We start from the raw sequence: 288,358 nt of genomic DNA, 5'->3' as shown, positions 1-288,358 counted from the left end.
CCAGGTTGGATCTTTGCAAAAATTCCCTTAAACTGCTGTGGGGAGCAGTCATCAACTGTGTATGTCATCAACTTCATGACCCAACACAGAGGATGTACCAAGTCTCCTTTCCTTTACAGTGTCCACTTTGAAAACTCCTTTGGGTGTAAACATGTTCACCGCCAAGCCCCACAGTTATTGTAATTTAGCTGTGAGAGTGGGGCTGAGGGGCAAGGCCATGGAGCCAGCTGAGATGTAAATACAGGTAAGTATGTACTGACTGAAGGAATTAGACCTGATAGTTTATTTTTCTTTATCTCACTTTAATTTTCATTGAGGAAGCTCTTAGTCTCATTTTTCCATTTCTGTTTAGTGTTATAGTTGTGATAATGCTGAAGAACTCCTGTAATGAATTGGAGTTCATTTTGAAAAATGCTCTAAAATAGTTTAATGCTCTAAAAATAGTTTAACAGCCTAGAGGAAGAAGGTGACTTCAAGAGTTTTCCTGTGTTCTTGTGTGTCACAGCAGTGCAATTCATCCTAGAAAACCCATAATTTTATACTACCAAGAGCTGAAAATCAATAGCTACCTATTTTTACGTGGTGACTCCTCTTACCCTGTGCAACAGTTTTTTCCAGTTCATCTGTTGACCAGACTCACTTGTGGGGACCAGTGGGGCCCTTTCACCATCTGACATCTAGTGGCAGTGCTGTGCAGTAGGGACGAGGTCAAAAAGAAAGCCAGGGATGTCACACCTTGGGAAAATTCTAGCCCTTCATGATTTCATATCGTGGGATCATTTCATTTACTGATAATCAACCTACATTTTTAAATTTGCAGTCTTCTTAATGTAATTCTATGCATTTAGTTGTGTAGTGACAAGTGTGTGTTTCTCACTAAAACAGATTAAACATTTTGCATTTGAACTTGCTTTGTGCCCTTTTATAATACAGTCTTCCTTTAATTCTAAGTACTGGGAATTTATGGAAAAAATCTTAGAGACTTATTACAAAGTCCTTGCTGAGCTTATAACAGAAGTATAAGGTTTGAAACAGAAAATGAAGGTAACATTGGCAAAAATTAAGAAGTCAAAGGTCCTTTTAAATAATCCAAACAATGCCTACTGATTTCCAAAGCCAGAAAATCCACAACTCTCTACCTGTGTGTTCATTTGTTCTTTATCCATTTAGGCTCTCCTGAAAAGAGCAGGGACTTTGCTGTCAGGAACACCACACCACGGTCTCTGAGTCCTTCATGCTCGTGGTGCTGTATCCCACATTTCTGGTCACCTGAAAAGTTAGGAATGCCTGCATGTCCTAAAGATTTCCTGTCATGCTGCGGCAGCCATCTTCACAAACTGGTGCCCTCTCTTTTGGATATAATACATGTGAAAGAAATCCTAAAAAACCCAGAAAAATTCAAGCAAATTTTGCTCATTGACCTGCTAATATTTTGATTGACAAAAATTGAGCATTTTCCAATACAAATTTTGCAATTTTTAATGTATGAAATTATGATTAAAATAATCTGGATGAACATATGATTATTAGAAAAGTCTGGCAATGCAAACTGAGTTATTAGTTTATTAGTATGAAGACAGTATGGTGTATTTATACTGAAATCTTAGATCTTATGCTGATTGAGGTTGGATTCAGAATGAAAGGAAATTATAATTTTGGTATTTTCTGTGATATCAAACATTCAGGTTTTGATGATTTTAGGTTCTTTGCATCAGCTTTCTCTAAGGCAAATAGAGATATGGCGAAGAAATGTAAGCAAAAACTTCATTGCAGTATGTAAAGTATGTAAAGTATATTATTTTGTAGACGGTTAGGTCTCAGCCTTTCTATTTTGAATAAACAGATTGTGCTGTAACATCAGGCATGACTTGTACAGGTCTTTGTGTAACATTAGCACCAGAAAAATACTATTATTTCCACTATTTTTCTCAAGAGAGAGAAGTAAAATTACTGTTGTGCATGGAGATAAACTTACTAAGTGTATGTGGTAATGAAACAAGACCTGTGTCTCCTTGTCAGATACCACACACTGCTGGTAATTCCAGCTGCTAGCCAAGGACTATGGCACCATTGCTGGAGGAAGAAAATTGTATTTAGAGTAAGAGAAAGCAAAGGAACCCCTCTGTCTTGCAAACCAGTGGCTCATACCTGTACCATGTTACAGAGGTTCACACTTTGCTTTCTCCAGTGTGCAAATGAAAGCCCCAGCAGCCCCATAATTCTCTTACAGTGTCAGCCCAGCCTTGGTGACCAACAGTAGGTGCAGAGTCCAGGGTTTTGGGTAGTCCATGCCTCACTGAGAATGGTTAGTGCCAAAGGGGGAAAAGGGTCTCAGAAGTTTCCTTCAGGAAATAACAATATGCCTTTTTTACCTAGGTGTTGCAGAAAAACTTTCCCTGAGATCTATATCTACCTTTTCCCCAAGTTTCTGCTGTCAGCCACACACAGGGAAAGCACTCAGTAGCTGACTTGGACTGACTTCTGGTGCTAAAACATTTGCCTTTGGCCACATAGTTTGAATGTGTCCAAAGGAGACCATTCACCGCTCTCAGCTCAGATGTCTCCATGAGGCATTTGGACAGGTCTTACCAGGATTTTGGGTTTTGTGCCCACAAAGTGCTCCACAAACTAAAAACAAGTTGAGCATATGAATATTATGGCTTCAAATTGGCTTCAAATTCATCCTTGTGTTAAAGTCCACATTTCATTTGTCCTTTCCCCAGATAGATGCTGTAAGAGATGAGATCTTCATTCCTGCCTGTTGGCAGTATGTTCTCTAAGCTCAGGATCCTTTTTTTCCACAAGCATTTAATTTCACCCTCACTTTAAAGCTTTAAGAATGGCATAATAGTGGTCAAATTAACCCCAAATCGCTGAGACTTTTCCCCATGTTTAAGCATGTTTAAAGGCTCAGATCCAGTCAGGAGGACACCAGACACAAGGACATAGGTGGAAATCCGTACTTGCATACCTAGAACTTGGTCTTCACAGTGTAACCAAATTCTTACAAAAATTCTATATCTGCAAAAATATCTCACAGCATATTCAGGAATGAAAGCAAGACCTCTGTATCTCCCTTCATACAATTTGCATTTTGTTTAGACCTCTGCCTTTTGATATAACTGATTCCCAAAATTATGGCCTCCAATAATCTGTACCTGAAAATAATATTTGCAATACCAGAGGCAGAAGCAGAAAGGTTTGTAAGGTGGGGATGAAGCTCTGGGAAGGAGAGTCAAGGGGACTGCAAGGGGAAGGAACATGATGGGGTCCATTCTCATTTACACACAGATCATTTTGAAAGTACTGGTGTGAATGCACATTTCTTCAGCCAAGTGCCTGAGGAGTGGCCATGCTTTGTGTGAACTTTGCTGGGGCAGTGCATTTCTATGCTCTTAATGAGCACAGATGTCCCATTAAGGCTATGACTGCACAAAAGATTTCAAAAGTAGTGTTACTTAAATACATGTTGGAATTTTGGCATGAGCTTGAAGACTTTGCTGAATCAGTGCCTTCTTCTCTAATTAAATCCTGTCCTCGGGCTCACAGTGTGCAAGGCTGCACTGTGTTCCTGGAAATGAAGGAAGAGTTTATCGCACAGAAATCAAAAAGACATCTTTACTAATAGTCATTCTCCTTCCATACTCTGTACATCTCCATAGACAAACAGCTGTTGACTTGCAGGATTTTGCTCCAGAACACACCTGTACCTGTTTGGTCTCCTCCTGAGATCAGCGTAAACTTTCCTTACTTCCTTACACCATGTGTATTTGTTTAACACTAAAAGCCTGGTCTGTTCACAGTAATCCTATTTACAGTAGTGTGAAGTGATAAATGTGCTGTTCAGCTCTTGGAAAATTATAACCAAACTAGGAATTGCATCACGATTTAAAGAGTTCATATATTTATTGTGTAAATCATGTCCTCTATAATCTTTGGTGAAAATTGAAAGCGATAGTTATAAAAGTAATGGTATAGTGTGAAACATACCTAAAGGCAAATATATGCCTATATATTTGCATACTTTATATGCATGCACACACATTTGAAAAATGCTTTTTATTGCTTTTTTGTAAACTATATATTTTTCATCTCTACTACTGAGTTGTTCTGTTTAATAACGACATTTCCATATGTCTGTAAGTATTTAATGAAAATACCTGCATTTTTAAGTATCAATTTTTCATCCTAACAACTGTAACCCTTTCAGTTTAGGGCAAAACAGCTTTTACCAGTTCTTATAATAGTTACTGATAATTTAGGGAATGCAGTCCTTCAGAACATAGTTTCTAGTACCCTCTTGGTGCTTTTCTTTATATTTTCCTTTTGGTGACTTTGAATCACCACCAACATGGCAAACACATATTTCAGCTTATTCAATTTAAATAACCTTATTAATAGATTTAACAAAGCATTTTTTGTTTTTAAATCTGAGTCCTTCTCCTCACATACTTTTGTCTCTGTACCTTTATGGAAACTTTTATTTAGAAAATCCTGAGCGGCAGAATTGAAATGAAACATCTGAGGAGCTGAGCTGCCGGGAGCCAACCTGGGGCAGATGCTGGGGCGGCTGTGAGCGCGGGGCTCCAGATGTGACTGCGGAGTTCCAGCTGTGAGCGCTAGGTGGCAGCGGTGACCGCGCGGTGCCAGCGGTGACCCAGGGTGACAGCAGTGACTCAGGTGACATTTTTCTGGGGCATTTTCCAGTTTCTGATGAAAAATAAAAATTGTATAAATTGCATATTTTTTCAGGAAGTTTGTTTTCCCAAGAATTTCTCAGAATTAGTTATTTTTGGCCAAGTGTCATAAAGGTACAAGTCCAGTGAAATGGACTTGTGACATCAGTGACCTTGGGGCAGTGGTGCTGAGCCCCCACCCCCTGAGCGGGGCCCCGAAGCAGGGGCAGTAGGCAGCGCTGGCACGTCCCTGCGGGCTGTGCCCATGGGAATTGCTGGGCTGGGCTGGGCAAGGTGAAGTTCTTAACTCCAGTCTGTTGCAAGAAACAGCGTTTTATTTGGGAGCCTGTGCTAACCTCCTGCAGCAAATGGTCCAAAAGTGATCACCACCCTCATCAGTCCAAGGTCAAACAGACACAATATCCAGAGGCTGAGTTACCCACCCCAGAACCAGACCTAGTCTTTAGGAGCCCATGTTGGATTTGTATCTGATAGTTTGGAGCCTTGTGCTGTTCATTATTGTGGAGGTTGTATGTCCTTGGTTCCAGCAGCAGCATTTGTTCCTATCATACAGAGAAGGCATTTCCACACCTTCCTTGCTCCCTCAGCTCCTGCAGGCTGCAGAGCCCCACAGAGCCTGTGCAGACCCACATACACCCATATGGGGACAAAGTACTCTAAGGAGCACACAAAAACACACACATGGATCTGTGTCCACTAAGTTATCTGAAGTTGGCAAGCTACTGTGCTTACAGACCCTAAAACACATGAAGCCTGGGATGCCTGAGGAAAAATCCAACAGATATCCCTTATCCCAAGCTGATTTAATCAGTTAATGCAGATAGACCATGAAAATGTCTGATTTACGGCCAGAACCACGGAACCCACATGTCAAATCCTTAGATTTTGTCTGCAAAGTACATGTGCAAGGTACACTCAGTAATATCACTGAGATGGCTGTCACTAAAAGGGCTCCCTCTGCAAGGCTCTCTGCCTGGGTGTGTAGACCTCAGCAAAATGCTCTCCCTGTTTTGGCCAGGTCTCTCATCTGCACTGTGCCACTCACCCTCAGTTCTTGTTGATCTGTTTCAGTACCTGCAATGTCTGGACTGGGTTTCAGTTCTCTGCTTTGGGCGTGGCTCTGGCATGTCTGATGGACCAGTGTTCAAAAAGGTTCAAACTTCATAAGCTGCTCAAAGAGTACGTTGGCTATCAGCACTTAAACACAGCCTTGCACCTTCATTTCCTTTTATTGGGACTTGGGCAATTTGCAGCAAGGGGCATGAAGTTGTGAGAGAGTGCAGGGAAGAATGGTTATGTACAGCCAGGCAATAACAAGTTCTTTCTTTATGCGTAAGCTCCCATGCTTATCTTTTTTCTTCCTTCAAGGTACTAAACCCTTAAAAAAAATCAGTATCAGTTTTCTCAGGGCTTCTGGTGTATCCGTCTGTCACCTGAGAGCTCAGGAGAGAATTGCTCACTTGAAAGGGTAAGATGTGGCTTTTCAGCTCTGCTCTAGCAAGTATTTAATCATACATAGCTCCTGCCCCACTCTGTTAGCTGAAACACTCCCATGCCAGTGTCGAGAGATAGGGCTCCTGCAAGCAAAGAAGTGAGCAGGACTTTTCAGGACAATCTACCAGGAATGCTGTAGTTTGTGTGCCTCAGTAACACATTACATTAGGATGTACAATTTCCTCATTTTAGTTCGGTCTCATCATCTTAGGATCTTGTTAATTTGAAAAACAGCTGTTGAAAACCATCAATTGGATGAGAAGCAAATGACCATTTTTCTTGGTGACAGGAAACAACTGGGAAGACAAATGTGGATCAGCTGTCTCCTTGGTTTTATATGTAATTTCTGCCTTTCCTTGTATGCCCTCTCAAACTCTCTTATCAACAGTAAGGGGAATACAATATTATAAAACGGAATGTAAATCTGCAGTGGAAAGCAAGAAGAATGTTTAGTGAAAACACTGAGACAATTATTTCAGCTTTACCACATGGGATTCTGTTTTCTGTGTGTCCATCTGGTTCCACAGCAACTGGAGGTTCTGGCCAATTTTTCCAAGCCAAATTGAAATTCCACAGTTCCTTCTGGTTTTGAGGAAAATAGCAGCTGGCTAGAAGAGAAAAAACCCTTTTGATGGGAAGACAGATTATTCATCCCTGGGCTGGGCTGTGGGGCCAGTGGCTGGTCACCCCACGGGTAACTGCACAGCATTGCCCAGTTAGATACCTAAATATAATATGGGGACATGCATTATGAGGAGCGATAGGAGGAAAAGGAGAGGGGGAGAGGTATTAGGAACTCTCTGGGGCTGTGGGAGGATGAGTGAGCTGCAAGACATAATCCCATGTTGTCCAGAGATGGAAGGACAGGATCACCAGTAAGCACTCTTCTGTTCTGATACTCCTATACTGGTTCCTACTCCTCCAATGAAATGACAATCAGAGAGGGAAAACTGAGTGACCAAGTTGTTACCACTAATCAGAAGTCAAGTCTTTCTGTGTTGGGAATTACTTTTTAGGCCTTCTTTGCTAATAAAGGAAAAGCAATACAGATTGCTTTATTCATTTTCACAAGGGACCTGCGAACATGAACTTCACACTGGTTTAACAAAATGCCAGAGCTGCCAGTCAGAACTCTTCATGAACTACCTTCCACTGTTAAAGATTAACTTGCCTTAAGACCAGGGTTTTTTATAAATTATGAAACAATGTTTCACTTAAGAAAAGAAGGAGCACAGGCTAGTATGATTGTTTATATATCTGAAGACAGTGGAACTTGCCTATGTATTGCAAAGAACAGAATAATCTCCTCTATGACTCAATGATTAAACGTTTCTTGAAGTTAAAATTACAATCATATAACACACTGAGCAGACAGTGTGATAAAGAGTAATCTTGCCTCTGACCATAAACACCTGGGTGTAACTTGGCCGCTTCTCTGGCTGTGCTGTTAAACTGTGCTTTCTACTACACAGCCATTAATTTGATTGAATGCTGGAGAAGAGTTTAAGGAGCCTGAAAAGACATAAATAGCTAAGGAATCATCTCTGTTCCACCTGCCTCCAGCATATTCTGCTTTTTTTTGTGTGAGATATCACAAGTGCAAGCAGGTGCCTTCAGACAACTTTTATCGCTGGCTTGTGGTGATAATGCTGCTGTTGTAACTTTTCAAAAAAGCAAACATCATAGAGGAGAAATGTAGGATGTCCTATTCTGAATAAAAACTGAGAGATAGGCATCAAAGATGCTATTAATTCCACCCAGCCTTATCTGTCTGAAAGGCAGCTACTCTAAGCTAGTTGGGTAGCCTTCTTCTGCAAAGAGATGTTTTCTATGGAGGCTGAAGACACTGGTTTGCTCCAGCATAGTCTTTGAGTGAGATGAGATGTGATGAGATGAGATGAGATGAGATGAGATGAGATGAGATGAGATGAGATGAGATGAGATGAGATGAGTAATGTTGTGGAAAAGTTCTTCCCCTTCATATATCTAGACAGGAAGCTAAAGCAGTCAGATGAATCTCCCTCAAATGTCTACCATACCACCCCACTTTAGGCTTACATTTTCTTAGGGATGAAAATGGTGATGGTGCTCCCCATGATTAGACTTGTAGATTAGTGAAACATCACATTCAATCCTTTACTTTGATTTCCTGGTGGGATCAAAGCCAGTGGGTTTCTCACAGCAATAGCAGCAGCACGGTGGTACTGCTGCTGTTTACAGCAAGTCAGGTGGGCAAGGTTCATACTGGGGTCACTGCATTGTTATAAAAATACACACAGCAAAAAGAAACATTTTACTAAATCATGGGAGAGGTGTGTAAAACAGACAAAAATGTGAGAACTGGAGAACAGCAGGACAAACCAGTACTGAGACCAGGTTCTCAGATATCCCCAGCCATGCACTCAGTATGGCCAACAATTTGGCAGTGTGTTCTGGGCCTGTTTCCAGAACTAAATGTAAAAGAAATACCTGTAGAGGACATAACTGTGACTCTATAGATTTTGTTTGATTTTGTGAGGAGTTTGCATGGCAACAAATTTTGTTGCATCTGGAGTTTGCATCTGGCAATAAATGTCAGATGTATGAAAAGCACATAGTTTGTATCAGCAGAGCAAAGGTTGTGCTCCATGACATGGTGGTTGAATCTATTCTTGAACAGGACAGGGCTGATGTGTGAAGTATGTAATTCATAGCTTCAGACAAAGTGGACACTGATGAAATGTTAATTTTTATGCTATAAAGATTGATCAGGGTGATTATCAGGTGAGATAATTTATTCAGACATTGGCACTTCAGAGTGATTTAGTGTCAAAGTACTGTTGTGATATGAAAGGGACAAGGCTGCAACAGCCAAAGAAGAGCAGGACAAGATGCAGGAAAATGCATCTTCTGCACAGTGCAGAAAAGCAAGTGGCTAATGAAAGCTTGTATCTTGCAGATGGAGAGAAAAGAAGCTTGCTCTTTGGAGAGAAAAGAGGCAAAGTACAAACGTTGTTCGCTGGAGGGATAATAGAATATCAACCTGCAGCCTTTCACACCTCAGAAATGTAGAATGCTTTCAACAGATGAAGCAGAAAACAGGTGCCATCAACCTAAAATTCTTTATTGCCATACTATTTAAAAAAATCCCCCAAATCATCTGAAGAATAAAGTAATAAATTTTTTCGTATAATTTTCACTTATGGGAAAAATTCATATTTTGTTCTAGTCTTTGAAAATAAAATTTAAGCTCACATGTTAATTTATTAAAATACATGAAGAGTATTTTTGAAAACTAGTCCTGTTGCCTATTCTGTAGAGCAGTGTACACCCAAACAATTTCTGAGATCTCTGGAATGGTAGTTATTGTCTTTCGCTGAATATAAGGAAGTTTAATGATGCCAACAGTGAAACCAGCTATTACACTTCATTTCCCTGATAACTTTTTTAGCAACAGGGTCAAACTCCCACTGTTTCGGTCCATGAAAGAAGTAGAATAATCCTGGAAATGAAAAAGAAAAGCATTATATTAAGGATACAAGAAATAGCTTCGTTCTGACAAATCCCCTTCATACATACCAGATAGCATCTCTTCATTTCTGTCTTTTGCAGGATGCAGCAATAATGACATTCATCATAGTTTCAGAACTTATGATCTTTAGAACTAAACTGATTTTACATAAAAGCTTACTTCATTTACCTTTCTGTTGAAAAACAGCATCAACCCTCTGACTAATTCCTGGAAATTCATCGAGTGTCAGTCTAGGATAACCCTTCTCCATGGACTGGCTGCTTTCATCAAACCTAAATCATATGAAGGGAGACATGCAATTTTCCAGAGTTTAGACTTCAATTCTGCACAGAGTTTAGCAGCTTTTAAAATATGCCTACCCATCTGCAATTTAGTTGGTTTCTCTGGGGTTGCAAGAGAAAGTTGTGTTATTTACTTCCACACATGGCTGCAGGATGCTGGCCACTGTGTTTTCCAGGAGGTTGTTTCTTGATTGCTGATAAAGGTAAACACTTCCAAAGAAGCATCTTAAGTGAGAAAAATGGGAGGAAGACTCACATTTTTGACTCCAGGGATGAGATGTCCGTTCTCTGATGATAACAGTGTGACAGTGCATGGAAACTGGACAGATTCATTCTTGCTATAGCACATACTTATAGCATGAATTTTGACTCTTCCTCTCAGACTTTGATAAGATATTGTACATAGTCCTCTACTAGCTGACAAATTTAGATGGTGGCAAGGAATCTGGCTTATTTCTAATACATCAAGTTTTTCCCATGTGAGCCAGGACAATTTTTATGAGATAGGACCAAATTCAGTGGACTTGAAAGGAGAACCTGAACTGTTCTTCCAGATTTGAGGAACCCTCTCAGGGGAAAGAAACCCAAAACAAACCAAGCAAACAAAGCCTTTGTTTCACTTCTCCTTGGATACAAGAAATATTTTTCACAGGCATCTGAGGCTGAGAGAATGAGTTACTAGGTAAGAAATGCGTGTTGTGGTTTACTTGCATGCTGTTGTCTTGTGACCAAGGCAGTAAAAGAACAATGCAAGATATTGTAAACACTCTACCCAAATTAATCAAAACCAAAAAACAGGAAACCACAGGAATCTCAAAATCCAGATGACACTGTATGTATCACTGAGGAACCCCACACTTAGTCACAATAAAGTCTGTGTGGACCATGCTTGCCCTGGTTCAAACTTCTGGTTATCTGAGGACCTTTGCAGCCACTGTGCTTGCACACAGAAGGAATCTTTCAGCTTCCCAAAGCTGACTTCTTTCTTCCCCTGCCTGCTCTTTGGGTATCAAGACTCACTCATGCCAGTTTGGGAATAGGATTTGGAGGGAACCTACAGTTACCTGAAAGGTCTACTTTCTCTTTTATCACATGTTCACTTTAATTTTTATTCAGATTATATTGGAGTTGTTATTAGGAAAACATTTGTCAATTCTTCTTACCTCCAGTTCCTGTCACCTATGAAAAAGTCTGTCTTCCCTGTATTTTTATTACAAACAGCTGCATCAACTCTCTTGACACCTTTAGGGAAGCCCAGTGTGTTGATATTCTTTGGATAACCAAGCAACACCTGATATCCGCTGATAACCCAGAATTTGTTGCCTGTTAAGACAAATTAAAATATTTAGTTCTGCCAGTCATTTTCAGAGAGTAAATTACAAAATGCACTCCTTTATTGTAGGGTGTAGAAAAATAGATGAAATATTCTGAGTTTTAATTTTATCTATTTGAAAAATGTATTTTATGTACATATCCCTTCTGCCCACATAATTAAATTAAGAAAAAAAACTTAGCTAAAATCTCATACTTCACCTTTGAAAAGCAGGATCTGATCTTTTGTGTTCTCATATGCAGCTTCAATACCAGGAGGCAGATTTGGCCAGAAGGCAGAAATTAATTCACGTTCAGCTTCTGAGTTATCAGGATATACCCGCCATAAGTGCCTGATTTAAATATGAAACAGGTTTGCAGTACATAACAAACCACAGAAACTTCTGTGTATGCAAAAGAATATGAGCAACACTGTGGCTTACAAGCTCTTTCTTGTCAGTGGAGCTACCTGGCTTGATGTGTCAGAAAGAAAATAAGTCCCTGCACTGGGAAGTGTCTGGTTTTTTTATTCTATCTTCATGCTGGCATTTCATTGATACTGATTGATAAATGATCAGTTGTAAGCAGTTGAATATTTCAAGTTGTCCCTGTACTGTATAGTGAGAGGTTTATAGGAGCCCAGGTAGAACTTACTGTAACCTCTTCAGCAGATGAATTCCCCAGATGATTTTGGGTTTGCAGAGGGGATTGAAGGAGAGATTGGTTCAACTGTATGGTCAAATGTGCTTATTTCCTAGTTTGTTAGTTACTTAAATTAGTAAAATTAAGTCACAACTCAGTGTAACTATCTATGTGTGCATTTGGGAATAAGTTCTCATTGGGATTGAGGTTTTTTCTGGAAAAAAATGAAGCCATTTTTTTCAGGGGATCCTGTAAAATACTAATACAACTAATATCTGCTAAAACTTTCATTTCCATAAATTGAAATACTTTTTTCTCATTGTAAATGCTGTAAACATGTGAACCACAAAAGTATTCAGTCTTTGTATAAATCAAGAAAAATTAAATCTCATGCAGACAAATGTCCCATCAGTATTTACCTGCCCTTTAGAAAAATGATTTCTTGTCGGAGTGTAGTTACAGCATCAAAAGATATCTGGGAGCCACAGATTTCAGGCGAGGTAGGGGTGGTTGGCCTTTTATCTGGGGCATTTGGTGGGGATCCTGAGGGAGAAATTTTGGAAAGATTACACCTAATTGTAGAAATATTAAGGTTTCCACACCTCGCTTTTTTAAAATATTATGTGAATATGATTAAGTTTATGGTGAAACTTTGTGAAAGAGATTATTTCTCCTCTGCTTACCTTTTTTTTTAAAGCCATGGATTTTACTCACCATAAATTGATTGAATGCCACTTATATCATCTGGAGAGAGGGGAAATTCACTGGGGCTGACGTAGGCATAATTGGGGAACATGAGAGCTCTCTGATTATTAGAATGGGAGAGACCCAGGGCATGGCCAAACTCATGAGCAGCAACAAGGAACAAGTTGAACCCTTATGAAATGGATAGAGAGAAGAGATCAGTCAAATTTTACTCTGTAAATGGCTGATATGATCACAGCATCAGGCTATTGCTCAGGCACGGTTTTCATACAGTATATTGCCCTTCGCTAGGGAATGCATCTAGGTGAACATATTTTTGCATAAGACAAGATTGTGGTCTTCCCCCAGTAGAAGGGAGAGGTTTTTGACCCTCTTGCTTTCTGTTAGCTACTGAAAGTGTGTGTGTGTCATGAGCAGATATCTGGGGGTGAGTGTGGGTGCAGCTCTTTGGAATGTCCTGGCAGGGTTTCCTGGCTGAGGTAGAACAGATTGGATAGTGAGTCAGATCAAACTAACAGCTCTCCAGGGCAAGGCATGAGGACACACTCTGCGCTCACCGCAGGTATCAAAGTGTCACTCTGTGTGTCACTCTCCCTCCTACAAACCTGAGAAGGAAAGGTGAGATCATGAATAGACAAGGAAAAAATAAAATAGTTGCAGAATGCTTTACCTTTTTACCATTGGGACTTTAAAGCATACGGTTTCTTAAGAGATTTATGAAACAAAATAAATTTTTAAAATATTATGCTTCTGCATGCTTATTCCCAGTCAAATATGTTAACCAAATAAAGAAATAAAAATGAAATTTCCTTCAACATGCGTCCCTCCAAGTAAGATGCCTTTCTGAATTAGGGAAGAACGATCATCTGTCCTGCAGACCAAGATCCAGAAATGTCAACAGATTTAATGAAGAGCACAAGTCTGTGGCAGAGGAGAGGACTGGTCATGGATTGCCCAAGAAAGGCTGGCTGAAGCCAAAATATTCATTTCTCAAGAACCCAAACAAAATAAAACCTCATTTTTTCCACACATATTTCCAGTCAGTCCTCCCCTCTCACGAGTCTTCCGAGTTCTGCAATGTCTGGCTGCTGGAGCTGGGCTGCTGAGGAACAGCAGAAAACACGTGGTTGATCCATTCAATCCCAGTGTGGGGAGAACGTCACATTTAATCATGTGACATGTCCAGCACTCATCCCTCTCTTTTTTTTCTCACCTCAATAAACCCACAGTCTCCTCCTTGTGCAGTGGTTTTACAGCACTTCTCTGTTCATTAGCGCCTTGCTCTTCCTGACCTCAGTTCTCTTGTTGCAGCTTTCCACCCCAAAATGTGGATGAGAAAAGGGTCTAAAGTTGCAGAGGGTAATGTGCCAGAGGCAGTAGGTGCTGTACAGCCAGCCTGGAGGCTGAGCACAGCAGACACCCCCAGACAGATTGAGCCTGGGCACTCAGTGTTCCCCTCTCTGCTGCCTATTGTTGAACCTACCCTGGAAATTTAGTCAGCTCTTCATTATCCCTGGTGGCTGTATTGATTTTTAGGTAGTGGGGATGTCCTCTGAGGGTGCTGCAAAGCACAGGCGACGGTAGTGCCAGGCCTGGTGTGCACCAGAGGGGAAAAGAGAAAGCTTTTATCAAGGCTTGTGAAACTCTGGGCCACCACCAGTCCCCAGGTGCTGTGTCTGTGGCATTGCTACCTGAAAAGGATTGTCCTGTTGGTATTTTTACCAACAGGACTAATTAGGGACTAATTAAGGACTAGAGTAGATCAAGGTGTTTATGTCTGTGTCACTGTAAGTATCCCTGTTAGTGAACAGCCTGCAATATCCTCAAACTGCTCTTATAGTTAATACTATGTTTCATCTCAGTCTCTTCCTTCACTTAAATAAAATCAGAATGAAATTTATTCATCTGCATAACACTTTATAAACAATTTTTGAACCTACCAGCTGAGCCTGTGGTCCAGTCTTCATCCTCGTCAAAGTGCACATCACCGCCTATACCATTGCCAGGTGGAAAGGCGTGAGCCAGAACTCCAAGGGGGCCATCAAAATAGCGAGGGCAATGTCCATGAACTAAATAACATGAAGTTGATACAACACTAAGCTTAGGTAATGACTATTGAAAAATATATTAATTAATTTTAGCATTGAGTGCAGTATTCATTTTACCTTTGGTCCCAAAAGCAATCATCACATCTGCTATTCCCCTATGAATGCGAGTGAAAATCAGTGGAGTGACAGCACTCCACACTTTAAACGCCTTCTCAACTGCTTTATCCACATCCTCCTTGCTCATATCTGGTGTGTAGTTCACAATTCTACAGTTATGAGAATTCAAGCATAATATTTAGTATTTGCAGGAAAAGGAAAATCCCTAACATGGTTAAGAAGATGAACATAAAATAAAGAAACAATGTAACCTGTAAACACATAAAATAAAGAAACAATGTAACCTGTAAACAAATAGTTCCCAAGATTCATCTTGGGCTGAGCGAGTTTGATATGTAAATACTGAGTGTGTTTGAGTATGTGATAACTCTCCAACATGTCTTTTTCATAATAGTTGTGTACACATTATAGATTTTTTCTTAAAATGGGCCTTAGCCAGAAGGTTGCCCCTTGAGCATGAGGAAAGTTGTCTCCTCAGATTTCTGTGACTACTCCACTGTTGTCTCAGCAAATTTTAAAGATAACGAGGCTTGTCCAGGGTGCAATTGATGTTTCTGTTTGGCTTACAGAATATTTGTCAGGAGTGATACATGACAGGCAAAATACTATGGCTGAACCAGTAAATGTAAAATACCCAGCTTGATTTTCAGAAATTCTTCTCAGAAGCATGCATGGCTAACAGCTGTGGAGAGAGAAACATTTTTGTATTCCCAACAGGAAACAATTGCTATAGAAGTTATATTTAAGTATAACAAATTTGGATACCCACAAATCTAAAATTTAAACTCAAAAAGTAATTATACTACCTGTATGTCAGTTTGGTTTTTTTCCATCCAGGCAGGGTGAAGCCATAGAGACCCACATCAGGAACCCCACACCTGGGTTTCTTCATCATTTCCAATGTCTCATTATCCAGTTTTCCCATCACTTTCAAACCAAAAAATTGTTGCATTTTCTGGAGTTTTTCAGCTGCAGATTCAGCATTTATTTTCCATCCAAGTTGATTTGGATCTGGCTCAACAGCATAGAATTTATTCAAGTAGTTCTAGTGAAAAAAAAAAGCGACATGTTTCACATTTTGATCTGTTTCTTGAACAAATAAATACCTTCAGACTGATATTATTTGTGTAGGTTGCTGGCAAAGCTTTCCCGTTATATTGGAGCACAACAGATGTTTTCATGACGATCATAGCTAAACAGAAACAGACAACATTGTCCTGACTCTTATTAACTTGACATTTCCAGTTTGTACAGATTTATCCTACTTTAATATAAAGTTTGAACAGCAGAGCTCTGTGCAATAGCATTGTCTCAGAAATGCAGCAAGTCTAAAAATAGAGGGCCCATTAGATCCCAGATATGGACAATGCAGTTACCTGTACAAGCTTTGCATCGTCTTCATTGTCTTTCTCTGGGTGGAAAGGAAGAGTGCTAGAAACAGCTGTGCATATCACAAGCCAAAGTGAAAGAGCCTTCATTTTTCCTCTCATCCCTGTCCTGGTAGGAGAGCTGTCTGCTTTCTGCTCCATGTGCCTCCTTTCTCATGTCCCAGTTTGTATGGTTATGGGGTGCTCTGGAGAGTCAGCTGTAGACTGACTCAGAGCTCATCATACTCTGATTCCCTCCACACAAGTTATAACACTGTTTTTATTGTGCAGGCTAACACAATAAAACTTAATTGAACCCATCCGACTTCACAGTCATCTGAAGTCAGTTGGGATTTGAATCCGTCTAAGCAGATTGGCTACTTTCAAAACTTGGCTACCTTTCAAAACTGGCACTCAGTTTCAGTTATTTTACACTGACTTTGACAAACCTGAGCAATTTCATGCCAGATTAAGTGGTGGGCAAATGCAAAACCTTTTAAGCTGTCCCAACACACCTGTGTGAATTGGGACCACCTAATGTTAGGGTACTCTACATTCTCCACCTAGAAAATGGGAATTGTGCATGAGGTATGAATCCCATAAAAAAGAAAACAGAACAGACTTTGGGAGAAATGACTGTAAGCAGAATATTTTCTTTTCAAATTGGTTTATGATGGAAAATGCCAATTCCTTACCCACTTCTTTCTGGCAATTTTTTAAAGCAGTGTTTTTCTTTTAAACTATTCTGGTGGAATCCAAAATATACATAAACAAGCCTTATAAATTGAGCCTAAAGAATGTGAATACTCTTATATCTATCTATCTATCTATCTATCTATCTATCTATCTATCTATCTATCTATCTATCTATCTATCTATCCATCCATCCATCCATCCATCCATCCATCCATCCATCCATCCATCTATCCATCTATCTATCTATCTTTCTGCCATTTCATCACTAAAGGGTTTTTTTCAGTTTAACCACATTAGCCACAGGGCATATGATTATTTCCTGTCTTAAGTAATTCAGAATAAGGGAAGTTCCAAGAGTCACACAAGCTGTGACAAATTATGGGATTTCACCCTGTTCCAGCCAAGCACCTTCCTCTTCCACTGGCTGCAAAGGGAGATGAAGGTGTTTAGCACCCCAGAGGAGCTCTCACAGCACATACTCAACTTATACAAAACTGTTGAAAGAAATGCCTTCATGTTGGACCGTGGCTTTTTCAGGAAACCCATGCTTCTGGTTTTTGGCTTTTTTGCTGTCCCTTTCAGCCAAATTTTCTCCAGCTGGAGGCATTAATGGTGAATTTTTTCATCCCGATATCCTCGTTGTTAGACTTGTTGTTAAAGGCGTTTCCCAGATACTTAAAAAAAACCAAAACAACAAACTCTTCCCTTGATTATTATAATTGCATTGTATGGGTCCCATTCAGTTCTGTCTTTATTTTACCATATTGATTAGATTTTTTGTTGGTATAATGCAGATTTAGACAGCTACATAACAGACACCCATGTTGTGAACAATTAGGAATGTTGAGTCCCTGCTGTTATAGTGCTAAGGTCATGACCATGCTGCAGCACTATTTCTGGTTCCTTGGAAGCTCTGTGTAACATTGTCAGTACTGCTGATGTGGTAGACAGTCAGCTTTCTCAGTTAAAACGGGGGTCACACTGCTGCTGCCTTCTAAGAGGAGAGAAGGAGTCATGGGGTAGCTCAATGTCTACCAACTCTAATAAATGTCAAAGATAAGCATTAGGAAACTGTAACCAGAAGCTACTTTATACAGCTTCTTCTTTTCCCAGACCCCAAGGCCAGCTGCAGACGTGCTTGTGAAACATCCCTTGTGAACGTTTTCCGGTCTCTCTCCCTTGGGCAGTGGGAACTGGCTGCTGAGTTGTGTAGATCGCCATGTTGCAAAACCCTGGTAGTGTTTTCTGTGATGTATATCTCCATCATTTGTCACTCAAATGTCTTCTGAGCAAACACAAATGTTAGCTGAAACTAAAAATGTAGTCTAAATTAGAGATTTCAACTTCTCTAGATTGAATGAAGTCACTATGGATGACCCTATTTTAAGTTAGTTGGTCAAATCACTCTCCAGAGATAAGTATTTCTCTGTTTTCTGTAGAAGAAAGCTTAATTAATAAATGCACAAAGTTAGATGAGCCGATCTTAACCTAGCTGCTCTTATTGTCTCTATCCTTCACTGCTACATGGCAGACAGCTCTGGGGATCTGATAGCCAGCCACAGTGGGAAGCAAGAAAAACACTTTTCCCAGTTCATATCAAATCTGCCCATAGTTCTTGATTTTTCTATAAAATTAAATTCATGTCAACTGAAACATGTTTTCCAAAAATGTATTCTAGCGCCATGGGAAAATATGCTTGGTGCAAAAGCCCTGAACAGCATTTGTCTTTTGTGACACATGCATGAACGTAATCCGACTGTAGCACCTCTAGCTTTGAAATGTTTGAGACAAACAAATATATCAATTTAAAAATGTAAGACATATCTCTAAAAAGAAAGCCACACTGGTGGCTGGGATCCAGAACCTAGAGGGGGAAGACCTGTGGCTTCTAGACTGGTAGTTGGAAACCAGGTGGAAACCTTCAGGAACCTTAATGGCCACTGCTCCTCAGGCTCAATCCTTTCACAGAGCCAATGAAATTGAATTTTCACTCAGCCTGGGTTAAATACATGGGGCAAAGGCAAATGGCCCATGTACTGTCTTTGACTCTTGATGGACTTTTAACAGACTGCAGCGTGTGAGGGCAGGACCCAGCCATGCCAACACAGGTCCCTAGGGACAGTGTAGTCTCTGTGGGCCTTTGGGAAGGGATGGGCTCACAGGAGTCCTGTTCCATACCTGCACAGGTTACTAGGAGACCTTACAGAACTGCAAATGTACTAAACACATTTAGGGAATTGAACTCCTGGCTGGGCAAATCTGTCTTACTGATGATATGGGCAACAATTACGCACCACACCTGTAGCAAGGCCCTGGGGAGGGGTACAGTACTTTAACGTAGTACAGTAATGAGCAAATAGAGGTAAACTTATTAAAAGGCAAAAAGAAAATGACAGGCAATTTTATGGACAAAACACCCTAATTTCTAATTCCTGAAAGCCTGCTTTGTGCCTGAAGGAAGACAAGAGCAGCTGGCACCAGAGGGCTGTGCCCTCCTCCTCATGGTGTGGCTGGGATGGAGCAATTGCTGCTCTCACACAAGCACAGGGCAGATTTCTCACAAAGCAATCACTTCATGTAAAACTCTTGTCCTCCTGCTCATGGGAAATTCTCAAAGTGAATTTCAAAACTGCATCTGGCAACTAAAATCTGGACAGGATGCGGAAAGGCTCGGACTAAAAATATTGCATTAGAACTTCATCCTATATAGAAACTTCATCCTATTTTTAACTTCTTCATATTCCATGGTCTATAAATTACCCTTTATCTGTCTTTCCTCTAAAACATGACCGCCTCATCTCCCATTTAACTTTTTCACTGCCCCATGACTGCTCACCACTATTTGCTTCTGGAGAGGGACTAGCATTCTGCTCTAAATCTGAGAAGCTCTTTTGACATCACCTTGAGATCCTGTGCTTTTACTTAATATGTGCAGGGAAAATATGCCTCCAGTTTTTATTTTTTGAATATAAATGGTTCTAGTAAGAAATATTATCTTTGCTTGTAAATCTTGTGTTATATTTGTAGACCATTTCTGCTAAAAAAAGCAGAACACAACACAAAGAATTTAGATTGATATACTTTTGAAACCCTTTTTTATTTAATTATAATTCAGTAGCACTGGCTTGCACAAGAAAATATGATTCAATACCATTGCTGGTGAGTTTTGATATTAAAGAACCAGTATCTATAACACCTTGTGAGAACTGGATTCACATAAATTAACTTCTTAATTAAAGCTTTTGATTTGCTGCAATTTTTTATTATTTTGTAATATTTTCTTAGGTTTTATAAAGTATATGATCAAATTAATTTTCAATTATACAGTTACTTATCTTTGAATAGTATTGAGACTGATCTATACTGAATTTAATAAAAATAAGAACTACTAACTCGGTTCTGTATTTATGAAGGATAAAATTTAGTACCCTTTTAATATAGACAGATAAGTATTATGACACTACACATTATTTCCTCAAAATATAGTAACTTTTATTACCCTAACCTTAAACCTTTCTCTGAAGCCCGTTGAATTATGCAGATATAACATCTAATAAATTTTGTTCTGTTCATATGGATTCTAATGATATCAGTTGAGCTGTAAAAGACTGAAGAGAATGTGAATAACCCTTCAAACACCATTTTAATTGAGGGCTTTTGCAGAAAATGTAGTTAAGCTGGAAATCAAGCGGTCCTTTTTATGAATCTTTCTATCAGAGTTATTTTTGGCCAAGAATTTTAATCTTTTAGGCAAACTTCTTGATTGTCTAAACCACTGGAATGATGTGAGATTTAGTAAGTACTGGAGTAGTAAGAGAGTAGAAAGAGCCTTCATTACAGAAGTTTATCTGTTCATTACATGACTAACTGGTGATATATGTTCATTATATGATAGCTACCTTTGAGAACAAGTTAAGCGTGTTTCTTATCTCAGAGGTCATTTCTAATCTAAATTTCTGCATTTCTGGACTTGAAACCAGTTCCTAAACCCCAAAATATGAGAATATTTCTTCTCTCCTAACCCCCTGAACTCTTTCCATAGTCGTAAAGATGAACACCCTGGAGAGTAGTCTAAGAGAGGAAGTAGGGGAAAGAGGAACAGAAAGTGGAAGTAGATCTGTACACTGATGATAATGAGCCCCAACTAATTAATCACCAGATTTTCACCAGGGTTTGTGAGGAGTGGGGGGTTCAGAGACAAGTGTGTCCTCCTTTCTCTGTCTTTGTGAAAAAACCTGACACTTCCTGCCAGAATACATTTTTTAGTGTTTGAAAGCTAGACTTGCATCTTGAGCATCAGGGCAAAAACAACATCAGGAACAAAATTGTATGAGAAACATAATTTATTAGGAAACTTGACCGTAACAGGAGAAGTTGTGATAAATTATATAAATTTATTTGACTTAAAATAAATAATTATTAAGAGCATACTGCTATAGAATTTGAACAGAAATCCGTTCTGACCTGAGAATCATGAAATGCTGAAAAATGCAGCAGAAAAAAACATACAATGTGCACTTGGAAAAACATTGCAATTAACAATTAAACCAGGTGGTGCTCTTCATTTTTCGAACAATCCGTTTGGCACGAGGATCAAACTGGAACTGGGTTGTTCCATGGAAGAAATACACATAGCCTAGAAGTAAAATTTAATCCAATTATATTTCATTTGGAAAAAAAACCACAAACTACTATAGACAGTCCATGTATACCAGATATTTTTCATTTTCTTTTCATTAAGGTTATAGCAGCTTTTTGAAAAAAATTATTCTACTTGTAGAAGTCCAAATATTCACATAAGCACAGGTTAAAGGTAAGTTTCACTCACCATCTTTCTGGAAAGCAGCATCAACCCTGCCAATGTTTCCAAAGTCAGAGACTATTTTCCTGGGATACCCATGATCCATGGATTTTTTATTTTCATCGTATCTTAGAAGAAGAAATATCATTAGAATTTATGAGAAAGCAGACATTATTTTGAAAGTTAAAAGCAAATTCTTACATGCAACTCTACTGTTACTAAGAAGTCTCATAGAGATTAACTTAAGTAGCTTTTGATTCTTCTTATCAAGTTTCTCTTGGAGATTTCACTAGGATTTGAAAATTCTGTCAATGGTAAAGTTTGTTACAATGTTTCCAGGGACCCTGGGAAACATGGCTCAGAAATTTATTTTTGTATTCCTGGACTAGCAGAGCCCTGGCCATGACTTGCACATAAAATGAATTTCTATTTCAAGGATATCAGTTCAAGATAAAAACAGAACATAAAATTTCGGAGAAGACAGTAGCACAGTCCTGAACCATAGTTGAATTAGTGTCACTGATGGACTTGAAAAAAATTGCTCTCTGAAATTTGTCATGAGCTGCAATTAGAAACACAAGCAACTTTAAAATTGGAGACTACTTATAATTACTTCATAGAGGAATTTATTTACAGCACTTTGCACTGATGATTCTTTTTGTTTGAAAAGTGAATTAAAAGTGGATGCTATCACAGCATAGCACAAAAAAGCAGAACTGTTGTGGAGGAAAAGTGAGCAATCTATTAGAAATTGACTCTTTTTTGATTGGGTAGCTTTTCATTCAGGTGAAAGTACTTATAATCCTGCTACAGGAGTCTAATGTTTGGGAAAAAAATCCTGATGAAAGGGTGATATTTTCTAGGAAATTCCTATTTTTTTTTTTTAGATCCAAAGAAACACATCTAAATTTCTGGAATATGCCTGGTTTAAACATTGATCCACTCCAACTATATAGCAATACATCAGTCCCCAGAGAAATGAAAGCATGTCTTCTAGTAAATGAACATGAAATCTTACCTCCAGTATCTGTCAGCTACAAAGAAGTATGTTTTCCCTGTGGCTTCATCGTTGTAAGCTGCATTAACCCTTTTGACAGTCTTTGGGAGCCCAAAGCGATAGATTGGTTTGGGATAGCCAGGTAGAACATCATATCCCCTGATGACCCAATATTTATCCTCTGAAAAATAGGAGCAAGTTTCATTTGCTTTTGCTATTTATAAAAGCATTTACTTGTGCTTTAGATGTCTGGAAAACAATGTGTCTAGATCTCAGTATTTTTCCTTTCAGTTTACAACTTTAGAAAATGTTTCTAATTCTTACACTGGGACTACGTAATGAAGACAGTGAAAATGGCTTTTCTTTTTATGAGTAAAACATTAGAATCATGAGGTGGGTTGGATAGAACTTTCCCCAGAATGAAAAAAAAAAATGAATATAAGGTGTTTTTCGGGAAAACAACTTGGGGAGGGCTGAAGGTTGATGAGTTAAACCACTGACCTTGGATTGGGATATTGAATTTGGTAAGTTCCTGTAATATGCTATTTGATTATAGAGCCGTGTAATGTTTTGAAAACTAGGCAATGTGCATCAAATTAAACTATTAAGAAAAGCACATGTCTAATCAAAAAGCTCTGGTAATTTTATATGCAAGGAGCATATGGTAATAGGTAATGTATATGGTAATAGGTCATGCACTAGAGCAATTGCATATTGAATTCATCTGAGATATTTAAAGGGTGTTTGAGACCTTGAAAAAGAAGGACTGATTGTTATTTCAGTGAACAATTTTTCTCTCACAGTACAATTTCCCTCCGACATTTTTTTTCTCTTTTTTTTTCCATAGTGCAACGAATACTAATAAACATATCAGTAACTGTAATATAAAAATGCCTGTATTTGTCAAATGAGTTCAGTAAAAATCCTTCTGCACAAAACAAAGTACTGAAGACAGCCAGACCTGAAAAAGGGTAGCTCTTTTCATAACTTTTTTTTTCAGGTTTAACTATAACAGAGGGGAAATTTTTCTAGAGGATGACTTCTGGAGATCTGTTACAGCAATATGACCCTTTGGTAATTATTTTCAGAATTGTAAGATTATCTGTTCAATTTCCTTAAAAACACTTTAACTTCTGTAACTGTATAGTTTATAAGAAGCAGGAAGTAAAAGGTCAGAAAAAGTGGAGACCTTCTGATTAAAATACCTTTAAAAATTGTAATTTCATCTGTTTCAACGTTTTCATAAGCAGCTTGAATTCCTGATGGTAACCTTGGCCAGAACAGTGAGATAAAATTGAGCTCTGTCTCTGTCCTTTCGGGATGTTTGCGCAGCATGTATCTGTTTTAAAGAAAATTTAGGTCATAAAATTATTCCACTCCTATCAAAAATTCAAAAGCAATATTATAGCTTCTGGAGTACAACAGAGAGGAGATGTAAATACCCCTGTCCACTGAGTGTAAAAGAAATCTGGAGCAAGGACATTAGTAATTTTAGCACCTCAATTATGTGCTAAAATTTCAGCAAATTGAATATGGGACCTTCTGCTTCTCTGTAGGGCAATAAGGCTCAGACATCCTTCTCCCTGGTAGTGCTTTCCCTTCTGTCCCTGCTCCTGTACTGAGGATGAGTGTGGGACCCATGGACACACTGCTGACAGATACATGAGTGCTCTTGCTTTGCTGTTTGTTTGAATCAATTTCAGAGATAAGTGTGTCACAGTGGTGGGCACAGTGATAGAATAGTTGGTAAACAACCTACAAGCTCCTGTCACCTTCCCTTGTCTTGTCAAATAGGGCTCATCAGATTAATGATCTGAGAAGGATCTTCTAGTGATTCTTCTCTTTGTATTACATACCAAAAGGACAGTTTTCCTTCATGGAATTTTTTTGAACTCCTGAATATTTAAAAAAAAAATAACGTGTATGCTTATTGTTGTTACCTGCCCTTGAAGAAGAATATTTCTCCACGTAGAGTAGTAATAGCATCAAATGTCAAATTTGGGTCACAAGCTTCTGGAGTCACAGGTCCTGTTGGCTGCACAGCAGCATTAGACCGCCCTGTAGGATGAACATTTATAATTTATTGTGGAGAAATATAAGGAGAGTGTTCAAAACCTCTCTGAGGACCCAGAAAACATGTTTTATACAGAAGGAAAAAGATATAATTTCAAAGTAAGAGTCTGTCATTAAATGCAGAATTATAATATTGATAAAACCAGTTGTGTTCCTCTTTTCAAAATGAGATTTTTGCAGAACTGGACTTCAGCTGAAGTTAGCTTCCAGAAATTTTCTCCCTTTTGTTCTCCATTTTTCAGAAACTGATAAGCTTCCTATTTTGGTGGAATGTTAAATACCTTCATTTTACCATTTTGCCAGCCTCCCAAGTAGAAATATTAAATAAATATATTATTTCTTACCATAGATGGCCTGAATTCCATCAATGTCATCCTGAGGAAGACGGAATTCACTGGGGTCAGTGTAGGAATAAGTTGGATACATCAGTGCTCCAGGATCATTTGAATGAGACAGACCCAGTGAATGGCCAAGCTCATGGGCAAGAACAATGAACAAATTGTAGCCTGTAGGATGAAAACCATATGAAACAGCATAAAATCTGTTTCAATACTCGGCACGGCTGACTAAACGGGAAACTAGTATACACTAGAGGTACAAGAAAGACTGTAAGCAATCCTATCATCATAAAAACACAAAAACATTGTTACAGAAGACCTGTATGGGTATGTAAAGAATGTCTGGCCTTAATTGTGTTCTCATTGTCATCTCTCTAGTGTCCTTTTGTCTTAAGCATGAGTTGTTTCCCCTGCTATCACATACATTGCTCACATCAAGGATCATGCCCATGATGAGGGATTGTTGGCAGCGATCCAACAGAAAAAAAGAACTTAAAAACAAACAATGAGATTACAGTTTCGGTGATAATTGGAACATCCTAGTTAGCACTAAACTTTGAAATGTTAGGTTAAGAAAAAGAAAGAATTTGCCTTCAGAAGTCTACCAACAGATTTCCCTGTATCCAAATTTTAGCTTTCCTCTGAACAAAAAAGTATTTTAAAGTGTTGACCTTAAAATCATTATGAAACGTTACGATGTAAATATTTATATGCCATTATAAATGTCAATATGATCTAAAAATCAATTTTCTGCAAGTTCATGCCTAAAAATGGCAGTAAAAAACAACGACAAAGGGAAAGCAATTATAAATTAAAAGCTCTGTCTCTTTTTCTCACTTTTCTGCCTGTAGGCAGGCTCATGAAATAGTAAACATCGTGTGAGGTAAGACCACGTGAGGTTAAAACTATACAGATTCAGCTACAAAACTTACCTCTTCCATCTTTCGTCCAAGCTTCTTCCTCATCCATATGCACATCTCCACCAAGACCTTCACCAGGCTGGAATGCATGAGCCAGCTGTCCATTGGGACCATCAAAAGGAGAATTGTCACGGTGGTCTAAAATCAAGAGGGAAAAAAATAGTTAAAGTCCTGAATTACTCCCATAACTTCAGATGGGTATTTAATATGCTGCATTATCACTGTTACCTCTATAAGCAAAAGAGATCATTATATCTGCTACTTTGTCCTCAACCCTTTGGAATGTCAATGGTGTCACGTTGCTCCAGACATTGAGAGCTTTTCTGATGGCTTCATCGACATCAGCTCGTCTCATCTTTGGGGTGTAATTCAAAATCCTTCAAAGAAAACCCAACACATAATACATTGCTTAGAAAATATTTGAAATTTTATCATTTTAGCTGAAATATAATAACTTGTGAAAAAAATAAAAAATCTTAGACATATCTTTCATGAATGAAAATTACTAAAGACTTTGTTTTAGATACTGCCTTCTAAAGTATCTGTCTTCTTCCAAAAATCACTAAATCAGTCCATATGTCCATATATGACATAATATGATTCCTTCAGACTCCCCCATCCCATTGTTGATGTGCTCGATTTATACCTTTTTGAACCAGATAAGGAAAGGTTACCTGTATGTCAGATTATTTCTTTTCCATTTGGGATTCCCTGGTGTGAATGCATATCGCTGCACATCAGGTACACCACATCTGGGTTTTTTCATCACCTCCAATGTGTCAAGATCAGGTCTTCCAGTCACTTCTAGTCCAAAGAACAACTGCATTTCCTTGAGCTTTGCAGCAAGGGGGTTTTCACCACCACTTCTTAAGTGGGGATGGGGATCCTTTTGAAGGTCATAGAAATTCTGTAGATAACTCTGAATCAGAGTTTAAAAAAAAAAGAGAGCATTGTGACTTATCAGTACTGCTTTTGGTTGCACTTAAATTTGCTAAACAATCTTAAACTATTCCCATATTGACATGCCCTGTGTTTACCAGGACCAACAACAACCTCTTTTCTTCAGTACAGTTTTCCTATGGTTTTCTGAATTTGTTGTTTCACTTGATATATTTCTTGAAATATATCAAGAAATGTCTTGAAAAGTCTAATATTTACTACTGATAACTAATTCTACTATTTACTGCGATCAATTACTCTAACATCAAAGCTTACAAGGAAGCTTATAACTGGTCTCATGCAAGGAAATTGAGGCTGGTGGTGAGACTCCACACAGCTGGGACTTCCACTGAAGCAGCTGAGAGTAAGACTTGGTGAATCATGCCTTTTATTTTTAGCTACAGATAAATTCTGATACTAGAAACTCAGGCCTTCCTACTGAATTTCAAGAATTTTGTCTACAACAAATTATGTTGTGTCTGTGTTAGTTCCCTTTTTCCAAAATATTCTGCAAGAGATCTCCTCAGCCAAAACACAGAAAACCATGCCTGCTTCAAGAAAGTTTCCTTCCTTATATTATTAAGATCAGTCATATCACAAGTTTCAAAGCACATTCTGAAAAGTAAATTGCTGCTGAATTTGACTGTTCCAGCTAGAACTCACACCTCAGTAGTTTTGTTATTACTTTACTGGCAACACCAAAAATGAAGTATATAATATTCAGATGACTTCTGACTAAATATGTTCCTTGCAATTTGCACACACTTTCGAGGCTGATACGAAAAACTTTCTCCTAAAACCTCTCCAAAATGGCACATCTTTAGTTTCCACCCCTATTCTGTGAATTGCAATTATAGTTATCTCTCAGAATACCTTATGTTTCCCTTAGATATGCACTGAAAAAATACTTACTTCTACAAGCTGTAGGGTTTTTCCTTCATCTTCTGCTTCTGGAGCCACAGGAAATGCGGAGGAGATGGCCACATAAAGCGACAGGAGAACTGCAAAGGTCTTCATCCTCATCCAAGGCTGTGTGCCTCAGTTTCACTCTTGAGCTACTGAGCACACTTCTCAGCTGTGTTTATATAGCTGATAATAAATCTGTGACAGCCTGACTCATGCTGTATAATATCCTCTGATTAGTAAAAATGATGCATAGCAGTTTCATCATCAGGTAGTGACGCAAGGTGTTTAACTAATATTACTATCCTTATTTTGCCCAAGTCTTCTGGTTTGTGCAATTTTATAGCATATTTAACAAATAAGGAAATGTTTTTCAGGTAAGATGTTGAGTTACATTTCATATGTTTTTTTTGAATCATGATTTAGACTATTTATGGCTCAAGGTTTTGACAAACTGGAGAAATAATGAGAAATAAGATTTAAGAGCAACTTAATAAATTGTATGATAATTATTCAAATTATGCTACATATGCTGCACATGATTTAATCTTAAGCAGACTATATAATATCATGTAATAATATGTAATATCAAGATAAAAATGACAGTACAAAGAACCAATCTTTTTTATGGAATAACCAGCAGCATAACTCCAGGAAGACTGTCATTTAACAGTTATCTAACAGTTCTATCTAAAGCAATCTTATGATATTAGCAGAAGTGCATGCTAAAATGATTCAACGTTTTTTTACCGATATTAACAATTTTGGTCTTGCTACTGGAATGCATAATCTGGGTTCCCATTTGTATGGTAAGTAACATTTCTACTCTTGCCAGCATGGATAAGGTCCCTGCTGGAATAGTGTGTTTCGATTCAGGCAGAGCGAGATGATAGAAAAGACACCATGAAAGACAACAGGAGTTTTTATCAGTGTGGAAAAAGAAGATTAAAGTAACCATTTTTTATCCTGTGTTCACTGTTTCGTAGAAGGAAGAGTGAGATGAACAATGATAAAAGCTGGTAAATATAAGGAAGTATTTAAAAAAATTTCTCAGCCTCCAGTCTCCAAGACCCTAGTGTGGTCTTAAACAAGAGTGATGAAATTTATATATGGGGTTTGGGATTCAGCTGCCTGAAGATTAGTGCTATTTGAAATTCTCTAGGGAATGACAAATGATCATCATTTTCTCTGGAAGGGTGCAGGTCTCCATAGCTCCTGTGCCATGGCAGCCAGCCCTGGGTGGGTGTCTCAAGTACAGGCAAACGAGTAATGAGGTGAAATCTGCTTTAAATGTTCTGTTGTGTTGATATCTGTAAGTTATTTAGGTCTTCAAGTTCCCTTATTTTGGACAATGAATTCTAGAGAGTGATTCAACTGACCACACAACACAGACTTCTGGATGAGAAGAATTGCTCTTCATGCTACATTGACTGTATTGGACAGGTCCCTAACAGTGGTAAGAAGAGTTTAAATATCCTGGACAGTGTAGAGTCCTAAACTGAGGAAAACATTTCTAACTGCAAGCATCAGAGTAATTGGCCTGAAGGGGATGTGCGTTTGCTAACATTGCAGGCTGTCAGGTACAGGCTGAACATCTTTCAGGATGGTTTTGACATTTTTGTTCTTACTGGAGATAAAGACCCTCCTTGTAAACCTTAAAAGAGAAACAGTAAACGTTAGTGTGAGAGGGAGAAATACAAATAAATGTCATTATTTTAATTATGTTGGGAAATTCTTCACTTACTTTCCCAAATATAATGAAAAAGAATCTATTTCATGTGAGATGCCACACTCACTTTAGTGTATCACCCCCTAATTGCATCTAGGTTCAGCTGAGCTTACATCACTCCTGGGAAAAGTGAATTATCTTATACCTTCCAATGCAAGCCACATAGTTTGCCTGGAGTGACTGATTGAAGCTAATACAGGACACTTCAAAAGCAGAAGCTGGGATTTTAGATGACTAGGAAAAGAATACCTCAAAGGATACAGTTGTTGTAGACTAAAGAAATTCAACTTCATGGTTTATAGTCCAAGGAGACTTAATTACTGGTTATTCTTACTCCATCTTGAGACATATAGAAACAGAATTTTGTGTTTTGGATACTTCTCCAAAGATCTTGCTACAGCTTGAAGGATTTTGGGATTTGTGAAATGCTGCTTAACTTCTCTAACTCACTTTCTAGACTAGTCTTATGACTCTGTAAATTTTTCTTGTTCCTGTGTTTCTTTAGGATGGTTAATATTGTTCCTGATTCAATAGCTTCACTTCTTATTTTTTTTTCCATAAGAAGTAGCTAGCTTGTTTCTTTTATCTTTTCCTTTTTATTTTCTGAAGGCATCATAGACATGTTTAAACAGACACATGCAAACAAGGGAAGCACATTAATCAGATGCATCTGGTGGCTGAGACAGGAACATAAAGAAATCCTATGGCTTTCACGGAGTTTCTTCTGCTTTGCAGATTTCTGTGCAGGATCTGTGGCCATATTTTAATGTGATCAAGAGGATACTGAGTTGAGCAGAGGGTCAGAGAGGACTCCTGGATTATTTTTTTTTTTGACACTTTAAATAAATTACTTCCCAAGGCAGCAAGTGGAAGGACTAGAAAATCCTGGACTCCAGCACTAGCTGTGGGAGCTCCGTACATTTGAGGAGTAAAAACTGTAAGCAGCATCAGGAAGAGGAAACAGAAGCAGTGGTGTCCCCCTGTCTTGGGAATTTCCATGGTGATGGGTTACAAAGTCATCTCCCATTTCACCATCTGCTCTGACTTCCTACTGCGTGTGCTTGGGCACAGCTCCCTTGATCCCACACTCAAGGGAAGGACAGGTTTCAGTCATCTGCTTTCCTGTGGTGTGGCATCTTCCCTTCTCAAGAACTTGTCTTTAGACAAAGGCTCAAATCCCAACAGAAGGAAACCAAGGAGACCAAAAATGAATGCCAAGATGAAACTGAGACCTCCTCAGAGGACAAAATCTCATGAGAGTTATTACCGAGTGCCAACTGGGGTCTGCACAGTTCCTCGTTTTTCTCACAGGACCATTGTGTTGTACCTGCATTTGACTGGCACTCTCACTAAACCCCATTTCAGATTATTTTTCTGTGTGAGGGGCTCTATCATGTCTGGGGGATCTCAGTGAGATCCTCTGGGGTGGGGCTGGGGTGGGAGGCCCCTGTGTCAGTGGTGCTGTGACTGCAAGGACACAGGGTGCCCACAAGCCCATTGGGTGTGTATGTACTTGTGTATGTACCTGTTGGGATACAGGCACAACCTCTCTGCTGGACCTGGGGCCAGGGAGCTGCAACTGCCTCAAGTATATCAGGGTATCAGATCTGGACCACTCCAAACACACTGTCCCTGCCTGGAATTTGTTTAAAATCACAGAAATTTAGAATCAAAGAATGGCTTGAATTGGAAGAAACCTTAATAGCCATCTTGTTCCAACCCCTTTACCATAGGTAGGGACACCTTCCACTAGACCAGGTTACTCAAAGCCCCATCCAGCCTGGTCTTGAGGACTTCCAGGGATGGGACATTGCCACAACTTCTGTGGCAACTATTCCAGTGCCTCACTACACTCCAAGTACAGACCCTCTTCCCAAGATTTAATCTAAATCTCTTGTATTTTAATTTGAAACCATTTGCCCTTGTCCTATCTATCCCTATCAACCCCTGTAAACAGTCCCTAAATCTCTTTGTTATAATTCCCTCTTAAGTACTGGAAGCCCACAGTGATGTGTTCCTGAAGCCTTCTCTTCCCAACTCTCTCAGCCTGTCTCCACAGCAGAGCTCTTCCAGATGTGCTTACATGGAAAGTCTCCATGCAATCAAAGGAGAGAAGGAAGCTTTACACTTACCTGTCCCTGACAGTTCTCACCCTGAATCACCCTGCTAGGTGTGGTACTCATCTGCTAAGCCACTGCTAAGGAAGAGGAGGTGGCACAGATGTTAAGCCAGTGCATTCAAGGGTCTTTCCAGTGTATATCCAAGCAGTACACATTTATGTCTGCCTATATTAACAATAATCCTGCTTTATTTTTACATTTCTTCCTCAGCAAAACTGCACCCTTGTTCCTTGTGTTGAGACAAGAGACCTCAAAATGTCCCTTTTCTAGGTACTCTACTGACTGCTCCTCACTCTCTAGGTCTTCACAGAAAGGTAAGCATTGCCAGAGTTCTACCCAGAATTGTTTCCCTTTTCAGCATTAACTGAAAAAGACATTTAGGCCGAGGCATTAAGAGGAGACATATTTCCCCAGAAGTTCCTAGCCTTGAGCAAGCTTCTCTCTCTGTGATTTCGATTTACTTTGTACCTCACCTACCTGGGACTTGGATTTGACTCGTGTAGCTATTTCCCCTTTCCCCTAGCATTCTCTGGTAACATGTTCTAATGACTTCCACCCACACCCCTGACTGAATAATGTAAAAATAAATACACAGTGTGAATCATTGTGGGGTTTCCCTAAATCATCTCTCACTACAAATTACTGTAGAAAAGGGAACATTGTTTGGTAGTTATGTAATTTTAATGTTCCAAAAATGAAAACAGGTACCTCATAATTCAAAGAATTGTTTACAATTTGTCACAATGATGTTAGCAACTGCTTTCTCAATAGCAGGTGGTACTACAAAATAATCATCATTCCCACAGGAAGTATTTTCTTTCCATTCTGTGCTCTTATGTATATCCTAATCTTCTAATGTCTTTCCTAATGTGTTTCCTTTTGAAACAACAAAAATCTTTCTGAAAACCTAGAATTATTGTCCTGAAACAAGCTACTTTCCTTGGAGGCTGTCACTTTTCATGTGAAGTCTAATGTGTCAAAATATAAGTCATGTCACAGTGCAGCAATATTCTACTGATTGCCCGATATTTGCTTGAAGTTAGAGGGTTCATGAAGAATTTTCCCTCAATGAACCGAGTACATTTTAATAGTGAGATGAAACAGCCAAACATAAGCCTCCAAATCAGCTGTCTTGAGGTTTGCACAAGCTCATGGCTTCACATCACCCAGTGTTAAACATTTCCTTTATAGAACTGCTGTTGGCACTGCTCCAAGGGAATGATCAGTCACTCGGTTTACAAACCAGGGTGCAGTGCTGGGCAGTGTTAGGAGCACAATTCTATAGTTCAAACCACTCAGAAGTCCAAAGGCCACTGTGATAGGGCTCAGGATGACAGGTGCTGAATCAGTTCTAATTATCCTATTGTAGAAAAGCAATTCAGTGTGACCAGTCCCACAGTGGGGCAGCACTTGTTACACCTCAGTGACTGGCACAGTCTCAGACATGGTATCATCAATGATTTCAGTAAAAGCAGAAGGGAGGGAGTGCCACTTTCCATGCCAAGGAAACACAGGAAAATCGAATTACATCCGTCATCTTTGCAATTGAGCTGTTAACTGGGGTGGGAATCTGGTCTGTTGTGTTCAAGTCTTGTTTTCCTTGATGGCAGATAGGCCTTGGGATGCCCTGCAGAACCAGCATTGCCAGCCTGAAGCCCTTTGCCTCTAAACTTAGTGGTTTTCACACAAGTTGTGCAGATGTAAACCTTGTTCTGAAACAGGCAGCAGGAAGAAACCAATATGTCCACACTGATCTACAAACTAAATCTACGTATTTACTAGGGATGTGCACCATTTGGGACATACTGGAACTCCTACAAGTTCACAGTCCCCCAGTTGGACACATGGCACAAATGCCAAAACATTCCATGAGGCAGCTACTGCTTCTGAACCTGCAAAGGCAGTTTTCTTTTCTTCCTGGCAGCCAGATGGAAGTTCAGAGGCTGCCAGAGAATAATCTGGAAACAAATCCTGCACCTTGTCAGTTTTAAAGTATTTTCTCTGTAGTATCAACGGCACCTAAGACATGCATTGTTGGAGCTCTGGGTTGTCTCAAACACTTCTGAACCTACAGATCTGCAGTTTTTGTTACTGAGAAAGGCTTTTTTCCCCCCACAGCATTTCCATTAACCAAACCAAACTTATCACTAGGAACAAGTTCCTGCAGACAATATTTAAATGGACTTGTTTCAATCTTACTCTGCTCTGCCAGCACTTATCAGTTACTTTTGTCTGGTTTACTGAGGTGTAAACTCTCTGCTCTTAGTCTGCTTGTTTAAATCACTACACAATGGCTTTCAGTTCAGGTCAGCACCGCAGACCTACCTTGTTTGATCATGTATTTGTAATCCTGCAAGAACAACATCAAAGGTCATTCATCCCTTTTAGGCAGGATGAGTGTGTGAAACTGGAGAAAACCAATAAATAGCAAGAAAAAGAACTTGTGAGCCAAACAGCTTTTTCCCTTGGTTAGATAGTGTTGGGACTTCCATGTTGGACCTTCTGGATTGTGTCTGATGGTCGTGCTATGGAGTCCTTGAAAAGCAAAATGTAAATATATACCTTCAGATGTAGGCAAAATGTCCTCCAAGACAAGATGGTGAAAACTACAACAAAGGTGACCAGTATATATAAAACACAGAAGAAAACAGAGAAATTCTTGTGATCTGAATTCTAGAGTCACATGTTCCTTGCGAGAAATACTTTTTTCTTCACCCAATTTTCTATACAAACAGAGTAGAAATTGGCTAGAACATAGAAAATCTGATGTGCTTAGAAGATGAGAAAACTATAACTGGAATGCTTGGACTAAATGTACCACAGACAAAGAATGTATTTAGCTCTGAGCCTAGGTCTCAAAATGTATTTTAGAAGATCACAGGATATTGAATACAGATCAATCACCTTTAGTTCAAAAACCTGTTTTTTACTCAAATGGTCGGGCTGTCTTGTTGGTGATACCAGAGATTTTTATAGTAAGAATTGTGAAGAAAAAATGATATCAACATCTGATACTAAACCAGCTAAATTATATTAAGATAGACAGTACTGGAGTCAGCTAAGCTCTACTTCTGCCACAGATCTAAGACTTCATATTTACAATTGGTAGGACTATCTGTGTGCACAGAAATAGGTAAAGAAAGAGCTCCAACTAATCAGAAATCATCAAAAGCCCCAAAAAGAAGAACTAGTTGGATAAATATATGACAGCCAGAAAACTACAAAACAATCATGAAAGGTCATGAAGATGCCCCCCCACATCCTTTGGGGCTCCCAGTTCCCCTTAGTTCTAGGACCAGCTAGCTCTGTTCTGAGAGCTGTAATCTCATCTGAAAGACAATATTTCCTAAAGACAGTTGGATAGACCTGCACTGGAAGAGATTATCACATTTAAAAGAGCATGGTCTCATGCAGTTATCCGCAATGGAAGTGATGTGCAAGGCACAGACACCATAGAAGAACATTAACAGTAGGAACAACAGAAGAAAACTATTCAAACCAGAACAGCTGCAAACTTCCTGAAGGAACCAAAACAAGCAAACAAACAAAACCCCAAAACCAAAACAACCCCCCCCAAAAAACCCCAAACAAACTAACACTATAAACAGTGAGCCAAACTGTTCATACATCTTTTTAACTTTCACTGTTTTAGCTGAGACCATGGACTGATTAAGACTTGCAACTGCAAGATCAATCAAAAAGCCATACCAGAAACATGAAGGAAATACAGAATGAGGAACATTACAAGGAGACTATTAAGAAAAAAACCCAAACAGCTCAGAAATATTTCTTAATAAATTCAATAGAAACTTTCAAGTTACAAGACTTGAACCTACTTCTCTGACCTCAGCAATGTCAGACACTGACCAGAGCTACTAATTTCCTTTTTTCAAGGTCTTGTGATTAAAATTAATCATTTTACCTTTAGTTCTGCTTTGATAGCAAAGCCTTATTTGCCACCTCTACAGCAGGTGTGGCAGCAGTATTTGTCTTGCAAGTCTGACAGTGCCATTATACATTTTTGACCCTGTTTAAATTCAGATAAAGATTCCTCAGTCACTGGAGTGCCCCATTTGAGTAGCCCTGCTAAGAGGAGTTTTAAAAATGCATCAGAAAAAAAGGTTACATAAAGTGTGTTGAAATATCTACTTGCAATCTTGCAGTACAATTTTATGCATAAATAGAACACAATCACCTTATCCCAACAGGACTGAAACATGGGAGGTTCCCTCTCAGCTTCAGGAAACACTTGTTTTACTGTGGGAGTGAGAGAACGTTGTCACAGTTTGCCCAGGAGGTGGTGGAGTCTCTCCTTGTGCAGAAGCAGTGTCCCCAAAAGCCACCTAGAGACTCAGTAGCCCACTCTAGGTGGGTTTGAGCAGAGGGGGTTGAACATGATAAACTCCGGAGGCCCAACTAAACTCAGTCATTCAGCAATTCTCTGATTCATGGAGAAGCAGAATCAAATAGAACAACTATTTTTTCTCAGTTTTCATGTTTTTGGAGGGATGTTGTTTAATGAGCAGGAGACAGTGCTGGGAGAGATATATTTACATGCCTGAAGGAGAGGATACCTTCTCTAATACCTTGGATCTCGCTGGCTATCCATGTGAATAATTGTGACCCCCAAGCGATATCTGGCTTTCAGCATCAGGTAGATGATGTCAGCAGTATTGAAGTGGCAGCTGGTTCATGTCTGCCCCTGGGCCCAGAGAGCCGTGAGAGTGGCCACAGAGACCATCCCAGACAGAAACCATGGAGCACTTGGATAAACATGAACAGGAGTTGTGGCCCCACTCCATTGCTCACCTCCCCTGATGAGAACTTCTGTCCCACGGTGAAGCACCAACGTGGAAATACCAACAGAGCATGGAGCCCTCAGAAGTGCTCCTAGGCACACAGCCCTCCCAGGAGAGCAGCTGGCCTGCACCTCCTGCATCCCCAGGAGCCTTCATGTCCCTGTGGATTGCAGCCATGTTCCAGCTGCTGGCATTCAGCTCTCTTAAGCTCCTCAGCAGCCAGTCCAGCTTGAGGCTCACCCAAACTCAGACAGAAAGAGCTCATCCACACATAAGGTGTGATTTACTGAGAAGACAGGACCAAATGTGTAGGGCATGGCCAAAGGAGTAGCTGACTGCAGTCTGTTTGCACACAACCAATCCCTCTTATGCACATATCCCCCTATTTTCCCTTTCCTCCCCAATCTACCTTCATCCTGTCATTTCCTTGCCTTTGTTCTTTCCAGTAATCAACTCACAATAAATTTTGAGCGTTCCCATAGTCCCCTTTAACATGAAAAAAATAAATTATATGAAATGCACAAACACTCTTACCCAGGATATTGATCCCTATCCCCCCAACCCCTAAGATGAGGTGATGGGAACTTTCTCACTGACACATGATGGGTGTCCCTCAGCCAATGGAGTCTCCCCAGGGAAAACTGGAGAGGAGCAGAGGAAGGGCAGTGGTGTCTGGGTTTTCCCCACATGCCAGTGTGCCCCTCTGCTCCTGTGTCTGTGGAAATGAGCCTTTGCTGACAGAATGGATAAGGTTGGGAGGGACAGCAGTAGGGTCATCTGCTCCATCCTCCCTGAGAGCACACTGCACAGGAAATGACATGTATCAATAAATAGTTTATGGTAGAATTCGTCACACTTTAATCAAGCCTTCTATAATCAGGTGTCCAATATAAACTCTCCAGTCACTGTAAAAAAGAGCTTCCACCTCTCAACACCCCTCAGGCTGGGAGGGATTGCTCTCTGGAACCCCTGTATATCTCACTGTAACTACCAGCACTAGCCAAGTCTTCTTGCTTAGCTCTGAAATATCCAAAACAGGTTGAAAGCAATCCTAGCTTTAGGAAGAGAGATGCTCTTCCCTCATGGACTCCTGGCTTCATGGGAGGGCTCTGTGTAGGGTGATGTATGGCAAGAAGAGTGAAAAGAAGATGGCAGAAATAAAAAAATCGATCACAATTGTGTATCAAAAGTAGAAACTGCATTGTTGTTTGATAAGCTAGCCAGCCTGATGTTAACTACATACATATGTACACATCAGTATTTTAAATACTCTTCAGTTATTTAAAGAAACACAGGTTATGCAGGAACTGATATCTGCTGACTGGTGCTGAAGTACTTTTACATTCTACATGTTTATAAAAGAAAAAGCTTTTCTAGCACAAGAATGGTACATTCTTTCCAACACCATTACATATTTCATTTTATTAGCATGGAAACCAAAAGTTTGTCTTTAGGAGGCGTGTAACTCTCTTCTTATTAAGGTCAAACTCAAATTGCTTTCTTCCACTGAAGAAATAAAGGGAGTCTAGAAAAAAAAGAAACAATAAAAACCCAAACCCAGATGAATTATGATATTGCAGATATAAAGATTAGTACACTTTAACAACATCCTCAAAGAGCTCAAAGCAACCTTTGGATACAATTATGCTGCCAACAGCATCTAGTCCCAGGTGTAACTTCTGCAACACATGACCCAGCAGCATGGGGACACGCTCCACAGCAAACCAGCCATGCATGTGCTGCATCGTGTACTTGATGAGCCCCACAAGGTCACTCTGCAAAGGATGTAGCCTTTCTTTAGTTTGAAATATCTGCTGTTACACTCCAGCTGTGCTGAGCCTCTCAGCAGGGTGCATTTCTAGCCACCTGTGGGTAGGCATTGCACCCATTGCAGAGGGTGGCACAGAGCACAGCAAGGTGTGAGCAGGTACTTGGTGATGGGTGCTGCCAGATGCCATGCAGGGAAAGAGAGGGACAGCCTGGGTTAGTCACATCCACACTGCCCTCTTGGGTGTCTCAGCACCACGTGTGAGACTCATTGAGGGTGAGGAAGTAAGATTTGCTATGAAACAATAAACTTGCATAGTTTGGATGAGCAGCAGATGAGGAGCAAGGAGGCAACTGGGAAGCTGTGACATGTGGCAGTGTGAATATATCCTCAAGTGTAGTCCAGCTATTGCATGTCTAAGCAGTGCTCACCCTCCTGCAGTAGAAGCTGGCTCTGACTGTTTTATATCAGAGGGACAGGCTGTGAGAGGCACATCTTATGGTGTTGGGATGTCACTGTGTGGAGTGTTGATCTCATGGTGTGATGTGCACATCTGGATACAGGTATATCTCTCCCTTAGAGCTGGCCTTTCCAGATGTGCAGCTGCCACCAAAGGTGTACCATCCCCATTTTTGAAGGGGGTAAAGGGAAACATAGGAGTGTTTTGTGACTGCTTCAGGGTCTTGTTGGTCATCCTGTGGGTTCTGAACAGCACATAGATGTACCTATCTCTGCCCAAGGAGTCTCAGCCCGATCACATTGGGCATTTCTTATAGATTTTAGCAAGAATAGTTACTTACTTTCATGTTGAAAAACAGCATCCATCTTCCCATTAATTCCTGGAAAGGCATCTCTTATCAGTAATGGCTTCCTATCCATAGACTGACTTCTTTCATCATAACTGAAAAAAAAATTATAAACAAACAGGAGTCATCAAAATCTGCAAACAACTCATGATTAATTCCTCTCAGCTCATTATCTTCTACCTATTGACAGATAACCAAGTTCATTGAAGATTTTCAGTGTCATTTGGTAGTGTAGAAGGAGACACAATTGCCATAAATTAATTATTAATTTATTATTTGCAATGGATGTATTGGTTCTCTTTACTCCACCTAAGAATCCCTAATATTGGAACCATCACCATGAATCTGTTTTTTATTTTTCCAACAACCCATGCCTAAGGAGCAATAGATAATAGATTACAAAAATTTTTTTCACATTATACTTCTGTAAGAAAGGTTTATCAGGAAAAATCTGGGCTTTTTCTGAAGTTATGAGGTATTTTAAGTCAATTTACTTAAGTTACTTAGAGCAAGCTATAACATTTTTGGTGAAATGCAGTTTATCAGTGCTGGAATAAGAAGGCTTGTGAAAGCTTTTTCCTTTTGTAATTTCCTTAACAGGAGATTTAGTGATGAAACTCTTAAAGTCACGAGAATTTGACCTAAAATGTGGACGTCTGATCTTCTGCTTGAAGTACAGACATGTGGCTGAATATTTCTCTAGAGCAATCCTTGTATATACAATTGTTTCGACATTGTGGTGGAAGGTAAGAGAAGCTTTGTTGTTCATCTAAAATAATTTGAATTATTTACTGCTTCCATTACAGGAGCACCTCCTTTGGCTGTTAGAAATCTGTGTCCTGTAAGACAAACTTGAGCAGCAGGATGGGTTGAAAAGAAAAAAATAATAACCATGCACAGCACATAACTCTTTGCAGTACATGGCATTTATCAGCAACTCTGTGAAACTATCTGTTAGTAACTGGAAAGTGGGTGACATTCTTCCTCTTAATCCACAGAAACATATTTGATATGTGAATAGTGAACTTCTGCCTGATTTCATGAGATGACTTGTGGAGCTGTACAATGACCAAGACAGCTAAATGAAAACAAAAAAACCAACAAATAAACTGCTAAATAAACTAAAAGGAAAACTAAACTCACTGTTCCGCCTCCTTTCAAATATTTTTCCACAACCAGTTGTGACACTGAAAGAGATCACCAAAAGTGTCTGACTAATGCATCGTAAATCATGACAGGATATTGATCATGTGATTATGTTTGCTCCTATTTAGAAAAGTACCACAGGAAATATTACCTCCAAAATTTATCTGCTATGAAGTAATATGTTTTCCCCTCAATTCCATTATGAAAAGCAGCATCAATTTTGGAAACATCCTTTGAAAAGCCCAGGGTGTAGAGTTTTTGAGGGTATCCAGGAAGTATGGTATCTCCTCTCACAACCCAGAATTCTTTCCCTATTAACAAAAGTTGATAACAACATGTTGTGAGAATCTTCTGAGAATGACACAAGCTTTTTCATGAAAGCTGATGGTTACTTGAAAATAATCGTTGAATTTGAATACAATTGAAAATGGTTCTAGAGTAAAAAAAAAAACACGCAATAGTTCTCCACATTATTTTTTTTTGAAAACTAAAATTTCAGTCTTTCTTCATACTAATGCTAGTATAATTCTAAAATTCAATAGAAAATTTTCCAGAAGAAAAGTAATGAAAATTATTTTGGCAGGGGAAATTTTCAATGTGGATAATAAAAATTAAGACAGATGTTCATTAACTTGGACAATAATGTTATTATTTCTGTGACTGAAACACACCAATTTATTGGACTAAATTCAAGATTGGAGAATCCTGCAGAAAGAATTTAAGTGGTTTTGAACCCAAATGCAAACTCTCTAGGCTACTTGGGAAGACAACATGGGAAAATAAAAAGACCAGATTTTACCTTTAAAAATGACCATTTCATCTTTTTCAGGAATTTCATATGCAGCATCAACACCAGGTGGCAGCCGTGGCCAGAATGAAGATATCAACTCAAAATCAGCTGTTCTGACTGCTGGATGTTTGCGCCAAATATGCCTTGTGTAAGTATAGAGCAGGTTTTAGATAAAATTGGATGTTCACACTCACTAATGCATGAAACCACATCATGGCAACCAGTGCAGTATTTATCTGATTAAACCCAGCTGTGTATCCGAGTTAGTCACACTACAGTCCCTGTAACTTAATGTAAAGACAGTTATTTCCATAGTAGGATCACTCTCTTCTTGATGCTGACATCTAAAATAGGTCAGATGAACTATTTTGTCAAAATATTTATTTCCCCTTATGTAGAAGTGGAGCTTAGAGAGACTTGTTTCACAAGACTGATGCCCAGTAAGACTTTGGTAACAAAAGCCCATTCCTTTCCTTTTATTAGTATACTAAATTCTCACTACAGGGGCTCTTCAAGCAGGTATTTTGTCAGGGCTGGTAGGCCCTCAGCTCCCTCAAAGCAAGGAGAGCAAAGAGGCTGGGAGGTGTCTCAGAGCTGGTGATGTGTTTTGCCAAAGCTGAGCTCTCCAGATGCTGAACACTTGGGGCTTGCTTACAGCCTGAAGTGGAAACAGCACGTGTTTGCAGAGGAGGTTTTCCCCCACCCTATTCAAAGCACCCCCTGTTCCAAAGGTCATCCTCCTTTGGATACTTATCTCTCTTCATTTCTCTGCCACCCTCTTTGTTTTTGTTTTCCATCTCTTTTCCTGATTCCTTGTCTTGTCTTCCTGTCTAAAATGGTTGATATGCTAATTAAAGTTACTTTTCTGTGCTGTGGGGCATAATTTAAAAAGTGACACTCAGGTATTTTACTTTCAGAACCTGACTTACTTGTCTTTAAAGAACATTATTTCTCCACGGAAAGTGGTGACAGCATCAAATATCAAATTGGAGCTGCAGCTGTTTGGCAGTGCAGGATCTTTTGACTCAGTTGGGTCTTTTATCTCAGTAGATTCTGTTTGATCATTGTTTGTATTGGGAGATGATCCTAAAAGAAGCAGTTTATGGAAGAAATTATAGTGTGAACTCATTGAGGTATATCCACTACACAAAACTGTCACTGAAAAGTATCTGAAGTCTTTGAAACTGCAAGCAGTAGTTGATGAAAAATTCTGAATTACCATAGAGGTACTGTATGCCAGTAATATCATCCTGATGAAGAAGGAGTACTGAAGGGTCAAATTTCCTGTAAACTGGATACATCAGAGCATTGGGGTCTTTGGAATGGGAAAGTCCCAGTGAATGGCCAAACTCATGGGCAGCAACATAAAACAGGTTTGTGCCTGAAAACATCAAACAAAACACATGAGAAGAGAGCTGTCCTGAATAACATGAAGGGCATAAGGTAGGTCAGAAGCTTTCAGAACTGCTTGTCCAATCAAATGAAATTCTTGTGGGAAATTTGGTTGGAGATGAAATTATGGTCAGAGGTAAAAACAATGGTATCATTATAGGGGAATACAAGGAAATTGCCTGTAGATCCTGCAGAATTCAGTGTAGAAGAAGGACCCTGGGCCAGTGCAAGGGAGGTAACTGCAGGAAGAGGTTTGAGGAATGGGAAGAAGTGGGGCCACCTTACAAATAAATCTCCCCCTGTGTATGGCAGAAGCTGAGCTGGGGCCTTAACTTAAAGCAGAGACTCAGAGGCTTTTTAGAACTATGCAAAACATATGCTCCTTCAAATCAGTGGCAATTTAAACACTTAAGGAAGAGAGGAGACAGACACTGCAGCCTTGATTCCATGTGCAACTTGCTTCAGGAAGGTCTTGGAGAACTTAATTACCTACCCTCTGTGCTTTTGGTCCACGTTTCATCCTCATCAAAGTGAGCATCTCCACCAAAGTCCTTGCCAGGTGCATAGGCATGGGCTAGGGAGCCTCCTGGGCCATCAAAGGGGATGAAATCGTTGTGATCTGAGGAGCAAATCCCGAACACAGCTGACTGGGGGTTCATGCTCACACTGAGCAGCACACAGCAGGTATAGATCCACTGAACTACTGGCAGGTCCCTACATTTTCTTCCCCTTTCTCTTCATCTGCCTCTGTGTCCTCCCCCAAAGTCTGTCAAGACCTGTAACCATAGCACCTTGAGCAAGAACTGTATTTTCCTGTCTGCTTGTTCAACTGGACATTGATCTCCTCGCGTGCTGTGTACGGGAGAAATCATTCCAAGTCAACTGCTCCACATAGGCAGTGACTTGGCAAAAACTCATAATGGTTACATAGAGGTTTACCTCTGGCTGCAAAGGAGACCATTATGTCTGCATCACCACTGTCCTTCTGGATGAATCTCAGCGGGGTCACACTGCTCCAGACACGAAACGCTTTCCTGATGGCTGCTTTGACATCTGCTGGACGCAGGTCCGGTGTGTAGTTTACTATCCTTTAAAACACAGGAGAGAACAAGTTGTGCTGCTGCCACTCACCCTGGGCTTCACACTGCCTTGACATGAAGAATTCCATTGTGATTACCTGTATGTCAGGACATGTTTTGTCCATTTTGGCTCTCCTGCAAAGGTGGAGAACCCAGCTACATCAGGGAATCCACAGCGGCGTTTCTGTATCAAGTCCATAGTGCCAGAATCCAGTTTCCCTGTCACCTCCAGCCCAAAGAATGCCTGCATTTCTTTTAGTTTTTGGGTCATTGCATTATTGCTTTTCCAAACAAAAGGGTCTCCATCTTTCTTAAAGCCATAGTAATTTTCCAGATACTCCTAATGAAAAAAAAACCAAACCCAAAGCTTAGAACAATCAATGATGTTTGCGTTAAAGCTTATAAGATATAAAACCAACACCAGTCAGTAGCCTTTGCTACTTTTCTTTCTGTTCCATGGCAGCATGGATAATAGTTAAAGCCTGCATTAATATTTTTCTCTTAATGCTGGCTTTTTCCATGGTATTATCATTATAAATATTTTTCAGTTATTAAAAAGCATTTAAAATTAGCATTTGTTTAATAGATGATTTTCTGATAATGTGCCCTCCACTTACCCTGCCCCCCAAGATTACCTAGAGTCCTTTAGAAGAAGTAATTTGAAATACATTACTGAACATAAAATTTCAGTGGTTGTATCCTGTTTCCCCACATTTTAGACAGTAATAGTTCAGAAAAATATACTATACTTACTTCATGAGGAGTTATGTTTCATAATATCACAAGTCAAATAAATAACCACATTTCCACCCAAGCTACAAACCAACCCTATACTGATGCAGAAGTTTAATTATTTGTAAAATTAACACAGAGTGAATGCATCATCAAATTTAATCAGTCTCTAAAGAAAAGTAAAATAAGATGGTGCTAAAGTAGCCTTTCTCATCACATGCCTATTCTTATAAATATTCAATCAGTTGTTTATTCTACTTGCTGTTTGGCTGCACTATGCTAGTTGCACAGACTGCTGTGGATGCTCAACAGTAGCTAAAGATCTCCCCAGAGCTCTACATTCCTCACCTGGATGAGCTGCATGCCTTCTTCCTTTGTCTGCCTTGTACTTGCAGGAAAAGCACCAGAAAGTGCTGCACATAATAATAGGAGAAATGGGAGATTTCCCACTGTCATTTTCACTAGTCTTTATGGAAGTCTCTTTTGTAGTCTGCCACACACCAACTTCACCTTTATATAGTATATTTTCACTTTATAAAGCTTTCCAATCCCTGACTCATTGATTCTCACAATGTCTAGTTAGCAACAGAACATGCAAAACAAGAGTTTTACCATAAAACAGATCAGTGCTGTCTTTCATCCGGTTCCACCCTTGTGCAGGTTTTGCAACATGGAAATCATGATTAATGAGAAGATAATAGACATGTAATTATTTTAAATGAATTTATTAACCTTTTAATTGTTAAAATGTAGCCTTACTCTCCAAAACTTGAAGCATATCTCTTTAATGCTTTCTATTCAAAGATAATATTAATTTCAGAAGCGTTGTTAAAGTGCCTAAGGGGATAAATGATCACAGAATGTTACATGACTCTAAACTGAAACAGAAAATCAGTCTTCTAGGTTTTTTTTTTTTTTCAGGGGATTTTATACTTTTTTTTTTGGAGGCTGTTATAGTGCCACCGTCTTTCCCTTTGGTAGAGTCCTGTCAGTACTATAACTCCTTGCTTGATGAAGCAATGTTTTGTTTATGCAGTTTTTTAAAAACAGTTTGCACTTGGATTAAATGATCTTTTTTTCTGCAGGAAAATGTGAAATTAACACAAATAAATGAAAACACTTTTCTCAGCATATAAAAAATATAAAAATTGAGCCAAGATGTTTTCATGCTACATTTGTTCAGCAGTTTTTCCAGTGTTCTCAGAGAATTGCCCAAAGACTTTATTTCACATTCTCCTTCTTTGATACTTACTATAAAGTTTTAAAAACCACTGAGGTTTTCTGGATCAAACTCTTTGATGGTTGTCCTTGTCAGAGAGAGGTTCCTCTGTTCTCCATTTCTGCCATTGGTGTAGGAACTGCTGAGACTCAACAGCAGGCCTATTCTAGATTGGGTCCACTTTTTCTCCATGCCCAATCACACCCTCCATGCACAAACGAGGACAAACCAGTGGGGATGGGAGTCCTGAAGAGAGATGTTCACTGCCATGGAAGACAGCTCACATATCTGAGGCTTCTGTGTGGGGTTGACACAGGATTTCAGGTACTCCTGCAGTGCTGAGGAGCAGGTGAGACTTCGAATGTGCAGAGAGATAAACCCCCTTCCACAGAGCTTCCGGATAATAGATTTGTGAAAGGAGAGTTTATAAATATATTGTATACTCGAGGTATTTGGTGAAATTATTTCCTGCTGAAGAACACTGTTGGTACCAGAAGGATCCCCAGAGCACTGCATGCCTGTGGCCATCCAAAGGCAGGACATGAGGGATTGCTGGGTCTGGGCAGCTGAACCAGCAAGGCAAGGCTGGTGGGACTTGACAAGGGTTATCTGGTCACTGAGGACTGAATTCCTACCCTAGGAGCAGACATCTACCTGAGGCATTTCCATTAGGGAGAGAACCCCTCCCTAGTCCTGGGAGGAGATGGACAGGCTCAGGGAATGACCCAGAAATGAACCAGCTGAGCCAAGGTGAAGCAATCTCCTGAGGGAGCTTCTGGTAATGACCGCATTCACAGAGTTATGTGAGGTGTACCAGAGTGGGTGAGATGAATCCAAAACTTGGTGCAGAGTTCTCCTGTGCAGCTTACATACTGACAGTAGCACTCTGCAGAAATAGCTTCTGGAACTTACAGTCCCCTACATCCTTCCAACTCTTTTTTCTCCTCCCTCACTGTCTCCATGTGTACTAGAAGGAAGAAGTAACTTTCCAGCCTGTAGGAATTAAATTTTCATCACTCATCTTGCTCTCTAATGAGAGGGCTACTAAAAGGCATCAAAACTGTCTAGGAATGCTTTGGTCATTAAAGGTATTAAAGACATTTACATAGTTTTCTTATTATCAGCTTTCTCAAGTACATACTTTTGCTACTCTGTCAACATCTTTCTCACTTTTTTGGATACTATTCCCCATTTGTGTCAAGAGATCAATCACCTAGAATATTCTATATAAAGAAAATTCCGTAATCACAAAGACCTTCTTTGATGTTTGTCACTTCTTTGAGGTGGCTTTACCTAAAAGTAGCACACTATGTAATGCCAACCTCTGGTTTCATTTTAAAGAAGTCAGTGTGAAAATTACTGTGCTGTCCTTTTTACAACTTGTAAATTTGTCTGGGTAAGCTCCTAGGATTGCCCTTCCTCTTCAGGACTTAATCTTCTGCCTTGGATGCATTCCCATAGTCCCACCATAAGACATATAACACAAGACATATAACACAAGAGACTCAACAGGTAACACAATATGTTTATTGTTATTATTACTAATAGCCTTGACAAAAAAGTTATTGCTAATTCACAGTTCATATATTTTAAAACTAATGAATAATGTGGTATAGAGAAAAGAGCATCTCACAGAGCCTCAACAGGATGAAACTAAGTTGGCTTGTTGTGCAAAGCCAAGGGTTTAATTACTCAGAGCTTGAAATGTCTCCTCTCTGGTGGCTTATGTGCCCTCAGTGTCCTGGCCAGTCCAAACTCTGGTAGCAGTGCAGAACTCCTGGCCAAACCCTGGGAGAGCAGGTCTGTGCAGGGGAAACTTCTGAGCTGTAAAACTGCAACTTCAGCCTGCCTGCCACCAGCATTGCTTAACTCAGTGCCTCTGGCACCTCCTTCCTGGCTGTGCTGCAAACCCTCAGACCTGGCAGCACAAACCTAGCCTCAAAAACATCTTATTGCTGACAAAGTGTGACCTACTTCTGGCTTTTATATAACAGCTGTGGGTCTCCAGCATGGCAATGCTGATTCCCTGGCAGCATTCAGTGTTCCAGTTCCAGTCAACTTGCACATGGGTCACCCTTGCTTTGTCAGTGAAGTCATTAAGGAAATTTTGAGATTTCATGTGCAAGTGGTTTGGTCTAGCTCAACTGTTGCTGCAATCAAGAATTTTAGATGTAACAGGTTATATTTTGTGACTCTAATTTGTGTGCCTGCCCTTGGATTTCAAGGAAAGTTCCTATTCATACAGGATAAGTACTTGAAATTACGTTTGTGGATAAAATTCCCCTGCCAGCACCTAAGAGGCCTTTAATTCCAGCAATAATTTATGACTTATACCAAAATCATGGTTACAAGAAATGTTCTCTTGTTCACTGAGGACAGACAGCTCCAGCTTCCTGCTTCCGATGTTTCCAACATCATCTGAGCTACATCTTCCATTTACCAGGAATTTCATTGCTTTTCCCAAACTGAAAGTAGTGCTGTTTCATTTCAAATTTTAAGACATTAACAAAGCAAAAATACAGACAGAAATTCCATGATTAGTCCCCTTGTCTACGTGAAATCCATGGCATGTTGTCATCTGTTTCTGCTCCAGGCTACATTTTTCTTCACAGCTAAGTAAATATCACTCATTTTTCAGATATTGTGAGTTAAAGGTACTTAATACTCAAAGGTGGAGGGAGTGTTTTAATTTTGCTGTTTCCTGGATGTCATAACTAAAACTTATTACTAACCTTATGCAGGATAAATATTTTAATCTAATGTGAGTCAGTAAAAACACCAACAGTGATCTGCTTTGCTGTTGCTGAAATGTTCTTTTGGTTCCTCCCTAACCACTTTCAAGTCTCAGACAGCAACCAGAGCCTAAAGGCCTGATTTCTGAAGGTAGCCTTCACATACAAGAAAGCATCTATTTACGATATCAAAGTATGTAGGCATTTTTAAAAACAAAGGAAATTAACCCCATTAGTTATGCTATACTCGCAAGCACCCTGCCTAAGCCTGGAGGCATCTGAAGTCCTTGGACTGAAGTTTGCTCAGGATAGGCTATGTACAGGGAAAGAGCTGTTGAGAAAGAACTGGGAGATGTTGGGGCAACACGAGTTTTCCTGTATCTCTGCCCTGCCTGGACTGCTGCCAGGTGAGCTCAGCCACTTTTCAGTCCATGACTCCTCCATGGTGATCCTCTGCCCTTGGGGCAATGCTGAGCTCTTGTATCCCTACTTGACACAACAGTAGGGACTGTTGTTAAAAGTTGTTAAAAGCAACTTTTAAGACATGCTCTGATTTGTAACATAGGTTGGTTTTAAACCCTTTAGAGGTACTTTGAGCATATCTAGCATGGCACAAAACATGCATGAGGAGAGCATGCCAGAGATGAGATATTCCAAGATCATAAAATTGAAGAACTTTGGGGGGAGGAAGGACTTTAAGGAAAATCTTGTTCCAGCCCTCCTGTGAGAGGCTGAGACACCTTCCACTAGACCAGGTTGCTCAAAGGCCCCTCCAACCTAGCTTCATCTCTGCTGCCTTTGCTTTATCTTGTCTGTGAGCACTGTGGGCCTGTGGGTGCACTGGGACACACATGGCTTCCTCTGGCCCACATGGATGAGGGGATAGGTGGTAGTATGTCTTTGATCAGATGTCTCAGGCAGCTGCCCTGTGCAGAAGACCAGGAGCAAATTTTACCTCTGCCTAATGAGGTGTGAGCTGTGGCAATTGGAATACCGTCCTTGTCAGCCATTCCCAGCCTCTCTTTTTGCCTTTGCCAATTCTGTTAGAGAAAGATTAACAGCCAGTTGACCTCCTTGCACAATCGCATCATCTCATCAGTGTTGTAAGAGGTGGGATCAAATCCCTCCAAAGAGAGGATGTACCACAGCCAAGCTCTCTTAAAGCCCAAGGGGTGTTTAAAATCACTGAGCTATTGCCCTGTGAGCAGGACCCAAACAAGGAGGAAGCAGGTGTGTGTCACCACTCATCCTCTGGAGGATTCATCAGTGGTAGTTACATAAAAATCCTTAGGTTTTTTTCTTATTATTTTGGCTTGTGTGCTCTAGCAGGAAAATGGTTCTTATTTCTGGTTTGTTGTCAAGCATTGTGAGTTGGACTGCCAGCCCTGACTCCATTTCCATGGCACATGGTTACAGCTCAGGAGGGCTAATCCATTGACTCCCTGTGACCCTGTGATCATATCTCCATCCCTTCCCGCCCTGCCTGCATGCTTCTTCCATCCCCAAACTGGACACTTATCCTTCACTCTGGTTGCTCATGTCCTGCTGTACCAATGACTCCCCATTAAAACCACCCTCAGTGGCACTGGTCCCCTCAGCCACTGCCATGTTCCCATCTACCTGTCCCCACCCCTGCCTCTGTCCCTGTGCCAGGAGTCATGGCATGCCATAGACTCCAGTCTCTCCCTTCACACACTCTTGTGTAGGACCTCCTCTTACCTTTTATGCCTCCCCCACATTGTTCCTGAGCACCTTGTTTTCCTCCTTTGTCACCTGGGCAATTTCTAATTGCCTGCCAGAACTGCCCCTCTACTTCTCTTTAACTTTCCCCTCACAGGCGCTGAGCCCTGCTGAAAATGCTGATGGAACCTGGCACCACTCAGCTTGTGTGTGGCTGCAGCAGATGCCTTGTCTCCAGTGGACTGAATCAGAGCACAAGAACTGCTGAACTCAAGCAAAATACTTTATTTCTCAAAAACAACTTGATTAATAAATAGATGGAGAACCAAAATAAATTAAACTGTACATTAGGTTTTACATTTTAAAGGTTTTAAATTAGAATTGCCAAAGGCCATCATTTCAGACTCAGGTGCACAGGAACAGGTGAATAACACTGTTTAAAATCAAGAAACATGAAAAGCTCTTTCTGGTACAAATGTATTCCTGTACCAACACTTAATATTTCTAGCAATTAAACCAGCTGTTGCTTTTCATTATACGGATGAGTTTCTTCCTCTTGATGTCAACCTCATACTGGTTTGATCCATGGAAAAAGTAGAAATATCCTAGAATTGGAAGGAAAAAACATGGAAAAATTAATAGTTCAATCTTATATGCCTATTGTTACATGCTCACTATTTCCTTGGGTGACTTAAAAAAATCAAACCAAAAATTTAATACATATATTGAAATGTATTTTTTTTGCCTTTGGCAGGTGGTCTTTGGGGTTTTTTAAATTACATTTTAATTTATTTACCATTTTTCTGAAGGGCAGCATCAATTGGATAGCCGATCCCTTGGAAGTCAGCAGCTATTTTTCTTGGATAGCCTCTTTCCATTGATTGATTATTTTCATTGAAACTAAATAAAGAAATTGCATGGAAACAGAAAATAAGCATGTGACATTCAAAGTTGAAACCAGATGGATTTTTACAAAATATGCCTACTCTCAGATGAAAATCCAGCACCTGCAATCTGTGACCTCATAGAGCTGTATAAATCCTGGCTGTGTGAATATTTACATCTTTAGTACCCTAGGTAAGTCTTTTTTCAGAATATCAGATTAGTACATTTACTTTCATTCCCTGAGACTGACAATAAGAATGAATGGGGCTTATACTAAGTAGTAATCTTAAATAATTAATCAAACAGAATTATTTTAATTTTACAGCACACAATCTGTGAAGTCACCCCATAAGAGAAATGTAAACATCAGATGTACTAACACTCTTTCAAGATAGTATTACAGACTAATTATTAGGATAAGATTGCTGCTTAGCTGAATTATTTCTTAGGAAGTATATATTTTAGTCTCCTATAACTTTGTTGGTTTGTCATTTATAAACTTCACAAAGCACTTCTGCTTCTTGGTAATTACTGAATGAATACCTGACATGATGACAAAGTCCACTCGATTTATATTTTTATACTAATTATAATACATTGTATTTTTATACTAGCTCACACTACTTCTTAATGAATCAACAAAACTCATCTGCCCCTTAATCACAGCCTGATAAGAGTAAGTGAACACTCAGGTGTAACAGACGTTGTTTAATAAAAAGACCTGAGCAATTGAGTTTCAGCTTTAAGCAGCTGAGAAGGCTGCCAAAAAGAGGACATGAACATCCTGTACAAATAGTCACATCACTTGATTAAAAAAGCTGTTTTGATTATCTCTTGTACAGAAGAGAGAAGAACCTTACCTCCAGTACTTGTTGCCAACAAAGAAATAGGTTCTCTTGGTACTTTGGTCGTGAACGGCTGCATCGATTTTCCCGACACTGCTGGGGAAGCCCAGGTTCTGGATGGGCTTGGGGAACCCTGGCTCTATTCTGTAGCCACTGACAGCCCAGTACTGGCCATCTACAGGAAAACAGAAAAGTTGTAAGGATTCTTGAGGAGTCTGATCTCCTTTCTGCCAAAGCCCCAGAGCTTACTGTGTAGTAAATGCCAAAAGCTGCACAGATGTCCAGCTGAGAACATTACCCCCTTAGGATGCACAGAAGTCTGAATATCTCACAGCTGATGGATTTTCTATTTTTTATAGTCATTAAGAGTATTATATACTCAATAATTAAAAGTCTATATTTTAGGTGTGTTTCATCTTTAAAAATGTATTTAGATAATGTAATGTAGGAATTAATTTTGTCTCAGGTATGGTCTTTGCTGTCACTGACCAAAGGAAGTCTATGTAGGACCATTGTGAAGCAGCATTAGTTACTGACAGTAACATAATTTGCAAAATTTAAATGGATTTAAATATTAAGAATATCCTCTATTAGTTGTAGCACTAGTATTAGAGTTAATATGAATATTAGCATAATATACCTTCCATTATGATTAAATAACATTTAGTAGTATTGCCATAGCTTCACATATGCATTAAAAAATGATGAAAATGTATGAGAAGTACCTTTGAAAAATAGCACTCGATCCTTCTTGTCAACCTCATATGCAGCATCAAAGCCAGCTATCAGTGATGGCCAGAAGGAGAAGATGGTGTCATGCTCAATTTCTGAGAAATATGGACTTTTGCGCCAGACAAAGCTGTTAGAAACAAAACCAGCAGTGCTTCATTGTCTGTCATCTCATTAGGAGATCAAGGGCCCATAAACCTACTTGAAATCCTGCTGTCTGGGTGCTGGAACCAGTGTTCCCTACGAGGCAGAGATACCACCCCTTTTGGGATGCAGCCCTTCACTCTGCTCCCTCACAGACCTGTGCCCTTTGCTGCAGGCTGGTCTGAGGTCACAGAATAGTTGAGGTTGGAAGGGACCTCTGAAGCTCGTCTTGTCCAACTCCTGGCTCAACCAGGATCACCTACAGCTGGTGGCCCTGTGGACTTCTGCATTTGAACCATAATGGTTTGTCCAGGACACCTTAGGATATCTGTGGCAGTGCTGACAATTGCAGCTTTCTCTTCATCATGACCTATGTAGGTAGGCACAGCTCATTTCAATTTGGTTGCAAAGGTTAAATAAAAATTCTTGAGAAACACATTAAAACCCAGGTTAAGAAAGAATTGCTCTTTCCCCCTCCTCCTTGAAAACTATTAAGCTACAATACTTCATATGTTTTAGAAGGAAAATCAGACCCACATCATCAAAGGAAGCTTGTTCAATCAAAACACAACTACTAAGCCAAGAAGGGGGTGAAGCCCTGACCCTGCTGTTTGCTCTCACCAGGGTGGATGTGCCCAGCCAGCAACTCTCTACAGAGAGTGCCAGAGCGTGCCCAAAACAAGGCCACCCTGCTACAGCAGAGACTCTCTGTAGACAACGCTGGTCTAGTGCAGAATCCTAGGTCAGAGTGACACTAAAAATCACCAGAGACGTTTTCCACAGCTCCCTGGCCCACACACAGGATGGTGTGATGAAGACAGTGCTGCATGTAAAGCAGCTGCTTTACAGGCTGAGGAGTGACACTGGAATTATTCAGCCTTGCACAATTTTAATGGGTATTGACAGTGATGTATGATGAATTAAAGCATTGTACTCATTACTAAACCATGTTACTCACCCAGCACAGGTGGGCTAGCAAAATTTTTCAAAGTTGCCTTAACACTTACAGAAAAAAATATTTTCCTTTATAATCAAGGGAGGATAATTTCCTTGAACTGAACTTTGTGCTTTGCCTTTGTGAGTATCACAAAAAGATGTTGCTGGAAATAAAAACACTCACCCATCTTTGAAGAACAGTGTTTCCCCACGAAGAGTCGTGACAGCATCAAAAGTCAGATGAGGGTCACAGTCGTCTGGTCTTTGGGGTGGCTTGGAGGGTGTCATTTCTGTTGGTTCTTCCCTGGGAGACACTGGAGTTGGTGCTTCTGCAGGGACCATTTCAGTTGGTTCTTGTGGGGGAAAAGCTTCCGTAGGAAGTGCAGGAGATTCCTTGGGGGGTCCTTTGGAAAATAAATAAGAGTGGAATTGGAAGGTGGATCAGAGCAGTTCATGTCACAGCATTTCAGGCAGTACCTTGTGAAGCCAAGGGTATATGCAGCTGTGCACATACAAAACCACCCTTCTGTGGAAGATAAGAGGGTTTCATGCTACATATGTGGGCAGTTCCTCTGGTATCACGGGCGAAAGGCTCTTGGACCTTTTGACTAATTGGAATAAATACAGTCTACAGTTTCCATTTTGCAGTGTAGACTGTTAGCCACAAAAACCCCAAGAGATTTGCCCCAAAATAATAACAGGAAATAAAACCTCAATATTTTTTTTGTAATGGGAAGTTCAGTACATTTTATCTGCTGGGTAAAATTAATTATAAATTGTTATCCATCATTCACCAGAAAATGATGCTTCTTGCTTACCATAGAGGGCTTGAATGCCATCAATGTCGTCCTGATGAAGTTGGTAGTTCCTCGTATCTGTGGCCATATATACAGGATACATCAAAGCACCAAAAACGTTGGAATGACTGAGACCTAGTGAGTGGCCCAGCTCATGAGCAGCAACAAGAAATAAGTTGTATCCTGCCAAAGATCCACACAAACACAAAATAAATTTTTTGCTTGACAGCAGGATACAGGCACTATTCTCTCATGTAAGGTATATCATTCACAGTCCTAAAAAAATGGGAAAATCTAACTAGGCCCAAGTAAGAGCTCTCTGGCCTCCTGGAGAAGAAATGAGTTTTGAATCATAGACATTGATTTCTCACTGGAAAACCACTCTGGGAACAGTTTTTGCCCATATTGCAGAAATTTTCCAACAAAGAATCAAGGTTTCTTTACTATTAATAACAATTGAAAAGCAGTTGAGAAGGTTTTAGTCATCTGATCAGATTTTGGGAATAGTAAATGACATGGAATTTGCCTGGTAACTACTTCACAAAACCAGTAATGTGCACCATAATCCCTGGACATTGCTGGAAACCAGAATAATTCCCTGCTATATTTAATTTTATTCACCAATAAATTCAAGATGTTTTTTCCTTTCTAGAAGTTAAAGATGAGAATGACTTCAAATCAGAAAAAAAACTAAACTGAAGCAAACAAACAAATGTGAAAGGTTATGTTGTTACTTTTAAGGTCATTATCTGAGGGTGAAAATTCCCTGTCTTTTGAAGTCACGATTACCCAACATTGCTAATCAACGCTAACTTAATTTCCTCCACTGGAGCTGTAACTGCAGTCTGCATTAACTTCAAGGGACTGTTGTGACTGCATCCTGGATCAAAATATGCAGAACTGTTTTACTAAATTTTGCTGACATTTTACATCTCAGTAAATACTGGAACTACTGCCATGGAATATGTGACTTTACAGCATCTTCAAGACAACACTTTCTAATAAAATACAAGTCAACACAATATTTAAATTTGCCTACCACCATAGGTCGTAAATTTGGTCCAGTTTTCGTCTTCATCAAAATGGGCATCTCCTCCTATCCCACTGCCAGGGGCGTAGGCATGAGCCAGAGTTCCTCCTGGACCATCAAAGGAATAGAAGTCACCGTGAACTAAAAATAAGGGGGAAAAAAAGGGATGCTTTTCATTATCTTGCTAAGAAAAAGTGACAAGTACTATGATTGCCTGACAACAGAGCTTCCTTACATCCAGCTGCGAAGGAAATCATTATATCTGCTTGACCTCCATAGACCCTGGTGAACCTCAGAGGGGTTACACTGCTCCAGAGCTGGAAGGCTCTTGCAATTGCTTCGTCTACATCAGCTTGCAGCATGTCTGGAGTGTAGTTCAGAATCCTGTGAATTAAAGGTAAAAAGAATTAAAAGCAAGCAGATCATATGTGACTGGGACACATGGTATCAAGGTCAAATATTTTAATCTACAACTATTTACGTGTCTCAAGTGGTTTATTTCCAAAATATTTGCTTACATAACAGATAAAGATTTCACAGTTTTATTTTATGCATTTTAGAAGCCCTAACATTTATACTCAGCTGTATTCTTTCCACCCACTGAGTATATTATTCAGTAGGCTATTAGCTAGCTACTGTAAAACCCTATTTTGGTATTCGCATCGCTGTTTGGTAGCCTGAATAGTTCCCACATTCCTATCCCTTTCATCCTGAATGGAGCTTTTATATGGAGGAATACAGAAATAAATAGTAAAGAACCTGTTTACATTACTCCTGCCTAGCATTCACAAAGCTTCCCAGTGGTGTGGAGAAAAATGTGCCGTAATGTATGTTACCGATAGGTCACATCTTCTTTGGTCCACGTGGGGCTGCGTGGGAAGGCGCTGTATGAACGGATGTCTGGGATTCCACATCTAGGTTGCTTCATCATGTCCAGTGTCTTCTGATTCAGCTCCCCAGTCACCTCTAGCCCAAAGAATGACTGCATCTCTCGTATTTTGTCAGCCATGTGGTTGAGGTCCTTTGCTTTAAACAGAGAGTGTTTCTCTTCTTTAAAATCATAGAAGTTTTCAAGATATTTCTGATAGGGAAGAGAAAGCAACAGTTTAGAATATAAAACCTTCTTTTCAAGTGCAGAGATCTGGTAATAAAATACTCTACATTGCTAATAGACCACTATGTTCATTTTCTCAATAAATTATTTCATCAGTTCTGTCCATAGTCCTTACCTTGGCAAATTGCATATCTTCTTTTTCCTTTTCTGGAGCCACTGGAAAAGCAGAGGAGCACGTAAAATATAATAACTCAAGGAAAAGAAGGATCTTTGTCTTCATCTTTGTCTCCCTGTCCTACCAGCCCTTGCTAGAAGACCTCTCAATCTCTTTTTCCTCTGTCTAAGACGCACCAGTGTTTCACTATTTATATCAGTGCTGTGCTTGCTAAAGTCAATAAGGGCATGACTCAGCCTATAACATCCTCTGATTTTCCACAGAAACGCAGAAAACAAATTTGGGTTTAGAAGCAAGCAAACACATGACAGTTTACCTTGCCCAAAACCCCCTGATTTCGCAATCATATTATCGGACAGTATGCTGTTTTTTTCTTCATTCCTAAATTGGGCTGGACAAAAACTACCCCACTTTTTGGAGGTGCTGAAGTGACCTGGCTCTTTGTAGGGGTCAATAATCTGTAATTCCTCACAGTGCTTGAGAAGGGACCTCCAGAAACTGCCTTCAGTTTTCTTGAAGTCCTTGCATTCAGGACCTCAGCATGCCAGGAAAAAATCCCGTCCTTTAGCCCATCTTGTACTTGATAATTTTTGTGACATTGCCAATTATACAAAAAACTAATTTTTCTTTTCTTGAACCTGACATCCCAGCATTGTTACAGAACCATTATTTGTGCTGCTACCTGGCCCATGTAATCATGGATCTATGGCCTCATCCCCTTTCTCCCTCACACCACAAAGTCTCAGTAAAGTACCCCATATCATATATCCTGGTCTGCATGTCCTATTAGCCAAGGGTGGTTTCACAACCAAAGAAGAAATGGAAGAAATCGCCCTACAGAACTACAGGCAGCTTTGGGATAAAAGGTCTTCAGCAGAACCTCTTAATAAACTTCTCCAGCATCAGATGGGAGGTGATGAGGATCTGTGCCATACATTCCAAGCTTCCCATTTTGCCAGAAGTCCTACTTTCAGTTCCTATGACCTTTTCTGAACCTGGTGCACTGCACTGTCACTTGGTGACTGTCACTCAGTGACTATTGACTGTCATTTCTGAGACATCCATCTTTGGAAACAGAATTCTCCTGTGTTGACTTAATACCCACATGCAAGTTCAAAAGGAGAAACATGAGCTAAAATTAGTCCACTTCTCTTTGAACATGAGAAAAATAAGAAAAAAGGAACCACTTCTCCAGTGAGAAAAAAACATATTGGAGACTTCATAAAAACAATCCTAGCACCACAGCAGCTGAGCTCTGCAGTCTGCAAAGTGGCCTGGGGAAGGGCATGGCCTCCTTCCAAAGGAAACTGGTGTTGAACACATTGTGTGTGACCCAGGTCAGAGCCCAAGTCCCTGAATGACTGAGTGAAGTGGTACAAATGTTTATGTCTAAGGCTGCAGTAGGATGAGGGTGGCTTTGCCAATAGCCCCTGCTGCTGTGACGGGGTCCTCCTGCTCCTCCCAGCCTGGCCTGTGCTCTTGCTGTTTTCTTGTGCCCATCTGATACCAAGTGTGTCCTCAATAAACCAATTCAGAGGGCTGAAGCTACAGGAAACAGCCCAGAAAAATAACCCAAATCCCACTAAAAATAGTTTGATGCTGAAGTTATCAAATGCACTGGCACCCTAAGAGATGAGAAGGGTCTCCATGAAGGAGGGGTGGGATATCATGGATAGGAATAGTGGTGCAGGAAGGCTGAGAAACTAGGACCTCTCCTTTGGCAGCAGCAGGGTTTCTCTCTGCTGGTCAGGAAGAGCATCCCAAGCTGCATTTGTAGGGTATGATGTTTGCATTTCCATATAGAACTCCAGAAACAGCGGAAGGACATTTGAAATACTGCGTTTTTCTCTGTGCCTGGCAGCAGCAGCTTGCATATGGCACTTATCCTCTGCTTTCAGCTGAATGTTTTGTAAACACCCTGTTTGCTATGTCCAGGGGAGAATCTGTCAGAGCATGAGATGCAGCACACCCAGTTGGCAAACATTGCAGAGAGCCTTTTTGGATGTTTAGGAAGATTTTCTTTCTCTGTGACTTTTGCACGGCTGCCAATAGACATGTTGCATCTCCAGCTGTTGGTTTCTCCTTCCAGATCCTGTTGCCTGCATGCTCAAGCTGACATTTATGGAGTGGCTGGTGTGTGTTGGGAGAAAGAGCTGTACCTTGCCTTGGGTTTGGCAGCACAAGTGATGCAAATTCACTGCTGGGAAGTCTGCATGGCTCTGAGATGTGTGAGCAAGTGTGATATTTACACATTGATCCAAGAGATTACTTGCCTTCTTATTCTGAACCCTAAGATAGCAATCTTAGTGTTCAAACTAATGTGGGTATTCAGTCCCAGGTTTAAGTACTGCAGGATAAAAACAGAAGCTGTGTTGTGGCTTTAATCAAAAGTTTAAAGTGTTTGAAAATTATATTGCCAGGGGACACAGTGAAGTTTTACTTCAAAGTAGTTTTACTGAAGTTTTACTGGCAAAGACGCAGCTTGAATTTGAATGGAGTGAGCTGAGCTGATATCTCACATGGCACTCTTGCCTTACAGGTCAACTATTTGATGAGTTCTGCTTCAGGGGTGCCCAGAATCACTTAAATAAAGCAGGTCAGATGCCTGTTTCATGCCTTGGTCCCATTGGTAAAGGGATGCTGCTATTCCCATCCCAGTCCTGGGAAGCTGATCCCTCCTTTGCCCTGAAGTCACTGTTTTCCTTCTGCTGGGCTGGAGACAATGTAGATGTCAGGGGTGACTTGCCAGCTTATGCAGCAGTGAAGCAGCCAGAATGGGTCCAGGAATACTGCTCATTTCTTCCCTCAGCTCATCAGCACTCAGACTCATTCGTCCCGTATCGCCAGCAGTTAACCACACACTCAGGGACAAGAGTGGGTGATTTCCCAGGAAGACCCCTGCAGCAGGACAGAGCATTTCACTGAAAGCCTGCCAACATCAAGGCTAATATTCTTCCACCACAGAACTGTTTGTCCTCTGGCAGTGCAATTTGTATTATCCTGTGGGGTCTAGTCCAAGTGCCAGGGTTTTTAGAGGATTTGTCAAACTTCTACCTGGGAATTTTGCCATTTCTTTTTTTTTTTTTTTCTATGGAGATTTCATCCAGAAATGTCATTCCAGTTTTGCTTGGCATGTTTGACTTATGGAAAGAAGTAGAAGGATAGAAGGATACTTAACACAGTCGTGTAAACAATTGTCATTAACTCTATAAACAGCAGCAAATTAAGTCAAAAGAAGCTTGAACTAATAACATACACAGCCACACACACACACACACTATAATTTCACCTCCTAAACTTTTTAGAAGGATCTGTAGATGTCTTCTTTTCCACCTCCCCTTCACTCATGCTGTTTCTAAACTCTTGTGCTAAACAAGCAGGATGTGTTATAAAGGTCTTGGACATGCCTGAACATGGAAGAAGCTGCTGGTTTCTTTCACTTGAACAGAATTGGGAAATAAATACAAAGAGATTCATACAAAGAGATTCTGGGACTTGAGGAACATTCACTGAGCAGAAAAAAGACTTAAGCCCTTTACATTATGAGCCAGTCTTTAATAAATAACAGCTGGATCATAGCATGTAAGTGGTTGGGGGAAGTAGGCAAGCAGAAAATTTGTGATGTGGAAAAAGGAAGGTCCGCTATTAAAAGACTCAGAAAAAACAGAGAATATTTACTGAAAATGAAACTTTCAATCTCTTTCTGCAAGACAGTATTTTGAGAGTATTGAAACTGAGCCTGAAAAAGGTATTGACTTGGATTCCATGATTTTTCCTGTATATCCATATACTTCCATTTATCAGTGGAATCTCTTCATCCTGCTTTTCTAATATACAGCTTCTGATAGTAAAAATATCTGTCACTTTTCTACTTCATCTAAGCATTTTGTCCAAGTCCCATTGCAAACTGAGATGGCATGTAGAGGTAGACTCAATAGCTGATCTCAATTACACAGGAATTTAGAGATTTTTGATGTCTGTATCCTTGAGTATTATTAGCAATATCAAAGGTGAAATCACTTCCGTATTTGTATTTTGTATATAAACAAGTTTCTTAAGCTGCATGTCATTTCCTCTCAGCAATGTCTGACTTGGTAGCTTAGAGGGCAAGGTCACTGAGTGATTGCATTGGTGTTATATTATCCATCAGTGAATAAGTGGTGTGACAGAATACAATGCCCAAGATTTCGGGGGTTTGCAGGAGCTAAACTGGAATATGAAAGTTGGAAATAATAGCACCCTTATTTCATATTTGGCAATGTACTGGGGTCATACTCTGAATTTGGACATGGCCTGAGCAATAGGCACGACAGGAAGCACTGTGGTTGTGATACACAATTAATTCACTGTTTCCTCTTTACCATTCTGGCCCCTATGACACTCAGGCTGTCACACCAAACCATTGAGGTAAATGAAATGTGGGCAGGATCCTGCCTTTCCTTCTGAAGGGGATGGCCAGTAAAATGTTGCACTTCTCTCTCCTCCCAAGCACAGTCTTTTATGGTCAAGGATCTGTGCTATTCTTATTCTCTTCTAAAGGATATGAATAAGCTGCCAGATCTCTGGTTGTTAATTAAGGTGATGGGTTTTTAGACTCAAGAAGATTTACTGTACTTTTTGGTTGCGTAGAGCAGAAGAAAGTCCACAGAAGATGATTTCTGATGTGTGGCTGGTCATCCCATCTCTTTAAAACTGCTTAATCAGTTGACCTTGCTAAGTCCATTAGCCATATTTTTAATATATTATATGAACTCCACTGCAATGCTTTGAACTAAATATTAGGAAGAGATAGGGAACTTTGCCATGTAAAGAATCTCCTGACTTTTCTGGAATTGCTTTTGATGTGGAGTGGAGAAAGCTGAAAGCTTTTACAATTTGATTTGACAGTTCTTAGATATTTAGCCAGCTCACTATTGATACATGAAACAAAAGACACCGCCATGAGAAGCCTGAGTTCTCTGTCCAAAAAATGACTTGAGGAAGGGGAGTGAGTGAGGAAGCACTCTAGGAAACAGTCTGCCATCCTGCTCTCATATGTCATGGTCTGTCGTGATTTGAGAATAATTTGAAAATTATGTAATCAACTACTGGCAGTCATTTTGTGTAGAAGTCCACATTGATCCTTAAATAGCTGCCAGTAGAACATGAGTACCGAATATAAACTTTACCTCCATTACTTATCTTCTCTATCTGGAGACCAACATCATTTGTGCAATCAATCCTTTCTTTATTTTGATGAATAAAATGGTGATGCCCACCTTAGAGCAATGTCTGCTCAGAGGAAACCTGACAAAGGTTTCACTTAGCAGAAGGAGATCTTTGAACAATGTGATGAATAGGGAAATCTTTAGATGCTAGCGTAGAAGACCAGGGTGTAATTTAGCAGCTTTGTTATAAAATTGACAATGAAATGTTTTAGTGATGTTCTAGAACAAGAAGCCACAGAGCAGAGGGCAATTGCTAAATATAAGAAGCCAAAAGAATTGTATACAAATTGAACATCTAAAAGATGAAAAATATTTATTTAGTTTAAACTCTTGTAAAAAAAAGGCTAGTCAACATCTCAAACCACTTTTTAAAGATGCTGACTAGCGAAGTTGCTGTTATTGTGCATTTGTGGAAATGCTAAGCTAAAAGTAAGTAATTTACTTTCTATATCTCTTTTACTCCTGCATACCAAAGAATATTCTTATTTTGAATACCAGTTCAAGTAATCAAGTACCACAGTTAACACATTAAACTGCCTTGGAAAATAATTTCAAAATGTTTCTTGACTAAAAAAGAGATGCATTTAATAAATATTGCAAGTATTAAATTCACAATCCATTTAATTTATATAGAAAAAAACTACCTTGAACATATGATTCTTGTAGTTAACAAAGAACTACTTGTGATCTCAGGAATGCAGAGTCAGGACAAAGTACAGATATGAAATTACTAACTAATATGTCAGTAAGACACTTTCCAGCAGTGTCTTTCTCCAGCTCACCACTATGCGCCGGCACAGGGATTCCTGAATATCTAGCTGAGGTATTCAAGTGATACCTCACCCAAGATAAGTTGAGCTGTAAAACCTTTGCAACTTTAATTGCTAATTAAATTCAAGTGATCTGAGTGAAGTGTGTCAGGGAGGGACGTGCTCTGCTGTGGAGCAGAGGAAGAGGCTTCTGGGTAGCAGTTTCTCCAGCTGTTACTGCTGAGGATGGCACATGGGCTAAGCTTGCATGTGCAGTCATGAACATGGACAGGGATTAAGTTTCAGATAATAAATTGAAATATTTTTTCATGCTCACAATGTTCTCAAGGAATTGGACTCACATGACTTAATTGGAAATGATTTCCAGTGGCCTCCAGCTAATTAAAAAAAACACAAGACAGGCTCATCAAGATGTTGCTTCACTACAGTTTTGTAAGACTTGATCACAGCCTTTTTTCTCCAAAATGCCCTGGGATATTACTTCACATGCTGAAGACATGCTAAACTGTTCCCAGATTTAAGAGAAGTTCTTCAGGTGTATGTGGACAGAAGGAAGTGCTGTGGGTTGTCATGGAGTTTGAGGAATGAAGTAATAGGCAGGTGTGTAATTCAGAATGATTTTTTCCTAGATCATGTATTTGCAAGACACACAGAACTTGCCAGTGCATCTCCTCTGCCCTTCCTGTAAACACTTCATCACAAGCCGCGTATGATTTCCAGCTCATAGGTGAACTTCTTGCAGAGGAAGGAGTTTCATGCAGGGTACCATGTACTCTCTCAGTAGCTAGCTGGGGTGAACTAAGGGAAGCTTACACAATGTCTTTGACAGATGTGCTGGACCCCAAATCACACAGCTGTGCTCAATACCAAAACCCTCAGCATCAGCACACACACCATTAGGGCACATCATTAGCTCCCTCCCAGTCACTACCCACTGTCCACAGGTCAAAACTTGTCTTTCTCTTTTTTTCCAGTGATAACTATATTATTTCTTTTCCCTGGGAAATTTTGGTTTGCCTTATCTGTATCTTAGTAACAGTTCCCTCAGCCCCACATATGGCAACCATCTTTCCCTACAGACATTACATAATACACCTGTAGCTAAACTATAAAAAAAATCTCATATTGCATTTGATTCTAAAGTCATCTCCTTCTTTTTCAAACCTCCAAAAAATTATTTTTACTGGCATGAACATTTTACTATCTAGTAAGAGTTTCTTTTTTTCTATGCAATGTAGCAAATAGATACCTTCAACATCAAAAAATTGTTAGGAGATTCAGTTTAATTAATAGTACAAATGTCAAAAGGCCATGGGGAATAAGCTGTGGGTTTTTGAATATATTTTACAAATTTATTTTTTTCATAATTTGTGTTCTTGAAGCGGTTACTGATCTTTGGACTTGCACTGCAAAATATAGAGTTAGAATTTTCCAAGATAACACTGGATTATCCTTTCAAACACAAAAATTCTCAAAGGAGCTACAGTATAGGGAATTTGTCTTTGCAGTATCCAAATTTTCTTTTGTCAGAACTGGGATGCTGTGTAAAATGGATCATTAGTTCATTTCTCTAATATCTGTGTCATATAGTCTCTCTTTATTCTACTTGAGAACACAAATAATATTTATGAAGCAATTAAAAAGGCAACAAAATAGACAGGGATGTTATCATTCTATTCACTGTGCATGGAAAAAGAATAAAGGGAACAATTGTTTTTGTTGTCCAGGTATTATTAATGTCAGTTGAAGACCTCCAGTGAAAGGAAAGCAGGAACATTTCAAACCTTGGTTTCTTTTTAATCTGAAAACCCTCATTCTTTTGACCTGTCAACATTTTTCAAGTGACAGGGGTATCTTCCTTTATATTCTAGGAAAATGCAAAGATGAGGAAAACATATTTGTTTAAAAAATAGTTCATCCCAATAGATCTGAAACCAACTTCTAAGACAACATCTAGCAATTATTTCCATGGTTTATTTCTTCTGAAAAGAAATATTGTCTACAGTTCGTTCCCAAGTACTGCAAAGAAAGGACTTCTTGTCTCCTTTTATGATTATTTGAGAAAATACTCAGTTGTCATTGTAGGATAAAATTAAGAAAAGTATGATTGACATGAAACATTGTTCATTTTATGTAAAATGAGAAAGAATCTGGTGTGAGTTTCCTTTGGTGTTAATAGAGATTTCAGTGATGGAAAAGTGAAAAAATTCTCCTGTTGCAATAAGGGCTCAAACATGGCTCAATTAGAATAAAAATCATAGCTGGAAAAGAAAGTGAAATAAATTGCTGCTATTTGGGAAATTCCATAATATGGAATATGAGTTAATCATGAATATGTGTTAAAAGTAATCATACAAGACTCTTAAATTGTTAATAGAGAATTTTTCGCTATTTCTCAAACATAGTATGCTTGGCAACTCCTTGTTTTTCTTTGTTCCAACAATAAAATTTCCCTTTCCCTTAAAAATATATAATAGTCAAAACCACCCAAAATTTCCCACATTATGTTTTAGCTCTTCCAAACTTCTGCACCACTTATTACTTCACATATTCAGAAACCATTTCCTGCTCAAAGCTGACAAATAAAGGGAAAGGGTTATTTAAAAAAAATTTAAACCGCATTAAATTCAGAAAGTGTTGAGTAGCAAGAGCACTGAAAATATTAAATATAGTTTTCCTCCTGAACTTGGAAAATTTTGATTTCTGGTTTTACACATTTTTAAATACTATTAAACTAAGGCTACTATTATTAATACTATTGATAGTATTACTACTACTATTAATAGTAGCACTACTACTGTTTAATACTACTAAATTAAGATCCAGTCAAATATATATTGCTTGTAACATATATTTTGAATTTAACAGGAAAAAAAATGTCCTTGAAACACGTCATTTAAAAGAGCAGTAATGTTCACCTAAGTGCTCAGAAACAGAAATATGTAGCTTTTAACCTTACACTGGCGCCATAGGTGATGTACATATCTATCCATGCTCTTTACTTATGAACATATACAGAACAACACAATCATAAAGAGAGGCAATTATGGTGAAAGAATAAAGTTCAGAGCTCTGATGTTTCTCAGTCTGTTTTTCCTGTGCTTGGGTCCGTACAATATCCTTAGTACAAAACTATTGTACTACAGATGAATTATCACTCTCAGGTGCACATGAAAGATTGAAACACTGTTGTACCGCAAAGAAAATGAAAGTAGCAATCTTTGTTGAAAACTACCTTGTAATCCCCAAACTGCAATAATCACACCCATCAGAGCAGGGAAAGACCAGCACTCAAAGCAGCACTTGTGGTTTAATCTGTCACGGCTAATAAGGGCTTAAACAGAACCTGTCTTTGTGCCTAAAGGCAGATGGAGAGAAGGAGAGATGGACAACTTCAGTAGCTGTTTATACACCTTGTTTGTCCTGTCTACCCTAGTCACAAACTAGTAAGATTTCTGGATGCACAGTTGACATTGGAGGGGAGATAATTTACAGGAAAAGAAAAGGATATTCTTTCACTGAACTAGCAGAGCCTGAAGGAGAAGAACCTGAAGGGAGGTATTTGTACCTGCAGACAAACTGCTTTAGAGTACTGGAGTATTTTTCTCCAGTCATGTCCTTTGTTAGTACTAATCCCCACACAATAAGCTTGAGGCTCAGTTGCACTTTTATCTGTGCAAAGACAGGGATAGACTTTGTTGGTAGTGCAGCTCCCATTACTCTTAAGAAGTATCTGGGAAACAGAATTCACTGAAACTCCCTGAAATAACTCCTTGAAGACAGAGTGAAACAGCACTTAGAGAGTTTCCTCTGTTTGTCCACTGACCACAAAAAGGCTTTTATAACAGTGACATAAGTCCTTCCACGAGAGATGTTCCACATTTTCATGCAGCTGTACAAGCAATTCTTTATTTTTCCTTTTAGTAAAACAGTGCGAAAACCAGCTGGCTGTCATGTTAACTACCAACTCATTAGCACAGGGAATTGGAAACACAGTCAAGAGTGTGTTCTGCTCACAAGCAATTTACAGATTCCTATATATATTTGACCAATTATAAATTAAAGTGTTGGTGCAAGAAGGATAATGAAAAAGGAAAAAAAAAATCCTGTTTGCTATTACACAAAGACTAATGTGGGAAGTGCAATAGGATTTTCATCGTCCTATAGCATCTTGTCCCCAAGGCAGTAAAAGAAACATATTTAGTTAATTTTCCTGAGAAGTTTTTGAGGAAGAAATTCTTTAGTGCTGTCATTGGTACCATACTTAAGTTGTGCAATTAAATAGAATGCACCAATATATCTCAGTGCCTCCCAGCAGGCATTTCAGGAAAGGAGCATTTAATCTAAATGTATTGTTAAAATATCCTTTTATCTCAGTAATCCATATCAATTTTCTTGAAGCTGATTCTTTTGTAAGAGCATTAAAATGATGCATGACTCAAGTGTTTACAAATTATTTAGCACAGTGAGTCAATTAGAAGTATCTGCTTGAGGCTCTGTTCTGGAGTGAAGAATTTGTGAAGAATTTGCATTTTGCTGAAGCAGTCACGTACCCACTTCCACACCCTGCAGAACAGATCTGGTGGGGACTGAGCAAATGCCCAGGAGACACAGGTCTGTGGGAATGAGGAAGCACCAGTGGGACAGGGTAATATTGTGAAAATCACACATGCTTGAAGGAAGGCCTGGGCACTGATCCTTCCCAAGAAGTAGCTAAGGCAAATAGTTCAGGGAATTTCCTTGAAAGAAAATATTCACTGTGTGTCTCCTTGAGTCTGGGGCACAGGTAATTTCACAAGTAGTGTCATTGGTATCAGTTCAGGACAGGCAGCACCACATGTGTGTCATGTAGGAAATGCTCTGCACCCACTGGAAGCCTCCTGGGGACACCTACCCAGGTCAACAAGGAGTGTCACCCGGTGGTCCTGGAAAGTACCGTGCGCCTTGTGCCCTCCTGTGGCTGAGCTTTTGTGCCCTCCCTGCTCCAGAATGACGCCTTTTAGTGGAGCTGTCAGCCAGGGTGCCAGGCTGTGCCCAAAGGCCCTGCCTGCAGTGTGGTGCCTGGCCCTGGGGGTGGGCTGAGCCCTGAACCCCACAGTCAGTCACCTGCCCCCTGTCCCTGCCAGCTGAGTAGCCCTGGTGTCTCTTTGGACCATAACAGGCCAAATTTGCCCCACAGGCCACCGTAGCTGCCCAAGCTGGTAACTAGCTGAATTCAGGAAAAGGCTCCTCCCTTCCTTTCCCCAGTGATGTGCCCGAGCCCAGGCTCCTCAGTCCCCATCCCAGGAGCAGAGCCTGCCTGAGGAGCAGCTGCCACCCCTTACACTCTGTCACTGCACTTGGCAGAGAGGCCACCGCCCTCATCTCCTCTCTTGCCAGAACAGGGGAGATGGACCTACAGCTCAGCTGGAGTCTACGGAGGTCTCACTTTAGAATGCTTAACTGGAGGATTAATCTGGGTTTGTCACTTCCACAGTGTTTATTTTCTTTGTAATAACAAAAGCTCTGTGAGAAGAGATAAAACCGAAAGAGGTGGAATCCAGCAATCCCTCAACAGAGATTTGCCTTGCCTCCATTTCCCTGTTATCAATAAGAGCTAAAATTTGGCTTATTTCTGTCTTTTCCCACACTTCTACGCTATTTGTCCAAAAGCATTATTTACCACAGAGGCTTCCTGAATCCTTCTGCATCATCTGTTTTTTTGTCTTCAAGTGTAGTTTGAAAATATTTGTACAATGAAGATTCACTTATTCAGAACAATTGTTTGCAAGCAAATATATCACTTCTCTTCCTTTTTGCTATTTTATTTTATTTATGTTATATTTTCTTCCCAATCCTTATTAATTTATTTTTTCTCTTGCATAATAGTCCTGAATTTTAACTCTGGATTTTTTAAACTCAACTCATTGTTAATTTTTGACTGTAAACAGAGACAGACATTAGAATGTTGACAGCTTCCAAACATAGTAGATAGTATCTCAGAACAAGAATCCAAGGCCAAAGTTAACAATAACATGGCGGAACAAAAGTGTGAGTGGAACATAATTATTCATGTGTGCACATTATGGGCTGATGTAAGAAACAAGAAAGGGATGATCAGTTAGCCTTAAGCATTATGATGTGATGGAATAAAAACAAACGAGTCACTTCAAAAGAAAAGAAATTTATCTGGATCAAAATTTTGTGCAGTTGAGTATCTCACTGAGATCCCTGTGTTGATTCTGATAGTATTGGAATTCTTTTAGAGAAATAAAAGCTATGAAAGTCATATTCAGGAATGAAATTAATTTATCTTAGTGTTGGATCTCTCCTTTTGAAAGATTAGCCTACAGAGAATGTGATTCATTTCACCTAAAGTGCACACTTAAAATACATTAAAAGAGCTTTATACATAGATTCTGTTGTTTTGCTTTAACAAATGCATAAGATCAAAGGGAATAGAATGGATTTACATTTATGTTTCATGCCATCTTCCTAACAAAAACCAGCTGCAAGGTCCAAACAGACCTTGGTATTATAGTCCACATGGTGATTAACAGTAATCAGTGCCCCCACTATGAAATATTTCTATTTTGGCTTTGATTTTGCTAAGTGGCTACAAAGTGTGAAAAGTCATTTACTGACTAAGTCATAGTGTCTAGAATTTCATTGTATAAAATCAATGAATTGATCAGAAGTTAGCTGGAGTAAAATATCCAGCTACTCGAATGAGAAGGGATCTGAATTTTCTGAGGGTCTAAAGGTGAAAAGAAACTGGATGCCCCAAAGACAAACACTTTGAAAAGTACTTCAGTGTATCAGAATATTAGTTATTTGATTTAAAAAAAAATCAAAAGCAGGGGTGTTATACGTAAAGTCAGAAACCCGGCTAAATCTAAGACAAATCTTTCATAAATGTAGCAGCTTCATAGAGTTTTCTAGGCTAGGAGCACAGTCATCCAGTTTCCTAACTGCAGTCAATGAAGAAAAACAGATGCTTTCAGACAGAATCTGAAATATTAGTGGTGTGAATCACTTTCTGTCTACCTTTCTTCATTCACTAAATGGGAACAGAGGACAATTTTGCATCTGGCTTAGCATTTCATTTAGAGGCCCTTACTCTGGTAAAAGTTAGTCCATGTGGTGAGAAGCTGGTGTCCATGCAAAGAGAAGGGGATCCCAACAACACCCCAACACAGCATCACAGAAGCACATCTGGCCTCCCAAAGGCTGGCATGTGCTTGCTGGGAATATGTGACCAGCCCAGATGTAAGAAAGGTTCCTCTTAACACCACATTCAATAGGTCATGATGGCTTCAGCCCTTTACCTCTGCTATGGCTCAGTCCTCAATCTGCACAAAAGGAGATGCCTGAAGAAATGAGCCATTGTTGAACATTGGAGGTGATTAAGCAATTTGTACAACATCAAGGATGTCCCAGGATTAGAGAACAAGATTGCAAAACCACCAGAGTTCCTTAGGTAATGTAAGTCAGGTTTAGCTTATGAATACGAATGAAGTGTTTTGTCCTTATTTAGAGCATTAATCTACCTTCAATAACAGCCAAATCTTTCTACTTTCTTTATGCATTTAGCCAGAAAATCTTTTTGCTTTGTTTCAAGTTTTGTTTATCTCTGTGATAAAGGTGAAAATTGTTTCACTTACATAGCTTATGGTGCCAGTATGACCAGCCATGGGACACGAGGCAATGGAATGAAGCTGCCTCAGGGCAAATTCAGATTGGACACCAGGAAAAGGTTTTTCACTGAGACAGCTGTCAGTGACTGGAACAGGTTGCCCAGGGAAATGATCATGGCAGCAAGCTGGAAACTAATTGCCAAGCCACTGGGTTTTGCCTTCACATCAATAAATACTTATTTAAGCCAAACTCATTCTTAAACCAAAATAATTTATATCTTTCAAAAAAAAATTATGTTTCTTTCACAATCAATCAGTTCTACTTGAAATATACCTCACCTTAAACTCAAATTGAAATAATGCACATGATGTCAGTTATCTGACTTTAAGTCACCCCTTTACTTTAACTCAGAAGAGATTGCATGGACAGAAATACTTATTATTAACAAAGAAGTAATAACTCCACTGTGCTGCTTCTGTTGTTTTTATCTCACAGCTAAGTATAAAAAAAGGAGTTTTACATTTTATCCTGCAGTTCTGATTGCATCCTTCTTTCTGTTACATGCCTAGCTGATTTTCTTCATTTTTCCTGGAACACTATGGAAGCATTTCACCAAGTCTGCTGAAAAAAGCCTTTATGCAAATGCATGTTCTTTTCTGGGTTTTTACTTTCTCTTACTTCCCTGAAGGTTGTTCTGTACCTTTCTTCACTGATTAACTGCTTTGCAATCATTTTTTCAGAGAAGTGAGTCCCTGACATTACATCATCTGCCATCATGTGTCATCACCTGTTCGCTGCCAGGTGGTTTGGGGACAAGATTGTGACAGAGAAGTGTTTGATGAAGTTTCAGGACACTTGCATTACACCTTCTTACTTGCTGATGTTTTCTGCTGGATGATACTTGAATTCCTTTTGAAGCCTTTGAAACTAAATAACATGAAAAATTTTAAGGCATTGTGGAGTGGGAAAAGTGGGAGGAATGAGGTGCCTGACTTTTGTCATTTATCTGACAGCTGAGCCCAGGGGATCCAATCTGGATGGAAATCCTGCTTGCTTCCATGACATCCAAATGCAGATACTGCTACAGAAATCACGTATCAGGGAAGGCACTAAAGCTGCTCTTTCAACACTAATCCAAACTATATTAAACTCCATTCAAGTCCTAGCAGGCATTATTTCCTGCTGCATGACATAACTCAGCCTGGTGCCTTTGTTCTTTTGCTGGGTGCAGAAAGGCCCTCCAGGTCTTTGCTATTTATTCCATGTCAGCGGAAGCAAGAATGTCTGAGACAGCAAATGAGAGGGGGTTTGTGGCACCTGAGAGCTGAAACAAAATATAATCTGTGCAATCTGCTTGATGGAAATATCTAATGATTCAAAGTGAGGAAGCAGACTAGTCAGTGGGATCATGCTAGACAAGTACTACACCCACACAATAAATCTGGGATATTCCCAAGACATAAACCCAACAGTTACTTCTGATGATCTCCAGTATGAAAAATAACGAAAAATACTGCTGAGCCTGTGGAGCAGGTCCACTTTCTCAGACCTGCACAGAAAAATTGTTTGAATTTGAATGTGTTTTAGCTACTTAAGTGAATTTGAAGTACAGTCTCAGGTACCCCAGGAGTATAGCAATTTTTTGATGTGCTATAAGCTGTGGGAATGACCACAATGACTCTACCTGTGAAGGCACATCTCTGGCATGATCACTACCGCCAACTGGTGTGTTTGTTCTTTGCTCTCCTTTCATTGTAACAGGAAGGAATGAAGACCATGCAACATCCAACATTTCTTCGTTAATCTCACACATGGGATTACACTGCTTTCCTTGGCATAACTTGTGTTGAGTAGCAACAGAAATTTTTGCAGAAAGATGCATTATTTAGAACTGAACACCAAGTCTCAGTAAATCTCTCCTTTTGAGAACGCAGGATCTGATAAACCAGCTAGCTCATGGAAAATATTTACTGTTTATACAAAAATAACTCATCCTTCATTCTCTGAAACTTCAAACAGGAAGATTTCAGCCTGAATTTGAAAACAGTTCTGAGAGAATAAACAGGCAGGTTTGGAAAGCTTTTATTTCTCCACATCTGCCTAGAAGTCTGCTGCTTTCTTAGCAAAATGTCCAGCACAGGCCATAATCTAAAAACTCAGTAACAAAGCACTGTAAGTATGAAAATTTGAAAATAAAATGTCATGTCATTCAATGAAACTTTTAAGAAAGCCAGGGCACTTAAGCTTACATCTTTACAGGGCACTTCCTTACATCTAGGCAAAGTGGTCTGGGAGCAATTCCTGGCTCTCAGTTTCAGCTTCCTCTAGGGATCAAACGAAGCACAAACTGTAACATTGCCATAGGAAGGAAACTGAGCAGCAAATGACCCACTCAGCATTTCCCATGAGTGGGATCCATTATAGCATTGAGCTGCCCCGCAGTCCAGGCCAGTCTGAGACAGTCGCCCACCCTTCTCTCTCCCTGCCCATCTCTCTCCTTCCCTTCCCTTCTCCCTGAAGGCCCTCTTCTTGGTGGTTCTTGTCTCTGATTTTGCCTTCTCCAATCAAAAGCATGCCATCCAAATAAGAAATACACCACGGATTGCTTCTGGCTCCTGCAGGCTGGAGCTCTGCTCATGGGGTTGTACCTGCCAGCTCACGGTGTGTTACATGTCCCCAGAGCATAAACTCTTGGGAGGAGGAATTGATTCATCCCGAACTGGAGTTTCAAAGACTGCTGTTCCCTGGTCCACGAGAAGGAGCATGTCTGTGCCCAAACAGAAACCAGTTTACCTCAAGATGTGTGGCCCCTAAACTCTACCTCTGCTTCAGCCCTAACATTTCAGAAGCAAGAGTCCCTTTTGGTCATTCTCATGGCAAGTCACTAATGATACAGTAATCACCCTATCATATAGCCTTGCAACTTCTGTCTTGGCTGTGCAGACACACAGTGTCTAGTGTTGTTTAGTCAGAGGAAGTGAGGCTAATTATGCCATTGGGATATTTTAAGAAATTGATATTTTACATGCACACTATTTTCAGTAACAAATTGCAATGCTAGAAATAATAGTGAGACTTGTTTTGATTATATCATCTCATCAAAATTTAGTCTACCCACCCTGAGCCTAAACACATCTGTGCCACCTACACAGCTGTGGTTGTTCTAAGGTGTGTTGGGGGATGGTGGTGTTGGAATTACAGCCCCATAATCCTGTAGCCAAATCTGTGATGACGGCTGATTTAATCCGCCCATGCATTTCAGCATTGGATCAAAGCTGTGGGTCTCACATATTTGTAAAGGTTGACTTGACATTTCTTGCTCCTTTGAGTTTTGTTTTCATGTATCCTCCCTTGTAAGGATAACAGCACTGGTGTAGCTTACTGGCAGCAGTAACCTTCCCGCTTTTCCTGTTGCCACAGTTTGTTCCTATCCTGTACCCCAAGGGTTGCATTCCATACATTCATTAAATCTCTACCCTGTTATAAAGTAGATTATTTTCCCCGATCCTTTGCTTCCCAGAAGTGTACTTTCAGGCTGCATTTCTTGCTTTCTGGCTGTTTATAAATTTATTTTCTAAAACCTGGCATCATAAAATTGGCGCAGTAATCTGAGTGGGTAGTACCCTTTAGTAAGATCAGAGGAAGGAAAATAATTCCTAGTTTTACACAGGTTGTACCAGTGTGACTAGTGTAATAAATACACTAGTATTTATTACTTTATTCCTGAGTGGCTTTGCTAAAACAGGATGGCTGGGCTTCTCTGTGATTCAGTTCTAGCAGTTGGTGTTGATGCATGTTGAACTTTTAAATCTCTGATTTTCAGTAAACACAGAGAAAATGGTAGATTGCAGATAGCTAATCACTGAAGCAATACTGATGATGTCCTTGGCTCCTGCTTATTTTCCTGTAATTCTGGGGGAATTTCTTAAATTTGTGTTCCTGTGGCTCGTCTTAGATGAAATATCTTTATTAGATGAAATCTGTGTTAACTGAGATTAAAGTAAACCTTTCATAACAACTAAAACCAATACATGCCTACAAAAAATAAGGCTATAAAGTGTAGAGGAAGACATTAATGATAATTCTAGAAACATAATGACCTGATTCCATCTGACCTGAATGTTGTGTCTAGCTCTGGTCACACAGTCTTACAAAGCAGATAGCAAGAAAAATGTCTGCCAAAACTGTCAGGAGACATAAAAAATATTGCTCACATCAAAGGGCAAGAAATTTTAACATCAGTTTTACAGTTAAAACAACTAAGAGCTCTGCTAAAGATACATAAGTAAGCAAGTTCCAGAAAGTAGGTCCTCTTATTTACTGTTTATTGATATAAGAACGCATTCAGTGAACAAGGACAATAGTTTAAAAATAGATCATAGGGGAGTCGCTTTTCATAATGAACACAAAAAATCAATGTTGAGTTTACTGTACTATTTTAAATCTGAGATTCAGTTAAGAATGTGAATATTAAGAATGCCTGTATCTATGCAAGAAAGAACTAAAGAAAAACAATGAAAAATTCAGCAGCACTTGAAATATCACAGGACAGGATCTTGTTTACTCCTCGTTTCCATTATGGATAGAAAAGAAAAGGACCATCTGAGATGGCCTGATTTGGACAGCTGGGTATTGCTGACATTCTATGACTCTAATGATTAGATTCAAAGAGAAATGTCACAATTTAAACACATGTCAACATAATGCAAATCATTCCTTGGGCTGCCATGAAAATTCTAATGCAGAGAGCTATGAATAGAGCAAGTGGAATCATAACAATTAAAATTTCCGGTGTTTATTTGAGGCTGCATGCACAGCACTGGATTGTTTAAGCCTGATATTTCAACAAGCATTTTCCTTCTGGAGTTGATGCTTGTATAGCCTCATAGAGGGAGAAGGAACCCACATCCGATATTTATTTTGTGCATCAAGTGACTCAGTTTCAGAGAGTGTAACTCATACTCTAAGTCTCATTAACATAGCACAGAAAATTCCCAAATGCAAAGTTCTGAGCTGAGTGTTTCCTCCTTGGCACTCAGCAGAAAACTGCCAAAGGGCTTTTGTTGCCCCTTTTTTAAATGCTTGAATGGTACCAGATTCAGATGCTGCTCCAAAACATGTGTTTGTAGTAGCTTCTCTGAAATTTCTATTAACTTTGAGACTGCTTATATGAGAGCAATGATTTTCCCTAGCAGTTTGCAAAGCAGCTGTTATCTGGGCAATTATTCCCTGAACAAAACGTGTAGTCTATGTTAAGATTTCTGTTTTGTTTGAATCGTGTTTCAGATTCCAACAGGCTTTTATTGATTATTTCTTTCTTAATATCCACACTTCAGCTACTAATACTGATTTTACAAACACAGTAATTGGAGATAAGCTGATGCAATCAATTGCTTTATATTTCCTACAACATCCTCATTCTCCTGTTAGAGATCTCTATCCCCCTGTTGCAATGTCATCCACTGTTTTCTACCACTGTAGACAGACTTGGTGTGCTAAATTATTAGTGTTACAGACCCAAACTTTCCACAAGGAAGAGTCCTTGGGTGATTCCTAGAAAGTACAGCTGGATTGCCCAGCCATCAGCTAAATCTCTGGTATGGGCTACTTTGAGGCATAAACCAACCTTGTGTTGAGGCTCTGTCAGAATAATGGAAATGGCTTTCCATGATGGTTTTTGCCTGCAGGGTCTAATCTAATCAGCTGAGACCAACAGATCAGAATATGTAGCCAGGAGGAGAGCAAACATTTTACCAAGATCAATTATTCCAGCTACCTGGCCACATCCTGGCTGCCCCTTGTTGAAACTGCACCCTATAGCACTGCATAGACCACTCTAATGGCCCTGGCTTACCTGAACTGCAGTTTCCCTTGGGAGACCTCAAACATGGTGTTTTATCCCATGGGTCCTTGCAGCTTTCATGACCAAGTTTTTTTCTGGCATTTGTCTCACGCTGTCTTCTCTGCACCACTGATGCCTTTTGACCCCATCATGCATGGTTTATTTGCCATTATATCACCAATGTGCTATAGCAAAATAGCACATAATTTGGATCAGAGGTAAAATTTGTATATTAAATTCTCCTGATTCATCTGAAGACAACCTGGAACCATTAATTTAACCATAGAACCACAGAATCATAGAATGGTCCAAGCTGAGTCTGAAAAGGACACTTGCTAGACAAACATAGAGTGGGAAGGACACTGTGAGCTCCAGACCCGTCAGACATGGTTGATTCCCAACAGACTTTCACATGTTCTTCTTAGGATGACAGACTCTGAGGGGGGCTATAACATTTTTTTGTTCCTGTGAAAACTTTATTCAGGTAACAAAAATGCAGAAATAAAATTTCTCTTACTTTGTTCCTAGGGTGGTAATCCCTGTAATGATGGGATTACAGTGTTGTAATAGTGTCATTTGGGCTAAGAAAGCAACACTTGACCCTGGACATGACCCATCTTCCTCTTCTAAGAAGAGCAGAACAGGATCATGTAAGAGCATGTAAAGACCAGCAGAGACTACACAGTATGGCTGTGACTATTCTGAGGACACTGCTCCATCAGACTCCTCCTGCCCAGTGGTAGGACTCCAGTGTAGTCCAAAAAAAGTCAATACACAGCATGGATGGCTCACTCCAATGCACACAGAAATGCACCATCCTGTATTACTGTAGCAGCAGGAAATTTGTTATGTTACATTTAAATAGGAAACTGAAAGCTGCTTGTCTGCTGCCAGGTGAAAGTTTCTTTAGAGGAAGATATTCTTTGATCCATTTTCTGTGAGTTAAAGGGGCAGGGGCAGAGCACACTCTGTAGCACAGCACATGGGAAATATGTGAAGTGAGAGCCAGAGGTAGGCCTGAACAGCACCGGCTGGAAATTCAAACTGCAGTATGTAATTGAAAAGCTGTGACTAAAAGGGAAGTACCAACCACATCCCCTGTGTTAAGCAGAAAAGAGGAGGATCACAGCCTGGAGGGACTCTGTGTGGGCTTTGTACCCTCTGCGTCACCTTAGGGAGAAATACTGAGATTTTACTTGGGAAAGTTTTTCATCAGAAGTAGCAAAAGCATCAAACCCCAAAAGTGGTATAGATTCACAGGTTGTTGAAAAGACACTCCACTTTGTGCAAAAACCCCTAAACATAACTAACAGAAGGTCTTGATCCTACATCTCAAATAAGGTTAATGGGCCATCAGTATTTCCACCAAGTACTGTTTAATTGTATATGTGTAAACAGAAAACATCTCCAACAGAACAGGTGAGCACATACTCACCAGAACAAAAGTGAATGTGCAGTTCTTTGACCTAGGCTGAGGGCTGAGGTCTAGATCCTTGTTTAAGTCAATGTGAGAAAATACTGAAACAGTGAGTTTTCCTCTCCAGACTCAGTGAAGGGTGAAGGGTTGCCATGTTCCCAGGCAGTTAGAACATGTCTGTTTATGTGTATATGGAATTTTCCAGTGAATGGTGTTAGAGTAAGGGGCTGCACTGTGCATAGGACAAGAGTGTACTGTTTGAAGTGCTTTGCTTTGAATTCTGGAAAAGACTAAAAAATTAGTATCCTTGATAGTGAATACATCTAGAAGCTTCCTGAACATTATTATATCCTAACTTTTTACTCAGAGATCTGCATTTCAATAGAATAAATAATTGAATTCTATTTATTAGTGTTGGGGTTTTTTATGTCATCACATAATGTAAGAACTCAATATAGTTAATTGTGGCTTCCTCAAGTTAATTGTACCCACCATTACAATTTTTAATTCTGTACAGAATCTCTAAGAAGCAAAGCTGTCACTGCCATCTAGTGTCTTCAGAGTAGATTTCTGGAGATTATGCTAAGGAAAAAAATCCATTCTTGTAACTTTGAATCCCTTCTCAAGTTTATCAGCTACTACTAGATCTCATGTAGTTCATGGAAATTCCTACAGTGTTGCCTAATTTCTCACTTTGGAAAGTTTAGATGATTGCTCACTTTTTTTCTCACCTGCGATAAATATTTGCATCCTCTAAGTCCTCCCTGTTCAGGATCATGTAACCAACACAGAACACTCCCAGAGGAGAATCTGACAGATTCCGTTTCTTGCCGTATCCTTTCTCTCCCTTCAAATGACCATTCCTAGCAGAGATCAATATGAATATAAAAGACACATTAATCAATAACTGTTCATGTACTAGTCACAGAATCACAGAATCAATCATAGAACCACAGAATCACAAAATCACAGATTATGCTGAGCAGGAAGGGGCGCACAAGGATCAAGTCCAACTGCTGGCCCGGCACAGGATACCCCAAGAGTCACACCATGTGCCTGAGAGCATTGTTCAAATGCTCCACAAGCGCTGTCAGGCTGATGCTGTGACCACTTTCTTGAGGAGCCTGGTCCAGTCCCCAGCGACCCTCTGGGTGAAGAACCTTTTCCCTATATCCAACTTAAATCTCCCTGACAAAATTCCCTACTATTAGTTAGGACTATTCTGTCCATTCCTTACTATTAGGTGGATTATGTAGTTCCATATGAAAAAATTTATGTAGTTTGACTGGCAACCTGGTGGGAAGTTATTAGTTGTGCTTGTATTACATTCTGAGGGACAGCTGCTTCAGCCTCCTTGTGGTCCTTTCTCCACTCACATCTCAGGGAAACCAGCCAGTTCAGTCTCTGCCTCTGGAAAAAGAATTATTTCTTCTCAATTCTTGGTGGTCTTGGGTGACATCCCACCTGGTTCTCACCCCTCATCTGTGCAATGCTGTTCTCACGTGTGGCAGTGGATGCCAGGGCACTAGGCACTGCGGAGAGTTTTCCTTTCTGGCTGACAGCGGCAACAGGGTCCCTCTGGCTCTGATCTCAGCCTTCCACTTCCACAGCACAAGAAATTTTTTCTGGTTTTTTTTCTCAACAAATGTCAGGAACTGGCATTCTGGTACTTTTCTCAGCTGAGGTAGAGCTAACCACAGAACAGCTCCCATCTCTCGGTGGGGATGTGGACACAGATGATGGAGCCGTGCTTGGTTTTGTGCGGAAGGCTGCTTCCAGTCAGCCGAGCAGCTGACAGGAATCTGTCTGTTTGGGCTGGAGAGCAGCTGGATATGATCATGCTGAAGGCTTTTGAAGGTCCAGCTTCCTATGCAGTACCTTTTTTCCCTGACAAATGTACAACGTTAACAGAAATTCACATAGATGTGACATTCACTGTTTCTCCTTGCTTCCCTGTCCACATTTGCATCCCCTTACCCAGCACAGCTCATGCCAGAACTTTGAAACTCATAAAACAGAACTTTGATTTCAGCTTTTCAAGTTTTTCAAAATGAAAACTTCTAAGTTTTTAATTTTGTACAGGTTTTTTCCAATTCTATTTCCATGCATTTCTTTTAAGCATAATAAGGTCTGGAATTCACTAGTTCACAATTTTATGTTCAGAAGAGAGCTCTCAATCTGTTAGGTTATCACCACCAACCATCTATGTCGTGAGAGCTACAGAATTAACCATACCTAGCCCACCACTAGGTAAGCCTGGTCATTTATGTCTGTTTAAAGATATTAATTGTTGGTCAGCTTTGCTTGGCAGGCATGGCTGATTGATTGACTTAGGGGTTGTTTTTGAGAGGAAAACACCAAACAGGACAATGAAGTTTTAATTAATTGCTAATATTTAACATTCAAAATGAGGTGTAACTGTTTTCCCAGTATTTCTTAATAGTTTCTCATTCTTTCTGTAATGATAAGATATAATTCCAACTTAGTCCTTGTTTTGCAGATTTGAGGGGTCTTTCTGATTTTCCCTCTTCTGTCTTTCCTCTTTTCCATGAAATTATTTTTCTTGAAGGGACAAAAAATAAATTTTATTTTTAAACAGAGATTGAAATCTTAATGAATAAAATGCACAGGTTAGGGATCTTGATTTCTTTTTCCCTATAGCTCTGCATTGCTTCTGTGACAGGGAGCATAATAAAATTTAAGTAATTTCACAACATCAGTTTATTTTTCCAGTTTATTTAATATTATTTTTTAAAATCAAAATAATCACAGTCCCACATAATTTGCATTGATTAAAACAAAACAGAACAAAACAAAATATTACAATATACTGAAACAATTAATATAGATATTAAAAGAGTGACCAATATGAAAAAATATATTCTTTTCAATATTCTGCTTCGGATGTTCAGGTTCTCTTCTGGCACAGGCATAACCTCTATAAATGTCACTTCAGTCAACACCAGCTGAAAACATCTGGGCTGTGATACCAGATGTAGCATCATGCATGGCTTCTACTTGTGTGATTCTCTTGTAGCTGCTTCCTTCTGGTTTCCCCAGTATCATACAGGTTTGCAATTTCTCCAGGGAGTACTTTTCCCTTTTCCTGCTTTCCTGTCTTCTTTGGAATGACATCTCACTGCTTCTGTACCTTTTCCTTATTCTAAAGATGACATGGGCATCTGCTTCCAGGGGGACATTCCCATTCAATACAGTCAAATACTTCTGAATTCCCAAACTTCATCATTGCTGCTTAGTGTCACTTGCTCAGAGAGTTACCATACAGCCCTCACTCATTCACTACACATCTGAATTCCCAGTATGCTAAAAGACACTTCAAAAAGGGAAGAAGAATTTGTTCAAAGATACAAAACTCCTGGATTTACCAAGTCTATTTCTTGGGACATGCTAGGAGATCCTTGAAAGGCACTAGATGTGCTCAGAATACTGGGAATTAGTAGTGTTTATTAAAGTGGGTGATGTATCCAGCATCACTCCAATACTAGACAAACTTTAAATGGTGTAATGCACCTTGAAATGCTAACAATTTCTTCTCTCTTCTCCTATTAAGTTAAATCAATTCCAGACTGACATGCAGCTGAGTAAGTCCATATATACCGTGTACATTTGTTGGTAGGTAGCCTAGTACTTGTTCATAGAACCTTGCTGTCCTTTGGTAAACCTAAATGCCCACTTTATCAATATTCCCATGTGCTACAAGCTGCTCTGCAGCCTATGACATGGCGCTCAGCTGTAATTAGCACCAAAACAGGGAATTAGTATGCAGGACACGGACAATTCGTTGACTCCAGATGCTATATTCAAACTGCAGTGGTCCATTGAAGAAGTAGAGGTAACCTAAGGAAAAAAGAAAGTTAAAAAGAATTAACACTAAGAAACTGTGGTGTCATATCAAAATTATCCTTAAAATAGTAATTATCTTGTTTTCATTTTTAATAACTCAAATGCAACATTTTCATATTTAGAATGCTGAGATAAATTTTTAAAGATCCTCATTCCATTTGCTAGAGCTGGATCAGAGTTTTAAAATTACTGATATTCTTTAATCTTGTGTAAAATTCTTATATCATTTGATCAGGAAGACACAGGGCATTTTAATTTTTAATACACTGATTCAGAAACACTCCCTGAAAAGCTGGATAGGAATGGGCTCCAGCTATCACACTACAATACTTCTATACTAAACATATCACTTTAGGTTCTCTAAGCAAGAAGCTCTTTTTTTTGGCCAGAGGATAATTTAGATTGGAAAACTGATTCAGTCAAGAACAGAAGTATTGCCATGAAGAAATTAAAATTACAAATGCACAATTTTCTACAAGACATTAATCTCAAGTTTCAAGGGCAATTAATTGTAGTAAAGTTTCATGATCAGATTATGTACCATTTCTTTCATAGACTGCATCCACTTTATCACCAATTCCTGCGAATTCTTCCTCTATCAGCCTGGGGTAACCTTCGTCCATAACCTCTGCCTCTTCATCATAACTATATTAAAAACAAAAGAAAAAAAATGTTAAGGGATTTAAACAGCCTGGGAGTCTGGTCTGTGCCCTTTATATGTTTGGAAGTTACCCACATCCAAAGCAAGCCAGCAGTCTTTGGGTGCTTTCTGTCTAGGGCAATGGCAAAATGCAGGGTGATAAACAGGGCACACCTCCGCCAGAAGTGTAATAAACACAAAGAAAATAGAGCTAAATTTTCAAAACTGATCTATAAAGTATGTGTTATATGGAGATTATTGTACCTGGATGCATTGGTACTATGAGCCTATCCTGAGGCTGCTTGGCCCAATGAGAGTGGGAAGGGATGGTAATGTCTTAATTATGCATGAGACCTGGTTGTGAGCCCCACTCGTGGACAGTAAAAAAGAGACACCTAGGGTGGGACAGATTTCTTGTTCACAGCACTGATACTATTTCACAACTCAAGGAGGAAAGATGGGAAATTTGTCTAGCAGGCATGACCACATTTGAAATTCTCCCAGATTAAAGCACTTTGTTCTCATTTCCTTACATTCATTCAGCTTTTAAAATCTGTGCCCCTATTTACAACATGTTGTACACAGCTGTAGCACCAATGAAAACCACAGACTGGATTGGCCAAATGCCTGCTTTGAACCAAATTCCTGATCTTTCCATACATCTGGACAGGTAATGACTAGGGACACCAAAACTGACCTGTCTCCAGCTTACCTCCAATACTTATTTCCAGTAAAAAAGAGAGTCTTGCCGGTGTCTTTAACGTGGACGGCTGCGTCTATTCTTTTCATTTCTTTTGGGAATCCCATTTCATAGATCTTTTTAGGGAAGTCTTCAACTATGTCGTAACCATTCAGAGCCCAGACTTTCTTTCCTGAAAATATAAACAAAGTATGAGTGTGTCTTTTGTAAGCACTCAGTTGTGAGTGAAGAATAAAAGGAGGAAACCGTAATCCCTGTTTTCATACAACAGATTGTTAGGTCACGTACTCAGTAGGTATTAGACTATTTGTACTATGATTCTGGGCATCCTAATTAAATTGTACATCTCCCAATTCACTGAAAATTTTATAGATGTGCATATAGAGGTGAAATCATTTGTCTTTCAAGCAAGGAAGGTAGGATGTTTTATTCTTCTATTGTTTACCTCTGCACCACCTGTTGAGCTTGATTAATTATGTGTATTCTTCTGCCAACAACAAAATTGAAAACTCACCTTTAAACATGAACACAAGGTCTTTGATGGGATTTTCATAAGCTGCATCTATTTTATTTGGAAGCTCTGGCCAAAAGGACTTAAGTAACACCAGTTCTGCCTCAACCATCTGAGGGTGCAGTCGCCAGAAAAACCTGGTTCAGAAAAGGAAGATATATTTTATGTTTCTTGTCATACTGTAGAATAGCAGTATCTTTGATGTTCTATAGTTAAAATAAATTACTGGTAAATTAATGGTTATCATATCACAGAATATTGAATAGACTGAGCCCCTCTTACACCTTTCCTTTCCTCACAGTCATCAGCTGCAGACTATTTCTGTTACTCACACAGTGATCACCTCCAACAATAACAAATTTTAAGCCTCTTCATTTATAATAAGAGAGTCACTGCTGTCCCATGTGAAGCTCCTGAATGCAGTACATCTTCACCCAAATAAAAGCAGATTTATGTGTGTTGAAGAAAATCCCATGAATTTAAAAATGTGCACAAAACTGTCAGGCTTCAGTCATATTATCTTCACATCATGTCGCTGGACAGTCAAGTCTGTAGTTGCATTATGAACCCTGCCCAAAAAGATATAGGATGCAGTTTCTTAAGAGACATCTATATTGATTTGTGCTCGTTTAAATGTACATTTACCCAAATCTTTAGTAAAAAATGAAATGGTGTTTTTGCTTCCTCGGACTTTATCCAATACCCACCATCCTTGACATGGGAGTGTCTTTACCTGTCTTTAAAGACCAGCATTTCTCCACGAAGTTCTGTTATTGCATCAAGAGATAATTCTACATCACATTTCTCTGGGGTTTTGGGATGTTTTGGGTTGGGATCTTTGTCTCCAGCACCTGCAATGATATCATATGATGTATGACAATGTTAATTTTCTGCCTGTTGGTCATGGTATTGAACAGAATGTGGAAGATGTCCCAAGATCATGATGAATAGAACCATAATGGGTAAAAATTTTTTACAGAAAAATCTGTTCTCTCTTCCCTCTAACCAAATGTGTTCATGAACTTTGCAGTTCAGTTGTGCTACAATGGTGTTAAATAAATTTCCTTTCTTTATTCCAAGTTTTGACCGTTTCCAAACACTTCATGCTTTTCATAATGAAACTGGATATTTCTGTTTCAGCCTTTAGACTCTGTTTTACCTTCTCTTTTCAGGCAGGGCAAAAAGTAGAAGGACTCTGGTCCCCATCACCTACCACTAAAGGAGATTAAGGTCATCAGTGACCAGCTGTGCTCTGCGTTATTTAATTATTTTCCCCTTAAACTACTAAATCAAAGCATCTCCTGTTCCAGTGAATCATTCTTAATCAGCCAAGACAGTTGTTATTTAACATCTGCAGCTCACAGTAACTGTGCCGTGCATCTGCAGCAGGCTAGAGTGATACAGGAGATAAATATTATATATTATGCAGACTTACCATAGAGCTCTTGGATCCCTTGCACATCGTCATCAGGAAGAACAAAACCAGTTTTTCCAGTGTATGTGTAGATTGGGAACATCAAAGCTCCAGGGTCTCTAGAGTGTTCAAGTCCCAGTGAATGACCAAATTCATGGGCAGCAACAAGAAACAAGTTATAGCCTATAACAAACCACAGCAAAAGTAAATGTGCATCTCCTTGCATCACCATACTGCACTTTAACATAGAGGACAATGAATGAGACAACTGAATACATGGAAAAACTCTGCATAATTCAAAAAATCATAGAAGGGTTTGGGACCTTAAAGACCACCAAGCTCCAAACCCTCTGCCTTGAGCAGGGACACCTTCCACTAGATACAATTGCTTGTCATTTTTGAACTCTGAAGGGTTTTGCATTAATAAGGGCCTAAGAAATCTAGTGTCTCATAGCTTGTGTTCAGCCTAACTCTTACATGACATTGATACTATGCAGGGAGATTTAGATCTCTTGAAATATCTTAGCAACACAGGAAAGCTCTAGGGTAAAGTTTTGGTCCTACTCAAATCAAGAACATTTTATTGTGAATTAATCTACAGTAGAGAGTTCAATATTGCAGAAATTAGCATTAATGCCAGGAGGGTGACCTAATCCAGTGGTGAAAAAAAATAGTGTTTTGCTCTATTAAACTCTGTCCTGAATAGGCAAGGTGAAGAATTTTCAAATTAAATGCAAGCAGACATGCAGCTGAGGTATGTTTGCTCTAGGCTTCAGTAAGGCAATGCCCATCAGTCGGTGATCAGAATTAGCTGCCCTTAGTAAAATGCCAAAATTACAGAATCTTACTTGTGCAATTTTTTTTAATCACTTAATTTAGGAATATTATATCTTAAAATTTATGCTAAGAACATGTTAAACCTCCATTTATGACTGGAGGTTAAACTCAGTGTTCTATGTGTGAATGCTGAAGATAATGATGAACAGTCAACAGACAAAACAAACCATCTACAGATATCAAACAGGGATAAATTTTCCATCTATCACCATTTCAAATAATCTCAGGAACTTCTGTTACCTTTAGAATCATCTGACCAAACTTCATCATCATCGAAATGAGCATCTCCTCCATAGTCTGGGCCAGGGGGAAAAGCATGTGCCAGTAATCCAGAAGGTCCATCAAAAGGGTAGAAGTCACCATGTTCTATAAAGCAAAATTCAAACCAGTTAAATTAATTACTCCATGTTATGTATATAAGAATGCAGTTAACTTCTAAAATGAAAACTATTGGTTCTGTGTTACCTTTAGTGCCAAAGGAGATCATGATATCAGCTGTACCACTTCGTATTCTGGTGAAGTTCAGTGGTGTCACATCAGACCAAACTTTAAATGCTTTTCTGAAAGCTCTTTCTACTTCATTACGTCTCAGATCTGAAGTGTAATTCATAATTCTGTCAAACAGATTAACGTCTCCAGTTAAATTGTGTGAATTGAAGAAATACGCAATGCACTTTTATCTGACTGTACACCTCTTTAAAAATTTTTGCTTTTGTAAGATGATCTTATCACATAACAAGGAGCTTAGTAGCTGCATACAGTATTAAAAAAATAAACATTTATGTAATCACTAAAATAATTCAGAGATATCTGAAATTATCTAACAGCTTTCAGTAATTGGTTTTCTATGCACCAGAAGATTTACAAAGTGTCAGATATATTCAGTATTAAGTAAAATAATATCAGTAACTTCAAAATTTTTATGAGACATAAAATATCTCAAGATCCTCACTTCCTGGAGCAGCAAAACATTATCCAAAGTGATTTTTTAAAGCTATAATTGTCCATATTAAAGTAACATTTATCACTAGCTATGGAATGAAGAGATTTTAGTGATTTCATATTTGGAATCTGCTAAACAAACTCAGTCTGTAGCTGTTGAAAGCTCCAGATATATGACCTTGCAGAATTAAAGTAGAAGGATCTACCCTGTGTACTGTCAGCCCTTCACCTCCCAAGGTCAACTTTTCTGAGGTCACGGTACAGGGATTTGTCTGAACAGAGATCCACATCTGGGATGTGAAATGGAAGAGCCTGCTCTCACAGCCACACTGCACAGCCTGGTTTCTGTCTGTCCAGGACAAGACAGAAGCAAACCCCACACCAGGTCCAAACAGAGCTAAGGAGTGACCCAGAGGAGTGCATGATCTGAGCCCCTACCCCTCTTTCATTTGACACCATGGATGTGTCCTGAGTGTCTATATGGAGCCCAGATCAGGAATTGCTGACTTACAATACACCAGGTTTCCTTTTCCATGACAAATGGAGAAGTGCAATGGAAAAAAAAAATAACGCTTACTTCCTTGGGCTGCAAGGTAGGCTGGGAACATCTTTCCAGGAGTGGGGCTGTAAGGGTTTTACACTGCAACATGAATTTAGTCAAACTCAATTGCACCCTTCTCACACCAGCCTTGTGTACTGAGCAACTCATTGGGCAATGCACCTGGAAAGGTAATAACAGTAATAATACTCAAAATACCAGGCATTTACCTGTATGTCAAATTCATTTTTGACCATTTGAGTTTTCTGGGGAAAAAGTTATATTCCCCCACATCTGGGACACCACATCTTGGTTTCTGCATCAGCTCATATGTTTCTTCATCTAGCTTGCCTGTCACCTCCAAGCCAAAAAAAGCTTGCATTTCCCGAAGTTTGGCTGCCACTGTGTTTCCACTCTTCCTCATTATGCCAGCAGGGTTTGGATGGAGGTCATAGTGAGTCCTGAGATAGCGCTAAGAAGGGGAAAAGGAGTCATAAGCATAATTTCCAAAGAGTTGTAACTGCACAGCTTACTGTTATTGGAACATGCAAATGAATTATTTTATACCATACCTCTGCAAACTGAAGGTCCTTTTCTGTGAATTCATGGCTGTCTTCAAGGGGAATAGGGATTGTCAGGCAAAATGACAAACCCAACAAGAAAAAGAAAACAGCTGCAAGTCCTGATTGCATCATGTTGGATTTCTGAAGTCTGAAGCCCTGATGTTTTAGAGAGCAGCTACCTTTACTTTTATAGTCCCAACCCAGTGAGTCACCACTCAGGGACAAGTTAGAACTTCCTTGTTTCTGGAAGTAAACATGCTTAGATGGCTGGTTTGTTTCTCCTCCCCAGCACTGTGGTTAGGCATCCGTTCTCCAGCTGAGGGCTCCGAAACTGTATCTTTGTATAAACATGAGGTCTCTGAATATTGACATAGGCTGCGGGAAGAAATGGGCATAAGCAAACCACACTTGGTGATTATTTTGCAGCAACTTCCACTGGCAATAACTGGCAACAATGCTGCAATAACTTACTGTTCTTTGCTATAAAAATTGTGCTTTTTAACCATTTGATAAACAATAAAAATCCATAACAAGGGTCATTATTTTTAAATCGTTACACTAGAGTAGTGTAATAGTAGTTACACTAGTTCAACAGCAATTTTTAGTGAAATAACATTATAGAATATAAAATATGATATTGTTTCTTTGTTTCTGTAAAGAACTATAACTCCATAGCATAAACAAAAATTTTACTTCAGAGATCATTAAAGAGAATTTCTATCTATATTACAGGATACTTTACTGTCTAACATACTCAAAACCAGAAATGTTAAATATCAGGAATAGTTAAGAACATTTCAAAGCATTTTTTGTTAGTAATGAAGCAGGTCATGTAGAGTGACTAATTCACACAATTTATCTTCAAAAAACCTGAATTTCATTTACTTTATGAGAAGATGACAACCATAGATCAATGAGAGAGCTAATACTTTGAGAGAGGCAATCTACCAGCTACAGATAGACAATGGATCTGTGTGTCTAGAATAACTAAAAATGTGATTTTTTTCTTATGAGGTGGATAGTAGGATAAATTTGGCATTATGACAGAGATGGTCATTACTATACCTCAAACATAAGGATTATTTCTATTTTCCCAGCATCACCACAATCTCAGCTCTTGCTATAACTTGTATCATATCACCTGCTTACAAGCACAGGTCCAAGGGGAGATGGGGTTTCTGCTGAATTTGCCTTTCTCTTTCATGGATGATTTATTTTGCCTGTATGGAAAACCTCAGGCAGCTTTCTGCTAGATACTGGGACAGGCATCCTGGAATATACTGCCCTGATGTGGATGTTCCCTTGTTGACAAAAACAGGAAAAGGACGAAAATCAGTGAAGCTGAATGTGTAAAAGCTCTATTACTCAAACAGTGATAGCAGTGTGTTTTATGATGAAAAACAGCAAAAGCAAATAAAGCTGAGAAGAATTTGTTATGTAGGCTGTTTCTGCCTCTCTGCCCATCTCAGCCACTGCTAAATATGGTCATACCACTTAGAAACAGAAAACATCTGTTAAAGCAGTTTGTATATTCTCCTGTACATTGTCAGACAGCAGCACTGAGAGTTTTACTCAGCAATGGACATAGAGGCTGTTAATTAGTTATTCCACCTTTCCACCTTTCCTTCTCCACCTATTCCCTGAAGTGCTTCAGGACAAGCACTGAATCCACACTGCCGGTGCTCTCACTGCACTGCACTCCTTGCTGGTGCAGACTGCCAGACTGTGTCTGTATCCCATTTCCTTCCCTCCAATATTTCTGTATTGATAGTTGCAGCACTGCTTTTATTAATGTTGGGGTACCCAATTAGCAGATAAGCAGTGTTTACAGTGTGTTTTGCTTGCTTTGTGTGGAGCTTAGGAGCAGTGGTGCTGCCTCGTCATGCATTTTTTGGCGGCGAGGAACCCTTTCCTGGAGACCACGAAGCTGTGAACATTATTGCTGTCCACAGCACTACCAGACATAGCTTAGAAATCTGTGATTGAAATGAATAGCATAAAACTCCATGGGTAACATTTCAGTGAATTCCAAATTCTCTGAAATTAGGTTCCTTATACATAAATAAGCACAGTTTTATACCACCATTTGTGTATACTGCCCCTTACCAAATGTAGTTAAAAGGTTTTTATTCTGTGTCAAGTCCCTATAGAGCTACTCTTTCTCAGCTAGGACATTGGAATCTTTGCTTCTGGAACGGGAGAGATTTCTTAACCAACTGTTACCGCAAAAATGTGATCACCTCGAGGAGAAGGATCCCAAATTATTCCTCAGTGGTTTCAGGTTTACCTTAATAAACATAGGTCAGCTTACTGCCAATTAAAGGTGAAACCAAATATTTGAGTGATATAAATGTAGAACTGAAAAAAAATATTTAGCTCGGCTCAAGAGTAAAATTAAAGAACAGTGTTAGCCTACCCAACAATGCTTCAAGGTGATGTGAAACCCAGGTTTTTAAAATGCTTAAGCTGAAGTCAACAAGCAGCAGTAATTATAATTGTAATTGTAATTGTCTTGCACGAAGAGAATGATATATTACGCAAGGAAGAACAATTTACTACTTTCTGTGATTTTTTCACAGATGCTCTGAAGTCCTTTGAAGTTTACTGTGAAATATCTTTCAAAAACTTTGCTTTTTGTGCCTCCAGAGAGCTGTCCTGAGGCATTACCAAGGAATATTTTAAAAACTGGGCAAAGTAATTACAGCAAAAACTAGAACAGGCAGCTTTTCTGAACACAACTTCTCTTTGTGTAAGAAAAGATGAGTAAAGCTGGATCTTTGTCACAGTAGGACAATGAAATGAAATGAACAAGTGAAGATAGTCCACTGTAGTGAGCAGATTCTGCGTGTGAGTATGAAAACATACAAGGAAAAAAAAAAAAAACCAACAAAACAGAGAGTCTGTAGCTGTTTTGTCATAGGGAGTAAATCAAAATGCTAAACCTGAACCTGGTTTCTGAAAGACTGTGTGCAATGAGCCGTCTGAGGGTGTATTATGGCAGAATCATGTTTTCAGAACATTCCATTAAATCCTTCGGGAGGCCTGGCAATGTAAAAATATAGAATTCAATATGTTTTCTTACACATTTTATTGCTATTTATACTTCATCAGTGGCCAGAAGCCTAAACTGAGGCATGGATTTATGTCTTCTGTAGACAAAGTGAAGAAAAAATGGTGAAAGGTCATGCAAGCAAGCAAGTAGAAGGCTCAAAGAAGGTCAGCTTTATTCCCCCTTTTTCTGAAAAAGTGTCACAAATGCAGTGTATGATGGTATTTTTAAGGGTAGATAAAGTCTTGATTGAGCTGGGAACTAAGTAGAGACCTCTGAAGATCTTACATTTATATATATATATAATATATATATAATATATATATAATATATATATAATATATATAATATATATAATATATATATAATATATAAATATATAAATATAATATATAGATATATAGATATATAAATATAATATATAAATATAAATAATATAATAACATATAAATAACAATATATATATATTTAAAGCCCCACACAAATGAAGTTTTAAAAGGTGGCACTTACAAACAAGAACATCAAAGCCAGCCCTTGTTGGGCATTGCAAGATGTAAAGTGTATGGATCAGGTGATGCCACTGTCTGAGTCAGAAAATAATTTAAAACTATGAAGAGAGGTGTAAATGAAGGTAAAAAGAGTCAGCAGTGGTTCATAGACCTTGTGCTGACCCCAGTGCAACTAAGCAAGCCTGGAAAGTTTTATTTTAAAAGCTCTGAAACCCACAAAACTGCTGAATAGTAAGATTTTGACAAGCACTGCAAAATTTCTGCAGTTCTGTCATCTTGTGGGTGTTTAGCTGGACTGATGGTAATTTACACAGGCATGGCAGAGACTGGAATAATCATGATGGTCTTTCCCTCCCAAGGAAAAATGGAAAATGGGGGATGGAAGATGTGTCAAGAAGAAATGAAGTGCCTTAAAGCAGCATTTTGGTACTATTTATTTGAAAACAAGAATTGAGCCAAACATGTGATTTTAACATACCTTTTGCTAACACAAATAATTGAAAGGTGTCCTGTTTTGATTTACAGTCTGTGTTTGGTGCCCAAAATAACAGCATATAGTGAATGTGGTGAATGATCACTGACCCTGAAACAGCAGACACTTCACTTAAGAAAAATAAGCAAAAGTCAATGGTCCCATTTGTTAATGTTTCTTACCTCAAGGCAGTTGTATTTCAAGCGAAACATTCCCAGTGCCTGGGGCTGTGCCATCACATTTAGATGAGCTTCCTCTGGGAAAAAGGATGTTATTCTGAGGCCCATTGTGCAGATGGGTAAATGGAGTCTCAGAGTACATGGAAATACTCTGGCTCTGTCTCTCCAGGTGGGACTCTATCTCTGGGACCTGTGGCAAGAAGGGGAGACCAAGACAACTGATCTGGGATGACAGGGGATGCTACAGCCACCTGACTTCTTTTTATATTAAACAGCAGCATCCCTGTGCCATTTGCTGGCAAAAAGATATAATTGGGGTGCTCAGAGACATTCAGTATGGTCCAGTGCCAGAAGCAAGAAACAGATAAACGTGATCCCAAGAGGCAGTGCCTCTTGTACCCTGTAGACTCTGTGGAGCAGAGGTGAAGGGCACCAGAGATGGACTGGCTTTTTGTTTGCATATCTAAATTTGAGCACCCTCCTGGGTGCTGTGTCTGAAGTCTCCTATAATCAATGAAGTCAAAGCTCTCTCTAATCCCTAGACAGCAGTTTAGCTTATTACACTGAGGTAGGCACTCTGGGATTTGTTTCAGCTGCCCACAGACAGATTTCTAACGTTGTCTGAAAGACAGAGAGCTCTCATCTGTCTTTTGTCACATCTGACTGTCCCATGCAGGTGCCTTGGGTCGTCCCCTGCATCTCAGCTGGAATTAGATGCCTTTCTTTAGGCTCCTGTGCTGAGTCCCTCACACCTGAGCTCTGCTGACTCTACTGGAGCCCCAGCTGGTTCACACAGGGATATTTCACTTCAGGTGACTCCTTCTAGAGTTAAACTTCTCCCCCATTTTGTGCTTGGTGCCTGAAGAAGCCAGGAGCTATCACACTGCAGGATTTGTTGTGTGGCTGTGCGAGGTGGCAGCTCTGCAGCTGGTGGGCAGCTGGGCAATGCATTCCTTCCAGGACAGGGCTCCTGCTCACAGCCACACCTGACCCGGGAGAAACAGGCACTCCTGCCTGGTGCCCACAGCCAAACTGAAAGAGAGAAAATGCCTCAAAGAGGTACATGAATCCAAACCTTCTTTGTCCAAACAAAGTGAATGCCCAGATCAAGTACAAAATATCTACTTATTTCTATTGCTAGAAAATTGTAGGCAAACAATGAGTTCTGTCTAGCCAACAGAATTTTGCTGCTCAGGCAAAGGAGCTGGTCAACAGTAAAACTGTTGAAGGGAAAACGTAACAGCAGGAAAATAGATTCAAGCTAAAAACTTAATTTTCTATTTTTTAAAATACATCATCATCTTATATCTATTTTTAACTTCTGATATTTAAGATTGCACAGAATCTTAAAAATACATTCAAAGACTGTTTTGGTGGCACTGTGGATCTCTGGCACCCATAAGTAGGTCTTAGTATATTTTGATGTATTTTTTTTCTTGTATCAACCCCAAAATACATATATTATGTCCTTAAAACATTTTTATTTTAGTTCTTCCATCATGATAAAAAATGTTCTCTATCCTGTCAATTTACTGTTTAAGTACTTTGCTGTAGCAACTTTAGCCTTAAAACTTAAGACCTTCACTATGAATGGATAGCCATTGTTCATAGAAAAAAATGTTAATTTTAGTTAATTGTAGCTGTTAAAAAAGTCTGCATTAGGAAGCAAAATGCATTTGATGATTTATCTATAAAGCCATTCAACATTCCTTTCTAAAATTTTGGGGACTTAAGAATTTGAATAAATTACCCAGAGGAAACAGAAATTTTGCATGTTAAATATCTAAGTGTTGTTTGAGTTTTGAATTTGTGGATTCTACACCTTCAGGGGGGACAAATGGATCCTTCAGGATATGAAATGAAAATTAATGTAATGTGCTCTGAAACATTTAGGTTCAGAGTACATACTATTTCTGAAAATTTGGGGTAGGAGCCTAACAGAAACACACAAGTCTTTTTCCTGCCTCCACAAACCCTTTTCTCTGATATATGTTAATACATTTACTATTGATAATGAAGACTCATAATTTCTGATTTGAATTTCTGTCGGTCGCTTCTCAAGAGCACTGTATCTTCAACACCTCTTAAGCAATAACAAACCATAGCTGTCTCCACTGGATCTAGACATGTCAAACCAGTGCTGGCTGTAGTACCCAACCCCATGAAGGCCTTTGTATTTTTGGGTATTGTAAGAAGAAATGCAACAGAGGAACTGGACAGATTTGGTTTGGATTTTGAGGGTGGAGAGAAATCCTCTTTACAGCACCAGTGAAAAATGTGAGAGTTGTGTCCATTGTTCATGAGATATGTTCATATGTACTGAATGAGGTATTACCTGACTCTTTCCAGAGGCATCAATCATTAAAGGTACCCCCTAATTGAACTGTATTCCTGATTCCTTTTATATTTCCAAGCCAATATCTATTGGAATTTCCACCTGAATGCTACAAATTTCTTTTCAAGATCAGAGATTCTCATATATGCCCACAAATAATTCAGAATGGTGTCAAATGAATTTAAAAAGTTGCATTGACATTATCTGAAAGAGAAACATTACAAATCTTTTGGGCAGGTACTTGTCCTTCATGGAAATGCATGGAACTAAAGTTTACTGTAAATTTTTGATTTGTAAGGAGTTTTATGACTAAAACCATACATTTTAAAAACATTTAGGAAAGGAAGTGTAATGTTTAAAGCCATGGGTTTTGCTTGCCAGCCACATTCATGTTTATACAGCTGGGCTGTTTACAAAGCAGTTTCTCAACCCCATTGCAAAAGCTTTTGAGGGTAAGGGGGGCATAAACCAGAAGACTGATGCATACAATTTTATAGAAAGTACAGCAAGCAAGTGGTAAGCTGGAAATTAAGATTTGGATAACTAGTGAGAGATTACTAAAGGTGGGTTTAAGAAAACTCCGGGTGCTACCTGGCAAAGGACATGTTTTCAACTATAAAATAATGTGGCACAGAAATAAAGGTCAAAATTTTTCCATTAGAAAGAAATATAATTAAAAGGGGGTTCTACATTTAATCAAAAATCTCACTTCCCCATTTGGATCAAATTCAGGGTAGGCCACCAAGATGATGGGGCTGGAGCACTTGCCCTGTGAGGAGAGGCTGGACAGCTGGACTCTGTCTGGAGCAGAGACAGCTTCAGGAGGACCTACAGCAGCTCCCAGTACCTGTGGTGAAGTTTCCTTTATACCAGTAACCAAACATCAAAGTTATATATTTTGAAAGCATTTTAGCGAATATGCTGATGTGACACTTCACATCAAGTTCCATACGTTACAGATTTTTGAGTGAGAATTAGTAATAAACCCAGTAATCTGGGGCTTCATATGTTGGCTGTCATTTGAAATCTTCAGAGACTTCTCATGTTCCAATTTATCAGTCAATATTATCATGATATCAGTGATTTTCTGTGAAATACTGCTCAGAAAGTGATCTAGAAAAATTAAGCAGCCAATACAGATTGCAAATGCAAATTAACGTGATTCAGACTAAGTTCTCAAGATAAGTATTTGCAATATTTTGAACATCTTATTTAGCCTATCTAATGCCTTAACACTATCTTGCACACTAACACTGCTCTATATGAATGATATGAGCAGAGTGCTTTTAGCCATTTCTCCAAATTTCCTAATTTCTCTGCCATTCTGACATTCTACCCTTTTGACCCTGGCCTCTGCTATTTAAATGTCCTTTCACTTTCAGAAAAAGACAACAGCTTTCATTCCTCTTTTTCACATGCTAGCTGTGGGATGGAATGACAACAAAAGAAAGGAATTTCTGCAGCGCTCCTGATAAGTTGTTAGAAAAGCATTTTTCATCACATTATCTCTGTTCTTATGTCAGCTGAAAAATTCCATTCTACGTGTCCCCTAGACTTGGCATTCAGCATTTTCTTTTCTGTACCAGCAGATAGCAAGAAGTGGCTTCCTTCACTTACTTTTTCCTCTTTCCTCATCAGGCAGTGTGCTCTGATTAACTGCAGTAATAAAGACCAACTGCTAGTAATTCAAACTGTTTTAGTAGGGGTTAAAGGATTTGGTTCATAGAAGAAGACTTGCAAAAGCTGTGATGCTAGAAATGCTTGTTCATACTCATGCTGAAAAACTAAGTTCAATAGCTTTGATGTTGCAGAAGATGCCTGGAGATCATGGTTCAGATAGGATTACCTAGACCCAGCTGCCCAAACCAAAAATGATCGGAAGGATGGAGCACCACTCTGGCAAAGAACGGAATCCACTGAACAGTGCACCATCAAATCAATCTCTCTCCAGTTTAGAGAGCAGGCCATTGTGGGGGCCTGTGTCAAAGGCTTTACAGAAGCCCAGACAAATGCCACCTGTAGCCCTTCCCTTGTCCACTGCTGCAGTCTCTCCACACTGGGCTGGTCAGGCAGAACTTGCCCTGTGTGAAGCTGTGCTGGCTGTCACACACCACCTCCATATCCTCAGCATGCCTTAGCTAGGAGGACCACACAAAATGTAAGCAATATTCACCTCATTTTGGAGAATTACTCTATGATGGCTCATACTTGCAGATTCATAACAAATAAAAAGCTCATTAAATTACACAGGGCTTAAATCAGAATAGATTCTATCCCTGACTGTTTTAAAATGGTTGGAGCTGAATCTTCAGCCTTCATTATCATGATATTGGCAAGGCCATGAGACAGTCAGACCAAGGTCTTGGAAAAATTTCCAGCCACATGCTCCTGAAACTTCAGCGTCTTCGTCTGTTTATACCACTTTTCTCTAGCCAGATGTGAAGTGGAATTTATTACATAAACAAATTAGGAGATCTCTGTGCATAGTGGTGTCAGAATCTTTCAAGTTAGTAAAAAAATCTGGTGTCGTATACGCCTTGGTTTCCTTAGCATATAAAATGGAAATTCCTGCCTGAAAGTGAACCAGGACAAATGTTCACTGAAAGTTTCACAAAACTTATGCATTAAGTTGAGCTATTGCTTTATGTCCTTTCAAAGCAAAATAATTTATAAAACATGTTCAAAGTTGACATAGAAAACTCTGGCAATGAAACATAATGAGATTATTAGACTGATTAAAAATAAGGTTTATGTATTCTTGTTTTTCTTTATTCTTGGAAGAGGAAAGAGGAGCATTGAAGAAATACTTTTCAGTTTTATCTAAAAATGTAACAAAATATTATGAAATATTAAGATTTTCTCTAAAGGTTGCTTCTCTATAAATAACTACTTGAAACTATTCAAATAACTATGAATTCAGCTTTTTTTCATTTATGTTTAGGAAACATCACATGCAACGACTCCTGACTTGCACCTGAACAAAAAGAACAAGTGTTGTTTCTAAGCAATATGAATCCAGTTGATTTCCAGATACTGAAAATTTTCAGATGGAAGAGGATGTTACAACATAACAGATCTACTTGTGGTCATTAGGGAGTTTAAAGAGACAAAATTTTACATCCATGCACCTAACAAAGTAGGAACTTGAGGTTCACCCATATCCCAGATGAATGCTCTTAATCATGCAGTAAAGGCTAAATTTCTCCTGCCTTTCTGTAAGAAGGGATCAGTCTAGTTTTTAATCCTGTTTCACAGAGTACCTAATTCTCACAGCATAAAACTTTGATTGTACCATTAAATAGAATTACTTTCATTAAGTTTTGCTCAATTGCTTCAATTTCTCGAATTAACGTACAAATGACGCATCTACCACAGTATTTTATCTCTTAGCAATGATAATTAAAGACAATATCTAGGGAGAACATGAGTTTGATGAGTTTTTGACTGATGCTGGATGTCTTGACAACCTTCTGTAGGAACAAATTCCAGATATTCACTTACTATTCTACAAGAGATGGTTTAGTTTCTCTATCTTTAATCAGACTCCTGCAAGCCTGATTCAATGACCCATGCCTCTAATACTGTACAGTTTGGTCTATAGCCACTTTACGTTCAGCTTCTGATGTACTTTCATAATTTTTCACATTTTAATTTTATGAAGTCTTTGATCTCATCTTGTCCAAACTCCTCATTTGGTAGCTGATCCTTCAATTTAATGATTGAAATTGCCTTCTGGGTACTTTCTTCACTATCATTATTTCCTTTCTGAGATCTGGAGAACAAAATTGCACTAAGTTTCCCAAAACTGGACACTGGGAGTTTTGATAAAGTAGGAAAATCTTCCCATCACTCCCTCTTTCAGCACTTATCCTGATAACCTCCAGTACTTTGTTGACTTCTTTTGCCTGCCACTGCATACTGAGCCATTGATTTCTGAGTGAAGATTTAGTCTTGTACAGTTCACTCTTTCTTTCATACAATGGCCTGTTTAAATTCCAAATCCAGAAGGCAGAAAGAATGTGAGCTTACAACAGAAACAAGTTTGACATGGTTACAGATTTTTGGTGGCGAAACAACTCCTCTAGAAGTGCACAGTCTTCTGACTTAATCACAGCATGAGGATTGTTTTACCTTATGGTGCCTTTTTGGCTGCATTGCTTCATTATCATTTACAGGAAAAGAATAAAAAACAGGAAGAAAAGATCAATTTCCCATTCAAAGCTGACATGACCAAAAACCCCATGCGGCTAAACAAACTGTAAGATAAATTATAGGATATATGATGTGCTGTACACCAGACAAATGTGTGGGTTTTTTCTAAAACTGTGTGAATAACTGATGGTTTTGTTCAGTCAGAATAAGAAAAATTGAAAGCCCCAGTGATTTAATGTGAAGTATTTTGTGTTTATCTTTCTTGTCAGAAGGAAAAAAACCACCCATATTTCATGTTTCCTTAATGAGAGCTAAGGCTTAAGCAAGCCCAGTTAAAAACCCTTGGGCAGTAACTACAGCCATAAGATCCAGGGCAGTGATCTTCTCACACACTCTGCTTGGCTCATGAGAGACCATGTCTGGAGTGGTGCGTCCAGATCTGGATTCTTTAGTGCACAGAGGACCTTATCAAGATGGTCAGGGGCTGGAGCACAGGGGAAAGAGGGAAGGCTGAGAAAGTTGGGTTTGTTCACGCTGGAGATCAGCAGGTGAAGGGGAAACCTTACTGATATCTTCAGGTACCTGACAAGAAAATGCAGAGAAGATGGCGGCAGACTTTCCCTGGATGTGCTCAGAGAAAGGACAAGAGTCAATGAAAACAAAATTGAACATTGAAAATTCCACTTGGGTGTTAGGAAAATTTTCTTTGTCAATGAGAGATGTAAAATATTTGAAAGGGCTGAGTTTTAGTTCTTTGTCCTTGGAGGTATTCGAAATTCATATAGTCAAATCCACAAGAAACATGATCTAATTAAATTTGAGGCAGTGGTAGCCTATATGATCTCTCAAGGATCCTTCCAAACTAAATTAACCTATATTTCTGCATTTCTTTGAATGATGGTTGTTACTGATCCAAGAGATGATTGAAAAACCTTTCAGAAGGAATCTGAGTATTTTATATCTGAGCTGCTGAGAAACTACATTCAGCACATTGCTTTTGGCTTGCTGGCTTTGTCTAGGCTGGATCATGTTTCTTCCACCCTGTTCAGATTTGTGAATGTTATCAGGTCCACTGAAATTGTATTTTGTTGTGAAAAAAATATTCGTCTAAAATGTTTTTAAGCTCTAAACTTTCCCCAATTTTATAGTAGTGAGTCAACACTAAAATTCTAAAAACTAGTCTTCTAGCTTCTGAATGTTTCATAAGCATTAGATGATTAATCCCCATATATATTGATTACTCAACTAAGCATTTTTATGCAGGGTGTACAGAAATATTTGTCCCTAGCTTCAAAGTTATCTGTCAGTTCCATTCATTTCTGACAGTTTGTTAAGCATCTCACTTTGGTCCTCAAATTCAGGTCAACGAAAATTCACTGGTAGGTGTATAATAGAGGATCCTAAAGCTATTAGTGAAATCCGCTATAAATATTAATTTACAGACCCATAACATCAGCAAACTCACTAATGACAGTCATAGTGCAAATTCTAGTGCATGATGCTCAAAGGAAGTTTGCAAATTAATTCTTCAACAAATAAATACATTAAAAGTGTATCCACAGCTATCTGTCTCACAATCCAATCTCCATGTAATCACAGCATGTTGATATTGCAGCTCCAAATAAACATCAACTTGACAACCCAAAATATACATATGCTTTTGGTATATAAAGTTTTCTCCCTTTAAATTCTATGCCAGGCTTTTTATTGATTCATATGCTTAGCACATTCCTTTAAGAAAAAAAGTCAAAATGACTGGCTAAAAAATTCTTGAAAATGGTATCTACAAATGCTTTGTAAGAGGGTGAAGTGTTCAAAATGGGCTGTTCTTAATACTTTCAGTCTGAAATGCACATGTGTGGGTGAGCACCATGCATATGAGTGTTAGAAAATGACTGGGGACATAAAAGAGTAGATAGGTTGCCAAAGCCAACATGCTGGTGTTATTGTGCCCACTTTAACTTAGGACAATTGAAACTGTTCTTCTGTGATTTGATAAGACTTGATTAATGGTTCTATGATTTGCTTAAACTATGACTCAAGTCTAAGCCTGAAACTCAGTCAGTATTTTTAGATTATTAAAAAATGGGCAGACAGTTGAGGCAGGGAACTCCTTCATCTTGTTTACCTAAGGAATGAAGTGTAAGGTGTTTTTCACAGGCACTTGAAAGCAGAGGTCTGTTCTGTGAGTCACTAGCGGATTTTCCACAATTACTATTAAAAAATAACTAGAAGAATAACAACAAGCAGCTCAATTGCTAAGTGATTTGCAAGTTAAAGAAAAATCAAATTAACCTCTTCTAAATATTAATTCTTTCTCTTTAAAGCAATACAGATTTAAACTCTATCCAAGCACAATGGTATGTTGTCATTTTTGCAAACACTTTAGCTGAATGATCCATTTGACATGATATTATTTTTAGTATTCTTTTTGGAAGTCTACAGTTGTAGACAGACACTGCTCTGAACTTCTAAATTTTTTGCAAAGAGTCAAAAACTGGTGTTAAAACATCTGAAAGATATACTTAGTTTATTCACACTGTATTTTCAGACAACCTATATAGGATGTATGTGGTAAAAAGTAACAAACCTTCTCACTTTATCAGAATAGTTGCATAGTTCCAGGGCCCTGATAAATCCAAAACTTTAATGGTTAAAAATTGTGTTTTCTAACACATGAAAAACGTGCTAGAAAACACAGTACTATGCAGGCAGTAAGAGCAACATGACATTTATGCAGATATTTAGATCCTCAGTTACTTAGATGTTTATTCAGAACTATTTTGTGAAAAATCTGGATGTCTCTCCCTATGATTTGACTTGTCTATGCAGATGCTGAAAATGTGTCATGGGGAAAATCCTGTTCAGTTTGCCCCAAATGCCTTTTATGTGGGAACATTCTGTTCAGGGTAATCATGTTCTGTTTCTCTAAATAGATTTTGGTGATTCAGCCAAGAGATTATTGATAACAGAAGCTGCAAAATACTTTAATAAGGGCATTCTTTGCTGATAGGAATGAAGCTACAGAGATGTTGATTTCTCTGAGGAACTGCTAAATACCAGGGGCTTTTTGTTAGATGTTTGAGTATTGTCTGACTCAGACTGAAACCAAACCAAAACAAACCATCACAAGGGGTAACATTACTGTCAGTCATCTTTACAGAGTAAGTGGTTAAATTCCGATGCAATGACCCCTGTCTTGATCAACAAGGGGCAGACCTCCAGTGGTAAAATGTTGAGCCTTGAACAGCTCAAGGCTAAACCCCAAATCTGAGATAGTAGAAGTGATACACATACTATTAGAATGGGCATGGCACAGTGGAGAATGAATAACATTCACTGTAATTATTTACTCCTACTCAACCTGAGTTAATGAAATTTTTGACAGCAGTATTGGAAAGAGAGGTCAGTCATGCATTCCTCTGAATAAAAGCCAATAACACAACAGTTATGAATAAAACAGTGATTACAGCCTTCATACTGTGACACCTAATTAAATGGCTACTTGAGGGGACTTTCCTAAAATGTATTCATCTGCCTTCCACCCCATATTTATAAACACATGAAATTCCCTAATGAAGAATGAAAGTTCTCAAGATTATCTCATTTGACATAAACTTGGATCTTAGACAGGCCTGGGGTCTGAAAACTATTCAGAGGTGCAATAGGAAAAACTATATTTCTAAATTAGACAACACCTTAAGATTTAGGCATTAAGGACACAAGGCATTCAGAAAAAAGAAGGTAACTGTGTACACTGTTCATAAAGGGGCAAAGATTCCAAAATTAATTAATGTAATTAATTTGGGGGATTTATTTGGATTATTATCATGGCACCAAGGGAGAAGGATTTGATGGAATTTTGATGGAATTACTTCCTCTTCCTCCTGCGAAAGATTCTTCATGTTGTCCCAGCTATAGTCCCAGACTCAAGCAGAGTTATTTAAGCAGCAGTCTTGCTAGTCAATGTATTTATTTCCCAGAAAAAAAAAGACACAGAAGAAAAACTGATTTCTGACTGTAAACATTTTCTTCACATATTTCTGGGTTTAAGCATTTTCCTCACATATTCCTGGTATCCCCTCTTTGTTTCTCTTGAAGGACTAGCCCATTTTATAGGAAATTTTGTACAAACCAGTTGTAAGCTGTAATTCACTGCAGATAAGCATGTTAAAAATTAGACTTTTTGAGAAGGATATGGCTCAAGAAATTTTGCTTCATTAGATATCTGGAGGTAACTTCATAATTAACCATTTCTTGGTAGAAACCCCTTCCTAAATAAACATAAATCTAATAATAGCAAATGACAGTGTAATTGTGTTCCTTGTCTGAAACCTCTATCAAGAAGAATTAATAAGCTTATTAGTGTGAAATTATTAAGATTAAAGATGGAACAAAGTGAGTGTAGAAGAAAACTATGGCCCAAAATTTGGCTTAATATCTGCAATCCCAGGTGCGCTGGAGCTGATGGTCTATATTATATCAGGAAATGAATTTGAAATAAAAGGTGCAGTAAACATAACACATGATTCACATCTTGGTACTGAACTCAAGACAGCTAGATATAAATAGAATAAGAAAAAATATTTAATGAAGCAGCAAATCCTGATTTCCAATGTACCTTGAACTTGTTTGTTTTGTCCTCAGTTGGAATGACTTTTTGCATTCCAGTGAAGAAATGTTTATTGCCTATTACAAACCAAGATACTTAAAAACATTGGACGTGAAAAACCCTGCATCTTACATGCAGCACTAGTCATCAGAAATTAATGATAAAGAAAGGAAGTATAGCAGTCACACTTATAGCAGCAGAGCAGCTGTTAAACACTACTTGGCAGCTCCTCCATCATAAAACCAGAGATGGAGCACGAGTGATCAGTGGTTGTAAATGCACCATGTTCTCTCATTCTCTCTCTCTCCCTCTCTGGGTTTGTGACTCATGAAGGAGCTTGAAAAGTTCAGAAATGTGGATTCAAGTTTAACATGTAGGGCCCAGAGTTAAAATGCAAGTGCATGAAATTGCATGTCCATTGAAAAACATTGCTTATAAACAAAGGGATTTGAGCTATGTAGATACTGACATCAAGGATGAGCTTTTGTGGCCCAAGGGAATATAAAACCACTGAGGTGGAATTCTATGCTCAGCCTGTGGTATCTGGGACACAAGTACAGGTTAATTATCCCATATCTGTTTTGGCTAATAGAATTGGACATTTTAGGTAAGTCTGAAATTCTTGTCTTAGATTGCAAATGTTACAGGACAGATGCTCATGGACATTTTACCAAATCAAGCGAATGATGTCTCAAACATCTGCTTGCTAAAATGCAGTGGACTCGAAAAAATTATTTAAATATTAATAACATTGTGAATGCTTTAGAACTAATATTACTAGGAATAATAGAGATTTCAAATATTTTAATTCTCTATTCAGTTACTAGATAATTTAAAAATATAAGCCATATTTTGAGTTTCTGGGCTTGATTCATGGTGGGTGTGGAGGACATTTAATTGTTCTAGATAAAACTTGCACATACTACTACTGACACTTACATTGTTCTACATCAGTCATGAACAGAAGCCTACAAAGAATTTAAGATACCTGGCCTCAAAACTGGTGCCCTGCCCATGTGAGTTACAGGACAAGGTCTTGGTTGCCTTCAATGTGTATTATATGAATACTTGGAAGTGAAAAAAGGTGATAGTCTGAAAGAGGAGGGAGATTTTTCAGAGTGAAAAAATTCCACAGAGCATTAGTCTCAACAGCTGCACAAGAGAAATATTATTGATTATTAAATAATTTCTCTTCAGATCAGTACTTTGCCTGTTGGACTTCGGGAAGTCCAAACAGTCCAAACTTTCGGTAAAAATATTTTTGCACTTATATAATCCTATATTTCTGTAATATTACATCTCTGTGCTGTATGCAACCAATAAAGAATTACAAGATATTCTTGTGATATAAATATAAAATATAAATATAATTAATAAAATAATAAATATAATATATAAAATATAAATATAATTATAAAAATATAATTTTTCCTGGCCAATGTTGTCTTTTTATCTTTAGTCTCCCATTTATAATTACAGTATTTGAAGTGAGATTGAGAACTATCTAGATATCTTTCATATCTATATTTTGGAAAAATACATTAGAAAAAGAACAGATGATTTACAAACTTGTTTTTTGTCTGCTAAAATAAAAGACAATTATTCCATCAATCTTGTATTTTTTCTAATTGCACAAATTTATTTGTAGTAATTTCTTTGAAGTCCTATCAGGATAGCATCTTCCCCATCATATACAGAGGACTTATTTTTTCTGGAACAAAAGAAAAGACAGTGGAAGCACAGTCTAAAAAAATGAGATTTTAAGATTTTTAGGGCAAGCTACTTCCCAATGTTATTCCAGCAGCTGCTGCAGAACAGCACCACTGCTGGTTTCCTCCTGCCTGTGGATGATTCTGTTATGTGCAGTTGTGGAGTGTGACAGGAAAGAGAAGCTATTTGCGGCTTTTCCATTAATTCAGTATTCATTTTGGGAAGTAAGGAATCAGCAAACTTTATCTTGTTTTCATTGGACCTAAGAAGGAAGGGAATGTTATTAGGCACTTTGTTAAATTCTTCCTTTATTCTAGCTCTGCTTTTTTTCCCCTGAATTGCTACACTGGTATTGGTAAAACTATGCAGGGTGAATTGAAATGATTGAGAAAGCCATCATCACTGAACATCCCTGCCATTGCCCCATGCTGCCCTCAGGAAGTGGAAATTACAGAAGTATTACCATATCAGCTGTAAATAAAATGTTTACCTTGAAGTAATTTGGTAGTTAAATAAAAATAATTCCGGTAGGAAGACAAGTGGGCAGCTATGTCATCTTAGCAGAAAATAAGGCTAAAGTTATGGCCAGTTGTATTAAGCTCAGCCCCAGAAGAAGAGGTTTGGAGCAGCTCAGCCCTTTGAGCCCAGCTGGCAGAAGCTTCCAGAAGGTGCTGCTTTTGCTGGGCATGTCACAGGGAGCCTGCAGCCTGAGCCAAACCACAGCTATGGGAATGGCTCCAATGGCTTCCAGACAGCCTGTGTGGAAGTCTGTGACCTACTTCTTGCAACACTGCAGTGCACAAACATACTCCCTACCTAGGGGAGCTCCGCAGTAATTTCCAAGAATAATTTCTTGATACTTTTATCTTGATTTCTCCTTTTCTGTCCTCTCTTTCTGCTGAGGGTACCAGCCTATGGTGGCCTCTCCCCAGCCCCGTTCCTCAGTTTTCTCAAAAGTGAGAGGAATATATGCCTATCATTCATCCAAATGCACTAAGATATTCACTCACTTCTGTCCAAGATACTTTCCCCACAAGACCAAAAGCCTTTTTAAATCCCCCAACATCCCACAGCAGAGTCTGGAAGGCTTTCTTTATGGAAGGCCTTGGAGTTCTCCTTGTCATACCGAGAGGACTGAAACACAGCTCCATTCCTGGAAAGCCTGAGATGGGGAGAGAGAAGCCTGGAAAGAGGGGAACAGTGCCAGAGCATGCAGCAGATCCCTGTGATCCCATCTCCATCATGGTCGTGGGGCAGGATGCTCCTGAGGGGTAGTTCAACAAGGGGAGCAGAAAAGAAGCTCACTCTCATTTTATTATTAAGATGTTGTACTAGAAGGAAATCAGCAAATACAGGTACACCAAGCTTGTGGGTTTGATCTTAAGAGTTGGACATGAAGGTCCTTATGGGTCTCTTTCAACTCAGAATATTCTATGATTCTGAGAGCAAGGAAGGACATGCATAATAAGAACATAAACCCAAGAACACCAATTTTTCTTGCAGGGAACCATGACAAATGAACTAAACGAGGAAAATTAATTTCCCATGGAGTTGTTGTACGTTCTCTTTTATGTCTAGAATGTTATTTTTCTTAGTTTTAATCTACTCTTGAGATTAGTTTTAATCTACTCTTGAACTCCTCTGAGGGTTCTCCAACCTCTTATGAGGGTTTCTTCCAACTTTATGAGTATCGTATTTTTGCTATGATGTCTACTCTTGTTTATGACTTCTGAGTATGGTTTGTTTCCCATTAGCAGTATCTGGACTTCCAACTGGATTTCTGATTATGAATCTTACCAGAAAATTAACTTGAATAAATTAGTCATAAAAATTGCCTTGAAGTGGCCTCACAGCCCCAAAATCACAGCTACAGTTAAGCCCTGCAGAATGTGGATTAAACCTTAGTAAAGGATTAAACATCACTATGAGAAGGTGAAGATGCTGTACTGTGAGGTGTGGGGCTGGTGAAACATGGTGGTGGTGTGGGCACATCTGTGCTGTGTGTCCCAGACACACCATTCCTGGCTGTTTAATGGAGCAGTGTGGCTCTCCTGCATTTTCTGTGCCCTTTGGGAGCAGTCTGATATATGAGGCTGCACAGTCAATACGTAACAGGTATGGAATGGAGTCATGTTTTCTGGGCATGCCTATGGGTATGATGTACAGCATAGCTGTGGATCCTTTTGCAACTTACTTGGCAGCCCTGAGGCTGTGTTGTACCTCTCCAAAGAATAATCTACTAGAATCCCTTCCCATGCTCTTCCTTTTTTCACTTCTAACTGACGTCTCAAGATCTTGTTCCGCTATCTTGTTACAAGATAAATGCCTAATCTGTATAGGGTAGTTAAAAACTCAGTTTGCACGCTGAGCTGGCAGAGGGGTGTGGAGCAGAGATCCGACATCAGGTCCTGTAAATCTGACACCTAAGAATTGTGTAACTCAGCAGATTTTTGAGTAACAGCTTTGGTTTCTAGTCCATTTAGTATGGGTCCCGTAGCACAGACTTCTGAGTGGCCCTCGCTGCTTTTTCCTGTTTTCCAAACAAAAGGGTTTTTTTTTCCTAGAAGCATGACTTTTGCCAAGAATGGTAACCACAAAAATTGCTGTTTACATCAGGAATTCAGAGGCACAGACAGCAAGTCTCCCTCTTGTCAGGATAGAGAAGAGAAGAAGTTTGAGGCTCTGGGTTACCTTGGTGGGGAGGTTTGGGTTAGCGTGGGAAGAGTCCACCACAAGGAGCACAACACTAACACTGGTTTTGCTCCTGCCAGTAAAGACCACAGAGTGCCACAGAAACAGAACATTTTTTTGGCCTGCTTTTGTTGTTGTACACTAGGTTTTAAATGAAAAATTCACCTTCCTCCTCCAGATAAACTTTGTTTTGCCCAGTTTGAGAATCCTAGTCACTATAAACAGCAGGTCTGACAGCAGCTGCTGACAGTAACCTGAACTAATTACAAAGAAATCAATTTCATGGAAAAGAGGTAAAACATGCCAACACACAAAGCATTAAAGGGCAGGAGGAAACTGAGTATGCTTTTAAATAGCTCCTCAGATTTGTGTCATTTGCTCTCCTGTTTAAGTTCCACAATACTGCTGTGGAGAAATCAGGTTTGCACAAATACAAACAAACATTCTGTGGGTTCAATCCTGCCCGGGTGCCCAGCAGCAGAGCTTGTAGGGTGGCAGCAGACCTCCTGCAGATGCTGGGAGCAGGAGCACAATCTTCTTCACTTCAGAGCTGAGCCCTGGAATGCTCAGCAACCCTCTGACTGTTCTAAAGAGACAAATTTCAAGTAAATCATAATTCTTCCTCCATTGTATTAAAGCCAAAGGGTCCAGCCTCATTATATTCTATATCCAGTACCTTTATATTCCTTAATCTACAAAGCATATTCTAACCCTTCAGCTTTTCATGACATGCAAGTTGCAACCCTTATAGTTTCTTCTTTGTTTAGTTGACATCTTCATAGCTGAAGTTGCCTCTGATCTTTAAAAGCCTTGTGAAAACTTTTATGAGGACAGAGTTTACTTCTGAATTTCTTGACTAAAGTATTTTCTTCCTTTCTTTTAATGTTTATCACTCACATAATGAACCTGACTGCTAAATTCCATTAAGTTCTGCTAAGACTACTAAGTTCCAGTAAATTCCAATAGTGTTTAAATTTCATCCCTTTCATGCATTTATTCTGCTATTTAGTGCTACAGTAGCATTACCATTCTGTTAAAGGCATTCTGTTATGTAATATAAATCATAATTTGTTTATCAAGTGAGGTAGAAATTATCCCTCTGTGGTGTTTTTTGTACAAATTTAAGTAAATAATTATTTCCCTACATCTCAAATGTATTCTTTTTATAGAATTCTCATGGTTTCTTCCTAATAAGCTTTACAATGTTCTTCTGTATACCTTTAAATGTTTTAGAGATCTTTGGAAGTGAAAAGAAACATAAATATAACTGTCAAGAGAAATTAATAGTGATATAATGTTTCATCCACTTATGCATAAGTGAAAATGAATATGAAACAAATGCTTTAAATTAAAATACAGCTTAAAATTACTCTCAGATCTTATCAATCATTTAGGTCATTACATAGCAACTGTAGCTGTTCCATATTGTTTGTCACAGCTTTCTTTTCTCTGCTGTATAGATTATAAACTTGGTTTTGGAAAGAAAGAAGGAGGGAATAAGAATAATTGGTTTCAGGAAAGGAGACCGCAAGAAAATCAGGAAAGCGGTAGATGCAATCTTTTGAGAAAATAGTCCAAGTCTAAGAAAATAATCTAAGAGTGTAGGGCAGAGTAGCCTCTAAAAGAAGCAAGAAAAACAATATAAATTGTGCAAAGGCAAACTCTTCTGAAGTAAGACAAAGTTGAAAAAAGGTATCATTATATTTGAAGATACCTGAGAATAAGAAGGAATTGAATAAAAGCAGAAGCACTATTAAATATGAATACAGAGCAGCAGCAGTAGCATGTGGGCATAAATGTGGGCAAAATGAAAAAAATTAGGGTGAAGGCTAAGACATTAAATATTGTTGGGGGTCACATAAAGCAACAAGTGTAGATCATACAATTTAATTAGAAATAAAAGAAAGACAAATGAAAGTTCATTCTGAAGGAACCATGTGGAAAAGGGAATCATCAACGTATGAACATCACCATGTGGGAGCACAAAGGCCTGCAAGTGAGACCAGGAATTCCATGTATTTTATTCAACATTTGCACCAAAAGATGGATGGAAGAATGGGGATTATGACAGCATGTGTTTGCATATGTCCTAGGTGGCTTTCTTTGCCAAGGAACTTGACCTTTTTCTAACTTTCTCTTTTTTGGCCATTTGTTTATTTGCTCATTTTGTTTTGGGGTTTTGTTTGTTTGTTGCTTTTTATTTGCTTTTTTGTTTTGGTTTTTACTTTTTTTTTTTTATGTCTTTCTTTGCTGTCAAAGGTTCAGAGGCAATGTATAGTAAACACTTGAGGTGCTGCAGGATTAGACAAAATCATGAACACCTTTGTGTCTAAGTTTCCACATAATTATGCCTGGATGAGCAGGCTATAGCAGCAGCAATGTTGTTCCAGCTACTCCTGGAACATGCTGCCTTTGTTTTTCTGTGATAGAACCTAAAACATTAACAAGGCAGTATATGATCTCTGAGAAATTACCGAATCATTAAGGTTGGAAAAGGCCTCCAAGACCATCAAGTCCAACTATTCACTGAACAACATCTCGTCAACTAAACCATGGCTTTCTCAGCTGCTCCTCATAGGACTTGGTCTCTAGACTCTTCACCAGCTATACCAATAATGTCATCACATAACTAACGAAAAAGCAATTGTCAAGCAAGTTCCAATTTTACCTGTGACTGTATGTTTCAAATACCAGTTATTCCCAGTCAGGTTCATAAAATGCATGCATTCAGACAAGACAGAATGGTCTAGATTCAGAGTATATGTATATGTTGAACTGAAAGCAGGCCTATTTTAGGTGAGTTAGTGGTAATACTGGAAGAATGATCACAAGTTGCTGGACCAGACATCTGAAGGCAAAGCTGGAGTCATAGGCAAAGGAGAAACCTTTTCTGAATCCTCATACTAAGACTTCAGTTTAACTTGTGAGCAGCTCCTTCTTCCTCTCCTTCTATCAATTACAGATGCTAAAAATTCCCTTATTTTGCAACTTATGAATATTCCCAAAGTAATTCTGAAGGACTTCTTATGAAATAATGTACAGATGGACTTTGATGTTTTGGGCTTCTTACATCTTTACCAGCCTAGATTGCTGTACACCATCTCTAAGATCATAACCTCTCACTTCACTTAGAAACATGTGGTTACTTGCTGTGCCAGAATAAACTAATGACTACATTCAATGGTTCCTCTCAGAAACTCTCAGTCATAGCAAAAGGAAGCCCTTTTGGATCCAGGACCTTTGTATTTCTAAAAACAGCTACTGGCTTCTGTTTTCTGGCATACTGAGTAGTACTTGCAGGTCAGTTCTATTTAACAATTATTTCAGCATTCTCTCAGGGTACTATGGAAGCTGCTGGTGCTTAGTTTTCTTTTTTAATTATATAGATCCTACAGGATGTCTAATATGTTGTCAAGAAGTATGAGCACTTCATTTATGGATAAATATCTTTGCCCAGGTGGCAGAGAAAATCCAAATATTTATATGAATCAAAAGAGTAACACTAAAAATCTGATTTTGTCAGTGATTTTGAGTAAAAAATATACCAATATTGAAAATAGTAAAGCTTTGGTCTTCTTAGGATTTCAGATTTCAGGATTTCCTTTCGATACATAGATGCTGATTCAGAATTGTGAGATAATGAAGCTGACAGCCACGCTGCTGAAAGGAAGGATTGCTAAGACACACAGTTTTGGGATATAGCCTTGTCCTTTATCCTTTTGGTGTATTTTGTGATGAATACTGCATATTTGATATAATGTGAGTCCTATGGTGAATCCTTAATTCACCTTCTTTAATGCACTAGAATTCAATGTAATTAATACAAAGAGTAAAAGTGCAAGAGGGAAAGTTTTCTCCTCAGGTATCAATCCATTAAATTATTCAATTAATGAGAGTCATGCTGAACACTTAATTGCTTAGCAGTGGGTATTGCAAATAGGTTTTGCCTTAACTTTAGCTTATCTGGGTTGAAAAATTCTGTTGTTCTTCCCTTTCCCTGAAACTCATTCTCATCACATACTTTTGAAGCAAGTTCAGGAGTTGTATTAAAAAACAAACATTTGTTAAATTTTGATCTAAGAATAACTGCAAAAAATTACTATATTGTGTGTTTATTGATGCCTTTGGACCTTCCCCATGTTTGTGTTGTTAATTAAATCTTTTCTGCTTCGGGAAAACATCAATGGGAGCCCAGAAGGATCCACTTCTTTGGCCATAAAGAGTTCTAGATGGAAGAAAATACTATTTTGTACTCAGCTGTTCCTGGAACTAGCTTGTTACGGGTAAGGTTGATAGTTTTTGACACATCTGAAAAAAACGATTTTGAATGTGTTTCTATGAGAAATTTGAGTGTGATCACAGCTATACAGCCATGCAAGAGAGAAGGATCCCTCTCTGTGAGCTTCACAAACTCAATCTAATCCTGCCTGTGCTTCACAGTACTTGGTGTACTGTGATATCATCAATATCATTTGTAGTCCCAAAAAGAATGAAGAAATGAAGAATGAGGAGACGGGGTATAATACAGACTAGTAAAATGGCCACAGAAGTAGATACTTCATATATTGCATTCAGGTAATAAGAAAAATGATGATACATCTCTCAAAAAAAAAAAAAAAAAAAAGTAGTAAAATGAGAAAATGAGCAGTAAATCTTGATTTCTGACTGTTTATAACCTGTGCTGTGACTTTGCTACTCTCTGGTGTTCAGAAAAAAAGGATTCTTCCAATTAGAGGCAGACAACCCAACCAGTCATTAAACACAGCTCTAAACAGCCCGTAATGGGCTGCCAAGCAGCGGGGGGCTGTAACACACCTTTGCACTGAGGTGGAAGATACAAAGCAATCAAAGGAGCATTGACTAGTGCCCATTACTTAATGCACAAAGGTAACAGTAAAATATGGCTTCAGTCCCTTCACAATATAGAACTAATTTTATCTGCTCATTGCTTTGGTTTGTGCTCCAGATTACTCCTGGCCCTAAATGCAAGAAGAAAAGATGAACTCTGGCAGCTGCAGTTTAGGAAAGCTCATAGCTGACCAGGCCAGACAGAAACTCACTGGCTGCAAATCAGTGCCCAGCCCTGCTGCCCACCAATAACCAGCAGGTGGCTTTCCCTCCCTTTCCGTGTGCCAATGTCTTCTCTTCATAAAGAGTACCTGGAGATGCAGAAACTTGGAGCTGATATTCTGCAGTTGAGCCAATGTGCTTCTCTGCCAAATAAGAGGTAGCCCTCTGCCTGAATCTTAACATAAATCATAAAAATAAGAGATGGGGAAGAATATTGTGATGAGTCATCTGATCATTCTCCTTGCCAATGTAGGGTTATTACCTACTGTGCCCAAATTAAGTTCTTGTGCCAAGCAATTTTTAGGAAGCCTGAGCTTTTCATGGTTTGCTCTGGAAAAAATACCAAATTTATTTTCCTTTTGAGATTAAATTTTCAACTGTGTAATGCTGCTGTCAATTATGACTATACTAATCATTAAAAAAATGTCCAAGTATCTTAATTCTTCTCAATGGTGTGAAAATAAGCTGATTATCCAGCTTTGACCAAAAGTTGTACTTGTGGTTGTATATTCCAATGCCCCAAGATATAGAGATGATAAGAACAACGGAGCAGTGACTTATGAGCTAAGCTCTTTCATTTTTTGGAATCATAAGTCTTCATGGACACAGACTAATTTTCTACTGACATTTTTTTCTGATACAGGATAAGAAGCCACCTTGTCAAGGTATTTGGATTTTTAAAAATTTGGAGGCACTTAAAAATGTGGTTCTCTATGCATTTAACATTCAGTTGTAAGGAAAACATGGGCATGTTTTCAAGACCACTCATGCCCACCAATTGAGTTACCAAGTTAAGTGAAATACTGAACAGAAACTTCCAGGAAAGATTGGTGTCTGTAGCTGGAATGTCTATATTGAATTACAATAGCTTCAAAAGCCTTTGAAAGTATTAATATTTTGTACATCTTAGGAAAAATGAATTTCCTAACTGCTAATGGCTTGAGTAGGAAGCAGCTCTACATTTTGCCCACCTCAGTGCCTGAACGCCCTGCTAGTTTCAGAGAGCCCTTGTACACTAACTTTTAACTTACCATAGTCTTTAAATATTACTTAGTTCTCTATTTTCAGAAGAATAAGTTTCCCAGACAAGATTGTGATATTGTCTGGGACAATATCACGACAATAACAGGGAAAATATGGCTAATACAATACAAAAATAGATTATTTTAGACATTTGTTCTTAATAAAATAAATGTTATAGTGGTAGAAACACAAATCAGTGAGGAGGTATGACAGTTGTCTGACTTAGTAGCTAGCTGCCTATGAGGACAGAATATATTGTAATCATAGAAAGAATTGTAATCATAGAAATCAGACTTCAAAACCATATTATTAAATTTTTGGTGCCTTTCATTACCAGGTCATTAGGATTTGTTATTGTGATTTTTTTAGTTACAATTTATTTAGTCTACTTTTAAATGTTGTGAAGTTGCTTCTCTGAATTCCTGGGGGAGACTGTTTCTCATTCAAACAAATCCTGCATTTGCAAGATTTTGGCTAATATGCCTTAAAATAATTCAATTCTAATTGGTGGCTGTTGGTAATAATCTAGAATGCTTCATTATAGCAATTTTTGTACTTCAAGTTTATTTCTGGAGTATTTATTCTCTACACTAAGGTTTTCAAACACCTTAACTCTTGTAAATGCATTCTGTTTTTTCTTAGGTTTTGAGCCTATACAGAAGCTATATGTATGTAAAAGTATTCCCAAGCTAAAATCTTTAGTGCACTAAATCTATTTGTTCTATTATACACTCTATGTATGTTATCCAGACCCTTCATAAACATATACATACATATAAAGTGTTTACATACAAAAGCTAGGAAAAGGGAATTATGCTCAAGAAAGACAACTTCAGGATTCATTATCTGGAGAGCCTATTCCCAGATTCCTGAGCCCTGCTCAGGGCAGCCAGGTGTGAGCTCACCGTCCATGTACGGACACAGCAGACCTTGAGACATCACAATTGAGAGTAAAATAAAAGCCCTGTGCCTTTTCCCCAGGTGCTGTTTCCTGTGTGCCAGTATCTTGCATCTCCTTAGGATGCTGGGCTGTGAGACAGCCCAGGGAGCACCGGGGCTGTGTTAAACACCTCAGTGGTGTCCTGGGGCTGAGGCACCACGTTTCCTTGTCTGCACCCTAATGCTGAGCTCCACCTCACCCTGCCATCCAGATATAAGTCAGTAGCTCTGCTTGTTGTTTGGAAACTTCCCTGAATCACAAAAACTATGCAGTTTTCCTATCTGTTTCTCATTTCCATTAGGAATCATTTGCATATTCATCACAAGATGCATAGCTCAGCAGTTGAATCAGCAGGGAAAAGAGCTGTATTCCATTTCCTTTGAAATTGTCTACTGCAGCACGGTTTGACCACTTAAATCAGTTCACAAGTCAGTGTATTATGGAATGTTTTCTAAAACAATAAAATCTCTACTCTGCTAGGGAGTTTGCAGAAGCATTAGAATTTTAAAGTAGCCAGATGATTGTTAACTATATTTTGATTATATTCTTCAACAGACATGCCATATGAAAAAGTGCAGGATGAAAGTCAACAGGAAAATGTCGCTGTATGGACAGGAATAGAAGAGTGGTTTAACCAGCTGGTCCAACTAGGTTAATGGCTTATTTCAGTCCCTATTGTGGCAGTGGCACATTTAGCCTACTATATATAGGTATACAGGGAGTATGTGAAATGTTCAAATTTCCAGATGGTGTAAAATTCTTATTTTATTGTAGCAGCTGGGGCAGAGTTCCACTAGAACCCTAGGAACTTAACATTAGGCATTTTACATCACTGAGTGGGAGAATCTATTTATAAAAGTCTAGTGCATGTCAATATTCCACATTAAAAAAAAAGTTGAAAAATAAAAAATAAGAAGTATGTTGGGTTTTCGGGGGATTTTTTTTTTGTTTTGTTTTTTAATTTTCAGCATTTCCAAGTATAGGTATGAACAAAATCCTTCTTCTGTGGGACAAGATGCTACTCTTCATGTCCAGATAAGAGAGTGTAAGACAGAACAAAATTATATGCACACCACTCAGCTATAGGTTAAAAAGGGATATTGGCTTCTGTTCTCAATCTTATTTTCAGCTTGTATTGTTGCTGATGTTGTTGGGATCTTAGGTTCTGTGTTTGGTTTTTTGTTGTTGTTGGTTTTTGTTTGTTTTATTTGTTTGTTTCTCGAATGTTAGGGACACATCTGTAAGTGTTTAAGGAGTTAGTTACACAGTGTTTGAGAAACCCCCACTCCTGTGCCCTGCCGCACTAAATACTCGGCGTCACATGAGACTTTCTTTAGGCTTGCAGTCAACGCTTTACACTTGAAAGAGCGAAAATAATCCAAAATTCGCCTTGTCCATATCCTCGTGTAACTCGAAGAAAGCACAGAGCCTATCTGAGGAGCCTTATCAGCATGGGACGCTTTCAGCCGCCGATGAGTTCCGTGTGCCAGAACGAGAGAGCGCAGTTTCCCCTCTCAGCCCGCAGCCGTGCCTGCCCCGCTCCCGCTGTCCCCTGTCGCCGTGCCGCGTACCGATGGCAGCTGGAATTCCGGTGGCAGCTGGAATTCCGGTGGCAGCAGGCCCCGGCATGGCTGGGGACACGGCCCCACCTGGCGGCGCTCCGCTGGCATCGTGCGGCTCCCGCAGCACAACGCGCCTGGCTCGGGATGCCCGCAGCACCTGACCCTGCCCAAGGGGAGCCAGCTAAAAACTGCCTTCCTCCAAAGCTGGAATTGCGAGGGAAAGATGCACAGCAGTGTCACCCAAAGGTTAAAAACGGGTAAGTTAATTTTGGTTGCTCCTGCCCTGAAATGTATCTGTCCCACTCACAGAAGCAAATGACATGCGCAAATGAAGAAACCATAAATAAAAGAAGAAAGGCATGAAGTTTATGGTTTTCCAGCAGAAAATATTTCTCAAAAGCCCTTAAAGTTTCAGTGTTTCCCAGCAGTATAGACAGTTTATGGCTATTTTTATGGTTAAACAAAATTCTGGAGTTGTACAAGCGCTCTAACTCATCACTGCCATCTGGATTCTCTGGGACCAATGAAAGAGTTTCACTTTGGACAACACTCTCAGGCACACAGGGTGATTCTTGGGGATACTGCTCAAGGCCAGGAATTGGACTTGATAATCCTGATGGGTCCCTTCCAGCTCAGCATATTCCATGGCTGTGATTCATTCAAAGTTTTAACGCAGAAAATGGGCATGTACCATGGAGAGATGAATTTACCTGGCTCTCAGCTGTCTTGATTAAAAGAGGGATGGAATAGCAGACGAAAGTTGGGATAGGAAAGAGGCATATAAGCTTGGTGGAAAAGAGCAGAACTGGTAAGGCCAAAATTTTGGTGGTACAGGATATAAATCAACTTTGTGCTTTGGAATAAAACTATCAAATGGATATAAACTATTTCTGTATTTGTTTAGACTTACAACTATAGTAATTCTTAAAATTCTGATTTATGATCCACGATGGGTAATGCTGAATAACAAATCACAGTATGGTACTAATGGCAAATTGACATGTGTAACTGGGATTTGTTAAAATAACACTATTGTAAGCAAGTTGTATACAGACATCATCCACTCCAGAAATGAAAAAAATTGGCAGCTACCCCAAGAACACTTAATAAAATTGTACAGCACCCCAGTAGATCAAGCCCACAGTACTACTGCATTCATACATGCATGGGTGCTAAGACAACATGGGACTAATTTGGTTTCCTTCTAAATTTCTTGGGCCACATGATATTATCCAGTGAATTCTGAATCAGTGGTCAGCTTACAAAATAAGTAATAGAAAAATGTCATTCTTACAGAAGATGTGCATATAAGGTAATAAAGAACACAGATTAGAAAAACAATAGAGCACATCATTGAATTATATACATTTTACAGCATTTGTTGTAGAATCTTCATCCAAAATTTCCCAAGGAACCACAGCCTTCTGAGTTTTTTGGGCTTACCTATTACAAGGCTGCTGCATTATAAACAACACCTCCCATGACAAAATACTTAGTAAAAGCAAAGACTGATGATTTACATCAGTGACATGTCAAGGCTGGGAAAAACATGAAATATTTGCAAGCAAGCCTCTCCATATGAGGTATGAACTTTAAAAGGGACTGCTTCTTTGCTTACTTAAAATATAACAAATAACTGATAACTTTTATGAACTTCCTGTCATCAAGTCCACTTCAGATGAGGTTATGAATATGAATTCCACAGGAACAAAATGATACAGGAAGAGGGGGAAAAAATTCTTTCAAAACACGTCCAAGACCTCAAGAACTAACACATTCACTGCCTCTATCCTATAGCTGGGACAATAATGCCGGCCCAGTCTATGCAGAAATGCTGATCTACCTGGTCTGCATTTGGTATGGTCCCTTTGATAAAAAATGTCACCTCATGAACAAGAAAATAAGGAGCTTCTTGTTAATGTTACTTTAGGAAGAAAAATCTGCATGAGACAAAGGAACTACTGGTATTTTACAGAAGTTATTTGAAGTCTCTATTAATTGAGAAAGTTCACAAATGAAATGGTCCTTAGATTTTTCAAATTATATATGGACAAAGTAAAATTAGAATTTTCTTTGAAATCTTCTTTTTGTAGATAGCAGATCAAGCTATAGGAGCATTTAACACTTCATCCTATAGAGATGGCAAGTCACACTTAAGCAACACCCATTGTGCTGCAGTGTTAAGAAACTCAACCTAGCCAGAATAAGCTAATCTGAATAGCACAAGTGGGCTGTGTTGATGTGATTCTTCACATCTACGCCTGCTTTTGTTTCTTCTTTCTAGTTTTCTACAAACAATAGAGAATAAAAAAAAAAGGTACAAATTCTGAAAATTTTGTCCAGGTCTGTATGTCTCTTCAAATAGAACAAAATTGCAAGAAACAAAACAAAAGTGATGAACAGAAATGTGTTTGAGCATGCTCTTTTTACTGCTGTTAAAACCATCATGTCTTTCTCCCTGGTGGCACAGCCTCTCATTTCATCCTCATACCTGTGACAGTGCCTTAAATCTGTTCATTCCATTTTTATTACACCTGAATTTCTGCAGGCCTTGGGCATAAGTTTAATGAAAACCATTAAACTGAGATGGACTGGATCAGATCTCTGGAAATTTTAAGTGCTGAACAAAGTAGTTTTAGAAGGTCTTCAGACAAAGAGGGAGGATATCTTTCTGAGAGATTCAGAGCAGAGATTCTTCTGAGGATTTCCAGCTGATCCAGTGTCCCCTGCTTTGCTTTGATCACAGGACAGCTATGTGCTGCCATCTCCCATGGGAACTGGCTTGTGACCCATCTGCTCTAGCTTCCAATGGTCTGATGAACTCACCCAGTGCCTCTAATCCACCAGTGATTACTGTTCCACCAGCTGCCAGATTACACTGAATATGTTCAGTTATAAACCTTATTTTTTCTGTTGAACTGGACCAACAAATCAGAGCAAAAAGTGATATTAAGAGAATTTGGAGAGCAAATTTAGAATGTGCCTGAGTTCTCTTTGGTAGAAAGTGCACTTATCAGAAATCTAAGCCCTACTAAAATGAATATTCACCTGAATTTTCCTGAAAGCCACAAAAGTTTAGTAGGCTACTGGACAAAAGTAAGGCTGTTTTCTCTGTTCGTGACTGCTGTTCCTGAGTGGCTCAAACAATTAGGTATATTATGAGATGCCTAATCTGTTTTGCCCAGAAACAAAATAGCTGCCAACCCCCTGAACTGCCATTAGGATTAGACATAACTCAGGCATCTACTGACTCTGAAACACCAAGTGCAGCAGTTCTGGGGACCCCCATCAGCAGGTACTTGGTACACTTGCTGTGGAAGCAGTAGAAAGAACCTGGGGCCATTAGAGCTATAGTCACCTCTGTGGTTAGATGTTGCACAGGTGCCCAAGGTCTGCCTGCAGCCTTAGGAGCATCTGGATGCTGGCTCCAAACCTTGCTCCAGATGGAAGTGTCTGTTGAGGGAATGGTGTTCTCAGACCTCCCCAACACACCCTGCTCACCAATGACTATTGGAAGAAGCAAGAGGCTTCATTTCCAGATGGACAGAGAGCTTCAGGATCCAGTTCAGGGACATGGGGAAACAATATTGCCTTTGCATTACCAGAGCACTCTGCAAATCCACCTCCATCCACTACCTGAAGTTCTATAGAACACAATAATGACTTCAGCATATACATTTAAAGGGCTAGAAAGAGGCATTAAAATCACATGATTGAAAAAGTTGTAAATATAATGAAACAGTATTTCTTCCCTTTTTTTAAGGATTCTATGTGGTCATGATTGGTTATGCTTGGTGGATGTATTGCATTAACACATTTACAAGCAGACTTGAATAATATTGCCCCTGATGTATTCCTTTATCTGTAATTATAGGTATATCACTGTGATAGCCTAAAGAGAGCCTTTCCAGCCCTCTTTGGATACAGTATTTTAAAGTTGTAGTCCTACTGAGAAGTCTCTGATATTGGCTTCCTGGAGTACATAGCAGGACTCTTACTATTCTTTGCTCATTTTCTAGCATGTATTTTGCAAGGAGACAGCCCTAAAGACTGATGGGCTCTGGTACCATTAAGAGATTCTGTGGAGCAAAATTTAGGTGTGGATTGAGTTGTTAATGAAATCAGTCTCAATTTAAAAAACAAATGGCCTTTTAAAAAAGCAAACTGTGCTGTTGCACTGTAGCATATGCAAGATATTTGTTAAATGCATCCTTTAATGAACAAGTTGAATGCACATTGATTCTTTTCTAGTTATATTTACCTAAAAGTCAACTTGCTCAGTTGCACTGTTAAAAGCTCCAAATCCTCTCTCTGTGTTAAAACTGAAAATAACCTGTTGTATTTCAGTATTCTAAAATATAACCCATTTTCTTTGAAGCCAAAAATAGTAAGGAGATAGTAAGGAGATGTTTATTTCTATACTGGTTACAACAGTGGATTGCACAGATGGCAAACATAAAAAAGGCCCAAGGATAAGGCAACACAGTTCTATTAAACCTAATTACTTTCATCTTTTAAAAACATAATTTTGAAATTACTGTTCAAAGTCAGTGTCACTGCTGAAAGCCTGAAATACTGTAACATGTTTACAACACAGAGTCTGAATTAAAATTTTTGGTGGAATTTTTTTAAACTTGCTTTAGCTAGAAACCAATATTTTCAATATTCTTCCAAATACAAAATTATTCCTATTCCCTCTGCTCTCAGTCTTTTTCATCAGAGAACTTTGCTTGACTGCATCTAGCACATTTTCAGTTAAGTTTACTCACATTATCTAAGCGAGAACCACTACTTTCTGCTTGCTTTGTACTACTTTTTTCCCCATTGGATTCTTTAAGCAGAGAAAGACTAAGAAAAATTAGATAGAAGGTGTAATTTCAACAAAACAGAAACATTTAACTTCGACAGTCAATAGTAACAGTCAAATTTAAGTATTTCCTTGAATGACCACAGATTCTCTACTGTATTTTACTGGAATGAGGAAGAAAACCACAATTATAACTATACAAGCATGACTTCTTTAAGGTGTTTACAAAACTCAGTGAGACTACACACTGAAATATGGTAACTTTAATCCACTGCACTTTATGAAGCTTAACTTCCAACTCCGTTATTTTCCAATCAAATTATTTAGTAAAATGATAACTAAAACAAAACTCTTATCTCTAAAGCTAGTTTATTGTCATTTAACTGTTCTGAACATTTTCTTCAGGATTTTTTCATTCATTTACAGGAAAGGTACACATTACAGAGAAAGGAAGCAGGGTAGGGAGGGAGAGATTTCTTGGCTGTGTGTGTCATTTCTACTTTGTCTACAAACTCACCTTGTGTTTGTATAAAATTGTAAATTTACTTGTTTAGCATACTGCTAATTCACTAGAGTCTGGTCCTAAACATCAAACACTGACAATGTTTGTAGCGATAAAGAACGTTTAGTAACAAAGGTCAGCGCATACCATTTGGGGGCAAGATGTACTTGAGAACATGTAAGATGTAAAGCTCTCCTCTGGTTGCTGGAAAGATAAGCCAATAAACATTAGCCAAAATTATCCCTCCATGCTTGGATAAAATAATGTTGAATGGTGAGGAGGGCTACTGACATGTACAGCGCCAATTCTAACCATACAACTAAATCAAAGTCCTTTAATTTCTAGTTCTGAAGTCATGAAACTCATACAAGTTTCAACAAGAGTTCACTGGTCTTGTCTCCTGTGGACTCTGTTAGTGGGAAACATCCAGACATTAAATGGTTTCCTCTTCCTATCAGCCACTAGAACACTATAGGGATTTACATTGTTGCAACAGAGAAGTGACGTTTTTGGATATTCAAATCTTAAAAGCAGGCCCTTTGTGAAGCATATTAAATATCTGCATAAAGAAATATCCAACGCCTGAAAATCCAGACCAAGTAACTTTGTTTGCATAAAGCAGTATACCTGCCAAAAGCTACCTAACTATCCCAAACTGCCAGAAACTTCCTTCTGTATCCCTGTGCCTTACAGCACCCCATTTCTAACTCTGTGAAGATGTGACAAAATGCAACGTGGTCATCTTTATTTCTCACTGTCACGTAACACAAAAAGATGCTGCCCACCTCACACCTGTTTCAAACTGTATCCCAAGTGATGGACAGGGAATCCAATGGATGGATGGCATGCACTTCCAAAAGTGGCCTGCAATCTAAAAGTTAGCACTTCCTCTGTCTTCCACCTGGAACTGCTCAGCAGCAAAAGCTTGGCAATTAGTGTGCACTGATGACAGCATTCTTTCAAGGACAGCAGAAAATTAATTTTAAAATACCTATTAAAATCTAAGAGAGAAGGGCATAAAATAAAATGTCTGTTCAATCATTAGGAATCCAATTTCTGTAAAGATGAAATCTTAAAATGTTCAGAGAACTGAGTCTCTGTTATTTACTTCCATTTTTAACTTTACCAAAATAATTGTACAGCTTGATTGGAATAATCATTGATGGATTTAACTATACTAATACACATCAAATCTTTGAGTCAAAAAAAGGCAAAAGCATTCAGTGAACATATAAACTAAGCAAGACATGGGAATGAGGTGGTTTTTCTCTCTGGCATTTGTTACCACCTAGACAACAAGAACCCACAAGTTCTTGGTTTAATGATGTTTTTAATGAATACTGAGCAACTATAGATGATGTATCTAAATGGAAAAAAATATTTACTACTGCAACTGCAGAAGTAGACTAGTTAAAAGACAAGCACTATGCAAAGCAGGACAGTGTTAGTAGGACAGTTGTATCATTAGGTTGGAATGAAATTTTACTAGCAACACAGTACCCAGTACAAAGAAATTGAAACCTTACGTGCTAGTGCACTAGCTGTCCAGCAAACTCTCAAACTGATAGAAAAATAACATTCTGGTATTAAACAAGGACTATGAACATGTTCCCTGATGAACAGTGACCCTTTTGGAAAATAAAATAAGCATCAAAAAATAAAAAAGCAAATTCAACTCTGTTTGGAAGCTTACTCCCACTTCAACAGCTCCTAACATTTCAGGTGCTTACCCATGACTTCAGAAAACATTTTCCATTGAGCAAAGCAGCATACTCACTATGTTGCAAAATTATGTAAAGAAGCCCCACAAACTGTAACACACTACATCATTAAAGCCATAAGATAAGCATTTTAGAAGTACACATTGTAATGAACTTCAGTACAGCACAGACTCAGTTGTACAGCACAGCCACAGCAATATCTTTGCGTGATTTAATCCACAACCTAAAATCACAGCCTCATGAACAAATTAGAAATAAAAGAAAGTCAGAAACATTAGCAAGGGGTGGGCCTTGGTACATAAATATCACAGTGGTTCACTCAAGTGACAGTAATAATTACTGTCTTCCCATGAACTCTATAAATACATTTTTCCACATTAGAATATTCCTTCTCTAAGCCAGTAATTGCCATACCAAGGGAAAAAAACCCAAAAAGCCAACCCCAAATCATAAAAAGTCAGTCACTGGGTCTGGAATCAGCTTATTGAAGATTCAGGAAGGAAAGAGTGTTTCACTATCAGAACTTTAAACAAGCTCCCACGGAGAAGAGAACCACTCCAAGGTAGAAAAAACACCATCAGGGTAGATTTGCATAGGACAGAAAGGTGACCCGCCACTTCCACAGCCCCAAAGAAGTACATATGATTTAGGAAAGCTGTGCAGAACAGAATCTCCTAATTCTCCTTACAGGTTCAAAACCTTTCTGAGCAGTTTCCACCACATTAAACACTAGATGGGTAACAATTATGTATTTGTTTTTATATATAAAGATGCATGTGCATGTATAGAGGCTACAAGTCTGAAACACGGATAGAGCATACCCCTGGTCACACCAAGAATCATGGAAATACAGGGGAAAATGGCAGGATATGACTGTATTTTATTTGGATTTTTTTTTTTAATTTGGAAATGTATTTCCTGTTCCTTCCCCTATGTGCCATCAATATTTCCATTTCCCATCTTGGCAGAAGCACCATGTCATGACCCATGCCCATTCCTCAGAGCTCCAGCAGTGGCCTTTTCTTTGCATTACTCTCAGTCCTGATGCAAAAACCGCCTAACATGCAGGAGTGAATAAACCACTTCCTTTGTTTTGCAGGCAGAACCAACACCTGTAACTACTACAAAAAGCATCATGCCAATGCAAGTGTCAGGTATGCAGAGAACCTATTCTTCATTTAATAAATGTTCCTCTTCCTACTGCTGTAATCTGAAAAAAATTAAAGCCAGTACATGTGTCATGGATTAATAATGATTCTTTTTCCAATGTGTCCAACTAACATTTTGTCCATCTTCTAATTGACATATGTTGAGCAGTTTAAGAGGATGAAATATACAGCTGTTAATCATATTTCTTTGTAAGTTTTAATCATTTAGAGACATTACATCATAGGATACTCCTTTTTTCATTAGAAAAACTGATTTATAGCTAATTGATTTTGAATGCTAAAATAACTTCACATTAAGCCTTTGATAGTTAGGAGGATAGATACCACATCTACTATTTCATGTCATAATTTAATTATTATAATAGGCACAACAAACCTTTCTGAAATATCCTAACATTTAAAAGAATTAAAAAACACCTCAATGCTACCACAAGAAAAAAATTAGCTAGCAGTCTGTGTTCTAGCCCTTTAATTTACTACCACAAAATGAAGACTAAAGGAAACAAAGTAATTCTATAAACACTAAGGAAAAATTAAGTTGCACATTAGGTAGAATTGAAATCAACCAAAAATACCTTTATTTTATAATCAGCACTAATTCATGACTGAGCTGATAAAAATACACTCATGGATAAAGCCCTGCAACATAGAGTGATTCTTTTTTAAATTGTCATAATTAGGCAAGAAATTTAATTCAAGAAGTTTGAGAACTTTATGCATTGAAAGCAACTTGATCAATGTACAGTTTCTAGAGAAACAGGACACAACAATTACATTTTCATAACTTATAAAGTAGTAAGTCACTTAACAGAAACATACTGGAACCAACTTGGATTAAAGAAATAGTATTTGACTCATCAAGACAAACATCTGTCTAGTCTAAGGCCTATAAAACAAATGCAGTAACTTACATCTTCTGTCATTGTTATTATGGTAACTATTCAGGGGAAAAAGCCAAGGAGATCCAAATATGTAGAATGTTATACTCTGATTAAACAGGACAAAAACAGGAACAAGATTAGAGTTAGGAATCCAGATGATGTGATACACCAATTTCATTTTGGTGACACATCTGGTAGTGGCTTGAAATTAAAATTAAGGTAACACAGGCTACATAACCTTGCAGTGCACATTCAGGCTTTAATGCACCTACCTATTAATTCAATGCCCTTTCTCACAGAGACAGGAAAAAATACAGGAAGAATGATAATACAGATGGGTAAAGAAATAATAAAACTCTTGCCGTCACTTGTAGATATGAGATGCCTGCTGTCCATATATCACTAAACTTCTACTGGCTCAGAAAGGCATCAGGAACTTCATTGTCAAAACCAATATAAAGCAGAACCATGGAGGCAACAAACAGGCATTGCCTTAGGTCTGAGAGAGAGCAGGGCTATTAACTCAAACATATGACAGGATGTTGTCTTTGATCCTTTCTGTAATGGGCTGTGAAAAACCTTATGGAAGAGTATATTACAAAACACCAAGTCCCTTCCTAAAAACACACATGTGACCTAAGAGACACTGGGGGAGAGCGATAGGATGCAGCTGGAGAAGACAGGAAAGCTCATTCCCTCTTCATTCACATGCACTGCAACAGGTTGTTGGCACTGTGTTCATTTAATGAATTAATGAGAGTCAATGTCCAGGATCATGATGTTCTATCAGCACCTAATAACACAGGATGATATAATCAAGAACAGTGTTTGTTGTTACTCACAGTTGTGATAAAGTTCTATTTCCTACATCTAAACACAGAAGCAAAGAAACTCTTCAATAAAGTTGACTTAACAATGAGACTGATCCATCTTGCTGGAATTAAGTTACCTCAGTGATTTCATGAACAAATACACATACACAAAAACACATAAGGAAAAACTAAGAGGCAGCATGACAAAATAAGTTTTCTGTCCTAACACATACCATTTTATTCATCACACTTCATAAAGCTAAACCTGTACAAGTTTCTACATTTTGCTTTGAAGGAACTGTTTACTAGCTCAAAATATGAAAATATCAGAAACATTGAACTTATGGTCCCTTTTGCAATTTCTGGGCAGTCACTATCAATGTATCAGCACAAAGCTTCTGATAACGATAAAAAAAAACCCTGAACAAAAGCCACAGAGACCACAGGGCCCTCATCCACACTACTCAAAACAGGTACCAAGCTGATGTCTGCAGTCATCTCAAGAGCCAAATTCAAAGTCTGTTACAGAGAAAAGTGAAATTATAGCCATTAGTAAAGAACTTAAGAAGCTAATTTAAAGAGTAAAGAGAAATTGGATCAAAACTACATATACAGTTAAAGACATAGGTAAACAGACACAACTGTTCAATTCAAGATCACATTTTTACACAAGAGAAATACTACACTGTGATCTACCCGTATGGCTTTTCCCATGAAGAGGTGGGTGTTTTTAGACTTTAAACTGCAAACTATTAGTTGCCTAAGAAAACTAGAACTGATTTAATTGTGCTAGGAAGAACTAATGTCAAGAAGTGAAAGTGGGATTAATGTGAAATTTATACCACTAATATAGACACCGCTATGATTTAATTTTGGAAGACATTTCACCTTCAATTTGTCATTGTGTGGCAGTACATTTCACCTGTGAAACTTTCATCTTAGAACACTGAAAGATAAGGCATAACACTTAAAAAATTCCCACAGACTGAAATACAACTGAACAAAACAAAAATTAAAGTTCAAAGACTAAAGAAAGCAGAAGTCAAGTTTGGCTTGTGGGCATGCACAAAATTAGAATAACAAAAAACCAAGCTAAGAGCTATTGGCAGTTATCCACAATAAGCTGTAAGGTCATGTAATAAAACACAGCTAATAAACCTGATTGGTTCACAATGAAATTGTACAAGCCATTAATTCACACTGAAATACACCTGACTGCTGTCTTAAGCAAAAAACCAGGGCTTGAAATTCTGTTTTATTCAAACTTGAGAAACTGTTTCAACTAGTTTAAATACATTAATCCCCAAAGTTTTACAGTAACTGATGAATTTCAATCACTCACACAACCACATTGTAAATCCCTGAAACATGGATTTATTATAGGAACACTGATAAAACCTTAACAGATACAAATGATACATCATATAGTGTCTTACACCTACTTGACTCAGATTGGTAAGTGCGTCACTCCTACTTTTACACTCTAATATCATCCTCTAGGACCAAATGGTTTAAATTGAACTCACAACAGCTTGCAGTTACCTAAAAGCAATGATTTTTTAAAAATCAAGCTATAAAAGATTCTTCTGACCAGTATTTCAAAACTTTTGGAAAGAGAACACCCTAGTGGGGACTAAACACAGTATGCAAGGAGTCATTGCAGTGAACTTGAAAGTAATTTTAGAGTCAACATCCCTGAAGAGATTTAGTGTACAGCAGTACATCCCTTGACATCAGTAACATGGTGCATGTTTATCTGTGCATCTTAGGACCTTATTGTACCAGCAGGTCTTAGGAGTGTTGAAATTAATCTCATTCTGGCAGAAGCTTCCTGTGGAGTAGGGCAATTGCTAAATGAAAGGCACTCTGTTATGAGTGACATCAGAATTATTAGCAATGCAAATGGATAACTTGTAACATGTTGAAGGGAAATGCTGCAGCTCACACGAGGTCTAAAATTAGGTACTTTTTGTAAAATATGGGAAAAAAATATTTAGAGCAGCTGTAGTGCATCTGTTTACATGCACACAGACACTAGCCATTGTACAAGCAGAAATCTTCCAAGTATCTTTTCCTCCGGTGCTGTCCTCACTTGGGTGAAACCAAGCTTCTACAGCTCAGGGTGACTCGCAGAACAGCCCACAGCCCAGCAATGCAGTGTCCTGCAGCCCACAGCACGCATACTTCTAGAGAAGCTGCAAGTGTGGTCCTCAGTAGTAGAAAAAGAGCACAGGCACACACTTGCTTGGTACCCCTTATTTCTCTTCATACCTTCCTTTTTCCACCCACCTTCTTAAAAAAAAAAAATCATCTTGGAAACACAGCTTTCCTTAAGGACAGGAAAACTCGCGCTTCTTAGTCTAAGGGATGTGCAAAACAGAAGTAATTTCCCTGAGGCAAAGATCTTCAAGTCATGCCTAGCTTACATTGTCTATTCTTATTTCACTTGTTAAAATATTTGGCACACAGGCCTTGATGACTGAGTCTTCCAGTATTATCACAGTCTGTATAATACATTTATATAATAAAGCAGAAGTTGCAAACGCTTCATTTGCTTATTCTGGTTTGGTTTTTCACATGTACTGATTAAAATCCCTTCCCTTCCAAGGGTGGCATTGAGTCTTCTGGGCATGGAGGTAGAGTGAGAAACTTCTACTATATTTAAAAGTTGTAATGAATACTGAATGCCTAAAAGGGCAATCACAGTAGTTTTGGGACTCAGTACACAGAGTAGTAACAGGGTGATATTTAATATCCTGTTACATACAGCCTGCTACTTGGTGAAATGTAGGTGATTAAATAGTTGCTTCTTGATTTATAATATAAAAACCATCCAGAAAGGAAAAAAAGTTATGTTATGAGTGCCTCCAGTCTAAAACATGCAAGAAGAAAAGCCTGAAACCAAGTCTGCCCAGTTTTCCCTTTTAAAATATAAATTGCACTTGTGCAAAGCAATCCAAAAAGCCTAAATAGCAGTAAAAATCTGAAGCTGCCTTGCTGTACCAAGGAGTATCTGTGTTCAGCATCTGAACTACAGGCAATTAGTTTTCAGCCATTCTGCACACAAAGCCATTTCTTCTACACCTTTCTAGTTTGAAAGGGTCTGCCATTAAATGCCATGCCACTGGGTGGGAAATAGACAAAGAAATAAAAAACAATAGCAGGAGTTTAAGGCCTTTATCTCCACGGGGAGCTGAAAACTGTGGCACAACCCATGACCAATACTTACTACATAAATTAGCACACTCCCACCCAGGGCTTCCAAAATCAGTCATTCTTTCTAACATCTGCCACACAGACAATCACACCAACAGCAAGCAACAGCGCCAATTAAGCATTTTAAGGTCTTCAAAATTCATAGCAAAGGGCACTTCTAAGAAAGATATCTTATAGATTTGGTTTTAAAAATAGACACCACACTCACATTCAAGGGACATCCTTCACTTTTAGGCCTTTGTCACAAATCTGAATCTTTATTGTTCTGAAAGAAATGCTATAAACATAAGACTCAAAACAAGAACTCCAACTTTCAGTCTCAGAAGAGGTGTGGTTCAATGCCCATATCACATGTAACAAGAAAGTCTCCTTAAAAAAGGAAAAAAAAATTACTGTAAAGTCTTTCTTATGAATGAAAATGCAATCCTTTGTTTTTCTCATTACTTTGTGTACAGGCGGGCACCAAAAAAAAAAACTCTTGCATTTTCTTTTGAATTCTTGCTATGACGCTTGACGAACTTTCTGCCATTCAACAAATTCATCCAGAAGTACGGGCCCTGCAAACAGAAAAAACCTGGAGTTATCATTGGCAATGTTTTTCAAACACCTTCATTTTCAGCATGAGGGTTTAAAACTACTGTTCTAGGAAACATCCATGGCAATTCCATGGTAAAATACTCATAGATTATTAGTACAATCATTTCAATCCAAGGATGACAAAAAGTGCAAAAAAACCTCCATTTTATGGAAAAAATTGTTCCCGATATCTGACAGGTGGAGTGAGCTGAATGGAAGGCATAAAAATAATCTTACAAATCTTGCAAACAGCACAACTAATTCCTTTTTCCAAAGTTTTCAAAATAGTGAATAATTACAAAATGGACCAAAATTGGACTTAGGCAATTCAGTCATGGCATGACTGACTACCAGCCAGGTGCAAAGTTCAGCCCCAAGTACCAGCAAGTAGGCAAAAATTGTTAAGCTATGGTTTATTATATATGGTTTATTATATATTAGTACAAAATGAGAGTTCGCTGTTGATAATTCTACTTGCAAGTCTGCAGTTGCATGCAGCAAGCACCTTCACTGGATTCTCACTGAATACAAGCTGTCTCAAGTAAATCATCATACTATTTACATACTATACGCCTGACAAACAAGTAGGAAAAATTAATAACTGCAGCTTGAAGGTGGATGGTTATCAGGGCTGTTTTTGTATTCATTGTTGGAAAAAAACCCCAAACCTTACAGTGTTGTTTCTGCAATAGAAATTCATTTTATGCAATTTTAAAATTCTCTGCTAATATTTGAATAAGCAAAACATTAAGAATACTTACATGCACCATCTTCATCGTAGTTGCTAAGATCTGCATGGACAGTTCTGCTGAACTCTAGTACATTGTACCACTGATCCTTGTTCATAACTCTATACTTCGATTGCTAGGAAAAGTAATTACAAAATATTAAAATGTCAAGTGGCATTTGGTACTCCTGCATCGCATTTATCTTTTTATCCTCAATGAGTTCCTAACAAACTATTTAATAGGTAACAATGGCTATTACTGACTTGATTTTCTATTTTTAAAAATACTACACATGAACATATTTTGTAGTTATGAAACAACATGAAATGATTTCTTGGAAGATCAGAACAGAATCAAATTCCCCAAAACCTGGAAATCAATTAAGTTACCCCTCTAAGCTTCAAAAACTGGTATATTTTTGCCTAGCCCTAAAGTGGGGCATATCTAGCTGAGATGTATTTTCAGAATGAACTATTAAAAAAAAATTTAAAAATCTTATTTTCTCCAGGGTACAATACATTATGATCATAAGGACATAAAATGCAAACTTGAAATGAAGTGCAGATGCAGCTGAATAGACTAGTGGGGTTCTACTACTTACTTTCAAGTTTATATTTAGAGTAAAACCAAGATGGAATTTTAGCTGTCTTTGATAAGAAAAGGGGCTGGGGCATAGAGGGGAAGAAAAGGATTTTGATGCATACAAGAACATTACTATTTCATAAGCACATTGAGCAAGGTAAAGGGAGCAATACAGATACATTTTTGAATTAAAAAAACACAATATTCTCACAGAACAGTTCAACTACTATGCCAACATTCAAAAAGTCAAGGAAACTTGTACCTCCAGGTATTGATAAAATACTGAAAACAGTGGCCAAGTTCTTCCGAGCAGAAGAGCTAACATGGACTTTGCAGTATCAATATCAAGACTTCGCTGGTCTTTTTCCTAAGGTTGAATAAAGAAAGCACAGAAACCAATCAAGTACAAGCCTGTTGAACAAATAAAAGTAAGAGCTTTCCTAACATTTCAGCAGTCTTACCCTTGCAAAATCAAAGGCGTATCTGTAGATATTCTTGAAGGATGAAATGTCATTCAACTGTGACCGTAAGAAGTCAAATTTACTCTGTAATTTTTCTGTACAGTCACACCTTAAAAAAAAACAACAAAAAACCAAAACATTAGGAGTTCAAAACACAACATCAGGCAACAACAACAAAAAAAGCCAGCAAACACAAAATCCTGAAATTGTCACAGCGCAATCATTAGATATACAGGAGTAATACTGTGAAACTGACTTGAAGAATCTTGAACATGCTCAATATTTGCAGCTTACTGAAATGAATGCTGGCTTCTGTAAGCAAGCTTTTCATTTTAAATATATCAGCAACATAATATGAAGTGCATGCTTCACATTTCAAATAATAGTCTTTTAATTCCAAACTCTGTAATCTATATTCACACCCAGCAGTATCTTATCTTCCAATCACGATGAATGTTTGAAGACAACATCATTCAGTAGGCATTAAGGGGTAAAATCCAGCTGTAAATAATGGGAAAATGTAAACCCTAAACACGTAGTTTTCAAGTGTGTGTTTACAAATGGCAGGATTGAGCAGGCACTCTGCAAAACATACTAGTCTGCTCATGTTTCATGACTGATAAATGCAAGCTCTGATAAAATATTAATCACCTGATTAATAGTCAGTAACTATTCAACCGAAAAATCAAAGGCTGTATGAGAACATACAGGTCCACTAGTCAACAGGATAAAGCTTTGGCAAAACTAACCCTTTGGCAGAAAGATCTCCTTGTACTTTACTCAGCAAGGAAATAGAAAATGGGTCAGATTCACCAACAATGCCAAAGGAGAATGCAATTTAACTTTGCTAATTCTCCAGAAAATACTCACTCAATAGAACAGTTATAACAGGACATTCTATTCTTAAAAAAAAGCTGCCACAACTAAAAAAGAATAAATTAAAAATCTGCCTTGCCTTGTATCCTTCATGAAGAAGCATACTTTCAGAAAAGCAGCTGTACATAAATACTTCCTCTGGTCACGTGTCCCCCTTTTAGCAGCCTGCTTCTCAGAGAATACATTTGCACCTCTAACAGCTCCACATGGACTTGCCACACAGGCCCCCAGCAAGAGCTGCTGAGATGCTGGGCTTTGATGCTCTACTTTGCCCACAGCTGATACTTCCCATTCCTCAGATCTGCCAGCCTGTGTGTGCACAGCTGCCTGTCAGTCTGTCTCAGTAGCAATTCAAACTGATGCAGCCTTTTATTATTTCTTGTACCTAGCAGCATCTACCTAAAGCAGCACTAAGTCCTAGCCAACCCTGGTGTTAAATAAATAAAACTATTAGCTAATTAGGCTACATATTCAGATGACAACTAGTATATTCTGTGATAAACCAGAACAAATTGAAAAGATCTCTTGTTAAATGAGATTTAGTAAATGTAACAAAAAATAAAATTACTTCTTTTGTCTTCAGCCATTGAATTGGCCTGTATTCTACTATTTAACCCTTAAAATGGCATTATGCTATGGTAGAAAGGTGTTGTGTTTTTTATTCATATCTCTTCTACTGTTCAAAGCTTCCTATTTCTACCAGAATGTTCTACACATTTGAGGACAAATCTACCTATTTAATCTACCTAAATGCTCAAGTTTTAAGTGTACTAGTGACATATAAAATATTTATAGTGGGCTTATCACACATTGTTAAATATAACTTGATAGACTATTTACCATATCATGGGTAAACTCAAATTTCAGTATGTTTAAATTTCTTGCAAACTACTTTGTTAAAATTGCTCAAATAATCATAAATCTAAGTGCAAAGTAAAATGCCAGCTATTGTCTACAATACTATTGGCTATGTGTATTTTAATACACAATTTATTCTTTTGAAAAAGTTGGTATGAAAATGAGCAATAATTAAGTATCACGACTCCTAAGAAATTTATTATCAGTGCATTTATAACAAAAAGCCAAATGGATCATGCTCAGACCAGCACCAGCCTCTGGATCCTGACACACAGACATATTTTGGTTAAAGCTGTTTAGGGCATTTCTGTACCTAGCAACTGACCTTCCTCCCAAAAATAGGCAAGGAGTTGTCAAACTCCTCTTTTACAGAGGCACAGCTGCCTGTGTGGCTGCACCATAAAACAGATGACTGAGGTCACTCATACTTGGAATAATCTTCCTAATAAGCAGAACAACCTTCTAATTAGCACAAGTGAATTAACACTAAACTCCTGTATAGACACTAGAAAAAGATGCAATTTCCCAAACTTCTTTACTGAAAGATAGCACTGAATAGTGTTACCTCAAGATCAACAAAATTAGACATTAGCGCACTACATTCTCTTCTCATCCCTATGTCACATTTTAAACAAAACTCAAATTAGCACCACAAACTGAATCTACTTTAATTTCTGTTTAGATAGAGAGATCATCTGAGGCATAGCTAACACGGACAAACTGATGATTCATTAACTCCTACTCAGATAGTCTAATGTTTTATATTTCATAGCTATTCACATATACTTGTCTTTTACTGAAAAGAAAAATCAGTAAGATGTTTACAAACATTAAACCAAAAGCATTTACGGTTATTATATACATTTCATCCTAAGAAGGATGAAATAATCGGCCTAGCAGAGGTACTTGATTCTGCCATGAAGAGAGCTTGCATATATACATACATATATATATATATATGCACATACACACACATATGGGGCAGAATTCACCCCATCTACACAACATACTGGAAACCTCCCAGCCTTAGTTGCTTAGGTCTCATAACATGATATCTAGGTTGAATTCACCTTCATTTTGACAGCATCTACCTCACCACACATTTATTTTTCTCATAGACAGCAAACCTCACCAGTGTATTACAAAACAACATGCTGAGAGAATGTCACTTCAAGATTCAGGCACCCAAATGCTGCCATCTAACTGTCAGTTAGGGATGTCCTAAGCTTCAGGTGTTGCCATTCATTTAGGCAAGCAACCTCTAAGAGCAATTGAGGTGACCAGTCATTAGGTCTTAGGGCAAACTGGATATTTCCCTAGGCTCCATTACACTGACTGGATCTCCAAAGATTGCAGTAAGAGCTTAAGAAATCCAGCTCTTGCACATAAACCAAACATTTAGGTATCTTACTATTGAGCTGAATCCCACCCAGCACTGTTCATGCAATTATCTCGTGTAACATTTTATGTATCTTGAATTAAAGATTCTATACAGAAGTCTATGTGGAATACACTCTAGGGTTTTAATGCATTTCAATCTCATTTCTTCATGCAAAAATTTGAAAGAAAAGAAATAAGCTGTGTAAGCATGCAATAATATTTTATTGTTTTAAGTGTAAAACCCTTTTCCTTCAAACGCCTGTCAGACTTTTCAAGAGAAAATAGATAACCCCATTCCAGATGGAATCCCATAATATAATCCTCCCTTTCTAGTAAGCAAGTCTACAGCTTTGTATTTTCTTTCATCATGGTTTAACCTCAGATGGCAGCTAAACATCACAGAACTGTTTGCTCACTCTGAGCCAAAACCTGCACGTATTTTTTTAGCCTATGGATCTTGACTTGTGCTATGCGAGCATCTCTGCTTCACCCAGCTGCTCAGCCAGCTTTTTAGAGAGCAACAGGGGAAGCAAACATACACATCAACTGCTTTAGGCTCCGGCAAGCACTCTCACCAGAAGTCTGTTTCTATGAAAACACACAGCAGTATCCTAATTTCAGTATTAAACACATTTAGACTATAGCATGACCAGCTCTGTTCTGAAAAGAACCAGAAGATTTCCAGTCAGCAAATTATTAGTCTAAAACATGGGCTCTGAACAGGCGCCTGATTTCATACATGTCCGTGCTTGCATTCTGTGAAACTGGCTAACTCTTAAAGCTTCTATTTGGGGGTAAGAATTAAATACTTCAGATAAGTGACCAATACCCATTCACTGCATCTGAAAAATCATGTACCCAAAATTTAATCTGTCGCCCTGAACTTCAGGCAATTTAATAATTCCCACTCCTAATTTAATTTCTGGTGATAGTCACACAATAATCAAAGCAACTGTCAGAAGCCCGATGCCAAATCAAGTAAGAGTTGAGAGTCAGTCCAGAGTCACTTACTCCAGAGTTTTGAGTAACCAGAGATTATATGCCTGATACAATTTCCCAAACCAAGTGACAGGGAACTCTGCTCTAGCTGCAAGAGTAGTTCCCTATTTGTAATATTAAATGAAGTGTCATAACAAGACAGCCTTAAAACACTAGGGTACCATAAGCAGTTAAAGAATGAACAAAAAGTAACAACTGACTTAAGCCTCACAAAAAACTGATTACTTTAATGTAAGAAATAATCTCTTTAGGCAGAGCATTAACTAATCAAAAATTCAAATGCAAACAGAAAGAGCAAGAAGTTAACTTATAAATTGAAAAGGCGTTACTTAACCTAAGCATTAAGCATGGCTTCTGATGTGCATCTAATAAATAACACCAATAGCCAAAAATACTATCCATGCAGTCCTCATCTATAAAGCTCAGAAATCAGTAAAATCTTTCCATAATATCAGTGCTGAGACATGCTTATGTGCATCTCCAGATCTACTCATTTATATCCGCTGACTAGAATGGTATTTTAACATATTGTTGCAAAAAAAGGAAGCCATCAAAACTTGACTTAACAAGGTTTAGACAATAATTTAATCCTTTGAGTTAACTCAGATTAATTTTACAGTTGTGGACCAAAACAAGAACTAAAAGCCAGCTTTTTTTGTGTCTTATTTCCAACATACATGAAACAGAACAAGAATAGTTAAGTTATAGGTACAATTATAAAATTAGAACATTCTATTAGATATGTAAAAACACTCTTACTGTAATGAGGTCATTCCTTTTAACCATTCTTCCTTGGTAAAAAATCCCATGCTTTCAGCCTCTAGTTTCCAGGCTAAAACTAACATAATAATCTAGAGGAAACAAAAATAAAAATAAGGGGAGAAAAAGGAGTCAGTACGTAAGAAAAGGCTGATTTACTTATGTCCAAGAACAAAAGTCTAAAGCATTCAAACATTCTAGCAATTGTGATACGTGCTTGGTCTTCATATTTGTTACCACTGAAAAGTTCAGCTACATGCAATTTTTCCCTCACTTTCAATTTTTGAAAATTAAGTATTACTATAATAAACCCACCCAAAAAACCTCACACACCGGCCAAGTAAACCTGATGTATTCAGCTGAACTATCTTAAGAGCAGCTCCTACAAGCAGGAAGATGAAAAACTCTCTGCTTAGTGGAGTTAAGAGTTATACACAAAATTTAACCTTATCGAATATCCCCTTAGGTGTTATTAGCACTATGAAAGAAACTTACATTTTCAGGTTCAACACCGATGTCTTCACAGAATTTTTCCATTCCTTCAGGGCCTACAACTTCATCAGGACCTTCAAAGCAAAAACCACACCAGAGTGAAAAATCCAAGTAAAGTTCACTGCTCACAAGAGTTATGAACAATAATTAGGCTATACTGCACCCAAAGTATTTCTAAAAACATTGAATTACACTATTAAGTAGCTTTTAAGCAAGACCTATTCTATCAAGTGCAATTGTGTAGACATGTGCTACACCAGAATGTTTGTGTTGTGCACTGCCTCCCTATGATAGCAGATGAGCCATCTTAGCTTTGTATCTGAGTTCTCAAAAAACTCCATTGAGCTTCCTATTGACCAGCTCAACTCCAGTAACTGTGGCAGTCAATTGTTTTAAGACAATTTGGGTACTGCTACTCTCTGCTGAAGTCACTTTATGAATAATGTTCTTAAAAAATTATTTTATCACCAACAAAAAAATTCTAATTCTGTCTGAGCTACTATTACACATATTATTCTTTCAATGGTGCTAACATTATGGGTTTACACTAACACAGAGTGAATCTACAAATAAAGTAAGATGAGTTTTACAATGCTGAGTAAAACAAAGTGAAAACAAATTGAAGAAATGCTGAGCATGTTAGCCATATACAAAGCAAAAAAAAGGTTCAGGACCATAATGAAAACAAATTGATTAGGACCACAACAGTTAGCGTTATGCTGTCATTTCTCCATTTTAACAGCAAAGTCTCTAAAATGCAGCAAAATAGTGCCTTTAAAGAGTGCATACAGACACACACTCCAGGGCATTTGTTCCTCTAATCTCTCCGGCTTCAGTTGTTTTGACTAAGCCTCCAAAAATTACTCCTACTGGGCAGCCAAATATTATTAAAAGGACTGTCAACACAGTATTTTAATGCATCCTGGATCACTACATTAATATTTAATGAGTATGAACTAATGTAAAAGGCAAAGGTTTTAGCTTCCAAAACAATATACCACTTCACAACTTTTTGGCAAATTTTGCTACTTATAATAGGCAGAGTCCTTGATGAATCTGTCTCCACTTTATCTGCTGCCAGTGTAAGCAGAAGCCTCTTTAAGAGCTTGGATAATGTGCTTTGAATAACTACTCACTGTGAGATAAGAACATCGTCAATAAAACCTATTGAGAATGGCTACTTCTGCAGAAAAATAAAATCCAACTGACACTTAACACCATGAATACCTACCTCCTGAAAAACATTGCAAAGGACATTTTGCCTAGGTAAGCAAGGCCAAACAGTGTTAGATAGAAAATTCTTAAAAAACCCCAGCAAATTATGAAGAGAAACACATACAAGGGTTCACTGGCAATGACAAGTAAAAGCTTGAATGAGTGTTTCTGGTCCAGAAATCATACATAAAACGCATACACTTAAATGTGTAGGTATAGTTTTATCTTTTAATGGAACCATTTTAGCTTCTATTGTATATAATTTAATTGGAATTCTAGTTCATGCTGGAAATGTGGCATTTTTTGATTGCCGGTTAACTAAAAGTATAACCTCCTACATTCAATTCTTGACTCAATAACAAAGCCAAAATCTACAGACATTAATTCTGAAGAATGTGCAAAGAAATTTATCACCAGAAAAATAACTTTGAATTATTATTTCCCTAGAAAAGACTCCACTCCAGAAGAGTATGCCTCAAATCTAAAGTATAGAGCAGATTACTATAAACAAGAGTAGTTCATTGGTGTGAAAAGACTGCAAGGAAAATATCAGTCTTGATAAATATACTCAAACCAACTGCTGGCAGATAAATCAGCAGCTCTCTCCATACTAAGATCTGACAATTATTGAGTTCTAATCACCAATCAGCTATAATGGACTTTAAGTAGCGACCAGACAAGAAATTAATAACGATTCATAAATCCTGAATTCAGAAACTATAGAATTGGTAAATAAATAGCAGTGATATACACTGCATTGTCAACTAAAGCAGCTATTTGATGGCAATTGTGAGTTGTTTGAAAGAGGCTACTTCAAATACTTCTGGAATGAAACATTGATATTTAGAATATAAAAAATATTAGTACAAATTCTCAGATGGAAAACCAGTATAAACCTCTATTATTTTGTTTTGTAAAACAGAAATCCAAAGAGGATAAATCATGACCTATATCATTAGCCTTCCAATATGATCACAAAAAAGATATAGTTAGACAAATAAGCATCAATCTGAATTATCTCTCAATGTCCTGACTTCTACTTGACAATTTCAAAGCAAGAAGTGAATCACTCAGTATATCCCGGCTCAACATTGTACTGCTCATATTTGTTGCTTCATTTTAAAGTTATAAAGCATAAACAAAAACAAGTAAAAAAGAACAAATACCAAGAATGCAATAATAAAAGCTATCCTAATTCAAGTGCCCGTTATAAGGAAGCAAATACATGGTCATGTTTTTATGTCTACATCAGCATACAAAAAGCAAGTAATGTTTTATGTATTGCTTTATTTAAAACAAAATCATATAGTTTCAAACATGAATGCATTGCATATTACCTGCATATTCATAAAACCAAGCCAGGCACTTTTTGCTTGAAAAATGTTCCTCTCCACTTATTACTTTACCAGATGCTTGAGATCTGCAGTAGCAAATAGAAACACAGGGATGAACAGTGTTATTTTAATAACACATGTGAAAACCAGGAAAAATTAAGTTACACAACATTTATTATGAATCTACTTAAATTGTTTAATGAGGTCAGTATACATCTAGTGTTATGCTGAATTTCATAAAAGGCAGCTGTGTCATCCTCAACTGCTGTTGGAACATAAAATTACAACCATCTCATAGCTCAATTTATTACAACTATTACTTTTCCTGAAATGCAGAAGTACTGTTATCTTGTAGATATTAAACAAAAAAAAAAACACACAGATGGCCAAAATATCACTCCTCAGTAATTTAAATGCCTCATTATCGATTTTTATTTATACATACAAGCATTTAATGTTAGGTCTCTAATAAGCAGCTTGATTTTCAAGAGTGCTGAACATGCACAGACCCCATTAAGGTCAACAGAAGCTGCAGAGTTTGACATATTTAAAAGTCAGGCTATTTATAGTTAACCATCCAAATCTGGGAAAAATACCCGGTCAATTGGTTTACATTATACATGTAATTAAGCATCTACAAATTCTATAGCTATTTGGTACGTACACCAGAATAGCAGTGTGCAATCTGTGGCAAGACTGAAGCTGCTCAGCACACAGAGCTTTCCCCCATCATTGTTTTCATTATGTAACACACAACCCAGTTTGCCTAGGAAGTGAATTCTCTAATTCATCATTCATTACAAGAATGCACAGAATTTCTTCCAGTAAAAACACCGACTACACAAAGGCAACTTCAGTCAGTAAGGAGTTGCAGCACCTTTTCAATGCATCCTCCTTTCAAACACAAATTATAGACTTTTAAAACAAGCTAAGGTTATTTCTAACAATGAGGTGAGAACTAATCATATGAGGCTTTAAAATTATGCAGCTCCCACATGGCAATTTTAAAATTAAAATGTCAAGCAGGAGAAGAATAGTTCAATTCTGAGAGGGATGAACAACTTTAACTCCCATGTATCATTTTTAGCTTCACTGGAAAAGAACACAACACTCTTAAGAAGAAGCATTCTGTGCTGAAAGCTAGAATTAAAGGAGTCCTACAAACATTCATCCGTCCATCCAACTGGCATGAGGAACACAAGTCACCAGAAAGAGGCAGAGTCATATGGTGTGCTATTGCTTATTGGCTTTATCCAGATTAACATAGATCTATTTGTAATCACTGATTTTACTAAAGAATATTACCAATAACTTGTTGTGTAAGAACATAATGCCAAAAATGCTTGTGTATCTAGCATTTTCTGATCACCTAGCATGAACTCTGACACCATAGTTTCTGCCCAACAACCATCTCCCTGTATAATCTGTGGGTTTTTTTCTTTTCCTAAGCTAAAAAAACACTAAGAAATTAAGATCCTAAATTTCCGTTAACAGTGTTCTAGAAAGACAAACTGAAAGTGAACACATGCAAACAAGTGCTAAGATGAGCAGGAAACTGAAATTTGGTATTACAAACCAGAATAACTTAGTTTTTAGAAGTATACAAAGTAAAGTATGAGAAAACAGAAGTGTTCCCTCTAAATATACTTTGAGGCAGAACCATGAGAGAATAGAGTGGTACAGAGGATAATGCTGGCACAAGAAGGGATTTATAGGCAATGAATAACAGATTGAAACTAAAAGGTCATCAATGACTACAAAAAATGAGCTCTGGAATGGTTACCCAAAATGAACAATTATAACAAAATAAGAGTCTGTGTACTTCGAAGCTCAAGATTGGCCAGCCAACGAGAAAGGCCATACACCACAATTTTTTGCAATAGCCATTCCCGTAGTGTGGATTTCGCAACTCCTTTGTATCCTCATGTCCTCAGGACGTTAGCCCTAACTACTGCTCTACTCGCATACTTCGCAAGGTCTAATAGACGAAGCAGGCAGTTACTTCGGGGAAGCCACACTGTAAGCTCCTGCTGCACCGCGCTAATGGTTTATCATTCCAACAGCAACTTTTGGGTATCTCGGCATAAAGCGGTCTTTTTATACTAGTTAATGAACAAGGTGCCTCCGACGCCTGTATTCACTAGAAAAACCTTTCCTGCTCTTGTTTTCGAGTGTGCTGACCAATCCTTCCAATTTAGTGCGAAAAAGCAAAAAATAAAAAAGAAGAAAAAAAGGGGAAAAAAAAAAATAAAATGAGGAAACGACGATTTAGCACGGAGCCTCTAAGCACCGGCAACCTTAAACAGTGGAGAGCCGCCTACCCCAGCGAGATAGAACGAATACGGGGACAAATGCCAGAACTGGCCCTTGAGGCAGAGCCAAAGGCAAAGCCAGCCGGGAACGGGAGCCGTTCCGTGGCGTTTCTCGCCGAGGCGTGACCGCGCCGCCGCTGCGGCCGCACGCCGAGCGAGCGCCGCACCTGCACCGGACGTGTCCCCCGGCACGGCCGCGGCCCTGCCGGGCCCCACACGGCCCGCCCGCCGCCCCGGGGAGCCCCCCGGCCGCCGCAGCCCGGGACGTGCCCGCCGGCACCGGCCGCCGCCCCGCGAGACGCTACCTGCCGAGTTTACATTTCTTGAGGCCGGTGTCGTCCGCCGCCGCCGCCCCCGAGGACTTCCTCTTCTTCTTCACCGGCATCGTCCTGCCTCGGGGCGGGGCCGCCCCGCTGCCGGGGCCCGCAGCCGAGGCCCCCCCGGGCTCGCTTCCCCTGGCCGCCGCCGCCTCCCGAGACCGGCGGTGAGGAAACGAGAGGAGACCCCGTTCCTGCTGCGCCTTCCCAGCCCCACCGGGCGCTGCCGTCCCCCGCTCACCGCGGGCAGACGCCGCCGCCGCTCCGTTCGCAGAAGCGGGTGTTGTGCCGGGGGCGGGAGCGAGCGCGGGCGGTATCGGCTGCGGAGAGAACGGCGAGAACGACCCGGACACAGACGGTGCCGGGCAGGAAGTGCTAGCGCCGCCGGGGCGGGGCCGCACCGGGACCCGCCCCCGGGAGGGCGGGGCTGCCGCGCGCGTTTCCCGGCCGGAGCGGGGCCCGCGCGCGTGCCGGTTACGGCTCCGCGTTTGCAGCGAAATAAACGGGGAAGCGCCAACCCCTCCAGTGCTTTGGAACCCGCGTGGTCACAGCCCGCAGCCGGGGGGGAGCTGGGTGTTCCGTCAGCGCCGGAGCTGGGCTCGGGGCTGGGACAGCTGCCTGCCGAGAGCCGCGAGCGGTGGCGGAGTTCAGGGGCAGGTGCTGGGCGGGACGGGAGGCGCTCCGTCCTTTTAGAGAGGCTCTAGAGAAGCGGCCGGGATCGCTCAGCGGGGCGCGGATCGCTACGCCCGCACTGGCCCGCGAAACCACGGGCAGCCACAAGCCTGTGGTCCCGGTGGGCGGTCTGAGCATTCTCCCAGCACTCGCCGGGGCCGGGACCGCGGTCCTTCTCCGCCTTGCTGTACCGGGCACCACGGGCTCCCTAACGGAGTGGGGCGGGGGCGAGGGAAACACCCCAGGTACTGCGGCGGCCGTGATGCAGGTGACGGCAGGAGAGCTGTTTCGGTGAACCCAGGGGAAGCCCGCAGCGGATCGGTGCGGCCGAGCCCTCGGTGATTGCCGGGTGCTGCTGCCGTGCCAAAGAGCAGCGCTGCACCTTTTCCGCTCCGCCCGCTGCTCCAGCCCCGTCCCGCCCCGTTCCGCTGATTTCCGAGCGCGTCGAGCGCCGCCTCCCTGCCCCGCGCCACCCTCAGCTAGGCCGCCTGCGCGCCAGGGCCGCCATCTCTGGTCACCATAGTGACGGGTCCCGACGACGCCGGGACGGCTCCGGGCCTCTCCGGAGCCCTGTGCCCCGAAGCGAGCCGCCGTCCTTCCCGCCGTGAGCCTTTTGGGTCCAATCCCGCCAGCACCTGCATGTGCTCCCCTGCTACTCTGGATCCGCCCCCGCCTTGATCCCGCCTTGTCGGGGTGCGCGCCGCCACCATGGCCGGGGAGGGAGACAGGAGGAAGCGCTTTATTTCAGCCACGGCTGCCAACTACTTCGGGCTGGAGCCGGCGGGCGGTGCCGCTGCCCTGGCCGCGGGACTGCATTCCCGTCCCGAGCTGAGCCGCTTCCTCGACGACGGCAATGAGTTCCTGCTCGTGGTGCAGCACTCGGGCGCGCAGCTCAGCGCCTCCAACAAGGTAACGTGGTGTCCACCGCGTCCTGGCGTGCGAGCGGGGAGGCAGAGCCCGCAGTCAGCCCAGGCTTGATGCCATAAAAACGTGTCAGATTTGGGAGACGTCTCCCTCCTGCGAATATCTGTGCAGGTCTCCGTGTCTGCTGCAAGCTTCTGGCGGCTGCCGTGGTTTAACTCCAGCCAGCAGATAAGTACTACTCACTGTCCCCCCGCCTCGCCATGGGGAGAAGAATCGGGAAGAACGCCGTGGGTTGAGATACGAGCAGTTTAATAACTGAAACGAAACAACGAAATAAAATATAATAATAGCTAACTACTAACACGCTAATAATAATGTTAATAACTGTAATGAAAAGGGGCGAGAGAGGGGAATAAAACCCAAGAGAGACAAGAGATGCACAGTGCAGTTATTCACCACCCCCTGACTGATGCCCAGCCCGTCCCCCAGCAGCGATCGATGCCTCCCGACCAGCTCCCCCCAGTTCATACACTGAGCTGGATGCTCTGTGCTACGGAATATCCCTCTGGCCAGTTCGGGTCAGCTGCCCCGGCCATGCTCCCTCCCTGCTTCTTGTGCCCTCCTCACTAGCAGAGCACGGGAAACTGAAAAGTCCTTGACTTTGGGTAATTACTGCTCAGCAACAACCACTGTGTCTTAACATTATTCTCATACTAAACCCAAAACACAGCACTGTAAGAAAATTAACTCTATCCTTGCTGAAACAAGAACACTGTCCCCAGAGTCCACGAAGACTGTATGGTCAGCCGACGATACATTTGTTAGCAGATTGTGCCCATGTTGGTGCAGCTTTAGTGTGTTGTCTATTGTCTCTATGTGAATGGCCCGGGGCATGGAGTTGGATGTATGATTTCTTCCTGGGCATGGTTGCAAGCACGCGGCCCAAAGGATTGCATGGACAATGTCCGTGCAGGGAATGGGACCCAATGTATGGCACATAGTTGACAAATCCAAGGTGAGTGTTTGTCCAAAGCATCCATTTTTCAGTTTGACGGGTCCAGCTGTAAGCAAATCAGAGGTTCATTGTGTGGAATGTCCTGCCTTGAGTCTTGTGTTAAGCAAGTGACTTGGGATTGCTACCACGCGTGCACTCAGTGTCACCCTTTAGGGAGGGCATGGTGTGGTGCAGCCACTCAGAGTGTACAGGCAAGGTGTGGGTCTTGACAATGGGACCTGTTGTTCTGCAGTGAGACGAGGGACTTGGTGTCTCTTATGTCAGTGGCTTCACACACCGAAGAGGCATGTAAGGAGTCCTCAGCATGTGGATGTGGACCCTTAGCTTACATAACTCCTTGGTTAATCCTCTGTGAAGTCTAGTGCCTGCTGTATTCAGGCAAGAATGAACATATTTGTGACTCAGTTTTTGGGGGTGCTGCTGAACCACTGTCTAAAGTGCAAAGCAGCTTTCAGCAGCTGTGGAAGATCAGATGCATATTAGTTTTGTACTCTGTGCTTGTCTCAGTGAAGCTATGTCTGTGGGAGTTGGGCTAAACACTTGATAAGAAAGTAAAACTGATACTGTCCAATAAAACTGAAAGCTGTTATTACTACCCTTGGTTTCTTTTAACACAAAACTAGTACGCAAGTGTTTGCAATTGTACAGGATCTGGGATTTTGCTTAGCATATCTTTTTGCTATAAATTTATCAAATGTTTAATAAATTTTCCAGTTCTATGAATTCTCCTTAGCCACAAATAATTTCAGTAATTACTTTATAGCAAGTTTTTGAACTTTACCCATAAGTTAGGCTGTGGATGGAACGTTTGTCATGCTGCAATTTATGATTTCAGTGATGAAGGAGCATGCCTGTCTCTGTTCTTGAGAAATCTATAATAATGTATTTACAAACTAAAGAGAACCATACAGAATATTTAGAATATATAGAAAAATATTCCCAAAGGTTTGTAGCATAAAAATGCAATTAAAAAAATAGGCTTAATGCTTAGTTTCTCTACACAAGACAGAGCTTCTGTTTTGTCCAGAGAAAGTGGTAAGTGGAGTTTTCAAAATATAGTAAGAACTGATGATATTTACAGACATTATATGCTGTAGAAGGCCTTATGTATTTGATGGAAGTCAGGTTCCTATGGACTCAGAAATAAGTATCATAAAAATTTTAATTTTCTTTGCAAATAAAATACTACCAGAATTGTATCAAAGTCCAGAGGGAGGAATATGGTTATTTTATATGTTTTCTTGATGCAAATTGTTTTGTAAATGGTTAGTAACAGCTTTCTAAACAAATCCTGTTTTCTTGATTATTACAGATTGAAGCTACTGATTCAAAGAATAATGTGTTGGTGTTCTTTAAGCTGAGACCTGATGTGATTACTGAAGATAATCTTCACAGTAATATTCTTGTGTCATCTATGCTAGATTCACCAATCAACACCCTTTATCAAGCTGTACGACAAGTTTTTGCACCAGTATTACTGAAGGTGAGCAATATATTACTTTAATGTTCTGTAGATTTATATTGAGACATTGGAATTCAATAGGATGTTACCTAATTCTGAGCTAAATATTTCATGTCATGAAACCAAAATGTTTGAGGAGATTAAGCAATGGTTGATAGCTATAGTTGCTAAGTTAAAGAAAGTACTTAAGCTCCTATCAGTAAGGATTTAAGGAAGGTTCTGGTCATACATATGACTGACAGGAAATGTGGAATACACTAGCCATTGGTGGTTAATGTGGAAAAATGGCTCACATGCTTTCAGGGTGCTTTTATGAACCTGGCAACTGACTTTTGATTTTGTCATAAAAATGTTTTTTGTAGTATTATTCTGAATTGTTAAATCAAAAGAATGAGGTGCTCTTCCTTGACTTCAGGGAAAAAAATGGTACATTGTCCCACTACGTGGTTGGTACTTAATCTGAATTTTGTATTTTTTTAATGGGAAGAAAATACTAATTCCTCTATCATGTGAGTCATAATTTTCAAAATTTTTATTACAGGATGAGAAATGGAGTAAAACATTTGATCCCAAGCTCCAGAAACTTCTAAGTGAGCTTGAAGCTGGTTTGAGTACTGCTCTCAGACGATCAGATCCCAGTTACGCGGGAACAAAATTCAGTGAAGATGATGTGCGAGGTTTGTTTTGCAATTATGTCTCTTACAGTTAATTTTTGAATTCAGAGTAAATAATTTATTTACAAGTTGAGAGTTTAGGTTTCCCAGTGATTTCACAGTGTAAAATATGTTAGTAGACTGGAATTACTTGGTCATGCCAGAAGAGCAGAGTTGACTTTTATACTGCATCTATTCAGGATCAGAAGTTAGAGGATATTTATATAACCATATGTATAAATTTGCTTTAGAAAGTATGTTCTGACTGAATGTATTTTATAAACATTCATTCATTTCATATATAAATATTTTCTATTTTATTTGCAGCTATTCTTACACCTACAGATGAATTTCAGTTCTGGAGGGAATGTGCTCATCGTGGACATAAAGGATGTAGTAAAGAGAGAGCTTCATATTTTAGAGATCTATTTGAGGACATTGCAAAAGTATGTTTTATTTTGTGTGATCAGGGAAATATTTCTAGACTTAGTAAGAACCACTCTTCCTATGAAATCTATGTCAGTATATGTACACTCTTTCCAAATATATGAATATATAACTATTGAGTTATTTTTTCTTAGGCGAAGTTTTACTTTAAATTATATTCATGTAGCTTGTAGTGACAGTGGTGCGTGGGAATGCTGACATTTACTTGGGAGTGGATTTGGTCATTGAATAGGAGCTGCTGTGGAAATACAACTGTATGCTACAGTTTGTGAGCTGGGGATTGACTCATGAGATGGAAAGGATGCCATTAATGTTGTTATGCAACACTTCAGGCACTCTCAAAGCACTTTCTTGAGTAGTGCTTCAGATAGCAATGAATACTTCACACAAATAAACTTACACAAATGCTTGGTTTTTCAAGAGGATTGTGACATTCTGTTATGCAGTAAACCTCAGGAAACTACAGCACTTGCCATCTTCAGAAAAGTGTAAATGTTTTGACCATGCTGTTTGCAAAGTAAACATATTAGGGATATTTTTTTCTAGGATTATTACAACTTGGATACCCTCTCATTATTTGAAGTTGTGGATTTGGTGGAGGCTACCAAGGACACTGTTGACAGTGTGTGGAGACAAACAGAGCATGATCCTTATCCACAGTCTCGCATGCATAATCTCTTGGATGTGATGGGTAAATCTTTATGCAATCTTTATTAAATGAGCAGTCAAGAAAAGTAAAATGATTCCTTGAGCAGAGACCTTCTTCCTTGCAAAGGCACCAGTAACAGCCCACAGCATGAAGGTGCTTGCTTCCTGTAATTATGATCCATGAATATTATTTGCCTTCTAGTGTGTGGTAATTCAGCCAGTTCTGATGCCTTTACATATGCTTGGGAATAGTTAGTTAGAAGACAGTTGTAATAGATAGTTAGAAGATGGAGCTGGATATCTTTCAGCCTGTGGGCTGGATGTGTCATGCTTCTGTTTGACTCCCTGTCTTTCTTTCAGAGGAGAAAACTTATTTACATAAACTCCCATTAAAGGTCAGTTCAGTCTGTGTGAAGATGAGAGCAAGATGTGCAGACAGGTTCTTTCATTCTCTTGACAGCAGCCCCATGTTTGGGGACAGGCATAGGACAGTGAGATTGTGTGCTCCTGCCAGGTGTGTGTGTGTGTGTGTGTGTGTGTGTGTGTGTGTGTGAGGAAGAGTTGTGGGGAGCAGCCAGATACAGCCATTGCTGCTGATTAGACAGATGCTTGTGTGTGGAATCCAGAATCCAAATCCATCAGCTTGACATGTTGGACCAACTTCTGTTTACCTTGGAGAGATTCAAGAGATTTATTGAATCGGAAACAAAATAATCAGTTATTGCTGCATTTGTGTAGTTTCAAATCAAGACACTACACTATTTTTTAAATGTGATTGGAATGTGGTGTAGCATTAAAGTAATTATTTTAAACAAACACCTTGGTTTTTTAATATTTTTTGTCTTCTAGGTGGCTCACTAGGTAGATTTGTTCAGAGAAAATTAGCGGCTTTGAATTTGTGGGAAGATACTTTTCACAGTGTTAAAGAAAATATACAGGCTGGCATCTTGGTTTGTGAGCAGTGGGTGTCAGCTTGTGAATACCTGACCGGACAACTGTGGCAACATTACACTCTACATCCATGGAAAAATGAGAAATATTTCCCTGAACTGATAGCCAAACTTGGCCAACGTCTTGATGAGGTAGAGGTTTGAATTATACACATTAGTTTCATTAGACACAGAATTAAACAGCATTGTTTCAAGTTAAAAAAGGGAATTAAAATACTTCCTTTTCAGAGTCAGTTAGTATTCCATAATCTGTTTGTCTGAGTCTTTCAAAAGTTTCTTGTAAAAAGTAGAGACATGTGTACTTGTAAATATAAATTTTATGTAAAAATACATTTGTTATATCAAATACTTTCTTTCCCTCATAGGTGCTAACTGTTAGAACACTTCATGAAAAACTTATGTTCTTTTTGCCAGCTGGAGAAAAAAATTCTTTACATCTTTCCCATGTGTTTGAACCCTTTGCTGGCCTAAATCCTGTACACTATAATCCTTACACAGAGGTATAATGCTTATTTTTAATTTATTCACATTCTTTCTGTGTCTTTCTGCAATGTATATAGCCCTAAACTAACACATGAACTCATTATTTCTAGCCATTGTGGAGAGCAGCAGTCTCTCAGTATGAAAGAATTATTGCACCAGTGGAACAAAAAATAGCAAGCAAATTGAAGAAATTTATTTCAGAAATTCAGGACAGTCCACTGCAGGTATGGGTAATTCTGTATTCTGAAAACTTTCCTGAAGATCAAGTTATTTAATTCCTAAGTAGTCAGTTTAGGGGATAGGAGTAAGTACTTAGAGCCAAAGACAGCACTACTGGGTGGTATCAGCCTATGTTTAATTTTTTTCCTAAGAAAGTGATAACTTTTAAAAATCTTTATATTCCAGCTTCTTCAAATATTTCAGAAGCATAAGGAACTGATAAAGCATCCAAAAATAAAAAAAGAGTTGCTTTTTGAGAGGGAAACATTGCTGGCAGCACTTCAAGATTATGTCAAAGGTATTTAATTGCATTAGTATTTTTGTGCATGCAGGAATCTTTATTTACTTATAGAATTATGCCAGTTTTCCTAGTATATTTTTATAACTGCAGTAATGATCTAAAGTTGCTCTGTTAGATTTCTGTTCTAATGAATCTTTTGCATGTGTTAGACTATGAGACAGACTTTGGAACTCGATGCCATGGTGTTCCTGGTGATGTTTCTGGACCACTGTCAGGCAAGAACCTTTCTGAAGTTGTCAATAATATTGTATGGGTACGGCAGCTGGAGCTGAAGGTAACAGATGCTGTTACTATTTGAACACATTTTTTCATAGAATATAGAACATGGTATTTGACATTTCTGTGGGGAATTCCACACAGAAAAATTGTGGGCTTCCCAAGAGTTATATAATCAAGGTTCCTTATCAGTGGTGCTGCTTGCTAAGTTAAATTTTATTAGCAGACCCAGAATGTAGTCTTTCTGTAGTAAACTGAACTGCCTCTTAAAAAAAGAAAAAAAAAGACTAAAATTCATACAGTAGGTGTTTTTGTTAAATTTTACCCTCCAGTCTGCATTTTAAAATTGTATTTAGGATTCACAGATACCTAGATTCTGAAATCCTGGTCCTCACTTGTTATTACTAGCCTTTGTAGTGTCTTCTTGAAATCAAAGAGTAATACATTTTGAGCTTGTGCCTGCCAGGGAATTTGCAGTAAATGTACAACAATTCTGTTTTAATTTATCTTGTTTTTTAAAGTTTGTATTTACAGTTTAGTAGGAAACTTTAAACATTTTTGGACAACACTGACCAGTGAAAACCAAAATGATTTTTGTAAACATAAGTGCCCTCTACAATAACTCTAGATTTGAGTAAGAATAGAAGATATTTATCCCAGAATACCTATTAGCCTGATTCAGCTGATTTATGTCAGTTTTATGTCTGCTTTAGGCTGTGCTGAATTTTTTAATTGCTCTCAAATATCCACTGATTGTATTGACTAGGATTTTTATTTGTCCGTTGTAGATGTGAAATTCCATTTCAAATACCTTTGAGTATTGTCATGGACCTTATAGATACAACAGAAGACTCATGGGAGATCTGTACCTTTACAGAGACTTAATTGAAGACCAAGTGGGATATCCTGGGGTATCTTAATAGGAGTGGGTGCCATTGTCAGTGTTATCAGTGAACAGCTTATTCAAATCCAGTTTACTGTAAAGAGAATTCAGGCATTGGGACATGGTTTAGAATTCACTTTTTTTCCCTAATCAGCTTTTGAATCCCACTTGGATGTTTTGTAATACTGAGTTTTATTGTAGTGATTTTTCTTTTCTAACTGAATACTGGGAAGTTAACCTTCTTTTCTTTGTTATTGTATTTAAGATGGATGATTCTATCAAGCTGGCAGAGGCTCTTCTGTCTGACTTACCTGGATTTCAAAGTTTTCATCAAAGTGCTAATTCTTTTCTGGAACAGCTGAAAGTATATGAGCAAGAACAATTTGATGATTGGTCTAGGAATATCCAGTCAGAATTATCAAATCCCAAGTCAGGACTTTGGTAAATACACTCTTGTTTAAATAATGTTTATTAAATAATGAAATCTGTAGTGTGGTATAATTCATTAGAACTTGACAAAAGGAAATAAAAAAAATATTACAGGGTTGAGAATGAATGGAGAGACAAAATAGATCAATTTATTTTACTTTCATCATCCTGCCAGTCTTGCTTAGTAAGATGAAGTATATAGGACAATATTATGAATTATTAATTAATAGCCAATATTGCAGATCAATAGCTAATCTTGAAGTTTTTGTGGAATGAAAAGAATGGAATGAAAGACATGTTTGATTTGCTTGTTGTTTTTACTTGTTACCCATTGTGATCTCTATAGTGATAATGCATAGAGACTAAATGAGAATATAGCTGTGATATACAGATAACACATGTAGAGTAACAAAATTGTTATGCACAAGAAATTCTGCAGTCTACATGAGGTAGATGAAAGAAGGGTAAGCAGATGAATTTAAACCTCATGAATTTTTTTTCCCAAAATAATAAAATTTCTGTATGGGATACTAAAATATATTTTAACAATTCTAGTTGATTTGGTACATATCTTCTGTCTTCAACTCTGAGTGTTGCAAAATTCCTCTGAAAAGAATTTGTCCACAGTTACAGGGGATACAGGAGTTTATACTAAGCAAAAGCTTTTATTTTAATGAAAATACTCAAATATATAACAGCCATCTAATTTATTATTACTATAAAATTTTGTTATTGTGAGATTTTAAAATATGTGAAATGGTTAACTAAAAGAACAAGAAAAGAAGTAGCTCCCTACAAAGGGGAATGTAATGGATATGGGAACTAGAAAAGACATGAGAAAAGAAAAAAAGAAAAAAATGAGTAAGGCTGAAGTATTTAAGAAAGCATTATTTTTATTATATGCTTAATGCTTCTGTGGTAGAAGCATTGCTAAAGTAGAGAAAAAAATAGAATAAAGTCTGCAGAAAGGCTGATGTTCTTATGCACATCTGGCTGCATATACCAAAATTTTCCATTGATGCAAGTTCTGGTTCTTAGGATTGGTTCTTTCATTATTTTCTTGCCACTTTGCGGCGCTGGAGACTGGGGCTGGTAAGGCTCCTGCTTGACAGACTGTGATGGATACAGTGTAATCTAGAATAGTGTCTTGCTGTGAGTTACATGTTAACTATCGTCACAAACCTGAAACACTTTGTAAGCAAAAATGATCTGTTTTATCTTCATTGGCTTTGAATTAAAGGAAGGGTTACTGGAATAATTTCTGAGTAAATGAAAATGTTAATATGCATAGAAAAACAAAATAGAATGACATGAAGCTGTTTTTTATAGTTTGTTATATTGTAGTAAAATGCACCTAAGAAAGGATAAATATCAAATTATATTCAGTAATATGTTTGATTTTGGTTCAGTATCCAAGCTAACAGCCCTATAATGGAGTTGGATCCCATTTCTGGAACATTAAACATACTTTACTCAGATCGTTTGGTGACTCTGCTGAGAGAAGTACGTCAGCTTTCAGCACTTGGGTTTGCTATACCAGCTAAAATACAGCATCTTGCAAACACTGCACAAAAGTTCTGCAAGCAGGCGGTCATCCTCAAGCAGGTATAAGATTATGCCATAATAACTTCCTGTTCTAACTTCCCTGCTTGAACTTCTCTACAGTGCTGTCTTTTCTGTCTGTGTGGTTAAGCTTTTCGCTGTGCTTGTCTGTATGAAAGTGACTTCTTTCTTGAAAAAATTAGAAAAGTCCATAAAAGAAAACAAAAATGCTTTAAAATTTCAGAATATGTCTTCTTTTGAAATATAATATTAAAGCCATATGAAGTTACTGTATGAATATACAAAAATACAAGTAATTAGTTGATTACCTGGTTTTAGTTTCAATTTTTATAATTATGGCTAAAGGGAATTCTGATAAAATGTAACAACTTTTCCTCACCATTGCTAGTTTTCCACTGAAAGTATATCAGCAAGTATTTTAATGGCAGTATGTGTGGGGTTCTTGGGGTAGGTGGTTTATTTTTTTGGTTGTACTGAATGCCACATATGTTTTTGTTTGTCTTATATTTCAGTTCAATTTCACATGAGGTGTCATTGATATCTGGGATACTCCTACAGCTAGGGCAAAGGTGACATGAGACTTTTTATGTTTTCTTTTAAATTTAAGCTCTCTTTTTTTTACAGGTGGCACATTTCTATAATTCTATTGATCAACAAATGATTTGGAGTCAAAAGCCAATGATGTTACAATCTGCTCTAGCATTTGAACATATAATTAAGGTAAAAGAATCCCCCTATCTTTGTCTTTTTAATTTCAGTGGTATCTGTGCATATTCTGTGCTGCTTTTTTTACATTTATTGCATTGTTATTAAAAAAAAAATATTTCTTGATAAACAGGTGAAGTTGATTAGCAATTATTGTCACATTTTTAGTTTTGATCTATGTAGAACAAAGACCAAGAGAGGTGTTTAAGGTGTCCTCCCATCTTTAGATGTCTGCTTATCTTTGTGGAGCAGCAGTCTCAACATCAGTTGATCTATTTCAAACTCTGTTAGGAGTCTGTCATTAATCCCTCTCCAGTGCACTGGTGTAGCTATAATGCTATGCCCTACATGTCTCTGATTTGCCAGATTATCTTGTCTCTATTGCAGCTAGGGAAAGGGAGGTCCTCCATTTGTTTTGCTAGGAATAAAACCATTTTTGTTATATTATCACTTCTGGATGTTGGTTGATAGACTGTCATTAAATGTTACAAATGTGTGTTTTTAAAGCATCCAAAATCAGGTCCTGGAGGAAAAGCTCAAATAACATGGGATAATCCCAGAGAACTAGAGGCTTACATCCAAAAACTCCAAGGTGCTGCTGAACGGATTTCCACGGAAAATAGAAAACTAAGAAAGTGGCACACAAACTTCATACAAAAGGTATATTTTCCTGATGAAATTGAAGTCATGTCTGTCATAGCATACCTTAACCTTTCTTTAATTTACATGACGATAAGTGTGTTTATTATCCCTTAAAATTCTTTTAACAGGTCATATCGCTTATGAATATTGATCTACTGCGGCAGCAGCAGCGTTGGAAAGATGGACTTCAGGAGCTCAGAACTGGTTTTGCCAGCCTCGAGTCACAGGCAGGGTTTGATTTTCCTACTGCAAACTGCGAACATTTGACTTTTCAACAGTAATCAAGATTTAAGACTCCAACATAGCATGATTGAATTAATTCTGATTAAAGAGTTACTAGTTGTCTTAGGAAAACATCTGTGTCCTAGTTAATGCCAGACGTGAGATAAAATTACAGATGAGGAGGATGGAGATAATTTTTTTTTTGTCATATTAGCAATGGGAGAAGAACTTTTGGTCAATGACAGGTGTTAGATGAGGAAATGCGAAAACGTTGGGTAATGTAGATCAATTGTGTCTGAGCCATTAATGCAAATTAAAATTAAGAAATTGGTACAGGTAATGAGTGATCCACACACAGAATAAAACAAATGTATAAAATTTGGAATTAAAATGCATTTCTGCCTGAAATAATGAGAAAAACATATTTTTTTTTGTTCACTTATCGACTGACAACTTTTAAGTAGAATCACAGAATCCTTAAGGTTGGAAAAGACCCTTAGTGTCATTAAGATGATAATGATTTTTTTTAAAATATCATATTACCAAGTAAGCTATTTTGAGTTATTATTCAAGCCAGTTTAGTTTTTCCTATAGCCTTCAGCAATCAAAGGACTATATTCCTAGATGGATATGTTGTTCTTATGCTTTGTAATGCAAATTACTTCCATTGGTATTTGCTAATCAAATAAATGTAGTGTCTTTACAGTATTTTACTTCTAATTTTGGTTTCATTCTCCCAAGATAATATAAAAAATAATCTGGATTGGTTTCTTTTCAAGTTTAATTTGCAGATTTTTATCTTTAAGTTGGTATATTTTATGAAAAGAATCTAGATTTCCTTTAGGATCTGTTTGAAAATTATTTTGATATTATGAAATGTTTTTAGATGGAAAATTACCTAAACTGTTTTCAGTCACTCTTCAAAAATCTTTGACTAGATGTGATACCAAGAATTATAAGATGATGTAGTCTTAATGCTGTTGTCATCAATATGTTACATATTTCTTTAAAAACCCTGTTATAATTGTTTTAAAGCTTAATTAAGACAACTTCAGGTTTTCTTAATCTCTAGAATCTTGGAAGAGCTCCTATAGGCAGCTTTGAATTGTAGGACAGACCTTAGCTGTATAGCTTCCTGCAGCAAACCTGGACTGCCTCCAAAGCCCTGCCTGAAAATCTCCAATTAAACAAAATAACCTTTTAACCTGGAAGGAGTTTCTAGCTTATTTCCTAGCTTCTGTTGTCCTTCTGCAAATCTCTCCATGATTTGCAAATGACCGTTTACCTCCATTGGTCAAGGTGCTAATTATGCCAAGGTAATGGGTTTGATCCCTGTATGAACAATTCACTTAAGAGATTGATTTGATGATCCTTGTGGGTCCCTTCCAGCTCAGAATATTCTATGATTTACAGAACTTGACTGTATGATAAGGCTTTCCATGTTCTTACAGTCCAGTGTAGCAGATTTCGATGAAAAACTGAGTTCTTTGAAGTAAATTTTACAATAATCTATTAGTTAACATTGTTCTGTGGAAACACACAAGAATTTTTATTAATTATATTTAAAAGGTAGCTTATATATTATAAGAAAATGGAAGGTGTGGTACAGGTTTAAGTCTCATATTCAGCCAGCTCTTTATGTTATTTCCAGTGGAGTCCTGTGCATTTTAGAGTAACCCTGAAGAACGTTCTGGTTAAACCAGTGGGTGATGAATATCAGTGAAATTCCTATGTTTATTTACCACAGAGACTGTTTTATTTGGATATTTTTTATTCCTGTATTAATTTGAAATAATTGCAATAAATGCAATAACTGGTCACAAAATCAAAAACTCCTATCTTGAGTTAGAAGGGGCCCACAAGGACCAACTCCCTGCTCCTCACACGACTATCTAAAACTAAACATTGTGACTTAAGTATGTTGCCCACTGACCAGCTTGGTGCCATGACCTGGTCTGTGCCAGCTGTGTGATTACTGAATTTTAATAAGATCCCCGTCTTTGGATTTTTTGCCGTATAAGTTTCATCTTATAATTATGGTTTGAGGAATAAGATAAAAATAAACATTGTTAAATTTTAGGGTTTCAAATCGAGTGATATGAAAGCTTGGAGACAACACTGGAATCATCAACTTTACAAAGCTCTGGAGCATCAGTATCAAATGGGCTTAGAAGCACTCAATGAGAATTTACCAGAGATAATTATTGATCTGACATTCAAGTAAGAATTTTTTTTCCTTAAAAGAAAATATTTGGGCACAGATTACATTAAGATACTAGTTTTTCTGTTATTTGTTTCACTTTTTAGGCAAGGTCGCTTGCAATTCAGACCTCCTTTTGAAGAAGTACGAGCTAGATATTACAGAGAAATGAAGAGATTCATCTCTATTCCAAATCAGTTTAGGGGAGTAAGTGAGGCAGAAGATGAGTCTATATTCACTGTTATGACTGAAAGAAATGCAAATGGATTTCTGACCGCTTTCAGCAAAGCAGAGGATTTGTTCAGAAGGCTGACAGATGTTTCTAATCAATTCAAGGTATTTTCCATAGTAGACCTACTCATACCTTTTTTCACTTAGATTTGTATCATTTTATGCTTTGGACATTCTAGAAGTAGTTGAGCAATGACATTTGTGAATTGTTCTTTTCTTCAAGGCATATAAGTGAAAGCTTAGCGAGTCCATCCTTGTCAAGCCAACCACTTAAGTACATGCCTGACTTGAAGTATATCTATAGTTCCTTTTGAATACTCTGTATAATAGCTGACTTTTCACTCTTTCTGTTTTGAATAGCCTTAGATGTGTGAACATGTCGAACTGTTTTTTACCTCCTGATTTTTGCACTAGGAAAATGTACAGATAATTGAAGAAGCACAAAGGTTAAAGAGAATGTAACTTGAAAGCTTTATTAGAGTATTTTAATGTTATTGAGAAACTGTTTTTTAATCTGGAAAATATTTCTTTTCCATGGAATAAAAAAATAATGTTGGAAAGGAATGGGTCGTAATTGGCCAAGTAGATATGGAACATTTGGTGAAGACACACCTTTCTAGCAAACAGGACTGGGAAAAAAATTTCAAGGCATTAAAAGTGAGAGGGAAAGAAGCAGAACGTCTTCCAAGGTATAGTGTAACTCTATTCTTTTGTCTGAATATTGTATTCTATCAGGTATTTTAAAGGCAGTAGTAAAATAGAGATGAAGTGTGGGATCTCTAAGACCTTTTGCTTAGTGTTCTTTAGGTATCTACTTATGGTCACTGATATATTAGATATAGGGCCTTGGAATGATTCTCTATGGCTTGTCTTCAGTTCTTATTGCTGTTGAAGGCTGAGTTAGTGAACTGTAATGGAAACCAGAGAATTAAAGACAAGAATATACAAATGATGAATGTGTTTTTCTTTTGAGTATGGTAATAGCCTTTCAGAATTTTATGGCACTGGTAATATAAAATGAAGCCATTTTTTAACTATTTGGAGAAGCAGAGCATTGGACCTCAGTCCCCATAAAACTGAAAGTAAAATGCATAATTGTTGTAAAAATTTCAATACTATGGCTTAATTTCCCAAGAAGCTATGACTTTCACTTGTAGAATTATAAGGGAAATTTCTCATTAAACTATGAAGTTGGGGTAAACTATACTTGTACATAGATCTAGAGATACTAACAAGTAAGTATGCTACTGAATATTTGCTGTCTTTTAATCTCATTTTTTTGAAGCACGATCAGAATAGATTGTTTAACTGTGAATTGCAACCCTGTGAAAACTGTGATCGATGACTTCATCCAGAAGTTGTATGACATTCTAGTTGTTTCTTTGAGAAAATCTATTCAAGGTAAATAATATCAATGAGCAGTATTGTAGTTTTGTTTGTTTCTGTTGTACTTGGGCACATTTGTGTTAATGTATACACTTTTTTATAGAAATAATTTATTTTCAGGCAGAGTGAACTGCAAAAGTCACAATGCAGAGAAAATAATCTGTTACAGCTGTGTATTCCTCGATATTACTTTTTCACTACAGATGTAGCCTAGGACCCTTTGATGTCCATTGTGTATCTTTCCTGTTTTCTTGTTTGGGCCACCTCTCTTACAAATGTAAAAGAATACATATGCGTATTGTCTTGCTTGTTTCTTTTATCTGAAGAAAAATTTTGTTTCTTCAGAGAAGAAAATTTATTTAATGTTTGAGAGAGGAGAATTTCCTAGGTGTTTGAGAAGGTGTCATAAAATGTAATAAAAATGCTATTAGATTTTTCTTTTACAAATTGAAATACTTCATGAGCAGTCTAAAATAATCTGGACTTACTCCATAGAATTGCTTGTCAAAACTGTTAAAGCTGTGTTGAAGAATACAAAACATTTCCCTGTTTTGGGTGATTAACCTATATATGGAACAGCAGGACAAAGTGGAATAAAGCATAGATGATGAGGAATAACAGTGCTTTGTGCTTTAAATCTAATGGTTGTCACAGGAAACATATAACAGGGATTGTGCAAGGAAGTGAATTATTTCATAGCCTGAAAAGTGAATCTTTCCTGGAAGGTTTCCTGGAGCTGTACAGCTGCTTTCTCAGTATCAAAAGAGATTTATCTTGTTAGGTAAATACAACATTATAGCTTATGCAGGCATTGATTCGTGAATCTTCTCAATATGTAAAGCAAGGTGGCTTTGGTTAGTTAGCCTCTTTAAAAAACCCAAACCAAAATAAATAGAAAAAAACCCAAAGAACCCAAAACCAATTTATATGTGTTTACCTAAAAAAAAAAAAAAAGAAAGACTCTTATAACCTTTGAAAGTATATAAATAAATGCCTCACTTATTTATGTTTAATGTTTAATGTTCAGAAGGAGCTCTGATACTTATGGTCTAAATCATATACTGGACACAGTGGATTACATTTGGAAAGCTACTTGTAAACACAAATGTACAGTTTTTGTTCAGGTAGTAGACAAGATTGTATTCTGCAATTTTTAAATAAATACTTCGCATACTTACGACTAATGCTGTATCCTTGTGCATTTGTCTGACTTGGATATTTAAAACTAGAAATATTCTCTCCATGGTAACTTTGTTTTCCATCTTTATGTAGCTCACCTCTGTGATGTTTCTACATTTCTCACTGATGCCATGGAAACACTAGTGATTAGGCCCCAGACTGTAGAGGAAGTAGCAGAAGACAATTTAAAATATTTAAGCCTACATGAACGAAAAGAGGGGGTAAGAGACTATTTTATTCTATCCAGAGCAACAGCTATAAAACTGTAATTACTTTCTAGTATGGAAACTTAAATTTAAAAATAACTAGTAAAGATCATGCTCAGGTCACATAGGGCAGTAGTCCATGTAGCACAGTAATTTGTGTCCAGCAGTGGAGTGATAATATCAGGATATCTTTTTTGATACTTTTTACTTCTAACCTTCAACCTGAACCTTATTGAGTTTTATGTGGTTCCTGAGCGTACAATAACACAGTGGATTTCTTTTCCACAGCCTTACCTTGTCTTCTCTTGAGAGCAAACATATGTTTGACATCCAAAATATACTCTGGTAAAGTGTAGATCAATTACCCATTACTTGTAGAACCCCTCTTTTTATTTTTTTCCATCTGTTAACTTCATGCCATTTATGTCTTATATGGGAAGAGATATGGACCAAACAGTTCCTGTTCTTCCTTTTCATGGCACATGTCTGTATTCTACTTTGTTGTGTCTAGTATCAGCGAATTCTGTTGCAGATTGAATAGTGTTAGTTATTCTCATCTTTTCTTATGCATAAGCCCACTCATAACTTTGATTATCCTTGTTGCCTTTTGATAAGTCTTTCCTTTCTATTTCATTTTGCTGTGTGACCAACAGATTTTTTAAAGCTTTTCAGATCTGAATAAACCATGGATTTACATGATGAAATTGTAATATTACCTCTTATTATCTTTTTGGTCTCTGTGACTCATAATATTTGTTTTGCTTCCTACTTCTTAGATTAAGCTCACATTTTGGTAAAACTAGCTGTCATAGGCCTAAGATAGCAGTCAAGTGCAGCTTTTATCTTAGGACTCAACTTGTACATGTGAAATTTATTTTTTTCACATTTCTGTCACTTCATGGTTATCTACTTGAATTTTGCTTGTCACCAGTATAATTGGTCATTATTTCTTACACATTCATTCTGCAGATCTTCTCAGGTGAAGTATTTTAATGCCTGAAATAACATAGTATCATCCGTAAACTTTATAATCTCACAGACTGGTCTCCTTTTCCAATTCTTTCATAAGCACTTTGAGCAGTCCAGAACAGTTACTAAAAAAAAAATTAACTACATCCCAGCCAAAGCCAGCAAACATACACACAGATTTATCACATTCTGTTGCTCTGCTGCTCTTCTTCAATTTGATTGAGTTGATCTCTGCAATATATAAGGTGGCACTTACCTCTTTCATAGTTAACATTCACTTCTGTATATCTCATGTTAGGATCAGGGTTTAGAATTTCTCTAAATACCTCAGATACTATTTTTTCAAATATTTTAATATTATTCTTAAACAATATTAAAAAAGCAGCTCTATATAAGATTATTATCTATGCATACAGAATTGGTGATTCATATGTATCTGCTTTAGATAAACAGGATTTGCTGAATTTTTACATGCACACTTATTTTTGATCTTTCCAATTTTAGATATTTCTCCTATTTCAAGAGGCTGAAGATAAAAACAAACTTCTGCGAACTGTGGCTGGTGCAGGTTTGGACAGTATCAGTAACCTAAGAGCTACATGGGATAAATTTGAATTAATGATGGAAAGCCACCAGCTTATGATTGCCGAGCAGGTAGCAATGAAAGCTTAAAGTTTTACTTGAAAATGTTGAAATGATTTTGAATATATCTGGAACAATACTTTTAAATATTAAATCCATAAATATTGTCAGTTCAAAAATAACATGATGTTACTGAGTTGAGGAAGAGCTGTCTAAGGAAGAATACTTAGACTCTTAAGAAGTAACTGTTAACTCTGAAACAGTAACTAGGGGAAACTTTCGTTGAACTGATGCTAAAATAAATTTGTATTGTAGTAATTCTGTCTCAAAACAGCTTTCTGGTGACAGAAATGGCTTAATGAATGCAACGGTTAACAGAGGAAAAGAGGATAACATTTTAAAGAGAGCCTTTTCATTTCTTTGTCATGATTTTAGTATTGAAGCTTTTTGTTTTCTTTTCACTTAACTTTGCTAACCTATGCACAGTCTTGTAATTCCAGTCCATAGGCAAGCTCATTTGAAGTTCTACTGAAGATAGCAATTTGCCATACATATAGCATTTTTTCTATATGCTATAAGAGGCAAGCCTAAGTCGGTAGCATAGGCTGAATAAATAGGTCTCAAGTACTAGCATGATAAAAAAAGTAGTACCTCCTTTAAAAGAAAAGCAGAGTGAGGAGAATTAAGTTGAAATATTTCTTCAGGTATTTTACAATAAGTTTTTTGAGTTTGATTTTTGATCAGGTAGTCATAAAGTTTTGAAGTTGATGCTTTGATTTTGATCATAGTTGTAGATACAAACCAATAAGTAATGTGATTTTGCCTGTTGCTTTGCAGATGGAAGTGATGAAAGGAAATGTGCTTTCACGTGTCGATGTATATCTTCAAGATCTGGAAAAATTCAAAGCTCGCTGGGATCAGCTAAAGCCAAGTGATGATGTAATTGAAACAGGTGGTCAGGATGTACTCGAACAAAGTGCTCAGATGATAAAGGAAAAAAAAAAAGAATTTGATGAACTTAAAATCATGAAAGAAAAACTCATGTATGTGTGTTTATTTCCCTCTATATCTTATTCACTAATGTATTGATCTTTTACAGCAATAGTATCTCAGAAAATGTTCATTAATTTTTGTCACAACAGATATTGTAAGTAATTTAATTTGTATTACATGTTTTTCATTAGCTTTTCAGGGTCCTTTTTGTTGGTTTTACGTAACATGAATTTCTTAAGCTAAGTTTTTCTAGATTTTTTTGCATAAATAAATTGAGAAGTCTCTTAAGGTCTTGCAAAAGGAAGTTTGTACCCCAAAGGCTTAATTCTGACTTTTGAAATTCTCACTAAGAGAAGATTTGGGATCTTGTAACAAGTGGAGAGGAGCTTACCTCTCCCAGTAGGTGTCTGTGCTCATTATTGCAGATCTTGAGGATAAGGTTTTCTATTTAACTTCTTACCTTGGCATGTAAATGATGGCAAATAAAATTAGCATATTCTTTTTACCACCAGGAAGAAATGATCAATTCAAAAATATTTCAATTCCAGCTTGGATTTTGAGGGCACAAATTAATTCAACTTTCTTATAAATAAAAAATAAAAGAAAGTTTATGGAAAATGATAGTGATTATGGGAGAAGGTTATTGTGTGAAAGAGTTATCACTCATATTTCTTTATTATTTTTATTCAAGAAGGGGATTATAAGGAAAGTGCAGTTGGCAGCAATATTCTTCAATAAAACTAATGACTTTTCTTAAAAAAGTATGATGATTTTTGTGTGGTACCCTTTCTTAACCTATGAAAGTACAGTGGAATATGCATAATGCAATGATCTTTTTATGCAGTGAAGAATGCCGTCATTTTAAGTTGGAGGAGCCTGACTTATCATTGTCAGAAGCTGTAAGTCAAGATATTCAGAGTTGTGCAGATGTCTGGGCACTGTATGAAGAGTTTTATCAAGGTTTCCAGGAAAAAGCCAAAGAAGACTGGATTTCTTTTAGGTAACATCTTGTTACTTTATTTTTAATGGGCATACAGGTGTGGTTGTAGTACTGTGTTGTTATGACCTTTTTATGTTTGATTCTGCAGAAGTAAGATATACCTATTTGAAGAATTTTTGTTTAACTGGCATGACAGACTGAGGAAGATGAAAGAGCATACTGTAATGACAGTAAAGTTGCAAAAAGAAGTGGACAAATATAAAGTAAGATGCTATTTACCCTGTTCAAGGCCAGGTTGGGTGGTGCTTTGAACAACCTGATCTAGTGGAAGGTGTTCCTGCCCATAGGAAGGGGGTTGGAACCGGGTGATCTCTAAAGTCACTTTCAACCCAAATAATTCTGTGATTCTATGAATTTCAAAAAGTCCTGTGAAACAAAAAGTGTTTTGGTATTATTGGGTAATGTACTCCATTCTATACCTCAATGTTAATTTCTTACAATAAAACCATGTTAATATTTAACAAAATGTCTTCTGATAGTGTTTTGAACATTTCACTTAATTTTGGGAACCTTTAGTTCTCTACAGTAAACGGAATGGTCATTACAGCTTACATAGACATAGATTTACAGTGAGTCTTCAGACTCATACTCCTCATACTCCCAAACTTTAAATTCAGGAATTGGAAAAAATTGTACTTCAGTTTAAGAATTTAAATTTTATTTTTATTTGAATGGCATGTCACTCTGTAATCAAAGAGATGCAATTTTCCTAACACCTAGATGGATTTACCTGTGTGTTTTTTCTATAGATGATAATTCCACTCCTAAAATATGTAAGAGGAGAACATCTTTCTCCAGACCATTGGTTGGATCTCTTTCGTCTTCTGGGTCTCCCCCGAGGCACTGCACTTGAGGGGTTGCTATTTGGAGATCTATTAAAAGTGACAGATGCCATTATTGAAAACGCAATGGAGCTTAAGGTATGAATAATATTAAATACAGGATCTATATTTATTTTATGGCTTACTTTATGTGGTATATGTTTTTCCATATGCATATATTTTAAATACTGTAGAAGTAGAATTTGTGTTATATTTTTGAATGCAGAGTTTATTGCAAGCTCTGTAGTTTCATATGAGATCTATTCTTGCTTTTAAATAGGATTTGAATTGTCGAGCTCAAGGTGAAATCACAATCAGAGAAGCATTACGTGAGCTTGAACTCTGGGGAGTTGGAGCTGTCTTCGTGTTAACAGATTATGAAGATAGCCAAGGCAAGACTATCAGGCTTATTAAAGACTGGAAGGACACAGTCAATCAAGTTGGAGATCATCGCTGCCTTCTTCAGTCTCTGAAGGACTCCCCGTATTACAAAGGTTTTGAAGATAAAGTGTCCATCTGGGAAAAAAAGCTAGCTGACTTGGATGAGTACCTGCAGAATTTAAACCAAATTCAAAGGAAATGGGTCTATTTGGAACCCATATTTGGTCGTGGAGCTCTCCCCAAAGAACAAGCTCGTTTTAACAGAGTTGATGAAAACTTTAGGTTAGTGTTATGGAATGCAACTTACCTTTTGTAGTATCTTTTGACATGTAGTCTGGAAATTCTTCATAGTGAAAATATATGGAACAATTGGCATATGTATGAACAAAAAGGTTGGTGGCAGGAAGATATATATTCAGAATTCAGAATATATATATGTGTGATGGCAACATATATTTGAATAAAAGTAGTAATGTTTTCATTTAATGGGGAACGTGAAGAAGGGAATCTTGAAAAGTATCAAAGACTGTGAGCAAGGCAGGCAAACACAAGGTTAGTCTTAGCAGCAGAAGTAGAGGGGATGGAATTGTTTCTTCAAGAATCATGTTGAAGACTATCACTTTGTTCACTAAGAAAGTGACACAGTTTTGGAGGAAACAGATGGTTTATTTGTTCCAAACAAATAAAAAGATAAAAAGGGGAGTAGGTTATATGGAAAAATAATATGATACCATTATCTGTCTTGGCTTGAGTTGAAATGACTTAAATGGAAATAAAAGTCAAAAAATTAAGTTATCTTGGTTCTGGGTAGAGAAATTTTAGCAAGAAATTGTTCTTAAATTACATTGGAGAGACCTTGAGGCAAATTCTGAAATGTTTCATCATTAATAACAAAACGTAAAAAGTTATATATCAGCTGTTTATATTACTTGTTTGTGTGTTAATTTTTATTTACATAACTTTATATATATAATATTAAAATTAAAATTATAATTTATTTATGATTGTTTTTTTCTGTCAAGGTCCATTATGGCAGATATTAAGAGTGACAATAGGATAACATCACTGAATGCCCGGACAGGAATAAAAAATACCTTAACTACCATACTTGACCAACTTCAGAGGTGTCAGAAATCTCTGAATGAGTTTTTAGAGGTACAGTGAACATTAATACATTTTTTTATAAAGAGAGTCAGTAAGCTTGGGTTTAAATCAACAAAATTGATTTATTCTGTTTTTATATAGGAAAAGCGCTCAGCATTTCCAAGATTCTATTTTGTTGGAGATGATGATTTATTAGAAATTTTAGGACAGTCCACGAATCCTCTGGTTATCCAGTCTCATCTTAAGAAACTTTTTGCTGGTAATGCTTTAATCTTTATTTGTGAAATTTACTTATTTATGAAACTTACATATTTACTTATTATAGAGATAAGTGTCTTTGAAGCCATGTAATATGTTGCAGTTCCTCTCTTTCCATGACTAGACACTTAGTAATTAATATTTGACTTTGAAAATATATAACTTTATTGATGTTTTCTGATTAATAGGCATTAATAGTGTGAGCTTTGATGAAGAATTTAAATACATTATTGCCATGAAGTCTGTAGAAGGAGAAACTGTGCCACTTAGAAATAAAGTTCTTCTATCAAATGATGTGGAGGTAAGAAAAATTGCATCCTAGTCTAGTTCAAACATCATTGAGATATTACTTTCTAATATAATTTTGAGGTTTTTTATCTCTTTGTCAGGTGTGGCTAAACAGTTTGGCTTTGGAGATGAAGGAGACCCTGAAAAAAATGTTAATTGACTGTGTTGATGCTGGAAAAAAATCACAAGGTTCAATCGATCCATCACTCTTTCCTTCCCAGGTAGTAGTTGATCCAAGAGTGCCACTGTGTAGTCTTAGAATTACAAAATAAGTTTTTTTTTTTAGATTTGGAAGAAAATAACCCAAATCAAGTCCATTTTATTCACTGATCATGTAGTGAAGTCCTTAAAAATATGTGCTCTTACTAAATTCCTTTGCAAAATTTGAAATATTCAAGTCTTTTGCATGGCATTTTGACATAGCACTTAATGAAAAAGATTTGCTGTTTTAGATTATGTTGCAAGTTTAGGCAAAATTTTGCTCGGTTTTTTGATGGCTTTACTTGTTCTTAGGATGATAGCAAATGTAGAGCTTTGTTTAAAAATTATACAATAAAATATTTTAAATATCGGACATAATAAGCAATTACAAATTAATTGAAAAACTGGTTAATTTTCATATGTGTTCAGTATTTACAAAATATAATTTGAACTTTCTCTTCCAAAGATTCTTTCCTTGGCAGAACAAATTCTGTTCACTGAAGATGTTGAAAGTGCTATCAAAAACCATAATCTGCAACAATTAGAATTAGAACTCACGGCTAAACTGGACCATTATACTAGCATTGGTAGTGACATAGAAGATACTGGGAGTACAGGTATAAAAATGATATTTAATATTTAATTCTTTATTATGACTGCAGTTGTGTAGTATTTTACATTGTTTATTTTAAACAGGAAATTATATAAATGTGTCTCAATTTGAGTTTACAAAGCTGAGTTACATAAAGTCACCTATTGCAGCCAAGATTAGAGTCATTAATATTTCAAAGTACACAAAAGGATTTTTATATATATCTTAGAAACTGTCTTGGAAAATTTATATATTTGGAGACCTCTTTTCTGGACTTTTTTAGTACGTTTCTGTCTTTTAGCTTATGTATCTACTGTTTCACAGGAAGTGGGTAAACAACAGTTGAGGTACATTGTGTCAAGCCAGTATAGTCTGTGCAACTGTGTAGGTTATTCTCTTTTTCTATATTAGACGTCCACATCTGCCTCTGAGCTAATAATTTTGAGTACCTTTGAGGCAAAATAAGGTAGTTATTCTCAAGACACGATTGTTCTAGGTCTTACATAGTCCGAATGGGTTAGAATAATTATGCCTTTGAATGCTTTTTTCTTTTTTTTCATGAGAGGTGGGGCTTTGAGTGACTACTTCAGATAAAAAACTTTACACTGCAGGTTAGGTGAGATGCCTTTTATCTTAGGTATAAAAAGAGTCGATATGTAGTTGATAATCTTTAACCACATTTGTATAGCTGCTTACTGCATTAAATTTTAGCTTACAATTTGTGAACTGTAAACATCTGATACATTAATTAGAATCAGGATTCATATCACCTACCTCCAGAAGTATGTAAGTGTATTTCTTTATCTGAGCTCCCTTTCTGTGCTCTTTCTATAGCTGTTTGAGGATTTTCCTCAGTTACAGAGTGTTCATTTCATCTCTTGTATAATACATTACATTTATGCTTTAGTTTGGAAAATAGGTGGGATTTGGAGGTGAGTTGTGATTATTCTCACTTACTTTGATTTAATTCCCATCATGGAATGGTATAGAAACACAGAAACATTGATTTCTTTCAATGAAACTAAATGAAACAATATGCTCTAAGAGTATACTTAATTTACCCAATCTGTTAATGAACTTTCACTCCACATCACCATAATTATTCTGAGTAAAATCTGGAGAGTGTGTGTAGAATGGTTTTGAGATTTTCAACAGGTCACTCAGCAGGCTGAGCCACACTGATGGCTATGTCAGACTCCTGGCATAAATTGCTTTGCAGAAAAGCCTCTCCCTCTCCTTTTTCCTCTCCCCCTCTTCCTCTGTCTCAAATCCCACCTCCCCCCCACCATGTAGAGTCAGACAAAGTCGCATCAAAATGACTGAAGTTACATGATTTGCATTGTCTGTCAGGATTTTATTTTATGCTGCTTATGTTAGAAAATAAAAAAAATTTAAAAACCTTTATATAATTCAAACAGAATCTAATTAAAATCTGCTGATAATAGAAAGCAGTGCAATGAACTTGTTAATTGGTAACGTGTCTTCTTTGCTATACAAGAGTGATTTTTTCTTTTGTTGTGATTATTTGTAGAATCTGGAATTCTTGAGCTCAAGCTTAAAGCTCTGATTCTTGATATCATTCATAACATCGATGTGGTGAAGCAGCTGAATCAAGCTGAGGTTCACAGTGTTGAAGACTGGGCTTGGAAGAAGCAGCTGAGATTTTATATGAATGACCAAAAATGTTATGTACAGATGGTAGATGCTGAACTCCAATATACTTATGAATATCAGGTGTGGTATTTTTACATAGTGGCTTTTATGTATGAGTAAAACACTTACTCATTTCATACATGTGTCTGATTGTCTCTGACCTGTTGTCATTTTTCTAAACTTTGTTATGTCCTTAACATGCTATTTCATAGATAATATTGAGAGGGTAATAATTTTCATTCCTAATGCTGATGGGGTAAATATAAATTGTATCAAGTTATCATCTACGTATTTTTTAATATGCTTGTTTTTATATATCAAATGCTGTTTCATCTGTAGTTGTGAAAAAAATTAAACAATACATTGGCATTTGATATAAAACCAGGACAGCTTTGTAAACAAATTCATATTCTTAATGAGACAGAAGTTTTGGCTGTTGCTTTATATTATCAAATGAATTACTTATGATAAAATAAAAGTAGCTAAATTGCCAGTATTTTCTGTCTACCAATCAATATAATCTGTTTTGTTTCTGCAGGGGATTTCCCCAAAACTTGTTTATACACCTTTGACAGATAAGTGTTACCTAACTCTTACTCAGGCCATGAAGATGGGCCTTGGAGGAAATCCCTATGGTCCAGCTGGAACTGGGAAAACAGAATCAGTAAAAGCCTTGGGTGGGATTCTTGGAAGACAAGTATTGGTCTTTAATTGTGATGAGGTGAATATGGTTTTGTTTAATTTAGGAAATGGATATCTACACGCATACTTCATAAAGCAATATTATGTTCCATAAATAATATTAAAATTATAATATTAATCGTTATTGTTGTTGTTATTATTATTATTAGTAGTAGTACTTGTGATAGTTGTAGTTGTATTGAAATTATTATGGAAATTATTCTAAATCGTTTGTCAGTTGCCATTAGAAATTTGTGGATATTTTCAGGGACCTGCTTTTTAGTGGATGGGAAGACATTCTTTTATATTTTCTTGTTATTTGAATTTTGACAACATCCTTTTCAATTTCAAGGGCATCGATGTGAAGTCAATGGGACGCATATTTGTGGGCTTAGTGAAGTGTGGTGCCTGGGGATGTTTTGATGAATTCAATAGGCTTGAGGAAGCTGTATTGTCTGCAGTATCCATGCAGGTTCAGACTATTCAACATGCATTGAAGAAACACAGTCCTGTATGTGAGATGCTTGGCAAAAAGGTACAGCAAATCTTAATTATCTTGTTCACATCGAGCACATTTAAAAACTGACTACTGTAACTAAACATAGTCCATCCAGCATTTCTCAGTGCTGTTTCATCTGACAATATATCATTACAATGCACTTCTAATGCTAGGTTGAAATGGATCCAAATTCTGGAATTTTTATCACTCTGAATCCTGCTGGAAAAGGTTATGGAGGAAGACAAAAGCTGCCTGATAACCTCAAGCAACTTTTCAGGCCAGTTGCCATGACTCATCCAGACAATGAACTCATTGCAGAAGTTATATTGTATTCAGAAGGCTTTAAGGATGCTAAAATACTGGGTAGAAAATTAGTGGCTATTTTTAATCTAGCAAGGTAAGCTTTCACCCCCCCACCTCTCCCTTCCTTAGTAAAGTTACCTTTCTAACTTTCTTCCTTTGTAGCTCTTAAATCTAAGTGGTTTACCATGCAAATCTCTGTACAGATACTTGTCCTGGTTTAAAAAGGAAGTTAGTTTTTTGGGATGCTGTGGTCATCAGTATTTTAACTTTATAAGTTAAAATACTGCAATATATTGGGAGGTTGAGATGTGAAAATATTTTGAATTCAGTTACAATCTCAAGGGAGCAAATTGCTGCTTCCCTAGTATCTCACTAAATATAAATGTGAGGATATGAATGCTGACAAGCATTGTGTTGTATTGAACTCTCAAAACTGTTGAAATGCAAGTGCCTGTTTGGTTAAAACTATGTGCATTAGAGAGTACAAAGATCAGAAGTTATAGTGAATGCTGTTAGGGCCAATAATAAATACGTGTTGAATATAACCCCTCTTAAAATTCCAGAGTGTCATTGCTGTATTTCTGAGATGCATTTCAGATGGCAGTACAAATATGTGACAGTTTCTTTTTTGATCAAATCTGTATTATAAGTGTGTTTATTCACCAACCCAAAATTTCAGCTGTTGTCACCTAGAGCTTATTGCAATATTGTTGTTTTTAAATTCAGGGAGCTTCTGACACCACAGCAGCACTATGATTGGGGTTTACGAGCACTGAAGACTGTTTTGAGAGGCTGTGGCAGTCTTCTTCATCAGCTGAAGAAAAGTGATGCAAAGCAAGAAGGTAAGACTGACCATACCTAACTTTTAGTTCTTTAGAATCATATACAATTATAATTCACTCAAGCTTTCTTGTTCACTGGAGTTTTATAAAGCCATGGCTTGTATCTCTAGGTAATTTAGGAAAGAAAAAAATATCTATGAAAGCCCACCTTCACCAGGAGATCACAAAAGATTTGTCGTATTCTAGAGCGAGCTTTTATGTGGTGATAAGAACACAGATTACAGGGCTACATTTGGGAATCATTTTAAATGATTCTCAATCTCTTGTTTTCACTTGTCTCAGGACAGGAAAGTTGATCTTCTGATGCTGTCAGTTTTCATTAGCTATCAGACCATTTTGTCTCTGAGTTTTGCAAAATTATCACATGGCACTACATTCAGATTGGTAGAAAGACAAATATAAGGATAGGTAGGAATGGTAGAAATATATTGGCCTAGACTGAGTCACTGCATTTTTAAAAGATTTTTAAAGTTATTGTTTAGATATTAAATGAGAGGGAAATATAGAGTGTGGAATGGATGAGCATTTCACATCTTTAGGAGACAGCTACTGCTTTCTATTTGCTTAACCAGCATGTATCTGAAAGTTTACAGATTTTGATATAACAAATGGTTTGCATCAGACCAGCATCATAGCCACCTCATATCTATATAGAATGCATTTCTGGACATATATTGTACTTACAATACCTGACTTGCAAGTAGAATGGTATATGAACTGGAATTCTGAAATCTGTGCTCCAATTCTACTTTCAATGTATGAGCAGTGTTGACACAGCTTAAACTGATCTGTTTTCTTTGTTTTTCTTTCCAGTTAATGAAAGTCACATAGTGGTTCAAGCTTTGCGACTGAACACCACATCAAAGCTTACATTTGCAGACTGTGCTCGTTTTGATGAGCTGGTTAAAGATGTATTTCCTGGCACTGATTCTAAAGATGTGGAATATGCTGAGTTAACTGCAGCTTTACGACAAGTCTTTGAGGAGGCAAACTTGGAAATTATAAGCACACAGGTAAACATCAACTACAGCAACAGAACAGTATTATTTTGATTCATATTACATTCATTTAACAAATTTCTGGGTTTTTTGAAAAACTCTTTGTAAAAAAGTGAGAATAACTGGTTGCTAGATTCTATTTACATGTATACAAAAAATTACATGTGTGTTTGAAGCACTGTAGATCAGTTATGTAATTCAAAGAAAAATAGTGAAAGGAAAATCAAGATGTGAACATGTGACACACAGTTTCATTCAAGTCAATGAATATTTTGGACACTGAAAGAATTAAATATGTGAATATTTGATTTTCACAAGCAGTTCTCTGCCTTCTTTTTATTTATTGTAGAACTGGATGAAGTTTTGTGACTGAAGATTTGTTAAATTCTCATTAAAAATATGCCAGAAGATAGCTATTACTTTTGTATTAGGTATTTAGTGAAATGCTTGTCACGTGTAAAATAAATTTCTTCATAAACCATAGTATCATAATTCTAAATATATCTGCTATTATCTATTATTTAAAATAACAAAATTATAGAAAGTGTCTGCATGCAAAGTAAATCTCAGAAATACTGTAAAGGAACATGTTTCATTTAGCTTTACAGTTTTGCATAGCCATTATCTCTTTCGTTGTCTAGATCAAGAAGGCCTTGGAGTTATATGAACAGCTGCGTCAAAGAATGGGTGTAGTTATCGTAGGCCCCAGTGGTGGAGGTAAATCAACGCTCTGGCGGATGTTGAAGGCAGCCCTTGGTAAAACTGGCAGAGTGGTGAAGCAGTACACAATGAATCCCAAAGCCATGCCCCGGCATCAGCTGCTGGGCCGCATTGACATGGATACCAGGGAGTGGTCTGATGGAGTGCTTACAAACAGTGCTCGCCAAGTGGTGCGAGAGCCCCGAGGTATGTCTGAGAGGGGCTTGCAGGTGTTACACTGAAATTACTGAAATCGTTCCTTTTCAAGTGCTTCTTCATATTGTGGTATTGTTTGTGGATAGTATGAGGCAAGAAAAACTTCTGGTAACAATTGTAGCCAAATGCCTCAGTACATTCTTTGCAAATTTTGTTAAAAGAAGGCAAAATAGGCAGCAGAAGGTAAAGCATGTGAGGAGTATCTTCATAGAAATGTAAGTCGTAATGAAGAAAGAATAATAAATAACATTAAGATAGCAAGCAGTGATATTTTTGAACTGGTTTTCTTGGGTTTGATATTTTATTTTTCTGTCTGGAAATAGATGTTACTTCATGGATAATTTGTGATGGTGATATTGATCCTGAATGGATTGAATCTTTGAATTCTGTTTTGGATGACAACAAATTGTTGACTATGCCCAGTGGAGAAAGAATTCAGTTTGGTTCAAATGTCAACTTTATATTTGAAACTCACGACCTTAGCTGTGCTTCTCCTGCTACAATATCTCGAATGGGAATGATCTTTCTCAGGTAAGCCAGAAGAGCATTCCATACTTTTAAAGTGAGCAAATATGTACTACTTTTCTTGAAAGGTATGCTCAAGTGAAGGGAGCAGCTGATTAGTTGCTTACATGTAGGAAGTAAATCACTGGGGAAGTTTCTTTAGGTTGCGTATCCCTTCTGTGGTGTTTGTTATAAACTTTTGACTGAAATGTCTCTATAGATTTTTTCTAAAATCTATAGATTTTTTCTAAAAGACACTTTAAATTCTTCATTTGAGAGCCCAATATTATTTAAATATTGGTTAGAAATTATTAAAGTATTTTACTAGACTTTTTCTAGAATTTTGTTATTCTTTTAAAACAATCTATCTAAAGACATTGGTGTCTTGTATTTATCTGAATCTTGTTTTGTTTTGACTTAGTGATGAAGATACAGATCTTAATGCTCTAATAAAGTCTTGGATAAGAAGTCAGCCTGAAGAATACAGATGCAACCTTGAAAATTGGATTGGGGACTATTTTGAAAAGGCTTTAAACTGGGTTGTAAAGAAGGTTAGTAAATGAATACTTAATCAAATTTCAGCTTCTGTTAAGTATGATTAATTTTTCTAGTTTAGCACTAAACTGATCATTCAGATTAATTTTTGAACTGTAATTAAAAAAAAAAATCTCAGCACTTTTTAGATAGAATTATAGAATTGTAGAATATCCTGAGTTGGAAGGGACCCACAAGGATCACTGGAGTCCAGTTCCTGGCCCTGCACAGGACCACCCCAAGAATCAAACCATGCACCTGCAAGCATTGTCCAAACCCTTCTTGTACTCTGGCAGGCTTGGTGCTGTGACCACATTAATTCTGCTTCCCAGACTTCCCTTCTGGAGGAGTTGAGTTTGCATTGATCAAATAGCTTATGTGCTGAAAATATTTTTTAGGAGACTTCCCCACTGCTATGGCCAGTGTGCTAGTGTTTAACAGATGTGCGTTATCTCCTCATGGGGAACATACATGGTCCTGTTGTGTTCTTCTAATTATTTTTCCTCCTAGTTCTTTTACCCATGGCATTTTTTTGACTTTTAAAGTATCAAAGTAAAAGCCATGGCATTGTTCCTGAGACTGCAAATTCCCTTTGGTGCCAAAGAGCAAAATCCATAAATAATCTGTTCAAAAGGAAAATTTCCAGTGTACAGTTATTTTTGTTCTTTACAGGTTCTCAAAATCTGTGAGGAAAGTTCTGATTACTTATCCTAAATTACATTAACTCATAGTCTGGAATTAAAACCACTATATCATTGTTTAGAAATAATTTAATGTCAAGTGAATTTTCTAGAACAATAGCAGTGTTGAGATCTTACCTCATTTGCGTAAATGTCAAAAAGCAATGAGTAACAAAAGCCTGCTAGCAATACATCACATTTGTATTGAGGAATATATTTACATCTACTATAAATTTCAATTTACAGAATGACTTTGTAGTGGAAACAAGTTTAGTTGGAACTGTGATGAATGGACTGTCTCATCTTCATGGAAGCACTGATCGTGGACAGTTTATTATTAACTTGTTACATGGTCTTGGTGGCAATCTCAACATGAAATCACGACAAGAATTTGCAAAAGAGGTAATCTCTGTGCTCTAATTTGATTTTGATTTGTGTAATCTGTAGGGAAAAAGCTGAGAAGTGAAGGAATGTTTTATGTGTCTCTGATACATTGCAACCATCCCAGATAGCAATCCTTTGGTCCTGCACCAAGAGACAGTGAAATGCCTTTGTCCATACTGCTTAATTCTAGGACTCACTGCAGCAGACTGTGTTTGTCTATATGTATTGTATATGTAATTCAGATTTATTTTTGTGAGTTTTTTTTCTGTTCAGAATACTTGAAATAGAAACAGGACTCTACCTCTTCCTCATCAGGGACGTATTCTTAGGTATTCTTCTTATTAGGATGCTTAATATAAAAAGAATTAAAGCTTTTCTCAATACAATTTATTTTAATTTCCTTATATTATGAAAAGTGGAAGAGTAATATATTATTGTTTAGTTAAGGACTTAATCATAGAGTATATGCATGATATTAATTAATTTTCAAAGGCAGTCTCAAACTATCAAATCAAAGAATTATATGTTTGATTTTACGTAAATATTCTTTGAACATTCTTTAGACTAGCTTGAAATGGTAGATCTTGTTGTTAGGAATCTGGATTTAACTGAAACTTTGTTTTTATTGTTTTTAAAGATCTTCAGTTGGGCGCAAGAGTCTCCTCCTGATCCGAGGAAGCCCCTGGACACATATTATGACACTGACACTGGAGAGCTAATGCTGTATCAGCTGAAAAAACCTGAAAACTTAACAGCTGATGACTTCAGTAATCACCAAACACTTCCTGTCATCCAAACCCCTGACATGCAGAGAGGTTTAGATTACTTTAAACCGTGGCTAGATATTAATAATAAGCAGCCATTTCTTCTTGTGGGTCCTGAAGGATGTGGAAAGGGGTAAAAATAATTTCTACTTTAAGTAAAATATACTTCCAGTTGTTTGACAGAATCTGTAGGTTTTTTGTAATGCTTTTATCATATGACTTTCTGATACAATATGACTGGTTTAGGTCATTAATTAAAAAAACCTTATGTAGTGGCAAGTAAGTAAATTATGAAGCTCTACAGAGACATTTAATAGTGTCACACTGCATCCAAGATATCGGAATGTAGCTTGTAGATATGAAACAGGATCTTTGGAAAACCAGCTGTCATGCTGTCATGGAGCAGCAGCTTAGAGGCACATGAGATCCAGTCTCGTTTCAAGAGGCTCTAGATGCCATGTGCAGGCAACTCAATTTAGCACGTCCTGTTGCCTTTGTTAGATTCCTTATTTAGATGGTTTGAGTCACTAAACCAAGGTATTGAATTACCTATTTGTTTTGTGTAGCTGTATACACTACACGTCCATTGAATTTTGTGAATGGAAAATGTTAACAGTTTTAAAGGCAAGAATATTGAATTCAGCAAACTTCATGTTCCACCTCTTCCATTAATATAGGATGTAGTATATGCATGTTAATTCAAAAACTATGAAATATTTTTGAATACACAGCATTTTAATTTATTTATGCCTAAATGTATGTACCTGTTTGGTTTTCTAGGATGCTGCTTCACTATGCATTTTCTCAGCTCCGCTCCACTCAGATTGCCACTGTTCACTGCAGTGCACAGACTACTTCTCAACATCTTCTACAGAAATTAAGTCAAACTTGCATTGTAATCAGCACAAACACTGGGCGAGTGTACAGACCAAAGGATTGTGAAAGGCTTGTTTTGTACTTAAAAGACATAAATCTACCCAAACCTGATAAATGGGGAACAAGCACTCTCGTGGCTTTTCTGCAGCAGGTGAACACTTATGTCTGTTATTTATAAAGAGACTCAAGTATACTGGATATAATTTAGCATATGTAGTAAATACCTACGTTGATTAATTTCAGTGTTAAAATACTGCATCCTGTATTGGCATTGGTTTTGTTTGTGCTTTAGTAGACTGTGTAGGTGTCAGCCAGAAATAAGATACCATTTTTGTTTGGCTGATATTTATAAACAAATAAAGGCAGCACTAATCTCAATGAGTTACAGTGCAGTAGACATATGAATGATAAGAAGGTTGCCAGGAGCAGTCAGCATGGATTCACCAGGGACAAGTCGTGCTTGATGTGGGGAAGAGAGTGAATATAGTCTACCTGGACTTCACTGAGACCATTGATGCTGTCTCCCAAAAGATTCTCACAAGAAAAGCTGTTGATACAGGCTACATAAGGACATAGTGCGGTGGGTTGGAAGCTGGCTAAAGAGCCAGGCCCAAAGGGTGATTGTCAGTGGTACAGAGTCTATTTGGAAGCTGTGATCTGTTTTAACATCTTCATTAATGATAGGGAAATGGAGTCCTGCAAATGCGCAGATGACAAAATTATAAGGAGTAAGATGCCTCAGGCAGTTAAGAAAGCATAAATAATGGTATATTTCTCACTTTTTATTATATTTTATTTTGTATGATACTCTGTTGACTTTCCTTTAATGAAGTATTTATTTGATTATTAAAGGTTCTTACATATCAAGGATTTTATGATGAAAATCTGGAATGGGTTGGTTTAGAAAACATCCAAATTGTGGCTTCCATGTCAGCTGGAGGAACATTAGGAAGACATAAACTTACCTCAAGATTTACCTCTATTGTTCGTCTCTGTGCAATTGAGTAAGTACATGTAAATTAATCAAACTCTCAGAACTCAGATTCAGCCTCTTTTTATAAGGACCTCTTGTCAATTTAGTCTTCACAAAGATGTGGCTGTTCCAGTCCTTCATCTTTTCTCACAGTTTGTGATTGTTAGATTTGGTGCTTATTTGGTGCCTTTTGTCACCAGAGTCCAGGTACAGGTGCCTATGGGTAGTGAGAAATATGCTTCCTGTTGGATAATTTTGCTTGCAGTAAACTGCTTTCTTTAGCTTTATGTTAAGGTGGTATTTGGTTATAAAGTTAGAGAAATTGAAGTTTAAGTTTGACCATATCAACAGATGTATTTAGAAAATTTCTGAGAGTCCCCTAATGCAATAAAATGAGGATTTTCCTTAGCTGCTGGATGGAAATGCTATCCAATGAAATTTCTCAGTAATTGTGTATATAAGTTTAACTCAGTTTTAGTTGAACAGAAGAAGTCGATAATGACTAGTTTTTTTCCCTTTTAGCTACCCAGAAAGAGAACAATTGCAAACTATTTATAGTGCCTATTTGGAACCTGTACTACAGAAGAACCTAAAGAATCACCCTATTTGGGGTTCTTTACCAAAAATACATCAGCTAGCAGGATCTATGGTTCAGATCTATCAACAGGTATGGAAACCTTTTTTCTTTCTTCCAGGTGATGGAGAGTTCAGATATTTTATTACATATAATAAGCTTTTGATATTAACAAGCAAGTAAAAAGGTTTATCAGTATTAAAATCTAAATTTAAATCTTTTTAATAGAGTTGATATCAATTTTGGAACTTCTTATTTTCAGAAAACCCTAGGTATTAGAAGCAAGCAGAGTATGCAGTAAGTGCTCTTGCTTTCCCACCGATTTGTTTTAGGATTTTGGCACTCTTATCTTAACACTTCTATACTTTCAGTACCTGATTTACAAAATGTGGATAGTAGTGTTTTACTACTTAATGGATGAGGAGACAGTGCAATGGATTATTGTGTGTCTAGTTGCTATGGATGCTGTTATGAACACAGAAGGAGATATGAGGGTGGCATCCTTTACGAACATCAAGGACTACCTGTTACAACGGCACACTGTTAAAAGCAGGCGTTTACAACTGGACATGTTCATTTTAGCCTCCCACTTGAAATTTTAAGAACTTCTGTCTAGCAAAATGCTCAACTACTTGCTTTTCTTAATCAGTACATAGTCTTACTGGGGAAAGTGCTGTGTGGTGCTTGCTGTAGAATGTATGAATGTCCCCATCCAGGCAGCGCATGATAGAGACTTGATCCTTTTGACTATGATGTGGGCTTAGGCACTGACTGGCATGCACCTCCTAGCAGGAGATTCATGACATTATTGATGTATTCCAATGACATTATTGATGTATTCAAGAAATATGAGTTGAAGTCTTATTACACCGTGATCAAATAACTGATGAAAGCAGATATTCCTTGAATTAAAGATGTAGTTGTAAATTTGAATATCCTCTCTGGGAGAAGAGTAATATCAAGTAGAATTTTGTAGTGAGAAAGTCTTACTATTTTAGGTAGAGTTTAGTGAGAAAATGTTAATAATTTAGGTAGGTTTTTATTACATTTCAGTATTGCCTTTATGTTTCATATTTGGTATTGTTTAAAAAATTATGTATTTTGTCTAATAATACTGCATTAACAGTCCTAGGTGAGGTGTGCAGTTGTTTCCATCACAAAATGGTACAGAAAAAATGTTCTGAGGAAAATCTTTTGTGGTCAGAAAACAAGATTTAAACAAGGAGTACATTCATAGAATATCATAGTACATTCATAGAAATGTTCACCAACTAGAAAACTAATCTATCTGGTACCTGAGAAAACTACTTTAAATTTTACATTATCATCTTTTACCTTTCCTTAACTCCCATTTTTAGGTACGAGCAAAATTCACAGTTGATGATCACAGTCATTACGTTTTTACACCATGTATTCTTACTCAGTGGGTTCTTGGTTTATTCAGATACGATTTAGAAGGTGGTAAGTCACTTGTTTGGTTTTCATTAATAAAGTAGTTCTAAAATGAGTTAGATTATCATTGATGTCAGTCTTACTGTTGGCTCCACATTGATCTTTTTAAACTGTGAACTGTCTGTAACTCAATGGAGGGAAAAAATGCCTGACAATTCATTCCATAATATAAGAGTAAACAAGTTAAAAAAAATCCAACGATGTTTTAAAATACGTGTGGGAGCTATTTATGGTTTAAGGGAAGGTAATGGTTGGGGACTGCATTCCTACTGTGGGAATTTGAACTGTGCCCCCTACTCTTCACTGTTTTGTTCTGTGGTTTTTTGTGTTTTGTGTTGAGGTTTTTTTGAGCATATGTGTTGTTTTCTGTGTTCCCAGAGCCTTGCCTCATGCTTGTCCTTCTGTACCTGGTTGTATAAACCTAGTTTATACACAGACTTCATAGGCTGCTTTCTAATCTTGTTTTTGTCTCTGAAATTGGTATTATTACTACATCACAAGAAATTACTCATTATGTTTTAGCTCTTACATTCATTAGAAGGTTGCATAGAGGGCTGCATAAAGAGGATAAAAGTGATAAGAATGCTGTGCTCCCTTTCCATTTATTTTCTGGGATCATGAGATGGTAAATGCAGCTTGAATGATGTCAGAAAAGCTGTACTGACAATCAATGGATGGGTAATCTCAAGGACTTCTTTGTTGTATCTAACGTTGACATGTGCATGTGCTTTTCCAGTGATGAACAGTAAGGCTTGTTATTTACTCACCTTCCTTTTGTGAGGAGTATTTAAGATTTGGAGTCTCTATTGGCATTTTCTAATACAGACTGTTTTGGGTTTTTATTATTATTTTAGTATTTTTTACCAGTCTTTCTCTTCATTTTAAAAATGTCTTCTGGATTTTCTTGGTTTCAATGCCTGGAAAACTGACTTTTAATTTTAACTTTGTGTGCAACACCTTGTTCAGTTTTGTTCAAAGCTGACACTTGTTTTAATAGAGAGAACTTGTTTTAATAGAATATATTTCATTTTATCTTGTAATGATCCATAAAGAAATTATTAAAAAGCACTTCATAATATTTACTTTTTCTCTTATTTCTTCCTTACCGATGCTCTCCTGCTGGTATGTAATTATTTTCGATTTCATACTTTAAAGTAGAAAATTGAAAATCTATTATAAATATATGAAATTAATTCTCTCATTAAATTTTGTAGGTTCATTGATACAAACTGCAGACTTTGTATTGGAAGTTCTTGCTTATGAAGCACGCCGCTTATTCCGTGACAGAATTGTTGGCACAAAAGAACTTCAAGTATTTGATAACATTTTGACCAATGTGTTTCAAGATGATTGGGGCTCAGATATTCTGGAAAATATGGCAGGTAAGCCATTTGAAGCATACCACACAAACCTGAAATATTTGTTTAGGAAATGCCTAGTCAAGTTAGATAGCATATGAGTTGAACATTCGAAGTTTCAAAAGTTTCCTTTTTTTCACAGATACCTTTTATGTAACTTGGGGAGCTTGTCAAGAGGCATTCATCACACCAGGCCAGGCACTACCACCACATGGGAGGCCACTTGGCAGACTAAACTCAACAGACCTGAAAGATGTTATTCAAAAAGTGAGGCATGATTAAAGAATATACACAGCAATGATTTTAGACAGTTTTGGCTAAGAGTAAGATGCAAGCAACCAGGCTTATGGTGGGGGCTGCTTCCTGTTCAAAGAATGACTTTTTGCATTTGGTGAAGGGAAGACTTGTGGTGTTATGTGGCAGGCAGTAGGAAGTATGTAGCAAGGTTAGGTTGATGAGAGGACATCAGTTACCTTTCTTGCTGATTTACCAACATTTGATGGTTTGATGAACCAACATTTTGATTCAAAGTTTGATGAACCAACATTTTGAGAAACATTTATGTCCATATATATTTGTGTATTGTTTGAGTACCTAAGTGTTTTACTAAATGATTTCTTTTTGAATTTGCAATATGGTTGCATACTTTTTGTTTGAAGAACTGCTGGAGATTTGGCATGCTTTTAAGCAGTTAAAGTACAAAAAAGTGAGCTTGATGAGGAAATGCAAACATTTTAACTCCTCTAAGCTATCTGATTTTTAGGATGAGAGTTTTGAGATTGTCACCCTTAGTCATAGTGTTTGATGGCATGTAGATGGGAATCTACCACCTCTCCTTAAGTGCCAACTTGTGACCAATACACTATATGGGAAATTATGAAATTCAATAGCCTCAGTAAGCAGGGAGTTTGTTGGTTTTGGTGGTTTTTTTTCCTGACTGCAGGATACATTGGGCTTCAAATATGGGGTTTTAATGAGTATAACAAGGTCGTAATTTAATCATAGGACCTGCTGTTGTGTGTCTTTCACTAGGAACTTCCATAATAAGCAATTATGCAGCAATTAGGTGCCTAAAACACTCTCCTGAGTTATTAATTAATCTGTAGTCAGAAACACAGCTCAGACTTCGTTCTGGTCCATTATTCAATTTTAATTAGTTCAGTGGTAGATTCCTATTTCAATATATCAAAGACTTCCAAGGTGTTCTGGTGCTGGGCATAGTATGATATGTTAATTTTTGATATATTTATTACTCATAAAGGGTATGTGAAGTTTCTAAATTCTGTGACAAAAATATTTTTTTTTCTGAATGAAGCCCAGTATGGTCTCTTAAGCTTTTAAGCCTTTCTTTTCTAAATGTTAAAAAGTTGGATGTTTGCATATCTCACTGCTTATATTTATTATTAGTGATCAGATTTTTTTCCTCTTTTTTTTTTTTTTTAATAGGGTATAATTCATTATGGACGAGACAAAAAAGAGATAGATATTTTACTGTTCCATGAAGTCCTCAGTTATATGTCCAAAGTGGACAGAGTGCTGAGTTTTCCTGGAGGATCACTTCTTTTAGCAGGACGGAGTGGTGTAGGTCGTCGGACAGTTACCTCTTTAGTCAGTCATATGCATGGAGCTGTGCTGATTACTCCCAAAATTTCCAGAGGTTATCAGCTGAAGCAGTTCAAAACTGATCTTAAATATGTAAGTCACTCAGTTTGATCTATTTTCTAATGCTGTAGGTGTATGTTAAAGAAAAAAAAAAGAACGTGGGAATTTTGAAGGACACCAAAGATTGTGGAAAAGAGATATTTTAAGAGAAGAAGAATGATAGTCTAAATGAAACAAGTAATTTTTTAGAAGTTCTCACTCTAGATGTGGATACTGTTCTTTAGAGTAACTAACTGAAAATCCTCTTTTTGGAATACCAGAGCTCTTTTTGGTTGTTGTAGAACTTAGAAATTTGAAGTTTATGTGAATATTTATGTGACAGGCTTTTTCATATATATATTTTCAGGTTGGTATTTACTTTTATTTTCTGTCTCTACTATGATCTTCCAGTTAACAGTAGTTAAATAAAGTGAAATTTTAGTTATTGGCGAAAGTATATATATTGTTTAAAACCAGATGCAAGCCTTGAATCAACAATTTCTCATTACCTTCAGCTATGCTAAAGAAAATTCTAGATCTTTGCCTATACAAAAGAGTGATACAATTCTATCATTGAGTAATATACAAAAATATACTTTATGAAAGAGCCTGGATTTAATTATTTTTTCATTACTAAGCTGTATCTAGGTAAAATGTTCCTTATATTTGATATCCCTTTTAACTGCCTGGAAATCTTTTGTAAATATATAATAGTGTAGATGCTATGGAGAAAATATGTCTGTAATATCTAGTCAAGGAAAGATTATGATCCATGCTAGTCCCTTCTAACTCAGGATATTGTATGATTATCATTCTCTTGTGGACCATACACTGAGGTTGAAATGTCTTCCCTGCTTCTAGGTGATGGAGCTTGCAGGCATTGAAGCCCAGCAGGTGGTATTGCTGCTGGAAGATTATCAGTTTGTTCATTCCACTTTCCTGGAGATGGTCAACAGTTTACTGTCCTCAGGTGAGTCAAGTCCAAAGAGTGTATGGTACTACTTTTACCACACAGACTTAGCTCAACGAGGCAGAATTAGATAATATTTTCTAACTTTATGTCTCTATCTGAAGTTTTAGATAGCTTTTTGTGCTGTTTTCGTTAGAGTACTTGTATGTAAGAACCTGACTCAAGGTCCACTTAGTTGTCCTTTAATTTACCCTACAGTACAGTGCTTTCAGTTCCTCTAATTCATTTCAAAGGAGTTCTTGATAACAGTGTAACAGCAGAATGAAAATGCATTCTACTCTTCTGCTTCCCTTCTATAATAAAACTCAAAACTGAGAGGTTTCCAATGCTTTACCAGATTGCATAGACTGAGTTCTTTTACTAAAGAGTCACCAGCAAAGCTCACTTTTCTGAAGGTAGTGGGATGATAAACAACAATAACAAATAACAAAAGTGACTTTATTTTAGTGTCCAGGCTTTGTTCCTGGATCAGCAAGAAGATCACTGAAGGACTGAGTCAAAGTTACTAAATTGTCATTTTGGAACTGCGGTAGTTTCAGAGCTGATTAATAAGAGCACCAGATTTTCCTGTCTCTCAGGTGCTACCCCAGATCTACCCCAAATCTTGATTATCCAGTGGTAAAACTTTATGTCTGAGGATCTGGATGACTACTCACTTTCATCTTCCTGTGTCCTGGTGTGTGACAGTTTGGTTTGATTTGTTTTGTATGCAGAACAGGGTCACTGTCTTTGGATAGGTTTGAAAGAGCCTTTTTCAAACACATTTCAGCAATATAAACAAAGTAGACTGTTAAATAGAATCACTGTAAGTTGTTTTTTTTTGTTTTCATGATATCGTGAAAAGAATTATTAAGAAAGTGGGATAATAGTCAAGAAAGTATAGAGGTGAAAACTATGAAATTTGAATTCTTTATACAGAGGATTCAAGGGAGAGCTTCAAAGCAATTTAAATAATTATAGTGTATTTTATCTGTCTCAAATTAATTTTTGAAATAGGAGAAGTTCCTGGGCTGTATAAAATAGAAGAATTAGAACCATTGCTATCTCCTCTGAAGGATCAAGCTTCGCAAGATGGATTTACAGGACCAATTTTCAACTACTTCACCTACCGTATGTCAACAGAGTTATAAGTTATAATTAAATATGAAGTTCAAAAAGTGATGTAATAATGGACTCAAATAATTTCTAACATAGTCTTTTTATTGTGTGCAGTCTTTGCTTTTAATTAGTAATCAAATAGCAGGCAGGAGTAATATTTGTGGTATTTGAGAGCGCAGAACCCTCAGCTGAAAATTTATTTTTCTGTCTGAAATTTTATATTGAATGTTGTACAAATGTTATGAAATCTGCTTTTGAAAGTAATTAGAAGGAAGAAGGCTTTTTTCCCATTATTTTCTGGTTTGTATGGCTTTTATTTATATTTGGTAAGAGAGATTTCTTCTATTGATCAATTATACCAAGAAATCACTTTGGATTCTGAGTAATTACAAGCAAATTTACAGATAGTTTTCTTAATTATTTGTGTTTTTTCCTTGGCCCAATGAGAAGATTAAATAGTTTAGAAATAAATCAAGGAATATGACTGAAAGAATACTGTCATAGTAGCCAGCCATGGAACTACTTCTGTTTGGTTCTATTGGTCTACATGAATTAGAATGAGAACTAGTGCTTTCTATTTAAATACTGCCAGCTCTTCAGAATTAAAAAATGCACTGTAGTATAGATAACAAGAATTCATGGTACTTAATAAGTTTCTACTTACAAACATTCCTTTCCTAGTGTGATTTGATGTTATAGGCTCTTTTTTTTTTTTCAGAAATTGCCTTTTGATAAGTATTTTAAAAAAAGTGAATTATGTTGTATTTGCATTAAAGCTACTGTCATGTAGTTAGATTTTATTTACTAAAAATGGTTGCATTTTCTTAGGGATCCAACAAAATCTGCATGTTGTCTTGATCATGGATTCTACCAATTTAAATTTCACAATAAACTGTGAAAGTAATCCAGCACTGTATAAGAAATGTCAGGTTTTATGGATGGAAACCTGGTCAGAAGACAGTATGAAAAAGGTAAGTTGCATTAATTGTGACTTACTTAAATTAGTATCTCTAAATATAACTGAGCTCTGGTGAATAAGGTCAAGTTATTTAAGGTTGTGAAGGAATAATTATCACTGTACCTATTTAATCCCTTTGTACACTTCTACAAAGATGGAAAATTCCACAGAACAGTGAAGTATTATTAGTATTGTTATTTTACCAGTAACATTATGTTTTCTTCTCTCTGTGGGCTGACTTGAACAACATGCTGACTACTATGACTCTGATCAAACACAGCATTTAAGAACAAAATATAGACTACAAGCAAAATGTTAAAGCCAGTTGTGTTTTGTTTGTGTGGCAAGGTTTTGGTGTCAGGTTGGCCTGCAGGGGTGACTTCTGTGAGAGGCTGCCAGAAGCTTTCCCCATGTCAGGTGGTGTTAATGCCAGCTAGCTCCAAGAAGGATGTGCTGCTGGCTGAGGCTGAGCCCAATAGCAGTGGTGGCAGTGCCTCTGGGTTAAATATGTTCCACTTGAGAGAATAGGAAGTTATCAGTGACATGGAAAGGCAGAATTTATCTTTCTAATGCTAAAAGTATTCTGTAGATTCCTTATTCTAAGTGTATCATTTTCAGTCTTTTCGAAAGAGAAACTAGATTGAAGGTTTGTGTTTTGGATGTTTAAAAATTTTAACTCAAAATGTCATTGTTTATAATTTTCATGCAAAAAAATTATGTGGCTTTTTTAGATACCTGAAATGCTTCTGTGTGATTCAGATGAACAAGAAAAGACTGGAAAAACGCATAAAGAAGTTAAGAAAAAACATTCAGGTAATATTTAAGTACACCTACTAGTTATTATTATTAAACACTTGATCGTGTGTTGGGCGTAGGTAATAAAATAGATACTTTAAGGATGTGTTTACCAGCATATTCATAGACGTTGCTGCTGTTCATGTGGCAGGCATTTTGCACAAGGGAGCATTAGTCTGGAACATACATCCTGGCTGATCAAATGCAGTCTCTTCTGTCACAAGTAGTCACTGTATATATTCAATTTTATACACTGATTTAGCTATATCTTGTTTTGGTCAGTGTCTTCCTTCTATGTGAATGTTATTTCACATTCTGAAAATTTGATGTTTTGAGAGTTTTTCAGTTTATATATTTCATTATTATTTTTGTAGATTTTCATTTTACTTTATTAATTTCAAAAACTCCTTTGTTGGAAGTAATGCCCGTTTTTCGGAATAATTAGTTTTTTCATAAAGCTTCAAATATAGTCATGTTAAAAAGAGTGTCTCAAACATAATCTAAGTGACCAATGCCAGCACTCACTTGCAGAACACTACTTTCAGCCACTTCCTATAAAAGTAGCACTTAGAGGTCATGGAGCTAACAGAATATAAGATGGTAAGTGGATCACTTGGAGTTTCTTGGTTTATATTGCTTTTTAATAGACCAATCAGAATAATGGGCAAAAATAGTATTTGGTGTTCACATTACCATCCCTCTTTATCCTAGATCATCATAATTAATCTAGGCCGCAGTGCTTATTGCAGGCATTCATTTATATATAGATATGCTCTAGCATTTTTTTCTTTTGTAGGGTAATGCAGTTTATTTTACAGTATCTTTGGGCTTTTTTTGAGAAACTGTTCAATAAACTGAATGACAGGAAAACCTTTTAGTTTGCTTATCATCAGAGATAAGGGAGAAGACAAAAACACATGGGCTTTATTTCTAAAACAGTCCCAAGTATTTTAAAATTCAATTTTTGTGGAAGTAGTTTCTTATAAGATTAGTCTTCAGTAGTCTGCAATTAATTTTGCTGGCTTTTCCAAATATCAAACAATTTCAGTGTATTTCCTTCTGAGAAATAGGCATTCCAAATGTGCTTATATGTTGTTTCCCTGAGAGTGCTATAAAAAAGTGTAGTCTTTTTGCTATTTTGAACACTCTTAATTCAAATCTTGAAAAGCAAGCATATTCCCTTTCTTTCTCTTAGTTATTTTAATGTGAGATAAAATTCAGTATAATTTTATCTGTACAACAAATGATGTTGTACAGGTCATTCTGATTTTCTGAAGTCATTTTTGGCAATCCACGAATCATGTAAAATGTACGGAGCAACACCCAGCAGGTATATGACATTCCTCCGTGTGTACAGTACCATCAACAGCAGTAAAAGAAGAGAGCTAATAAAAAGGCAGAACCACTTGCAGGTATGTGTTTAAAACCCTTAACATATGACTTTTCAATATATTCTTGCATTAGGAAATGTCTCTTCTATTAATGAGTTGTATCTGTTAGCATGGTAGTGTGATGTGTCCTCTATTGGCAAAATGTTCGTGCTGTGGTTTCAGGAGAGAAGTAGTATCAATCTAATTGCCCTTCTCTGTTCAAGTGCCTGAAGGAGTGAAAAGTGGTTTTCTTGTTTTTGTTTAAACTTTTCCTCGAGAATGTATCAGACTGGGCATGTTTTCTTGTTAAATGCTCTGATAAGTAAAGGTAATAATTTACTGGAAAATTAAAGATGTGTATTCTCAATCAAAATATCTTCCAGATAATTTTTTAAAATATATCTTGAAATATTGGTATTATATAATTAGTATTAGGTAAACAATGTAGAAAGTGTGAATAAAGAAAATAGTTAATTTTGAGCATAATTGAAACTTTATTTTATATATATGTTTTTTAGTGTTCAGCTATGTGGAATTCAGATAATCTATTTTATTTCATTCGGTTTAACTTTTATTGATTTGCTTTTAGGGGAGATATAGTTACATTGAGTTAATATCAGTTAACTGAAATGCTATTGAATTACTGGGAAAAAGATTATATGCTAGCTGTTGTTTCATTTAAAGTTTATTATTTTGAGATTTTTTTATCTTCTAGCTGTAGCAATAGATCTTAGAGAGACACAGCTAGAACTACCAGATCTAAATTTTAGGTTAAATAGTATCAAGAAAATGTGAAAAGCAATTAAAAAAAAAGATTAGTCTACATTACTCTTTGTTTGTCCACACTGTTTGTAGCATATGTTAATTTAAATTCACTTCAAATTTGTTCCTAAATATTTGCTTCGTATAAACCTTTATAGGCAGGTGTTTCAAAGCTGAATGAAGCTAAAGCCCTGGTAGATGAACTGAACAGGAAGGCTGGAGAACAAAGCATTTTGCTCAAAACGAAGCAGGATGAAGCTGATGCTGCTCTTCAAGAAATTACAATATCTATGCAGGTGGGTATACAATCACATCAAAAGTAGGGAAAAAAAAGGCAAAAAAGCTGGTTTTTTATCTTTGGTCTCTGTAACTGCCTATGTTTTGTGTTCTTTTCAACTGTTACAAACCTGATGCATTTACCAGAATTTACCTAAGGGAAGGCATGAGCCCAGAGGCTTGAATAAAGTTGCAACAGGACGGAGTATTATGTAATTTAAATCTGGTTAGAACTGGTTGAGTAGGAAGAGATCAGTGCAAGTTTTGTACCTGAGTAATGTTCACTGTTGTAATTTAGTCTGTCTGAAAGTTTTCCTAGAACTTTGTTAATCCAAACTGATGGCTTTTATGTTTATCTCAGATAGGAAATTTCAATGAAGTACTTACAAGTAGCACTATTTTAAGTAACAAATACCGGGAATTAAATTTTTGAACTATTAGAAAATATGTATTTCATGAGGTCTGGTTCTCAGAAGTTAACATCAGAGAAGGTTAGATAATGTCTTTATATTCATCACTCTTTGAATTTTTATTCTTTAGCTCAGAGGGAGATTTTCTTTTCAAAATTCTGTAATTTTCTTCAGTAGTGTTTTCTCAGTCAAGTAAAATAATTTTATAGACAATAGGTCTCTACATTGATACTTCCTGGAATTATAAATGTAGGATAAACTGTAATGAGTCTACTGTCACTACACTGTTGTTTGTTTTTTCCTTTTTTGGTTACTGTTTAATCTGGTTAGTCAGAAGTTTGATGTCAAAGACATTTTCTGTATGCAGTAGAATAAATGCCTAGTCTTTCATTTGTTTCACAATGCTTTAAAGGTGCATTACTTCCATTCTTTGTAAGTCTCTTCCTATGTAGGCAGTTTTTAATATTTTTAGGCTCCATCTGTCTGTAGTACATGAATTTGAATAATAATGATTGGCTTGGTGTATTGATGATTTCAGTTTTAAATGTGCATCTGCTGTTGTCCAGTAGAGTTACAGGTGTGTGGGTAGCACATGCTACGCCGTGGGAGAAAATCAAAGGATAGGCCAAAAGCAATGAAACACGATGGCCTCACTGACATCAGAAAAATGACAGGGAAAATCTGATTATTTAGATTAGCATAAAGTATAGGTGCCCTCTAATATTTTAATGTCACTTCAAATGATCTAGCTTATATAACAGAGAGAGCTCTAATACATAGAGACTCTTCTAATCTCCTTTCAGAGAAAAGCTTTTGACCTACAACTGAATGTTAAGGTTTTCTTATTCAGAGCAATCATTCAGTACATGTTTATTTGCATGAAATGTCTAATCTAGTTTTATGTAGCTAATGTTTTATGGATTTGGATGTGATCTTCAATAATATGCTGATCTGTAGCTCGGGTTAAGTGCTCAAAGGATTATTATTATTTTAAGATTTTTTCTGTTTTTAATGCATCTGTTACCTTCTGCTACAGCTTCAACTCGACAATTGCTGGTGATGATAATGTGTTATATACTGAAAAAAGAAACTCTGGGCTTTGCTGTCTTTATCTTTTAGATGATCTGAGCCTAGAGTACTGATATTTTATGTTATACTTTTATCCTCAATGAATAAAAAAAACCTTTTAAAGTCCTTTCCACTGGGGTTTTATATACTAGATATTAATTGTTGTACTGAAGTGTTTAGGATTCCTGAAGATGGCTAATAGCTACTGTCTGCCTGTAGACCCTGGTAAGTCGAGTACAAGCCCAGAAAAAAAAGTGTAAACCTAAACAATTTACAATATAAATGTATGACATAAGACAGTTATCCTTACAAACAGATTGGTACGAAATTCCAAGTAAAGAATCCCTACCATGATTAGGAATTCTAGCTAATAAGCTATAGTTCCAATACTGCTGCTTTTATGGACATGGATAGAAAAAGAGTATTTTAATGGCACGGTGAAAGAAATTGAAAATGAAATGGGATCAGGACAAAGACAGTGAAAGGAAAATAGTATTTTCAAATGTAATAAGAATGTTACAGAGGCGTCAGCCTTATCCTTTTAGAAGAAGGCTGACATAGAAATGTAAAATCAGAAGGAAGGGGGAAAAAAGTCATAATGAGCATCACAGATAGAGGTACAGATCTGATCTGTGGTAAAGAAAGGGAAGGACACACAGTAAAATCAAATTATGCTTATTCCATGTAGTTTATTTACTTGGCCAGCCTGCCTGATATCAAATACACTCAGCTATTTTATTGTAATTGGTATTGTGCAAATTATTATAATGAAGACTAAAAGAAATAAGAGACCTAAAGGAATAAAATCTGTGTAAATTTGCAAGCTAAAGGATTTTTTTTTTACAGAGTGCTAGTGAGCAAAAAGCGGAAATGGAAAAAATAAAACAACGAATAGCAGAAGAGGCTGCAGAAATAGAACATAGAAAAAGAAAAATTGAAGATGAACTGAAAGAGGTTCAGGTAAGAGCTGATAAGGAAAAGTAATATTTTGCACTCTGATTTTATCTGACTTATGTCCTGCTGTGCAAAATAGTTTTGCAGAATTTATCCCTGCAATTCATAAATTTTACTCTAAATTATTTTGATCTTAGAACTTTTATGCATTAGAAAACAGTATGCCATGTGGTAAATAGAGATTGTCATTCTGGCATTTGTGTTCTGTTAAGTAGTAATTACAGAAAGAAAGGCAAGCCAAATCTTTACTTCACCTGCTGCCATGCTCTCCAGCTCAGTTCTGCTGATTTTATGTACTATTTTACAATTACTCATATTTTATATAAACCAACTCAATTACTTTGCTTTGATCAAGCTGGTAATATAGGGCTTTGTATGATCAGCTGAACGGACATAGTTTAGTGGGAGATAATTTACAGTTATTCCTAAATCCTGAAAAGTGTATATCTAATGATGATACAGCAAATTGCTTGTTTTAGAGATTTTACAGCTGTTAGGCATCAGATTTTTTGGGAAGTATGTGTGTTCACTCATTGCTTTTAGTCTGTATTTTTCATACCATGCATTTTAAATTTATACTAAAGATTAAGAGAACAGTACAACAACTTAATTTTTTTTCTTTTAAATGTTATAGGTACCAAGGAATTATATCCTTGTATTGAAAGAGACATAGAACTACAGGATTAGACCCATTCTGTGGTCTTTGATAAATATGAAGGATGTGCAAGGTGTGCACAGTCTTTAATGATAATCTGTAACTTTGTTTCATCACCATTTTGTTGCTTTGTTGATAAGGGTGAAGGATTTGTTTAGCTACTGGAAATAGAAAGCTGTTGTGGCCTGTACTTCTATGGATATTTACAAAGAGATCCCCAGTCATGCTTATAAATAGTAGTTAGCATCATTATTAAAAGCTACCTGTATCACAATGTCAAGATTATATGATACTGTTTTATATGGAAGTAAACTTATTATCACTTAGTAAATACATGGCAATTTTTTAGTAACTTGTAAACATGAATCTGCATCAATGTTCGTTTCATAGGTAATAAAGTATTAAAAAAGAACAAGAAATTGTGTTGAAACTGGAATGGGAAATGCTCAGTTTCTCATATGCTCATCTCTCTTTTTAATGTATTTTCATGTTTTAAGCCATTGGTTACTGAAGCTAAATTGGCTGTTGGAAATATAAAGCCAGAGGCTTTGTTAGAAATCCGGTCACTACGGATGCCCCCTGACATAATCAGAGACATTCTAGAGGGAGTTCTGCGCCTGATGGGGATTTTTGATACATCATGGGTGAGCATGAAGAGGTAAGAATTTTATTTAACCTTTAAAATTAAACATTAATTTACCATATGAATTACTTTCTATTGAATTCAGGAATCTTGGGCTCAGAATTCCTCGGTTTCATATAGAAGTAACCTTTGTAACATTTGTTTCTTCTTTACTTATTGATTTAATTCTTTACACAGTTTCTTGGCCAAAAGAAGTGTAAGGGAGGACATAGGATCATTTGATGCCCGTAATATTCCAAAAGAAATACGAGCAAGTGTTGAAGAACTTCTTTCTAAAAACAGAGCATCTTTTGATCCAAAGGTAATTCCTAATTGCCTTACGTCAAATGAAAACAAGACCTAAAAAAGACCAAAAGAAAAGACACAATTGCCTGGTTTGCCAGCAAAATTTTTAGGATGAACTTCAGTTAGAGAAAAAGTGATGAATTCTGCTTATCAAATTTGTCAGTATAAACAGATGAAGGTGTAGCAGAGATTACTCTGTTACATACTGCCTCCTGAAGTGAAAATTTGGTTGGTGTGTGTGAAGGGATGGGGTAAGAAGTCATTATGGAGTTGAGTACTCAAATATTTTTATACTGCTATAAAGTAAAACTCAGACCAAGGAATTCTAACTGGCTCCCTTGGCGTCCTTGTACCAGTAAGAGTCTAATAAATCATTCATTGATTTAAAACTTGTTAATTTCAGTTTAGCTTCATAGTTGTAAAAATATCCACTGTGGTTTTTTACATGGATTGATGGCCTTCAATATAATCTTAGTAACAATTTAAAAGATTAGTTCATTAGAAGAGTTGGCTTATTAGCATATTTAAGTTGGTAACTAGAAAATCTGTTGCTGTTACTTATCCTGTATTTATCTCTTCTATGTTATACTTCAAGGACTTTCTTATAACAACTTTACTTGTACTGAATGTTTCAGAATGCTAAACGAGCCAGTGCTGCAGCTGCTCCATTAGCAGCTTGGGTGAATGCCAACATCCAGTATTCCCATGTCTTAGAACGAATTCAGCCTTTGGAAAAAGAAAAGGCTGGCTTGGAAGCGTAAGTTAGACTCTATTACAAAATCAGTGATTTTAATTCAAATGGTGATGGGTGAAACTGAGGCTGCCAAGGAGGAATTTGAGTATGAGGAAAGGCTTCTTTACTTGAGGGTGACAGAGCGCTGGAACAAGGTGCCAGAGAGGTTATGGAGTCTCCTCCTCTGATAGTAAAATTGTGCCTGATCATGATCCTGCTTTAGCAGGGGGTTGGACTAGATGATCTCCAGAGGTAATTTCCATCCCTTATCATTCTGGGATTCTGTGTGAATTGAAGTTTATTAAAAACAAATGATAAAAGATAACCTCATACAGAGGCAATAAAATGTACATACTGAGACAGAAGAAGTAAGTGTGCAATAGTTTCTTTTTCCTGGAAGCTAAATCTTGGATGCTTTTTGTACAGTCATGAGTTACCTGTCTCAGCTGAATACTGTCAGAACGGTGAATACTGTTCACTAACCATCACAGATATGCTTAAAATGTATTCTCTCAGTGAAACCCATGCTATTTTATGAGGTATACAGTTCCTCTTTTTCAGTCATGTACTGAGCATTATCAGTTTCTCCTTAGGATCAGAAAGATAAGACATAGTCCTGTGACCATCCATAACCTGAGGAATCTGTACTGATTATTTTTCCAGGTCTTAAAATTCTGTATGAGAAGAATTTGTTCTGATCTTTAGGATTGGGGTGTTTGGTTTCCGTTTTAAAAACTATGTGATGAGAAGTACTCAAAGCTTTTACATGTGAAAAATGTATATTTCAATATAAAACACAATGAAGAACATCTTTGAACTATCTCTATGCAAATTATTTTCCTGTTAGATTTACTCTTTTTTTTCCCTTGGTTCCATAGTCTTAAAATAATTGTTACATTTTTCTAGTAATCTCAAGAAAACTGAAGACAGAAAACGAAAGTTAGAGGATCTTCTGAACTCTGTTGGTCAAAAAGTATTGGAACTGAAAGACAAGTAAGTTGGGTGTGTTTATTTCAAGATATAAATAAAAAGCATGCATGATTTTACAGTATGAATAATGAATTTTATCTAAGGAAATGTAACTTCCTGTCCTGCAAGATATTTACATCAGAATTAGTGATGCTTTGGCGATCTGTACTCTCAATGGAGATAAATATTGTTAGATCACAATTCATCTCCTTGATCAGATGAAGTAAATGCTCCTTAAAAGTATCTGCTTCTCTCTGCTGAATGTGTTGGTAGCCTTTATTGGAGGCATTGTAGATGTCAAAGGGAAACAGAGTGTTTATCACCTGAATCACAGAGGACTTCAATGACTTCTTAGGACTTTGGAAACATTCCTATACAAAACTTCTATTGATCACAGCTTGAAGAGAAGCAGTATTTCTTTTAGGATGGCCTACTTTTCTGACAGTTAGCTAGTTAGCTCTCTCCTTTTTTCTTAGCCTCTCATCAAGTACATGACTCACAGAGGCATAAAAATAGATCTGATAAACAGTTATACTTTCTCCAGATTCTGTTTAATCCAAGTTTTTCAGTTTGATGTTTTTATTAGGTACTTAGTATAGGAGATACTTTGCAACCTGACATATGTACATATTACTAAAAGTCATGTTTTGTGGTCTGCAAAGAAAAAAACCAATAATTATTGAATTATTGTAAATCAACTATACAGTGATTTGTTAGATTAATTAAATACTATATATTGGAATTAAATATTTAATATTATAATTATATATTACATATTTATAAAGTAATAAATATATTACTTTGAATAGGTGAATTAAATGTATTAATTATTTTATATATTAATCAAACTAAATAGATACTGAACAGTGTGAAATAATACCTAAAACATGCCTGTTTTTTGGTCATGTTCTTACTTCATATTAGTTTACAAAATAGACTACTGTGAATTAAACTGGAGTCATACATGTGAATTATTAATTCTATTTTTTAAACATTTGATAGATAAAATTTACCAAATAGTTACAAATGTATGTTATGGCATTGAGCCTGCTGTTGTCCTGACTACATGCAGAACAAAGGTTTACACAATCACTAAAATTGCCAGGCTGTTTAAGCAGAAGAAGGAATGATTTTCAGACATTATAGTCTGTATTTCAAATCAATTTTTAAATCTCACCTGTGCATCCATCTAGATTTTGTTAGCTAAAAGTCTAACAAGCCCATCTACCAATTAGAAGCAGAAGGTATAAAAAAAAAAAAAAGAACTATTGCAGTTGTGTTCTTTGATAACAATAAGCCAGGCATTCATGAAAAATTCAGTCAGTTAAAGTTCCTTGAAAATAACTCTTGGTAAGTTTAGTAGTTCATGATGGCAATTACAAAGAGTATTTGTTTTGCAGGTTCCAGAATAGAACAACAGAAGCAACAAAACTTGAAGCAGAACTAAGTAAAGCACAGAAAACGTTGAAAGCTGCGGAGGTGCTGATAAATCAACTTGATAGGGAGCACAAAAGATGGAGCACTCAGGTTAGTGAAAATTTTCAAAACTACATCTTATAGCTGATAAGTTGAAAATACAGTTTTGCACTGCTTGGAGAATGTGAGTTACTGTCATTATGCCTTTCTCCCAGTGCACATTTTTTGATTTCTCATTAGAAAATAAAGCTTTAATTTTTTCTGAAACTTCTTTTTACTTCATCATACTTATAACCTTGCTATGTGTAAAACTCCCCCAATATTGTATTTCAATGAAAACATACAAAATTCTGTGCTGGTTTTCAATCCCAAGAATGAAATTGTTATGATGGCTGAACATGTCAGCAGTTGGACTCTCCAAGGTAAGATACAGCCAAAGGGACAGATTTTATACAATTACAGTCTTAAAATGTATCACCTTCATGGCATTTGTGTTGTAAATGTGCATATAGGTATACCCAAAATGTTGTTTTTGCTTTTGAAGTCTTCACTTTAACACTTGAAACTTTTCTGCTGCTGAAGCAGGGAAGGTAAGCATGTCTTACTTGCTCAAATGGTATATTTGAGAGAAACTGACAAGTCTTGGAGACACAGATCCTTCTACAGTCTGAAACAGAAAGGAGAATCTGAAGATACCTATAAGCTGAAAACAGCTGTCACCTCCAGAAAGCCCTTAAGTAACTTTCATGGGTCAGAAGATCATAATTCAGAAGAAATCTTCATGCAGAGATACATAATTCTGTGTCTCCACTGATACCGAAAAAAGCCTCAGCAATCAGACTAAAGGCCTGCATTTTGGAGAACCAAAGTTAAAATCAGATGAATCCTTCTTGTAGGTTGACCACCATTCTGGAAAAATTGGGAAGATTTTCCTCTGAAATTAGCTTTATATAGAGCTACCTGCTATAGTAAGGATTGAGTATATTTGAACTCCAGTGTTTAAGTGCTTCTAAAAGTGGTTCCTCACAGTTTTTCATTTTGGTACATTAGAAAATTCAGACTATCTGTTAATGGTATGCTGTAGATTAAACTGGCAAATAGATAAATTAGGAACTCATCCCATAATGACGACAGTAAAAAGGCAGTGTTTCTTTCCCTTTAAAGTGAAGAAGAACCAATAAAAATTTGCCTTTATTTTGTGTATCAGCATTTATTTTTAATGTAAATTTGATTAAAGTAAAATGACAGGACTTTGAAACCAATTATGGCAGTCGCATATGATGTTGATGCACTGTATTTTTCTTCAAAATACTGAAACATTTCAGAACAGAGTTGATTTAGTGCAGATAAATTATCTGAAGATATATGATAAATTTATTTTTATCATGTAAGTGTGCAGTGAGTAGCAATAAGTATAAAAGTTGCACATAGTATTTATTGTCTGTATACATATTGTAAGTTAAACTTACAGCCTGACTGTGACTAGGATCACACATTTCTTATCTTTCTTACTATAATACTATTTATCCATTGGCTTATAAGTTGAACTGTTCATCAAGTTCATGGATTTTTATCAGCTACATTTTCAGAAATATCTGTGCATGCTCTAGCCCCGAGCTGAAAGGAATTTATCCCATACTTCCATGTGTCTTAGCTAGGTATAGATTTCTGAAATGCAAGAAGAGAAACTCTCTCAACTGTATTACCAATGGCAGGCAAACTTAATTCTGACATTTTAGTAACTGATGAGATGTATTAATGCAGTTTATGTTTGCAAAACCCCTATACTTTCTGTACTTCCTTTTTTGAAGGTGTCAGAGATAACAGATGACCTGGCAACGCTGCCTAAAAGAGCTCAGTTAGCAGCTGCATTTATTACATATCTTTCTGCTGCTCCGGAGGATCAGAGGAAAAACAGCTTGGATGAATGGACCAAATCAGCCGGCCTTGAAAGTAATTTTGTGTGTGTGTTTGTCAGTGTCTGCATGCAAGTAATTAAGCTTGATTGTGGCAGTGAGAAATGCCAGTGAGTTCTAATGAACTGTCTCAATTGTCTTTGTACTCCCAAATGAGAAGAGATGTTTTCTTACTCAATAAATATTTCTAGATACCGACACACAATTTCTTAGAATCATTCTATGAAATTATTAAGATTATAAATATTTATAAAGAATTGTATCTTTATAGTCCTTTCTTAAAAAGAAAAGTTTACAAAAATGAATGTGTTCACATTAACTGTGGTAAATTTGCCAGTGCATTCTGAATGCTTCTGCTTTTTCAATTATCATTTTTATCTGTGTATTAGCAAAACTATAAAATATTTCTATGACATCTGCAACTTATTAATAATAAGTTCAATAAAAGCAATAAAATAATAGATTCAAGGAAGTCTACAGACTTGCACTCTATTAATAGAACAAAGTCTCTGTTCTGTATACACTGGTAAATGCTTTTAAAGTATGCAGACTGTAAATGATGACCGAAACTTACACTTTCATTTGTCAGAGTTTGATTTACGACGGTTCCTGTGTACAGAAAGTGAGGAGTTAGTTTGGAAAAGTGAAGGTTTGCCTTCAGATGACCTTTCAATAGAAAATGCTCTTGTCATCTTGCAGGTAAATTTGCTTTTTTGTCTTGTCTTGGAAGTATTTAAATTTTTGCAAATTTCAGTAACATGGCAACTTGAACTATTTCATTTGTGTTTTTTATTGGCATCACAGAGCACACATACATACAGAAATAAATAATTATGTAACAATGGATATTTTGTAGCAAAAGGAAAAAATATGTAAAAGAAAATACCTGTTTTCAGTTCTGCTGCCACTATTTTATTCCATATCAGTCTATTCAGGTTTAAAGTGTGAATAGTTATTAACACCAAACGACCAGTAGAAGATTATGTCCTATATATGTTCTCTTTGGCATATACTTTCTATTACTTTTTTTTTTCTCAGAAAAAGGAAGAGGCTATATGCAGATACTGTTCAAGACCTAAATATATCTATATATATATACCTATATATATATCTCTAAATATCTATATATATATATACCTATATATATATATATCTAAAAATATATATATATATTTCTGTCTAATAATACTTGAGAAAAGGAAAATATCCAGTTTTATCATATATATAGATACATATAATACATAATATATGATTATGTATGTAATATTCTAGTCATTTATTAGATCTACTAACAAGTAAATATTTAATGGAATGAGGAGAATCTGCATTTACTGGTGATTTGCTTAGATGATTTATGATTTAAATTAGTTACCGATTTTTCTCCTGTTTGAATTTATCTTGCTTTATCATCCTTTTAGTAGATCTGTATATTCTTTTCTCAGTTTGATTAAAAAGCTTTTCAATAAACACTGTCTTGTACCATTAAAGCTACTTATATGCTACAATAAAAACTTATTTTCATCTTTTTCATTAGTTGAATAGATTGAGCTCTTAAAAATCTCACCATGTGTAAAGAGGCTTTTGAAACACTCAATCAAGTCAAATAATTTTCCTTGTGTACATTCTCATAAAGCTGAAATTTGACATGATGTTTTACCAGTGTGATCTTGAGTACACTTCTCAGCCTTTTGTGCTGATCATCTTTTCATGCTTGAATACTCATCATGTCCCGTCTTTCAGTTTGAGATCTGTGTAGCTCCTCAGTTTGGAATACTGGAACTCGATCTAGAAAAAGCCCCAAACTTGGAAATGCTTTTCTATCAGACTGAACCACAGAGTTGGGGAAAATACATGTATTAACCTTCAGCAAGTTTGCTGACACAAAACTGGGAGACATAGCTGATGCACCAAGATGGCCTGATGGCTGGAGCATGTCTGCTATGAAGACAGGCTGAGAGAGATGGAGTTGCACAGCCTGGAGAAGAGAAGGCTCTAGGGACTACTCACTGCAGCCTTTCCGTACTTAAAGAGGGCTTACAGAAAAGAGGGAGAACAAGTCCTTACATGGGTAGATAATAAGAGGAGAAGGAGGAATATTTATAAACTAAATGAGGAGAGCTTTAGAGTTGATGTTAAGGAAAATTTTTTTACTTAAGAGTATAGTGAGGCAGTGGCGCAGGTTGTCCAGAGAAGCTGTGGATGCCCCATCTCTGGAAGTGCTCAGTCAGGTTGCATTGGAACCATGGGCAACCTGATCTAGTGAGTAGCATTGCTGCCCTTGGCAGGGGTGTTGGAACTAGGTGGTATTTGAGTGACTTTCCAACCCAAGCCATTCTATGACTGAGTCTTTGATACACAAGAGGGTAGGACTGAGGCCCTGAGGGTCCTTGGTAGACTGGAGAAATGAGCTGACAGGAACCTCATGAAGTTCAGGAAGGGGAATTGCACAGTCCTGCACCTGGATAGTAACAGCCCCATGTACCAACATGTTTTGAGGACCAGCCAGTTGCAAAGCAGATTTGCAGAAAAGGCCCTGGTAGACACCTGGTAGCCCACGAGACAGTTATGGGCCCTTGCCAAGGAGAAGGCCAGTGGTATCATGGACAGCTTTAGGCAGAGTATTGGCAGCATGTCGAGGGAGGTGATCCCTCCTCTTCACTCAGCGCTGGTGAGGCCACACCTGGAATCCTGGATCCAGTTGTGTGATCCACAACACCAGAGAGACATAGATGTACTGGACAGAGTTGAGTGTAGCTTTGTGCATGCAAAATACTTTATTCACGATTCTTTCTAAAATGATTTGAGGTCCAAACCCAGAAGTATTGTACCTTTTCCCACCAGAGGAAAAAAAAGGAATTTCCAAGTTTATTCTTAAAATAGATTTTAATAAATATATTTGTATTTTTTCCCTAGAGTAAAGTTTGTCCATTTTTGATAGACCCTTCTTTCCGGGCTACTGAATGGTTGAAGACACATTTGAAGGAATCTCGTTTGGAAGTTATTAACCAACAGGTGCAGTATTTACTCTTGGTCTTTTCTGTTTGAGCTTTCTCTATTCCAGATTTTACAATCTTTTTAAAGGTTTGTGATAGAAATCACCAAAAATTAGTTTATATTGTGTGAAGCATACAATTACCCACAGAGTTCTAGGTTATTTAAAATTGGAGGGTCAACATCTGTATTATTTCTACAAGTTTGCCTCTTTGTCCTACTGTCTCTGAAAATGTCGTATTCCCTGCTAAGAGGAAGATAGAAAAGATTTTCAAATAGAGAGGTCTTTTGTATACTTTGTTGCAGTTCACTGGATTTCAGGAGTATATATACACTTTATTCCCTGTGATTGCTGTGTTGTATTATCTACATTGGAAAGAGTAAATTTGATTTCAGTTGGAGATTAGGGTACCTGAAGTTCATTGTGTACCTGTAACTGCTTACCTGAGTAGTGTGGTGCAGCTCAGTTGCAGCCTGCTAAAACAACTGGCAGTTGTTTCAGCCTGCTAAAACACAGGCAGGCATCTGGTGCTATTCAGAAGTCCCTTATTGAACCCCACCTGGCCTTCAACAGCATGTAGGTCTTCCACAGATCCCTGCTGGCTCTGTGGAACCCTTGTAGATACTCTCTGGTGGTAGTAGATAACATATCTTTGGGTAATTGATAGTTTGTCCTGCTAGCTGATTGGCCTGATTACCTTTTAGCCTCCGTTGCCTACATTGTCCAGGTTCTCTCTTGACTAATGGGATCATAAACACCACATGGATGTTTAAACACCTGTGTGCAACGAAAGACTGCCTGTAGACCTCTTAATAATATGAATCCTGTGCTTGGTTCAGTTTTGAGACATAGCTACGTTTTAAAATTTGAGATAAGAGACCTGACCAGGACTTCCAGGTGCATCTGGCAGACATGACAGTGAACCTACTCTCTTCTGTTGCAGCACTTGAGGATCTAGGCATGTTAAATAGGTTTTCTTGATCAGTAGATCAAGTTTATTTAAAGTAAACATTTGTGGCTAAACCTTAAAATATCATATTCCTGTAATAGGATTTTTCATCTATACTACTGATTTTTAGATTTGGATTGTTTGGTGTAATGCCTTTCTACTCATTCTGAAGTGTTTGCATTTTTCAAAAAAGCATGAGTCAAAGGAATGCGTTCCTATTTATCCAGGACAGCAACTTCCTAACTGCTCTTGAGCTAGCAGTGAGATTTGGGAAGACACTTATTATACAGGAAATGGATGGAGTGGAACCTGTGCTTTACCCATTGCTAAGAAAAGATCTTATTGCTCAAGGTAAATCACCAAGATCTTTGCATAACCTTGCTCAAAACTTTTGTAGTTTAGATCTATTTATATGAATCTTGATTTTTCTGAAAACATAATATTGTGTAGTTTGTTTCCTCTGTAGTATTAGCCTGCTACTAACACTTCAGTGCATGAAATATGTTGGAGATATGTTCTTATTTAGTAAGTGGAAAAATATTGGAAAGTATTGAATTGAAATTTATTTAAAAATAAATTAAAAGTATTAAATTGAAGTTACAAAAATGTGTTTTTATAGACACCTAATAGTTTAAATTTTAAGTTGATTTCCAGTGATGATTTCAATTACATACTTTTAATTGGAAACTTAGGCCTTAAATAAACCAGAAGTTACACAACTGTTAGTGCAGTTAGAAATCAAAGGTTTAGGATGTTGATGTTCCTGCTTCTCTTGGATTTCTCTAAACCTAAAGACAACACAAGTCTGTTCCTGATGTGCCCTTGGAATGGGAAGGGCCATAGAGATCAGCAAAATGGTGGAATTTCATGAAAGGAGGTTTCCCTTAACCAATGCAAGAAAAGTGAAAAATCACAATGTTTAGGTTTTGCAATATAATATCTCTGTTTTGGACAGATAATGTGTTCTACCTAACTGTTTGTATGACTGCTTTAAACTTAGCTGCTTTAAAGAATTTTTTTTAATATGAAAAATTGTGATAAAAGTTTAGCAAAAATAAATTGTAATTATGCAAATATCTCAGCATAAATTTTGTTGAATTATGTTACATATTTTGAAATTATATTAAGAGAACTTGGTAAATTAAAAAGTACAGCAATGTGGGTTTTGAGTACTTTCTAAATTACAGTAACTAAAATAGATTTGTATTATCCTTTGTAATTGTATTTCTGCTTCAAGTGATCATTCCTGAGCATGTGCCATGTAATTTACTGTATGAACTTTGGGTACTAAAAATCGCTCAAGACACTTTCTTTGCTGTCATTTCATCTACTATTGAGATCTAATGATGTGTGAGGTAACAATAATTCTTCAAATGTAATTAGATAATAAAGATAAATTCAAATACCGTAGGATTCATATATGCATTTATCACCAATATAAGAAAGTTCTATTTAGGGAAAAGAAAGTGTTATTTTAAATCAGGCTTCCATTACAGATGCACCTGCTTGTTTATTCTCATTAAAAGAATGGAACCAAAGTAGTGATTTCAGGGATCTGTGGAGGGTTAGGTAGAACACTGTAACAATTTTTTTTCGCCCCTCTAGCTTCTGCTGAATTTTGGAGAGCTAATGAGATACAGTATGAAAGATGACTGTGGCTGCAGAACTGTGGAGAAAGCAGATGAAATTCAAATATACTAGTTTGTTCAGGAAAATTGCTCATAACGCTCAGATGTCCTCTTTTGCTTTTTAATGAGCTATGTTAATGCCAAGTCTGTGCGGGTCCAAACTAGAGAGCTGTTGTTGGAAAAGGAAGGATGGGTCACTATTTGAATCTTTTCCATCACTTTATAAACAGGCATACACTCCTTCTTTTTGTCAAAATGTGGGTGTGGGGACCTGTCTGCATTATTTTGCTTGTGATGACTGTACATCTCTCCATTACCTGGAATGAAATGTTAAGAAAAAATGTGACTCTATATACTGCAGTAAATTCATCTTCGTACAGCTTCCATTTTCTGTTTGACGTTTTTACAACATAGTCTTAAAATTTATTCTGATCTTTGGCATAGAAGGAAAATTGGTATGTTATTTTCATCTCTACCAGTGTTTTAGCAAGAGATTTATATTTCTGATCTGCACCCAGTGCTAAAAATAGAGAAGCACCTAAGTTTGCCATCTTGGAAAGTTTTCTGGAATGGAAATTTTCACTTTTCAACTTATAATTCCGTTCTTACTTATTTTTCAGTATCAGGAGGCAAAATCTTAATCTAATAATCTCATTTTCTGAGTCTATTCTTTTCTAACCCTGCTGGAATGGAAACCTGTTATGAAAGAGGGGTGGAGGGGACTGTACATATAGTTTTATTTTGTAACAGACATATAGAGAAGTATGAGGAGTATAAACAGACTGAGACCATGACATCAGTTATTTAATAAATTACTTGTTTCTTTCATAATATGATTAAATTAAATATATTTAAAATACAGTATGGGATATTTCTGATGGAATTTTTTTCTTTCATTCTGTTGTCTAGCTATTCCATCATTTTTAGTTTCATTGACTTGCTCTATAACAGTTATTGTAGAAAATAGTATCTTAATAGAATTATGATTATACAGCAACATCAACCTTCTACAAATAAATATAACGGAACCAAAGATTAAATCTAATGGGGTAGGAGGAGGAAATATTGAACCATCTTAGTTAACCAATATATAATTATATAATATAATTATATTATATTTATATAATTATATTATATTGGTTTATATTATATAATTATATTATAATTATATAATTATATAATATAAACCAATATTTAAAGGTAAAGGAATGTATTTAAATTATGACAAAATTCTTATACATAAGTGGGATTCTCAAGGTCATCTTCTGTGGTGTTTTGTCTCCTATTCATGGTCTGAAGATTTCAAAAAGTTGTTAGTATTACTTTTACTTCAAATGCATTTTTGTCCTTGATGCTTTGTGTTCTGGGTAAGGATAATTAAACTACTCAGGTGTATTAAGTATTCTCAGTAGGTAATTTCCTATATTATTGCTATGTTAATAATTTTCTATCTCTTAACAATGCAGGTTAGAATGTGTTCTTTAAATTTTTTGAATTTGTATTTTTTTCCAATCAATTTAAAAATATATATCATAAAATATATTTAGATCCATTGATCATAAAGTATTACATAAATACCATTGCTTTCAGATGATTATAGAATGTTCCAATCAGAGTGAGTTTAATATCTGCTTGTTGTTTACAGGACCCCGTTACGCTGTACAAATAGGTGAAAAAATGATAGATTATAATGAAGAGTTCCGTCTTTTTCTATCAACAAGGAACCCAAATCCCTTCATTCCACCTGATGCTTCTTCTATTGTTACAGAAGTAAACTTCACCACAACAGCAAGTGGTTTAAGAGGGCAGGTAGGCATTTACAATAAAACCAATGTATGTATAGTGAACATGCATAGCTCCATCCAGCACCTGGAATAAGCCCTAAGGTGCAGTTTGTGTTAATGGTTATGGAGGTATTTTCAAGCTCACAAGTAAAATAGTAAAATTTTTATGTACTTTGGAAACAAGAAGTGAGTCCAGTAGAGAAAATGAAAATGTTCTCATTGACTTCAGTTGCAACATATTAATTGCTAAACCTTCACTTTCTGTTCAAGATGCATTTATGGTACCATGGAAACATTTCTGTTATAGCTCTCCAGTGTCCTACTTAGAGAATAATGCTGATATCATCAAAGTAGTTTGTGTACAGAAAAAAATGTAGTGAAACCAAAATACTGTGTATTTTATTTCCTTTAAAATGCTAGTAGCTGTTGAGGTTTTATCTATAAAGTCTAGGAATCAAAATGTGACATACAAATGGAAGAAAGCAAAAAAAAAAGAAAGAGATCAATTAAGGGAAGAAAATCCCCTTCTTATTTGGTATGAAAAAAGTTTTTCTACACTAACAAGGGGCTTAGAATGGGATGCAGATATAAGATGTTGATAAGTAAGCTATAATTCAAAATGTGAAGCATAGATAACCATATGGATTTCCTCCTTCCTCTGGAGGTATGGAATTGGCATCATGCAATGTATACATGAAAACTGTCCCTTCTTGAAGTGGAAATGCAAAAAAAAAAAATCAAAAAACTTCCTTTTTGTTTTCTCTCTTTGTTTTTAGCTTTTGGCTTTAACAATTCAGCATGAAAAGCCTGATTTGGAAGAGCAGAAGACAAAGCTGTTACAACAGGAAGAAGATAAGAAGATACAGTTAGCTAAACTTGAGGATTCTCTTTTGGAGGTAAAACAAATTTATGTCTTTAATATCTGTTAGATCAATAAGATGATAATCACATTATTGTGTATTTGAATGGAGATGCTGGAAGTGTTTGAATAATGAGCTGTCAGGATTTTTGATTAGAAAAACAAAAAGGCATTATTGGCCTGGACCTGTTGGAAGAACAGAGTAGATAAGAAAGTATGTCTGTTATGAAACTGTAGTATTCAATACATTAAGCAGTTTCATAGTTAAATTTATTAATTTGGTGAGATAGATTCAGGCTGATTTATGTTGATTAGAAATTTCAGTAATTTTAACATACCAAAGGAGAAAACTTTATTAAAAATTATACTACTTCATTTTGAAATTATGAGTTTTTCTAAAAGCCACACTTTTAAGCCTGTGAATCATATCAAGTGACTCTTTCTCAAGTTGAGAAATGGTCCTGTGTTGTGAAAAAAAGGAAAAAAATCCCCCTACAAAATGGAAAGATTTCTGAGAGAGACATTTAAAATTTTAAATCTCTACAATTGTTTCCTATTAGAAATGAGTTGTAATATTCTTTACAGTAAACATTCCCTGTCTTGCATTTAAAATTAAAGTTCTCAATTTTCAGTTCATCTTTTTATTTTATTGAAAGTATTTATGCTCAGAAACATCTGTTCAATTCTGTAAAAAAAGGTAGCTTCCGAGGAAGGACTGTTTTATTTTTTGATTATTTCTAGCCATGGATTTCACAGCAATTGTACTTCATGCTTGTAAGAATGGATCCTTGAATCCTGTCTTTCTGAAAGGTCAGAGATGCAGGGAGATTGACCTGGTGCCCTAAACCCTCAGTCTGTAGCTAAGTCACAGAGCTTTGCAGTGTTGAGTGCAATGGATTGGCATAAAATAATAGTTTTGCAGATTAGACTGGCCCACAAGAAAGCTGGAGAGGGGCTTATTACAAGGATGTGCAGCGACAGGCCAAGGGAGGAATGGCTTTTAAAGAGGGAAGGTTTAGTTTAGATATTACAAGGAAATTCTCTGCTGGGAGGGTGGTAAGGCACCATTCCTCTGGCAACAGGTTCCCCAGAGAACGTGGAGATGCCTCATCCCTGGAAGTGTTCAAGGCCAGTTTGGATGGAGCTTTGAGCAACCTTATGTAGTGAGGGTCATCCCTGCCCCTGGTAGGAGAGTTGGAACTAGATGGTCCCATCCAATCATAATTCTGTGATTAATAGCTCAGTTTTAGAATTTTGTACATAATTATTTTCTATGATTTGAATTTCCATTTACTGTCCCTATTGAACTCCCTATTAATTTTCAAATACTAAGGTCAGGCCTTTCTTAAAACTCTGATGGGGTAGATTTCTCTTACAGGAAGAGAGAAACTTGCTCTCCAATAAAATTTCATATCCAGATTTGACCATTTTAACACCTATTGTCTACCAGAAGCTGAGGGTTCAGAGATACAACAAAGCAAATTACACTTTAGAACACACTTTTTATGGAATCTTGGAACTCAAAAATCTTTTTTATTTATCTGGTCTGAATTATCCAGTACAAAACTTAAAGAAGTTGATGCCTAAAGATATCTGCAACAAAGAGAATCTGAGTAATTACAGCAAGGTTGATTTCAATTTTGGACTTCTTGTTAGCTAGTTATCCTGAAATCAGGATACTCTTTGACCCTGAAGAAAAAAACCTAAGGCTCAGTGGAAACTGGCAGGTGGACTTCATTATGAAAGAAGTCAATGTTGGATGAGGTCTGGCTAAATTTAAGTTAATCTTAAAGTAACATTTCCATTCTCTCTGAAGTACTGTACTGATTTCCTTCTAAAAGCCTCAGAGTAATGACATGGGTGCTGTCTCATAGCTCACAGTATGATTCCTCATGGATGAACTGGGCTATCTGAAAAAGCAGATGATCTTTTCCTAAACTTGTTTCAGGTAGAGAAGTAAGTATATTCTACTGCTCTAACTGGTAAATCTGTGCTTCCAGATATTCTAAAATGATGTCCTACAGGTGGTTGCTCAGAACTGATTTGACTGACAAGCAACCAGTTTTCAAAATAAGTATCTTTATGTGTATTTACTGGAGGTTAGTAAAAAACCTTAGATATATGTGAACTATTCAAGCTATTCCCACTTCTTAGAAGTGAGATTAATTGCTTAATCACTTAATTTAATGAGGAGAACTCAGGAAAAATGTGGGGCAATCCCAAGGATTTTAAAGTGATCTTTGATTATGAAACTTAAATTGTTCACATTGTGTAATGTGCATATTCATATTTTGTAATGTGAATATTCATCTCAGTTGGAGATGAAAGTTCTATGAGAACTGGAATGCTTTTGAAGGAAAATGAATTAATGAATGACTGAGTACAGAAAGTTTTTCCAAGTAGCCAACTTCAGGTTAAATAAGAAGTTAAGCACAAGAAAGAAATACCTTATCTGTATTTACCATGGGAATATTAGTGCCTAAGACTCTAGTCATAGAAATCATTCTCAAAAGCCTGCTGGTTTCATAATATGGCAGTCTGGATTTTTGGAATATGTTCTTGAGCTGTATTTTCCATACTTCTTTAAAAAATGTCTCAGTTTTTGGAGTAACTATCAGTTTTTGAAAGCTCTTGAGATGCATTCAATGATTCAGAAATACATACAGATCAGAAAGATAGCTTCCAAAATGGTTACTTTACAGGATTTTTTTTTAATGTAACATAAATGACTTTCTTTTTCCAGACACTTGCCACATCACAAGGCAATATACTAGAAAATAAGGATCTGATTGAGTCTTTGAATCAAACTAAAGCAAGCAGTGCACTCATCCAAGAATCACTGGCTGAATCTTCCAGACTTCAGAGTTTCCTTGATAAGGTAGAAGAATATTTTAATCTTTAAAGTACTTGTTTTTCTCCTGCTAAAAATATTCATCTTTTATCTAGAGAAGATACGTACATCCATGGGGTTATAGGATGAGGAACATATTATATTAGTTCTTTTTGGGTAAATGATATTTTGGATATGAAAGTACATGCAGTATTTTCAGTAATTAAAATGTTTTGTTTTGTATATGCTGAGTACTTACACAGTTTAAAGTCTGCCAGTTTGAACTAAAGGAATTTTGGCAAGTAATGGGTTTTGACTTTATTTTTGTCATCCACTGTTGCAAACATTATAGTTCATGTGGGTGTTTTTGCTTAATATGCCCCTTTCTATTGGAAAAGTTTAGATAATTGCTGGTGCTATTCATCTGACATCCTGTTTTTGTGACAGATTGCAGAGTTTTCCTCTGTGTTCTATTTGTTTAGTTTAAAATTTCCCATTGAATTTTGAGATATGATCTGTGGTGGGAAAAGATCTTAGTGCCCTAGGGATTAATTATTAATAATAATTATTATATATAATTATAATAATTAAATATTATTAATAAACATGTTCTTCATAATTTAAAGGATTTTTTTTGATAAAAATTTTTTCTTCCAGTTTTGAAATCTCAGTAGTGTTGTAGTCTGGAGTGCTGATCCCTCAGTTTGAAGGCTTGGAAAGGATTCTGTTTTCTAAATCAGTGGGAGTCATGGGAATATTTTCTCGGTGGGCTGAGTAAATGTTTATGCAATAATCAGTAGGTGGCAGTAATGCACCTGGCTTTTTTATGTGTGTGTTGTTTTCCTCCGCAGGAGAGGGATGCCTATCTTCCTTTGGCTGAGAGTGCTAGCAAGATGTACTTCATTATCTCTGACTTGTCCAAAATTAATAATATGTACCGCTTTAGTTTGGCGGCGTTCCTGCGGCTTTTCCAAAGGGCTCTGCAGAGCGAGCAGGTATTTGCTCTTCTCCTGAAGCTGCTAATGCTGCAGAAGTGTCCATCTGCTTTGATCCTTAGAATTTATTAGTCAATCTGGACATTTTTTAAAAAAGCTTAGAGTAACTGATGATGAAGTGTATAGTAAGTAGTGATGCTGACCTGTTGTGCTTTAGATGTTCAGAATACAGGCATATGGACTTATAAATTATGTTGTATATAAATCCCAGAATTTCTCTACCATCTGAAAGCAAAGTGACTCTTTGTGATTTCAGGCTTGTTCTTTGTCTATGGCGAATTAGGAAAACAAAGGCTGATTATAAGTTTACTGAGGGTTTTATTTAAATAAATTAATGATCTGAAATGCAAATAAAGCTAATTTTATCAACAAGGGGTAGAATAAGAAAATCCTCTATTTCTACCTGATTCATTTACCCGAAGGAAGGTCATACCTTTATCTACTTTTTTACAGTCTGTAAGCATATCTGCAGCCTGTCCTGTTTAAAATGTATTTTTTATTCTTCTGTATTCTTAGGCCAGTATATTCTTATTGAAGCAAAAAATGGATTTATCCCTTGCCACCTCACTCCTGAGATCAAAATGCCCACACTGAGTAATAGTGCATTTTCTTTTTATTAAGCATCTCCAAAATTCTTCATATTTCTCTTTGTTTTTACTTAGAAAGTCATTCATCAGCCTTTCATCATGTTTCCTTTGCATTCCCCTTTGTTCTGGCATCTGTGATTACAACTCTCCTTCAGCTCCAGTCATTACTAGGAACACAGTTCTGACTATGTGAACTGGCCCTCTTTGAAGTTTCTATTACTTCTTTTCCACAACATGATGTTTTAACTTCTTGTTCTTACTCACACTCCTTCATAATTTTTTTCCTGCCTGTAATGTTACCTATTTAAAGCTCAACTTCTGGTTTTGCCTTTGTTACTTGCTTTCTTTTTTCCTTCTCCTCTATCCAATATTTCATGCCAAGAAATCTATTAGACATGGGAAAGGCATTAGGCAAATCAGTTGCACAATTGCCCTTCTTAAATTCGTCTCTTCAAATTCCAGCATGGTAGAAAAGAAGTCATACTGTAACACACTCCCTACCCCCCAGTCCCTTTCTTCTTTTGTCCTGTCTTTCAAATTTTTCCCTGTTGGAATTATTTTTTCAGTCTATGAGCTTTGAAGAACAGTGTACACTTACTGTTTTCTACAGTGTTCTTTTCAATTGGGCCAGATTTGACCAGAAGTTTGTTAACTACACTAAGATCAACATACTTGTTTAGTAGTATTAAATATAGTAATTCAATTAATAAGCAATTTTTTATCAAGTGACAATGATGAGATTTTAATGATTTTAAGGTTAGGAGAAGGAAACGTACTCTCATTCTCAGTGTATTTCTCCTTTTACACAAAGTTTTATCATGTTCCTAGTCAAAATATTCAATGCCAAAATATTTATTTCTTAATACTTCAGCATGAATTTCCTGTTTAATCATTGATAGCTGCAGATGATTAATATGTTTTTAGAACTAGTGTCATGTAGATCCCAGATTATTTGTGTCATTTTGCCAAAATTTACAAAGTATGTGGAAATTTTTTTACTTCCAGGGGAATTTTTGAAATCTGAAATTTCTTTTTTAGGATTCAGGTAATACTGAGGAAAGAATCAAGCTGCTTATTGGCACATTGAAACATACAGTGTATGAATACGTTTGTCGTTGTTTGTTTAAGGTAAGATTGTATTTTTCTGGCTTTTATACAGTGCACTGGGTTTGAAAGTTTTCTTTCAGCAGCTCACACTTGATCTATTTCAAATAACAGTATTGTGTAATAGATACAAAACATTATCAATAATTAACATGCTAAATGCAGACTTAAAATCAGTGTATGACCAAATTAATATTGCTGATGCACATTTCTCCACAGAGCTCTACCTCTCTGCCTCATTCTGGCTTCAGAGTCAGACATGGGCATCACAGTTTTCTGAGCACTCATTTTGTGTTTGCTCTTATTTCTTGCATTCCTAAATATAAGCTTTTGTGTGATTATTTGGGAATTTTTTGTATTTTGGTTTGGTTTTTTTTAAAAAGAAAACAAAAGTGGGTTTGTTAGGTTGATGTTTGGACTTGGTTATCTTAAAGTTCCCTTCCAACCTAGATGATTCTATGTTTCTAAAAGTCCTACATTGTGATATTCGCCTTTTTATTTTCGTTGCCAAAGGTCTCCCTGCTACCTTTTTTGTTTCTGTCTGTTCCTTGTTCTGCCTCAAAAAAATGTTCTTAATGTATTTCTTTTTTATTTCAGTCAGATGTCTTTTCACTTCTTACTTTCTTACTGAAAACCTAGGGAAACTAAGCCTTTGATTTTTAGTTTTAATTTTTACTTACACATGAAACTGTCATAACAGGAGGTGTTTGTCTCACAGTACCAGGCTGAAGGAAGCACAGTAGATCTGCATATATGATTTGAGCAGTACAAATTGCGCAAGTCTGTGGTTTGATCTGTGAGAATGAAGAGAACTTGAAAATTTTACACCACCTCCTACCTCTGTCCCCCAATCTAGCAATGCTGTATTGAGGATATAGGAGTGGCAGTTCTTTCTAAGGGATGTTGTTTATCAAAGTCCAAGTGGAATCTCATGAAATAGTCTCATAATAATTAATGTTTGTCATTGAAGTCATAACTATGTGAAGCCTTCCACTAAGCCTTCCATTACACCGTGTGAATATGGAAGGCAGCAATTTTTATATGTAAGAAGAGTAGAGAATTCAAGTGCAAGGCAGAGAAGAGATTTGTAGTAGGAAAGATTTTAAGTGTGATCCGACTGGTGTTTAGAAAATACTGAAAATATGTTTACTGGTACTGTTGCAGCTTCAAACTAATGGTCCCTCCAGTTTACTATTGTGTTCTAATAATGGAGAGAATAAATAAACTCTTCACACCATCCACAATTCACTGCTAATTCTTCCTTTTATCCATGAAAATTTTAAAAGACTGCTGTGCCATTGAATCTTTACTAGTGTCTTCATAAACAGTATAGCTGATATGAGTTCATACCCTTTGAAGCATGTTAGAATGATAAAGAAAGATTTTGTCTGTCTGTGGATGTTATTTATGTGTACATAGGCTTCATGAATGTTGCTAAATGGAGTGGTGCCAAGAAATTTACCTGAGCACTTGAACTGGCCCATCTTCCCTCTTTAATTTGTTTAAATGTTCAAATGTTCAAATTTGTTTAAATGTTCAAATTTGTTTGATTTGCTTAAATTTGTTTCAAAGCTGGTTTGGTCTAGGCTACTTATTGTTCTTCTAAACAATTCTTGTTCAAATTTTGGATACTAGATCATCCAGGGAGCATCTCAGTAGGCAGTTATGATATGGATTTGCTTGCAGACCTTTTCTGAGATGAAAAAGTGAAATGGTGTGGCTTGTTCTCAATGTCATATGATGTTCATATTTATCAATAAAATGAGAACTTCAGTGCCTTGCAAAACTTGATTTTAATTCCTAGTAGGGGCCTCTTTGCCCTCCACTCCACCGCCCACTTTGAGTTACTTCTTGTCTCTGAGTTGCAAGGGGATGTAGCAATTTTGCCTTAGGATATATGTCACTAAGTCATTACTATGGAATTGGAGGTGTTTTTCTAAAGAAATGTTACTTTTAAAAAAGAACTAGAAATAGGACTTTTCCTGAGTATATAAATACATTTTTACTGCTTTTATTTCAGGCTGATCAGCTGATGTTTGCTCTACATTTTGTAAGAGGAATGCACCCTGAGCTTTTTCAAGAGAATGTAAGTGCTAAAGAAGAAAATCCCCAAGTATTTTACTCGAACTTTATATGAAGAGTAAATAAGTAGATAAAAAGTTTTTGTCAGCAAGTGTAGGACTTAGTTGTAGTTGTCTGTAGTGTAGTCAGATTAATCCTATATAGTCTGCCCTCAGTGAAACAGTATGCCATAATTGACTTAATAGAATTGCTTAAACATGGCTGATTATACTGAGTCAAGACACATTTAATTATCTAAAGTACCTCCGTGGAATGGAGAGACAAAACTATGGCTTTCTGTTCTAGAAGCTGGAGATCAGAAGAGACATCAAATGATAGTAGATGTCAGTTCAATAGAGTCCATTATGGAGGTAAACATCAGATAATACATTTGAAGGAAGCAATGAAACTTGATTATATGAAATATGTGAGCTTAAGGTACAAGGTTCAAAACAAGTTGTTTGGAACCCTCCAATGAAGAAGTAGTTTCATTGTAGACATATGCATTGACAAAGCAGTGATGTGACCTCATAAAAATAACTAATTTGTTTGCAGAAATATATCCTGGCTGCTCTTCATTATCCAAAGTTTGCTGTTTGATATTTATTATTTTATTTGAGCTTCTGAAAATAAGTTGCTTTATCTTTCTTGAGTTTCTAAAGTCATAAAGGCAGCAACCTGGAAACAGTTTTCTGACTAAATTAAATCCTGGCTTCTGAAGTGTTTGTAAAGTACAGCCCTAAGTGTTGGTTTCTATTGTTAAGCATGCATTTCCATCAGCTATTAGAGCTCTTAGACAGCTTAATCTAGGTTACATATAATGCATATTTCTACAGTATCTGAATACTCAAGAGTGAAAACAGGCAAATAATAGCAATAATTTTTTTACTTCTCTGAAAGGTAAAAGTTATTTTCATTAAATTGTTAAGAGAAAAGTGCTTGTAGAAAATATTAAGTGAAGAAAATGAAGCTGAAGTGGTTATTCTTTTGAAATTATTTCTTCTAAAGCTTTTAATGTGATGAGACTAGGAGTTGCTTAATATGCTGCTAGAGAATTTAGTATTCTAAGTCCCTGTCCCAAGAGAATTGAACCTTCTTCACTTAAGTATTTTTTCGCATAGTGATTTGAAATTTATAGTACAACTTCAGCAATATACTATAGAATGCCTTGGTTCTCAGTAGGGACATTCTCTTTCTGAATCAATATGTATAGATTTTTCTGAGGTAGTTTTATATTCCGTGTATATTGTGCTTCTTCTTTTCTTCATAACAATATTGCACAAACCAAAAAATGCTCCATGCATTTTTGTGTGCACAAGCATTTTCTTTGTAACTGGGAGATGAGCATCAGTTTGTAAATGAAAGAGGGAGCCTTTTCAAGACTCAGTGAGACTGATGGATGCAAAATATTATGCTGGGATTTGTATCAATTGACTTTTAAATTTCTGATCTTACTATTCTCTTTAATAAAAAATCTTTATCATAGAATATAGGTATTTATGCAAAATTTCAATACTTATGAAGAATTTTTGGTCTGTTTCTTGCCACCTCCAAATACAGGATTATGTGATTTCTAGTGGTTTTAAATACTTGTCTAAAAGACTTAAAATTGTCTTTCTGGATACATATATGAAGTCTAAAAGTTTTATCATGCTTTCTATAGTTACCTCTTCTGTGTGGGCAGCTGATGCCCCACTAGGCAGGACGTGTGTCCTTGCCAGCCACATTTGCTGCTTCCTGATAGTCTGTAGATGGGCAGTCTGGGTAGGAACTGTGGGTGCTGAGAAAGTATAGAACTTCCCCTTTGCTTTTTTTTCTTATAAAGCACGGCAGCCACTTAGCTTGGATTCTTCAAAAGGAATCATATTCTGATAGCATCACCTAGCATTTAAAAAATGTCTTGGAACTCCTTCAGAATCTAGCATTTAATTTGTTTGTCTTCCTGCTCTGTCTACATGCTACTGGATATTAATCTTAGTTCTTAAAGGTGTCCTGTGACTTATCTGAGTTGTTCATTTATTCCACCCAGGAATGGGAGACTTTTACAGGTGTGATCATTGGAGACACCATCAGAAAATCAGTAAGCTACATTTACTTTCATATTTTGAAATAAGGAACACTTTCTTTAATCCTGAAAAGTTAAAGTTTTATTCTTACTATGTTGTTTAATTAACTGTATTCATACATTAAAGAAAAAAGTAACTTTTCACATATTAATATAGAGATATAAATTTATTAAAGAATTTTTGAACATGGCAAATAGTTTTTTTAATTTGAATATCTTTTTGCCTTTGTTGTGTATTTTCTTTTATTTTTTCTGTGACCAGGATGGCAATTTGAAATTGCATGTTTGAGGACGTTTTCAGCCCTTTTCTGTAACTAAAATCAGTATTTCTGAATCCCTCCTTCTCCCAGAGTCATGTATGTGTTGTACTTTAGGTACATTTTCTCAGGCAGCTGGTAGCTAAAATGATCCTTGAAATCCAGTTTCTCTAGCCATTAGATGGCTCAACTGCAGGCTTTGCATTTCAGTGTGACTGCAGAAGTCCCCCTTCATCTGTCTGGAGTCACTGTAATTCAATTAAATGTCTGTGAACTGAGTGATTGTCAAGTATTTATTGCTGTAGGCCATTTTCAAGGAATGTGTGATCTGATTGTATAATGGAATTTAATACCAGTCTTACCTCTACCCTACCTAAGGCACAATCCATAGGTTTTGGAAAGATTGTGCTTGTGTGCCCTTCAGCCTAAATGGAATGTATACTGCAGACCCATGTCAAATTTATTCTTACAATCGCTTCCAAATTTCCTAGTTTTGTTTCTCAGACTTTGTAGCTCATGGCTGAGATACCCTTTCACAAAAAAGCTTCTGTTTTTCTCTGCTGAGCATTTAAGATTACTCTTGAAGTTTCTCATTCCTTGAGAGATCCAAATAGATTTACATGCAGAGACTCCTCAGACTGGTTAATGTGTACTGTAAGATCTTTTAATAACGGATGATAATTCCACTGGAGCTTAAGCAGTGTTGTTCTTCCTTAGAACTTCCTCCATGCCAAACATCTAAAGAGCAGAAAAATAGAGCTGTTGCCAAATTACCAGTGCAGAGATTTTCAGGTGTTTGGCTCTTTGTGTGAAGAACCATCTTCATGATTGCGAATGTGTGCAATGGAGTTGTTTTTTGAAGCCAATTTCTCAGAGTGCCTATGCAGATAGCCAATCATTTGTGGCACTTGTTATTAGTAAAAAATTACTTGGAATTGAGAATGTTATAAGGATGCTCTAAATGGATAAAGTATTTTCAAGCTCAAGTAGTTGAGCAAGTGTTAATGTGAACATTATGTCTCGTATTTAAATATTTTGGTAGCTTTTTTGTTATGCCATTTATGAACTTAGCAAAAGACAGCAGAAAGATTGCTGTTGTGAATGTTTTTATTAAAAAACATGGATTTCACAACCTTATTACTGAATATAGTGTTTCATAAAAGATTTTGTAGCTTACATGTGTGGTATAACTTGCTTCCATAAGGATTCACAAAGAAGCGCTCGTGACCAGGTTCCCTCTTGGATAGAACAGGACCGAGTCTGGGCAGTAGCATCTTTGAAGGTATACATCATGTGGTCTCTTGTACTTAAATTTAAATAATTTTGGTTTTGGCAGATAGCAATTTGGACTTGAATACTCAGATATCTATTTGTCAGAACAAAAGATTTTGTTGTTTTAAGCTGTTTATTCTATCTTCCAGAAACCATGGCTTAATATGTAGTTGCCTAAAAAAGACCAAATGTTTTTTGATTTTTATTTTAATCTCATTTTTCTGAGCCTTTTTCATTAACATTTCTACCCCATCTGTAATGAATTTCAATGCATGTGAGTTAACTTGTCATCTTACTGAGATTAGAAAATACTGCAAGTTCTACAATTTTTATAGACAGGATGATAGAAGAAAATTGCAAACAATATTTAGTTGTGGATTTCGCTAGTGTAATGACTTCCACAAATCACTTCATATTGTATTAAAAGCCATAAACTGTTGATTCAGAAATTAATATACTCCTCATCAGATTTCTCTGTACATCTTCTTAGGTGTTATAGAGTTTGTGATTGCTCAGACTGAACTAAAACAAAAACTCTTTCTTGCACTGGTCAATGTTGAAGTCCTGTGATCCTGAAGGGTACTAAAGGAAAATATTAGTCCTGAAATTCTGTCTTAGCCTCTTCTCCTCCTGCATGTAGCTCAGCAGCAAGGAAAAACCCTTGACTGCTCTTTGGCAAGGATGCTTTTTGCTAAACCCAGAGTTTCTCTTTAATCAGAAATCAAGAATAATCACAATAATGGTGTGGCAAGCATAATAGTTAGAGGTTTAAACAAACAAACAGAAATTGAGTAACTGAGTGAATCGGTAGCATGCACTGATAGCAAGCCATTACTGATACCAGATAGCAGATATTATTAGAGGAAAGGGCTTAAAGGTAAAGCCCAAAGTTTAAAATCAAAGAACCTTAAGGTTTAAAACTAAAATTAGAGTGCAAATATAGATTTAGTCTTTCCAGGGAATAGGTAAACAAGTGATTAATTTTAAAATGTACTCTTTTCTTCCCTAACTCTGAGGATAAAATTGAATTTTTTGATTTGCCGAGTAGTGTTCATAATGATATTTGGAAATAAATTAAAATATACAATGCCCAAATGGCAATTTTTCTTTACAGTTAAATCTACAATATTTGTTTCGTAGCTTTCTCTCCCAGGTCTCTATCGGACACTTTGCTTTGAAGATGAAAGTCTGTGGCGCACTTTTTCTCAGAGCTCTGTATGTGAACAAGACTTTCCGTCTGCTGTTGTACAAAGAATTTCCTTGTTTCAGCAGGTAATCTTTCCATTCATAATATTAATTATGACTTCACCAGTGAAAGTATATTTTACATCCAGCCCTGATTGAATTATAAGCAGTGACAGTATCTACATTGTCCGGCAGTTTAACTTGTTTTTTTTTTATTTTTTAATCTAAGAATTCTATATTTTTTTACTATAGTGCATATTATTTCTCTGTTATCTGATTCTTTTTAGTGTTGATATATTATCTACATCTCAGTACACCCTCTCAAGTAACATATTCTTTAGAAATATTCACAGAATTAATTTTATGAATATGTATTAAAATTCTTTCATGGTTGCTTTGTTACTGCGGTATGTGTCAGCTTGTTGAGCATCTTACTTCACTGAATGTGCAAGCTCACACATCTGACACAAAATGCAGTAGCAGCCTCAGCTTCTATAGAATAGAAGAAATGAAAAATTACTTCTGAAAAGCTGGTGCTAAAGAACACACCAAGAATACGAGAAAGGCAAGTTCCTTCCTCAACCTGAAGGTTGTTTTCCACTGGAAGAGAAAAATATAAACACTTGTGTTTATGGAAAAAATATGTTGTTACTTACTTTCAAATGATGCTGTGGTTTTCTTTTGAAGTTACTTTATATGAAAACATCCAGAGGAATGATGGGGTATTTGACAGTGTAGTTCCATGTTGATTGGCTCATATCTACTGTCTATTTGGAGTTTTTTGTGGAGGAGGGAAATTTCTGAAATAGCATGGATGCAATTTAGGAACAAACCCTTTTGGAAAGGAATTTTTCTGAGTCATGTTTAATTCAATGAAATGCTGAAGACCACTTCTTATGTGTGCAGTGTGTTGTCAGAAAATGTCTGCTTTTATAGGAAAGTAAGTCTGGAATGATCAGTGCATCTTGTTTCTTCTACAGAAAGTATTAAGAATTTTCTGATTATGAAATGTATTGAAACTACATTGTTAGATTGATGTGCCACTCATAAATTAGTTTGAACTGAAACCAGAAATATTTCTATTCCAAGTAGGACATTGCTGCCTCTATATGTGCACAGAATTTAGATGCCAGTATAAAGCTAAGTGTGCTTTCTGTCATTCTAGCTACCCACATAGCTACTTTTCTTCTGAAATACTGTAGAATAGTTTGTAGCTTACAAGTAGACATTAGGTATAGATCTATCTTCTGATTCTGTTGATAGAACAAACTACTTAGAAAAGGACAATTGCAGTCAATTATCTTGGAAAGCAATGATCAGATAGCTCTAGATATTCAGAGAAAATAACTTTGTTCTGAAGATAAATTCAAAGAATTCATCCTTCTTACAAGAGTGCTGCATTTTAAATTATCACTATGTATAACTCATCTCCTCTGAATGTATTTTATTTTAAGGTACTTGTGATCCAGGCTGTCAGACCAGACAGACTACAGAGTGCCATGGCTCTTTTTGCATGTAAAGCCCTAGGTAAGTTAAATTTTCACCAGGGTATTTCTGCACAACAATTAAATAGGTTTTTTTGTGCTATGTTCCACTTTTATATAATAGTTCTCATGGAATCCCTAAGTTTTAGTGTATGAAAATATACTGTAAATGGTTTGCTGATTTTCTTATTGTGACATATTCATATAAGTGCTTTTAAAATGGTTTGGTTTATTCTGCGCAGTGATTGAAAATGTAATAAAAAGATCTGTCAAATTCTTTTCATTCTTGAACACTGGAGTAATCAAGAAAGGAAGATAACTGGTTTTCTCTAAGTTTTACACTGCAGCACTCTCCTTAAGACTCAGATTTTCCATAAATATTATTTTATGTAATTTACCATTTAAAGACCAATAAGTTTGAGATTTTATAAATCGAGTCTTAAAAGATTATTTCATCAATATCAGTCATTTTTTGTAGAGCTCTTGGTCTGTAATACTTTTTACTGTCTGTTTAAAAATACACTATCTGTTTAAAAATGATTTAGAGTGGTTCAATGCTACAGTTGTCTATTTATTCTAGTCAGTCAATTTCCTCTCTCATATCTATTATATCCAGAGTTTGAAACCTGTATGCCAAATAGCCTTTATATTGCAGTACAGCACACAAAATCCTTCCTTCAGTTTTTAGCAGTTTTGAGTGTCTCATCAGGGTAAGCACTGTAAGTTTTAAAAGTCACTTTATCTTACTCCTTTATGCTGTCTGTGGACATTATTTGTTGCTCAAAATTGGCTCCATATCTGTCAGCCAGACTGGGATTTTCAGCATTAAGGTATAGCTTCTCTGTCAAACATTATTAGTAGGTAGAGAGGGTATGTGGGTCATGGTGACATGGCCCATGCTGACAATGTCCCTGCCTGCTGGACTCAAATGACAAGGGTGATCTACAGCGTGTGTGGCTCAAAAGCCAGCAGAGACCTGAGTGCAGAGTAAATTTATTTGCTTGCTTACTGTCTTCCAAATCTTAATGTATTACATAAATTACTTGTGTTGAGGCCAGTTCCTTGGAGGAACGCTGCACAAGGGACTGTTTTTGATGAGTGAAGCTACAGCCTCACCAATGAAGGCAGAATACCATGGACTCTATTTGGGTTTTCAAAACCGGGAAATCATCCACAAATCAGCCACAGATTTTCATGTGTGTCAGTAAGATCAGCAAAATCCTGACTAGCACTTTCTAACCAATAAAAAATGTCATGCTTGTATGAATATTTTTTCGTAGTTTTTTTCTGCCTTGTCTTTTTGAGTGTCCTTGCCCTGAAACAACTTAAACAAACTGTTTCCCATAGTTCTAAAAGAAGCCATTAAATTTCCCATCTCATTTGGCAGCTTTCCTGGGAGAAAAAATGAATTCCAAAAGAGCTGTATATCCTAAAAGAAAGCCTTTCAATTCTGTTTTATCCAGACCTTTTTTTTTTCTTTTCTCACCTTTTACCTATATTTTGAAATTTATGGGTGAAGAGAGAATAAAATAATTTCTTTTGAGGATAATGTTCATAAGAATTTTCTACTAAGGTATTTTGTAACACCTGATGCATGCTTATTTCTTTATTTTACATGCTATAAACAAATGCACCATGGTAACAGCCTTCCAGTACTTAAAGGGGCTCAAAAGAAAGCATGTAGTAACAGAACAAGAGGGAACAACTTCAAACTGAAAGAGAGAATATTTAGATTAGATATTAGACTGAAATTCTTTCCTGTGAGAGTAGGGAGGCACTGGAACAGATTTCCCAGAGAAGTTGTGGGTACCCCATCCCTGTAAGCATTCAAGGCCAGGCTAGACAGGGCTCTCTCTGAGCATCTTGGTCTAGTGGAAAGTGCCCCTGCCCATGGTGGGGGATTGGAACCAGATGATTTTGAGGTCTCAATAGAAACTATTCCATGATTCTATGGTACAAATGATATGGCATTGTTCTATGTGCAACAAACAACAGCTCAAGTCTGAAAACAGACTGCATCCTCAAGGAAGTGTGTATTGCATCTTTTAGTAGTTGTGGCTTAGATGTCACTGATTTGGGCTCTTCTGTCTTACTCTATGTTCTGATTTCCTGTTGCACCCGATGCTACATTGGTTAAATGCTGCTCTAAAGATGCATGAAAATATGTGGTCAACACTATTTAATTTATGAATCAGTTATACATGTATCTTTGGCCTCATGTATAAATACCTTGCCTTTACTAGGTCAACATTGTAGACATTTAAGTTGTATATTAAAACAAAAAATAGATGTAAGTAATCATAGTACCAAGAACCGTGTAAGCCGAATAGTTAAGGCTCTCAAAGCAGTAAAGAGAGAAGTTCTGCATGTGGACATACACACTGCAATGACTTTTAGCAAATAGCATAGCTTCTCACTCCACTTCTCTCTTTTTGTATGTTTTCCTCAAGACTACACTCTAAATAAAGACTGCAGTTTGTCAAACTGGAAATCCAGAAATATTTTTCTTCTCAGTATGGGGTGCCTAATACCTACCTGCATGTTGTAAGGATATTTTCTTCATTTTCAAACTGGTTTTATGGTGTCTCATGAACAGAACTCTTGACAGCCAGATGAACTCTTAAGTGGATAATGAAGCACTCCATCATGTATAGTCACTTTATTTCCATAATAATTCTAATTCTAATTACAGGAATAAAAGAATTATCTCCATCACCTCTGAATATGAAACGTCTGTATAAAGAGACACTGGAAATTGAACCCATCTTGATAATAATTTCTCCTGGTGCTGATCCTTCTCAAGAATTACAGGAACTTGCCAGTGTTGAAAGAAATACTGAGTGCTACCATCAGGTCAGTCTTAGATAAGTGTAGTGATTAAAGCCTACAATGTGTAAAACTTTGTAGTAATATCTGTTTTACTTTGTTTTCCAAGAAAGTTAGTAAGTAAAATCATAGTTTGGTGTCTGTGCTGTTTTGTTGTTCCCACCTGTCTTGACACTAACTTCTCATTCCACTGGAAAAATGGACTGGAGAAGGGACACACATTAGTCACGCTCTCAAAAGCAGAATCCAAATAAGAGACATTCCTCCAGTGTGGAGAAGGAAAAAATGAGAAGATGGATGGAAAAGAACAAAAGAGGCTGAGAATTGTTATACGTGCTGCAGCATCATCTTTCTTGGTGTGGAGTAACTGAAAAAAACAAAACCCTAGACTTCATAATCTCCTCTGCTTATAGGATTTGCACATTTCTTTCTTCGATAGAAAACACAAATTGGGTCTTCAGTGCTTGTGAATAGCTAGGTATTTCATGAAATTCTGTGAAATATTTTGAGATATTTTACATCCTTGAAGGCTTCCAGGAAGCCACTGGACAAAGCCCTTAGTTCCTGATTTAATCTTTCGTACCTGGCCCTACTTTGAGCAGGAGATTGGACTTGATACCTTCCAGGATCCTTTCCAATTAAAATTATTATATGGATCAAGTGGTTTCCTAATATTCCCAATGCACAGTACCAATATGCTTTATAACTTTCTCAAAAATATTATTTCCTTCTGTCATTTGACATATTAAGGGGAGGGAAGTTGTTATCTAGCTGATAACTGGTTAGCATAGAAATGGAAAATGTCGAGTTTAATGTTGTTTTTAAATAGTCCTTGAAATTGTTGCTTTCCTGGAACATAAACTGGTATAATATATTTTTCCCATCAAACTGTAAATATTCAAATCCTACTGCTATCTTATCTAGCTGTGAACATTGCAGAATGCATATTTCTTACTCTGCCACATCGATATTCATGTTTATCTCTAAAATATCCTTTATATGTTGGACTTTCAAAATGCAACATAGTATGGTATTCAGTTAAGGATCAGGACTCAAAGTTAAATCACTTGAAAGTTGTAACACTAATGAGAATATTTTTTGGTTTTTTTCCTACACTTTCTCATGTAATTTGAATAGAACATAAAAGATAGAATTTTCTTCTCTGCTGATAAATTTCTCACATGGGATAATGAAAAGACTGCTAAATTTGTACCGCCTGCTACTGTATTGCTAGTGACTTTCAGCTGTCTTCTTTTGGCTATTTTCAATTATTTTAAGATATTATGGACAGTTCTACTTAGTCAGAGAATCATAATACCAAGACAAGACCTTTTGCATTGGCTGAAACATCTTTATTTTCAACTTGTTTGGTTCAGGGTTTTTTGTTGTCTTTATCTTCCAAATAGATTGTAAGGTAGAACTAATGTGGTACTATAAAAAGTGAAGAAAGGAATGTATGTTAAACTATTCATATATCCCAGCAAATTGAGTATTTCTCTTCAAAGGAAGTACTCCTAACTTCTAGCCAAAAGAAACTTAGTTCTCATTTCTCTCTTATATTTGCAGTTCTGCAGTAATGCACTTTAGTCATTGTTATTTAAATTACTTTTTGACTTCCCAGAGAATATAATCACTGTCACCGAGTGATGTATGGTTTTTTCCATTAAAAGACTAGGTAATGTTGTTTGTACAGAAACTGGCTAGATAAGTTGCAAAGAAGAACTTGTTTTCCTTAATCTTTTCCCTACTTTAGTAACCTATAACATTAGAGAAAATTCTGGTTGTCTTTAGCACTCTTTTTTTTAAAGTATGTATTCCTAAGTTGAAAACACAAAGTTGTATTTAACTGTTAAATGAGGTATGAGAGATTCTTGATACAACTGTGTCTGTCATTTCAGATTGCCATGGGCCAGGGCCAAGCTGACCTGGCTATTCAAACTTTAAGAGAGTGTGCTCAGAATGGAGAATGGCTGTGTTTGAAGAACCTGCATCTCGTTACATCTTGGCTTCCTGTATTGGAGAAGGTGAGGGTGAATAGAGAAGATGATATGGGAAACCAAACAAAATTAGTATGCAACCTTCTAGGAGCATTTCAGGCATTTCTATGGTGATGTTTAAAATTGCAGTTTAAAAATATACTTTTGTGGTTTTCTCAGTCGTGAGTAAGGTGAACTGCTTCAGATCTAAGCAGCTCCCTTCTTTTTGTGAGTGCTTTAATTTTTGTACGATGTACAGTATTTCTACCACAGGGAGTGAGCAAATGCTCCAGTTAGGACTTCTGGTATTTTATGGGATACTACCCATGTTTTTTCATGAACCATGAATCTATGTGTGCTTGGATTGAAATTTTCCCTCCTTAGTTCTAGGACTTTCTTTTTAGTAGGTTTTATTTTTTTTGAAGTGCAGACTCAGGCTGAGTCACTAGGAGGTTTTTGCTAATTTGAAATTAAAATGTCTCATATTTTATAGAAACATGCACTTTTGGCATATAAAATCACTAACTTGCTAATTAAAATTGACTTTACATGATATACTTTTCATGAACATCACCATGAAATCCTCAAAAGAAATTCAGAAGAAAATCATGGAATTCCTTCAACAGTTACTACAGTCTTAATTTTCCAGTTTTCAGTTATTTTTGTAAAGCATAGTCCATGGACATGAGCTTGGAGTCTGTCATTTGTCTCACAGTAACCATGTGGCACGTACCTTCAGCATTCCTATAATCCATTCTGAAAAAATGGACAGGCAAAGCAAGATAACACTGATGTGTTTGTCATGTAGTCTGAACAAGGCAGTCAACAGTAATGAAGTGTTTGTAAGCTCCTTGCTGAATACAAAATTTCAGATCTTGTAAGTATTAAAATATGGATATATGTGTCAGGAGGGTCTTATTCTTTCCACATGAACGTAATACTGAATGTGTTAAACTTCTTGCTGAGCTTAATATATACTAAGATCTGCTGATGTTTGACTCTGCACATTCCCTTGCCTGTTTTGCATACCATTACCAAGTGTGAGGCTATGTAATTCTTACATTTGAACATCCTCTCAAGGGACTGCTGCATATTCATAAGTCAGTTCCATCCAGGTACAGAAATTCAGTTCTCACAGTCTTTGAATGTGGACCCAAGTGTACCACAGTGAGGTAGATTGAAAATGGCCTAATTGTGTTACTCAAAGAGTTACTTTCAGCATTAAAAAATCCAGTTGGAGCCAGTCATCAGCATTGTGCTCTAGGCATTGATACTGTGACCAACATTGTTTAACATCCTAATTAATGAGGTGAATAATGGAACAAAGTGCATCCTCAGCAAGCAGAGATGATAAAAAACCTGAGGGAAATGATTGATGTAACAGATGAGTGTACTTTCCTTCAAAAGGACCTTGATAGACTAGAGATGTAGGCTGAAAAGAACCTTGTGAAGGTCAGCAAAGGGAAATGGCAAGTGCTTCCCATGAGAAGGAGTAACTTCAGCCACCCAAACAGTGTGGGAACAAACTGGCTGAAAAACAGCTTGGTAGAAAAGGTCTGGGAGTCCTGGTGTGTAAGAAGGGGACCATGAGCCAGCAAAATGACTTTGCAGCAAAGACTGCTGGCATCCTGGACTGTTTAAGATAATGTTGTCAGCAGGTGGTGGGAGGTTGTCCTTCCCCTCAGCACTGGTGAGACACTCCTGGAGTTCTGTGTCCCCTACTGGGCTGGCCAGTGCAAGACAGACATGGGCATACTGGAACTAGTTCAGTAAAAGGCTGCAAAGGTCCTGAAGGAACTGGAGCATGTATCATACAAAGAGAAACTGAGAGAAATGGGACTGTTCAGCCTGGGAAAGAGAAGCCTCAGAGGGAATCTTAGAATTTTGTGTATTGGCTGATGGGAAAGAATAAAAGAGACTGAATCAGACCCTTTTCAGTGGTATCCCATGACAGGACAAGAGACCATGGGCATAAACTAAAATACAGGAAATACTATTTAAATGTATGATAAAACTTACTTTAGTGTGAGGGTGGTCAAACACTGGAACAAGTTGCCTAGAGAAGCTACCGAGTCTCCATCTTTGGAGATTCTGAAAACCTGACTGGCTACAGGTTTGCGCAACTTGTATCTGGCTCTGCTCTGAGCATGGAGTTGGGGTAGGCAGACTCTGGTAGTTCCTTCCAAGCTTCACAATTCCATTACACTGTATACCACATATAGTTGTCATTTTACTTAAGTAGCTGAACAAGTAACAGTTTTTCAGATTATTTTCTTTACTAAAAACACTGAAAACAAAATGATAATAATTATGGTCTAGAGATTATCAGAATGAATGGCTTGTAAGAAAGTCTTTCAAGAGGTTTCTGAGCTAAATTTTTTCCAATACACATACACAAAACTCTTGACTTTGTTCTGAAACCACTTGTCAGGCAACTTTGGTGTCTGATGATGAATGTGTGGGTTTCAACTGAGCGTAAAGCACCAGCAGTGTGTTTCCATATATTCAATAATTATGTATTTTTGTGAAGCCTTTATATTTGAAATAACTTTTGACAGTATTTCTCTTAGAACTCAGTTTTCCAATCTTCAGTTTTCTGTGAATCATGATACATGAAGGATTCATACAACAAATACTTGAAGAAAAAGAAATTAATATAGCTATACTGGTGTTGAAAGTCATTGAGTTCTGTTGTTGATATGCAGACCACATTGCAAGCCTTCATCATTTTTGATGTAGCCTTCTGGTGTTATTGTACTTAAAAGAAGTAAAGAACTGCTCTATATTTTTATGTACTGAATTTAGTATCTAAGAGAAAGGTGCAAATATTTTGACACAGCTAGGATGAACTTCAGATTTGAGCACAGCAATGATATAGAATGTGTGGAGGCAACACATCTTGAACTATAACTTTATGTGTATAACCAACTGTCGATTTTTTAAATAAACCTAACTTTCTAATCCAGGATATTATACTTTTGTAAATACTGTTCTATGTATAAAAACCCCCAATCACCTCAAAGCCTATTTCAATATATAACATCTCTTTAATAGGAACTGAATACATTACACCCTCAACCAAACTTTCGTCTTTGGCTTACTACGGAAGTTCATCCAAAGTTTACTCCAATTTTGCTTCAATCAAGCCTGAAAATAACTTATGAAGTAAGATCTGTCTGGAAAGCTTTTATTAGATTCTTACATTGAATGCACCTTGATGTATAACAAGTTATATGTTTAGATAGTATAAATGGTTTTACCTTATACTTCAATTACATGCAATACAAAAAATATGGGTTTACCTTGAAATATTATTTTTCCTAGATGCTTTTTCAAATGAAAGTATGAACTGAAAATAAGTTTACATCGGAGAGCTAGTTGTTCTGTTTTGTGCTCCAGATTATTTTGTGCATTTAGTCACTTTTTCTTAAAAATCTACTCAAGTGTTGTTACATGGATGGAAAACAAGGAATTTCTCCTTGATTAATAGCCTCATCTGAAGATCACAGAATCCCAGTTTCTTTTCCTTATTTTCCTTTTTGGCCTTAGAGCTTTATATTCATTGGACTCTTTCAACAAAAACTGACTCTCCTTCCATACAGCACAACATACAGTTAAAAGCCTTTTCTCAAAATTGAGAGCTTTGCATTTGAAATGGCTCAGCTTAAGGAATAACTGAGACTGTGTTCCTCCAACTGATTGGAAAGTAGTCTAATCATGAATGCACTTAGGCAGTGATGTCCAAAATGGAAATCATTAGTAGGAGTGCTTCTAAGTCTTCCATTGATAATGGAGTCTGGAGATTTTGCCTGCAGCTAATACAGGAAACTTTGACCTTTAAGAGTCCAATGTTGCTGACTTTATAGAAGCTGAAATAGTTACACTTTTACATTGACTGCAGGTATTTTAAAGTTTTTGCAGTACCTTCTTTCTTATATTGAGATCTTCAATGGTACAGAAACTGCAATACTGTGTTGCCATTTTTCAAAGGAAAGAAAGAACAACAAATATTTTAGAAACACAAAATTGTAATTTGAATATCTTTAAAATTTATGTTTTTCTTCAGACTTGTAAATAATTTGAGAATAGCTGAGTATCCAGTTGTTTTTACTTTTAAGCACTTTGATTTTGGCTACTGCCTACACCTTAAATGCAGTTATTTCTAGTGCCTGTGAACATTACCTACCACTAGGTTATTTTAGTGTAGTACAGTCCTATAAGTTGGTCCTGGTTACCATTTCCTTCAGTATATCTATTTTCACTATAGAATCATTCTGGTTTTAGGCCATTTATTACATTTTTTTTTCTTGTTAAATTTTATTTTATTAAGTACTGTTTGTCATTTCATTAAGTTACAAATTCCAGGTTATAGTCTAAGAAAATAACACATAAAAATACCAGATTTTCTGTCTTTGCCAATGTTTTTCCTTTCAATGCAGGCACCTCCAGGCCTCAAAAAAAATCTCTTGCGAACTTATGAATCCTGGACACCAGAACAAATCAACAAAAAGGGAAATTTGTCAAGAGCACATTCTCTCTTCTGTTTAGCATGGTTTCATGCTGTATGCCAAGAAAGAAGAAATTATATCCCTCAGGTAGTAATTTATTTGCTATATTGTAAAAAATTTGCCCTATTTATTAGCTTTTACACTTAGAAGTATTTTTCATCACATATATGTTGGGTCATATTCAGAAATGAGAAAAACTTTTATATTTCTGCTTCCTTTATTGTCTCTGAATTCATTGCAAAATAAGATCCTGATAACATCAGTTCTTGTCCCTCTGAAAATTGCTTCTGCCTCCATGGGGTTATTTTGTGATTTGTGGCCTAAGTGATACTGCTACAGAAGTGTGGAAAAGATTCTGTGAATCCTGTTTGCTTGGGATAGGCAAAAATATTATGGAAACACAGTTGAATGAAAAGAGACACTGGAGGAAAGGAAGAGATGACATTGTCTACAATTTCTTCGTACAAACTCCTTCAAGGAGAAGGAAGAACAAGGGAAATGATTAATTTCTTGCAAGGATTATAAGGATTTTCAGAGATGCATTTTTACCTTAGCTAAATTTTTGATTAAAGTGAACATTTTTTCTGGCTGCAAGATGCTTAAATTAAGCAGACCAAAATAAACACCAAGCAGCAAACTACTTTATGTCTTGTTTGTTTTCTTCTGTATAGACTAGATATGAAATTACTTTGTCATCTGAAGGATTTGATCTGCCATAGTCTGGAAAGTTTGAAAGTTTTTTGCTGGTTTTGACTTTGTGATTTTTTTGAGGTTGGTTGCCTGTTGCAACCAAAAAGGCTTTTGAATATAATGTTCAAGAAGTACAGTAGATGAAAATAATTAAGGTGGTAAAGTGAATGAATTTTCCTTTGTTCTTGTCCAAAATCATGTTCATTTGGCACCAGTTTTTTAAGTAACACAGATAGGATTAGGGCTCTCTTTAATTCAGCTGCACAAATGTGTATACAGTGATGAGTTTTTATTTCACAATTATTTTGTATTAATATTGATGGACGGTAGCTAATCTCAGGTAGAAGCTCTTGCATTTTATAATGAATTTGAGTAGTTTTGGGTTCATGTACATAGCACTGTTAGGCACATCTTTCCAGAGTATGACCTTCAGGGTGGCTGGCTGATAGTTTTTTGTGACCTCGGCAGCAGCTGCAGGCTTGACCTCAGGCTGTATTCATCTCACTGGGCCGTGTGCATGTGGCTGACACATTTGCATTTCTCATCATGAATCATGTGCACTGTTGCTATGCTATCATCCATATGCAAAGTACACTGTAAAAGGATAGAGCAACAGGATATACCATTGAAATTTGGATTTCCTGAATGATGTCTCATATGTCAGTATTTATTTACACTTATCCATTTACACTGAAAGCTTTGTGTGAGAATTACATACACAGTATGCATTCCTGCTTCATAAAAACTAATGCCCCAAGAACAAAAAGGAGGTACAAACTGCAAATGATTGAAATATATATGGTGGTCAGCATTTTTATGGAAATAGTAGCAGTAATTAATAATTTTTTTGTCAGACAATAAGTGACATGAATTAAGGAGTAAGGTGATGGGAGTATTTTAAAGACTGTATTTGAAGAATCAGTTCTATTAATGAAAATCCTGTCTGTATATTGAAATAAAAAAAGGCCCTCAGAAATAAAAAATCGTAATTCAATGCATGATCTAGTCTCAGATGTCAGCAAGTTTTAGTTGAAGTAAATATTGACAGGAAATAAAATAACCTTAAGTTTATATTTTCCATACTCAATGGATTCTGGTTTTTGTAAGTATATAAAATTAAATGCACTGTTACAACTGAATTTTTTATACTACTGCTCTTGTATCTTTCAAAAAATGCACTTTAGAGGACACAAGTTGTTTCTTTTTTTTTCCTTAAGTATTGTACAGCATTCAGTGACCTCATGATACTGGTATTTTACCTCATTATCATCCTTGATTAAATGATCACTAATTAAATTCTTTGGGTTTCTTTTATGATAGGGTTGGACCAAGTTTTATGAATTTTCTTTGTCTGATCTCCGTGCTGGTTTTGACATTATTGATGGACTCTTTGAGGGTAAGTCACTTCTTAGGGAAAGTCCCATTAGTAGGGATGTTGCATGAGGAGCTTTATCTTTCTATAGCACTCACATAAAAGTGGAGATGCTGTAGAGCTCATCATCCGTAAGCAAAACTAGTAAAACAGAGTGAATCATAAATTCATTTTTTGGGTGATTGGGCAAACCAATAATTCTTGGTGCCCAGGGAGTATGCTGCTCAGCTTCTTGAGTCCAGAGGAAGAAATAGGAAATACAGGGCTGCCTGTAAGATGAAATCTTGCGTGTCCCTTCCTTCTCAGTGTGAGTTCATCTAAATATTTAAAAAATGAATTGACTGTGAGTTGAATATGAAAGAGTTCTTCATATTGAAACTCGGTATCAGATAGATCCCACTTCATTGTTCTGTTAACTAGCGTAGGAATTTCTAATATTAGTTAATATAAGAAAAATATAGAAAAATAAAAAAAGGCAGGTTTTTTTTAACTCCTTGCATTTTGTACAATTTCCAAGTAAAGTTAGGAACTGATATGTAGAGATAATTTATGATTGTTGACTTAGATGGGATTTGTGGATCGTTAATACTTCTAAAAATCAGACTTTAGTTGTGCAGACTTGAACCACACAGAGAGGTAAAGAGATTGAATCAATAAATGTCAACGATAATCATTAATTATGACTGTGAAAATATCTTTTCTTATGAGGGAATGATTGAAGCATTAGGAAACAAAGTTACCACCAGTAAACCCCACTTACAGTAGCCACTTTCCCCTTTCAAGGACTTTAGGGACTGCCTTTCTGATCAAGTTTCACCTGGTCATGAAAGCCGTAGGACACAAGTAGATCATTGTGCCATGTAGTTATTTTGGGCAACAATGATAGAATGGAGGAAAAATCACTTCTTTGAACTTAGGGGATATGTTTGGGTCAGAGTAATCTAATGCAACATCAACCTGACCAGGAAATTATTATTAACATGCTTTCATTTTTTTGCTATGTTATATGGTTCATAATGATTTGCAAAGTTTCTATCTTGGACTCTTTTTGAAAGATAACATTTCCAGTAATCTTGCCTATTTGAAGCATGATCTGCTTTTGGTTTAATCAGTCAGTTTATTTTATGAGATCAGATGGTACTGTGGTAGAAAATAGTGTATGAAATTTTATTTATGACAAAGAAACACAAAATTAAAATTTTAATAGCATAATTTCTGAAATGCATATAACCAGTTAGTTCAAAAAGCACTTCAAGTCTAAGGAAAAATTTCTAATATTTCATTTGCAACACACTTTCATTTTTCCTATGTCAAATATTTACAAACTCTTTCAAGTTCCTGCAGCTTTTACTATTTGGTCATATGGAAGAACGATTAATAAAATTTAATTATTTGATGTGTTCATCTCTTCTTTTTACCCTGAAGAACTGCGGTGACAAGAAGAAATGCTTACAATGCAATGCTATTCAGTGATACAAAACTAATACTAATTAATTAATTTGTAGGTTCCAAAGATTTTCAGTGGGAATTTGTTCATGGCTTGTTTGAAAATGCAATTTATGGAGGTCGTGTAGATAATTACTTTGATATGAGAGTTCTTCGGTCCTACTTGGAGCAGCTTTTCAATTCACGAATCATTGGCAGTTTAAATACCAGAGGCAAGAAGATGAATACTTTCCCATGTTCCATCTCTTTGCCGAATTCCTGCAGCATTTTGGTAGGTACACATCTTCTATCACCTAAAAAATAATTCATTTTCAAGAATTATTCTTGAAATATTTCCACAAAGAAAACCCAAGTTACAATGCAAAGGATACCTCTGTTTCTTCAGAAAAGTATCTCTTTTGTGTGGAGCATTAACTCTGTCAGTTTACTCTTCTTTTTTATGGTATCTGATTGGACTGTGGTGCAGAGCAGCCTAGCTATGAAGATTTGTGTAAAAGAAATTGGGCTAATTTATGACAAACATATAATTATGTTTTTATATAATTAGTATATTAACATAAAAGTGTTTTTTTAAAGACTGGTAAATATTCCTACAACTTCTGGATGAAACAGGAAAATCTGAATAATACCTTCTTGCTTCCAAAATGTATCAACGTTCTGAAATCTGTTGAGAGGCCATGGAGGGTATATGACATTTTATTTGGTGATAAATATGGATTCTGATTCTTCTTCAGTATTTCTGTAGTGTAAAAGAGAAGGAATTCAACAGTCTAAACAACTGATGTCCCTCTGTCCTTTCACAATATAATTTTTTTTGGTACTGTGATTAAGATTCACTTGCATTCTAATGGAGGACTCCAGACTAGACCTCTAATGTGAACAAATATAAATTGTATTATCTCAGTTAGAGTAAAGTGCTATGATTTGGCATTCTTTACCTGGATTCTGACTGCTTAGGTTTGGTTTGGTTTTTTTTTTAATTACTTTATTATGACCATTATTTTTTATTTTCTGTAGATGTGCTGAGTTATTATCATAAAAACAGAAGGGATAAACAAACCAGACTGATCTCTGTTCTTGTAGATAATATGGTCAAGTAGATGAATCTTTTTTTCTAGCCTGCACAGCATTTAATATCTCTTGATATCTTATATGATTATGTATGTAATAATTTATGGTTTTCTGTCTTCAAGTAGTATTTCCTCAAGTATTATTATCCTCAGTTTGGTGTAGAGTTCTGCTACTGTTGTTACCTCTGAAGTGAGATTCCATGTTAAAGTGAATTGTGCATATCCAGCACGTGCTCCGGCAGGCAAAGACAAAATGCACATGGCACATAAGCAACAGGGTGTAGCCAGACTTTCAGATTGTAAACATTTTTGCCCTTAAATCACATTAAAGGAGATGTGCAACAGTATTAGCCTACCTTAGTCTGCAAGGCTCTCTTTGTTTTGTGCAGGAGAGCATCACTAGTGACTTACACTGTAACCACTATTGATGCTATTCTGCATCTCCAATGATTATTCAAGCCTATTTTAATCTAAACTATTTCACTTTCTTTGAGTAAATATTTTTGTAGATTTAAATAGAAGTGAGTGTTCTTGATTTTATAAATATGTGTTACACTCTTACTAGAATTCCAAATGCCAAAGTATTTTTTTTCTATATTGTCATTAATCTTACCTTTAAGTTTTCAACAGAAATATTGTACCTACTTTTCAGGAATGGTCTTGGCATGTTTTTGTTTTCATTTGATATCATCACTGTAATCAGATTTGCTTTTTGGTCTTTTAGAGTGGAAATGTTACATAAAAAGAGATAGTTGCTGATAAATAAAATTAAGAAATCTATAAATAGGATTATCGTAATGTGTCATGTCTTATATACTTATTTTAATCTTTGTGTTGTGCTCTGCACTAAATGAAATTCTTTTCAGCATATACTGTTAATTTTCATGAGTGGAATAAAAAGTTTCCACTGTTCTGTCTATTCTTTTCTTTTTATGCAGGATTATCGTCATATTATTGAAAGCCTCCCAGAAGATGATAAACCTGACTTTTTTGGCCTGCCAGCTAATATTGCTCGTTCATCACAGCGTATCATCAGTTCCCAGGTAAAGTTACCATTTTTCATTGACCTCTGAATCCTTTCTACAGCCATTGTAAGATGAAGAACCCAACCGTTTCCATAAGAAAGTCAGAGTAAATTGGTGTATTTTTAATTATTTTGATTTTTATCTGTATAATATTTTAATATAATAACATATAATCTTTAGTTACAAGAGTATTCATTTAGAGCTTAAATAAACAGATAATTATTGAGAAAGTTTCCAATAATATAATTCAGTTCACATTGAAGAGTGGTACGATAGTTTTGCACATGGAATATGGGTAAGATTTTATGCTTTTGCTGAAACAGAAATTCTGAAGAATTTTTCCAGAAGTTCCAGAGTTCTTCCAATGAGTCAAAAAATTCCATTCCAAATAGAAAGATGATTTTTAAGTGAAGTCTGGATGAGAGCATACAATTACTGTATAGGTGCAGTTAAACAGTACAAATCTTTTAAATATTCTTTAGCATAGTTTATTTGACTGGCAAATTAGTTGTGTCAGATAATGTGAAAGTTGATGGATTTGAGACTCATAAATCAGAACTGTGAAGTGAGCTGGTCTATATATCAAGGCTCTCTGTATTTGTCTGCCCAGCCCTGGTGTGATGTCTTATGTACAGACAAATTATGGAGGGGAAAAAATAAAATTATAGAATCATAGGTTAGAAGAAGCTTCAGTGTTCATCTGGTCCAACCATTCTTGGCAAAATCAGTTGAAAGTTCCCTATAACTGGAATTTCCTATGAATTCAAGACTAATAATTACAGTTTTAAAAATAGTATCTAATTGTTTGCTCACAATCACTTAAAAAGGGCTCCAAGCAGAAATGTCCTATTGATAGGACCTCTGATCTACTGAAAAAAAAAATAGCCTTTGAGTATTGCATTTGTTGCCAATCAAATACAGTACTTGTAAATTTGGTTAAATATTTCTTCTGACTTAAATCCATAGCTGTATTGTCAAACTATTTGTGGTTTCTTTAGAACATGCAAACATAAAGACATGTAAAGACAAATCAGTAGGATGAAGGTGCCTAGCGTAATAGGATGAACTGAATAACTTGTCTAATACAAAACTAATGCATGCTCCGAGATTAAACATATCTCTCTTTGATTTTGTCTTAAAATCATTTACATAAACATCCATTTAGATGCTTTTGTTTCTCTCAGATTCACTGTAGACTGCTGATTATTTTCATTATTTCAGCTGGGCTTGCGTAACTCGTTAAAATCTGCAGTAGTTAAAAATGCTAATATTTGAAAATCAGAATGGACTCAGAGTTCCTGTGTGAAGGGAAGTAGATAATGAGTGCATTTACATGTAAACTCACATTCTGCTGAACTGGTCTGCCATAGCATTGATTATAAGCTATAAACAATGGGTTACAATCTTGAAAATGTGAGACTGCTCTAGTTACAGTTCTGTGAGATGATTTTTTTTGTCATATGAAATATTTTCTCATCCTTCTGATAGTATTTTGCAGTATTTCTTTAAGTCTTAGGCAATTTAAGTAACAGAAATGTTACTTTCTTAAACTGTGCTTCTTCCTCACTGTGAATTCGATTCCCTTTCCATTTCTGACAGTATGGCAGCTGTTTTAGATCCATAGGTGATGCCATGGTTCACAACTGGAAATTCAGTGGTTGTTTTCTAACAGGAGTGTTTCTCAGAAATCCATTACCAAGCTAAAGGTAATGGACAAGGGTAGTCAGAAATCAGTTGATACCAGCTCAGCTGCCATGTCTCTAGCTTTAGAAAGGTGAAATGTAGTATCATGTCCACTACTTCACTGATTCTCTAGACTTTCTATGAATATTATTAATTTTTCACGCCTAGAAGTGATAGCTGCTGTTGCTGCAGCAACACACTTCAGTAGAAATAGGCTGCAGCACAGTGCAGCATTTTGAAGTCATGCAGATATCTCTTCTGTAACCTGTGCATTACCAGTGTTTGGGCAAAGCCAAAACATCAATAAAAAAATATGGTCTTTTTCCAGGAATTTAGCAAGTGTTGTTGTGTTACTATATTCACGGCTTCTTATCAGCAGAGAACTTTTCTAATTTAAAAGAATATTGCTACCAGTATTATTTTTACACTGGCAATTACTAATTGATTTATTAGAAATTATGTCTTGCAGTATTCTGTGGTGTAATTCAGAGAGTCTTAATACTGAATTCATACAGGTAAACAAATTTTGTTTAAAAAGGCATGATCTTAGAAGCATGACTTAGTGGTTTTTTCTGAATAATGTGCTTAGTTGCTATAAGTGGATGAAGATAGTAAAGTTTTAGAGCCTGGATTTCCAGAGTTCACTGTGTCTCTTTGTTTCTGCCTCACCTGATGTTAGAATAAGCCTTTGACACATCTCTTATGTTGAATATGGTAATGAATAATCTCACATCCCTTGCTATGTTCTCTTTGCAGAACAGTACATTAAAATAAAAAAAATCTCCACTGCCAGTGCAGCTGCAGGAGTCAGTACGCTTCATCCTACCTGTTGTACACCAGTAGAGAGTTTCTGTACTGCAGCTCAGTTTCCTCATTCTCAGCAACAGTCATCACCACTTAGTTACAATCATGCTCCTTCCTCCTGACCTGATAAACCCTGTATTTTGCCTGCATATTGGCCTATATTCAGGCGGTCCAGCTCCCAGTCTGTTATAACCAATGATTAGACCAATTAAAATATATACAGCTTTGCTTTAGGCTTCCTGTGCAATGAGAAGAGTGTGCAATTTAGACACTTGCAAAGTGGGCTTTTGGTGCCAGTGGACTCATCTCTTACTCTTAGTTCTGTGCTTTTATGAATTCTTATCAATAAATCTCATCCTTCATTGTAATTGTAATAGAACTATACATAAGTGTCATTATCAAAATAAAATTTATCCTATTTGATAAATGGAATTTTGAGTGATTGAAACAGACAGACCTGCATATGTATTTTTAAACCTCAGAAAAACAACAAGAATTATCCTGTTCTGTACAGGATTTACCATACCTGCAACTAATATGACTTATTGCCAGTAACCACCCTAGGAGGATGAAATGAAAATGCAGAGGCATTATTTTGTCTCCTTTCTTAGCACAGCAGACATATTCACTGCAGGCACTCTAGAGAGTGTAGCATGTGTTGAGTGATCCCAACAAATCCTGCCAAATGCAAATAACTGCAGCCTGTAAGTAGTAGCTATATATGATCACTCAACTGAGTAATCTAAACATTCTTCAATAATGCAGTAAATTATTTTGAGAAAAAAGACAATCAGTAGCTGGCAAGTTGCACAAGATTCTTCAAATATGACTGACAATGATAATGAATATGGCTAGCACGTGGTTTGCTCATTGCTTGTTTCTGTATACAATACAATGTTTAATAATTCTAATAATATCTTGCCTCAGGAATTCAGCATTCTTTTGCACATTATAATGCTTCACAGAGAGTATCATATGAGATAGGTTAAGTCTCAGTAAGGTTGAAGATTATGTTGTTTTGGATATTTTCATAAATGAATGAGTACTCTCACATTATTATGCAAAGATAAAGGGTATTTATAGTCTCTCTATACTTGGACAGCATCTTGATTCTTTTATGTCCACCATCCCAGTGACGGCACAAGTGGAAGGCAAGTCTGTGGATTTGCAGCAGATTTTTATGACCTCCTGAGGTTGATTGTGCATGCCTAATTGAACTTGCTTTTTAAAGTGAATGGAGTACTGTATCAAGTGAGTGGGACCCTGTGCTGGAGCAGGGAAAGACAGTGAGGAGACAGAGACAATGTGTGATGAACTGACCACAGCCCCCATTCTGTGTTGCTCTGCACTACTTGGATTGGAGGAGGTAGAGATTTCAGGAATGAATTTGAGCCCAGGAAGAAATGAGGGATAGTGAGAAAGGATTTGAAGATTATTTTCTCATTATCCTAATCTGATTTGATTAGCAATAAATTAAATTAATTTCCACAATTCACGTCTGTTTTGCTCGTGATGCTAACTGGTGAGTGATCTCTCCCTGTCCTTGGCTTGACCCATGAACTTTTCCTTACATTTTCTTTTCCCTTTCCAGCTGGGAAGGGAACTGATAGAACAGCTATGGTGGGCACCTGGTGGCTACCCAAGGTCCACCCAATACACCTTCAAAATGCTTAAGGACATCAGAGATGTAAAATAATCCTTTGGGACTCATCGCTGAAGAGTCCACAGACTGTAGCTTTTCACCAAATTTTCGAAGAAATACTGCAAAAATTATTTATTTGTAGATTGTATATATGAATTAAAAATTTTGAGGTCTGAATACTTAGAACCTAAATATTAACTGGGTTCCAGTTCACTTCAACTGAACTTGCTGGCAGTATTTCTCTTCCTTGTATTTTGTCCTTTGTAATTTTATTTGCTTTTCAACCAGACCAGTGATACTCTGCAGTTTCGGTGGTTCAGATTTTGCAACAGAATTACTTGCTTTAAGAACCTTTTTTGTATTAATAGTCGTATTTTTCGTATTTTATAGTCTCAAATAGAATCCAAATTTGTATATCATTTTCTGTGACAGGGTAGAAGATACAAGGTAATTTATTTTTCTCAGATTTAATTTTTTAAATTTTCCTTCTTGCTTGGAAGTCACAAACTATCCCTTTTATTTACCAGAACAGACTTTTTTTTTTTTGGCTAGACAATACACATTGGCAGTGAAACTAATATAATAGAAAAAATACTTTCTTAGGATGATAGTCATCTAACAAAGCTTTATTGTTCTCAGAGTTATGTGCCTAATGTAATTGTTATCTAGGCTCCCTGTGTATTAGAGTCCAGCTCCATGATATCAAATTCATACCTGCCAGGGAGTGAATTATGTAGATGTGTGAAATCCTGTTTTGTTCACTGATATTATCTTCAGTTAGTGTTTTAATATTTCTTAAAATACCTCCTGTGTTAACACCAAATATTTTATTTAGATGGTATTCTAACATTTCCCACAAGTCAATGGTATTTTAAAAACAGATATCATGGAATTCGAGTTTATCTTTGAAATACACAGGAAGGTTTTGTTAGATTTCTAGTTCAACTCTTAGAGGATATTTTGTTTAAATCCTGCTGGAAGACTTGCGATGTATTTATTGACTCAAGCATCTTCAAATTCCCCTGACTGATATAGGAATAATTTCTTATGAGTTTGTTTTTGTTTAAAGTATTTAGTTACTGTGATAGAAAAATATGATAAGCCAAATTCAAAGCCAATTGAAATGAAAACCAAGAAACCCCAGTGTAATACCTCTCAACTAACTTCAATCACATGACTCTTATCCACCTCTTCTTAGCTAGTCATCCATTTTATTTTTTGTTACTAAAGAAAGACAAACAGCTACAGGGAATAATTTGTGCCAGTCTTAGATAGGCATCTAAAATGAAGGAGTGAATCACCTTTTGGAATTACCTGTTTCTTTCCATTGACCTTTGAGTCAAGCTTTGTAATAATGTCAGCAGCATTTCTAATACTTGTATAATGAACATTTTCATGAGCATTGAAGAGATTAAAGAAAATACCTGTAACTATGAAGTGTTGCTTACTCAGAATACAGGAGGCTTTCTTTTCTTCTGAAAACTGGACTGCTTGAAAAATTAGATTTTTATTAGAACAGGATTTTGAAAATAGTTTTTTTTGCCATTTCTGCATTGAGTATTGTAAGAATGTAAATATAGTTATTACACTTGCATATCATATCTAAGTATTCAATTTCAAATTGAAAAGTTCAGGATAAGGAAGTGAAATTTCAAGCATCCTAAAGTATGCAAGTTACTGTGCTTGTCTCAAAAACAAAAGAGGGATTTTATTAATTAGTAGACATTTTTTTGCTTGTTTCATTTTCCAGAGCAGTGAAAGACCAACACATTTCAAAATTTCATTTGTTCGTTGCCAGTTTATTTCATTCAACTGCTAAAGGAAATGAATGGTTCCCACCATTATGCATCCTTAGGCATGGCTATCATTCACATTAATGGCAGAGAGTGTGCTTGTGAGGCTTACCTTGTGAGACTTGCCCACCGTTGGCCACGGTGCTGAGAGTGCACTCAATCTCCTCGCTGAGATCATTGATAATGACTTTAAGCAGAATTGGCCACACGTCTGAGCATTGGTAACACCACTGGTGACCAGCCAACAGCTGGATTGAAGTCCTTGTTAGTGTGTTCATGTTCTTTGCATGGGCTGTTTATTTCCCAGTATTATCTGCACCTTTGCTTCCTACACCATGCATAGAGGCCTTAGAATACATGGTTTATGTACCATGCCTCACATGTTCTCTTACATTTGGTCAATGCCCCAAGTTGTCTTTGAACTTTTTCATATGTGTTGAAACCCATTTCATCCCTATTTGTTTCCTCCTGGTCTTATCTCCACATGGGCTTTGACTTTTCTAATTTCATCTTGAATTGCCTAGCAGTTCTTTCACTGTCCTTGATTTTTCTTCTTATACATTCCTTATTTTTTCACCTTTCAATCCACAGAGATACTCCATGCTTACTCAGTCATTTTGCTAAAAATTCTGGCCTTTCTACACAATGAGGGGACTTTTTCTGAAGCTTATTCAAAAATAATCTTTTATTTCTCCTTCTTAATCAACTGAAATTAATGTGCTGTCCATTCTACTGCCTCAAATTTTGCCTCTGCTTACTATACTATATCATATTTTCCCTCTCCCTCATGGCCATTAAACTAGTGTCCTATTTTCATAATCCAAAATCTTAATTCTGTAGTTTACTTCATGGCTGTCCTCAACATATATATAAATAGAAATAATAAATTTTACCTGCATTTGCAATGTGGGCTGTTAACCAGCACTTCAGAAATTGCCTTCAGTGAAGTCATCATTAATAATACAGCTTTTTCACATATATTTTGAAATTTAAAGATGCAGAGTTGCAAATAATGGTATTTAGAGAGCTTCTGTGACTAAAAGGTAACTCTTAATTTAAGATTTTGTAAGCTGTAATTCCCATGAAAAATTTGTTGATGCAGTTCTTTGACATAGTATAAAGCTTTTATGTTTTTTCTTAATCTCAGTAAAAATCTCATCTTGCAGATCACTGCTATAAATATAAATGTGTTTTTGTACAGAGCTCCAGTGCACAGTTTTATACTACAGGGAGTATTTAAAAATGCCTAGGAATGATCTGTGCCTGTATTCATACTTGTTTTCATGTGGGAGGAGTGACTGATACCCCAGAGGGCTGTGCTGACATTCAGTGAGACCTGGACATGCTGGGAAGTTGGGCAGAGGGCAAGCTAATGCAGTTCAGCAAAGGCAAATGCAGGGTCCTGCACCTGGGGAGGAACAACCCCAGGCAGCAGCAGAGATTGGGGGTGACCTGCTGGAGAGCAGCCCTGTGGAGAAGGATCTGAGGGTCCTGGTGGACAACAAGCTGTCCATGAGCCAGCAGTGTCCTCGTGGCCCAGGAAGCCAGTGGGGTCATGAGGTGCATCAGGAAGAGCAGTGCCAGCAGGTCAGGGGAGGTGATTCTGCCCCTCTGTTCAGCCCTGGTGGGGCACATCTGGGGTGCTGTGGCTGGGCTCTGCAGGACAAGGAAGATGAGGAGCTATTGGAGGGGGCTCTAAGGAGGACTATGATGCCTGGGGGACTGGAGCATCTGTCTTACAAGGAAAGGCTGAGAGAGTTAGGTCTGTTGCACCTGGAGAAGGGATGACTGAGGGATATTATCAGTGTTTACGGATATCTTAAGGGTGGGTATCAAGAGGATGGGGCCAGAATGTCATCAGTGGTGCCCAGTGACAGGACAGGGGGCAGTGGGCACAAACTGAATCACAGGATGTTCCGTCTGAGGAAGAACTTCCTAAATATGAGGATGACATAAAACTGGAACAGGCTGCCAGAGAAGATGTGGTTGAATATCTCTTCTGGAGATACTGAAAACCTGTCTGGAGGTGATGCTGTGTGGCCTGTTCTGGGTGAACCTGCTTTGGCAGGGGTGTTGGACTAGATAATCTCTAGAGGTCCCTTCCAAACCCAACAATTCTGTCATTCTGTGATTAATACAATGATGTTTCATACTCCTCATGAATGGCAGCTGAATCATTTGAAAACTTGAGAGATTGTTCTAGCAGAAACTCAACATAGGGAATTAATATTCACACATTACATCTGCATGACTTAGAAATTATGGTATGTGAACAATGTCAAGTTTAAAAATCAGGCAAAAAACATGTTGCCGAATTAAATACTCCACAGGAATTAATACTAGCACAGAAGTCTCTTACGGAATCATAGATGTGATTGCTTAAAGAGAAACAACAATTTCTTTAATGAAATCCATCAGAAATCAAAAGGACTAGCTAATTGACCCTTAGTGTAGTGACTAAGTACAGTATTTATTTAAAGTAAATACTCTTGCTCTTCTGTCTTACTTGAAAATAAGAAATTTTGTAGGAAAAAAGTTACCTTTTTTGTAACTATTTTTTATTATGTGATGAGTATTTCTCAAGCTAAAATTAATATTAAACTAATAATGAAGAACAGTGTAGAGCAATCTAGTAAAGTAGACAAGGTACAAATCAAGGTCAGGAAACATGAAGCAAATTTTGCCTCATTAAATTAATTGCAGTGATCTCACTGACTGCAATAAAATAGCTTTTTACATTTTTTTTTTTTTACTTAGTTTATGATGTACTGTTATTTTCAGCAAGTCACTGGCTGATTCTGTACCTCTTCTTGCTGTTCCTTGAATATCATTTTACTTAGATTAAAACTGCTCTCTGGCTTACTAAAACTGATCAGATATGTGGTTCCAGTGATGCTTTTTGCCTTCTTTCTGACAGCAAGAGACAAGAAGTGTAGGGGTGGGTATATGAGGACACTGGCAACTCTCAAATTGCATGATCATGTTTGAGTTTGTACACCAAAAATCCAAAGTTGTCATTACCCAAGTAAGATAAAAAAAAGTTAGGGTATGTCCACCCAATATCGCAGTCATACATCTGGCTGCAGAACTTCTACTGTTTATAGAATCAGTGGGCTGTGGTGTGTGATTTTTTTTTCAAGGTGCAGCTGTAATGACAGCTGTAGCTTCTTGATTGTTTGTCAACAGACACAATTTTCTCTTTCATAATCCAGCTCAGCAGGACTCAGTATGAATTTTGTATTTACTGTTCCTCCACAATTCTAGTTATGCCACACAGAGTAATATGTGTATAATTATTGAAAAGTATTTTCATTATTAAAAAGCAGTTTGTATTATTATTGAAAATCTTGTGTTATTACTATAGATTCCAGATGAACATGAATTTATTTTCCTAAAATAATTTAGCAATTATATAACCTTTCAATTGTTCAGAGCATTTAATTGCTGACATTTATTACATCCCACATCACAAATACATGACTAACAGTCTCTAGTAGAAATCGATGAGTAATGTCAACCTGTATTTATTACCCTGCAACTGAGAGATCTGAGTACTTAAAAGGAATTTTGATGTATGGGACGTATTTTGAATACACCTGTGGTGATGCATGAAAGAAATGTGCTGTGCCATTAATGGAGTGGAAGCCACAGTACTGTGCTCTAACAAAAAGAGGTAGAAAACATCTCTTCACCTATTTAGTGAATCAATGTAATGCTTCAAATAACCTTATTAATTCTCATAGGACTGTTGCTGTGTATATGAAAATATATTTGTGGTGCTCTGCATATGAGAAGTTTGTTCTCTTCAAAAAAACAGCTGTCATTTTCCAGTCTCCTTAAATTTTGTCAGGGTGTGTGATTAGTTAAGGTCAACCATCTCTTCTGGCACTCCTTTTAGCTTCATGGTCTCCAGGTAATGTGTATCCTATCAACTTCTATGAAGTAAAGCTCTTAGTTATTCTTTAGGAGAAAGTTCAGCTCGGGCTTGTGCTGTCCATCTACAGCATGCTGCTGACTTTCCTTCTTCCTCCCCTGAAGCCCTGCTATAACAGAAGGTCTTCCTATTGTCAGAGGTATGTGATACATGATCCTCTTCTGTATAAAGGAAGATACAGGCGTGGTGAATCTTTGCCACATTTACTTTGCATTTGATTGAGAAGGCAGGTATCTGTATAACAGAGTCCAGCCCTACTTCAGATCCTTAATGAGTGAAAGTGCATCTTTGAGGTGGCCTTGATGGAACAAGAAAAGAGCAGGCATAGACAGACCTACACTGTCTGGTATTGATCCACATGCAGTAGGAATGATTTGCTTTCAAGTGCCATTTAACTTCATCCTAATAGCATCCATGGATCCTGTGCTTGCAGAGAGGGTAAGGGACACAGGCAGGGACTGAAAGTCAGAGAGGTTTCAATGCCAGTTGAGTCTTAGGCTCCGTTCTCAGCAATGAGGGAACAGCAGCCAAGCTGTGAGAAACAGGATGGAAGCGTGTAGTTCTGGCAGAAGGGATGTCGCACAGAAACCTGCTCCCTCTTGTGACACAGTAAAGACACAGTTGCCCTGCACTAGTTAGTACATTCACAGTATTTAGCAGAGTAATTAAGCTATAGCTTCATATTTTACTTTGAGCTCTAAAGTCTTATAAAACCAGAAATATCTCCTTAAACAGCTGTGTAAAGGGATATATTGTTTCATTCAGAGAAATGGAGTGTAGAAGTTCTGTGCTAGTACTACATCCTTTTAAAACTGGTAGATGGCAGTAGAGTATCTGCTTTGACATCTGTAGATTTACAAAGAGGACTTTGCTTGATTTTCGTACAAAAATAAAAATTCTTTTTTATATGGTCCATAATCTTGAAAAAAATAGCAGTTATCTGACTAGCAAATCTCTCCAGCTTTGAATTCTTAGAACAGTAATCATACTGAGTTCAGAAATGATCTGATTTTTTTTAATTCACTGTCAGAATTTCACAAGATATTTTTGACTGTGTTACTTTCCTCTTTTCAAGTCTTAATAATGTGTATAAAATTTGATTTGATTCTTAAGTGAATACAAGTCTTAGATGTAAATCTGCATTTATTATATATTGTATTTGTGAAGGAGCATTTTTTGCAGTAGTGTGAATGACTGAAAGCAAGACTTTGTCTTGTGCATCAGTGAAGAACAGAAATAGTGGTTGTGTTCCTAGAAATGTCTTGTCTAAGTTTCAGAGAAGGAAAAGTTAAAATCTGAACATTTCCTCATTTTTATTTGTTTCCATGAATTTTAATTTTCAGGTAAAACATTACTTTTTTAGTAGTTCCTTAGGAAGTTGCATGGGAATATTCATAATCTTTTTAGCTTTCCATTTTGTTCATTATCTCACATAATTTCTCTAGATACACGTTTTCAACTCTAATGTGCTGGTCAATATCATAGCAGCATATGTCTATAGATGCACCCAAAAATGTGTAATGATTAAAAAGCTGAGATGCACAAGTAATTTAATATCTAGGTAAATAAATATTGTCATTCTTAGTTTGTCAACCCCACCTTTCTTAATATATGCAATTTGTATTTTTCTGTGCTGATAACTCAGAAAAAACCATACAGTGCATGAATTTTCTATTAAGAATAGAGAAAATACTTGGTAGCATTTTCTCTAGTCTGTTCATCAGTATTCGAGTAATTGTTCACAAATAAATTGCCCTATTGAATTTTTTATATAAATACTGTTGTGATTAGTTAGCCTTACTTAAAACAGACAGATTCTACCAAGAATTGTGATTCTGAATAATCTTCTTGCCCCTCTTTAAACAGACCATTTTTTGTGATTGCTTTTATATTTTTATTATCTCTTTTTCTATCGCTCTCATATTTTCATGAAGGTACTGTTTTCCTGCTTAATGGTAGATTTGCATTTGGTGTGAACTAGCACAAAATGTAAGAGCTTTTAGTGTATAATAAGTTAAAAGAATACATTTCAATAACAAAGTGGAACATTCAAAGGTTAGGTATTGTAAAAGTACTCTTACTTTGAGTAACCTGTATTCTACATCTGTGATTGTATTTTCAGTTCCCTTAGTACTATAAGTACATACCTGGGTTAGAGTGCAAAGAATAGGATTCCACAGACCTGGATGTATGCATCTGTACTGGTCACTTGTGGTCTCACTATGTGCTCATAGAAACATCATGTTTAAGGCAAGCTTAATATAGAGTAAGTTTTGAAGTTGATGATAGGTTAGGCTGATGCTATTGTATATATATTACATTGAGAGAAAATTCTTCTCAAGTTTTGTAGCTAGGTTTCCAGGAAATTAAATTAAAAGCCTCATTCTAATTTCCATGGCATAGACCCATCTATCTGAGGTACCTATGTAAAGAACTTGGTTTTTCTATGTGCTCAATAAGAGAACTTTTCAAATGCAAGTTATCCCACTTAAGATCTGTCTACTGATTATTTAGGGAGGCTAAGGCTAAGGTGGTAATATTTTAGAGTATGTTTTAAGTAAGCTTTAGGTAAGGGTGAGTTTGTGCTTGCCTAATGTTACTGTACTGTGCCCTCTTTCAACCCAAGAGTTGTTTCATCTTCTTAAACACAGATTGCTAATCATATTCCCTTTGTCATCTGAACCAAGGTCTCCTTCCTTCTAGGTACTTATCTAGAGTATGTGTTCATTCCTGTCCTGTCCCTTTGGTTTTCATATATACCCCTGAAATGTGTTCCTGATAGTCCTTTTCCTTTTAAATCCAGTTTCCCTTCCAACTGAAAACTTATTTCTGTTGCCTGGAGGTGAAAATACTTAAGTGGAGCAATTGCAAGCAAACCACAATCCTTTGGACACTTCTGTGATACACCTGAGAATTCTAATAGCGTGATATATCCCACTCATGATTTTATTCTGGTCCTTCCCAGTATTAACACATTCTTTGTCCCAGTCCATTCGACTCTTATTTTTATAGGACATAAACCAAAACAAGAAAAGTCCAGATTTGATTTTATGGGAAACCTTTTAATTCTTAGGGTAGTAAAGCAGTGGAAGAGGTCATCCTGAGATGTTCTTCAGTCTCTGTATTTGAGATTTTTCAAAACCAGATAAAGCCCTGAGCAACCTGGTCTGGTTTTAAAGATCATCATGCTTCCAACCGGAGATTAGACTAGAGACCTCCCTAGTTTCTTTCTACTGTTAATTGTTCTATGATCCTATTTAAAAAATATATATTTCCCTTTTCATTTTCATAACAACCAGATAGAGACTGATTTGAGAGAAGAAAGTAAACATTTTCTCAAGCTTTAGCTGATTCAAAGTAGTATACACTAGTCAACCCTGTAAGGAACTTCACTGGGATTTGTGAAAATGAAATACTTGCACCATTCAAGTTCTAATATCAAACTTGTAATCATACTTAAATAGTAATATGTGTTACTATTTTACAATCTGTAATTCTTTCCTGAATTCGGACAGATGTCCTGCCATTAAATTTGTAGCCCATTAGCAAACGTTTGGGGTGTTGAAGCAGTTCAAAAGTTAACCTGAGTCTTTTGACATGAATCAAATGTATTTTCATCTGTGTCTTGAATGTGAATGTTTATTGTAGGTTAAAATTTTGAAAAAAAAAAATATTCAGGCTGAAAGAGCTACCAGTACAAAAAGTTTCAGCCTAACCCATAAATTTAAAAAAAATTATGGTGAATTAAAAACTGTGCTGTGATGGAAACTTTAGGAGTACAGTATGCCACCATCATGCCTGCTATACCTGAGAAAAGAAATGGGATGAACTGTAAAGAGTTAATGATGTTACATGAACGTTTGATGAAGATCTTTGTATGTTACAGTACTCTAGAACACAGAGAGTTAAGACTTGATTTCTTTTGATTCTGTACCTTTAAGTGTTTAAATTTTGATAATGATAACCCAATATTTTTGAACTACTTTAATGAAATACACGAAGCAGAAACACATATAGGCACAATGAAGGAAAAAAATAATTTAAATAAAGAATAGGTACTGTATTTCCTATTTAAACTATATTGATAAATTTTATAATTAGATAATTAGAAAAAGACAGCTAACACTGTACAATAGAGATAGAAAAATACTTTAATTACTTACCTTGCAGTCACTACTTCTCAAACTCATTTCGGCTGTATGGAGATGCATGTTTGTGCCTCTAAAGGCACTTTGAAAATGAATACCAGAGTTAATGTTTTCAATCCCCCATATTCACAAAGCAATCATATAAACATTTTTCAGCTTTATAGTATGCACTATATGCAAGTTTATATGAAGTACCACATTCTGAATTACCAGTTAAAGTGTATTTCATATAAATGTTTTATTGCTTAGCAAATGATGGCAGGCAACTACCCAAAAACAAATTAAAAGATACAAAACTATAGCTGAAAGAATGATATCTGGAAGGCACAAATGTGTGTTTATTATCTGTATTGCTTGTCAGAACATTTGCATATGTGCAGAGTGAAAATGAGGAAGAATAGCTGGAATGATAAAGATACTATGATCAAAACATTCATCAGAGAAATTAATTTTTCGCTAAATTAAACAAGAATCTTTTTTGATATACACAATAGCTGGGGTACACAAAGGATTATGAAAGTTTAAAATTAAGTTATGAGAATGGGAGGGTGAAATGTTATTTTATGTAACAGAAGCTATAAAGAGCAGTAGCTCGTATTTTCATTTTAGCTACTAGACTACTGCCAGAAGCCCTTTTAGGCCTTTGCATACACTGCTGCTTTTAAACTCAGATGAGGTTTGGCTTTCCTTACCTGACCCCAACACAACTGAGCAGTGCCTTTCTTCCCTTGCTGGGTAGTCCATCCTTGTCCCCATCTTCTGTGGGGGACTTCACTGCAGCTTTCAGCTTCCTTGCAAGGGGAAGAGGAGGGGCAGGCACTGATCTCTGCTCTGTGGTGAGCAGTGATAGGACGTGAGGGAAGGGCCGGAAGCTGTGTCAGGGGAGGTTTAGGTTGTCTATCAGGAAAAGGTTCTTCACTCAGGTGGTTGGGCACTGAACAGGCTCCCCAGTGGAAGTGGTCACAGCACCAGCCTGACAGAGTTCAGAAAACGCCCGGTTTGACTCTTGGGGATGTCCTTTGCAGAGCCAGGAGTTGGACTTCAGTGATCCCTGTGAATCCCTTCCAACTCAGCATATTCTAGGATTTGAGGTCACTAACTTCTTTACATCCATGATGATCTTCTGTCATGATTGTTCTTTGACTTGCTTATGCTTGTTTCCTCTGCATCAGAAAGAACTTTTTTTTGTGCCTTGAGAATTTTTGTCTTGAGGATTGACCAGCTCTCTTGGCCCCTCTTTGCTCTCCAAAACAGTTGCCAACTGCTTCCTGCTAAAAAGATCCCTGACTAAGCTGAAATCTACTCTCCTACATTCTGAGATTGTGATTCTACTACTGCCCTTAAATTCTTCTTTCAGGATTTAAAACCACAGTCTCATGGTCAGAGCTTGTTTATAGAAGTTGAAATGATGATTGGGTGTACTATTATCTTGTAGTGCTTCACAGTCCCTATCAAGGCTGATAAATAGGAAGGAGAGGTTTGCTTCAGTGAAAGAAAATGAAAAACAAAAGAAAGCACTTCATCATTGCACATCTTTCAAGACTAGAAAATAAGTCAAATCCCAGCAGAAAAACAACTTGACTTTCTCCCTCCGCCTGTGTTACAATTAAATAGTCCAGATCTTCTGAATGATTAATACATTTTTGCTATGAAGCTTAACTCTTTATTGTCAAGTGAAAGAGGAGAGAATTTATAATTCGTTCTCTAACATGCCTTGCAAAAAATACTCTGTGAAAAATAACTAAAATTTAACGAAAATGCGTCAAAAAATACCAGGGGGGTTATATACAATTTAAGAGACAGACTGCAATATCACTGAATAATTTTAATTTCAGTGGTCTTTGTTCCAAATGTATGTATGTATTTTATCAGTTGATTTGTAAACTTACTAGGGTTGGTAACATTAAAAGGCAGTTGTACCTAATGAACTAGAAGCTCGCCTCCTTTCTGGAAGGCTTGCAGTTATTTTTTTAACTTCATGCTTTGTTTTTTTAATAGCTATGCATATAAAGAGGTTGAGGTGGCATGAATATGTAAATAAGAGATCCTGGTCAGATCAGATTGAATTTCCTATAATTGTCTTGAGTTTTGGTGTGTGATAGTTATTGTATGTATTTGGTAACATATTTTGGGAATTTCTTTCCCCTTAAATTTTTAGTTACAGATGGAGCCTAGTTAAAGGCAGAGCTCAAGTTTTGTCTCTAAATTTTGTGGAAAAGAGGCTTTTTACTTAATTATGCACCTCATTAGTTTTTAAATTATAATTGGACAAAGACAATTACTATGATAAGAAAATATGTAGGGTTTTTCTTTAGGTTTAATATGAATGAAGTTCAAGTATGTTTTGTTCTTGAATATGGATATTGTTTGTGTTTTGATCAGACCATGATCAGTAATTAAGTATGCAGGAAAGGATAGTTCATAGATAAATTGAAGAGTATTTGCTAGTGTATGGCATTTTTGTACTAAAAGAAGTTTGTTTATCTTTCTTCAAGAATGCATTTGTATTCTCATCACTCAGGTCATTTCACAGCTTCGGATCCTGAGTAGATCAGTAACTGCTGGCAGCAAATTTGACAGAGAAATATGGTCAACAGAACTTTCTCCTGTTCTCAACCTATGGAAGAAGCTTAATCAGGTAGGACTGTACCTAATTTAAAAAGACAACTTTTTTTTTTTTTTTTTTTCTGGTAAATACATTAAAAATGTAGTCTAACGAATTATCTCAAGTGTTGAAACATAAGAGGAGAAAAACTAAATTAAATCCATTTGAGTTAGAAAGTACAACGTTAGGTGCATAATTAGCTGTGAAGTCTGTATGTGATACAATAGGCTATCACCTTGTTTCTCCATATGGAGGTGAGCTTACACTCAAAACATATGACTAGAATCCTTTGTGTGTTTCCAAGAAAAATGCTAATGCACTTTAGATTTTTATTTAGTTTCTTCATTTATCTGATGTTCACAAGGTGATGTTTAATGATTTCAAATACAATGAAGTATTAATAGTGTTGAAATATGGTGTTAGCTTTAAACTGAGGTTCATGAAAATCCCCTCTGCAGTATCCAGTATCACTCCCTTTAAGTTCCTTTGTTAGTCTTGCTTAGTTCAGTTTGTTGGTGTTTTTTAACTTATGTTATAAAGCTTGGTTTCCACCCATTGAATTCTTATTCCAGGCATACATTTAGATATGATGTGTGTGAATGCAGACACTATGCACACTTGGGAAGGATCTCTCCCACCTCACAATGCCCACTTGGACATTAGGCCATTATTTTGTCTCCTCAATGATTAAGTAATAGATCAAAGATGTTGTGGCCTAAAACTTTGTCTGGTACACACCCACACTGTAATGGGAAAAACCTTTCCCTTACTCAAATGACCACATACATAGAAGTGACATGAGGTACACATTAGAATTTACCATAACATTTTAGAGTATCTCATTGAATTCTCGTCTAATCCATGCTAAGTGAGTAGGTCTAGGTTAGATATTAGGAAATTCTTTCCTGAGAGTGTGGTAAGGCTCTGGTACAGGTTTCCCAGAGAGCTAATGGATGGTCGATCCCTGAAATATTCAAAACCAGGTTAAATGAACAGCCTGGTCTATGGAAGGTATTGCTGCCTGTTCAGGAGGGCTGGAACTAGATTATCTTTAGGGTCCTTTTCAACCCAAAACATTCAAGGATTCCATATTATCTTGAAGTTTCTTTGATTTTCTAAAGGTTTTATGCCAATAGCAGATAATTAAATTAATCTTTTGAATATATCCTTTAGAATAGGATGGCTTTAATCCTTTTATATCTTATAAAAGGATAAAACCTTTTATTGGTTTTATTTTTTGTGTCGGGGACATTTTCTTGAGTGTTTAAAAAAATCTGAATAATAATATTTTTATCAAAATTAGTTTTCATTATCTGTTCAACCAGTAATTGCTTCCAGCTTTGAAAAGGCCTGGATATTTTTAATATTTTACAGACATTGCATGCAGTACTACATTCTCATTCTAGATTGATAGTTCAATGAAGGCATCATCTTTGTTTGCAGAATTTTTAAAGACCTGGAAATTGGAATGAAGAAGATAGTTGAATTGCTGCTTAAGTTAATAATCATAAATTATTTTATTTATGCATGAATGGTCAGAGAATATGAAATTAATACAGTTTCCCAGACATAAAGAAGTAAAATTTAAAAAAAAGCATTCCTGGAGTCTGTAAAAGAAACTTATTCCAGAGGCAAAAAGACCCTCAGAAGTTTGTTAACATGTAGACAACGATTAAGTTGTTTTGAACATTTTTATTCCCATGTTGAGTGTGTCAATCAAGAATTAACTAAAAAACTATTATCTTACAAATACCTCGAAAACAGTTGTTGTACATCTATGTACTGAAAATTCTGAAATTCAACAAAATTTACCATTTGACATAAGTATATCCTGTAGAATTTACATCTCAATGTTTGATCATAATCTTGCAGTGTGGATATATTTTTCTCTTTGCACTCTTAATGAAACTCCAAAAGCCAACTGAACCTGATCCACACAGAAGCACCGGGAGGAAGTGCTAAGGAAAAGCAGTGAGCAGTTCCCTGCAGCTGGGGGAAGGATGCTCCCATTTTCTGACCTCATCTGTTGTTTAGGAAGTTTTGCTGCCTTCTAGGGGCTCAGCTGTGGGACGTTGAGGAAAGCCTGGTGAGGCTGGTCTGGCCCTCAGACTGTGACCCCTTGGAGCTTCATATGCTCCACACTACCCCTGGCACTTGGCTGGAGTCTGTGTGCGAAAGCTGCAAGGGGTCATATTCTTGGATGGAGACTGCATACAGGTCTGGGCAACCTGCTGTAGCTTGGAGCACCTGGAAATCTCCAGAGGTTCCTTCCAACCTTCAGCTGTTTTGTGGTTCTGTGAATAGGAGTTATTTTTGTTCAGTTCTCAGAGCCTATAACATTCTTTGTGGCCAAACAGCAAAAATGGCAGATATGCTTTGGAAATTTTAGCTTTTTTCAGTTTAGACATTTCTAAATGGAATATGATTCTTCTACATTAATAGGGTGTCAAGGAACTTACATGCTGTTACTTTTTCAGAAATATTTCTGGTAATTTGCAGGGCTTCATTTTTTTCTCTCAGATCATGCATGGTGCAAAACCCTGTTAATTGTTGCTACCAATTATTCAGGTATCCTGAAATTGTTGAACTGAGAGGTTTATTATTCTTTATCTATCTATAAGAATAGAATCATGGCAGTTGCCTCTCCTTATTCCACTGATTATTAGTCTAGCAGAATTCAGACTGAAATTTTTAATTGAATTTTATTTAAATGAAATAGATACTTAAAATGAGCTTCAAATAATTTTGCATCTGTGTTGAAATTACAAAAGCAAAGCCATTCTGAACTTATGCAGAATGTCATGACCTTTCCACCTGTATTAGCCTCATTTGAAAACATACATGTTAATTCTTCTGATTGAAAACATCCTTGTAATGAATACTGTCCTGAAACTGCTTTTACAGTGTTTTGCAGCGTGATTTAATGACATCTTGACACTTACCAAATTAATTAAACTCTCATGAACCTGCCATTTAGTTTGAAGTCCAGCTCCTGGCACTGTGCAGAAGAGCCCCAAGAATCACACCATGTGCCTGGTACCTCATTAGCTATCTCATCTTTAAAAAAAACAACAGGGACTTTTCCATGAAGGAAAATCAGTGAAACAGAAATATAGCGTCATTCTTTATTTTATTTTCAATGATGAAAACCATGTGAAAAACAGTGAGAGGCTAATATCTAAAACAAATAGGCAGAGAGTCTCGAAGGAGGAGGCAAAGCAGGTACATCAAAAAGGCAATGGCGATTTCTAAAACCCATCACCACCACCACCAAAACTGCATTTTGAATCAAATGCAGAACTAGTAAAGGTATATGAGTTTATTTTCATTGCATTTGTTACATTTCTGAGGAGGCAGTTTTCAGGACATAGTGGAGTTTACAAAAGCTTGCATTTAAGAAGGTAACAAAGTAAAGCTGTGGGACAGTTTAGGTGAGACTTTATGAAGTCATATTATACTAAGATAGCAACATTTACAGAACTGAAAGAGGGGAAATTATCAACATCTGAAAACACACCTGATTAATATTGGTAGCAAAATACAGTATTTGATATTAAAGATTAGAATCTACCTTCAGTTTCTTATGATTAGGAAAAATACCCAGTACTTCATCAGTTTTTTGTCTTAATTCCCAAGCAGGTCATGAGCATACACATATTTTAAAACCTGATGTGAGTTATATACATAATGGATTTTAAGAGAATATAATAGGACATTAAATGTATAAGCTGATATTGGTATTTATGTTTAATTTTCCTATGGAAATGATAGATGGGTTGTTTCAACAAATTCTCAATGGAAAGCACTAGAAAGCGTGATGAAATGAATCTGAAATTCATAGGAGACTCTTATTGTAAAGGACAATATTGAGGAACTTAAAGGACTTCTTTTTCAACAAGCTTTTGTGAATTATGAGAGTGTCAAAGATTGAGCAAAACCTCCAAGGTGGATTGTCTTGGGTTTTCTTTGTTTTGTGCAATTAAACACCTCAATAAGAAATTATCAGCTAACTTATGCTAGTTTTGTGTTACAATTTACATATCCTCAGCAAATATGGTCTCAGAAAAACTGATGTCAAACTGGTACTGTGATTTTTGAATGCATGCAAAGAAAAAATGCAAAGCATAACAATTGTAAATACTGCATGCTTTGGCACTTGGATCAGTAGCTTTCTTGTATACCTTTTTATCAGTGTTGGAAAATTTTATCCTCAATTTTTTTGTTGGTCAGTCATAAGCCAAAGTATTGCTCATTCATTTAGCATTTCTCATATTTTAGCTTGGTAGCTGAGTGGAATATGAGCTTGAAATTAAAAACGTAAATGTTTCGCCAAATACATAGTGGCTGGGAAAGATTATAGAGGTAAATATCCTGTGCCTTCTGAAAAGCAAGTTGCCATGTGACAATTCAGAAATTTATTTAACCTGAAAAATAATCAAAACTTGTTATTTTAATAAACGTATTTTAGAGAAAATAAAATCTGATTTTATCTTTCCTAAATTACTAGAAACTGAAATACCAAAACAATTTTTCCCATAGGCTAGGGTTTACTTTTAGCATTTGTGCCTTATAGAATTTTCTAAAAGGTTTTTAATTTTATAACTGGAATTCTTTGCAGCATCTTGCCACATTACACTTTGGCAGTTTCCAAACACATGCAAAAATATATTTATGTAATAAGTTGCATATGAATTAAGATTTGCAAAATTGCACCATCTCTTGAAATTATTGAATAAATTTGGATTTTTAGTGACTTTATTGGAAGGGAAGTAAGTAGTAAAAATGGCAGTGTAAGAGCAGCAGTACTTCTCAGAGTCTAAGTTACTCAAGATTTACACATAAAATGGTATTTATTTTGTGTTTATAGTATTTAATTCAATTCCATGTTGAACTAGTCTCAGGAAGCAAGAACTGGCAACATAGTTTAGAGTACCCAGTAAAATTTTGTTGTGCTGAGTACACTACTGCTTTTTATATTAGCACATTAATACTAAAAGCAGTGATTCAGCTAAGGGAAGATTTTTCAGCAATTCAAGAACTTTTGAAGTAACTGGATAGACAGACTTGTTTCAGAAGAGTGGTGCCTTTATTGAATATGTCACAGACAGTACTGAAAGTATCACTGTAGTTATAATTCAGTATCAGAAAAGAGATGATACCACTACTACTTCAAAGCTAATAACGTCTTATGAAGTATCACGAATTAAATAAACTATGTGCTGTACAACATCATAATCTCCCCGAGTTTATTAACTGGATATCCCTTGTTTTTTCTTAGAATTCTAACCTGATCCATCAGAAGGTGTCTCCTCCTGCAGAACAACAAGGATCTCCAATCTTATCGTTCATTACCCTGGAGCAGTTCAATGCCATTCGCCTTGTGCAGAGCGTCCATCAGTCACTTGCTTCTTTAAGTAAAGTCATCAGAGGTACCTCGCTGCTGAGTTCTGAAGTACAAAAACTAGCAAGTGCTCTGTTAAACCAGAAGGTAAGTCATTTTGTACTGAATATACATTATAATAAGCATTGAAAAAACCAAAGGAAACTGAACTAGTAGTCATTTCCATGTTCTAAATTTTTATATTGATAAAGACTCTAAAATTGAGTTCTTTTAAATATAGAAACTCTAAAACAAAACCCATTTTTTCTGTAAATTTTTCAGAAGTATTTGCAGAATCTTCTGAATGTATTACTCTCCTATCAAACTTTCTCTAAAAGACAAATCCAATAAGTTTAGAAGTTGTGGAATGCTATTTCAATTTCAAATACCAAGTCATGCTAGATAAGTCAAATACATTAGCCAGTAGAATATATAAACCTGTCCCCTTACTTAGTTTTTATATTTTCTTAAAATTTAAATTGTAATAATAGTTCTCTTTGCATTTATTCAGTATGGAGTATTGCCATGCCTCTCCAGAAAAACTGTGCCTGTCATACCAACCTATCATCTCACCCTATATTATTGAGATACAAGAAATCAGTCAGAATTATATGTACTTTCTCCATCTTTTTTGGTATTAAGCTGGGCATGTTTATAAACTGATACAATTAGTGACAGCAAATATACACACTCTATCATTAATATCTAGATAATTGAGTTAAAAGATAGTCAAACATTGATGTGACATGAAGCTCTGGTTTCGTTTTGCCTCCAGCAACTGATAAATTCTGTCAATGCAAATGCATAGATAATGAGATTGCTTCTGCAATGAACAATAATTCCTATTAACATCCTATTTATCTTCATGTGACAAACAAGTACTGTTGAAAAGATTGCTATGCATTTATTGATAAATCAAATTCTAATCAAAACAATAATTAAATTTGTTGTCATTTCAGATTCACAAGACAGGATTTGTTAGCAAAATTGCTGTACAGTCAGACTAAATTAAGTTTTCTTGTTAGTAATCTCATTGCCTTTTAAAACATGTTTTGACTATGTGGTAGGAAATTGACACTAAGTCCAAGTCATAGTGAATGGAAGGGATACATGGAATGGCCATTCTTTAGCTCTTACAGTTATATTTATTGTTACTGAGCAAGAGAGCATGGCTTGCTTGTGTGCTTTAGCTGCATTCTTCTGTTGGAATTGGCAGGAGCTGTGAAGCTGACCACTGCCTCAAAAAGTTTCTTCAAAATTCTGTGCGTTCTAACCTCTCACAAGCATCGGTTCAGTGCTTCCTGATGTATTGACCAGTGCTTCTGTCATTTCTTCTGCTTCCTTACCCACTTTCCTTGACATGGATCACTTCATTGGATTGTGACTATATAGCAATTTTTTCAGCAGCCTTCCAGAGAGGCTAATGCCACATTCTTGGCATGGCAGCTAAACCTCACTCGATTTGTCATCCTAAAATGATTTTCTTTATGTGTTTTCTATATGCTCTTCTTGTTTAGTGTTTTCATGTTTTATGTAGCAAAGGATTATTTTTCAAAAGCTGTATTTTAAACCCACTGGGATTGTAGCTCTTTTAAGATTATAGCACCTGAAGAAACTGCTGGATTATGAATAGGAATGTAAAATTCAATAAATGTATGACATGTAAAGGTTTGGCAATGTGCTGTATTTGTGTAAAATTCTTATGTTAGCCCCATACTATCCACTGTGAAGAAAATTAACTCCACCCCACCCAAAAAGAGCATAAATACATCTGAGATACACTTGCATAATAACAATTAGCTAAGCAATTTCTTTAGACTTGAAGTAATTTAGACTGATATATTAACAGCATTAGGCAAATGCCCTGTAAGTGATAGATTGATGAGCTGCTTGTAAATGCACATCTAGTAGAAGAGGCTGCAAAAATGCAAGGTCTCAAATAAAAAATAATTTTCAAAAAATCCAGGAAATTTAGGAAAAATCCCATGCAGTTAACTGTCCTTTATTAATTGTTTTGCATGTATTCTAGTTTATTGAATTAATTTTTAATTAGTATCTTGAATCTCATTACATTTTGATTTATATCTATAAAAGGTAAATACAGTGTATTTACTTTGGAAGATACTTTTTTTTGCAAACTTCTGGGATCGGATTTTGAATACCTGTTCAGTACATATTCTATTAGAATGGGAACTTCCTGGAAAATGCTGCTGTAAATATTAAACAGTATAAACTGTTGATTCTGCTTAGCATCTTCAGTAGTGTACAATATTCCACAGGTACTGATTTACATTAATTCTCTTTCTCACAGGTAGGGGAATCTTGCAGTCACTTTCAGTGTGTGTGCTGTAGATTCCTGTGGAGTAGGTAAAATTAGTGTTTCTATCCTTATCTTATAAGGAGGAAGTTTAAGAGATGCCCTTTTAAGCCTTTCTTTTTGAAATCAATGAAAAATTTATATCGGGAAGTCTTGCAGGCCTTTTTTTCTCAGGTGTTGCTCTACAAAAGCTGTAAGGTGATGGGAAAATAATCATGCAGAGGAATTGTACCAGATTGTCATCATCACAGAGCCACACAACTTCATTTTGAAGTCTGAGGAGGCTACAGCAGAGGAGTGGGAAACTGGCTGCAGTTGAAAGATGACATTGTGACTTCCCAAGTCATAATTAGGCTTTTTGGAAATATTTATGGAACCAACTGTTTCCTTATTGAATAGCAGAGGTTCTTGCAAGCTCTCCATTAACACTGTGGCTGGGTCACACAAAGAATTAGCAGGGATCCAGCCTTTCTGTTTGAGGTTGTATGTTCTTGATCATTATATTGCTGGTGTTGTCTTTTTTTTGTAGATATATTTGATCTCCACGTTATTTATTTTTATTCAAGTTCCCAACTTAAAATGAAATGACAGTGGATTTGATACTTTCTGTATATATATTTTTATTTCAGTGTCCTGCCACATGGCAAAGCAAGTGGGAAGGTCCAGAAGATCCTTTGCAATATCTTAGAAGTCTTGTAGCTCGAGCACTTGCTATACAGGTAATTTTAAAGAGTCATTTTTTACTCACTGTGCTGGTATTCAGTGACACTGTGTATTTTGTAAATTCCTACTGCAGTAGACCTTTACAAACACGGGTCCAAAAGAATTTTAAATGTGTGAAAAGGTATATGAAAATCTAAAGATCAATAATTTATCTAAATGATTTAGTATTTAAGGAAACAGATTCCTTTTCTGTGTTGGATACATAGAGAGAAAACTGTGAGAACCTGAAAGAGAGGAGGACTACTTTAGAAAGGACATTTCTTTGTTCCCTCCAGGCAATAAGTAGAAAGCTGTTAGTTTTGATCTTGATTAACACATCTTGTCCAATGGGATACCAAGATTTTTGTCAACATTTATGTTGACTCTCAGATTCAGAAGAAAGATTTGAGTGCCATGTGTCTTCTAGGCATTTCTTTTTCTAAAGAAACTGTCAAATAAATGTTTCTGAAGTATTAATAATATTCTTGTTATGCAAAGAGTTTCTTTTGGCTAATACTTATTTTTTCTTTAACCTTTCCTTCTAAAAAAGTTTAAAGTACAAAACAGGAAAAAATATAAATATGTATAGCAACAAGTTAATGCATGTTCAGATGTTAATTTGTCATATAACTGGAGTTGAACTTCGTCCCATCTCTCTTTTTTCTGACTGTTACAGCCTTTAGTATTAAAAAGACATCATTTGTGGCGATTCAGTGTGTTTGTAAGCTTCAAGAGTACATTACTGTTTGCAACTTCTACTTTCATTTGGTTGTGACCAAACTGCATGCAATTTTCCTTAAAAATATGATTTATTTTTAGTGGAAGTCTGAGATTAAAGATTGAGCTTCTGTGTGGAGTGCACCTCCCATACAAAGTATGCAGAGGTAACAGGATGAAATTAGTGTTAATAGTAACAGGTGATTTTCAACCACACATATTCCAGAAGCTTTTATTTCCATATAATACTCCAGTCAGCTATTGACTAATGTGTTGCATTATATTTGCTGCATTACCATGATAGTAATCTTCCTTTCTCATTTCTCAAACTACTGACAAAATGGTACATTTGGATTAGTCATTTTTATGAAAGTTATGAAGGACTCATTTACAGTTTTTAACAGTTATTTATTGTAAGAGAGAGAAAGATTATTAAGCCACAGCTTTGCAGTAGATACTTGATTGTATCCATAAGCAGTACATGATATTAAAATTTTATTAGTGATAATAGCTACTGGTTGTCTCATTTTATTTCTTTAATGTCAAATATGTAATATAGTTGTGTTTGGAGCAATTCTTAATAATAAAGTATCAGTCTGTTTTGCATCTCAAGCTTCTAGTCAAATCACATCCAAAATACAGTGTGTGTATTTCTATATTGTACATTATTATAAAATGTTGATTATTTCTAGTTAGGCATTTCAGTTGAATCATCTTTTTACTTAAATGTGATTCCAAATCCTGACTGTGCCCATTACACCTTCCTGATTAGTCTTGATAATTTTTTAATTATCTTTTCATTATTGATTTTATAAATGTAATTAATCAGTAGTTAATTCTAGGTGAGTATTCAGAAATTCAATAAAGATATCTCACAACTCTGAAAATTATCTTCTGATTTATATTTCAATAAATGCCATATTTTGGATTAGTTTTATATGACCAGCTTTATAAGCTTTTTTTTTTAGTTACTCTTATGTCCCTCTGTTACATTAACTGTAAGATATTGACTTACACTGTACTGTTTGACAAAGGTTTAATTTAGGCATTTTTAAGACAAAATAGGAGACACTGAAAGATCAAAGTTGTACTAAAGGATTACATTTACGAAGGATGGAGTAAGTCTCTGCCTATGCTATTAGTTAAAGGCTGCCTTGTCGAGTAGTTTGCTGCCAGTGCAGAAAACAATAAAAGCAACTACAGCAAGCATTTAATGGGGATGGGGAGGAACACAAAATATAGGCCAGATGGTAAAATATTTATAGCAGAATTTATAGAAGTGAAAAGATGTTCTGAGAGCATTACACAACAACAGGCAGAAAAACAACAGGTGTTGCATTTTTTAGGTCTGAATTTACTCAGTAAAAAGCAAATTTAAAAAAAAAAAAAAAAAACAAAAAAAAAACCCTGCCTAATGAAAGTGTGAAGAAATTTGTGTATGTAAAATGCAGTAGAGCCATATGTTGCTGTGTACTATGTTATGGTGACAGACCTGATGTAAATAGGTGGTTTCTTTCCAGGTGAAAGTTCTGCTATTTGGATGCTTTAAATTGAAGCAAAAGTTATGTATTGAACATTCTTCTAAGATGGAGTTCTGAATACTTTCAATTAGCAGTGCTGACATTGAACTTTATAATACTGTGCTTCAACGTGTCTGTCTATAGTGATATATTTGCTACCAACATTAAGATATGAAATGTATGAATCATCAGTTGTCATTGTATAAGTTTTAATTCTTGGTCCTTTTACTGTCAGTTTCCTCATGATGGCACCCTAAATGTTTTCTGTGGTTTCCCTCTCCTGTGGTTCATGATCATAGCTCAGCAATAAGGCACATCAGCCTATAATGGTATTAAATGCATCCCAGTCTCTAGATAAGTGTCTTCTCATGGCTGTGGATACCAGCAAGAGAGAAGGAGAGAGAGCAGACTCAGAACTGCAGCTACCAAGAGGCAAAACAGCAGCCCAGGCAAATGTCAGCTGAATAGCAACCTTAAATATTGTTTCAAGTCAACAAATTGGAAATTGATTTTTGTTTCCACTAGAACGAAATAAAGAGCTTAAATTCTCCTTTTCAAAAAGGAATCCCAAACTCTTCTTATTCCAAGAAGACCTTATATTTCATTCTTTTGGACTCAGCTGGTTTTATGTCATTTACAAAAACAGTTCTTCCTTTGGATGACTCTTGAGTTAGAAGGCTGCTAGAAGTCTTGCAGTGTACATTCTGACCTCAGGCACCAGTTTCAGAGTTCTAATCAGGGACATGTTTATGAATACTGAAAGTTTTTAGTTGTGTAATTTATGAAAGGTTTTGCTGAAATTGTACATTCATCTAAAAAGTACTCCTAGTATATAAAGAAGTTAAATTTGATATTTTTTTCAAGAGACTTATGTTTTTCTGAGATTTTCTCTTGTCCCTTTCCATCCTGAGTAAAATCTAACATGGTAATATTTAACTTCAATACCAGTTTGATCACCTAGTATAAGATTTTTACTATTTTAATGGTCTTTTACTGTTTAAGGAAGAATGACTTTGTTCCTGTTTTGGAACCCTATTCCTCCGTTTCAACAATTAGGTCTCCAGAAAGGTGGATTGAATGCCCAAGGTAAATGAGGTTTGAACTCTTGGAAATTGCCTGCTGAATGTACTGTAAACCCTTCTGGGAATAGGAACCCCACGATTTCTCCTTCACACCCCAGGCATCTGGGCTGAGATATTAAATATTCATTCGCTGATAACAGGCAGAAAGGCTGCTCTTAGAAAACCAAGGGAATCAAATCCTCTCAATTTTCACCAGGTTAAAGAACTCACATAATAAATCTCGTACAAATCCAGAATAGCCATGCTCACTTGAGCACTCCATAATAAGGCCTATCCCAGTCCAAGTAATCACACTTAGTTTTCACAGTGTTTTCTAATACATTGCCTTAGCAGAGTTTGCAGCAGGGACAATAGCTTAATGGTTTGTGTTGTACAGTTTTAGGAGAGGCTGATTCAGATAGATTAGTTTGGCTGGTTCCCCATCTTGTCATTGTTCCTCTCATGACTCTCTATTTGAAGAGCTGTTACCTAGGTATCTGTACGGTGCAGAATACTCCAGATTCAGTATTCTAATATTGAAGCACAAAAATTCATAAAAGTGTTGTGTTTTAAATCCACCCATTCCATTATTTTAGCTCAAATTTCCACATTATTTTGAAGAATTAGCATTTTTCTGCTGTTTTTCTCAGCTTCTCCTCTTTAGCTGTCATGAATATCAAAACAAAAATAAAACTGCAGCCAAACATTATCTGCTAAGGAACTGATCTTCAATTGGCTCCCTCAGTTCTCATCATGTTGCAAAATGATTTTACTTTGTTCAAAATTTATCAGCCAGGATATGTCTTTTAAGACCTTATATCTAATTAATAACTGCTTGGTAAAAATTGGAAATTTGCAAGTACTACTAAAAAAATGTTTTGTTTGTCTCTGACAGGCAAATTTGAAGTTCTTAGCAGCTGTTTTATCATGTCCTTTCTAATCACTGTCTCACTTAGATTGCATTGATTAAGTAATGGCTGATATAGAGCAGTAGTGCTTTGTAAAAATGCACCATCCAAACAAGGGACCAAACAGAATGTGAGATAAAAGGTTTGGACATGGATGGGTAATAGGAGTTGTCCATTGAAATAAGATCTAATATCCAAGGAAATTAAAGCAAAAGCTGAAGCATTTTTTGTACTCTTACATAAAGCTGTGTTAATGCATTGATGCAATTTTCCCTCCAGGCCCTTCACCATATTTGCAGCCCTCCTTGGGACACTCTCTAATAACATAATATTTTTCATATATTGTGTGCCCAAAATTAAATATAACTTTTTTTTTTTTTTTTGTAGCGAAATGTTTCTTTTCCTCCAAAATACAGTAGGTTTTAAATCTGCAAACTATGCTATTTCAAGGGTAAATCATTTCAGTTGCCAATGAGCTGTACTTATCTCAAGTTTTGGAAAAACATGCCTTTTGCACAAGAAAGAGTTGCACAAGAAACTGGAAAAACAGTTTTTAAAAAGCAGCATTGCAAAAGGGAAAATGTCACTACCTGCATTTCCTTTCATTTCCCCAGCTCACATTTCATTGTGAGCTGTTGAAGCTTATTCCCAGTGAGTGTTTGGTGCTCTGTTAAACTGAGGCATGCACAAGTTATGGGCATTTTAATAAATATCAGGCTTAACTATTGAGAAAAGTAATTTGTTTCAACAGAATTCAGCGGCTGTTCATTAAAGTCTTGAAATTCTAGGCATGTTTTGTGAGAATGGCTGTTCTGTTGAAATTATGAAATACTACCTTGTAACTAGAAGTTTGAGCAGTACCCCTTATCATACTGCTAAGCAATTATTCAGCTCTTTGATTATAAAATATTTATTGCAGGAGATAATTACTCATAAAATGACTTTTTGTAAGTGTTGAATAAAAGAGGACAAACCCAGGTCATTGTCTCTACAGATATTATGTATGAAATTACAATCTTTTAAAGAAAATTATCTTTCTTTCCTAACCTAGGTTTAAATTAAAAAACCTAGATTTAGTATTCTGTATTTCTTCTATGAAGGCAAGATAGTATTATATACTTAGTAAATTACAAAAAGCTGTGCTATATATTATAGAAGATGCAAAGCTGTAGTAGATATCCTTCATTTAAACTAAAATAGTAATGATCATTTATTGATTTTTCTCTTTAAGCTACAAGATGCATTTTCACAATACAGGAAGAAAGCTGAAAAGATGCAATGATAAAATATTAATCAATTTTATGCATTTAATCTGTCAAAATTAAAAGTGTAGATTGCTCTGTTTCTAATAACTTGTTTTTCACTGTATCTCTTTTATTATGGACAGAGCTGTCTGCAAAAGAGAAAGCAGAGTAAAATGAATAGTCTTGTCTGACAAAAGCTCAAGCAAAAAAGGTTAATTTTAGTACAAGTGGTAGAAAACTATGTTATTATCATTCACATATGAAAACGAGTCCTTCTGTTATTCTGTCAAAAACTGGTAATTTTAAATTCCACCCATTAATAAATGAGAAGGCTGCAGCACATGCTAATGCACCAATTTGTAGGTTCATCCCATCAATCTGCTTTGCTTTTTTAAGACAACTTAGAGAGAGCTCATGTCCAACCTCTCACCTACCAGCACCTCCACATCCTTCTCAGCAGGGCTGCTCTCCATCTGCTCATCCCCAGCCTGTGCTGGTACCAGGGGGTGCCGTGACCCAGGCGCAGCACCTTGTACTTGGTCTTGTTAAACCTCAAGAGATTCCAAGGGCCCCACTCCTCAAGCCTGGCTGGGTCCCTCTGGGTGGCATCCTGTCCTTCAGTTGATGAGGGTACACCTGATCCCTTTATCTATGTCACTAATGAAGATATTAAGTAACACTGGTGCCAGTGTTGACCCTTGGGGGACACCACTTGTCACTGATGTTCACTGGGACTCTGAGTCATCGATCAACACCCTCTGGATGTGACCATCCAACCAATTTCTTATCAATCTCCCAATCTACTTATCAAATCCATCTCTCTCTGGTTGAAAGAGAGGGATGTTGTGAGGGACCATGTCAAAGGCTTTACAGATATCCAGATAGATGGCTCATAAATCCCAATGTGTAGCCCTGCCCTTGCTCAGTGCTATAGTCACTCCATCATAAAAGACCACTGGGTTGGTTAGGTGGGACTTGTCCTTGGTTACAGTAACTTGGTGTTCTGATCACCACTACACTGACAGAAATATTGTATCTACTAAAAGTAAGCAATCTATTCAAAATCCATTGTTATTGTTTTATTTGTAATTCTGATTTCAGAATATGTAATTAGAAGTTCATACATAGAAATAAATTATGTGGAATATGTAGAAATAAATTAGGTTTGTAACAAAAAGGTAGTGTGATCGTGGCTCTTTTTTAACCTCTAGATGGTTTGCTGGGAACTGGGTTGGTGTAGCAGTTTGCAAAATATTTTATCTCCTGTTTTGAGATTTTTAATAGGTCAAAATCAATGGTAACATGCTGTAACTATTTCTCAAATATCATTTGCAGATATGTATTTAAAAATAAGCTCATTTTTTATTAGAAGCAGATTTCCATTCCACAAGTGAGCATCATCCCTAATTAGCAGTCTTTTCTTTGGGGGAAGGCAGAGATGTAACCTCATCTTGACCTATCTTTCTTTGAAGGAGATGCAGTATTACTGAATTTGAAATTACAACAGTTTCATATTGTATCCATTTGCCAATATATAAAAAATATTTAAAATTTTGGAGCCTTTTAAGTTTCAAGGCTGTCAATTCAAATTTCGTTTGTGAAGGAAAAGAGTCATTAGAATAATTCTTGACTAAACTCTTCTTTATCTGTTGTGTGCAGTAGTTTTACTATTGGGAGTTCACAGTCAAATAAAGCAATCAGAACAGGATGAAAGTGCACTCGGCAATTCTGTAAACAGACATGACTGAATTTTAAAACTGAAGTCAACAGAAAGGCATTCAGATTTGGGGTTTTGTTCATTTTGTTATTTGGTTTTTACTTGGTAGAATTCTTTCTGATGTAGTCTTTGTTTCTAAATGTTCAGCAAGGTACATAATTGAAGAAAGAAGAAACCAAACCTTGAGTCAAAGTAGAAGAGTTAAGAGTGATGGGAAGCTTAGATACCTTATTTAAGGTGTGTAAGTGATGCTTAAAGGCAGGAAGGATAAATGCCTTCCTGCTCTATAATGTTTCCCAGTGTGTTCAGCTGAGTGCTATAAATAGTGACTAAATTAGAATGTGTGCCCCCATATGAAGGAGAGTATGCAAATGCATATTGAGATATTTGTAGTGGTAATTCCACACAGTCACTCTGAACTAAGAGAGTTATGATCCAATGAGAAATCTGTTCTCTACATCTGAACTTGAATTTCAAAATTCCTGTCAGGTTTATACTGTTTTGCAGCATTGTGTGTGCTTTTCCTTATACACTTTAGAAGAAAGCACAGTGTGTTTTCTTCTACGTTTTCTATAATTAACATTTTCAGTATTATTTCTAATATTTCATTATCCAATGCGATAAATTAAGCAATTGAAATTACTTATATAACAGGCAAAAGGCAGTAAATAATTTAGAACTAAACCAAATATTGTTCATTCTTCAGATACGCAGATTACAAAGCTATGAAAAAGGTTTACTCTGTCATGTGTATTCATGTATTTTATCACACTGAGAAAGAGCACTGATTTGGATATATCAACAGAAGAATCCATCAAATAAGGAACACATTAAGATATTACTAGAATAATAAAACTGAAACCAATGTGTAAATCAAAGATACCATGGAAATGCAAAATTCCCAATGACCTTACACATGGTCAAAGGCAGTTATTAATTCTTCTACACTTTTGAGGCCACATCTGAAACACTTGTCTAGTTTAAGTTTCTAAATTAAGAAACATTACCCATATTGTCCAGAGATGTTTGTGGAAATATATGATTTGTGGAGGTATCTTTGGAGGTACCCAGAACTGCAGTAGACTGTGCCCTGAGCAAGCTAAATTGGTGTTGAATTTGGAGCTACTCTGAATTGCAATTCAGAGGATTGGATGCCAAAATGTTTAATTTAATGAATAAATTGTTTCTATAATGGAAGTAATTTAAAAACTAAATCCATTATAGCTAAATAAAAACAAAGCAAAAATTAATTTTGAAATATAACAAAAAAAGAAAATGTGGTGTTTAACAAATGGTGAAATATTTTTTCCTTAAATTGCTCCCTAATGCATGTTTTTCTGGCTTCCTGAGAACAGGAGTGAATGAAGTTTTATGCCATGCTAATGCTCTTCAGCATTCTCTTAGCTTTCTCATGTGGCAGGACATCTGAAAGAGACCTGTAGCCTTTATGATGAGCTGTTCATTTGGAATTGGCCATAACAAGTGAAATTTGCTTTTGGGTTTAACAAAAGGTTTTATGAGCTTCAGAGACCTTATATGCTACACTTGAGGTACATTTATGCTAACTGTCTTAGCTTTACAATGTAGGAGCAAACAACAATTCATGCTAGCTTACTGCATCAGTTTAAAAAAACCCAACTTAATTATATTCAGCATCTACACAAAGTTGTTCTTTTTTGAACAAACTATTTGCTAGTCTGAGCAGTAATCTCTCTTTTGAACAAACTATTTGCTAATCTGAGCAGTATTGGAGTGTTCTGTTTAATGGAGTGTAAGAGGGTGTGCCAGGATGCCACATCACAGACTATCCATGACATCATTTACTTCCTTTGTTTAAATGGATTGGCACCAGCCACTGTTTCCATTTGGTAATCTCTTTTTCTCATGTGAAAAACCCAGATTTCCTTCTTTGCCTTTTAATTGTGGTATCTTCTAGGCATTTTGGGATATGGGCCTCACAGAGTTAAGCAATTTCTGATTAGATTGCTCTAGTCTGTTTGATTAACATTTTTACTTGTCTGAGAGTTAGGTTAAGCCTCAATAGTTGCTAAAATAGTAGAGTTCTGTGACACCGGCATGGGTGAGATATTTTCTCTGTATTTTGACAGCCTTAAGAGAGGATGTTAACAAAAAATAAATGACTGGTAAACAAGAATGAAAAAAATTGAAAGAGACTGGTTACTGCTATTCAAGGGGTCATTGTTTCAGTAAAGGAACAAGGACTATGAGGAAGATGCTAATGGAAAATCTGTATTTCATGGAGTGTTACCAGGGAAAACGAGCCATGGCAAAGTAAGCAGTTCTCTGTTGGCTCTCATCATTGTAATATAGCCTTTGAGCTGGTACTGTAAAACAAATTACTGCAGTGCATCCCATCATTACTAGTGGCCAATATATCGAGTATTCTGTATCCCTGTTTAGTCACACCAGCACCATCACAGTATAGATTTCAGCATCCCTGCTCCAGAGCTCTGCAAAGGATTTATATCTGATGTAGTCCTGATTTTGTCCAGGTATTATTGTAGACAGTCTAGTCTGTTATCTACACCAGAATATTGTATGCCAGTGTTTTCTGTCCTCTGCAACTTATTTTTGGAGATGGAGAGTTGATTTCACCAAGGAATAGTTCCAGTTCTTAGGCTTCCTTACCCAGTTATACACTTGCTGTATAACTGCAAATACAATCTAGTGCTTGGTGACTGATGTACTTGGGAAAGAAGAGACTAGAAGGCATGAAGCATAGGAGTATTGCTTAACTGGATTCTGTGTTTAGTGGTCATACAGGAAATATCTGGAAGTAGATATTTTTGGCATATGTCAGTCATGAACTTGTAGGAATGTTGTTGCAGTTCCTATGCATCATTGTGGTATCCATATTAAATGTCAGAAACAGAAATTCAGGGGAAGTTTCTGTTTTGATAAAAGATAATCTTATATAGTAACAATAATGAGATCACATCTGCTTATGCTTCTGTCAGCTGGACCTTACTGTGTATCTGCTTCTATCACATCAGCCAGAATGCTGATGCTGAGGGAACGAGAACATTCATGCTGTAACGCTGTGCTGTTATTGCTCAGACTTCCTCAACAAACAGGGGGGCTCTGAGGTGTGGAAAACTGAAATAAAGCTTTAATAGTATTTGGTTTAAAGCAGTAGCCAGTGGTGAAAGGAAAGGAAAGGAAAGGAAAGGAAAGGAAAGGAAAGGAAAGGAAAGGAAAGGAAAGGAAAGGAAAGGAAAGGAAAGGAAAGGAAAGGAAAGGAAAGGAAAGGAAAGGAAAGGAAAGGAAAGGAAAGGAAAGGAAAGGAAAGGAAAGGAAAGGAAAGGAAAGGAAAAAGAGAAAAAGGAAAAAAATCAAACAAACTCCAAATTAAATTACTCTGTTACTTATCATTTGTAAGTATGGGCCAACACCTTATCATATATCTGAAATACTGCAATATTCACACATTCATTTAATGAAGGATAGCTCCCTCAAGAATAAAGGCTCAAGGATTTCACATACAAAGAATTACCACAAGGAAGCGAATTGTTATATACCTGTTGTTCCTCAGAACCCTAGGCATTACCCCCTCTGGGCTCAGTGCCTACAAAAATCCTTCTGTTTAATTTCTTTGAGCTGTAATACTGTCATTACTGCTGGTGTTTATCATTGAATGCCTGCACTTTGGAGCACACCTGTAGAACAGCTGCTGCACTGTGAGGAAAATGGGATTGTAGCATAACTGCTTGTTTGACCTTGGCTCAGTCTAAACTCCAGTTAACTGAGTACTGACTCCCCTAGCAGTGCTACTCACCATCATTTACTGCCAGACTTAGCCAAAGTTCTGCATATTTTTCCCTAGTAATGTGGAAAACTTCTAAAACTTGTAGAAAAACAGAATTATACTGTATGTTTCCTGGCTATGCATATGTGTGTAACACTGAATACAATTTTCCATTTAGGCACAAAAATGAAATCACTTCTGTAGTGATTTATAGGATTTTTTTTTTCAGTATAAGTTCTCTTTGTGGACCACAGAAATAGAAAAATGCAGTAGAATAATATACATTTGGAATTAATTAAAACTGGTGAAGGAAGAGTATTTGCTTCATTTTAGAGGAGTTCTGTGTTCCTAAAGCTGTATAAATAATAACATGAAAATCTGGCAGCCTCCTTATTCTTCCACTGTTCAGTGAGGCACTCAGTTTGCTTTGGGATTATTGATGATAAGGAAGACTTCTTTCTGAAAGTGGAATAGATGTTTATTGAATGTTAAGATGCATGAAAAAATATTATTTGAATTATCTGAGACCATGCTAATAGATTTGTTTTTGTAAGGGGAAAGAAAAGAAAATAAAATGTTTTTATTATAGCAAACAGAACCCCACATTAATGGAAGTTTTGAAATACCCTCCCAGGAATTCTTTGCAAGCATTTTGGCTATTGCTGATAAGTTTTGATATTATATTTCTAATAGTAATAATTTTCTAAATTAATCTATCACAGACAGTTAAATTCCTAGTGTAATTGTAATGAGAAATATTCAGAAAATATTGAAATAATGATTTTTTTAAATAAACAGTTGCGAAGAAGAGTGGATGATGGTTTTTTTCTTACATTTTGGAATAAACTTATTTTAAGAGTTAGGATATTCGGAGTGTAGACCACATTGTTGGTTATATAAGAGTTGGTGATGGAAGAAAGCCCTTCAGACTGAAATGCTGCATGGCGATCCAAGATTAAGTCAAACAACTTTTCATCACTTTGACAAATACATGTTTCTATCAGATTTGGGATGGGTGAGGGATTTCTCCCTTTCAAGAAACATCACTTCAGTCTTTTTACAGCTTAGCTTAAATTTCCTTCCCGTCAACACCTGATCTCTTCCAGCCCTATGGCAGTGGCACTACCAGTGACAAATGATCTGTCAATAGAGTGGTGATGACTCTCGAGAGTGTAGCATTTCCCTAATAGGCTGTCATGTGATCTTATAGGACTGAAATAAACATAAGGATTTTTTTTACAATTGGGTTGTAAAATACATTTGATTGCATCTAAAATTATTTATTTAAATGGATGTAAATGAACTGCATATTCAGCTTTATACCAAGCAGTACAAGACATTAAAATTTTGCTTTTGTGGTCTAATGAAAGTTTTTGTTATTGTGTACATCCTAGTACTACTAGTTATATGAATTCAGAATTAATATTACCCATACTGGTCTTTTAATTGGGTGGGATATAAACATCTGTGTTCCTGACAGTGTTTCTCTTTAGTAGTTACATTAAAAATTTATTTGATGACAGCAATATAATGATTATATTAATTACAAGTTGAAGTGATGTCTACTTTTATTACACAAAACAACTTACAAAACCTCTCCTAATCAGAATACATTTACTGATATGATAAAAGAAATTGAAGTAATAAGTTTCATAAAGTTATATAAAGTCATTAAAAGAATCATGCAGATAAGAGTCATTAACTGTGTACATTTACCTAATGAAAATGGAAAGCAGAAATCTCTGAACTGATTCATAATCATTTGGGTTGAGGGCTCGTAATCAGAGATGTGGCATATAAAAAAAAACAAAACTGATTAAAGGCTTTAACATGGTGGAAACATTATGGAGATGTGTGACACACTGCCAAAATAAAATAAAACTTACTGACTGTTATCTACTTAAACTTACTGAGTGTTATAATTTTCGATGATTTGGTCACTTCCAAAATGGTTCTATGGAATTACTCATCTGTCAGCAGTTCAAACAATACAATAAAGTGATTTTTAAACATGATATAGATGCTTGGCAGGTACATTGTGTGATGAGAGTGTAACTTTCAAGATTTTTTTATTCAGTGACTACAGCAATTTTATAATTTCCTGGGAGCTGGTATCTAGAAAGGAGTGGGGCTTGTCTTTCTCTGTTCTGTTTTGATATCATATTTCATGTGATAGCATGTGGAATCTTATTCTTTGATTAGTTTCTATCTTAATATTTGCAGAATCACAGAATGGTTTGGGTTGGAAGGTACCTTAAATATCATCTGGTTCCACCCCCCTGCCATGGGCAGGGACACCTTCCACTAGGCCAGGCTGCTCAGAGCCCCATCCAACCTGGCCTTGAAGACATATCTGTGAAGAACTTACTTGTAGGGTGGGCTATACAGTGACTTCAGGTTCATACTGCAGTGCCATTGCAAGGACTGTGACTATATTATATAAAGAAATTGTACCAAAGAGATACATTGTAAGCGTTTCTGAAGAGGATTTTGAGCGTGAACTGTTGTATAACCAGTCAGGTACCTAATTATCTTGTCTGAAGAGAGCAAATTCTTTGCCTGAGATTGTTAATGTCTTGAGAACCAAACTAAGATTGCATTTCTTAGGGTTATAAAGATGGCATGGTTTATAAAGATGGTGAGGTGCAATGTGTGTCTCTTTTCCCATGCTGGCACGCAAGATGTTGCATTGGTGAGAAATTCCAAGCTTGATGCTCCTAACAGGCTTCCCAGCTGCCAGTAAGAAGAGTGGAAGGAGGTTGAGGCATGTGCTCTGTAAGGATTATTCCCCCCACCTTTATTAGATTCATTTATTGCCATGTATAATAGAGTCTAGTTTTTATCTTACAATCAATTCTGTGAATTCATGTCTCCAACTAATATACTAAAAATGGCAGCATCAATCTAGTAGTAAGGAATATTTAAAAAATCCTGTTGGCAAGTAGTTATAGAAACTGTTACTGCAGATTGAAAATCAAGTGTTTCTTCAATATAATGTGCTATTTATATGGAAAAATGATCTTAAAGTGTACCTAAAAGGAATGCAGTTATTTTCCTGAACTTATTAAAGCAAACACAGGAATGGCAGCTATTTTGATGGAAAACATAAACACCCCAGTAAGTAAAGGTGAAATAGGGTTTCAACAATGATAAAATTGTTGAAATTATAATTTTCGTCATACAATGATAACTTTTCACTGTGGAAAGTAAGCTGCAATGAACAAAGAATGAAACATGAATTTATTTAGAATGGGTGAGTCATGTTACATATAAACTGCTCATTTTCTTTATCTTTTAAGAGGGCATTCATTTCCTTTTTAGTGTGAAATAATAGAAATTAATATTAAGCTTTGAGGTTACAGTATGTTTACACAAGCATTTTTCATTAACCCTAATAATTGACATACCCGCATTAACTCAAAATGTAGAAAAATCAAATAATAATTTCAGTTATTTCAGGATTTCTTTTCTTTTTTCTTCTTTTTTTGTTGTTTTTTATTCTGTCTTCTAGAATTGGGTAGAAAAAGCAGAGAAACAGAAACTGTTGTCAGACACCCTTGACCTTTCTGAGCTGTTTCATCCAGACACATTTCTCAATGCCTTACGCCAGGAGACTGCAAGGTGAGGGAAAAATAATGTGCCTATTTGTGCTAATGTGCCATTGTTCCTTATGTGTGAGGATGGTTATTTCATTTTGAGGACACAGAGCCAAAAAGTTATGTCAATTGCTGTCATCAGTCATCTTTTTTTTATTTCTTGCCTTGAAGTAAAGTAGCTGTTACCTTTTTAAATACTTAGATTTTATTTTTTTTCAGTTAGAGATGTATTTTTCTTCAAAGTAAGACTTAGTATCATATGGTACACATTGAAAATACATTAAGTTTGGTTTTGTGTTTGATATCCTTTTGTTACACATCTGTAAGATTTACTGTATGTGTGTTTCCATTGCAGAGTAATGAGGTGTTCGGTGGACAGCCTCAAATTTACAGCTTCATGGAAAGGGCGAATACAGGAAGGAAAACTCCAAGTTAAGGTATTTCACTAGGATGTTGTACTAGTATTTTATGAGGATGTTTTATTAGTATAGCTTAAGTCATCTGCCCATAAACTTCCTAGAAAACTGACCTATAAATAATTGGTGTACCAGAGGTAAAATGACTGGTAAATGGTATACAGCTACTAAAATGACAGTGCAAAATTCCACAGAAAACAGAAAAGGAAAGCAGTTATCTTTTGTCTTCTCCCGGGTCACTGTTCTCATTTTAAAATTAAGCTTATTGCTCCATTCTCTTCAACCACTTCTTAGATGAAAATTGAAGGCGCAATTTTTATGAGTTAGAATTTTGCTCTTGTCCAGATAGATGAGTGGCTGGTAACCAGAGGAAATACAAATGTAAATCTGTAAGTCTAAGGCCATGTGTTAGAATTTCTTTAATCGCTGGAAGCAGACTACTAAGGAAATAAACCGGAGTAAACCATAAGATGACTAGTTTTTGATATGATAAGAACCCAAGAATTTTTAAATGTTAGTTAAGCCTACAGCCAGCACCCATAAAGTCACCACAGGTTGCTTTGACAGCAAAGTAGAGATGAATCCTCAAATTGTTTAATTTAGCTTCTTAACTAGCTTCTAACTTCTAACTAACTAACTTTTTAATTCCAGGTAAAACTACCACTTTGGTCAGCACAGGTCTCTGTGCACCTCTTTTATACTTAATTTTGTAGGGAATTGGCAAAATAAGTTTTCTGTGCTGTGTCTTCCTACAGATATGTTGATCCCAAAATAATGCTGCACAGCTTCACATTCTGTGTTCAGCATGGAGCTTGGCCCTTAAAACCACATCCCCACAGAGACACTTGTGCCCAGTGCAACAACTCAGCAGCAGCTGTGGGGTCCCTGCAGCTGAAGCAGAGATTGCTGCATGAGGGGAGAGAGAGCAAGTGGCAAGGCACCTTCTCTAGTCTAGTAATGCAGACAGAAACAAGGGTGGGGGAGATTTTAGGGTTCCGAGCTGGCTTCTGACACTGTCAAAAATTATTAATACAGAATATGTAAGATTTCATACTCCTAAAAGATTAATATATTGTAAAGCCAGTAAACATAACTGTAATCATCCAATCTGCCCTAAATACAGTGCAGTCTTTTAAACTTTGTTGAAATAATTCCTGTTGGACCTAGAGAATGTAATTTTGCAAATTCTTCAGTCTTGATATTTAAGTAAGAGTAATGCTTGCCTGCTTCATTTCATAAGAAGCATGAGAAGACAGGTCTGTAGAAGTTGGAGATAAATAAACCAGGGAACTTTTAGGGCTTGGTATAAACCTGGTATATGACAAATATACCTGCAAATCACATGGTCTGAGGTTACAGATTCAGCCAAGGCTTCTAAGGCCATAGCAGTAAGTCAAAACTGAGTTTCACATCTCAGACCAGTCATTCTAGTAGCCTAGCTATCAGCTGCAGACTGTAGGAGCTTGAAGTTCTTCAAAACCATGTTAATATTTTTGAAAAATATCAGAAGTCAATGTCAAGTACCTCAACTCCTAAACAACATTAACTCAGTGGATTCATATATTAAAAAAATATCACAGTGTTTTACAGTTGCCAAATTGAAAGAGCTGCTTGGCAAATAAAGAATGAGAGGAAAGAGTTTTGTTACAGTACTCCAGTTTGTATTAAACTTCTGACTGAGGTTTAAAATGTTTTACTGTCTGAGAATTTATGTGGTAAATTTTTGGCAATGCTAGTTAAAGTACACTGTTGGCAGTCTATATCATGTGTAGGCAAAAGGTTAATGTATATGATCTATTGCTTTACAAGAATGTGTCATGTTCTAAGAGGGATTTAAAATCAAAAGAGAATTTTGTTTAAGGAGAAATTCTCTGCCCTGAGAATAGAAGAAGCAGTGAGGTGATTGGTTGTTTTTAGCAAAACATAAGAATCCTGTCAAGTTTCTTCACTTGATTTGAATATTATCTTTTCCTCTGTAAGAGAAATACTCATTGATTCTGTGTTAGTAAGAAATCACTAGTATTTTTACTGTTCCTTTTAATCTTTGATGAATGGAAAGGCTTTGGAACCCTTTGCAATGCTGAATATTTAGATTTCCCTACCATCAGTCCTTCCTCATGTTCATGGAGAACTGAGAGGAGACTTCCCCATTAGTAAAGCTACATACAAGAGGGACTATAACTAGGGCATAAAACTGTTATTGATTCAGAAAAGTAATTCTCTGAAATGTATCTTGTTTGATAAGGATCCTCTGGATTGTACATTAAGGTTGGTTCACCAGAGCACTATGAATTTTAATACTGGTAAAGTAAATGTTGTATCAGCAGTTTCAATAATTCAGGCTAACTTTGTTGAATGGGAACCTATTCTGAGTGGGAACTCAAAGAAAGATAATTCCATCAGCAAAAATAATAAGTCCTGAAACACATCCTGTGGTGAGATAGCTGGGACTTGTTTTATCCCACCTAAATAAGAAATTGTAGCTTACCAGACTCCCCTGCAGGAACCAGACCATGATGTAGGGTATTCTGAGGTTTATCAGTCTCAATTGATGCAAATGGTATTATTTCACTTTATGTAACTAACTCCACCGAGAGACTTGATTTTGTACTCATAGAGTTGAGGGACTCTCTTTCAGGGTCTGGGAGAGTTGTGCTCAAGTCTCTGAATCAACAAATATTTAAAAACCTAATAGAATGTCTCTGTTGAAGGAAGTACAAGTGGGAATACAGGTGAATTTAAACCTGATAGTCACACATACTTTATATAACTTTCTTAGGAAAACTGTCAGGCTTTGAAGACATGTTCTTCAAGATTTTTTTCTTACTTTTTATTTTAAAAGGTTTTCATGACTTAGAATTTATTCTGTGATAAGGAAAAAACAAGGAGATCTCCTTATAATCTGTATGATGAAAATGCTTTCTTGGTCTTGCTGTGATTTTAAAAAATGGCATCAAGCTTCAGCAAGTGTAGATGGTTGATCTTACTATGCCTAAAAATACAAACAATTTACCCTATGATCATCTGTAAGTTAGAAGTGTGCAGTTATAGAGCTGTCAGTGAAACTGCTAAGTTGGCAGAGGAAAAATCAGGCCAAGAACACACCTTAGTCTTATATGAATTATCAAATGAGATGCTAAATTATCAGTGTTAATTCAGGTGACGGTTTAAATGTATGATGTGGAGTGGATCTCCTCTAGTAGGATGTGATGAATATTTGATTTAGAATCTATCTGTATAAAATTACACCTTCCTCAATATCACTTTGAATCAATCTGTATGAAATTACATCTTTTTTAATGTCACTCCACGTTGCTTTAACAAAAGGTACTGAAAATGTATGGCTATTGCACTAAAATTACATATTGATATGCAAATACATCTCTTCTGTTTGCTTTGTGCACTGATTGCACTGTTGCACGACAGCAGGTAGTCATTCCTTTTGGCATTCTATTTTCTGTATTGTAGAAAAGAGTGAAAGAAAGGAAGAAACATGGTGAGAAACTTATTGGGTAGTAAGTAATATGACCTTGGGTAGGACTTAATATACATAGTAAAAAATAAAAAATTACTGAGAGTCTCAAATCCACAATATGAGTATTAATATCAAAACTATACTCTTAGCAACTGACAAATATATTATTATAAGGCATGCTGAGAGGTCTTTTTTTACAGTATACCTCCATCCCAAAATGTCAATAAATTAATGATGGAGGCCTGTAGAGGTAATGAAGGGAAAATATGACTTCCCAAAGTCTGCTGCAGTTTGGATCATATAATGGAAAATTATGGCATTAATTAGTAAGGGAAGATCTGTTGCAGAGAATTTGAAATTTGGAAACAGATGTGCTTTGGACCATGGACTTAGTAGAAAGCCTACTTTCTACTAAGGTATTTTAAAGAAACATAGTCTGTAATGTGTAAAAATAAGTTTTTTGAACCTAAACTAGTACTAATAGCTGTGAACTGCCAAATTCTTTGTAAGAATTAAAATTTATGGTCAATTTCTGCCATTACTCTCTGGTGAGTTTCAAGGATACTATGATTATATTACAGGTGCTATGAAATTCAAGTCTATCATAGTACTTGTAATTTCTCTATAATGTTTATTATAGAAACGAAAACTTATTGGTGTACTCAGTCATATGGTATGGAAAGTACATTGTTCTAGTATTGTTGGGGTTTTTTTTCTTAATGTCTTTTAATGTTGAATGAAAGTAGAAATTGGGTCCTAATCTTCAAAGGAGTTTCTAGCATTGGTTTCCAGGAGAAGTTTTCCAGGAGATCAAATGATATTTTCCACAACTGTAATGTCAAAGGGACTGCAAATACCAAAGAAAAGTGCAGTAAAAAGTTTTTTCAATAGGTAACCCACTTCTATAGAAATTTCCTTCAGAGATGTTCAGGATAGCCAGACCTTTGAACACCCTAGCAACGAACTTCAAAACTGCTTCATCAGACCAATCTTTGTCCAATAACTTTGCCATAGTTATTTATTAAACTATGATCCCTAAAAATATTCCCTGCAGAAAGCAAGAAGGACAGAAAGAATAACATAGGAGATGAATCTTTCTAAAATTTGTGTGAAAGTTAGACAAAAAGTCTACTCTGAACTTTCCATCTGGGATTGTTTTGGTTCAGGTTATCCACAGCTTTGGTGGTTTTGCTGTCAGTCCTAGTCTGTATGAAGCACAGATTGCTCTAAAGAGCATTGCCACTTCTCTGGTCACTGTCTGTCCAAGGAGAAGCACAGCTTTGTTCTATGTCTTTTTAAATGCCATGTTTTATAATATTTTTTTTCATATTAAAATTTTTACATCTGCATCTTGCACATTGTAAGGAAGATTCTCCAGCTCAGCGGGGAGAATAAAAGAGAAATATCAGTTTAAAGAAGCAAATTTTTGAAGAGTGTAATGCCTGTCTACAATCAAAAGAATAATTAGAGATTAAATATGCAAAATGTAATCTTAGCTAGTTTACACTTAATATATTATTAATTGAAAACACCTAACACAGGGGAGGAAGGCATTGCTTTTCAATCATGACAGTAACTCACATTGTGTTACTGCTTTATTCCATCTTTTGGTGTGAAATACATAATTTTAAAATACTAAAATTACCTAAGGAAATTATATCCATTTCATCTATGATACTAATCTTCATTGTAACATCGTACTTTAACTCCTTTATGCAAACTGATAGATGTTTCAAAATTTCTTGCAAGGGAAAATATATTGGAAAATTACATTTTTCTCCATTTTCCTTATGTGATCACTCCTTCAATTTCCAGCGACATTGTGTTTCCTAATTCCAGCACTGCTTTATGAACCATGCATTTGGTGAAAGCAAACCTCAGTATGATAAATTTAATTCAGGCTTTAGTACGATAGTGTAACAGGCAGATGATTTTCAGATTGTAGCTTCTGTTACATATCTGCTGCAGCTGGATAGTTAGCCTTTTGAAAAGCTGCATAAAAGTTATTATTGAATTAAGTTTTATTACTGTTAAAATGGAAGTTGTCACTTCAGCAGGCCAAAATAGTAGTAATAATAATAATAATAATAATAATAATAATAATAATAATAATATTTTATTACTATTATTATTGATGTTAATGATAATGTTAATGTTAATATTATTATTTGCAATCTAGTAGTATTTGTACTGAGGAAAATAAAGCTATCAGCAAATATTGGAATTAATTTTTAAGGAATCTAGAATAGAGGTCACCAACTTATGAAAGACTCCAGAGAAGAAAAAATAGAACCTTTAATTCAGAGGCTGAAATTACTTAATTAAAAGAAAACACTTGAAAGATGTTGCAAATAAAGCATTGCATAGTAACTTAAGGAGCACCTGTGATTCTTATTTAATTTTTTGCCAAACAACAAAATGCTTGTCTAAGAAGTTTTGAGTTTGTTAAATAAAATTTTCTCTCATATTATTTCAATGTATTTTGTTTGCCTCTGCTGAAGCTGTGTAGTTGCACATTCCATTCTTTGAAAGCTGAGCTCAGACTTCCAAGCAGGAAGTCATGCTTATTGCAGTGATTGTTCTTCTCTTCTTCTCGACATTGTAATGGCTGTGAACTTGGCTGTTGCTATCATAATTCCATTAATCAAATGCCAGGCAACTGCAGTTTCATAATTAATGACATTTACAGGTATTTTTCTCCGGCATTTCAAAGAATGTGAATCCAAATCAGAGGAAGTTCACAGTGAAGTGTGGTCCAGATCTTGCTTTTAAATCATGTTTCCTATTCTCACAAAGAACATAACAGTAATTAATTTCCTGTCATTTAAAAATTTGCTCACAGTAAAAAGGTTCATCATTTATTAAAGCACAGTGTAATCATTATTGACATTTTAATTCTGTTATTTATGTTTGAATATTTTATATTTCCATGGCAGATCAGTGGCTTACAACTGGAAGGTTGTCGTTTCGATGGAAATCGACTTTCAGAAAATCTGCATGATTCTCCCAGTGTGTCATCTGTTCTCCCTTGTTTCATGGCCTGGATTCCACAGGTACTAAATTATTAAAAGCCCTAAACTTTCAAGACCTGTAATTTTATTTTTTCTGTGTAGTAGCTTTTCAGTATGATGTTGCTGACCTGTTTTCCTTTCATTTCAAAATAAAAACCACAGTCTTTACTAGGAAAAGCAGTTACATTATTTAAAACGGAAACTTATTGTTATTTTGTTTATATTCTTTAGCTTATATTGCTTATATGAACTCGAGGGCTTTATTTCAGTCATACCTTAGTTTCTTTGTCTTTTAAAAACATTGGCATGTTTTCAAACCTTTGTTAGTAAATATATACATATGTTTGGGAGTTCATTCCTAGAATATATTTTCTTTGCATTTTAAATATTAAAGTAAAATGCAGTGGCAATAAAAAAGAGAGATTATGATGTGAGCTGTAAGCAAAGAAAGCCTTTCTCCTACTTAAACTAATTTAAAAAAATGTCACTGCTTGCAGATTTTAAGATGAAAGAAAGTAATCCAAACAGTAAAATCTGCTACTGCTTCTGCCTTTCAATTGGCATAGCAATTGCTGATAAATAACTCAAAAAGTCAAATAGAATATATTCTAGGGTGTGTCTTTTAACAAAAAATTGCTTATTATGGACTTCGTCTCACTTACATTTAGGAAGCCCATCCCATCAGAAGATATCTGGGATGAGTCTGCCCGGTGTGACTCTAGAGACAGCCTAGACCTCCATGATGGCCTTTGTGTATTGTGACAGATAATGCACAAGGAGCTCCATTGCTAACACTCTGCTGTATCCCAACTTACTTTTTCTCTCATTGTTATTTCCAGCAGGGGAAATATAGCATTATATTATAGTACAGCATTAGAAGTATAAAGGTCAACAGATTTAGACCTTGAACACAAAAGTAAATGCTAGCCACCATCTGCACCATTGCTCCCAGCTTGATTAAGAAAGAAAATACTGAAAATTTTAAAAAAGGACAAAAAATGAAAACATCACAAAAGCTCTTACAAAGTTGACCAGTGAAGGATTTCTCAGTTTTTTGGTATTTACAGATTTTGGTTTTTTCACCTTAATAAACAGATTCCTAATTTACTTGAGAGGTGGTGCATGGGATAAATACAGAATTGCCAGACATTCTAATATATTGGCTCAGTGGTAGATGTGGAGGATGGTAATATGTGTGTTTTTCCATGATATCACCAAATGGAAACACATTTTAAATGAGAATTCTTAGTCCTCCTATTGTTCTGAAAGATGTTCATCTTGTGTTTGAAATAAAACAGATTTTTTAGTACTTTTCTTAATAAGACTATTTTTTTTAAACTCCAAAGGTAGGATCCAAAAGTTATATGTGAAATCAGCAGAGAGCTTTATCTGTAAAATTAAAAAAATAGATACTTCAATAATCAATGAATTAAACTTTGTCAAATGTACTTATATTTGAAATGAATAGCAACTGGCATCTTTGTGTTGGAAAAAAAATCTAGTTCTTATAAAACACAGGCCATAACCTGTCAACTGCCCACTTTTTAAATACAAAGTGTCTCTAAGGAGAGTTTTTCTGAATTGGTCTACCCTTGAGTTGTTTTACAATCACTGTAAAAATTGACTATAATCAAATACTGTGCTCAGAAACCAAAGCAGAATTGGAAATCATTCATTTCCCTTAATTTAATTATCTCTCCTTAGGAGAAGAGTGCATAAAATTGAACATATTATCTTAGAATTCTTAGGTTTTGAACTTGTTTTCTTTTCTCCATAAATGCAACTTTTGAAATCTAGTGAGCAAAAGTATATGTAAAATGTAATGTTTTGAAGTAATTTTCAACCAAACTTAACTTCAACCTAGGGAATTTCTCTGAGAGAATCCCCTCAAAATCCTGCAGTGCTCTAAACAGAATATTTTTAGCTATTAACACTATGATTATTCTCATATTCATGCTTATTCTCATAAGCTTGTTCTCTTATTCTCACATTAAACTGTGAAGGTCCTTTCCATTTTTAATCCACTGATGGATCCCATGCTGTGAACGGTGTCACTAAAGGAGACGGAACTATGTATGAGGCAGTCTAACAAAGAGAACTTTTGGATTGTACTTAAGCCAAGGACATAAGGATTTGTGACTTAAAAAGACTTCCACAGAATGGTTTTAACCCTCCAATAATGTGATTCCTTAAAACATCAGCAGGATGGAGAAAGGCACAAGAACAGATATTTTGTTCCTAAAAGTGTAAAAACAGGCCTTTGAAAGCAAACTGGCCAGCTTCTGGCTCCCAACTTTGGCAAAATTTAAATTCTGATTAACATTTTACTCTCAGTCTGGCCAGCATTTTGTCTTCTTCAGTAGTGTTAACCGAGGAACAAATGGACTAAGTACAGTCCTTCTGAGAACAGCTGAGTTCCTGGTTATAAATTATTCTATACAAATATTACCACACATAAATCTTCTGCAAGGATTGAAACACTGTTGTTCAAAAGACAGGGGAAGTTGATTTTCAAAAGGAACAGCAAAATTCTTTAGTAATGATTTTATACTTCACATGCAAGGCAAAGTACTTGAAGCAGTTATTGTTTGCATGTTTCCTTTTTCCTGTTTTTAGTTATTTTCTAATATTGGAGCATCACTAACTCACATTTGATGTGATTTGAGTTAAAATGGCACTCATTTTTATTTAAAATTCTTTTCTGACAAGTCTGCTTCTTTGTTATTTTGTTCTTGAAAATCTGACATTTTCCTGTTGACAGGATGGGACATTTTCAGTTTGACAGAAAACATGCTTAATATATATCAGTTGAATCAAAACCTGATCTATTTGTAGTAACTAAATACATCATGGGTTGAAATTAAGTGCTGTAGGAAGTCTTGATGGAGTCTTTGAGCTCAGTTCTGTGGTCACACATATGGACAGGGCCCCATGCAAAGCCCTAGGACGAAATCAGGCAGTTTGTGGTAGGCAACAGAGAGGAGCAGTTCAATAAAGTAGCCTGGAACAGGTGGGGTAAGGATTTTTGGATTGTAGTCCCTGCGGTATGATGGTTGCAGGTATCTCAGATGACACCAGGGGCTGTGCCTCAGGAGGAGGGCAGGGTTTGCTGCAGGGGTGGAGGGGGCAGTAGGGTCTGCCAGGGCTCTGCCAGGAGAGCTGCTCCCCACACCACAGCACAGGGGCTCCTGAGCAGCTTTCTCCCTGCAGGAAACTGATCTGCACTTCCCTTAGCCTGCTTTGCAGACACTTTTGATGTGTGATTTTTGGGAGAGTTTTAGCTGAAGGAAGATTTTCATATGTAGTTCACAGGATCACCCCTGTTATTTCCTTCCTGGCCTTTGAGTTATGGAGAGAGCAATTTTTCTGAAGTCCCTGCTTCATTCAGTCCTTCTCCTTAGTGCCCTGAATGAAGACTTCCTTGTCCAAGGCTGCAGTGTCCAAACTGTATCTTAACTTTAGTTACCATGCCAGTGGAGAATATTGCTTTCTCAGGCTTTGTTGTCTTTTAATGTGACAACTAAGAGCTTGTTTGTTGACAGGATGCATATGGTCCATATTCTTCAGAGGAATGCATATCTTTACCAGTCTACTCTAGTGTGGAGAGAGACCGTGTGGTGACAAATATTGATGTACCTTGTGGAGGAAACCAAGACCAGTGGATTCAATGTGGAGCTGCTTTATTTTTGAAAAATCAGTAACCTGAAAGTGGATCAACTTGTGAAGTTGAGTCATTTTAACATCTAATTTCTTACTTACCCAAAGAGAAATTTAGATTCATCGTTTTTATATTTTTAAAGCAATGATTTATTAATTCCTGTTTATTTTTTTAAGATGTATTTAAATAATTCTACTTGATAGAACTTCAGTGTATCTTTGTGGGATATTGTAAAAACTGACATGGCACTATTCAGCAAACTGCTAATTCAGATTATTTCTCTAGATTGTAATATGCTGTATTTCTTTCTTGAAGTTGTTGAAATCTCTTCTGGTTTGCTCAGAAATACTGAATAAAAATTCAAAGTCAGCATTTTTTCCTTGATCTTTTTTTTTTCATTATCCTTTTGAAACTGTTATTCATATGCCTCTGTTATTTAATAAAATAAAAATTAAAAACTTACCTTTTGTAACTGAAATTTAATGCTTTACTTGAAGATAAGAATCAGGATAAATGTTTGTCTCTTTTAATGATGTTTTGCTTGTAATTGTATTTCTTTGTATAGCTCGTAAATAATAGGATTTTGATGACCTTCATGTGGAGTTACAAAGTTAGATTACTATCATGGGTATTATCTAGAAGTTACTGAAAAAAAAAAAGAGAGATTTCCATCCAGTTGTTAAATGAAAGACGGAGGGATTTAATAGGGCTTTTGGTCTCTGACATGAGAAACACCTGGGATCTTGTCATTAGTGCAGGATACCCAAGTTTGATTTCACTGTTTCATGATGTGTTGGGCTGGGATGCTGTCATAGCATTGGAGTGCAATTAGACAAAAATCCTAAAATCCAGCAGGAAGTAGCATTACTGATGTCTCAACATAACAGTTGAAAGTGTCTAATTTTTAACTGGAATTACACACCTTATGAAGGTATTTTTAAAAGCCAAAGGCAAAGCACTTTCTTGGTTTGCTTGGAAAACAAAATAGATGTTTTCAGTCTGATATATCTGATAGATTTTAAAATAATTTTGAATTAGTATTTAAATTAAGACTATATTTCACTTTCCTGATATTTTTCGTTGATGGTTTGAGGGAGAGAGACGGAAAGCAGAGAAAAGATTGGTCCCATTTTCAGGTCAACTTCTGGAAGCAAGCATTTTTATCTCCTCTATTGTTCATGCCTTAAACTTGGTCTTTCATCTCTATTTGGAAAGTTTTCCATTTTATTTGTTCTTCTAATATATGTCCTAAAATAATTTGATACAATTGAACATACATTTTTAAAATTGAATCCTGTCTAAAAGCAGAATAGACTTACTTAAAACTTTTCAGATAATTGCCTCATCTTCCTTTATATATTTCCTTCTAATTCACCAAAGAGTAAAAGGGTAGAAAATTTGGGAAAAAATGGGGGGGGGGGGGGGGGAGGGAAATGACAAAGTCTCTATCAGAACAAAAGCACTTGTGTAAATCTATGTACAAGCTCTGTAAAGATTTAAAGGGTTACTTGTCCAGAGAAAATATTCTGCCATACTAGACTTTCTTGAAGATGAAAAGTTTTGCATAGGGCAGACTTTTAATTCCCTTAGGCACATGTAAAGAACATACTGCAACTTTCCCTTTTGGATCCAACTTTTTCATAACATATACTGAATTTCAGCTCTGATATATCTCAAACTGAGGGATCAGTATACTGGCTCTTATGAATTCCAGCTTCTTTTTAGTGTCAGGTAGAGAAATACAGATGCTCAGCTGTTTGGACAAAGATGTCTAGAAAATAATACATCTTCTTTTAATTTACCTTGCAAAGAAAGTAAAGAAAGTAGAGACATAGTAGGTGATTTTGATGACCTGTCTTACTTGTAATGGGAAATAAAAGTGGTGAGTGATAGAAATCATGAAAGAAATTATTAGAAGAATATTCTAGGAATTTCCTTGGTTTTTTTTTTATTTTTATTTTTCTTCTCTCCTCATTATAAGCTTCAAAATGCCTTCCATATTGCCAAGAAAAATATGATTATTATTTAAAGTCTCTCCTTTCAAGTCTCCTCTTGCTATATATTTAGTCTTACTGATTCTACTAATATACAGATATTGATCCTATCACAAAGAACAGATATAAAAGAGACTCCTCCCAAACCACCACACCGTATTTCTATTTCAGGGTCAGGAACTGATTCAGTATCTTACTGATGACTTGTCTGTATCCTAATCCCTCAGAACTGGCCTATCTCTGGAGGTTTGTAACCTCTTCTATCAGCCACTACTGCCATGGATTTAGAACTGTGGAATATTTCTCAGCCAACAGCATCAGGAGTTTTGTTGCCAGACACACATTCATGCATTTCTGTCAGAGCCTTCTCTTAGCCAGCTTGATTAAATCTCATTTTGTTTGGTTGTCCTCTCAGTTTAGAGCCCTTTCACATTACTGGGACTGTCGATTTGCTTCTGCTCTTTATAAGGCATTCCCTGACTGATATGAAAAAACCCCCAAGCTTCTTAATGTTTAGCTATAACCGGAGCATTGAGTTATATTTTTATTTGGACAGACATCCTGTGGGAGCCTATTGAGGCTGATCTTTGTTACAGATGTGAAAGGCTCTCTCTTCTGAGGTATCTTTGATGTCTTTATATTTTTTTCAGCACAGGACAGAAAACTGATTTAAATGTCAATCTAATTTTTCAGCTTGAAATCTAGTAGATTTTTATTATGTAATATTATCATCACAAAAATACCCCCAAACCTTGGGATCTGTATATTACACTCACAGTGTATTAAGCAGTGTGTTTGATACTTCTTTTGTTTAAGTGATTGAAGTTTACTAATCTTTCCCAAATTCACTGCAAGTCTACTGACACAAAGTGTGCTGTGTACCCAAACAAGCATACAGGTTTGTTAAAGAGTCAGACTCACTTTGTGCTATTTGGGGTAAACAGCCTTTCAGAAACAAGACCTATGATGTTGATAGAATACCTCACATGTCTTAGTGCTAAGTTAAGTTGACTTAGAATTTTTTTCCCAGAAAATTTTTGGAATTTCACTAAAGTCCAAATGCTGCAGTGGAAGGCAAGTTATGCAAGTTATGCTGAGTATAAATAGAACTGGTGATGCAAATTGTCTTTCCCCTCTGTTTCTCTATTTCAGCTTTCAGACACCAATACTCAGAACAGCAGTAATTTCTCCCCAAGCAGCTATATCACTGTTAGAGTTGGAGGGGGAATAACCTGAACTCCATGCTCAAAAGCATCAAATACAAATTATATGAATTCTTAAACTGATGGACTGTCTTTCAACAACAAAATAGGTTTGCATAAATTCAACTTAATATTGGTTACCATAATAAAAATGTGCAGCCTTTACCAGGACTAGAAATTTCCATATGAAGATTTACATAGACATTTTTAATTCCCTTTAATTTTTACATTTTTAATCCTTTGCAAATGAAAGGTGTGAATAAGAAACTACATGTGGGAGAGTCTGAAGACCAATACAGAGTGGGTCATGCTTGAGAAAACAAGCTCAGCCTCAGTGGGTCCTTATGCTTTGTTCTCCTCTGAAGATGTGCAGCTTCATCAGTGCACTGGAGCTCTTCACAGCTCGGAAGCTTCCCTGGAAGCCCACGTGCCTGAGCGGCCATCCTCCTGCATCTCAGCTCACGGCCTCCAGGCAGTGAGGCTGCATAACTCAGCCCCATCTCCTGGAGCTGCATTTCATTTCAGATACTGAAGCTCCTTACAGCAGAGCTCACCAAATGAGTGTGTTTTAAGAACTGCCAGTCTTTAAAATCTAGATTTCCTCCTAGTTCTCATGACCTAGAAAGCAACAGAAGAGGTTTTTTGTTTTCACTTTCTGTGTGTTTGGTGCAAACAGAAAGACTTGCCACTGGCCTGTTTTAGAAAATCACGGAGCAAAATTGGTGTTCTTTGAAGAGCTTCGCAACAATTACTGTTAGTATGGGCTACAATGTGCCTCCCAAATAGTTCTTAGGATATGATATTTGTGGAAATTGAGGTGGTTATTTCTTTTTATT

At 36.8% G+C, this 288,358-nt stretch overlaps 7 protein-coding genes across 7 annotated transcripts; 1 reads left to right on the top strand and 6 right to left on the bottom strand.

Annotated features, from left to right (window-relative positions):
- Positions 1-9,540: 9,540 nt before the first annotated feature.
- Positions 9,541-16,299, bottom strand: LOC135457919 (matrix metalloproteinase-27-like). The gene is made up of 10 exons (XM_064732789.1): positions 16,183-16,299; positions 15,613-15,851; positions 14,807-14,955; positions 14,582-14,710; positions 12,651-12,812; positions 12,356-12,479; positions 11,517-11,647; positions 11,147-11,306; positions 9,871-9,974; positions 9,541-9,672 (listed from the first exon to the last, which is right to left on the bottom strand). Exons 1-10 carry the CDS (start codon positions 16,294-16,296, stop codon positions 9,563-9,565), a joined length of 1,422 nt encoding a protein of 473 aa, XP_064588859.1. The 5' UTR covers positions 16,297-16,299; the 3' UTR covers positions 9,541-9,562.
- Positions 16,300-21,404: 5,105 nt separating this feature from the next.
- LOC135457849 (interstitial collagenase-like) lies at positions 21,405-26,839 on the bottom strand. Its single transcript, XM_064732667.1, has 9 exons — positions 26,673-26,839; positions 26,227-26,375; positions 26,011-26,136; positions 25,085-25,246; positions 24,608-24,725; positions 23,873-24,006; positions 22,689-22,848; positions 21,698-21,798; positions 21,405-21,505 (listed from the first exon to the last, which is right to left on the bottom strand). The coding sequence occupies exons 1-9, from the start codon at positions 26,822-26,824 to the stop codon at positions 21,405-21,407; spliced, it is 1,203 nt and encodes a 400-aa protein (XP_064588737.1). The 5' UTR covers positions 26,825-26,839.
- Positions 26,840-37,912: 11,073 nt separating this feature from the next.
- On the bottom strand, positions 37,913-44,657 carry LOC135457772 (stromelysin-1-like). The gene is made up of 10 exons (XM_064732559.1): positions 44,550-44,657; positions 43,568-43,809; positions 43,330-43,478; positions 42,884-43,009; positions 42,218-42,379; positions 41,928-42,084; positions 41,008-41,141; positions 40,360-40,519; positions 39,057-39,157; positions 37,913-38,013 (listed from the first exon to the last, which is right to left on the bottom strand). Exons 1-10 carry the CDS (start codon positions 44,655-44,657, stop codon positions 37,913-37,915), a joined length of 1,440 nt encoding a protein of 479 aa, XP_064588629.1.
- A 5,444-nt stretch (positions 44,658-50,101) lies between these two features.
- LOC135457689 (stromelysin-1-like) lies at positions 50,102-56,594 on the bottom strand. The gene is made up of 10 exons (XM_064732437.1): positions 56,428-56,594; positions 56,035-56,279; positions 55,434-55,582; positions 55,208-55,339; positions 54,190-54,351; positions 53,556-53,775; positions 52,288-52,421; positions 51,578-51,737; positions 50,629-50,732; positions 50,102-50,437 (listed from the first exon to the last, which is right to left on the bottom strand). The coding sequence occupies exons 1-10, from the start codon at positions 56,530-56,532 to the stop codon at positions 50,337-50,339; spliced, it is 1,512 nt and encodes a 503-aa protein (XP_064588507.1). The 5' UTR covers positions 56,533-56,594; the 3' UTR covers positions 50,102-50,336.
- A 24,145-nt stretch (positions 56,595-80,739) lies between these two features.
- On the bottom strand, positions 80,740-87,452 carry LOC135457592 (collagenase 3-like). Its single transcript, XM_064732330.1, has 10 exons — positions 87,299-87,452; positions 86,957-87,198; positions 85,712-85,860; positions 85,487-85,612; positions 84,431-84,592; positions 83,729-83,846; positions 82,999-83,132; positions 82,497-82,656; positions 81,686-81,789; positions 80,740-81,138 (listed from the first exon to the last, which is right to left on the bottom strand). Exons 1-10 carry the CDS (start codon positions 87,419-87,421, stop codon positions 81,038-81,040), a joined length of 1,419 nt encoding a protein of 472 aa, XP_064588400.1. The 5' UTR covers positions 87,422-87,452; the 3' UTR covers positions 80,740-81,037.
- Positions 87,453-128,929: 41,477 nt separating this feature from the next.
- DCUN1D5 (defective in cullin neddylation 1 domain containing 5) lies at positions 128,930-141,959 on the bottom strand. The gene is made up of 8 exons (XM_064718454.1): positions 141,579-141,959; positions 138,965-139,047; positions 136,416-136,486; positions 135,921-136,012; positions 131,049-131,157; positions 130,850-130,954; positions 130,039-130,141; positions 128,930-129,258 (listed from the first exon to the last, which is right to left on the bottom strand). Exons 1-8 carry the CDS (start codon positions 141,656-141,658, stop codon positions 129,203-129,205), a joined length of 699 nt encoding a protein of 232 aa, XP_064574524.1. The 5' UTR covers positions 141,659-141,959; the 3' UTR covers positions 128,930-129,202.
- A 363-nt stretch (positions 141,960-142,322) lies between these two features.
- On the top strand, positions 142,323-284,737 carry DYNC2H1 (dynein cytoplasmic 2 heavy chain 1). The gene is made up of 89 exons (XM_064718467.1): positions 142,323-143,171; positions 145,454-145,624; positions 146,145-146,280; positions 146,584-146,702; positions 147,250-147,394; positions 148,201-148,433; positions 148,667-148,801; positions 148,895-149,008; positions 149,190-149,301; positions 149,454-149,578; positions 150,669-150,844; positions 152,242-152,437; positions 153,020-153,115; positions 153,608-153,760; positions 153,871-153,969; positions 156,045-156,184; positions 156,272-156,500; positions 156,957-157,084; positions 157,681-157,796; positions 159,054-159,181; positions 160,640-160,789; positions 161,555-161,760; positions 162,555-162,710; positions 162,799-162,913; positions 163,460-163,630; positions 163,812-164,194; positions 164,935-165,067; positions 165,158-165,275; positions 165,463-165,575; positions 165,664-165,783; positions 166,230-166,380; positions 167,887-168,089; positions 168,547-168,729; positions 169,042-169,224; positions 169,362-169,585; positions 170,218-170,333; positions 171,147-171,346; positions 171,973-172,237; positions 172,570-172,777; positions 173,172-173,301; positions 174,211-174,366; positions 174,986-175,245; positions 175,893-176,139; positions 176,841-176,992; positions 177,484-177,628; positions 178,894-178,996; positions 180,202-180,369; positions 180,488-180,612; positions 181,792-182,040; positions 182,848-182,956; positions 183,953-184,066; positions 184,883-185,025; positions 185,744-185,825; positions 187,065-187,219; positions 188,098-188,235; positions 190,540-190,653; positions 191,800-191,960; positions 192,123-192,246; positions 192,866-192,987; positions 193,870-193,956; positions 195,333-195,459; positions 197,160-197,301; positions 197,854-197,963; positions 200,178-200,276; positions 201,433-201,556; positions 204,479-204,642; positions 205,394-205,513; positions 208,220-208,354; positions 209,158-209,301; positions 210,927-211,016; positions 213,013-213,078; positions 215,083-215,133; positions 216,580-216,657; positions 217,788-217,919; positions 219,287-219,359; positions 222,009-222,169; positions 224,041-224,166; positions 227,173-227,283; positions 228,558-228,713; positions 230,637-230,712; positions 232,194-232,405; positions 234,143-234,247; positions 250,755-250,871; positions 256,117-256,326; positions 259,165-259,254; positions 273,682-273,791; positions 274,122-274,203; positions 280,594-280,710; positions 284,211-284,737. Exons 1-89 carry the CDS (start codon positions 142,971-142,973, stop codon positions 284,367-284,369), a joined length of 12,921 nt encoding a protein of 4,306 aa, XP_064574537.1. The 5' UTR covers positions 142,323-142,970; the 3' UTR covers positions 284,370-284,737.
- Positions 284,738-288,358: the final 3,621 nt, after the last annotated feature.

Source organism: Zonotrichia leucophrys, chromosome 1 (genome assembly GCF_028769735.1).
Source record: "Zonotrichia leucophrys gambelii isolate GWCS_2022_RI chromosome 1, RI_Zleu_2.0, whole genome shotgun sequence".
In the NCBI taxonomy this organism is placed as follows: Eukaryota; Metazoa; Chordata; class Aves; order Passeriformes; family Passerellidae; genus Zonotrichia; species Zonotrichia leucophrys.
This window is presented reverse-complemented; position numbering and strand designations above follow the sequence as displayed.

What these genes read in the sequence shown, in the direction of transcription:
- LOC135457689 (XM_064732437.1), bottom strand. Translation starts at nt 56,532, where the DNA reads ATGAAGACAAAGATCCTTCTTTTCCTTGAGTTATTATATTTTACGTGC. An exon ending in AAAGAAGATGTGACCTATCG is followed by an intron (nt 55,583 to 56,034) that starts GTAACATACATT and finishes TTTAATTCACAG; the next exon opens with GATTCTGAACTACACTCCAG. An exon ending in TGCTGCCCTTCAGAAAAATG is followed by an intron (nt 50,438 to 50,628) that starts GTAAATAAATTA and finishes TTCCAATTCTAG; the next exon opens with GATATTTCTACTTTTTCCAT.
- LOC135457592 (XM_064732330.1), bottom strand. Translation starts at nt 87,421, where the DNA reads ATGATGCAATCAGGACTTGCAGCTGTTTTCTTTTTCTTGTTGGGTTTG. An exon ending in AGGACCTTCAGTTTGCAGAG is followed by an intron (nt 87,199 to 87,298) that starts GTATGGTATAAA and finishes TCCCCTTCTTAG; the next exon opens with CGCTATCTCAGGACTCACTA. An exon ending in ACTGGAAATAAGTATTGGAG is followed by an intron (nt 81,790 to 82,496) that starts GTAAGCTGGAGA and finishes TTTTTAATATAG; the next exon opens with TTATGATGAAGAGGCAGAGG.
- LOC135457849 (XM_064732667.1), bottom strand. Translation starts at nt 26,824, where the DNA reads ATGCAGTTGTTCTTTGGACTAGAAGTGACTGGAAGACCTGATCTTGAC. An exon ending in GATCTCTTTTGCTTATAGAG is followed by an intron (nt 26,137 to 26,226) that starts GTAACAGTGATA and finishes TCTTGATTTTAG; the next exon opens with ACCACCGTGACAATTCTCCT. An exon ending in GTAGCTGACAGATACTGGAG is followed by an intron (nt 21,799 to 22,688) that starts GTAAGATTTCAT and finishes TCTTCTTCTAAG; the next exon opens with ATACGATGAAAATAAAAAAT.
- LOC135457772 (XM_064732559.1), bottom strand. Translation starts at nt 44,657, where the DNA reads ATGACAGTGGGAAATCTCCCATTTCTCCTATTATTATGTGCAGCACTT. An exon ending in GTGGACCAAAAGCACAGAGG is followed by an intron (nt 42,380 to 42,883) that starts GTAGGTAATTAA and finishes TGATGTTTTCAG; the next exon opens with GCACAAACCTGTTTTATGTT. An exon ending in ATAATGTTCTTTAAAGACAA is followed by an intron (nt 41,142 to 41,927) that starts GTAAGTCAGGTT and finishes TACTTACACAAG; the next exon opens with GCATATTTGGCGCAAACATC.
- DCUN1D5 (XM_064718454.1), bottom strand. Translation starts at nt 141,658, where the DNA reads ATGCCGGTGAAGAAGAAGAGGAAGTCCTCGGGGGCGGCGGCGGCGGAC. An exon ending in TATTTTATCAATACCTGGAG is followed by an intron (nt 130,142 to 130,849) that starts GTACAAGTTTCC and finishes TACTTTTCCTAG; the next exon opens with CAATCGAAGTATAGAGTTAT. An exon ending in CTACGATGAAGATGGTGCAT is followed by an intron (nt 129,259 to 130,038) that starts GTAAGTATTCTT and finishes TTCTGTTTGCAG; the next exon opens with GGCCCGTACTTCTGGATGAA.
- DYNC2H1 (XM_064718467.1), top strand. Translation starts at nt 142,971, where the DNA reads ATGGCCGGGGAGGGAGACAGGAGGAAGCGCTTTATTTCAGCCACGGCT. An exon ending in TCTTAAGAAACTTTTTGCTG is followed by an intron (nt 165,276 to 165,462) that starts GTAATGCTTTAA and finishes TCTGATTAATAG; the next exon opens with GCATTAATAGTGTGAGCTTT. An exon ending in CCTGAAGGATGTGGAAAGGG is followed by an intron (nt 175,246 to 175,892) that starts GTAAAAATAATT and finishes TTGGTTTTCTAG; the next exon opens with GATGCTGCTTCACTATGCAT.
- LOC135457919 (XM_064732789.1), bottom strand. Translation starts at nt 16,296, where the DNA reads ATGAGAGGAAAAATGAAGGCTCTTTCACTTTGGCTTGTGATATGCACA. An exon ending in AAAACCAAACTGACATACAG is followed by an intron (nt 14,956 to 15,612) that starts GTAGTATAATTA and finishes TCATAACTGTAG; the next exon opens with AATTGTGAACTACACACCAG. An exon ending in TCAGATCCTGCTTTTCAAAG is followed by an intron (nt 11,307 to 11,516) that starts GTGAAGTATGAG and finishes TTGTCTTAACAG; the next exon opens with GCAACAAATTCTGGGTTATC.